The 288,358-nt window shown below is 42.0% G+C and overlaps 1 protein-coding gene, 1 non-coding gene and 1 pseudogene across 2 annotated transcripts; 2 read left to right on the plus strand and 1 right to left on the minus strand.

The window, feature by feature from the left end:
* Positions 1-32,006: 32,006 nt before the first annotated feature.
* ABLIM1 (actin binding LIM protein 1) lies at positions 32,007-209,120 on the minus strand. The gene is made up of 24 exons (XM_063101647.1): positions 208,810-209,120; positions 183,124-183,258; positions 163,321-163,504; positions 159,509-159,618; positions 138,576-138,702; positions 137,042-137,135; positions 82,997-83,084; positions 79,813-79,871; positions 68,182-68,259; positions 67,323-67,478; positions 63,871-63,906; positions 61,963-62,092; positions 59,869-59,988; positions 52,430-52,534; positions 50,663-50,710; positions 47,626-47,772; positions 45,358-45,449; positions 43,871-43,976; positions 42,148-42,212; positions 41,163-41,223; positions 40,571-40,578; positions 39,683-39,757; positions 38,651-38,731; positions 32,007-37,316 (listed from the first exon to the last, which is right to left on the minus strand). Exons 1-24 carry the CDS (start codon positions 208,823-208,825, stop codon positions 37,203-37,205), a joined length of 2,235 nt encoding a protein of 744 aa, XP_062957717.1. The 5' UTR covers positions 208,826-209,120; the 3' UTR covers positions 32,007-37,202.
* On the plus strand, positions 188,454-188,527 carry TRNAT-GGU (transfer RNA threonine (anticodon GGU)). Its single transcript has one exon. It is a non-coding gene; the product is annotated as a tRNA-Thr (tRNA).
* An 18,497-nt stretch (positions 209,121-227,617) lies between the features above and the next one.
* On the plus strand, positions 227,618-269,661 carry LOC134381801 (transcription initiation factor IIA subunit 2-like; annotated as a pseudogene).
* The last annotated feature ends 18,697 nt before the right edge of the window (positions 269,662-288,358 follow it).

The following is a 288,358-nucleotide window of genomic DNA, read 5'->3' on the forward strand; positions in this document are numbered from 1 at the left end:
CCCTTACCTCAGGGTCAGAGAAGCAAGATGTTTACTAATAAATCCGAGTTCTCAAAGTCTCTTTCAGTCATGAGTAGAGACTGGAGGCTGGGGGGATGGGGGGTGTGGGTTATGCTTAGAAGGATTTGATCTGGAAAGCAACAGCCGAAAGTCTCCCTCTGAGAACAAAACAGCCTCTCCTCTCTCAAGGGAACCAGTGTGTGGTGAGTCGGGAGCAACACCTGGATCTCATAACTTGTGGAGATTTGCTCCCAGCCAGAGCTGTTTACAATTACACACACCAAACCAGCATCAGATGGGCTGGAGATGGGCGCTTGCCCACTGAGAAGCCAGGAGGTCAGTGGGAAAAAATTATTTTCGTCAATGTTGAGACTTCATGTTTGGAACTTCTATACAAACAGTGGTGACATTCTCATGCTCCCCCATGTGGTGTCAGTCCTTTCTCTGATACTTGTTTCTAGGGACTTGGGGTAGCCATGGGAGGAGTCCCACCGAGTGTGGGGACTGTGGATTCCACCCCTCGGTGGTCAGCAGGTCACAGCACTGTTTAAGGGTCCACAGAGAGAGGGTAAGAGCTCCCTTTCTTGGGATCCTACTCCCTGTGACACTAACCTGCACAAGGCCAGGCGGCTCAGGCCCCGAGGGTTGGGGAAGATGACAGTCTGCATTGGGTCATGTGGAACAACAACTTCTAGGACCTGATGAATCACAGCAGAGGCCACACTGAACAAATTTTCACCCAGGCTTCCTCTTCCGGGAGGGAGTGAGATGCTGAGAGGAAGCCCCAGTTTCCCCATCCTGACCCTGAGGTCACCAGCCTCTCCTGGGGGAAGCTGGGAATTCTAGCCATGGCTACTGGAAAGGACAGCCTGAGACTACCAGAGACCTGGGGACCAGCAGCAGGGGGGTGGGGAGTTGTCTCTTCTCTGGGATCTTCTGGCCTCAGGTTCTCAGTGGGAATCCTTTTTTGGACTAAATACCCAGGAGACCTGCACGTAATTGGTAGAAAAAAACAGAAGGTGGGAGAAGGTCAAGTGGGGAGAACAAGGGAACAAAAGGAGAGCAGGGGGGAGGGAGAGAGAATGCGACCTGCGCAGGAGCCAGCACACACCTGTGCGCACCCAGCACTCACACTGTGCATGTGGTTTGTGACCCACCCTACCTGCTTTGCCCCAACCTCACTTTCAGGGCATCTGGGATGTTCCTGACTTGAACCAGAGACAGATTTTCAATGACTCCAGTGAGATAGGAGGCTCACCCAGCTCAAGGACCTGCAGTGGCTCTCTCAAGAGATCCCCAAGAGTTCCGGACACCTGGAACGATCACAGTGCAACTATGTCACAGCCGTCAGACAATGACAGGTGACTGTCACGCACACCATGATTCTTAGCCACAATTCCAGTAAGTAACATCCATGGTAGGGGCCTCCTCTCTAAAACATGCTGGAAGACATGTGATCCAGCTCTGCCATGTCTGCCAGGGACCAGGCACACTGCACTAAGCATCTGAGCAGCAGGTGGGAGGTTGTTCGATACTCGGTTCTTCTATCCGACATCTGCCACATCACCATCCTCCGTTTCCTCCCACCAGCATGAGAAGCTGCCAAGGGCTTCTGGAAACTGTAGGACCTGCAGTAGCGGTGCTGTCCATCTTTATTTCTTTGAAGAATGTGCTAGGAGATGCCACAAAAGTCCTGACATTGCAAAGGGCAGGAGGGTGCTGATCATCTCAAACGCTTAAGGAGTCTGGGATTGTAACTGAGACCATTTGCTCCCAGGAGACCCCAGACCATGAAGATGCGAGGCCCCAAGCAAACTTGCCACCCAACAGGACCCGGCCCCAGTACCGAAGACACCGATCAACCGAGGAGAGTTCCTTCCAAAAGAACCACATTTGAATTTTAGTAAATCAGCTCAATATGTTCTGAAACTGTGGGTATTAAATACAAGAAGTCAGTGAAACCTCCAAACAATAAGCTCATTCAACACAATCTTTTTTTCTCCCCCCATCTGGGGACTTGAATACAGTTAACATGAATAAATCCTGTTGTGTGAAAACTGGGGGAGAAAAAAAGGGGGGGTGGAGGATGGAAGGAAATGGCAGGAGTCCCACTTGTTGGTCTAACAGGAAGGCTGAGGCAGTCCCCAAAACCCAAAAGGATGCCAGTGTGCCAGGGTAGCCCTGGGGAGACGGTGGCAACAGTTTGCAGTCCAGGTAAAGAAGTATCTGGGATCTCCAGACCCATGCACTCACACGCAGCTGCTTCTTTGCACAAGGCAGCCCTCCCATTCTTGTATTCAAACTGGAGAAGGGCCCCGAGGCTGCCCTAAACCTGACTGACCCTTCTTAGGTGGACCAGTCACAAGCCAGGCCTGACCCAGCATCAAGAAAATTTCACTTCAAGTACGCATGAAAAAAATACTTCCTGCCTCTCCAGTCCCCACCCCATCCACCAGCAAAGTCAAGACAATTAGAACTAATGATTGCACTGGCTGTTAGTCTGTAATTCTTCCAGAATACCCCAGAACAGGTGGAACAGACTTGCCTTTGTAGATGAGTAGTGGCTTGGACATGTTTGTGATTAAGAAGAGTTGCATAGGTGAAATTCTCCTGTGTAATTCATGATTAAATGTGACCTGGGCCACATGGACCTCATGGATAGAAGCTCTGCAGCCATCCAACACGCTGTGCTTCATGAAGATGCAAAGACACAGACCTAGCTCCCCAGGGCACAGAGCCAGAAAAAATTTACCTGAAGGACAGGCCAATTGGACATGATTTACTAAAAAATGGAAACCACCAAGATCTGAAGATTGCATTAGGACCACCACAGTGATATTCCTTCATTCTTAGGCAATTCCACAGCTTGTCCCCTGGCTTGGTACAGTGCAGGCTGATAATTCTGTCCTGCATCATGAGGCTTCTCCCTGCTTGGAAACAAGGGGGCCAACCCCTTACATCACATGGGACCAGGTACATAATTTTGATAAGTCATGGGTTCTTCCCCATCGAAATAAATCTTAACTAGAATAGACAAGCTGGACTGCCAAAAACAAAGTCAACCAGGAAATAATTATGCTACAGACTGGGGTACTCAATTCCAATTCAATAATTTTATTGGCAAAAAAAAAAAGACTTGTAGAAAGGCTGCCAAGTCAATCATGAGAGCCATGTGTGGGTAGCACAGAGGTCCCAGGGTGGGACTCCGAAGCTAATGCTGCAATATTCTGTGGCCTTCTTGGGCTCATCTGCTGCCAGGGTGTTTTTAAGTCAGCTTTACTGAGGTATAATTTACACACAGAAAAAAAATTGTCTTGTTAACTACACAGTTCTAAGTTTTGACAAATATATATAGCTATGTGACCACCACCACAATAAAGATACTGAATATTTACCATTCCAAAAATTTCCCTAATGCCCCTTCGTGGTTCACCTTTGTCCCCAGTCCTAGCCCTGGCAACTACTGATCTGTTTCCTTTTCCAATAGTTAAAAAAATTTTTTTTTTTTGGTGCCATAACTCGGATCTCCTATAGTTTTGCTTTTTCAAAAAGGTCATATGAATGGAAACAGATAGTGTGTAGGCTTTTAAGTCTGGCTTCTTTCACTTAGACTGGTGTGTATCCGTAGTGGTTGGTTATGATCTGCTAGTTTTAAGCCTTGAACATTTCACTTTCTTGTCAAAGAGAAAAAATGATTGGCTCTAGTTCATCTTTGCTATGGAGAAACCAAATTCTTGATTTAGAGGCTTTTGATAAAGCTGAAGCCTAGGGATAGGGTGACCCACCATCTCAGTTTGCCCAGGACTAAAGGGTTTCCTGGGATGCAGGACTTTCAGTGGTAAAACCAGGAAAGTCCCAGGCAAACTAGGAAGGTTGGTCACCCAGTTTGGGAAAGCTACCTCCAAAGGTAGGACTGCACATTCAGCTCGCTTGCTTATATTCCTTCTGGTGCACAGCAGCTTGCTTTCTCTGAGCTAGCAGCTGAGTATCTTTTCTTGGGTTAATCAGGAGCAGAAGGCTGACTTGCAGTCTGCTGGGGCTGAGCTTCCATACAAGCTCACCACACTCCACCAGGCCTGCAGCTGCCTTTGAAGTCCCTGGGCAGAGCTCAAGGAAGTAAGAGAACTCAGGGGTCTGTTCAGAAATCAGAAGAGCAGGACTTGTGTTGGTATGGGTGCCCCTCCCTACTCCCTAATTCTTAACTCCCACCGAGAGATGTGACTTCCGTGTGCCCTGGCCTCATTCCATTTTTGCACCAGTCCAATGCAATGGCTCATTGTTTTTCCATACATTCTCCCTATCCCTCCCACCCACGCTTACCCCCCACAATGGAGTTTTTGGTTAGTTTGTTCTGAGACTACCTAGGGAGACAGTGAGAGCCAAGTGACAGAAAATTAGTAAAGAGCTCAAAACTTGTTAGAATTTAAGGGTCTCTCTTACATAAACTTACTGAGACATCAGAGAAAAGCCAGGCAGGACCAGGATGTGGCTCCACATGTAAGCTTAAGAATGATCCTTCTGAGCAGACATGGAGGGGAATACATGGCTGTTGTCCCTGAGAAGCTAGGACACCTGGGAACTGGCCCCAACAAAGATCTCCCAAGAGCTTCAAAAAGCACACGATGGGTATAGCTGGTGCCCAAATTAACTGTGAGGACTCCCACCCAGAGGGTCAGAATCACATCACAGAGGTTTCAGGGCATCTGCTCCCCCAAATTAATTTAACATTGCCCTTCTCAAAGTATTTACCAGTGGCTCTTACAAGTTATTCTGCCAAGCGGCCTGTGAGGCAGATTAGTAATCATAATCCTCACTGACAGAGAGGAGGAAACAAGGCCAGGAAAGATTAATCGACTTGCCCAAGGTCGCACAGCGAGTTAGTGGCAAAAGCCAGATTAGACCCCAGAGCGCATGAGTGCCCAGGCCAGCGCCAGCTCTGCGGGGTCCCTCAGCCACCCATCCAGAGCATGGGCTGGGCCGGGCCTGCACCCTTGGGAGCCTGCGGGCCAGGTGAGCTGCTGCAGAGGGCACAGACAGGCTCATACTCACAAGCAGAAACCTGCAGGATCCTTCTCTGTACCACCAGACAGCAACACCCCTGTGCTGGAACAGACAGAAATAAGCTCAAAACGGGAAAGCCAAAGGCGGCCACTGTGGGCCTCTACCTCCACTTCTGGAATTTGGCTTTGAGACTTTGCTTCATTTCCCTTCGTGAACCAGGTCTGCTCTTGAGGGCCAGGGCATGGGAGAATGTGTGCTCCCTTTGCCTGGAATCCATTCATCACACATTCCCCAATCACAACACAGACACCTACTATGTGCCTGGCAGTGTGCCAGGGGCTGGGGATACCACTTGGAGGGAAAAGACAAAGTCCCTGTCTTGAAGGAGTTCAGACATATGCACATATAATTATGACAGTGTGATATGAATTCAACAAATATTTGCTGAGTACCTGTGATGTGCCAGGCATTGGTAAGGCTCTACCGAGAGTAGTAAGGGGACACAGGGGAGTCAGGGGAGGCTTCATGGAAGAAGAAACACGTGGGCTAGCAGCTAGTCCTTCCTGGCTGAAGGGACAATGAGGAGGGGTGAGTCTGAATCGCTTTGAGTGCTTCTTTCTAAATGAATTCTTGAACAGGAATTCTATTCTTTAGAAACTCAATTCTCAGGGATATCCTATCCTATGGACGACTTTCTGGACAGTTGCTTAATCTCTGAGGGCCTCGGTTGACCCGTCTCTGAGACAGGAGTGAATAATCTTGTGTGTTTCAGAGGTTGGCTCTAGGCTTTACAAACTTTGGAGACACGTTCACACAAAAGTCCTGGAGAAACGAATTCCTCCCCTGGCCTATGGAAGTCTCTTTCTCACTAAATCTGCTACTCTCCAGCTCTCTACAGGAAATTGGTTTTATTTATAAGAATCACAATCCTAAACTGACCTTTGCTGGGTCACCCACCCCCATTCCTGCCCTCACTTTGCTCTCCTCTCCAACACACATCCTCCCTGCAAAGATTCCTCAGTGACCGCAGAGCAACTAGCACTGAAGAGTCGAGTCGTTGGAAAGTCAGATGGAGGAACACTGGAGGTTGCTTTCTGGATGGAGAAACTAAGGCCTGGACAGCTCAGCGACTCGCCCAAGGAAATGGAACACATGGGTCTCCAGATTCCTGAGCCATTGCTTTCTTCATTGCACTGTGACCGCTCTCCATGTCTCAGTCTGGGCTCTGCACAGAACACACCCTCATCCCTTGGCTTGAGGAAAGTCTCCCTTCTCTGAATGACAGAAGTCTTGTTTCCCATCATTAAAGAGATTTGGAAGAAAACTGGCGCAGCTTCCTAAGCTTTGAAGCTCCTTGGCCCTTCCTGGCCCTTTAATTGTGCTGGCCAGTTCCCAGCACCCAGTTCCCAGCGCTCCCACCCTTTAGAAGAGGGGAAGGGCTCAAGCAGAACTCCCCAACTCCACTTGGCCTCTCAGCACCAAAGGTGACCTCACAATATTTCCGCTTCAGACCATTTCATTGCCACAGCATTGAGAGCTCCCACACAAAGAGCTTCAAAGTCAAGAGAACTCAGGGTCAAGTACAACAAGCAAACCCTGAGCCTATAATTCTAAAGCACCACATTTGAGATTGTCTTTAAGCAGCGTTCCCATAGCTTTTTAAAGCCTCTGAGAGCTGAGGATGAATTACCTTAAATTTCTGCAGGTGTTATAGGACTAGGGCAGGCACATCACCACGTGAGCATGGCGGGGGATCTGTTTCATTGTGCGCTTGCTTTCACTTTTCCAGGTGAGGAAGGTGTGTATATAATTACTTATCTTTTTTCCATTTTGACATTTTATTTTTTTAAGGAAATATGGTTCTCAGCTTTGATGGCACATTAAAATCACCTGGAGGCCTTTAAAAAAAAAAAAAAAAAAAAACAATGCCCGAACCGCATCCCTAGACCAATTAAGTCAGAATGTCTTGGGTGAGGTCTTCAGATCCATAATTTTTAAAGCTCTGAGGCCGATTCTGTGTGCAGCTAAGGTTAAGAACCACTGCCTTTGGTAGAACGTCAGCAGGAAAAAGCCTGAGCTCCTAGGCACAAAAATATAACAAATACAGATGATTCCCGAAGGTGGAATGAATATTATCAATCTGCCCACCTCTTTTAATTAGTATTTCTTTTTCACACCTTCCCTGACCACAGATCTGAGGATTTCCATACAAGCTTTTAGGGCTGACCGGTTAGCTCAGCTGGTTAGATCGCGGTGCAGTTAACAGCAAGGTCAAGGGTTCAGATCCATGTACTGGCCAGCTGCTCCCCCCCACACCAAAAAAAAAAAGCTTTCAAATATTTTACTGGTTTACCTCTACTGCCCTACAGCTAAGTGTAGGAGATCACTCAGAAACAAAAAGATAGGCAAAGACTGATCACACCCTCAACCAATTACTGTGGTCCAAATTAAAGCCTGAATATCTCAGCCAGGCCTGTTTGGATCCAAGTGTGATGTAATTTCAGGAAGCTTCAGCATGGATGTTCCAAGTGCAATCCACAGATAGTAGGTCAGTCACATTTGGCCCCAGACATACTAACCAGCTGGGAAAGCAGTAGGAACCAGAATCCTTGCCCACATGGGGAGAGTTCAGCCAATGGGCTTAGGTACAGTGATACAGGATACGCTTAGAAGAGTCATAAATATGTAAACACCCAAGGATAGGAACCTTTTCAAGGCATCCAGTAGGATGTGGCAACATATCCTGGACATTTGTAAGGGTCTTACTGATTATACAACACCAAAGAGATTCACATACAAGACAGCAACTTTACCACCATTTTTGATAGCAACTCTCAAAAAAGCTCTATCTCTCTGGGAAGGGTCCCCCACATACTCCCACACCCATTGTTTTTGTTTGAGAGAGCCATGGGTATCTAGCAGAAGGCTTGGAAGGGACTGGGAAGATTGGAACTGTTTCTATATTAGACATAGAGTGTTATTCCAATCACCCTTTAGCTCTAGACCTCTCTTTATAGCCCACAAGACAATGGAAAATCAGCCCAGAGCCTAAAAATGAGGCTATTTTTGGAGGATGTACAACATGTAACAAGCAGACTGGGGAACATGGGAAAACAATTTCTCCTATAGCAACTACTTTATAAGATTTACAAATTACAGAAAACATTTTGAGAGTCTGAAGACAGTGATAACGCATTCTACCTAGCTGGGAAAGGGACAGCTCAAAATTGGAAATTTAGAAACATAGAGTGGGACATATAACAAATTTTAGGGCTGGCTGGGAGCTCTCTTTGGAGCGTGTGGTGCTGATAACACCAAGGTCAAGGGTTCAGATCCTGAACCCTATTCCATCCAGCCTCCCAAAAAATAAATAAAATTTAAAAGTGTCACACATAAGAAATTTTCTTTACAATTTTTACATATGTTCTGAGAGCCCAAGTAAACCTCGCTTTTCCAGTTAACTTTTTTTTTTTTTGGAGGGGGGAGCTGGACCATAAGGGGATCTGAACCCCTTGACCTTGATGTTATCAGCACCATGCTCTAACCAAGTGAGTTAACTGGTCAGCCTTATCTTTGTTGTTTAAACCACTATACCTTAGTCATTCCATAGCTATTCAATGTTACCTTAAAAAAAAAAAAATCCCCATTCTCTGACAAGCGAGAGGAGACTACAGATTCTAGTCAATTGCACTGGTAAATCAGAGATTGGGCCCAAATGCTTTTTGCACAAACCAACTTTTCCATGCAATGAGTGTTCAAAGCAAAATTCATCTGCCTCTCAAGAAAATGAAGAATTGTACAACTCTAGTGGGGGGAAATCCCCAAATTCCTAAGTGAAAGGTGTAGTAAAAATATCAGTAGCATGACACTAGTGAGACTTGAAATAAAGATTTTTCTCATGAGTCAAACACTGGAATTTGAGTTGGATTAGCCTCTGCAATCCAGATAATTCTCAAGTTTATCTACTTATCACTCTGTGTCTGATTTACTGCAAAAAGATGAGACAGATACATGTGCTACCAAAAACATAAACACCCTGAATTGGAAACTAAGTTTCCTTCAGTTGGCAAAAAGCCCCTAACATCTTCTTCCAGGGTGGGAGGATTTTAAGGATTTTAAACTCCTCAGAGAAAGATAACTAAGACGATTTTATCAGGTCAAGAGCCAAGTCAAAAGCTATTATTACAAAAACTTTCTGATAATAACTGGGCATTTGGAAAGAAGACCCCAAATGTTATTTGCCCTAACTTAGAAAGATTAATATGTTGATTTGAGATAGTAGCTTGCAACCTGGACTCTGAAACTGGAACTAACAACCCCTCAACTTCACAATTCCGGGAGTTGAAAGGGACCCCGGGAGCCCAACCCTTCTGGTCAGGCAACAGCTCAAGGCCTGGATTCCCTGAGAGGGTCCCTCCCCAAAGGGCGGAGGGACCAGGATGGGGGAGGGAGAAGAAAACTGCCACTTTACAACGAGAGCGACCGTGGCTCCTCAAGTGTTGGAGACTGCATAAGGGGCACATTCAGTCATTCAGGCACAAAACTGACGTGATCCCAGCAGAATGTGAGACGAAAAACCACCCGGTTAGAAATGTGAGAGGCTCTGGGGAGGGTTCACAGAAAGAAATCGAAGGTTGCCAGCTAATTTAACCCTGTCCCCCCAATCGGCTTCCGTGCTGTAGGCAAAGACCCCTCCTGTATATGTGAAGCGCAGTCTAGGATTTGGATCTGTCAGATCCTCACCAGCAACCAGGTGACCCAGCTGACAAAAAACAACAGAAAACTCAAAAGACACTACTAGTTTAGGGAACCGAAGCCGGTCCCCAAAGGTTCCTTTATGTCAGTTTCAGAAATAAGAAACCACTGGGAGTGAGATTCCTTGGGAATCTGAGCATTTTCTTTTATTACTCTCTCCCCGGGGAGAACAAATATAGAACAGTGTTTTCTCGCGCAGGTTTCGCCGAGACCGGTCCAGCACCAGAGAGCACAAGAGGCTTGTCCAAAGGACAGGAGACTGGGGGGCGCCCGCAGCCTCCCGCTGAAGGGACAGCTCTCTGAGCTTTCCCATAAGATCAGCCACCGGAGGCTTCTAGACTCCAGCTCCGGGGCTCCGAGTACGGGTGCTAGCGGGGCACAGGGCACACCCGGGCCCGCCCGCTCGCCCACCAGGGTTTGGCCAAGATCCCTGGCCCAGACCAAGTCCAAAGCTCGCCCAGCTGCGCACTGGGCCAAATGCTCGGGCGGGGCGCCTGCAGGTCCTCCACCTGCTGGGCACCCCATTCAGCCCCCAACCCCCGCATCCCCCCCTGTTTGGGGGACCGGGAGCGGAGAAGGGCTTGGAGAGAAACGGTCACCCCAACAGCAGACGATGAGGGGGGCCAGACCAGACCTAGCTGCTCGCCCAATCCACTAGCCGAGCGCTCCAAGCCCCCACGCCCCACCCCACCCCTGCCCATGGCAGGCTCTTTCCTGGGGTCTGCAGGAAGCCCCCACGCCCGAGCGAGGGGCCCCAACAACTCGCCCCTTGGCCGCCCCCGCCACGCCGCACGGTCCCGGCATCTTTCCCGGGCGGCGGGCCTGAGGGTGACGGGGGCCGCCAGGCGCATCCCCTCTCCTGCAACAGGTGAGAAGTCCCGCCACGACCCCACTGCCGACCCCGCCCTCCGCGCGCGGAGCATCAAAGGGCCTGGCCCGCGGCCGCCACCCAGGAGCCCACCCGCCGGGCCCGCCGCGCCTCTGTCGCCCTCTCTTCGACCCAGGTCCGGGCGGGCTGGGCGGGGGCAGCCGGCTCTGCTCACCTGAGTCCCAAAGGGACCAGCCCTGGCCCTCCTTCCCCGCGCCCTCCCTCACCTTTGTACCGCTCCATCGGGGCCACGGCGTGCGCTCCTCGCGGCTCGGCTCCGGCGCTGCGCTCTTCGGCGCTCGGCTCCGTGCCCGGGCGGCGCGCTGGCCCCTCCCCGTGAGGTCACGCTCGCCGCCGACCCTCGGACCAGGACCCCGCCCGGGCGCCGCCCCCGCGGGGGATCTCCGCAGCCCGCCGGGGCCGACGGTCAGAGCTCCAGTCGGCGCGCGCCCGGGGCCCCGCTCCCCGCCCCCGGCCGCCTGGCACCTCCTTCAAGGCCCGGCCCCGGGGCGGCGGGAGGGAGCGAGACTGGGACGTTCCCAAACCCTGGGAGGTTCCGGGAGGGGCGGGCTCGCGTGGGCCTCCAAGATCTGTTTTCCCAGCTGCGGGGACTGTAAACCCAATGCCCGGAGGAGGAGACTGAGGTGCGAGCCGGGAGGTGGGGACGTGCCGAAAGCGCCTCGAGCTTGATCCCCGGGCCAGCGCGCCTTTGCCCTTGGCATTCCTCGGGCGGCGACACGTGGACTTGGTTGCCCCCACCCCGCGCCTGCTCCAGGTTCTTTGGGATCGCTCCCAGCCTCTTGCAACCTCCCTGGGCGGCCGCTGCGGATGGCGCACAGTGTGGGGCGTGCGAAAACATCTCCTTGCTGCCTTCTACCTGCTCCCGGGTTCCTCGGAGCGCCATCGCTCCAGGCTCTCCTGAGAAGGGCTAGAATTTCTAGGGCCACCTCGAAAAGTCGGGGAGTGCCCGATTTCCGGGGCGGCCCAGCACCTGAGGGTCCTGGAGGGCTGGCACCTATTCCATAGGGAGCTCAGGCCTGGCTCTGACTCCACCGCGTGTCGCCTCTACCGAGAGACACTCTCCCATTCTTTACCTTTTGCCACTGTCCCTCCAGTCCCTTAAAATTCCCAAGTCCTCCCCATCTGCCCCGCAAGGAGATCCATGTTTTCCTTTGAACTTTTCCACGATCACTTTAAAAATCTCAATCATGGTTTGTACTGGGTCCCTGATTTCTCAACTTCCTTGAAGGAACACAGGGAAGATGTGTTGTTTTCTAAGACTGTAATTCTTCCTTACAACAGCAGATTTAGCCCTGATGTTTGGAGACCTTGGCCCCAGCAGTCAGTAGAAATATTTGTCTTAGTTATATTAGCAGCTAAGGGCCCGTGGAGCCCTCCCCACAAGCCAGGCATGGTGCTAAGGGCTGTACATGCACTGCCTTTTCGTTTTCCCAATTACCCTGTGATACGGGTATTATTATCATAGAGTTGAAGATACTGAGGCTTAAACAGGTTTAAAAGAGGGCTGGAAGGTTAGCTCAGCTTATTACAGCGCGGTATTGATAACCCCAAGCACAAGGGTTTGGATCCCTGCACTGGCTGGCTGCCAAAAATAAAATAGTATAAAATAAAGAAGTTAAACAACTTGCCTAAAGTCACACAACTACCGAAGAGCAGAGCAGGCATTACACCCAGGTCTGTCTGTTTCCAAATGATTGTTCACAAAACTTTCTTGGTGCTCATAGGAAACGCCAGGCTGTTTGTTACCATCTCATGGGGCACACAGACCAGTGAACAGTGACAACACAGCCAGGTAGATGCTCTGACAAGCAATAGATCTGCAACATAACCAGTGCCACTTTAGACAAGCCCAAGTACAAAATGGTGCCACCCACCTCCTCCCCTCCCCTGCCCCTTCCCTTTAGGAGAAGCCTCCTGACTTAAACAGAAATCGCTTTTGCTTCTGCAAGGATGCAGTTCTCCACCATGATTCACATTAGCATAATGACCCTCCCTGATGGTCTCAGCCAGCCCTTGATGCACTATATAAGCTCTACCACCCCGCCTGGTGCTGTCCCCTTTTCAGGGCAGCTCTGGGCTGCGTGCTCCTTTGAGCACAGCCCAGCAGATTTTCTTCCTTTAATAAAGCTTGAACGGTACCCGGCATCTCGGCTCACTTTCTTTCAATAAGATGGTAGCACAAGGGGGTCTGTGCCAAGGGCGGACACTGAACCAGCCTGGAGGTGCCTTGTAAGTCTCCTGAGAAGAGCTGAAGACTGAGCTGAGTTGTAAAAAGAGGAATTAGAGTTAGCATAAGGGAGGTCATGGGAGTGCAGCCTTCCAGGCAGAAAGGACAGCGGGGACAAAGGCAGGGAGCTGCACCATCTCAGGGTCAAATAGTTCTGCTGCTGAAGCCAAAAGGGAGAAGCGGGGAGGGAAGGAGGTGAGGTTGGTGAGGCGGGCCCAGAGTGCTGGGCTGAGAGCCCAGGGGAGGGGGCTGCACTGAAGAGTGTGTGGGCCTTGGGGAGTGGAGGGTGGGGTGCAGGAGGCCCTTGTGCCAGCCAGCTGAGACATCGTGGGGCAGAAGGGAGGACTGACGGCAGAAACATTCAGGAAGTTGGATGCCAGGACTCGCAGTGCCTGCCTGAGCACAAGGCATGAGGGAGGGCAAGAGCCAAGGCTGACCCTACAGTTTCCAGCAACATGGGTGGCGAGGTGGACACCATCACCCCATCCTCATGCATTACCGGAGACCCTGCTACATACCAGGTGTTAGCAGGTACGGCAGAGAGAGCACGAGGAAAGTGGGCAAGGTCCTGTTCTCATGGGGCTGCTGTCGGGGGTGGGGGTGGGGTATAATGAGCAGGAAACGGGATGGGCATCCCCGAGTTAGAGATGGAGATGTGCCAGCTGGCTGGAGTGTTGGGGAGAGAACAGTGAAGGGCCTGCAGTGCCTCCAGGGTGAATCTGATTGAGCAGCTCATCGTTTTGAAACAAGTCTCAAGTCTCCGGTTGCTGGTCACTCTAGACCAGACTCCAGCCTCGGCAGGCAGGCAGGCAGCAGGGACCAGCAGGGCCAGGTTACAGGGTCCAGCCCCCACTCAGCAGGGGTTTTGCTTGAGCAGACCCTCCCACGATGGGGTGGGGGCTTGGCGGGTGCTGACTGGTGCCACTAAGAGCAAAAGGTAGGTAATCTCCTTTCCACAACGGAAATAATGGTTGACGAACCATGGCCCAGGGATCAAGCTCGAGGCGAACAAATAAGTTAGGGGACTCGCCCAGAGCCTCAAAGTTAAGTAATCTCTCCTTCAAAACTAGGACTCAAAAATCAGGTTTCCTGACTCCAAATCCTCTGCTTTATCACACCCTCTAGCTCAGGCTTTCCCACGGCTCTAAGTGGACCTGGCTTTTCCCCAGTAAATCCTCTGGTGGCCATCTCTTTAAGCACTTCCCGCAAGCACAGCTGCCTCCTGCAGACTGGGTGGCTCAACATCTCCATCCTACCTGCTCTGTCTCCCCTTTCCCCCATTGGCTCCAACTCCTTTAATTACTCCTTCCCTAACTCCTCTCTAGTTTATTGATGGGGACTTGGCAAATCTCCAGAGTCTCTAGACAGACAAAAATCAATAGAAATGTATGCAGAGTGAAATTAAAAGGGCAATTCACCGCTCTTTCCAAGAACAAGACTGAAATAACACTGCTTAAAACCATCAAGAAGAATCTTAGGCCTCTGGAAACTCATTGATGCTTCCCGCCTCTCCAGAACTTGGGTGTAGTTTAACCCCTGGTCTTTAGTGGCTTTGCGACTTCCACAAAGGGGTCACTCATTCAAATTCAAATTCATTGAGTTTCTGGTCTCCAGTATGATCCAGTTTCCAGCTCATTCTCAACCCTTTGGTGCTACAAGTGACCCCAACCCAGGCCCACAGGATCAGAAATGGGCTGTTCTGATGCAGACATTCCTGAAACCAAACTGAGCAAACCCACCCTGGAGTCTAGGGAGTGGGTGTTTCCACGGAGCTCTCAGCTGGGGGTAGAGATGCTTCAAGCCCTCTGGGTGTGTTAGATGAAGGTATCAGGGGCACAAAGAACTGAACACCAGAAGTCCTGTTCTTCGATAATTCCTAAAACAATTCTCAGCAGCAGACATGGTTCGTCAAACACAAGCGGGCTTCTCCAGCTGAGGCAGTGAGGAAGGGTACCTGCTAGAAGGCGGTGGCTTTACAAACTTCATCCTGTTTAATTCTCATGACTATCTGGGCAGCAGATGTAATTGCCCCTCATTTCTTGAATGGAGACCTTCAGTAACTTGCCCAAGATCACGCATGGGAGGGTCTCAAGGAAGTCCCATTGAAGTCTCTGACCAGACTTCTCACCCAGTCCCTCTTTTGTAATCACATTTTGTCAAAAGCCATTCCTGCAACTGTCCTTCACTTCATCCCTGCTCATTCTTTCCACAGCCAGCTCAAAAGCCACCCGCTCTGAGGAGTGCCCCCTCCCCCAATCACCCTCCCCCTCTTCTCAGCCCAGTTCTATGCTCCGTTTCTTCTGGGCAATCTGCCCCACTCATACCATAGCCCCCTTGCCTCGGATTGTGTTTATCCTCTACTGCTGTGTTTAATATAGGAGCCAGCACATAGTAGGTGCACAATTGTGCCTGTGGAATGACTACATAAATGACTACTCCATTTTATTTTTTCTTCTTGCAGTTTCTGTGAAAAGAAAAATAAAAACCACAGTGGATTGAATGGCCCCCAAAGTCATTGAATCTTAATCCCCACTGTAACTGTTGAGGGTGGGAAACCCTATTATGGCAATAAAAAGTGGGGTCTTGAAGAGGTGATGAGATTCTGAGGACCATGCCCTAATGAATGAATTAATAATGGTGCTCATGGATGTGGTTCTGAGGGCTTTAAAAGAAGAGCACATGAGAGTCTCTCTCTCTCTCTGCTCTGCCATTTTCTGCCATGTGATACCTAAGTGCCACTAAAGAAGACCCTCACCAGATGTGTTCCCTAGACTTTGGACTTCCCAGCCTCCGAAACCGTAAGCAATAAATTTCGTTTTCTTACAAAATACCCAGTTCCAGGTAATTTTGTTAAAAACAGCAGAAACAGACTAATACAGAACATCACAAAATGTCTTTGCTGATTCAAATCGATAAAAGAAATGATTACTGAAGGGCACATCAGGTCTGGCTGTGTATGGGGTGGAATGAAGCAGGAGGAAGAACTTCATAGAGGAGGTGGCATTTGAACCAAGGCTTGAAGGGATGAATTAATTTTTTATTGTAGTAAAATATACGTAACATAAAATTTACCATTTAAATGATTTTTAAATGTACAGTTTATTGGCACTATGTACATACACATTGTCGTGCAACCATCACCACTATCTGTCTCCAGAACTTTTCCATCATCTCAACCTGAAACTCTGTGCCCATTAAACAATAATTCCCCATTTCTTACCTCTACCCCCTGGTAACCACTATTCTACTTTGTCTCTATAAATTTGACTATTTTAGGTACATCATATAAATGGAGTCATATAATATTTGTCTTTTTATGTCCAGCCTATTTCTCTTAGCATAATGTCTTCAAGGTTCACCCATGTTGTAATGTATATCAGAATCGTGTTCCTTTTCTGGGCTGAATAGTATTCCACTGTGGGTATATACCACATTTTGTTTATCCATTTGTCCATCAATGGACATTTGAGTTTCCATATTTTGGCTATTGGGAATAATGCTGTTATGAACATTTGGTGTACAAATATATGTTTGAATCTCTGCTTTGAATTCTTTTGGATATAGTAGTTCCCCCTTATCCTTGGGGGATACATTTCAAGACCCCCAGTGGATGAGTGAAACTGCAGGTAGTATTGAACCCCCTATATACTATGTTTTTCTGTATACTTACATCATAAAGTTTAGTTTATAAATTATGCTAAATTAAATTAAAGTTTATAAATTAGTAAGGGGTTAATAACAATATCTAATAATAAAATAGAACAATTATAACAATATACTGTGAAAAAAGTTATCTGAATATGGGCTCTCTCTCTCTCACTCAAAATATATTAATGTGCTGTTCTCACCTATTTTCTGACCGTGGTTGACTGCAGGTATCTGAAACCATGGAAAGTGAAACCACGGATAAAGGGGGATGGCTGTGTATGTATCTAGGAGTGCAGTTGCTGAGTCAAATGGTAATTTCTATGGTTACTTTTAAGGAATCAGTTTACCATTTTGCACGGCAGCTCCACCATTTCACATTGTCACCAGTAATATGTGAGAGTTTCAATTTCTCCACATCCTTGTCTATACTGGTTATTTTCCATTTTTAAACTATACCCACCCTAGTGGGTTTCATTTATTTAAGACTCTGAAGTCAATATGGCATAAGGTTAACACTTCTTACGTCTGAGTGTTTGATACATAAGGATTTTTGTGTTGTGCAGTGAGGACCACTGGCTGGGGGCCAGTCCTCTCCTAGTTTTACATGTGAGGAAACGGAGGCCTGGGATGTCGAAGTTGGAAGTGTTCACTTAAATACCCAGGTGAGTAAGCCTCTCAGCCAACATGCTTAAAATACTCCAGAATTTTAAAAAACAATAAATATTTGCCTTAAAGTAAACAAGCAAGCAAAGGCTGAGAGGAAGAGGAGTGGACGGAAGAGAGGAGGGGCCGGGGAAGGGGCCTCCAGACACTCTGCTGAGCGGGACTCTGTGCCAGAGGCGAGAGCCTGTGCCTCATGGGAAAAGGGAGACCTCGTAGTGGCTTCCCCTCTGCATCTTCCCCGGCATGGTCAACACAAGGGGAGGGAAGGGGGTGGTTACAGGCCTACAAACCGGGGGTGAATATGGTTTTGCTTCTAGGAAATTTTCAGCTTAGAAAACACCCCTAGTCTATTGCAGTCAATAACACCAAGGTCAAGGGTTCAGATCCCCCATACTGGTCAGCCACAAAATGTATATATTTATGTGTGTCATATATAGAGAGAGAGAGTGGTCATTATTCCTATAATGATTTAGTTTATGTAAAGGGGCTATTTATTTTTATAAACTCCCTTATAATATTCCATTGAAGCAGAGTAGCACATAGGTGACTCACTGAAGACCTGCATAACTGAAGATCCAAGAACCTGAGAATATCAGTTTGGGAAGCAGTGGGTGGAGGGCATTAGTTCTATTATGACCCCTCCTCTCAGACGGAAAGGTCGGTGATCCTGAGAACGAGTTTGCTTGCCCAGGCCACACTGTGGTCAAGGGCTCGTGGCCCAGAGTGTGGGCCTCCTTTCTGTGGCCCGAGTGTCCTGGGCCCGCCTCGGTGGGCTGGGCTGCTGGGTTTCCTAACTCCCTGGGCAAAGGTTGCTTCCCTTCCTCCTCTCGCAGCTCTGCGGCGCTAGCTGGGTCCCCCTTTCCTTTCCCACCCTGGAAAACACATTAAATGCTTTTGCAAACTGCTCCCCCACCCTCCAGATTCGGATATGCCACCCCCAGTCTCCAGAAGGGATCAGGGATTGACCTTCCTGCGTCACCTCTCTCACTTTTCCTCCTGAAATCACGCATCCGACTGTTAGCCAACCCACGCTCAGTTAACAGGTACGGTTCTCAAACCCTTCTTTTTGTTACTGTTGGAGGCTGTCCAGCATGGGATTCTCAAACTCTCAGTTGGGTCCTCTCTCCAGTAGGTTGGGGCTTAGGGGAGCAAAAGGATAAATTCTACAGTAATCTTCCCACCAAAATTGGAGCTCTGTCATTCACTGGACCGATGCATCCTTGTCCTGCCTTTTCCTGTCACCACTGTCCTTTTGTCTCTGCCCAACACGTTCCCCCGCTCACCTCCAGGACATTTGCCTCCCATTTCCTACGGTGATTTCTAACCCATGGGTATAAAACATTTCAGAGCTGTTTGGAAACTTGGAATCAACACTGAATCCAACCATGTGACCTGACATTAAGGATGCAGGAGCCCAGAGAGATGCCAGTGCCTGTCCAGAGGCCCCAGCAGCTGGTGGGTGGCAGCGCCGGCACCAGAGCCCAGACCCTGTCCCGGTGAGTGCCCCTCTCATCCATTTCTGCTAGGGCCTTGGCCCCCCTGTTCCCACTGGGGAGTCCTAACCCCAAGCCAGCCTGAGGAAGTCACATGTATCCACTGAAATGCACCTGTGTGGTCTGGTTCCCGGGCAGCTGCCAGGGTCTTCATCTTGGCTTCACTTCCTTGATTTGTATTTATTTATTTGTTTTTGCTGACTCTTCCTGTGATTACTGAGATCCTCGTTTCTTGGATGAGGCTCAGGCAGAAATTTAGCTGAACCAGAACTGGCAGCTCCACGGGTTCCTCCAAGTCCCCATACCTTCATGCTTGGAAGCAGGGCCACTTCCTCGTCAGCAGAGCAGTGCTTGTTCCTTTCCGGAATGCCCTCCACCACCTGGACAGAGTCCCAGCAGTCCTTCCAGACCCAGCCCAGACGACTTCCTCCTCTGTCCAGGCGTCCCAGCACTTCCTGAAAGGATGCTTGGAGTCCTATAACACTTTCAGTCAAGATTCATTTCTTGTTTGCTTTTTTAATGTACACATAGTAATTGTATGCATTTATGGGGTACGGAGTGATATTCTGACACACACATATAATGTGCGATGATCAAATCAGGAATCAGCATACTAATCATCATGAGCAATCATCCTTTGTGCTAAGAATATTCAAACTCTACTCTTCTAGTCATTTGGAAATATGTGATTAATTACTGTTCATTATATTCACCTAGCACTACTATAGAACACTGGAACTTCTTTCCCTCTAGCTGTGACTTTGTGTCCATAAACCATCCTTTCCCCAGCCCCCACTCCCCTGCCCAGCCTCCAGTAACCACAGTCTACTCTCTACTTCTACGACATCATCTTCTTTAGCTCCCACATACGAGTGAGAACATGCAGTATTTATCTTTCTGTGCCTGACTTATTTCCCTTAACGTAATGTCTTCTAGGCTCGCCCATATTGCCATGAATGACAGGATTTCATTCTTTCTGACTGAGTAGTATTCCACTGTGTATTTATAGCATAGTTTCTTTATCTAGTCATCTGTTGACGGATACTTGGGTTGATTCCACATCTTGGCTATTATAAACTGTGCTGCAGTAACCAGGGGTGTGCAGAAATCTCTTCAGAATACTGATTTCTTTTCTTTGGATAAATACATTTCTCGTTTAATAATAGAAGATAAAGACCATCATTTTAGGTCTTATCTCTCCAAAGAGAGTGTAAGATCATGTGAGCAGAAACTCGATATAGGCCCCTGGGTAGCCAGTCGGGGCTGGCACGCCTCAGGCAGTCAGGTTTATGGATGTGCTGTTGGTGCACACACCTGCCGCAAGCCTGCAGCCACTCATACTGAGTCACCGCTTCTCTGCAATAGGAGCTTCCCCCAGCATCGCACTGCCAGCAAGCATGGCTCCCCAAGGCCTCTTGAGGCTGCCCGGACACCACACCAGCCCAGAACAGCTCAGCCTCTTCATCCTTCTCCATTTAGCAGAGTTGAGCTTCTTCCACCTCTCTCACTCCCGGGCTTCAGAACACCACTCTCTCCTGGTTTACATGCCTGGCTACTGCCTCCTCCAGTTCCTGGCTAGAGTCTTTTGGGGCACTTTTCCCTTGATTGGATGGATGGATGGATGGAGGAGAACTGTAGGTCACCTGTTCTCTAAAGTCATTGATTGGGGTAAGGGTTGGAAATAGGGGAGGAAACTACTTTACGGATCGTCCCAAGCTTGCAGAAACAAGATTTTATTAGTATCCAAGACAAAGAGGGTGGGCAGTGGTGGGGCTTGGCCAAGCAGCCCTGTGGAAGAGGGGAGTCTGGAGGCACGGGGCACGCATCCCTGTGACCCTGCCTGATGCTCCCCAACCTGTGTGCTCTGTGCTGCTTGTGGCTCATCAAGCTGCTGACTCTTAGGTTGGAAATGTGCTGAGAGATGGAATGACGCACTGGAGCCACATAAGCAGGGAATGGCAGAGCCGGGGCTGGACTCCAGGCCTCCTGCTTCCCTGCCACCGTGCAGAGGGTAACCCGGGGTCTTAACTGTTTCCTCCATGTTGCTGCATCTGGTCCTGTTCTACTCAAAGACAGCCTTTCCAGAGGCCCAAACACCAGGCTCCTCACTACAAGTACAGCCTAGCACAATAGCAAGTGCCCATGCTTCATTCATGGGACCAGTGAATAAGCAAGTGAGACATTCTCCATGGGAGTGATTGCGCCCCCAAGGGGACAAAAATGGAATCTTGGGCGAGAGTGAAAAAAAATCCTAATGTACACTATACACACAGAGTACAATGTGGATATACAGTATGTCTGTGGCATTAAAATTTCACGAGACAGCGATTAGGACAAAATGTCTAAAAAGTCTCCTAGGAAGAAGCAATAATGAAAAAAAGGTTGAAAAACACTGGAGTACAGTCTCTGGAGTCTAGGTTAGAATCTTCCCTCCACCACTTTCTAGCTGGGTGACCTTGGACAAATTGCTTAACCTTTCTGTACCTCAGTTTCCCCCTAGGTCGAATGAGAATAAAAATTCTACTCATTTCAGAGGCTGTTGTGAGGATTACATGAGATAATATATGTGAAGAATTTAGCTCAGTGTTTGGTACATAAGTTTACAACAGATGTTAGATGCAGTTATTATTAAAATTGCTGAAGGTGAGGAAGTCTTCCCACCAGTGATACTATGATAAGAATTACTTAGTCCTCTGTGACAAGGAGCTACCAGTTGTTTCAAGAGCAATCACCCTACATGTAGAAGGGTCCTACTTGGTGCCAAATACTAGAATCGGTGCTATGATTTCAACCACCCAGCTGCCACCCACCCACCCACCTACTCAGCTATCCACCCTTCACCTGGCTAAGCATGGTGCTAGTTGCTTTGTTGGATAATAAGTTGCAAAAAGCTCTTAAGGGACTTACAGTCTCAAAGGGGAGACAGGAAACTCCATCATCACTGGCCAAAGAGCCTAATCTAAGCCAGTGATTCTCAAACATTAACTTGTCCAGGAATCACCTGGGATTGTGTTAAAATTCAGATTTGATTTAGTAGATGTAGGACTGGAGATTCTATATTTCTGACCATTCCCCAGGTGATGATGATGACACTGGTTTAAGCCACAATTTAAGAAGCAAAGTATTAAACAAACTGCCTTTTCCCACCGTTAGCCAAACTGAGAAAATGGTATTTTCCTTTCTCTGCTGATGGCTGGATGTTATTTTGACATGGGGCCCACAATAAAGCATCTAGAAAATTACACACTGGTAAGTTCTAGAACAAAATCTTCAAGGAGAGTTCACCCTGCAACCTGGAGTCACAACTGGTCTCTGAGTATTTTGAACATTATGTTACCATGAGATTGCTTCAGTGCTCCTGCTGGATTACACAGTTAAACTTGTTTTTCTTTCATGATTAAAATACTTAGGGGGACTGAAGGGGAAAGAGAAAGAGAGAAAGGAGAGAGGAAAATCATTGTAGTGCAAATTCTAAACTTCCTTTTGGAAACAGCCTAAGGTAGCTATAATTTCTTCTGGCAGAAGAAACAACAGAGAGAATATAAACAGGTCTCTTTTATAGAGAAACCCCTAGCAGGGTAGAACACTTGAAACCAGGCCACTATAATTGTACAGTCTCTGGGATTCCGTTCTGTCACTTGACTAGAATTTTTAGCATAATTCAAGTCATGTTTAAGGAAGATCTCACAGCAGAAAGTTTGGGGTGTGGGGCTCAGAGCCAAGAATAAGCAGGTCCTGATGGCAAGAAACAACCATCTTTTTGTTATGAATGCATTTGAGGAGAGTTTCCTTGGAAGAAGAGAAAACTGTTAGCACATGAAGATGTGGCAACTTGAATGTTCAGAAAGTGGAGTTGTGAGTGTGCTTGGCTTGTGGATTTGTTCTGTGATCTGCCCCATCCACCTGAGTGAGGGCTCTCGGCGGATTCCTGTCCTACCCGGCACAACTGTGGATGCTTAATTCAAACAAGTGGGAAGGCAAAGCGGTGAGTGCATTAGAATCTATGGTCCAGCCAACAGGTGGGCCTCCTCCAGGCTGGGGTGTAAAAGTCAGAGAGTCTTGGGAAGCTGTGAAAAAGGTTTTCCTGAGCGGGGATCATGTCTTGATTCAGATTTGTCCTACAGAAGGTAGAGTCAGAATGTCTGGGTTAGAATCCCAAGTCCATCACTTATGACTTGTCCGACATCGCCATGTTTCTTCATCAAGTGAAACAAACAAATAGGGATAATAATATCTACTTTGTAAACATGTTGGAAGGATTCTGTAAGATAAAGCACACTAATGGGCATGTTTCTTCATCAAGTGAAACAAACAAATGGGGATAGTGATACCTACTTCTTAAACATGTTGTAAGGATTGTATAAGATGAGGCATGCAAAGAGCTTAGCATAATACTTGGCATGAACTGAGTGCTCAAAAATATAGTAGGCACATTTAGTAAGCACTTGAGTCCTGGGGTGTGGGGTAGGGAGACCAGGCTGGAGGAAAGAGGCAAGAGCTTAGAAAGTTGTTTTTCTACGAATGCCTTCCTTCATGCACATAGAACCAAATACAACACCCTTAGCCTTGGCCCTAAATGTTCCTCCCACCTGCCTAGGCTTCTCGCCCACTTTCCACCTGGGAAGAAGCCACCGCTGAGCCTCTCATGCTAGAGCTCTGGAAGTACACGGTCCTTGCCATGCTTTTCCACGCTCGCCAACCCCCCAGCATCTCTTTCTCCTCCAAAGCCAACACCTATTCCTCCACTGCATAGTTTGCTTTTTTTTTTTTTTACAATAAAAATAAAACTTCACATCTTTCCAAATTAATTGCTCTTCTTTATCACTGGATGTGTGTGTTAGTTTGTTTTCTGTTGCTTATAATGGAATACCTGAAACCGTGTAATTTATAAAGAAAATGAAATTTATTTCTTACAGTTTGGGAGGCTGGGAAGTCCAAGGTCCAGGGGACACCTTAGGGGGCACATCTGCTTCTTCTTGGTGGTGGCTCTGTACAATGACACAGGGTGTCACATGGCAAGAACGGCAACAGCACTCTCATGTGCTCTCCTTATAAAGCCACCAGTCTACTCCCATGATAGCCCATTAAACCATTAACCCATGAATTGATTAATCCATTCACGAGAAGACGATCCTCATGAGCTAATAACCTCTCAAAGGCCCCACCTTTCAAATACCATAATAGGATTTCCCACCATCTTAACACTGTTACAAAGGAATTCAGGTTTCCAACACATGAACTTTGGGGAACATTCAACCCTTAGCAATCTGTTTTTAATTGTTGTGTTGAATTCTATCTTATTGATAGGTCATAATTTTTATAACCATTCTTCCACTGAGGGTATTTGGTTGATACCCAACCTTCAGTATTCTAAGAGGAACATCTAAGAACATCTTTATAGAGAATATTTTTATTATTTTATTTTATTTTTTAAAGATGACCGGTAAGTCGATCTTAACCCTTGACTTGGTGTTGTCAACATCACGCTCTCCCAAGTGATCTAACCGGCCAACCCTATATGGGATCCGAACCCATGGCCTTGGTGTTATCAGCACCACACTCTCCCAAGTGAGCCATGGGCCAGCCCTTCTTCCTTTTTTTGAAACAGCTTTATTGACATATAATTGACACATCACACAACTCATCCATTTAACATGCATACTTTAATGATTTTTAATATAACAAACTTTTGCAACTATCACAATTTTAGAACATCTTCATCACCCTAAAAAAAAACCTTGTACCCCTTAATAGTCACTACATTCTCCCCTCCCCCCCCCAAGCCATAGGCAACCACTAATTTATATTCCAAATCTATAGATTACCCTGTTCGGGAAATGTCATATAAGATGAATCCTACAATATTCCCAAAGACCATTCCATTCCATTGACCTTTGTGACTGGCTTCTTTCACAAAGCATAATGTTTTCAAGGTTCACCCATGTTGTAGCACTTATTAGTATTCCATTTTTTTTGTATCACCAAATATTCCATTGCATGGATATACCACATTTCATTTACCTATTGATGGACATTTGATGGACAGTTGATGGACATTTCATTGTTTCCAGTTTGGGACTATTAGGAATAATGCTGCTATGAGCATTCAGTTACACGTTTTTGTGTAGATACATGTTTCCATTTCTATCGAGTCCACTGCATCGTTTTGCCCGTAATCAGGTGTTGTGGTCTGTGGTTTGGTTCTTGTTCATACTATGTTGAGCTCATGATCTCCCACTCCACCCCAAATCAGCTCCTCCTCCAGTGCGTGCTGCAGGTTCCACCACCTCACCTGCTGTACAAGCCAGAAACTTACCAGGCTTCCTTTGCACCTCCCTAAACTCCTCAGTCCTCTGCCCTGCCACAGCCCATGTCCAGTCCAGTGGCAATTCAAATGAAGTATTCCCTAGAGAAGCATGTTGCCTTTCTAGATTCAATCAGGCCATTAATCCTTTACTCACTTATACCCTTCTGTTTATATTTGCAGAATTATTTGATTCATGTCTATCTGCTCATGATTTTATCTCAAGTGCTGAGCATAGTGCCTAGTTTTTAGCAAGGCTGTAAGCCTCTCAAGATTGGATATGTATTACACTTCTTTTACAATGTCTCACAGATCCCAATACACGAGTATTGTCAATAAAAATTTGTTGACAGAACTACTTTTCTTTTCTTCCCCAATTTTTTTACTAAGGTATAATTTACATACAGCAAAATTCACCCTTTTTACTGTACAGCTCTGTGAGTTTTAACAAATGTATACAGTCATGGAATCACTACCACAATTAAGACATAGAACAGTTCTACCTTCTTTTATGAAAAGACAAGAGTCATACTTTCAGGGCTATTTCCCTTTATTTCCCCAACATGAATAAGTTTTCATGTTACATTCACTTTCTGGCTACTTGGAGAGAAGGGAAGGGGACTCTCTCCATTCAAAGTTCACAGATTCAAAGATTCAAGGAAAACCCATCCTGTCTGGAAGCTGACTTCCTGACCTGTTTTCAGAATGTTTTGTAGGAGATACTCCCATGCCAGCAACGAAGAAAAAGACACCCCTGAGTGACAAATGTTTAGAGAAGGGATATCTCAGGTGTGCTAGGTGTGCACAGGTAGATTCTCTCTTGTGCCTCTGCTGATGTGTTTGGGCAAAGAAGAAACAGTGGCTAAAGGAGGACAAATCCATTTCTTACCTCTGGAAAGATCTTAAAGAACTTCAGAGCTTCGACAGAACATTTTTTCCCAGACTGACTGAAAAGAATCCATTTAAATATGTTTTTTTCTTTGTAAATTACAAAAGTTGAGAAATAGTGGACATTAAGTTTTGTGATGTGAATTTAGGCACCTTCCGGGAGTTGGAAAAAACTCACTAGAATAAACCTTATGACCTTAGCATTTTGTATTGTTTAAAAATAACCAATTATAGATGACGGAAATGAGATGTCAGGATTTCAATTTTAATTTTAAAGTAAGCATAATCCCTGTCTAGTGATTAATAATTTTAAAAAACCCTAATCCATACTTCTAAGAAATAGCCTAATTTGGGCAGTGGTTTTTAAAAATTATTATTTCTTAAATTGACAAATAACAATTGTATATGTTATGGTGTAAAACAAGGCCCTCTTCTCTGTAAGTATCTCTGTGTCTTCTTTTATAAGGACATTCATCACTGGATTTAGAGCCCACCTGAATCTAGAATGATCTCATCTCGATCCTTACCTTAATTACATCTGCGAAGAACCTTGTTCCAAATAAGATCACATCCTCATGTTCCAGGCAGACATACCTCTTTGGGAGACACTATTTCAACCCACTGCAGATGCTTTGATATATACAAGATCAAAAATAAAAACCGCTACTTTCACGTAAAAGAAGAGTTTGTAATCACAACCCCTGGGTTACTGTTTCTTATTCTCCCTCCAGCAGGCCCTGAAGACAGTCACCAAGTTTCCCTGGAGTGACTTTCTTAATAGAAGACTTAAAACCAGGGTTTTTAATACCCACCCTCCTAGCAAACAATAGAACGAACAAAAAAGGAGCATATTAAAAAGAACTAAGTTTGTGCAATAGCAGGATTTCTAGGCCATTTTTTCAACATTCAGAGGTTTCTCAAGGTTGTAAGTGGAGAAAGGGAGTATGCCATGCAGGTGGATTGCTTTTCCTTTAAGCAACCATGCACCTAACTATTCCTCTCACCTCATAGGTCTGTGTTTTAAATGGAGACAATCTCCTTGCAAGTGAGGTTTTATTTGAGCAGATTTTTTTTGTTTTTGGCAGCTAGCCTCTATGTGGATCCGAACCCTTGACCTTGGTGTTATCAGCACCGCACTCTACCAAGTGAGCAAACCTGCCAGCCCATTGAACATCTCCCGGGGGTGTTCAGAGGGCCAGAGCCTTGCTGTGCTGAAGGAAGATGCTAGTGATTGCCTACAGAGATGGCTGGGGCCTGCGGCCCTCTCAGCGAGGGCAGATTTCCTAGGCCTTGTGTGACATATGGTCCCATGAATCAGAGAGACAGTGAGTGACTAGGCCTGGCAGTGGATGCTTGGCTAGTTACAGGCCAGCTCCACTTCTGACCTGAGACTATGTGGTATGGGGCAGGGGTTCCCACACTTGATTGGTCATCAGAATCCCCTAAAAGCATTTAAATTTTGTTATAAGAGCCCCAGCTCCCAACCCAGACCTACCAAGTCAAAATCTCCTTGTGGATGGAAGCATGAGCTGTGCGGTTAGACCTGGGTCCAAATCTTGGCTCCTCCCTACTCCCAGTCTGAGCTTCCACAAGTCAGGCCACTCTCCTCTGTGTGACACTTGCGCAGGTTGCTTGTGAGGATCATAGGTCATGGGGTGCGTTCAGTGGAAGCCATTTGATTAAAGTAATAACTAACAAGTACTAGGAATTTCCTTTAAGTTGCCTGAAGCACCTTGTTTTTGTGGGGCAGGGGAGTAACTTTTTTTTAAACAGGGAAGCCAGCTAATGCTGCTCCTCTCTGATGGGAATGTAACCGCCCTCAACTTTTCATGTAACTCCCTAACTTTTCATTAAGCAGCATATGTTTTAAGACAATAGCAGGAACGAAAGAACCTATTCTTTCTGTGCCAGCATCCGTCCAGTTTAGAACAAAATGTGGTTATTCATAGCCAGGCTCCACCTTGCTGAGAAAGGCTGGTATTTGCCTTTGCAGACACAGTCCTTTTGACAAATCCTTAGACAAGCATGTGCCAACAATTTGGAGACCCCAGAGAGCTGTGACCATCTTAGGACTGTGGACTTGATGGAGGGGGTGGAATCCTACCCACTTGCCGGTGGGCCTCTCCCAGACCTGGGTTTACCCTTCTCAGATTAGATGGGGTAATCTACATAGAGGACTTAGCCGAGCACCTGGCTTTCCGGAGGCCCTCCAAAACTGTTCATGGTCGCCATCATCCCACCCTCTTCTTCCTGTTTGCACTCACCGAATCTCACAAGCTCCGGGTCTGGAAGCTGTTCGAGGCTCTGCCCTGCCTCTAGGATGTTCTGGGAGGACCCACCGCTAACACATGCTAGTGGCAAAGCAGAAACAGCCTGTGCTTTGGAGAGGATGTTTTCCCAGGCCAACTTTTCTTTTTATCTGCCGGGAAGGGCTGAGTTAAGAGGCAGCAGGCAGCAGGGAGACAGCACAAATAAATACCGAGAAACCTCTCCAGGGGCTGCCATTGTGCTGAGTACAATGGCAGGCCCTGGAGAGCTTTTTTATCCAGCTGAGATTGGAAAGTAAAATAAATGTGGTCATATCAAACCCTCCTCCATAGCCCCGACTCCGACGTCCTACCCCCGAGCGCTGCAGGCGTGGAAGGGGCACTTTTTCTCAGGGTCCCGGCCTCCTGTGGGGGAGAAGGGAAATTGGGGTGTAGGGGCAGGTTCTCAGGGCTGGGGCGGGACTCCCCGAGGCTTTGGGCACTATTTCCCAAACACCCTGGGTTTTCTCCAAAGCTGCCAACCTGGAGTCCCCACCCTTCCCAGTGTTTTCTGGCACAGGATGGGCTACATCCAGCAGCGCAGGGCTGGCGGACACACCCAGGCAAGGCTGTTCTGTTCTGTGGGGAAGAGCCCCCTTCCAGCGGCCTGCAGGAGGGGCTGAGTAGGCCTGGTGGCTTTCTCGAGCTGAGGAAATGTTCCCGAATACTCTAAGGACTGGCAGCTCAGCCCTTGCAGCCTTTGGCTGCTTGGAAGTGAGATATGTAATTGGAAAGATCTTTCTGGAAACAACACCCTCTTTCATGGGAATGAGTCTCAGTTCTTCTGCAGGGGGTGCTGCTAAGCATCCCTTGAGCAGGCTAGTGAAATCCTCCTCACCCAGGAAACCCCTCTGGAAAAGCTAAGCTCCAAGCAGGCACTTTGGATGCTTCCAGTTTGAGCAGTCTGCCACCTGGGCTGGCCACACCTCTTCCCTTCTGTGCATGACACTTGCCTATAGCTGGAGCTTGGGACCAGAGACTGGGGTTTGAATCCCAGCCCCACCAAGCAGTAGGCAGATCTTGTACAAGATACTTAGTCTCTCTGGGTCTGTTTCCTTAACTCTAAAGTAGAAATGATCTAAGGAACTGTATAAAAGAAGTCATGTAATGTGCTTAGCTCAGGGCTGGGCAAATAGGAAGTCCTTATTATGTGGCAGCCACTTTATTAATAAAAGCTAATGTTTGAATGCTCACTTGGTATCATGCTGGGTCTTGTCCCACAAGAATTCTCATAATAACCCTTTGAGATAAGTATCATTCCTCTTTTACAGACATGGAAATTGAGGCTTAGAGAAGTTAAGCAAATCATCATTAGTTATACAGCTAGTTATTGATGGAGCCAGAACTCAAACCCAGCAGTCTGTTGCTATACCCTGCACTCAGCTGTTATGTAATACTTCAGGTTATTATTCCTATTAATTAGCACATCTTCAGGGGATCTCAACCTTAGACTTTCATTGGATGAAGAGAGTACTCTTATCGAAGTACATATAAGAGGGTGTGGGCTTGTTTTAATGCTGTGTATTTCATATATAAACTAGAGGGGGATGGGTAAAGACCAGGACAAAAACTAAAATTCTCAAATAATTATTTAAAATAGTACTAGACCTTATCCAAGCACCAGAAACCCTCGGAGTCCAATATGTAATATAACAATCTGTTAATATGCTTTCCTGCATCTGAGTACTCTGCCTTCCTTCATTTACCCTCACAACCCCCTCAGAGAGCCAGAGCAGGTATTCATTCCTAATTTACCTATAAGGAAACTGAGGCTCAGAGAGCTTATGGCGTTCTTCAAGTCTAAGTGGCTAATTACTCTTAATAAAGATCACTAAAGCTTCTTAAGCAGTTACTATGTCCTGGGTACTGCACTAAGTGCTCAGCATGTGTTATCATAATTTAGCAACAATCTCCTGATGGGTGTTATTTGGTCCATTCTATAGATGAACAAATTGAGGCTTAGAGAGGCTAAGTAATTGGCCCCAAGACACGCAGCCAGTGAGGAACCGCTGAGCCGTCATTCCTCACGGTGTCCTGGTGGTAGTGATGGTACTCCTGACCAGACCAAGGGGAACTGGCCAGTCTCACACATAAAACCTACTCTGTGCAGTGCACCCTGGGAAATTTAGAATATGGGAGACACAGTCCTTGCCATCAGAAGGTCACAGGCAGCGGGACGTGGAGGAACACAGCATGGGATTTGAAGAGGGACAGACCTGGATAATCCCAGCTCTGCTGCTTACTGGCTGAGAGATCAGGCATGTTTATCCCCTGAGCTTTGATTTCCTCACCGGTATAGTGGAGCAACAATGATCTGCCTCGTAGGACTGTTATAAGGGACATGTTTAATGCAAATTTAGGGTGCCTGGCACTCTAAATGCAACATAGAGATCTCACTACAATTCAGATGAGGAGCAAAACACACGCAGTGCTGGGCAACCCTTGCTAAGTACAGAAAGCGAGGTTCAACCATAAGAATGAAAAGAATTTACTGGAGCTGGCTGGGCTGGGACCATCCACACAGGTTCCTAGCAAGGGCGTGAACTTAGACTGGTCTTTGATTTAGCGCAAATGGAGCCTGTGGGAAATTCACATGGCTAACTCCAGAGGGCTGATGAGCGACTAGTTTTGAAGAGTTAACATTGACCATTTCCTCCTTTCCCTGGGGATGGACCCTCTCCACTCGCCACCTTCAGACAGAATGTCATGGGCAAGGCTGCAGTGGAGGGAGAAGGCATGGTATGCTTGGAAACTTGCAGTGGTTTGGAAGAGGCAGAGGGTGAGGTATGAAGGTGGGGCATCGTGGGAGGGGAAGCTGGGCAGGGGGAGGAGGACTGGTCATGAAGGTCCCTGGACTCCAGCAGAAGCATGTAGACTTCACAGTGAGTGAGCAAGGGCTGGCTATGGAAATGAGGCAGGAGTCAACTTCCAATGGGATGGCGGTCACCAGAGCCAAATGCCACAGAGAGTTCATGATGAGGGCTGAAGATCAGCACTGGCTGTGGGAGTCACGGAGCAAAGTGGGGATGCTGGTATAGGCGGAAGTAGAGGTGAGCAGAACACACAACGCAAGCCGGGACTCCCGATCTGTTTTCTTTTTTTTTTTTTTAGTGGCTGGTCTGTATAGGGAACTGAACCCTTGACCTCGGTGTTATCAGCACTGCCCTGTTTTCTACAGTAGTGAACTAAACTGTCTTGAGAATAACCTGTGTCCAGCTTCCAGGTGAGGGTCCACATGAATGTGTGACTGGCCCCTGGACAGGCTTGACAGATGCACAGAATGAAGGCTTCGGTCAGGGTAGCCCATCCTGAGTACAGATCCTGTATTTCCTGGCAGTGGAGATAAGTAAATTGAAATCGAGATGTTCTTCAAGTAAAGTTTGATAGTGCATGGGAGGCCAAAGATTTGAACGATGCTTTTCTATTGCATTCTAGCTACTTACTTATACAGCCAACACATGGTGGCTCAGAAGCTCTTGTCCTTAAACCTCAAGTCCCTGGCTCTGTCTAAATGATGAGACTGTTGCTGCTCTGTGTCACAAACAAATCAAACACCAGCTGCACCAGCACAATGTAACAGCTCTAGTAAATTTTTTTCTTTAGTCAGCTTGGTTACTGACCAACGTGGTCTAGATTATCAAACAGTCCTGGAATACACCGTTGCTATTTGCTGCATTTCCTCCTCCCACCTATGTGCTGAAAATGCATTCCTAAGACTTTGCTTTCATTCTGATTTTGTGTTGGTGTTTGGAACTCGGGTGGGTACTTATAAAGTGGGACAAACCTTCAAAGGGAGCCTGAGGACAAGAAATGAGACACAGTTACGGAGGCGTTCACGAATAAAGCACACCACTTTATTCACCGAGTTGTGAGTACACCAGTGATGCAGAGTTCAGAGGTGAGGGAGCGCGGGAAGTGCTGCTTGCAACGGGAGCGTGGGGCGGGGACCGGAAAGCCAGCAGCATGGGGACCGCAGGCCACCTCCTCCTCTGCACACAAGCACACGGTACCCAGGGCGCGGACGCACACCCACTCGACTTCACAGGGAACACGACACAGCTTTCAAAAGGAGTTCTTCTAAATATTTGCTGTCATACTTCCCAAAGGGAAGGGAAGGCAGGAAGAAGTGTACACCTTCCAACATTTGAAAAGAATTCCATAAACCCAGCTTAAAACGAAAGCACTGCGAGAGTGTCGATACGGAGTCAGCAGCAGCTCACGGAAACCGTGCACACTTCCTACGGACCAGTCTGTACATAAAACCCCAACAGAACATCAGTTTGGTGGACCATTGTTTCCTTTCCATAAAGTGAAGAAACGTGTGCCTATATATTAAGCAAGCTGCTCACCGTCGTTCTGAATGGCAGTGGATACAGGATTGTCTCTTTCCACCTCTGGCCATGGGTTCAGGAAGTGACTCGTGGGAACTTCACTCTTGGGAGAGACACTTTGGGGAAGAACTTTATTTAATGATCACTACTACCACTCAATTACACTAAGCTTCAGAAAATGTGGGATTTGTTTAATTTTGCTGTGTACACATACATTGTTCAGAAAGTTTCTTTTAGCTTCAATGAACCACCTCCCTCTTTTTGGGTTTGCCACAAATTAAACTTGCCCGGATAAAAGCATCACAAACCATATGCAAAGCATATCAGTCACCATCTCCCACTGCTTCCTGAGTAGCAAACAGGAAGATAGTGATTTTTTTAAATGCCAAAGTGAAGGTTCCTTTCCTATCACCATGTGGTTGGGTGGTTCCCTTAATATACATCATCATGATAAGTTGGTATCACTGCAAATCTCAAGTCCTAAATTATTTCTTTTTCAGGACGGACAGTTCTTCAAAAGTGAGTTTTAGGGCATAGTGGCAAACACTTAGATCGTCAAAAGAAAATAGTTTAAAAGATCAAATAAAATCAAGGCTGGCAGAGGAAGTACAGATTAAGTAGCTACCAGAAATACAGAAAAGGTGATTTATAAAAACTGAGCTTGCTTCAGAGGACACAGAAGGGTTGATGAGACAGTTCATTTTCCTTCCACCGTCTTCTATGACAGCCAGAAAAAGGGCTCTCTGTGAGCACACAGCCTGGAGCCGAGCCTGCCCCTCCACCTGCCGGAGTGTGCCAACACCACGTTTGCTTTAAATAGTTTTTAGAAAGACTTACCTAGTCAAAAGTGGTTAAATTTGAAGTTTTTTAATTTGCAAAAGCATACACATTTCATATAACCATCTGAGAAGCAATTCTTAGAAAAAGATGTTGGCTTCCAAGTGTAAAGAAATTAGGTGAAAGTTCTAGAAACATTACCAGCTAGACTCTCCAGGTTAGGGTTGACTGATAAACCAGATTGGGATGGAGGGGAGGAAAGCAGAGAAAGGGACCACTCCAGCCTCTGCCTCAGCAGAGGAAACTTGGCATGTGACAACAGAATCGGGGGGTGGGGAGACAAGAGGACAGGGTGGATAGAAAACTACCATGTTTCTTGCACCTTATTATTCATTAACTCTAGTTTTTCTCTGTGAGGTTTCAGAGAATAGGCAGCTTAATTATTGAAGAAGTCATGTTAAGAACATTTCATAACTAACCCCAAACCAAAAGTAGATGCACAGCTGTCTGTACAAGTTTCCAGATGCTCATCATATCTCCTAAGAAATCACGCAGGAAGACCACCTCACAGCCTGGGTTCTCTTGAAACGATTTTAAAGGAAGCCGACTTTTGTATTGTCATGGAAGCCTCTTTTACTTCATACAATCAGTATGCACTGAGAGTCACAAGTAAGTCAAATGCTTGAAAATGTAGCCCTTTCTACATGCACCAGAGAAGCCTGCCATGTATAGAATACCTTTCCTAGAGCCAAGAAGCTCCGTGACTTTGCTGTGGTAACAACTAGAATTTTCCAGGCTGGGCCCATGGCTTGGGAGAGTGTGGTGCTGATAACACCAAGGCCACGGGTTCGGATCCCATATAGGGATGGCCGGTTCGCTCACTGGGAGAGCGTGGTGCTGACAACACCAAGTCAAGGGTTAAGATACCCTTACCGGTCATCTTTAAAAAACAACAACAACAAAAAACAACTAGAATTTTCCTTTATAGTGCAGGGCAGGGTTAAAGTGGAGAATACCATCTCCTGTACTGTGGCCTGGACATTTTCAGGACAAGCATGCTGAGCCCAGTTTAACAACATGGATAGGGCATCCGTACATTCGATTTGGCAGTTATGAGAACCAGGCTGTCCATGCCCCATTCTTCCAGCTGGACCTTCTGCTGGGCAATGCAGTGGGGAGCCCACTCTGCATTACGGTTTCCAGCGACCCCTCCCCAGGAGGCTACTGACATTTTCTGGCAATGCATTTTTGCACAATGCAGTTTAAATTAACTAATATATTTGATATGGAAAGCAGCTTTTTTACCCCCAAGTTAGATGCAAAATTGACGTCAAAAAATATAAGAAAAGCAGGGTTTCATCAGTAGAAGCAGACTTAGGATTCACTTCTTGAACTATCATTGCAATCTTAGGCAGGCCTTAACTCTGGGTCTCTGTAACATAAAGAGGCAGACTGTCCCTTTTTTCAGTCTAATGTCCCTATTCCATGACAGAGTCATGCCCTCTTTATATGGACCAAGAGATAGGGATTTTAGCAAAACCACCTGATTGTGCCCATGTTTGCCAAGAGCCTTGATCTTTCTTACACTGGTGTTTGATCTGCAGGTGCATGGTGGATAACTCGTTAGCCCATGAAAACCATGGCAGGGAAGGGGGTCCTTTATTATCTCCATATTGAAAATTGAAAATACTCTCTCCACGAGCCAACTTCTGGGACCCTTTGGCCACATTGTTACTGACTGCCATAGAGAAACAGCGGGAGGACACTAGAGTCCCTGTCCCCATACTCTGTCAGAACAAAACAAGGACTGGGGGACACAGGCATTGTGCTGAGGCTGCCAGTGCAGGAGAGGGCAAAGAGAGGAAGGGATAGTGACAATACGGAATGAAGCAAGAGGGAACTGACACAAGAAGGGGCAAAATGGTGAGCTGTGGTTTGGCATCAAAGTAGGAGCTGGTTGCATCTGCTCAGGGCCACACTATCAGAGCCACTTGCTAAATATGTCAATCGGCCAACACACACACGCTCACACACACACGTATTTGTGAGAATAGTCCTCAAACATTCAGCATGTAGCACTGAAAGGGCAAATTTAGATTCTTTCAGTAAGAGCACAGGAGAATCCTATAAAGCAATAGTGTTCGCAACAGCACCCAGACAGAAGCGTGTCACAAGCCAGAGGCCTGCAATGTGGGTTCAGAAACTATTCTACTTGCTTTTTACCATTGGTGTCAGATAGACAGCTAGTGGTCTAGGACTTGGTGCCAGCAGGAAGAGTTTCTGAGCTTTTGTTCTCCGTGGCATATGCAGCTGAATTCAGCTTTCTCCTTTGGCTTTAAAAATAGAGCTTAAATTCCTCAGCAAAGCTCCAGAGCAATGAGAATAAACGTGACTTAACCTCCTGTGTGTGTGAAGTTGGAGAGACTCTCCCTCATCTGACTCCTATCAGGAATCATGATGTGGTCTTACATGCATGTTTTGGTGAAACAGACTCAAATTTGAATCTAGTGCTGCAGCGTTTGAGGATTCTGATGAGAGGCTCTGACCTCTCCCCAGCCCGATCCTACCTCTGTGGTCTTCAGTCTGATACTGCCATGAGCTACATGAGCACATGGGGTGAGCTGGCTTCTAGGCACCAGCACCCACCCACAAAGGAGGGGAAGTTGGAAGATTAGCCTCACTCTTCACCTTTGAGTCACGTGCACTTGTGCAAATGTCCCTTGGAAGCTGCAGTACAGTGGGACAAACATTCAAGCAGAAATTAAAAAGCACAGGCAGACTCATAAAACTACTCTGGGTGAGTTGAAAACACATCCACAAAAACCATGAAGTCAATGGTGCTAGGCAAGAAGGAAAGCTGAAAAGGCCAAAGTAAATCTGTTTGAAGGAATTGGCTTTGGAGTTGCAGAGATATAAAAGAGGAAAACGTGCCTTTCCTTAGCCTATTGCTGAAAAGACCTTAAAAAACAAAATCAGTGTGGGCTCGATCTGATTCATAGGATGCCGGATAGAGGGCAGAGGATGCTAAGTGGAAAAACTTGCCTTGGTACGACATGGAAATTTTTTTTTTTTTTTTTTTTTTGCCAAGAGTGGTATGGCCCTCGGGGCAAAAATCACCTAACAGCATGCAACGAGGCCAATCTGGAGACAATTTTTGTCTTTCATTTCTTTGCAATTGTGGAGCCCAAGCTGGCTCCCATCCTGGGTGGGGAGGAAGAATTAAGCACGCTGTCTGAAGCAGGAAGAGATAAGGAAGGGTTTCCTTTCATGCCTTTTCCTTCTGTTTCCCTCCAAATTGTAGTAATAGCTAAGTGATTTGCCAATCAGGTCCCATCCAGCAGTAGAGAACAAGGAGCCAGCTACCAATGGTTTTTGCTGATATTCAGCCCATCCCCGCAGAGCCGCCCGCTCCCCTGGCTGGCTTCCATTCCTGCAGAGCGCAGGCCTGTGGCTGCCACCAGAGGTGAGCCCAGACTCTTCCTTCTCAGCCACAGTGCTGCCTGACAATCTACTCAGACTTCGGAATTATTACAACTGATCTTTCCCACATGGCATCCTAAGGGCACTTGCTGGCTCTTTTCCATACAGTCAGCTCTATTGTTGGACAACAGTTAAAGGAAAACAAAGGAAGAAGGAAAGTAGCTCCTGTCGTATACATCAGGTCGTGTGAAAAGGTCACATGTGGACACTACTGTTGAGTTTGGGAACACAGACATTTACACCCCATTGCTTCTTGGCAAGTGTCACTCTTGGTTGGCCCAATGTTTGGCTCCTGGGTGCTTTACCCAGACTTTCCCTTTTTGTTGTTGCTGAGGGATGGTAGTTTGCAAATTCTCCGATCAAGTTTGGGCCTCAATACGACATCCTATGCATCACCGCCAGCCTCAGTTCTTTTTCTAATTTCTGCTTACATGTGGGATTTAGAAGAGTTTTGCCTTTTTCTTCATGTCGTTGCGTCTCCAAAGAGGTAACTTGTCAAACTCCTGTATGGACATTCCAAAGATTTCCTGAAACACTTCAGGGGCTAAGTGGCGCTGGGAAGACAGAAAAGAGCAGGAGTCAGTCCTGATGGCCACGTCGATGGCCTTGGGAGTTGCTCTCAGTGTACAAATAATCACTCTGAAGAGCAAGGCAGGATGATGGTGAAGTTCACCTCTAATGCTTGTCTCCAGGCACTGCACCCCGTGTTCCTTACCTGGTCAAGCCAGGTGAAGTGCTCTTCCCATGAGACAGAAGAGCTGGCAGAGTATTAATGGCGACAATTATAGTAACACCAAATGGTGATGGGGCATAGAAAAGTGATTTATTATGCTGGAGGTGACTCCACTTCAGGTCCTTGGGATGTTGAGAAGATGAAGGGAAAATGGACCATAGCAATAGAAAGCCAAAGAGAAAAACTTTCAGAGTGGTCTTTGGGGAGCCCAGGGCTTCCTCCTGGCTCAGCCTGGTCTACTGGGGAGACTTCCCATCTGTCATTGCTTCTAGAAAAGCTCCCTTATGATACTGGAGCCTTTATTCTCTGTGCCAGCCCGACCTCTTATACAAAGGCACTGCCTTTTGTCAGGGAAAACTAATGATTCTTTCCGAGACTGGCAGCCAGTGTTTTTCTTAATTAAAATCATTCAGATGGAAAAGTACAAAGATCAGTCTTCCATGTCTAAGGAGGTCTGGGTGTATGTGCCCAGATAACCCTTCAACAAGGAAGGTGGAAGCAGCCAAGAAACTTGTGCAGTATAAGCCTCTTAATCCTCTTTCTTGAGAACCCCTCCTTCAGCATCCCCCCACCCCCCAAAACCCAACAAAAAACTCAACCCAGGCTCAGGGGAAGATGAGATGAGGATATCTTAGGACATCTGAAGAGGGACAGAGACTCCACTTGTGCATCACCAACCAGAATTATGGCAACATCAAAAAAAAAAAAAAAATATATATATATATATATATGTATAATTTTCTTTCCAAAGAAAATTATTAAAATCATACTGCATCTCCTGGGTGGCTCTTCTGGATATTACCAGGCACTTTTATGCTGATCTAAGTGTAATATTAGATTTTCCTCTAAAATCATCTTTTAGTTCTACCTACAGTATGAGTTTTTTGGTTTTTTTTCTTCTTTCACTGAAGAAATAAAACATTTCTTAGGAGAAAGCTGGGGGAGGGTGGGGGGAATGCATAGGGATCTGCAATTGGGACGGGATTTTTTTTTTTAAATTTAAATTTAATTTTTATTTTTTGAATTTTATTTACTTATTTTTAACTGTAAGATGATTTTATTTTATCATTACACAATGTAAACATTTTTTTGTGGCCCTTTACTAATTTCTTCCTAACCCTCTCCTCTCCCTTAAATTTAAATTTAAATTTTTACCTCCAGCCTGGTTCTGTCCACATCTCTTAGGATTTTGTTGCGCCCTCTGTTGGTCACCATGAGCATCTCATATGGAAATATCTGAGAAGGAAAGAAAACACCTCTTCTAGAATATGGCTGTCCATTTTATTAACAGAATCCATCTAAAATCTAGTACTCCCCAAGATAGTACTTCCAAGAGATTATAATGATAGCATATGAGTTACAGGTGTTCCTCCTGCAAGAACAGCAGAAGTTACAGTTTCCAGGGGACAGAGACAGATTCTTACATATTTCCAACTCTCCACCAGTGTCTTGTGTACCTTGGGAGGGCTTTGTTGAGCGTGAGAATACTAACTTACTATGTATTAGGTATGAAGGTAAAAATTAGAAGAGTATTGAAATTACAGGTACACAAGTATGTCTTTTACGATGACATACACATATGTACATAACATACATACGTGACATATCCTATCATATGGCAGGATACCCTTTGTGCAGGGCTCAGCAACTTTGGTTCATGACTGGCCCATGAAATCATGGGGCCAGCCAGGCCCAGGAGCAGTGTTCTGGCAACTGATGTGTTGAAATAAGCCCCAGTTATGGTCTGGAGGTATAGGGGTGTTCTGTAGATAGGCCGACCAGCCATCCCAGTTTGCTTGGGACTGAGGAGGTTCCTGGGATGCAAGACATTCAGTGCTAAAATGGGGAAAGTCCTGACAAACTGGGACATGTTGGTCACCCTCTCTGGAGCAGTCTGTAGCAACTCCACTCAGCACTGGACATGCCTGGCAAAGCATGGGCAGGGACCAAGGTAACACCTAGTTGGTGGGGGAGAGGTGCTGGTACTTCACTGTGAACACAGAGCAGTAAAGGCTGAAACCTGCGGACTTGATGTGGCAAAAACGGTGGAATGGCAGGGTGCCTGGATGCACCAGCCTAGAACAAAGTGGCCTCCGCGCTCTGAAATGATGAAAAGATGGAAAACCAAGTCTTTACAGGGCTCTGTCATCCCCATATGAGAGAAAAGAGGAGACCAGCTGCACTTGCCTTTGGTTCCAACATGTTGGGCATAGACACGCCTCGGTCCATTCTCATCACGGGCATGTGGCCATCCGGGAGGGTCTGCAACAGAGACACTGGTTCAAGGAGGAGCACAAAATAGCCGGGGGAGCACTTTGTGGGCTCCCAAACTTCCCTGCTGGGTGTCAAGTCCTCACCACCATTTTACAGATGTGTCATCTTCATTACCACATGTTTTTCAAAATGAGATCTTTGCTAAATAAGAACAGGAATTCTGCTCTTTTGTAATCAAGTTGGGGAAAGATCCTGGCTTAATAGCTATGGACTGCTTAATGAATTTGGGCTCCATGTATGAAAGTATATAGTACATATAAAAAAAAAAAAAAAAAAAAAAAAAAAACAGCCAAGTCTATTATTGTTATTTTCTTATTTTTAACATATTTTTTTTTTGGTACTGTTTCCCTATTCTCATTGTCCATCATGATTTGACAAGATTTAGGTTCTAGTGGAAAAGGAGCAGTATGCTTCTCTTTCCTGCTGGCCAACACATGAGTTTCTTTTCATTTGGGAAAAGGCAGGAAAAGGCAGGACTAAAGTACTGCGTGGTAATAACTGAAAGAAAAACCCTGTATATGGGCAGACCCTTGGGGCTAGTCCACTGCCAGCCCAGAGGACTCTCCAAGGCCAGAGCAAGGGAGTCCTCCCACACCTGGCCTGGCTGATGCTGGGTCCCCAAGCCCTACAGGGACAGCTTGATCCAGACACAAGGTATGTCTGCTCTTTATGGCTCTGGGCTAATGATTAGACAGATTAATCTCAATAAGCATCTTCTCAACAGAAACCATTCCATATCTGGATTGGAAAATGGCTGTTCTGCTGGGGTGGCCAACTCAAGAAAGACAAAGTGTTCCATACCTGGTAGTCTGAAAAGGAAAGAAAAAGAAAATACCATCAGGGAAAGACGATGGAAAAATACAGAACCATTAACAGAGAGACTACATTCTATTACAATTCCCAAAATACTTCTCAGTGAACCACGTTCCCCCCTTGCTCCCAGTCTCTGCACACACTGTCCCATCAACCTCCCTGAGGCCAGGAAGTGCCTGCTCCAGTTTTAGTTATCATTAAAACATCTTTTTCTCTTGGAAGCTTTCTCTGACAAGCTGAAGGTGCTGCTTCCTTCTGTGGCTCCAAACATAGCATTCATCACATAAACGTTTCTCTTCCCCTGCCTCGCCATGTGCATTTTGAGGGCACGGACCACGTCTTGCTTACTGCTGTTCCTCCAGGTATCTAACAGAGTGCTCAGCACATGACAGGAGCAATCAGTAAATGCTTACAAACTCGCTTCTCATGGTGTTATTTCATTAGGGATCCTTTGAGATCTCAATCATTGCTCTCTGAGCTCACAGAAGATAGACGTGATCCTTCTTCAGCACTCTGTGTACTACACTGTGGTGAACCTCGTGAACCTCAGCCACAGGCAGCCTGGCTGGGGGATCCTCACCTCGCACTCCCCCGCTGACATCCCCGTAGCTGTTATACTGGGCGAAGTCCGTGGAAACATGCTGAAATGCGGAAAAACACGTTCTCAGACAATCTCCACAGTGATCGTTTTGGAGTCAGGTGAAAAGGAAGAGAGGATTTACAAAATCCTAAGAGTTCTTCCCAAGCTAAATTCCTGAACCCTCATTATTTTTCTTTCCTATTTATTTCTTCAACCACTACTATGAAATCCCTTTGTCTTTTGTAGTATGTCTAATGTCACTGCCCAGCAGGCTCTTGGTAAATAAGCATGTCTTTCCAATAAATAAAAATGGATTTCCCCACATAGTTACATTTGTTCTATGCTTTGTGGGAAGGACTGTTGCAACAAACTTTCTTATATCTTTTTATAGCAGAGACAATGGCTCAAGTAACTACATTTATTTTTAATTAATTAATTGGGGGGGGACAGCTGGCCGGTTAGGGGATCCAAACCCTTGACCTTGGTGTTATAACGCCAAGCTCTAACTAACTGAGCTAATCGGCCAGCTCTCAAGTAATTACTTTTTTTTTTTTTTTTGTCTTTTTCATGACCGGCACTCAGCCAGTGAGTGCACCGGCCATTCCCATATAGGATCCGAACCTGTGGCGGGAGCGTCGCTGCGCTCCCAGCACCGCACTCTCCCGAGTGAGCCAAGGGCTTGGCCCAAGTAATTACTTTTTGCTTCATTATAAAAATATTTGCCGCATAATTACTTAATCTGGTCTTCCCATGAGTTTGTACAGGCTATTCTTTTATCTAAAGTTAATATCTCCTTCTCTCAGTAGAAATATTTTATTTTGCCTGTAGCTGAAAGTGATTTACCAGGTCATCAGGGAGATTACAATTTTCACTACATTCCAACACTGAGATCAGGAGTCAGATCTATTCAGGCAACATGTCAGTACTTCACCCAGGACCGAGGAGGGAGTAAATGCAGAAACAATCAACTGGAGGGAAATCTTACCCGGTGCAGCCCATTTTTCCCATAGCCAGGGAGAGATGAGGTTTTAGATGATGGAGCATGTGAAGCTGAATGAGAAAAAAGAAAAAAGCAGTTGTTAGGAAACCAGAAGTCCAGTTCTTTAGTGAAATTGGCAGTGTGCCTTCTGCCTTGCAGAACAGAAGATTTGGAAGAAAGAATTCAAATCATACTGGGCTCAAATGTTCACAAAATGCCACCAATATTTGGGTGATGCAGGGAACAGGTGGACCATGACGTTACTGAGGAGGGTCAGAGAAAGCAGCACAGACGGCTCAGCTGGGACTGACGTTAGCTGAGCTTCTGCAGTGCACCTGAGGGCTCAGCACGCTTTTTATCTCTTTGAGTCCTCAATACAACCCTAGTAACTATCATTATTTCTATTTGTCAAAAGCAGAAATAGGCACTAAGAGAAATATCTTGCCTGCCAAAGGCCACGGGCTCATAAACAGCTGAGCGAGGATTTGAACCCAGGGTTATATGAATGCAGAAGCCCATGCCTGAGTTGCTATGTCAGCAGTAACTGACCTGGAAGCCAACCGTGGAAGTTATCAAGATCTACCAACCACAGTGGGACTCCTGGGAGGGCTGGCATAGGGTACCTTGTCTGTCAATGGCACGGAAGCCTCTTATGCTGCTGGGCTTTGGAGGGAGCAGACCTAGGCTTGAATTCTGGCTCTGAAACTGAACGCCTCTGCATTTTTGGACATTGTATTTTTTTTTTAAGTCTCCATGTCTTGATCTATGTAGGTAGAGTGTTATGTATTCTCACAGAACAGAATCTCAGAACTAGAAGGAACTCTGGAGATTAAAGTAAACCACCTAATTCAAGATCAGTGCCAATGAGCCATCTACGAGAGGTAGCAGGGGATTCTGGTTAAGAGTGCAGACTCTGGGGTTATATCTGGATACCTCAATCCTAGTTCTGCTAGTTATTAGCAACATGACATTGGGTAAGTTACTTAAACTTCCTATACCTGTCTCCTGAGCTATAAAGTGGGGATGCTGCTGCTGATAACAACGTCACCTACTTCACTGGCATGTTGTGAAGATTAAATGAAATAATGGTTAGCAAAGGCACTTGCATATAGTAAACACTAACTACATTTTTAAGGGAAACCTTAGGAGAGAAAATTATGTTCTAGTTCAGAACATGGGAGAAGAAATCTTGTGAGTTTAGAGAGAATTGGCTTATGACAAATACAAGGAGGAAAAATAGACTATTTCAACCCAGTATCTGACTAATTTTCTTCAAAAGTGTCAAAAACAACACTTAGGGGGCAGGAGTGGGGCGTTAGTTCTCAGCTCTTGTATTGAATATAATAAGGTAAAATCACAATGCTTCGACAATGTGCTGTTTGTGCTTTCTACAGTCAAAAAAAGTATCCTGTTCTCTATAAGATTTCCTTCCATTGCTTCCCTTTGCGAGGAATGTTCTAGAAGACAGACCTAGCACATCGGGATTGGCCCCCCGTGGTACTTGAGATCCTCCAAGGGCTCCCCTATTTCCAGAAGGCAGGAGACACATTTAAGGAAGACTCGCACCATGCTTATAAGCTGCGTTGACATGAAGTGGGTTTCCCACATTTCTTTTTTGTAGAACACTCTGTAGGTTCCACCAATGTGGCCCTACATCTCTTGCAACAGTCGTGGCAGGCTCCCCACGTGCAGGTGGCTGGCTCGGGGAAGGTGGGGGGGGGCTGCTCACCTGAGTTGATGGGAGAATCATAGCGACTGCCTGGCAGGGACGCCCTTTCCCGACTCCCCTTCTCCATCTCTTCTTTCAATATCAACTGCCCAAGGCCTGAGTTAAGCTATTCACAGGGGGAGGGGGAAAAGGAAAGCAAAGCCTTCAATTACTTTCATGAAACTGCAGTTTCTCGTGAGAAGATGCTGCAGGAGTCCCTGACTCTGGAGGGCCTAGGTGCATGTGGTGCCGCAGCCTGCTGTTTCCTCAAGAGGCAGGCCAGGTTTTGGACTCTAAACCCCTCTTAGCCTTTTCAATGTCAAAGCTCCATTTCCCTAAGCCAGGCTGCAGGCCAGAAAAATGTTCGCCTTCTTCTGCCCTCCTCAAAAGTGCCAGCAGGCGACCTCAGGAGATATGTGTGAGTGGATGTGGATTTTTGATGTGAGAAGTGGAGATTGGGGATGGTATCCCTTAAAAAGAAATTGCATTGATTTGTTTAAGAAAAAAACAAAAAAAAGCAATATATGCTCATTATACAGATTTTGGAAAATGCAGAAGGAAAGAAGAGTAACCCATAAGCCACTACTCAGAGATAATACCATATAAGGGCCGACCCGTGGCTCACTCAGGAGAGTGCGGTGTTGATAACACCAAGGCCATGGGTTCGGATCCTATACAGGGGTGGCCATTTCACTCACTGGCTGAGTGTGGTTCTGACAACACCAGGCCAAGGGTTAAGATCCCCTTACCAGTCATCTTTAAAAAAAAAAAAAAAAAAAAAAAGATAAAACCATATACATTTTGATTTATGTCCATCCAGTATTTTTTCTATACCTATATTATACAAAACTGGGATCATCCTATCAATGCAACTTTGTATCCTTTCCCTCCATATAACTAATAGCATGTGCTTTCCGATACCTTTGGAAAACATCATTTCAAGAGATTTATCAACCCATATTGGTGGGAGAGTTCATAATTGGCTATCCTGGGATGTCTCAGGCCCCTGCTAGAGGCAGGAGGGTATGATGAGGGCCTCTGGGTGGGAGTCCCCTTCATCCCTTTTCTCCTGGCCAAGATATAAATACATTTGGGTCCTGGGGAAAGAGCTGGAGAAATGCTCAGTCCCAAGGGAATTCCTTTGGCAGAACCTGCATGAGGGAAGGAAGTTGCCACACCCCTGGGGAGCACACCACCTTGCTCTACCTGGCCCATCAGCAGCCCTCCAACACATGCACCCACACACACAGACCCCCAAAGTCTTCCTCTCCTGCTTGCAAAAGCCCAAGCATTCCTTGTACCTCTGATCTCTTCTAGAGCATGCTGCATATTCGGCCTTATTCTAGCTACTAGATGCCCGTCTTGTGTCGCCTACAGGGCTATAAGCCCCTTGAGGGCTGGGACCCCCTCTTGCTCATTGTGGCGGCTTGTACGCAGGAGTCATTCAAAAACTACAGATCTTATGGAACTGGAATTGAAGACAACAGCAAGGTAATTTAAAGACCAACCTTCATTAATTGTTCTTCTTGAAGCTGACGGCGTCTCAGAAGTTCCTCCTCATCTTCCTCTCTGCCGCTAGATCTGCGTCTCATGTCAGTTCCTAATTCCACAGCAAAGACAACTTCTCACATCAGCCCCACGACAAGGGAATCTTAATGGACTAGTCCATCTGCGTTCAATTTGTTAGGCTGGCAAGGTCAGCAGTGGTCTTTAACATTTTTAAGTGAGCAACACAAGGGAAAATAAATGCCCACCGCCAATTTGGTAGTACAGGCTGGTGTCTCAAGGAAAACGGGCCCCCTGTGATAAGCCAGTTCAATGCATGATGCAAGTAAGGCACGGATTTTGGCTTGCCAGCAAGTGGTCCGCTCAGTTAGAACTGGGTTTGCCATTGCGACCGAGTCTAAGTGATCCCGTTAACCACGGTCAGAGCCCACCATAGTAAGTGGCAAGGGCATCTCCAGTTGTTATTCTGATGTCCCTGAGGTCAATTTTAAAAGAGAGAAATCCAAATTTATCTACATACTGACAAATAGGTAAGATAGTTGCTCTGTTGTAACAAGTTTTAAAATCTTGCAGTTTTCTTTTTTTCTGAATGTTTAGACTTTTCATAATACTATCACTCTGTCTTCTACCCTTAGTACATTTATTAAAAAGCATGCCTGTTAAATTTCTTTCAGGGATAGGTCTCTGTTTCCTTTTTCTCATCATTTGAAAAACGGTCACAGAAGTGTTTTATACTAATAGGTAAATACAAACAGTGTTAATACAGCTAAAGAGATACTTACTTTGGAACAATATAGTAAATTGTGTACAATTTTTAAGCTTCCTGAAAAAGGGGAGACAGGGACTGGAAAGGAGGAATCTGTCTGAATAGTTGGAAGATTAAGATAATTATTGTTTTTCCCAAATTGCCTGGATTAATCTGGCTGTGGGAGGAAACAGGAAAGTTTGCTAATCTAATAAAAATAAACTTCAACTAACAGTCCTAGTTTTCACCATTTTGATTAATGGACCAGATAGTTTCCTCATTGTGGAACCCAAAGGAACTTTAAACTACTTAGCGATGATAGTTTGAACAATATAAATTTAATTCTCTCTCTGCCTAAAAGTTTAGCTGCTTTGGGGTCCCCACTAAGCAACATAACTGAACTAGGACTCTCACGGGCCCCAAGAACTTCCTAAAGGGCATAAATTGGAAGAGAAAAGCTGATAATTCAGTATTAGTTCTTAAAATTATAAACGTCAATGGGAATTTTCTCCTTAGTTTATACGAATAAAACTTAATAGACACAAGTATGCAAAGATTAGATAAATCTCATCATGATAATGCATAGAATACTTGTGAATCATGAACCAAGGAAGTGGATTTTCCTTCGGCTCTTTCAAAAAACATCAGTTACTTTAAAATCCACTTATGTTGCCTGTAAAAGTTATTACAAAAATAACTTAATAAAAAATAGCATGAAGAAGATTAGAACATTTTGGAAAATTGAAGGCCTTTCGGTTGTCAACAGAAATGTGATAAGATAGTCATATCTTCTAAGAGCTGACTTGCTCAATTTTCAGTATCAGCTTCTGAGTTTCCTAATACCTCTTTTTAAGGCCCAGTGATTTCACTACTGATGAAACAGTAAAGACACAGACAATTCCAAAGCATAAAGCAAAGAATGAAACAGCTCGAATATGACATTTTAGCACAGAATTCATGGAAATGATAGATGTAAAATCACATAACTTCACACAAGTAATATTTCAGAACACCCTGTAAGAGCCCTCCTTAGTAATGGAGAACATGATCTCACAAGAAAAGTGAGAGTGCTTCAGTGTTAAGATTAAATTGTTAAGAAAACTGTAACTACAACCCAGAAATAGTCTAAAACAAACTTATCCGGAAGAAGTTAGGCTACTATAGACACTTGGAAAATTCACCCACTAACCTCTAATTATATAGAACAATGCTCTTGCCATGAGGCTTTGACTCAACTCTGTTCAAGAGAGTTACTGATTTTGCAGTAATAACTATGCAAACCATCAGTTTTAGACCAGTTCTGGGTCTCAGTGGGTTTGGTGAGAGCAAGGCTCTGGTAGATATGTTTTTGTAACTTTTAAGCATTTTGCATACATGTTAATACCACATTAGTTTTTTTCACTGTTCTACCTTTTGCTCTTGCTTATACTTTTCTTAACAATCTTTTCTTGCATATTTTTAAGCATTTCATTTTGAGCTCTCCTAGCAATTTGTCCAATTTGACTTAGCTGCAACAGTTGCATACCTATGGCGGCAAGTGAGGGGGGACCAGGCCATTGGTCCGTCTCAATCTTTGGTATCTCGCTGGGGTCTGGAGCCTGGGCTGCTGGGAACTTGGAAAACTTGATGATATCCTCTGAAGACTTGCTCTGGGCTGCCAAAGCAGCTGCATCTAGGTGGGAATCAGGGGTTGCTTAGCTATCGGTCTGTAAGGCAGTGGTGGTACAACCCCATTTACATAGTTTTCTTGTTACCTGGCAAAAGTTTCAATTCCAGAAAATTCTGTTTATCACCATTATCAATAGCTCAGTCAACTCAGTGATGCTGAGTGACAACTCATTTTCCTTACTTTATGTCAGAAACAAAGCTTCATCCTATATCTGTTTGACATCTGAAAAACCTTGCTCTGGTGCTGTGCTATCCAATACTAGCTACATGCGGCTATTTAAATCTAAATGAATAAAATTAAATAAAAAAAAAAAACGAAAATTCAGTTCCTCAGTTGCAATAGCCATATTTCAAGTGTTCAGTTTTCACATGTGTTTAGTGGTTTCTGTATTGACAGAACAGACACAGAACATTTCCATCATCACAGAAAGTTCCATTGGACAATATCCTCCAAGCGTAATTAGGAATTTGAATTAGTAATTTGAAATAAAAGGGCTAAGTTAAAAGTATGACACTGTCATTTGATTGTAGTTGTTAATCATTATAGGGTTGGCTGGTTTTGTATCTTTGGGCAAGAAACCACATATATTGGTCCAGTTCATTTCCATTCTTATATACTACATATGTGACCTTGAGTCTTATGAGAAACGGAAATTAAAAAAATCCACTTTCAGCTTGCAGGAATTTAGTATTGTGTCTTATGTTTGCCATACCCACACATTGTTTTGCTCAAGGGTCTGTACATACAAATGAGTCATCCAACTTTAAGACAACAAAAGCCAAACTAGCAGCAACATTAGTTCACAACATTCTTAATGGCTTTGCTTAAAGGCATTGTCACCAGCTTAGAGCCCAAATCTAATCACAGAGATGGAGCAAAATGAACTAGATTAAATAGTCAGTCTCTACTTCCAGCTAATTTTGCAAACTGACCTGGGATGTTATGAAAAACTTCAAAGTATATTTATAATGCCTTAAATTAAAAAAAAAGTTTTTCTCCTGGACTCACATATTTTTAAATCTGGAAATAACCTTTTGAATCATCAAATCCAGTTCCCCTTTTCTTCTAGTAATCTTCTGAGTCTCAAGTTTGCTTAAATGAGTTGACCAAAGTCACCTCATAATAAGGGGTAAAGTCTTGGCCAGGCATGGAACAGCTTTTCTCTGAATCTCTAACCTTATGAGAAAAAAATTTCAGCCTGAAAAACATTACATACTAAGTCTACCCTTCTTAAAGATGGACAAAACATGTTAGCACATGAAAGATTGAGAAGTTCTGCATTACAAAAAAAAAAAAAAGTGACTTTATTTAAGCCTAGCATTTCCCAAATGCATCAGGGCACAGACACCAGTTTTGGGTATAACATCTACGTCTCTGGCTTGGACATCTACGTCTCTGGCTTGGAACAGCTGCTTTGCAGAACATTCTTTGGAACTGCTGCTCTGGCCATGCTACCCTTAATTAACCACAACAGACTGAAAGTAGAGACTTCAGTCAAAGTAAATATCACAGAAAGAAGCCAATTAATCTCTTCCAAACAAATAATCTAACATTATCCAATCTCTTTAAACCTTAATTATTTTTGTCTAGAGAGTCAGGGCATAGAGATGTTAGTATTTTTTAAAGTCTCTAAGTTAATAAATCGAACTCTAGAAATCTTATTCTTAAATTTAAAAGAAGCATGACTTCAAACAGTACTTACGCATTAGAATTGGTGAAGTCAGTAGTTAAACATTCACATGTTAATGGGTGTGTGGGAAGACATTAAACCATAAAAACAAAAACAAAACAAAACCAATGTTAACAAACTTAAAAAGCAAGCACATGGTGTGAAACTTAAGGGAAAAAAAAAAAAAAGATGAGAAAAAAACCTATAGGTCTAGAACCATTACAATACATACTTTGTTTTTTCCTAAAATTTTGGCCTAAACTTTTTTCTTTGTGCATTTTCAACTTCGTTTGCTTTTCATGTCATCTCAATTCCTAAGGACTCGCTAATGTCAACTGCATTCCAAAGGCAGCCTTCAAATTTCCAGGTACAATTTCTATATTATTTTCTAAAATCATCTGAAGACCAGTTTCGGCTTTCTATCTATTCACAAAGATTTATACAGATAAATCTAATAACAGTGAAAGAAAATATGATTTACATAAGGTAAGTAATTTCCTGGGTTAAAAACATCTGTATTCCCAGAAAAGGAAAACACAATTATAAATCCACTTTTATGATTCTTAGTTTGCAGGAATTTCAGAGACAAACTGATTTAACTCACTGGTTTTTACAGATGAGAAAATTGAGGCACAAAGAGATTTTGTCCATGAATGTCACAGAGCCACTTGGGTAGAAAGTGGGACCAGGGCCACAACCTTTGTCTCTGCTGTGTCCTGTCCACTCTACTATGCAGATATCTATCTACACACCCTGTAAGAAACTGGGGAACTGGACAGTCAAGTTGATAAAGGCTTCGTCAAATTAATTTTTCTAGGTGGCTGGTTTTCACTTAGTTTTAATTAGTCAAACTAATTGCAAGCTCATCAAAATTATCTTAGAGCTTGGTTAAAGCATTTGATGGTCCAAAAAAATAATTTAAAAAGTCTCGTCAGGATGTTTGTAAGTTGTGTGCCCAGTACCCCCGCCTTCTCTGTGAATGGAATGATACATGGTTTGATGGGCTCAGAAACAGGCTAGAAAGCTTCCTAATCAAGCTAAGTGTTCTCCATCCAGGAAAATCAATTTCACAATATTTGCATCTTAGACCATAAAGGCATTAATACGCTGGACGCCCTGATTTGATTCTCAAAAGCAGCAGCAGATAAGCCTTTCAGAGGACAGCAAAGAGAAGGTCGGATGACTCTGCTACTTAAAAGCTACGCGGAGGAAAGCAGGTTTTACCATGCTGCTTGTAGATGGGTGGTTTTCGGTAAATGTTGATCCCTTGATCTGTGGAAATGAAAAGCAAAGATGTGTGATTATGGGAACCAGGTCAGCGATGGGAAACACAGAACCACCAAGGGCAAACCACACTGAAGTCTCTTGAGCAAAACGAACCCAGAAGGTTAACTTTTGTATTACAAAGACTAAGTATATTGGAAGAAAAGATTACAGAAATGAGAGTTACTACAGACAAGTGATATGGAAGGCTTTGTAACACGTCTTACAATATATAGAGATGCAACTAATTCATGAGCCATTTATTTCAAATACACACTTCACTGAAAGTGGGATTAAAACAGGAGGAGATGCAAGCAGTGGAGGCACTGTGATGGTGAAGAAGACGTAACCAGTTTGGGGACAATCCCCAAATTGCTACTGTCTAGAAATTGAGCTCCCAGTAGATACCAGTGGCTCAATTTACTTTTCAGTTAATGAGTGGAACAGTGGAAAGCAATGTAGAAAAATTAAGAGTATTTTTTTAAAACATAGAAACACTTTTATGTACAAGGCTAGCCCAGTGTGCTGATGGGATGTTCAACAAAAATCCTAATTTCTACAGGAAAGAGAGAAAGAGAGAGAGAAAGAGAGAGAGAGAGAGAGAGAGAGAGAAACAGATGCTAGATATAATTCATATATTTATATTGGACCCCTTTTAATTATGCCACCATTTCACTGCAAATACTCAGGAAACTTCAAAAGGTTTCTGTTTCCCCAGAATCTTGGGCACTATACCTTGGTGGGGGCATCTTTCATGTAAAAAATCCCAAATGTAGAACACTGATTTTCAAGATTCAATAAAACTTTTTCAAAAGGGCAGTCCTAGTTTAGTGGTACAAATCTCATAGAACTTTCCTCTGTTTTATTAGGGAAGTTTGGAGTACAAAAGAACAAAAACTATTATAGCTTTCAAATATGTTCATTAATGTAATAGGTAATTTATTAAACCACCTTCAGTAGCTAAAAGAAGCAAAACAATGTACTTTTGATGGAAAAATAATATTCATGACCTCCAATGGCCAATCCGGCCCTTACAAATTGAGCTGACTCTAAATATTAAGATATCAATGGGTTTGGATTTTTCCAGTTTCTGATGGCAAATTGCTATTTGTACTGTGACAGCAAATGCTTGTGGCTACTACAGCAAAGCTTGCAGCACCAAGCCTAAATTGCAAGATGTCTTTGTGGGCTCTGGAAGTGGACAGTCTGTCACATACTACAGAAAGACCACCCAACTGACCCAATTTTACACCTGTCTGAAAAGTTCATGGAAAGAATCTCCACACTGGAGACAAACAAGAAACATAAAAAGTATTCTCAGGTGACTGTGGTTCAATCTTTATGATGAGAAGATAGCTAGATTTGCCATTGTGATAATTAATCAATGACACCCAACCACAGAGTGATTTCTTAGAAGTGATATCTTTAGTAATGTAAAAGTAAAATTAAAATTTTAGTAAAAAGCACAAAAAAACAACTCAATCTCTCTCCTTTATCCTCTGCCTCCCAGGTGCTTAAAAATTTTTTTGAGAAAACTTAGACCTTCACTCCTGGCATCTCACACAAAAAACTTTGGAAAGGCCCTCTCGGTCAGATCCTGCAATTTAGGATTTGCCAACTGTGTGCATCCTAATTAGAAGAGCATGAGTGATGGAGATGAGACGAGGATACGAGGCTACATTCTACACTGTGACAGGACACCAAGACATGGACTGTGTCAGCTCCTACCTGGAACATGGAAATGTTTGGGGGCCTGAGCGTAAGTCGGAGTTAGAGGGCGGCTGTCTGGCCGGTAAGGGAGAGGGGAATTCCGGCCGCTGGACGGCTCATTGCCTCCAATGAGAAGAATGGAAAAAACAAAATGAGAGGAGAGAAGCAATAAAAAAAACCCCAAGCAAGCGTAATACAAATTCAAAACCACAGACCGGAAGGAGGTACATTACAAAGGAGACACAAAAGAAAAAAACTCGATTTATTGATTTGGCTCACAAAGGTGATACCAGGTTTTGTTTTCCAAAAGAGAGAGTTGAGTTCAAGTGGAACTAGGTTGAAAGCAGCTAGAGGTAAGATGCGGCATTCCAATGGCATGCGGTTGACGGCTGCGAGCCAGCGGCAAACCCGTTAGATGGAAAGTACATTAGGAGAAATGGAAAGTCACTTGCTAATGATTCAGGATCAGCTGTCAGGGGGTTAAATTCCAAGCATGTAAAGGGGTGGGCTAGGCAAACCCAATCATTTCCAGGCATGATGGCAGAGGCTGGCAATGATAATATATTCTCTGAACTGAAGGCTAAGTCTGGCAACCTGTGGGGTCACCCAGTCCTTCCCCTTAGGAATACAAAGTGCCTTCATTGTAGCATATGTTTCTGTCTTCCTCACTTTGAAATACACAAGACAGAGTCAGACCCCTTTCTGCCAGGTACTTTGGGGCCACTTATACCTCTCCCACCTTTCCCTTAGAAGGTGAGGCGCCACCCAGGCTAATGATTCAATTACTAAAACATTTACTGAGCACCTTCTATGGCTGGGCACTGAGTTACTACCGATGATGAGTACGTGAGTGAGATATAGTCCCTGCCCTCAAAGGGCTCAGAGACTACCTGAGGAGATAGACTCAGAGGAATAAGAAAAATACTACAAGACTCAGACGAAGGTGCCATTGATTCTACAGGAAAGATATAGAGGGAGGATGTTAAGACTTAAGCATCAAAGAGTAAGCTCTCCAGGTAGCTGGGTGGGCAGAGTGAGAGGACCCAGATCCCAGAGGGCTTGGAACATCTTGAGAAGGGAGGGTGTGGAAGGGCCGTGGTGTGTGGGAGCCACAGGACTGGCCACTGTGGCTGGACAATGCGGTACTCTCTTGGAAGAGAGAACGGGGATGAGGCTGGAAAGGGGAGCAAGGGCTTGGCTGTAAAAGCCTTAGTGCCACCAAAGCCACCATCACTACCCCTTCTGGCCGGGAGAACTGCAGGGATGACCTGAAGCTTGTCAAATTGGAAAGAGATGTACCTATATTGTCCTCCAACCCCAGGTCTGGGCAAACATCTTGTCCCAACAAAGCATACACCAGGAGATGAGGAATGTATCAAAACTTAATGAATAAGTAATGCTAATTAAATTACTTTTACTGTTGAGTTATAAGAGTTCTTAATGTATTTGGCTACAAGTCCCTTATCAGATATATGATTTGGAAATATTTTTTTTCCATTCTAGTAGGTTGTCTTTTCACTTTCTTGATTTTTTTTTGTGCTTCCTTAAAGCACAAAAGTTTTTAATTTTGATAAAGTCCAAATTATGTATCTATTAATGCTAATAATTTTAAATAAATCATAGATCATCAGAAAACAGAGCTCTAGCCAGTTTATTCAAGTCAAACTGTCCTAAATCTGGCCAGCAAAGTATAAAAGATGTCAATTGCTAGAGTTTTAAAATATGTTGAATAGAGTTTTAATTTCTCGATCTGTTTATTTTTAGGTAACCAGAGTATAGATCTGTACCAAATCAGCAGTAAGATATTCTAAATATGGGGCCTGAATTTGTTACTGGGTCAAATTTATAGACTTAAGGCTTTTGGTTATGGTGTTCTGAAACCTTTCTCTTTTCTCCTCAAGAGTCAGTTTAGCATCCAATTCCCAATATGTTATAATGTTGACTTTATTATTTAAATCAGTTATTAGCTTCCAACAATTATAAAGCTTCACCCTAAACTACTCCTCTATTAGAAAGCAAACTTACAAAAATGTGATCTCCTTTTCTATTACTCTCCCGAAGAGAAAGAACTAGCTCATGTCTGAAAAAATGAGAATAAAAAACACAGGTAGAAGCAAGCAGGAAAAGAAAGACCATGGTTTGCATTTAGAAGGAAACAGTTTTGTGAAGCTATGGATGAGTCAGAACTCAGTCTCACTCATCTTCACCCCTGCTCAGCGTATTGCCCGGTCAGGAGTAAGCGCTTAATAAATGTGTGTGAATGAATGACTGAAAATAGGCCAATTAAGTACTTCCACAGCTATTTACTGGTCTAATAGCAAACCTCCTTAGGAAATACTACTGCAGGATTAACCATCCCCTTTCTCTGATCTCTTAATTAAAGGAAGCCAGATGCTAGTACACAGCAATGGGATCACAATAGCAGCCCCTTTATAATTCTCCCATTAGAGTTGATCCTTCGCAACTCCAATTTAATTGTTTTACTTTAAACCAACGAACATTAGAAATTACTAACAAGAGCAATCCATATTTGAAAAATGGAATAATTATTGTGGTCTTTTTTCAAAAGAAGGTCTAGAGCGTCTCAACTTTCCTGCATTATTTTAGCTTCTCATTTGAAGACTCTCCCTGGATATCCTGAGTGCTGGTTGCTGCTGCTTCTGAACCTTCACTGATCCTTCACCTCTAACCCTACTGTCTTTGTAGAACATCAGGCATATCAGGGGATTGTTCTCACACGTTTTGGCTATGATACTCAATCAGATAAACCTCCATTAAATTTGTTTTGATGATTTCTGCCAGTGTCATGCACACACAAAAATACCCACATATGCAGGACACAAAGGTTTAAGGTTATTAGAATTAGACATTTGTCCAAATCCTAAAATCTTTCCATCAATAAGATCCTCTGCTGGCAAGTGGCAATAGAAGCCATCACTTCTTGGATAGTGTGGAAGACTCTCAAAGACTATGGAGTAACTGTCTGAATTCCCAGTGAGTGAATTCTGGCTGAATGCTGACAGCAGTTGGGTGTAGTTCTTTATCTGGCTGTGTATGTTCAGCAACCATTGACTTCTCTAGTTGCAAAAACAAACAAACAAAAAAACAAAAGAACAACCCACTAGTAAATTCAAGTCCTTGCAAACAGATTTAACTCTGTAATCACTTAAAACTTCCCACAGAACAGTTTAAAACAGCTGGTAAAGAGAGACTTGGCCATCTCAGTGATTCTGCACAATATGATGTTCATGCACCACAGTGGCTCACTGGGGGAAGAGATGATGTTGCTATGTGCCAAATTCTCAGCCCTTGAAATACCAAAGGCATGAAAAATTTTTGGCATTTTTTAAAGAAAAAAGACAAATTCTGAAGATGAGGCCTCTTTCCCTTTTCTAACTTAAACACCCTACTTTTAAATGATAAAACCTTCAACCCTACCCTGGCGGGAAACAACTGATAGGGCCCTAAGTTCATTTTGTGCTTAGTTTATTTCTTAGGCAAAGTAATGTACGAGGCACCAGATGAAATAGCACATTGGAAAAGTGTTGTTATTATCATTATTGTCATTACCATCATCATCTATCAGCCTGGAATAAGATACAGTTTGAAAATAATGTACTAGTAAATATATCATACGATAGTGCATATATCACATTCCTTTAAACAAGTCCTTGGATTGTGCTACTTTAAGTTCCTAGTAAACTTAGCTATTGTGGTGAGAAGCTACTATATTTATATTTATACATTTATATTTATTTTGTGGCCTTCATTTTTAGCTCCTTCCCTATCAACCTAATAAGCCAATGTTTTAGTCTCTGGGAGAGCATTCACTTGCAGGATTCTCACTGTTCTTCACGAATTCAGATACTCTGCCCTGACTTTCATTCTTTTTGGTACCATGAGAGCCTGAGTGACTAATTCTAAAACAAGTGAACAGAAATGGGGGTGCATGATGCTGCTGTGGGAGCCTGCTAGAGCACTGCCTAGTTCTCTGGACTCTGAAATACTTATATTCCAAAATATAAATGAATATCTTGAGAGGACCTTAAGATAAGTTGGTAGTATCTAGAATTTTGTGACAAAGTTTCCCGATCGTTGGTTCTTTCCTAAAACTTCAATAAGAGTTATGGTTTCCTTCAGCAAGTGTCAAATACATATCTGCATCACAGCGACTCATATTTATGACAAAACAGGGAAGATTTCTTTCAAAGAGACTTAATCTATGCAGCCATCCTGCTCACATACTGAATTTATACGTCATGGACACAGAGTGTAATATCTAGCAGTATTTCAAAGGGGAAGGAAGAGAAACTGCGCAAATACTGCACAAAGCCCAAAACAAAGTAAAAACGTAAAAAGGTAAAAATGGTTTTTCCAGATCTCTAGGCACAAAGCTGTCCAAATGGCCCAACAATGACATACTAATATAGAATGTGGCTGCAAGGAAGGTCGGAGAACAAGAATAAAACCACGCCCGAGAACGACATGGACATTACAGAAAATGGATGGAGAAGCCAAAGAAGCGGACAGACAGCCTGTGAGCTGCATCTGAGCTTTACATCCATGCAGGCATCGTGAGCTCAGTGAGCCCTGGGGATCTGGGCCACATGCACCAGAAGCAAGGACCAGGAAGTGGGCTTGGGCAATGGGAGGCCAGGCTTCTGGCTGCCAAAGTGGCAAGGGCCCCCTTTGCTTCTAGCTGCACATACCTGAGATGAACATCCTACCTTGGGTCAAGCTCCCCAGCTCACATTCATTTTAAAAAATAACTCCCTGAAGGTCATAAGACAAGCTCTGAGTTAAAAAGTTAACGTGCAAAAGGTGGGCCATGGAAAACCCTGGGAGATGTTGCCCCATTTTAAAGATATCTTGGGCATGCTTCTTGAGTGGCTATGAGTTCTGTTCTTGCTGAAATTTCCAAGTGCTGGAGAGGTCTTCTGTGTAAGTAAATACATGTTTTCCAAATGAACTAAGAAGTAAATCCTTGGAGAATCAGCATTTAGCCATTCAAATATATTAGGCTTTCAAAGCAATATCTTTAATATACAATTCTCCATACTTTGTTTTTTTAGGTTAGCAAAAAGCATATCTGATTTAAAAACTAAGCATATACAGTTATGTACATTGTATTTTGTATGTCAAGCATGTAGACTATTTCATAGGAATGAACTATAGCCCAGTAAAAAGAAAATGGGAGACTACTAAATAGTTTTTAAGTTTGGGTCATGCTAATTCCTCTTAATACTTTTTATAATTTAAACCCATAACATGTGACTGAGTCAAAAACTTCAAATTCAGACCAAAACCAGAAAATAAAAAGTACATCTACATTTTAAATAAAGCATCTTTTAGGCACACAGAAGTACCATAATTTTCGTAACCATTTGATACTGCTATTGAAAAGTAAACACTTGCTAATTTTGTAATTTAAATGACCTAAAGTAGGTCCTTGTTTCAGCCTCAATAACAATGCATTTTCTGGTTAAAAAGAGGTGGAAAATAAAGGTTTGCTTTAAAAGTCGTACTTTACGCATACTTTTACGGAAACACGTGCATCTCATATGAAGGGGCACTTCTAGGAAGGAGCAAGCCTGGGGTCTAGGCCAGGTGCTGCCACTTGCCAGCTGGGAGCCCTTGGCCATTACTTAACTGGGGTCTCTGCTTCCTGATCTGCCCACTGGGCCTACTTCACAGGAATGCTGTGCAGACCGAACAAAACAATGCCATCAAATGTGCTGTAAAAGCGCCATACTGACCCAGGTGAACCACACATAAGGCCACTTCACCTAACACACCCTGGTGACCTAGAAGTCTCATCCTTCCCAGTTCATACATGTGGCAAGTGACATGCAAAAGGATAAATAACCCAAGGCCACACAGCTAGCAAGTGACAGGGATCATATTTAAAACCAAGATTCTAGTGTGCACGGGATTTCCATCTCTCCGCGTGGCTACTCACAGACAGGAGGTATTGTTAGTCATTGATATTTTGTGATGTGTTATTGGCACAAACTTTGTATAACTTTACAGGGCCCATGACTTTTTTCTTTCTACAAAAGGTCTCTCTCTGAAAGATGAAACATATAATAACCAAATGAGGGAGTTTACATTTTAATGAATGAAAAATGTATTTTCTCTTGAATATTAGAATTAACCAAAATCTTAATTTGGCCAAGGGCTGTGATATTAAAGTCTCTTTAAAATGTATACCTTAAGTTTTCTTTTTTCAATAATTTATGGTTTTATAAACATTCTTAAGTATTATCTTGACATTTAGATAATATATATTTTTCCCAAATATTAATTAGAAATAATAAGTAATCTGCCAAAGTGCTATGCTTACCAAAAAATTTGCTAATGGCAATGATGTATGTCTTCAAAAGCATGTCAGCAATGTTATTTTCAAAGCACAGAAAATGCTGAAATAGCAAATTTATACGATAACTGCATAGTCATTATGCAGTAAATCTACACTGTAGGACTCAGTTGCTCAAATCTCCAAGTGAGCAAAAAGAAAAAGGCTTGGGCAGACAGCGGCAGCTCAGTAAACTGGAACAACATTCAGGCTACTCAACAGATGCGTTCGTGATGGGAGAGCTTGGAACACATGGTTAGAATCCTTTGGGCTTGTTTTAAGACCCATGATAACATCTGTGCTTGCCGCCGCCTCCTTCCTTCAGCTATTTTTGTTGGTTAATTTGGATCAAATCAAGACTATGGAAAAAGTTAGCATCCCCCTGGGAGCTCATGCTTATTTTAAATTATGGCTGCTTCATAGCCTCTTCGGGGCTCTTGGCTTCCCGACACATGGAGAACCCCATCTGAGAAGCACTACATATGCAAAGCAACAGTGACAAACAGAGGGAGCGAGGCAGAAATGTGGGGTGGGAACAGAAAACAGAGGCCACGACTCCCTTCTCCATCATGTAGAGATTAGAGCAGATCAAAAGGAGACTACTCAGAGTTGGCCCAAAGAGAGAAATTTAAGCTATGCTGCCATAGATCTTTTTAGGCTGCCCAAACATGTTAATATAGTTAAATGGCTTATGACTGTTAAGCAATTTTTGGACATTTGTTACTCAGTACTGTTGTTTTGCTGAGACATTGCATGTCACTAAACTCAGGAAAATAACCCAATGATATATTATATTTTGCTTTTGACACATGCAAAAACAAAATGGTAATATATCTTTTCTGAGTGGTGGATAGTCAACATTATGGTCTTAAACATACTTCCTGTTTTTTCAGCTAGAGCCCTTAGAAATGACATATTTCTCCTAATGAGAGATGCCATGCCAGTTCTAAGACAACTGTCAGGTGTAGTCATGACACACGCAGGCATGCTAAGAGGTCCAAAGCTTGGCGCTAACTCTTGGAGATACACCTTATTAGCCTTGCCAGGGTGCTAATAAATCTCCACTAAGCAGGGTGCTGGCTGGAGAAGCCTGCCTCCTTACCTTTGATATGGGGAATGAAGTGGTGTCGGAAGGGGGGGTTGGGGCGGGAGTCGCTGTGGGTGGAGCTGAGGCTGCTGGTGCGCAGGTAGGACAACCTCTGCACACCAGGAGACAAAAGCTCTGTGCAGCAAGGAGTCAGGGGTAGGGCAAGGTGGAAACAGAAAAGAAGAACAGAAATTAACACAGGAGCAGGGAAAGCGTCATTGTTCCAAGGGGGGGGGGGAACAGAACGTTAATCAGGAGTCTGAAAAAGGAGGAAGGAAAAAGGGTTAAGATGCACCTGCTAAGGGTTAGGCAAAGTAGAAAGAATTTGCAAATAGTTTCAGGTGGATACAGAGTCACTCTCTGAGAATAAATGGCTTTGGTGAGAAGGAATGGTCATTAGGACATTCTCTGTAGGACGATGCCAGCTACTGTTGAGCCAGTACCGAGCATATCATTTAGACTCAATAATAGCTATTTTTAAAAAAGCACCTGACAAAATAGAACCCTCTGAAATGTGTGTTAAAAAAAAATAATCATGTCAAGAAACTTGAAAAGACGTACTTTTATGTAAGTCATATATTTTCTTAAGCTGCAAACTTACCCCCCACCCCGGAATTTTAATTTTATTTTGCCTATGCAGGAGGACAACCTGTGTTCCCTGGGTGGCAGAGTTACACACGATCCTGAGAATTGTGCAGTGGTAGTGCTGGGGACTGGAAACTCGGTGATCTCAGAGGAAGGACAGACCATTAAAATGAAACGCAGACCCAGGGGATTTAAACCATCATCTGGCACCTAGAACTTATGGAGTGGATACTTTGGGGTGTTCTATACAGATCTCAAGTATACTATTAGAAGGGTGGGCCTCGAAAAAATAACTATAAAGCCTAACAATCGGCATCATGCATGTATATATTGTGAAAGGAGAGAAGGAAAATGCTCTAAAGTCTATTGGCATCAGAACCGTGATTGGAACAGATGAAAACTTGCACATGCTCAGTAAGGATGTGAGCTTGTGAGGCCAAAAGTGTTGCTGCCTGACCACTCCCTCACCATTCAGGGGTCTCTGGAACAACAATTTCCTGGAAACTCCATGCCACTCTGACAATGCCACAGCTGGGGTCTCAGTGACCTCAGCATATGACATAATGCAGGGTGGCAGCATAAAAGATTTCTCATCACCCAGATAGATAAGGGCTTAAATTGAGACCCATGTCCAGGGCATGAATCAAATGATTCCTTTGGTTTATTTCTCGTACATTTTATAAAATAAATCCCCTGATGAATGGGTTTGTTCTCATAAAACCCAATGCTTGCTCTCCAGAAGCAAGGAGCTTAAAATGAATTCTTCATAGATGTGTATCAGCACCACCAAGTCTGTTTAGAGGCCAAGATCTTCCTAGTGAATCTGTTTCTCAGGGAATCTTGGATGTGTGCTGGGATCTCCATTCTTCTACTACTGCACATGGGAGACACCTGCTAATAGCTATCCATACTAAATTCTCTATAGATAAAGGTCAGCTAAAGTCCATTTCTATGTGACATTCTTTACTGCAGTACATCCGGGTGTTTTTATGTTTTCCAAGTCTGACTTAAAAATCTTAGGGCTGGACGGGATCTTGAAGGTTGTCTACTATAACCCTGATGCTTCTTTCTGGAAGGTGCTTAACCAAGCATGCTTAGTAACAGTATGTGCCTGGATAAGGTAAACATAATATACTCATTAATAAATGGCTAATAATAAATTAAAGATGATGATTTGCCTAAAAAGCACATAAAAATATATTCTTTTGGAGATATTCATCTTAAGTCTCAAAGTGATGAGATTTTCGTTAAGTCTAATAAAAAAATATCCCTTGCTTCCAGTAGTTTACCATCCAAATGAAATTATTTAATAAATCATAATAAACATAGCCAGAAAATGACTGGTGTTTCAAGAAAAGATATAACACAAAATATAGAAATATACCAGTTTTCATTTTGTTCTAGGACAGAGGTAGAAATATTTAGCAGCCAGATTTTTCAAAACATTATCAATGGTGGTGAAAAAAAACTACATAGAGATTCAGCTTATTTTATTGAGTGAATCCTGGGAACAGTCGCCCTTACCAGGTCTGTGGAAATGCTGGGGAGAGCGCGACGTGGTTGGAGTGTAGCTGTGGCGGTTGTACACAGGGGAGCTGATGGAGCCCTGGCTGGTGGACCGGTGGATCACCCGATCCCGTGTGTCCTGGTACCCCTGCAGACAACGTTCCAGAAAGTGTGAGCACAGAACACATTCAGACTATTCATCATTTCCAAGCGAAACCAAGTTCCACAGACGTTGCTGAGGAACTATCATGTCTACCCGTTCATGTAAGTTTGGGGGGCCATATTTCCTAAATACGTATGCAAATGAGCATTTTGTGACAAATGCATTTTGTTCAAAACCTGCAGTATTTGCATTTCTTAAAATGCTAAGATGTAAAATTATAAACAATAGCGATAGAGCGCTGGGAAAAGAAGTAATAATTCCAATGACCACATTTATATTCTACATTTTAGTTTTACAAAGTGTGTTCACCAACATCAGATCTGCATACCAGTAAGGAAGGTAGACCACAGAGAATCACCACCTTTCCCCACTAAGGTAGAAACAAGGTTCCAGGCAGGTCAGAGGCCTGTGTGTAGGCGAGTAGCTAACACAGGCAGAGCCTAATCTCTAATCTCTTATTTTACCTCTTGTTCTGACCACCAACCCACATTGTCTATTACACTGGTTTTGTGACATTTTAAATTGATTCTCTTGGAGAACAAGGTGGTAGTTACTTTATGTTTCCTTTTTTTTTTTTTTTTTGTGACTGGGCCGGTTCGGGGATCCCAACCCTTGACCTTGGTGTTATCAAGTTGGTGGTAATTACATTAAAGACAGTAATTCTACTTCTCACCTTGCAAAACATATTCTAAGGAAATAATTTAAAAAGATCTTGAAAAGGAATAATTTATCTGAAGATTTTTATAATACCATCATTCATAAGGGCAAAAATTTGTATCACATGCTCAACAAATGGAGGAATAATTAAGAAATTACAATGTATCAACTCAATGAAATGTAACAGCACCACTAATATGTCCAAACCTAGAAAAGGATACATTATGAAGTAAGTCCCCAAAACCATACAAGCACAATATAAAACTGTCAAAAAAAAAAAAAAGAGGTGGAAGAGTACACAGAATATTTGACATTTTAGGAATTTGTTGTCCTATGAAGTTTCTACTAGCACAATAAAAAATATAAAGTTTGAAAGAGTAACCATAGCTTTGTGAAATATGAGAGCAAATGGCAAGGAAACTTTGGCTTCATCCTAGTTAACTATAACAATAAATAAAAACAACAGAACAAAAAATCCCCAAATGATGTCCTTTGACCTTACAACTGGTCAATAATAGAACTTAATTCTTTATAACTTCACTTATAAATTATCAGAATACTAATAGAAATGAATTATTCATAACACCCAATCACAAACCATGGAAATACTATGGAGTTGTCACCATCTCGAATTACAGAGAGTCATCAGTCCAGTTTTATAAAGAGTATCTAGAAAGTTGCTTGGCTTTAAGGCCAGACTATTGATTTTAGACTAAAAGGAGTAACTTCTCATGAAGATGGCTCTGCTTATAGAATACTATGACCAGTGTTGTCCATTTCAAATAATCCAGTATATTAGGATTGAGATCAATTAATTATAGATGAGGGACAAGTGGCTTCAGTCCCTGCAGATACTTTTCTACCACTTAGAGGCATAGGCTCAGATCAGTGTGAAGCCATTTTTACTCCATAGTATTCATTTTAAATATAATTTATTGCTATGTCTCATGGTCCTATTTTACACATAAGTAATCCCCGCATCCATCATAATCTCACATGCAATTTTTCTGTTCTTTTGTGTTATGTCCTTTTTCATATATTCCAGTCTAGGAAAGGTCCAAGCAAGTCAAATTCCACCCATTAAAATGGCCAAAAATGGTACTTACTTCTGCTGATGGAGTAGGAGACAAAGTCCTTGGAGACTAGAAGAATAAAAGAGAATTTAAAGTCATGATGTTTGTTAACTGTACCAGAATCAGTTGGAAACATTATCCAAAACACACATACCAGGGCCCCCATCTTGTGATTTGGTAAATCTGCAATGGGACTCAGATAGGCAAGTATACGTTGACAAGGTTCCTTGGAGATTCTGGTGCACATTTCTGCCTAAGAATCACGGGTTTAATAAATATGTTGTGATGCTTTAGGTGATTAAGCGAGACAAATTGGAACTATTTCCCTTACATTCTGAAACTATGCTCAGTTTATTACTATGAGTTACAGCATCTACTGAAACATAGGATTTTATAAACATGGTTGTTGACTAAATTGTAACCACAACAATCACTGTAAAATAGTCTGATGAAGGCTGGTTCGATACCACTGTGATGACCAGCGTGTGGCATCCTGCCCTGGCTGCCTCGCCAGCCTTGCCCCACCATTCACTCTCCAGCTTCCATCCTTCAAGGCACACAGGCTTTCTTGGGGCCATCAGCAAGCCAACCCTCTCTCTCCTCAGGGCCTTTGGAAGGAGACTTGCTGTCTCCTCTGTTGCCAGTGCTTCTCACCCAGACACCTGCAGGGCTCCCTCGCCATCTTCAGTGAGGTCTCTGCTCAAACCCCACTGTCACACGGCACCTTCTGTGACCCTCCTATTTAGGGCCTTTGGAAGGAGACTTGCTGTCTCCTCTGCTGCCAGTGCTTCTCACCCAGACACCTGCAGGGCTCCCTTGCCATCTTCAGTGAGGTCTCTGCTCAAACCCCACTGTCACACGGCACCTTCTGTGACCCTCCTAGTTAAAGTAGCAACACAGCCCCTGGCATGCTTGATCCTTATTTTGCTTCCCTTTTCCTCATAGCACTACCACCCTTTAGAATCATATCATATGTTTACTGTCTGCCACCCACATGTTGCTGCAAGCTTGACTCTGTTCCTTTCCAACTATGAGAGCAGCTCCTGGCACCAATTAGGTGCTCAACTAATATTTTCTGAATGAATGAAATGTTCACAATGAAAATGCAAAAAGCTTTCAAGCAGACATGATATGCAAACAGAGCATTCCAGAGAACATAGCCAGTAGTGAATTTCTCAGTTTTAGAATTTGCTCTTTTCCCCACATTTACAATTAGCTAGCAGACTCTCTTGCACTCCATGCTTTCTCCAGCCCCATGGTCTCATATGCAGCTACAGCCTGTCTCTGGAGTGTCTTAGCTCGGTGAGAATGGGCTCCTCATGGGCAGGAGCCAGGTCTGCTCCTGCTTTGATGGTGGGGTTCTGGATCTACCCTACTCAAGCTTTCTGAAGGCATGAACAGCCACACAGAACTTTAAGTGTACTCCTTTAGCATTTCTAAAATGGCAACACATGGATTTTATTTAAAAAGTGTTAATAACTAAGGAGATAAATAATACAATAGCTTGCAAAGTTTTCTAAGTTGCAAGATCCATGTGCTGGAGAAGAGTTCACTAATACATTTCATTTCTGATCCAAGGTGGCATCCTCTATGCATAGAAAAAAACAGTAACAGTGCTGCTTACCGGAGCAGCTAGCATTTTTGTTGACTGCTTGTTACATGCCCAAGTTCTGTTCTAATCTAGGCATCTCACTTAACCCCTACAGAAAACCTAGAAAGGAGGCACCATTATCCTCTAACTTGAGTTCACAGAACCAGAGACTGAAATCTGTAATTTTCCCAGAGTCATATGGTTAGTAAATATGAAATTCTGGTTTAAAAGGCACACTTTTTCTCTTCAAAGCCCAAACTCTCATGTGCTTGATGTTTTACTATCCCAGATGGAGCCACTGGGCAACACACACATGCACACATGCCCCACAATCCATAACACCATAAAAAAACTCAACTCCCCCTTGCTTATATGACTTGAACACTAGTAAATTCTCATCCCTTTCTCCAAGACCAGCCCCTAAATACTTTGTTCAGGAACCTCCCCTTGCCCTTTATCCCCTATGACGCTCTCTGGGGTTCAATAGCAACTAATAACCCAAGGCAATCAACCTGCATTTGAGAGCTGCCGTGGATGCAGCTACCGCTAACCAACCACTAGGTGGCAGTACGCGAAAATGGAAATCACAACTCCCAATGGACTGTTTCAACACAGAACTACACTCTAGAATAGAACCCAGATTCGAAAATAAATAAAAGGAACTATATGAGTATATAATTGCAAGTAAATATGAAATCATAAAGCAATGAATATTACTTATCATTAGTTTATATATAACACACACAAAATTAGAAAAAATTAAATGGAATCGTGTGTTGATGCTTTTTTTCCATCTAAGACCTCAAAGCACTGTGTGACACTACAGACTGTATACAGTCTGTTTTAACCTTGGTTGAATGGCTGATTTCAGCCCACAGCTTGAGTAACATCTCTCTGTGTGGACACGAATGAATCTATAGATGATTCCAATTAAAAATAAAAGGGAAAAAAATTAGAGTGAGTTGAATAGGCCAGGGGAAACAGACCAGAGCCCATGAGACCTGGGTAGGAGGTGACAGAAGGGAGCCCCCAGCCCCAGGATGAAACAGGAGAGGGGAGGAGCCCAAGAGGCAGACAGGCTCTGGTCCAGCAAGTGGCTGAGCATTAATAAGCCCCAAGAGGACAGGTAACAATGGCAGTAGCTGCCATTTGCTGAACATCTGCCACAAGTCAGGCCCTTGCTAATTGCTTTACATAGGTTAGTTTACTTAATCCTCTCTAACACCCTATGGAGGTGGGTTCTATCATTATTCCATCTGTTCTACAGATGAGGAAACGCGGATCAGAACGGTTGTCACATGTCTAAAGTCAGACAACCAGCACTTGGTGATTCCTGGGTTGAGCCCGGGCGGTTTGATTCTAGAACTCTGGCTCGTGCCACTGTGCCATGCTGCTGCCTCATCCTACTTTCTGTCTTCTGGCACATTCAGACTATCTTAAGATGCTGAAAACTGCAGCTACTAAAATTTAGGGAGTGTGTTCTACCCCTCATGATCCCAAGAATATACTTAAAGCTTATCTCAAGACCAAGACCCCCCAGAAGACCCTCCCTCTTTTATTTCCTCTGTCAGGCTCACAGAATCTCCCAACAACTTCAGCTTCCATCCCAGCACGTGGCTCCTTTAGCCAACACCCTGGTGCTGATGCTTAACCATCCTTCACTGTCTGTGTGCAGTTGGTGGGCCCTCCCACCTCTCTGTAACTTCCCTGAGGGCAGGAATCACATGATAGGTTTGTGAATAGCTCAAAGCACCTGATATAGAAATGTGCAAATAGTAGGCGATCAAAAGACTGTCTGATTTATTTTAATGTTAAACAGTAGTTTTTATATACACGACAAATAGGAAAGTAAATTTCTGTACAACTCGCAACCACTGGAACTGGAACTTATTACCTCTCCAAGGCTCTGTCTCTCCTGCTTGTCATCATAGCCCGAGGTGTAGAAAGGCTCATAGGTAATAAGATCTGGACGTTCAATATCATAAATCGCCTTGACCTTGGGAATAGCCGCTAAATCCTTATAATCCAGGATTTCATTGTCTACTTTTGCCTGGCAAAGTGAAACAAAAAGTAAAAAATTACTCTGCAGTCTCATTTCTTCAGGAAACTATTGTTAGTGTATTTCATGTCTTTTTAAAAAAGTGAAGACCTTAAAAACAAAAACCAAAACACCTTGCTTAGCGTGGTCATACTGTTTTATATCATATATTTACTATGTTTTTTTTTTAAATGTCACCAAAAGCTTAGGAAAAAGTCTGTATAGAATTCACTAAGTAGAGAAATGTGTAAACCTTAAGGATATTTTTCTGAATTTATTACAGAGAAGGAAAAAGCTCAAACAGATGGTCAAAAAATCCTCCCAGATGGCTAAAAACAAGAACTGCATATTTAATAAACTAAATATTTAAATATCTTTGTGGGAGAATTTAAGAACACTCAGTATCAGCATCATAAAATGTATAATTAATCCCCAAATATCTATGCACAAGTTAGGTGCAACAATTTGAGCCCTGCATCATATTACTGCATTTTATAGATCATCTACTTGGTCACTCCACTGATGGTCACATATGAATTTAATTATCTGAAGAAACACATGATTGAGAAGACTGATTTACAAGAATGAAAATCAGATCTCATCACACAAATAGAAATCATTTTGAATTAGCTTCTGTTTTGGATTATCCGTTCTACTATTACAATGCACTAACTCACCTGTCCCAGAAGTGTCACTTCCAGAAGTAGATACTTACATAGATAGTGTGACCTGGTGAGCCAGGGATACTGGAGCCTGGTCTAGAATAAATACTTTCAGAGGAAGTCCTGGTAGGCTGTAAAATAGATGGTGACTTGTAAGATTTTGGAGTCAAGAACCATCTGGGCCCCTAAGCTTAACTAAAAACTAAACCAGTTAAAAAGGAAAGATGTGTGACCTTTGTGAATAAGGGAAAATACAACCTAGCAGGAAAGATAAATGAAGACCAGCTGTTCAGGCCAGCTTCACAAATGCATCTGGGGGCCTGTCTTGGTCCCTTCCTCTTCCTTGCCCCCTACAAAAACTGGCTCTACCTTTGAGCACATCTCAAAGCTGCCTGTTTCTCTCCCTCTCCACTGCCACAATCCAGCCCAGGCACCAACCTGCACCCATCCAGACATGGTACTGGCCTCCCCTAAGGGCTTCCTGCTTTTACCCTCGCCTTCTTTGAATCCAGTTGGCACCCAGTAGGTCTTTTTAAAGAGAGAGCTTGTAAGACCATAATTTGGATCGTCACTATCCTGCTTTTCGCTTCAGTGTCCACTCAGAATAAAATCACAATTCCCATGCCCCCAGGATTTTGTCCTCTCCTTTCTCTCCTGCCTTGTCACTTGCTACCCGTCATCACTCACAGGACGAGGTGCACGGACCTGCCTCGACTTATCTTTGCTGCTCCCTCTGCCTGAAATGCTCCTACCCCCGATTTTACTTGGTTGATTCTTTTTCCTCCAATCTCGGCTTAAATTTCACCTCCTCCAAGAGGCCTTCCCTGATCTCCAGTCCAGAGTTGGTTCCCCTCGTTTTCTCTCATAGTGTCATTCTTATTTTTTCCTTCATGAATAAAATTTATAATTATAAACTTACTGGTTTCCTTGCATTATGTCTATTTCCCTCACTAACTTTAGTCAAGATCTCCATTCTCATAGTCTTTTTTCCACCACTGTATCGTGCACTTATGGATATATTTACATAAATACTTTTTCAGGGAATGAGTTAGAATTTATGATTTGTAAATAAATACTCAGTTTGCGGACAGCTGACTCATGTTAATTCCATGGTTTGAGCCTAAAGACACGGAGAGTCACTGAAATAAGGTTGCGGCTGGTCTCTGGAGAAGATAAAACACAACTTTGTGATATAAACTTGGAAAACCCTAAGAGCGAGTGGCAGTTCTATGAGCAGAGGGAGGCGTATGAACTGGCAATCAACTGCCTCTTACTTCTGCTTCGCATATACTGAGAAGTTCTGCAATGAAAACAAAAGGCCTAATCTTGGAAGACTTCCTCACCTCCGTTGCAGCTATTTACTAGAGAGGATAATTTGTAGTTCTATGATAGGAATAGGACCTTGTCCTCTTCAGTGCTGTTTCTACTGATATTTGACACCTTGAAGATGATCATAACTGAGCCAAAGAACTCCTGAAGACAGGGGTATGACCTCACTATGTAACTCATATCTGAAATAATGAAAGCAAACACTCCTGGCCAGTTCAAGTCAGGCAGTGATCAGACTCACTCTAAAAGTAAGGATTCCCTGGAGAACTGTGATCAATCATTCTTGGCCAGTGTCTCTGGGATCTTTGAGATACCAGGGTGGATGGAGGTAGGAGAAATCACACTGTGCTCAGGTGGAGGTGTGCTGAGCTCCTCCCCAATGCCTGTCATCCACAAGCACTTTCCTTCTGGAGTTACAATTTTCCAATCACAGGCAGTATTTCAACATGAGAGAATTCTACATCTGAATATGTAAGAAAAAAACCTCACATGCCATTACTCAAAAAGTGTTCAATTTCTAGATCCATCTCCTCATCAAAATATAAAAGTGGCATCAGAATGCAACCCTCCTTTAAAAAGAGATGCCACCCCTTAAAAAATGTGAGCCAATATCCATCTGTGTGATAATTATTAACTACAGATAGCCCTTAAGCTTTAAGTGGCCAGGATCTAATATTTGCCAAACTCAGTATCAAAACCTCTTATTTAGCAACACAAGAATATTAATAGCAGCCCATGTTTATTGGCGCACTTTCTAGATGGCAGGCCTGTGCTAGGCACTTCCCAGTCGTAATCTCATTTAATCTTCTCAATAACCCTAGGAGGTAGGTTCTGTTATTTTACAAGTGCTCCAAGCCACACAGGTAGGAAAGGGACAGAGTCAGGATTTGAACCCAGATACCCTAGGTCCGGAGCCCAAGCACTTAACCCCCGCACTAAATTCTTGCCTGTATTGTAAGGTATGATCATTCATTTCCCATCAACATGGCTATGGGACAAATACAGTGAAAGTAACAGAACAATACTGAGATCAGGTAGCAGAAAAGAATGCCTGCTAACTGAAACTATTTTTATTGCACTAGCTCTTTAAGAACTTGCAACAGCTCACTGTGTCGGGGTGGGGCAGGAGAGGGTTTGCAGCAGAACTGATTCTGACATCTTCAGTTACTGGGGTTGCTATGACAAGGGCTTGTTTTCATTAACAAGCATCCAGGACAACACGGCGTGAAGTGCCAAAGTACATGCTGGAGCTTTGGGGTCTCTCATATGTTACTCATCCCAGTTTCGGCCAAGAGTGTGCCTTTCCTGTAACGATGCACCTGGGGATGGCTCTGAAGTGCTCTTTTGCTCTTGTACTGCACGTGCTGATAGGGATAAGCTGAAGAGCATCACGAGCACATGTGGAAAAGGGTCTTTAATGTTCTCTCCCAGGGATGAAGAATCCATGGGAAAAAAGGTCTCTTGGCTGAACTAGCCTGTTTCCGTACAGTTCCTCCCTACGTTCCTTCTCTGAAGCATTTCTCTTGTCTATTTATACTGTTAATATTGTTGGGCTAATGGTTTAAAGAGTTATTCTACAATCTGAAGTTCTGTTGAGTCCCATTTGATTCTTTAAAGGTTTTCAGATCTGAATCACCTCCAATTTGCGTACACCTGCTCCCAAGTTCTCTGATTCCAGAACATTTTAGAAATTTATAGTCAGTAAGTTTTCAAAGTCAAGTCAACTGGTCAGCAAATCTGCCAGTACTCTGGCTCTTAGAGTGATGTGTTATTTGAGAAATGCTAAGATGTCTCTTGGAGGTTCAGAAACCACTCTTTCATTGAGTTTACCATCGTTTGCTCCTGCTTCTTTTTCTCTTTCTCACATTACTGTAAATTTCACTCCCATAGGGATCTTTTTACAGGTTCAGTTACCTTCTTGCTTGCCTACTTTCTTACAATGACCCTTGTTTGTTTTCCTGTCTATATTGTAATAATGGGATAAAACACAATTTTGCATAGTGTAATGCAGTGAGGTTAAAAGGCTGACTTTAGAGTCAAATAACTCAGCTCAAATCCTGGCTCTACTAGGTGTGTGACATCAAATGAGTTGTTTTTTTTTTTTTTTCTTTTAACTTCCTTGAGCTTCAACTTCTACATTTACAGAATGGGAGAGACTGCTAGCAACGACTACTTCCTAGGTTTAAATGAGATAATACGCATAAAGCTCCAAGCACCCTACTGGGCACACGGCAAGCAGTCAACATTTTCTAGACATTTGGCATTAGGCTGGATTTCTTAGCCAGTCAATCTCGAATAATGAAGGATGGCATTGCCTCCATTTTGCTCCTCATGATAGGATATTCCTTTCAAATGGGAGCTACACAGATGATGCTATCCACAGTTCTCTACAGCTACCATCCTTGGATTCCTTCCCATCAGAACTCAGATATCTTAAGTAATTTATCACAGTATATGGGACAGCAGGCCTGCCAGGAGTTGACAAATACTCTTCCCTTCCTTGAGAGTGATCCTGAAACCTCTTGGAGACAGTGACTTCCTGCTCATGTCTCAGCTTCAGTAATTAATGCCTTTCCCACGCTGGATGGCAATGACCTTGCACAGGCCTGTCTTCTCAAGGCTTAAACGACACACATGTATTGGCTGCTTTTCACCACAGTCTCAAAGTGTATTTGCTCAACTAACAGGTTAGAGGCCTCTCCCCAATGAAGATAACTACTTTTTAAAACTCAATATATTTAGGGCCGAGCCCATGGCGCACTAGGGAGAGTGCGGTGCTGGGAGCGCGACAACGCTCCCGCCGCGGGTTCGGATCCTATATAGGAATGGCCGGTGCACTCACTGGCTGAGCGCCGGTCACGAAATAGATAAAACTCAATATTATCTTTGGTGTTTTAGTCCTAAACATTTAGAATTTTACATTTCAGTTCTAAACATCTAGAATTCTAAACATGTTAAATTTTAAAGTAACATCTTGTTTACTATTAGGAGAACTTCTTCTATTATTCCAGCCATCTCACCACCCCCGCACCCCCAAATATATAACTTGCTGTTATGGCTAAGACATCTTCAAAAGGCACAGAGCTATCCTTCAACACAGCAGTGCATATCCACTCAGACTGAAACCCATGTCAACCTTGAAAGTTCTTACTCACTGACATGCTCTCTCTTTTAAATCCCACTGACCGTTTTTTCTTCTGTACCATTAACCCACCTCTAGTGTCACCTCATTGGGTTGTAATAAAATTTTACAGATGATCCACATTTCCGCAATGATCCTTATGTGCAATTATTTAACCCAAATTAGCATTTCAACCTGCTCAGCTATCCAGGATAATAGCAGTGACCCGGTAATTATAAATTGAATCAATAACCAAACAGGTCAGCAGCCTTGTTTCTGGTATTCTGAGAGTTATGATGAACAAAATTATCTCTTGTCTATATGACAGATGAAGTTTTCAGATATTTATTCCCAGAGCTAAGACCACTTCTGTTCTGCAGAGAAAGGGAAACAGCAAGGACCTATGATTAAACTGTTAAAAGCAGATGCAATTTACTTATTTTTCTTTATGCATCTTTTCCTGCAGAAAAAAACAACTTGAAAGCATGGTTGGAAAAGTTTAGTTCTTTTGATGCTATCTTTGCCCCACCCCCCAAAAAAGGGGTGGTGGTGATGGGGAAGGCAAAGTAGATATAGGAAGGATTACATGTGGCTGTGATCTCTCAAAGTATTTTGCCAAGAAGGTTAGCCAGATAGTTTAATCCTTATTTTGGCAACGGGAAGTAAGGATCCTTCAGTAGGAACCTTCTAGCTATATGTGGGGTGCTCACTCAACCTGTCATGAAGAAGGGGTTCATTTGCCCCATATTTATTTCCCCAGCACATCTTCACGTATTCACTTTTTGATTTCAACAAGGTTTATTTCTTAAAACAAAAAGAAAAACAAAACACCACCAAAAACTAACAAAGAGAGGTCGCACTAGAAAACTAGCAGGTCCTTTCAACGGGAGAGGGAAAAATGGCATTTAATCACTAGAAAGTAGTAAGGCCTCAAAAGTACATCTTTTTGTTTTCACGAAATCTCTTTTAAAAAGGCCCTCTACCTTTCAGCTGATTTTCCCCCTATGCCTTGACTTTGTCCATCTATCCTACCATTCGAAAGGCACAGTCACAGAATGGAAATTGAGGAAATCTTTTTATATTTCCACTCCAGCTCTCATCGTTCATCAAATACTGACCATTAAAAACACTTACCAGAGCTCTGCCTGTTGAGTAAGTGGAAAAATGACATTCTCCATTTACCTTCAATCATGGGCCCCTGTGCGTATGGGGACCCTTAGAAGGACAGTGCTGGAAAGCACTCAGCTGCCCCTCCCCCAGTTCAGCAGGAGCAGGGATGCACGACCACATTCATCTAACTTGCATTCATCCAAAGCCATGCTCTAAGGAGAAAACCTACAGGCAACTGGCAACCAGATCGGATCAATCTTCTGAACACCTATGGGACAACGACTGATATCAGGTGAATGACACCTTATACTAAGTACTGCTGATGTTGACAGTACCTGCCTTGGGTTTTTGTTGAAGTTCACTAGACAAGGTGGTGATAATAGCTGCAGAAGAAGGAGCATTTTCAAAATCTGCACACGTTAAATGTAAGTAAAGAAAGGGAGAAATTAACTGTTTTGGAAAAAAGAATTTGTGTTTGAAGAGGAAGCAGGAGAAGGTTCTGGACAAACATCTTCTCTGGAGACAGTTTCATAAATGCCGTCAGCCTTTACTATGGCCAAGAGGCCATGATGTCTTTCCAGTATAAATCTTAACACTTCTACACTGGATTGCCTGATGAATTGTCAAGACACACCAAAGAGGATAAAATATCTGGACAAAGTGAAAGCTGGGAATAAAGCAGTATGTATTGTGGTGACAATAATAAAACAATAACCCAAACCCAACAATATTACTTCCTTGTTCTAGACATTAAGTCTCTAATGAGCTCCTTTTAAAAACCATACAAATAGTTTTTGGTATATTATAAATTTGCAAGTGTGTAATTGTAATAAGTGAATGTTAGTTTCAAAAGAAAAAAAAAATCATGCCCATTTTGTAGGTCAGTTAAGTCATGCTTTAGCCTCTAAATGGACAGCAGAGAAACTCCTTTTTAGAATGAAAGCTAATGGCCCACTCCAGATTATCACAAACTTGGTCCTGGGAATACCATGTGCTTTGTCTATAATGAATTAGAAATGTTCAGAACTGAGTTATAGCTATAGATAAAATCTGCTATTCACATAAAACTCTTCCAAGTAAGTGACATCAGAATGTTTTTCTTAGGTAATTCTGTTTTCATCATTTTCTTTTACCTGTAATTCAGGTAAGAGGAAAAGGAATAATTTCTGAATATAAATTTAAAAAAATGACTTTTGTCCTATAAATTTGACTTTTCTTTACAACAAAACCAGGACTTATTTCTGGAGCCCAGAGTACTGGATGTCTCTGAGAAGAGTAGAGTCAGTTTATCTAATTGCGAAGGCTGCTTAATTTTACGTGATGAAAATGAGGGGCCGTGTAGGTCAAAGTGCTTAAAAGATCAAAATATCTGTGACTTGAAGTGCATTGCTTGGGAGATGTCAGGCTACTTAAATGTTCTGGTGAGCTGTCCCTCAATTACTGAGGGGCAAAGGGAGACTGCCAAATAGCCTGTCTTCTCTGCCAGGTCCCAAGCTGTTTACAACTTTCTGTGATGGAGCTGAAGTTGACTTCACAGAGTTTACAGCTGAATAACGGGAATCAGATGTTCCTTTTGAACAACAGTATAGGAAGAGAGAAGTTATTAAAAACAGATTTCTCCATCTCTCTCTCTCTCTCCCACTCAAGATGCTCCAAATCTCTTACACTTAAGGTCTGGAGCAAACCAAAAAATTTCACACTTGATGATGATATTTTTATTCATGTCCTGAAACTGTCTCTCTTGGTTATAGCCTTAGGCTAATAAAATATAAAGTTATTTGCATTAAGAGTACACTATTGGAAAAAAGGAAAACCTATTCAATGTCTTGCCAAGCAGAGACACTAATTCTAGCAATACTCATTTGCAGTGGGGCGACCTTCAGTGGCTCCTCTGAATTCACGAGGCTTTAATTTCACTGAATGGGGAAACTGCCACTGGAGCTGAAGCTTTAAAGTAGAATGAAGACCACAGGACAAATACGAGTTGGGGCATAACAGTGTCATGGGCCAAGGCAAGGCACCCGAGGCCTGGGGTCAGAGAGCCCGAGTCTGTGGTTGTGTTGCTGTTATTGCCCAGATAGCCCCAGGCCTGCGGCTCCATCTGACTTCATTCTACAGATGGAGAAACTTAGGGGGTCGACCTCTAAAAGGTTTCTCTCCACTCCAAAATTCCATACTTCCATCTCTCAAGTCATTTAAAGAAAGAATGGGATGTTTTAATCAAAACAGATAGAAACCCAAACTCTCATCCTCAGTGCGGCTCTGGCAGGCACAGGAGAAGGGGGCAGGCATGGAGCCCAGACTGGAGTGCTGCGCTGCCATCCTGAATCGTCAGCAGAGCTACAGAATGGGTTTCAGCTGAGCCAAGATGGCACTATGGAAAGTGGCTCATAGTTTAACAGGCCAAGGTTTCCACTGATTCTCAGAGACCCCTAAAGAAGGTAAAGTCTGTGCAGGGAACGTGGTCTCCTGCCTTGCTGCTTGTCCGGCAGGCTGGCCGGCCCTGGGCAGGGCACGCTGCTTTTTTCCTTTTTTTCCTGCTGTCAGTGGCCCCTGACAGCAGCCTCAGCCAGGATTTAATGCTCTCCTCCCCTGTCTTCCCAGGTTTCTCTCTCACTGTGCCCTTGAGGTATAGAGGAAAGAACGTGAGTTCTGGGCTCACAGAAAGCTGGGTTTCTATCCTAACTCTTCCACTTACCAGTGGGGCAACTCTGGGGAGTTTACCTAACAATAATGGCTCTCAGCCTCAGTCTCCTCAACTGTAAAATGGGAATAATCTTAGCTCCCTCACAGGAATGCCTAGGGAAAGCAAGTGAGAGCGTAGGTAAATCCCCCAGCTTCTGCAGAGTAGGTGCCTGCTCTCACTGGCTTCCTTTCCCATGTCACCACTTTCTGGAGCCAAACCACCCGCACCCAAGCTCTGCTCTTCCCCAGCTCCAGCTTCTGCTGTTCCCTCATCAGGCCTACTCCTTTCTCCTCACCTCCATGTGTCCAAATCTCATCCAACCTCCAAGTTTCAATTGCCCCTTGATACCTTTCCCTCATCTGACATTCCAAAGAACATGGTCTGTGCGATCCACAGCCTGTGATGTGTTTCTGTACCTTGCTACCATCGTTCATCTGTCTTTTCCTCCCTACGGGGCTAGATCTACAGCATCCAGCCCCACACTGTACCAGGGTGCTCGGCCAATACTTGTTCAGTGAGCAAACATGGGGACACCGGCAGCTTTTGGTGTGTTTGCTCTAATGATAACACGTTAGCCACTGCTCCTGATGAAAACCTCGATCAGAGAAGAAAACAGCCAGAACCAGAGTGTGAGATGCACTCGTGAGGTGAGGAAAGCATCTGCCTTCTGCAGGAGCCAGAGAAGTTATGTGAGAAAAGCAGCACAGGGGGAGAAGCGACAGAAGCCTGGCCCGGGACAGCAGCTCCCAGCTGCAGCCTGGACACAGCCGCTAACCTGCAGAGACGGAGCCCGTCCTGTGCGTCGAATCAGACTTTTGGGATAAAAGAAATCGGAGGAAGAATGACGTATGTTTGGCAGCTGCCGTGAAACATGAAAAAAGGGAAGAATGAACAAAGAAATATCCTCAATTCAGAAACATTAAAAAAAAAAAAAACCTTAGGGAGGACTAATTTGATAGAAGTGTCAAGAGGCATCGCTTTAGTTGACGTACATGTGCATTGCTTTGGTCACTTATGGGCCCATGTTTAAAAGCACATTAACTGATCATCAAGTTACAGTAAATTTACCTAAGTTCCGACCCCCCTCGATTGCTTTCCATTTATTTTGGCACAGACATTCTTAGAATATATGAAGGGTAAGAGGTCAATGAAGCCAACTGAGAGATGTTCTGAAGAATCTGTTGTTACAAACGCCCCACGAATTCTTAAATATCACGAATGTGCATTACTCAATGGGGTTGCTGAAAGATTCTTAAAACATTTTCATTTTGCTATGGAAACTGCTCTAATGTGACTCGTGGTGAAAAGCCTGGAAATCTTGGCTCAATATTTGTGATCTGTAGACACGCCCTTAAGAGAGCACCAGATTCATCTCTCTATTCAAAACCTCTTCCCCTTTAAACCCCGCCAACATCAGCGTGAACCCTGGCTCTGGGCACAGGGGCACCTCTTCCCCACGTGGGTCAGCATCCTCCTCACTATCAGGCTTTCCAAAGACAGTCAGCCAGAGCACTGACCTGACCTCCCAAGTAGGAGATGTTGGGTTTAGGAGGAGAGCTTTGGAATTCTCTGGAAAACGTACTAAAGGAAGGAAATAAAAACTCCTCTTGGCCAGAATGAGTGGAAGTATTTCACTCATTGTTTTCATAGGTTATCCATAGAGTTCATCAAGATGTGATCAACAGTGTTAACTATTTTAAAAAATCATTTTAGTAACATGATCTGCAAAATCAAGCAATCCTTACAGAGAAAAGACACACATTCCATATAGTCTGTCTTCATTACCATTTCTCTCTTTGACCCCCAAGAGACTTCATCAGGGATGATGTGAAAATAATTATCTAAAGCACTAAAAGCAACACTGCAGAGCTGGTGCAAACCATTAGCTACTTGGGTGGTTTCTGGGCAGCATCCTCAAGATATGCTGTGAATTTTGCATTCTTATGTTGAAAGTGACAATAAGTTCTATCTTTAATGTTCTTGTATTTTATAAAGATAACCCACTTCCAAAGCATCCATGGTTCCTCGAAAATTCCGCAGTATAGTGCCAAGAACTGGGTGATTGTTCCAGTGAGTGTGGGTCTGGTTAATGGACTGTCAGAAGCATTTACATGTGCTCAAGTTGACACTGGATGTCAGAAACAGAGCAGAACTATCCAAACATTGGTGGGGAAATTCCTCTCCAGCTGTTCTTATCTTTGCTCAATTATTCTGAAAAAAGCGTGTTTTCCCTCTACTTAAAGTATGCTCATAATTGTAAATTCTAAGAGAACTTCTTTTATTCAGGGTCACAGGCAAGGAAAAAGATTCTAAAATACCCAAATGGTAAAATGGTCTCCATCTGATTTATGGATGCCAGTTAGCAAGGGGAAAAAAACAAGCAAAAAAATCCCCAAAATGAAAATAAACTCCTGTGCATACATGTGTTCCATTGAAGAGAACAAGGAAAAGACACTAGAAAATAAAAGCCACAGTATCCAAGGTGGCAGGCAAAATGGGTGTCACTTTTGATAATCATTTGTCTGAAGCCAAGTGATCCCTTCATAAGTCACACATTAGTGACCAGATCCATCGATGACCCACTGTGCTGCTGCTGGGGATTACACAGCTCCTGGTGTTTGCTAACAGCAGATCGAGAAGAAATTACTCCACACACTGGAGTCTGGCCTCCAGACTAAATCCAGGCCATTCTTTTCCTTAAGATAGCAAGTGGAGTGTAGTCAAACTCCAGGTTTTCCATGGGTACCACTAAGTTAGCTAAACTGAGGGACTGGGATTCAGTCTGATTATCCCTCTTTAAAATACTTCAAATACGTGAAAAACAGGGGGCATCTGAACAGGATACAGATTATGATCATGACCTGACAACTGTGTGCAGCTCTTTGCTTCTGACATAGATAAAATATGACCATCTGGAGGTGTTCTGAGAATTGACTAATTTACATATCTGGGCTCATCATTACTTTCCCCAAAGGTTTTATCTGACAAATCAGCAGCTTTCGGAACCGCAGGCTTCTCTGGGGAATTTGGATTTGAGAGGTCAGTAAAATGCACCACGAGCTGAGCAATGGATGCAGAGTTTGGGATGAAGTGGTATGTTATGCACTAAGTTTAAAGAATCTGATGAGAAGGTCACCAGATGTTGAACTTGATTTTTCTCCCATCTTTATGGTTTGGCTTTTCCCTGAATGCTTTCCTAAGAAGCTGACTAGTGAGGCAGGGCCCCAATACAAGCATTTGGAACAAAAAAACATAACAATAAACTTCAGGTAGGAGAGCATCCCCTTCCCTGGACAAATGGCCTTTGAACTTGGTTTTCTCTGGGGGGAAAAGTCAGGAAAAAGTAATGTCACCCAAACCCTAGCCCCAAGAATCAGTGATTCTGAAGCACATGGCCTACAAGTGCACCTGGCATCATGGTTCTAATTGTTTCCTTACCCGTAATTTTTCCTCTGTCTTAGTAGACTGCTTACAGTCGGGATGCCAAACGGTGGAACCTGGAAAGACACAACGCACCGCTAAGAGGAAAGGAGATGGAAAGAAGCCACGGTCCTATCAACAGAACTTCTGAGAATGGCTCATCTCCCTCTTTCCCCATATAAGGAAGTGTGACAGCCCCATCCATGCCCAAGTAAATCATGACACAGAAATCAAACAACTGCAAGCTCTGGGAGAGTTTTCCTCATCTAGCCTGAGCTTGTTCAATAAAGGTTATAATTCTAGACCACAGAGCCCATTAATTGGGCACAAGAGTGTTTTGATGCAAATGTTTAGTTCTTAACTGAGTCTTTTTTAAAAAAAATTATATTCTTGTCCTTTAAAAGTAATGTCTAAGTGCTTATTATAAGCTTTATTTAATTTCAGAAAATAAGCCATGTTTATATACCATGAAAACAACCAAGTAATTTAGTTGAAGGAAATAAAGTCAAGCCAGATAGTCCATATCCAGAAGCAAAACTTGTTGAATTTGTCATTGATTTAATTATACAGTCGCATACACAGAAATGGGAAATTAAGCCATCTAGTAGAAAGTCTGAAAGTTATGTTACAAAGCCCAAAGTTTCCTTTAGTCTTCAACATTTTAATTAACTTAAAAAAAAAGTCATCACTTTTAAACTAGTGAAGTAACAATTTAGGTGTTATTTTCTGTTGTTGAGTCAATAGTCTCACTTTCTTAGATTATGGAGCACTTTCATGGATGGTACCAGCATCCCAGAATTAAGCAAAACACTTATTTCTAATAGAAAGCCCTTACCTTGTAAGAGTCCAGTGCCTGCCAATATGATTTTGTATGACTAGATATATGAGTGTACTTCAAAGAATTCATGGAAAGATAGAATCAAAAGATAATATGAATCCACAAACTTTTTGAAGATCCCTCGTATTGCATGTCACTTATATGATCATGGGTTAGGCTGGTCTGTAAGCCCTATGTGCATCTGAGGGTACACTCAAGTGTGGAGATGGACAGAAGAACTTGAATGAACACTTAAAGAGACTTAAGCAAAAAAAGTCACTAAATTGAAAGCAGTGAGCAAATCATATAAGCATAATAAAATTCTTGGTATGGACATTAGACTTTCTACATTTCATGGTGTAACTTATGAATTATTTTATACCACTGAGCTAAAATAGTTTTAAATTAATGACAAGGAAAAATAAATTTTATATCAGAATAATACTTTAATCCCTATCTATCATTTCCATCTCGCTTAACCCAGCTCTGCCTCACGGGAAAAAAAAAAAAAAAAGAAAGAAAGAAAATCAAATAAACAAAAACCACACAGACACACAGGTCCCTTCAGCACGAACACTGGCTCAAAGACTGACTACAAAGCAAAGGAAATCTAATGTGCTGTGCCAAGGGGTCAGGCTCAGGCCCAGGCGAAGCATTCGCTGTGAAGGTTCTCCTGAGCAGGGGTCACTGGCCAGAGCACTGGGTCTGCACATGTCAACATTGTTCTCCGGAGGTCAGACACACAAGCAACGTGACTGAGAGAGAACATCAGATGCTGAGGAAGATGAAACTGCTCATTCTTCAAGGATGAGCCAAGAGGCAGGCAAAGGGTATCGAAGCCATCCCAGAGGAGATTTAGAATAGCCCCTGAGATTCTGAGTGTAGCCCATCTTAACAGACAGTAGTTTGTCCATAGTGTGAATGTGCTGTGTTTGTGCACAGCTTGAAGCCCCCTCTCTATTCAGCTTCAGAGCCACCTGGAATGTGCAAAGTGTGCCTGGAGCCTTTGAGCCTCAGTTTCCAGCAGACGCAGGGTGGACACGCACTCCTGTGTCTTTGTTATATGAGCGCTGTAATTGACATGTTGAGATCTAAGACAAAGCCTGGAGACCCAGTGAAGAATAAATCTGCTTCCTACTGAAAAATGCAAAGTGACACCTGCCTATTGCCACTGCAGATGTCCAGCTTGTCCTTGGGAAAACGTGTCACATAAAGCCCACATGAGACCACAGATTTGGTACTTGTCACTTGTCTTTATGGGGGACCTCAAAATTCACTGATATTTTTAAGAGTGAGCATTCTAAAGCTAAGAGGATGTTTGGGTTGTCAATTTCCCATCTAGCTAGCATTTTTTAAGGACAGAATAGCCAAAGAAGACTTTGCTTTAATACATAAGAAACATTTCTGTAGACAATTGCATAAACACAAAATTGAGACAGCAAAGCAAACCATTTATTAAAAGCACACATAGTGTTATGTGTAAAAAGAAATGAAGAAATGGCATGCAAAGGCAGTTAAGACCCAGTGATTACCAAAACTGAACAAGCAAAAGCTCTTAACGGTTCTTGCTAATTTTACTGATAAACCCTTGTCTGATTAATGACTCTTTTTCCAGCTAAAAATAGCAAAATGCTGGCACAGACAGTGCTGTTTGACTAGAAGAGAATTCTCTCCTAAAGCCTCTCTGAGAAGCTTCGGAATTTTAGAGGAGATAAAAACTGGTCATAGTTTCGCTGGGAAAATTTCTCAAAATTATTTTCAATTAAAAAAAAAATATCTAATGGCTCCCTGATAATGAGTACCTCCTTGCCACCAGAAATTTCTCAATTTCTCTTTTAGGGACTTTGGGTGTGTTTTCTCTTGCTCTCTCTCTCTGTTTCTTTCTCAATATGAGAGCTATGTCATCTTAATGAGGTAATTCACCAAATACGAGATATTCTTCTTGAAAGCCCAGAGAAGAGCAGCCTGGGAAGCCTCAAAAGTCCTTCTCATAGGATAGAGAAGGGAGAAAAGACAAAGTAGCCCTCAAATAAGGAACGTTTCTAGAAATTTCTAGAAATGCTTTCTCCCTTTTGATCTTTTGTTTCCCAAGCACATTCCTTAGGACGGGGTTGCTGCTGATTTTCACTCTTCCCTCAATCCATGGCATCAGACATTGAGTCCTACTCGTTCATTCCAAGCAACAGTCACAGAGCCTCAGGGGCTCACTGCCAGCATGTCAATTGCTTGGCTAATTAATACTAACTGATGAGGTTACTTTTGGTCACATTCAGCTAGGATTCGGGTAGCCTTGCAGCTAAGAAAATGCCTCCTCTAAAAACAAACATAGCAAGGTTTTCTTTCCCCATGTGGGGAAAACTTATTGTGTTCTTGTGTCCATCTTACCTTGAAGATACATTTCCTCTCCTTCTGTGAACATCTGATGGCATCTGCTGCATCGTGCACAGCTGGGGTGGTAATGTTTGTCACCTGCCTGCAAGAGAAAACGTAGGGAACATTTAGGCTATACCTTGTCTGGCTCCCAGACTTTTTTGGACTTGGGGATCTAGAAGAAAAGAGAAGATGCTGAGGAAGGAAAAATAATTGTGCAATTGACCAGACTTGCCACACCAACAGCCCTAGAAGGTAAAGCCAACCCCACTGGAACTAAGAAGGTCTCAAAGACGAGCTACTCATGCTGGCCATGATGGGGCTGCCTTGCCTCTTGGGGTTGCTGGCTTCCAGTACTCTCTTGACCTGGGCTTTTCTGGAGGGTTGCCAGTTACACACCATGTGTCTGAGATGAGTCCACGCTGTCTCCCAAAAACCTCACTTCAAAAACATTAACATCCAAATCTATGCTGGGGGCTAATGTTGTCTTATGCTAAACTCATAAAAATAAATGATCCTTATATTTAGCATGTTCTTGCTTTCTTGGCTAGACAATCTGAAAATAATAAAATCTACCCAGTTTGCATTAAGGTGAGAAAACCATAGTAAAAGATATCATGTGCTGCTTTTATCTCAGAAGGAGCTCAAATTCTCTTTTATGCAGCTTACAACAATCTTTTGCCAATGTCTTATATTAACAGCTTTCTGAGGAAGGCATTTTACTGAAGTGGCTCTGTATTATTCATTGGCATTTCACATTCCTAAATATGACAGATGTCATCACAGCAGGTGTTGACTTCCCCAAAGCAAAGTGTCACTGGACACAGGGACAATTCTCTAGACAGGTGCCAAGTCACATTAGAGTTATGTTCCAAATGCATGCCTGACAAAAACAAAATCCTTTCACTCACAGCCTGGCAAAAAATCTTCAACACCTAAAAATTATGAATTGTACTCTGTGATTAAATCATTTTTATCAATCAAGTGTGAAAACATTTCTTTTGCACTAATCAAGTGCAAGATAGGGCTGAGAATGAGTTAGAAGTGGCTGCACTGGCATCTGAAACCTGCAAGAAACTGCAACAGGAAATCAGATGTCAGGTACTGATTCCTTTCTCACACCATTGTGTAGAAACTGTAAAAGCCACTTAGCAGCCAGAGCATGAGATGGTAGTCAGCTATTCAAGATAATCAAGCAGAAAATAAAATTGAAGTTATTTAAATTAAAAGCTAGGAATAAAACCTTTCAGTGGTGCCTGTCAGAAAATGCCAGAAGGGGTACTCCTGTCCTTGTCCACATCTTACTTTTTATTTATTTAAATTTTTTTTTTTTTTTTTGCTGGGGGGTAGGGTGATGGTGAGAGTGATGAGAAAAGTGTAGGGAATATTAACACAAAGTAGCCCCTGCCGTTATAACATCTGGGGTTGAATGTGAGTGAAAGGAGGAAGAAAGAAGAAACTACTCAGTTCTAAATATTCAGTTTTACACCAGGTTGGTTCAGCTAGGGTATGAGTGCTCGGAGGTCCAAATGAATTTGGACAATCTCTGAATTCTCAAGGACAATATAAGTGAAAGAATAAAGGCTCCTTGAGAGGAATCTGGTGTAGTCAGCAGTGAAAGGCACATTTCTCTGTAAGCTAGGACATCTCTTCAAGCTGATAAAATGTATTTACCATAGTCAGTGGTGAAACATTAGAAGCATTCTCTTTCAAGGTAGGAACAAGACAAACATGTACACTTTCACCAATATCATTGTACACGGCCTTAGTCCTAGCCAATGTGATAAGTCAAGAAAAAGGAATAACTATAAAGATCACTAATAAAAGAGTTCAGTCAAGTGGCTAGATTAAATATTAATATATAAAAACCATTATTTCCTATTCATTAGCAGTAAAAATTAAGTGAATGTAATGGGAAAACAGGACCCCATTTGTCATAACAAATAAACCCTCCAAAGCAAGATCTACATTAGGAAAATTGTAGAACTGATGGACATAAAAGACCTAAATAGAAACACATAATATTTCTGGATGGGAAAACTAAATATTGTGAAGATGCTGATTTATCTAAAATGAACCTATTAATGGGATGTGTGGAAGCACACAGGCCTGACAAAGAACAGGGGTGCACCAAGGGCAAAAGTCCTAAATGCACTTATGCAGAACCTAAGTGCTGAAAACAGCACATGCTGGAAAGAGCAAACAGTTTCTGCCAGATTAGATAAGAACATTAAGGTCATTTCTTATCCAGCTTCACTCCCTTTCCTTTGTTTCTCAAGATGTTTCCCAGAGAATGCCTCATAGCCAATTTCTTTTCATTCCTTTGATAAATGATTAAGCTGCTTTTTCTCTTGTGTTTCCTTGTCTTTACAATAAAAGCTGAAGCAAATACCGACTCGGGGCTGCACCTTGTTTCTCCCTCCTTGAGGGAGTTTTCTTGGTGCAGTCCCTTTGGGCTTCTCATTGCTTTTAATATTTGGGCTCTGAGTAATCTTTGAGTTTCTGTTACACAGTGAGAAGTAACAGTGATGCATTTCCAATCAAAATACTCACAAGAGTTTCCTTTAAAGACCTTGATAGTTTACTTCTATAAGTTCACATGGAAGAAAAACATGCACAAAAATACAAAGACATTTCTTGAAAAAGAGAGCAGCAATGAGAGGGGATTTTCCCTTCCTGCTATTAAAATTTGCCCTAAGGCTAAAATAATTAAAGTACTTTAATACTGGTGTAGGAGTAGAAAATAAGTCAATGGAGCAGAAGAGATAAACCACTTGCAAGCCATACATACTAGAGAATTTAGTTTATGATAAAGGTGGTGTCTCAAATGAGTTGAGAGAATGGATTATTCAATAAATGGTGAGTACAATTGGTTCTCCACTTAGAGAAAGATAAATCTAGATACCTAACTTATAACCCATATGAAAATAAACTCTACAAAGCTTACAAATCTAAAAGTAGAAACAAAACTATGGAAGTATTAGAAGAACATAGAGGAGACTATTTTAATAAACTTGGGGTGGGAAGACTTTGCCAAACAAGGCAAAACCTAGAAACAATAAAGACAAATATTGGCTGACTTGTGCACGAAAAAAAAAAAAAAAAAAATCTCTAGATATAAAACAAAGCTAAAAGAAAAATAGGAGAGAAAATATTTGCCACACATTTCAGACAAAGGATTATTATTTAGACTATAAGAAGGTACTTCAGAAAGTTCATGGAAAGGTTTGTATTGTCTTTTAATTCTATTTTTCCATGAACTTTTTGAAGTACCCCTGTATAAAGAGTGCCTACAATGAAAAATAAGTGGAAACATGGGCAAAGGGCAATTTCCAGAGAAAATGTAGATGATCCAAAAAATAAAGACATAGCTCAACCCTACCAGTAACCAGAGAAATACAGTTCAGAAAAAATACTTTTCTTCATCAAATTGGCAAAGATTAAAAGAAGACTAATGTGAGAAAACAGGCATCCTCACACACTGTTGGTGACCAAATCCTTTTTGGAAAGCAACTTGACAATATCAATTAAAATTTAATATGCACATACCCCTGACCTCTACTTCTAGGAGGAAGCTATCCTATAGAATTTCTCACATATGTACCCAAAAGTATATGTATTAAGGATATTCAGTACTGTATTATTTATAACAGCAAAGAACAAAGAAGCAGAAAACAACCCATATGAGGACATACTTAAATGAAATATTGAATCATATGTAGCCATTAAAAGAATGAAGTAAACTTCTATAAATTACATGGAAAGAGTTCAAGCTAATAGAAAGAGTTCAAGTGGTATCACTTAGAGAAGAAAACCAAATGGAGACACTGGGGTAAGTCTTACTGGTAAAATCCAGTTCCAGTACTGTATAATCTTGTGAAGGTGACAAGCTCTCCAACTTCAGCTTCCAACTATAAAATGGGTAGACTAACAGCACTCACCTCTTGGAGTTGATGAGAGGACTATTAGGAACCTGGTATATTTCCTGGCAGCACATTAAGTGCTTTAAAAGCATGATTTTATTTAACCTCCTCATCAATCCTACAAGGCAGGCACTGTTACTATTACTCATGTCAAAGAGAACACACAAGTATATGTGTAGCAATTTTATATGTGTGACCCGTTTGGAGACAAGATAGGAAGAGTGCACACCAATTAGTTTGCTGTGATTACCTCTGGAGAATAAGGTAGGAGTGAGGAAAGAGTAAGGGTAGGGACCCTCACATTTTCCTCTGTAGCCTTCTACATTGTCTCAATCTTTTACAACAAGAATTTTTTTATGCTACTGCGTAATCAGAAAATAAAGACTAAGAGGGGAAAGTTCATGTCTCTGAAGTCATGACACTAGGCCTTGAGTTTTTACTCCAGTCCATACATATGATCTTGGGCAAATCACAAACTCTTGGACTCTCTATTGTAAAGTAGAGATAATGGCAGTGATGATGATGGTTATGATAACTGTGGAGGTGGTAGTGACAATAATGACGGTGATGATGGTGGTGGTGGTGATGCTGGTGGTATTGATAGTGGTGACAGTAACAAAGACGGTGACGGTGATGGTGGTAGTGATGGAGGTGGTGATGATGGTGATAGTGATGGATATGGTAGTGATGATGGTGGTGGTGATGGTGGTGTTGATAGTGGTGATGGTAACAGAGATGGTGATGGTAACAGTGATGACGGTGATGGGGATGGTGGTAGTGATGGAAGTGGTGATGATGGTGGTAGTGATGGAAGTGGTGATGATAGTGGTGATGATGGTGATAGTGATGGTGGATATGGTAGTGATGATGGTGGTGATGGCAGTGGTGGTGATGACAATGGTGGTAGTAGTGAGGAGGAGGAAGAGAAAGATGAGAAAGAGAAGGAAGAGAAGGAAGAGGAGGAAAAGGAGGAAGAGGACGAGGATGCTGCTGATGATAATAAAAGTGAACATGTTTACTGTGATTATTCTGTGTCCATTACCATTTACATGATTCACAAACACTTAGCCAACTGTGTCACAGTAATCTAAGAAGGCAGGATCCATTATTATCCCCACTTTACAGATGACGAAGCTGAGGCCTAGAGGGGTTTAGGCACTCGTTCACAGTCACAAAGTTAGAATTGGTGGGACCAGGATGCAAACCCAGGCATTCTGGCTCTGGAGCACACGTTCTTAACTAGTACCACAACTAGTAACCACATGCCATAACTACCTCACAATGATGTTGGAATGAATGATCAAACGACATTTTGAAAATGGTGTGACACACTGCACACAATAATAGTAATGACAGGAATGGCAACGGCATGACTCCCTGCCCAGAGATGGTCCCTGGGCCATTCACAAAAAGGCAGCTTGTCGGTGTGCTTTGGGATGCTGGTAAAAGGCTCTCTGGATGCCCACCCTTCCCCAAGAATGGGCACAGGAGAGCAACTGTGTTGTACCGACTGTCACACAGGATGGATAGAAGACCCCAAGTCAAGGCGCTACCTGGAAAGGCTTTGCTCTATAAACTGTCAGCAAAAGCACTGCTAGGAAACACTCCCATCATAATGCCAGGATGTCGGTCTTGACCCACACACTTGCTTCATCCCAAGATGCTGACATGCCAAGAAATCATCGAGCCAGAGTCAAAAGGCAGTCTCACAGCCATTCAAGAGTCTTAGTTTTGGTAGCAGTGCAGGCCTGAGGGGCTCCAGGGTGAGGTGCTCACGGGTGAGGAACCCCTACCTTGCATGGGTGAATCACCTCTCTCTGTTTCATTTCTCCTTACACAGGCACCCAAGACAGTCAAAGACATGCCCTGTGCACAGGGCCAGGAAAAGGATCAGAGCTGAACACAGACAAAGCCTCATATGCAAACTAACCAAAAACTGAACATAGCTGAATCAATGTCATTTAAACCGGTCATTTTAGAGGAAGGAAAGTACTTCAGATCGTGAGCAAAATGAAAGACCATATAAGAAACAAGTAATAAATATGGAATTCACTGTAGGGAGGAGGCTATAGATTATAAAGTTTTAAAAGCACAGCAGGGGCTTAGTTGTGGCAGGTGACCACATGAGCACAGGTTTACCTGGTACCTGGCCTCAGTCACACAACCTGCAACCCTAGCTATGCTGGAGTTTGCCAGAGTTCTGTAACTGCTTTTCTCTATCTCTGTACCCTGCTACTTCAAAAAATTAGAACCTCATTTCTGCATTTTCACACATTTAAAATGCACATTAAAAGACTACATTTTTGGTAGCATTAAACTGTATGAGCAATAGACAAATTGTTTATTTAGCTGAGTTTACAAAGGACCTGCTTACACATTCAAAATGCTAAAAACTGCTTGACTTTAATAGTGCTGGTTAAATCAGATGTCTGTGGTTACTGTTACTATTTGGTTAATCTGTACATTGAAGCATGAACTTAAGCATACAACCCAGAGTTCTGGGGAAATAACATCTACTACTCTAAGCAAAATACAGTGTAAGGCACCAAATTTTTGATGATAGTCATTGTCTGGAAGAGTAGACAGAAGTCCTGAATTCCTTGTGGATATCAGGTGCCATGAAAGGGCTACAAGATTTGGAGTCAGGAGGTTTAGGTATCATTCCTTAATTTGTTACATTATGCAACTATTTATCCTCTCCAAGCCCCAGGACCCTCATTTGAAAAATGTGAAAGGATGAACTAGACAATTTTGAGTCCCATCCAGCTGTAAAATTCTCTGTTTCTGTGTGAAATCCCATACTTCTACAAGTTCACATAACAGTGTTAACAGAAAAGCAATTCAGATAGAGAAAAAACATTTTTGATGGCAGAGAATGGATTTTAACCAATGACTCCATAGTGTCTAACACCCAGGAGGAATTCTGATGCCCTGACTAATCCTATTGTAATATGCTATTGGGAATAGAAAAAAACAAAAAACAAAAAAACCCCACTGTAATTATAGAACCCATCCTTGGACAGATTATCTGTCCAAAACTCTGCTTCACTCCTAGACTGCTAAGAAATAAATGTTCTTTTCAGTTTCTCCTTATTCCCTTTCTCTTGTAGTGCTCTACTCCTGACAGCCTGGGAGACATGGAAGACGGCCCTGCAGGTCCACCTTCCGCCATTTGTAACTTCTGCTTTGCCTGCTTCCAAAAAGGACTTAACAAAGAAGGCCATGATTCAAAAACAATTGATCAAAAACCTTAAAAAGCAACAGACCCCCCAACTCAGACAAATATGTTTGTTATGATGTGAGTTTCTTAGTGAATGAGACCAAACGGGAAAACGATGGGCCGCAAAAGTCTCACTGTCTGAACAAATGGCCGTGTACAACTGTCACTAGAGAGGCAAGGTTTCCCAACCCTAAATTAATAACAGTCATCGCAGGCTGAAGTTCCATAAGGTCTTGCTCTGTGCCAGGTTTTGTACCAGGTACTTTAAGTGACTTGTCTCACAAAAGTCCTGTGAGGCTGGTGCTATTTTATAGTCTTGTTCAACAAGCAAAGAAACTAACTTGTTGTACCCAATCCCCCAATACTTCCAGATGGCAGAGTCAGGCTGTGGACCAGGTAGCCTGACTCCAGGCCCACATGTTTGAACACCCTGTTAAACTGCCTCCTCCAAGCACCAGAGGAACTTTCATACAGGGACCCTCAGTTATAGAACACAAAAACATGTTCCATAACCATTTTGCTGATGGTAGGAAGTATTCAAGTAGTTTTTTTTTTTTTTTAATATAGATCCTTGAGAAATACCAAGAAAGACCATTGAATAAAATCATTTCCATAGGGGAAATTAAACTTTCAAGGTCCAGGTTTGTAGTTTTTTTTTTAAGTTCTAACTTGATTCAGATGATGCCTAGAATCCCCAAAGAAACAAATTGCTTTTTAGTCTTTAAGACTCTTCTGAACCCAGCTCTGGTTGATGGTGATTTCAGACAAAGGACATGCAAACACTTGGAGGTTAGTGTGTTGGCCTAAATCAGGAATTTTCCAACTCTACTGTGAATAAGCAACACCCAAGAACCCTTATAAAAATGGGTTCAGCAGCCCTAAGGTGGGGCACAGAAATGGACTTCTTTTTTTAAATTTTACTTTATAAGAGTCTATGCAGATCACCACAAACTGGGGAATCACTGGTCTGGGTGGTACCAAAACCTCAAACCTAATGATAGATGAGGTAACCAAAGGGAGTAACAAGGATGTATTGCTTAGGTGGCAGGTGCCTGGGTGTGAAGGGAGAGGCAGAATCACTCAAGTTCCCTGTTTTACTCTTGCAGAAAGGCAGTGCAGAGGCTGACTCAGCTGTTTTGCATCCTCTGCTTTCCCCCCAAGTGGGAGAGGTTTCCAATGCAACTGGAATGGCTTGATCTCCAAGCTGAACACTCATCTGTTCCAGGAGGCTTTTTTTCCTGAAACAGCATCATAAATAGGCAGGATAATGAGGGTGTGCCTTGGCCCAAAGTTTGTATCCTGGGCAAAGGTGAATAAATCAGTCTGCCCAGACAGCCTTCACAAAGCCCAGAGGGCTCCGCACAAGTCTGTGCAAAGCCAGCCTGCACAGATGAGAACATGCTGTAGACCTACCGCCTCACCAACTGCAACCTGCCTGAGCTCATAAACTCTGCACCAAATACATGTGGTGTGTCAGAAGGAGGGTCAGCAGTTTGTCTTTCCAAGTAAGGTTGCACAAATTAGTTAGGGAAAAATAAACCATTACTCTCTAATGCTCTGGTTCTCTCTGACCACCTGCTCAAAACATAAAAGCAAAAACAGCAACCCCCTTTTTTTAATGGAAGTAAAGAATTAAAAAAGGTTCAGTATCCCAGAGTAAATGCATACTGGCTTTTCACAGATAGTTACTGCTTTCTTATCCCCTTCCAAGGAATTAAGCTCAAAACTTTAAAGCAGCCTTTGCCATTTAACAGTGCTATATAATTGTTATCTGTAAACAAGTGCATCTCTAAAGGACATAACCACTCTTTAAATTGATCTATAGATTTAGTGTAAACCCTATCAAAATAGCAGAACTTTTGCAGAAACTGACAATTGATCCTAAAATTTATAATGCAAAGGACCTAGAAGAGTAAAGAAAAAAAAAAAAAAAAAAAACTGCTAAAGAAGAAAAGAATAGGATGAAGTTGAAGGACTTAATGATTTCAAAGCTTACTAGGAAGCTACAACTAATCACAACAGCATCCTACTGCCATTGACATATACGGACATATATATAAATAGAACATATATATCATGACATATATATCAATGGAACAGAAGAAAGAGGGTCCAAAAATAAACCCATGTATTTATGGTCAATTGATTTTCCATAAGTGCCAAGGCAATTTGATGGGGAAGGGATAATCTTTCCAACAAATGATGCCTGGGCAATTGGATATCCATATCCAGTTAAACTCCTACCTCACACCATATGCAAACATTAACTCAAAATGGATCATAGCCCTAAGTATAAAAGCTAAACCTATAAAACTTCTAGCCAAAACATAAGAGAAAATCTTTGCGACCTTGCTTTAGGCAAGGATTTCTTAAATATTTCACCAAAATCTCAATCCATAAAAAAAAAAAAAGTGATAAATTGGATGTCATCAAAATCAAAATCCCTCTCTTCAAAAGACATCATTTAAAAAATGGAAAGACCTGCCATGAACTGGGAGAAAATTTCTGTAAATCATATATCTGAAAAAGGATTTTTATCCAGATTATATAAAGAACCCTTACAACTTAATAATAACAGAGGTCCAACAACCCAATTCAAAAATGCGCAAAAGATTTCAACACTTCACTAGAGAAGATATATGAGTGCCTAATAAGCACATGTAAATATGTTAAACTTTATTAGTCATTAGGAAAATAAAGTTAAAACCACAATAAAATATCACTACACACCCACTACAATGACTATAATTAAAAATACAGACTATACCATGCGCTGAGGAGGAAAAAGTGGAACCCTTATACACTGCTAGTGGGAATGTAAAATGGTACAGCTACTTTGGAAACCTCTTTAGCAGTTTTCTAGAAAGCCGAGTATAAATATAGCACTCAACCCAGCACTTCTACTAGGTATTAAACTAAAAGAAATGATAATATATGTCCACACAAATACTGAAATGTGAAAGTTCACAGCACTGTTGATTATAATAGTCAAAAACTGGAAACAATCCAAATGACCCTCAACTGGCAAATAAGTAACAGAAATGTGAAACATTCAAATAGAAAACCTTTCAACAATAAAATGAACTACAGACATGTGCAACAACACAGATGAACCTCAACAATATTACAGTAAGTGAAAGAAGCGAGACACAAAGGACTACATATTGTATGATTCCATTTGTCTGAAATTTCTTGAAAAGGCAAGACTAAAGAGATAGAGAGTAGATCAGTGGTTGCTGGGAATGGGGATTGGGTAGGATAGAGATAGAACTGATTGCAAATGAGCAGTTAATTTGGGTGATGGAAAAGCTCTAAAACTGCACTGTGGTGATGATTGCACAATTGTATACATGTAATAAAAATAAATCAAATTGTATACTTATAATGAGGAAATTTTACGATCTATAAACTATTCCTTAATAAAGAGACATGACAATTAAAAAACAAAGCAAAACAGGCCAGGGGGAGGAAGCGGTAAAGACCTGAGCAGGAAGCAGGATATAAACTGTTCTGTTCCTTTGTCCGCAACGACAGATCAGGGTGCACATGCTTTCATTTCTTTTTGGACGTCCAGATGCCTTTGGGAAGATGTTTAAAAATATGAATTCTTCTTCCAGAACAAGATATACCTGCATGCATAGACAGCTAGATATACATATGTAATAACATATAAAGATTTAAACATTTTCAAAGGGATTTAAAAAACAGTTTGCTAATCTAATCATTAAATTTCTCTGTCTTCAGAGAATAGGGTAGCTACTGTGACTCTCCCAGGTGGTTCTTTTGCCATGTGCTTTAACGTACAATATTTAAATTGGTTTCTCTGACCGTTTGAAATAGGTGACACCATTCTTTTTGTTTTACGTGATCCAATTGAGGCTCAGAGGCCAAACGATTTGCTGAACCAACATCAAGGTCCCATAGCTAAGTCTCAGAACGTGGAAATATCTCAGATTTTTGGACACAAATTTCACCTTCTTGTACCAATCCCACACGCCACATAGCCTCTCTTGTTTCAGAAATCTCAGGCACCTAGATATATAATTCCTGTATGATGCAAAATGATGGCTACAGTGATTGAAGGGAATCCATTTTATTAACATATTTCTTGGATATTTTGCCAAATTTCAAGACAGAGCAAATAACTACACTAAAGGCAAAACACAAATCTGCAACAAATCAAGACAGATCTCAGTATTTGAAACTAACCTCTTCTCCCTTGGGCTCCTACATGTATTCAATTTTGCCTTCTGTTATTATGGCTGGACTTTCATAGTTCATCAAAGAGTGGAAAGGGATGGACTTTGGAACCAAGAGAATCCAGGGTCTAAATTCTGGCCTTGTACATGGTGGGCATAAGAAAATCTACTCTGTAGGATTGTTTCAAAAATTAAATAACCAAAGGTAAGTTGGTAGCAAAGTATCTGGTACCAATCAAGGGAGGTGAGCTTTCTCTCTCTCTTTACCGTTAGACTATAAATTCGCTAAAGACATGGGCCACACCTGTATCTTTGTGACAAGGATCTCTCTTGCATCCCACACAGCAGGTGCTCTGGAAATGTCCAGTGAATTAATATGCAACAGGAACCCTGACCAGAAAACCTCTAAATTGATTAGCAACCATTCCCTGAACAGTTATGGTGGCTTGAAAAGAAGTAAAAGATGAACTTCTGCACCCCAGCTATAGTTGCAGTATTTACTCATTTCAAGACACCATGCTTAGCTCCTCTCAAACCTTATCCCATCTGACTCTCCCAGCAGCACAGTGGGGTAGGTATTATGCCCATTCAACAGAGGAGATCAAAGCTTAGAGAGAACAAGAAGTCACTCGAGCTTACTTAGTTAGCAAGGGCTAGAGCTGTGCTCTGAATCTAGGTCTGTCCAACTCCACAGACTACTCAGAACTGCTTGGTCCTTCCTGGAGCCTTCCCAACCCTCAGCAGCTCAGGTAATGAGAAGAGGCCTGGCTGAGACCTGCCCTGGCAAAGCACATCTCCTATGACTTCATATATCACCTTTCAATTTTTTTTTAACAACACAAATAAAAGTGTATTGTATAAAATTAAACCTCCCTTTTTCACAGTTTACCAAGGCTAAAGGAAGACTAGTCAATTTTTTATGTCCTTAACAAAAATTTTACTTTATCCTTCCTGCTCCCAACTATTAACATGGCCTGACCAAATGTTACTTAAAAAAAACACTGCAAATCACATCAAGTCCTTTAAAGACAACTATCCCAGATGTTTTCTTTCTTTCTTTAATAGACTTTGTTAGAGCAGTTGACAGCAAAATTGAGTGGAAACTACAGAGATTTCCCATATAAAACCCTCCTCACACACAGCTTCGCCCACTAACACCACCCCTCAGAGTGGTATGTTTGTTACAATTGATGAACCTACATTAACGCGTCTCTATCACCCAAAGTCCGTAGTTTATATTAGAGTTCACTCTTGGTGTGGTACTCTTAATGGGTTTTGATAACATATTCATCATTATACTATCATACAGAATAGTGTTACTGCCCTAAAAAAGATCCTCTGTGCTCTACTATTCATCCCTCAAATGTTACTTCTCGACATATCTTCATGGTATGGAATGCTGCAATCCTAAATCCTTGCAAAGCATCCCTGGCAGCTCCAGCCTGCCCATCATTTTCAAACTCAGCAACAGCAATGTCATGTCTCCCAGGTACAAAACATACTTTGTTGGAACCGGGAACTGATAAAACAGCATGAATATCATCACCTCATTAGTCTCTCTCATAAGTTATTAAGGAATGCAAGTTCGTTTGGAGAGTAAGCAGGGACCTAAGGATGTGGTGTTGCATTTCCTGGGGTAGTAGCTGAACTTGGTGTTCTAGGACCAGGCTTTTTGTTTGCAGTTGCTGCAGCCTATTCTATAGCTAAATGCCACGCATTTTATCTATTATATCAGATTGTCCTCACAGGGTAGGTAGGAAGTCTTGAATACACTTATTTTTTCTTTTTTGGAGGGGGAAAGAGGTATGCTTTTCTTTTTTTCACTTAAGTAAAATTCTTTATTGTAGTATAACATACACTGAGAAAAATGTACAGATCCTAAGTATACAGCTCAATGCATTTTCATAAATGCAACACATTCTGTAACTAGCACCCAAATCAAGAAAGAGAACATTATCTGCACACAGAATGTCCACCCCTCCCCCCCATGTCCTCCTCCAGTGACTAGGTCTTCTAATCACTGTGTTAACTTCCACATGCTAGTTTTGCCTGTTTTTGATGTTGACATAAACGGAAGTAACTACGTCTGGCTTCTTTTACTCAACAGTTTGTGAGAATTATCCTTGGTGCTGTGTGTAGTCATACTCACTAAATCTCATGATTGCACAGAATTCCTTTATGTACATATACTACATTTTACTTATCCATTCTACTCTTGATGGACATTTGGGTAGTTTAATATTATTGGCTGTTTTGAATAGTTTGCTATAAAAATTCCCATCCATGTCTTTTGGTGAGTTCTATACACATTTCAGTTGTAGATACACGCGGGAGTTGAAGGTATGTGGCAAGGTCACAGGGTATGTTATGTTCAGCTTTCAGTAGCTACCGCCGAATGGTTGTCCAGAATGGTGTTTGCCTCATATTACAATTTTAATCCAAGAGGAATTTGAAGGAATTAAGTAAGAAGAATCATATTAAGAGCTCTCTGCCAAATGGATTCCCAGAGTGTTTTTCTAACCTCTGTGAAGTGAATGATCTTTTATAAAATGGTCTCTAAGTAAAAGCTCTGCAGTTTAATCCCATCAGGTATCCATTATTCTAGGACCTCCAGAGTGCCACTGAGCAATTCGCAATCCTCCTTTTATCTTCAGCCTTCTGTTGCTGGTATCCTTTGATGGAGAGACATGGATGGAATGAAAATAACCCCCATATTTAATTCCTAAATTGACTTGAAATCTGCACTGCAGTGGTTGGATCACTCTTTGTGTCTGCCAGGAAGCCTCAAAAGTGGCTTCTTCAAGGCCCACTAGAAACAGTAAAAAAGAACTGTGTTTGGAAGTTTGAGGACTTCAGGGGCTACTAAAAGACATAATTTTTCCTCCCATAATTTAGCTTAAACATTTCTCCCCTTATTCATTATTTTTATTGCTAATAATATTTTTTACATTTGTTCCATAGTTGAATGTTGAGAAAGTAGGTTCACCTTTAACCACTCGACACTGGGTGAGGTACCCCACTTTTCTCATGCCTGTTGCTGGACTACCAAAATTCTCCAAAGTTACAGAGTTAGTGTTCAAATCTGAGATTTTCTGTTAAGTCCATTCTCTGCTCCCCCCACGTCTTGCTACATGTCAAGGCTCAAAAGGACTAGAAATTACTTTGGTAGCTTGGACAGCTTAAGAATAAGCAATCTTTTTTTCCTTCCATAAGTTAACATGAAGGAGTACAGAAGCTAAGCACCCAGGTAAGATCCAAATGATCTTTGTAAGACTATCCTTTGAAAAACAACAACTCACTTAAAGTGATAATAATTTGAAATCACTGACAAGAAAAGGATCCTGGTCCCTGGGGTCTCTTGAGGAGGCTGTGAGTTGGCTTATTTTACATATGTTAGAAGGCTGCCCCAGTTTCTGTATATGCAATGCCAGGAACAGGAAAAAAGGTGGAGGTTTGAGAAATCTGTTAGGTTGGACCCTGTAATGAACTTTCAGAGTGACTGGGTATACTGGGACCAGGCTGCTTATACCCCCTAATCCTTTGTACTTTCTGAAAAGACCCCAGTTTATTAAAAGCTGTACATTCCACAGTGTTAAAAGGGTATAAAAGAATTGGTTCTGCCTAGCTTGCAAGGTTGCTGTGGAGATAAAATAAATGTTAATTATTTATAAATTCACTTTGAGTAATATGATACAGGGAGAGGATGAAGTAAGTTGCAAAACATCAAATGACTCTAGGCCATTTTCTTTCCAAATACTTACACTCTGAAAGGAATTTTAATGGGGTCTCTTCAGGAAGTGGGACCCAAGAAGGAAAGACTTGGAATCCAATGGAATGTGACTGTAAACATTAAGTAGGATGTGAAGTCGGCTGCTGCTGCTCTGTATGTGGTAGAAAAATATTCACAGAGTTCCAGGGAAGGAACCATGAGAAATTCATCATGCTTCTGCCTTAATACTACCCGTTCTCCAAACCCAGACACTACCCTTACAGTCAAGGTCAAAGGTTTTACATCTTTCCTTTCTCAACACCAGAAGATAAATATTCATCTTCGAGTTCAACACTCCTGAAATCTAATTTCAACTAGATAATTTTTGTCTTTTATGTAAGGGCAAAAACTTGAGGTTTCTTATGACTCATGATCTCATTTCTGTTCTCTTTTCCAACACAACAGCATGCTGGAGTCAGGAAAGTGCAATAACACCGATCCAAAGACTCTTCCACGCCAGCTGTTCTACGGGAATCAATGATCAGTATACATCTCCCAGTGGCCAAATGGTACAATTACATTCGTTTGGTGGGAGGAGGGGTAGGAAAGAGGGCGGCACAATCAGATAATGGGACAAATCCCCTTTTATATATTAGACATGACTTTGTGAACAGTTGGAAACATGCAGAAGACAGGTTTTTAAAATTGAAAATATTTAAATTTGTCATACTGCATTAGGCAGATGGGTTATTCCAATTCAGCAAGCTTCCAGTTCGTCCACTGCTTTTCTTCACCAAGTTGCCATCTCTAGAGGACTTTCCAGTTCCTTGATATTTATCCTTCCCCCAGGAATGACAAAGGTTTTCCCATCCCACCTTAATCTTTTTCCATCCTCGGTATTTCTATTCTGAAAGAAATCTGAAAGGAGTGCATGGAAGTTGGGAAGGACACAGAGCTCTCTACGTAGTTGGTGCCTCGGCTTTAGGGTCTTGAGTTTCCACTAAAACCATTCCTCTGAGTTATCAAGACTGTTTTACAGATGGTTCAGCTCTGAGCTGCCTATGGTATACTATCAGACTAAAAATATTTTTTCTTCCCAGTGTTAGAGGAGCCTTCAGGGTGGGAACCAATACTGGAGCAGTCAGAAAAACATAGCTTGCTTTTAAAAACATCCTTGTCTGATTTCCTCTCCCATTGTGGCTGGACTTCATCCCCTCTAACAAACAACTATGTCTTGCAGCCCGGAATCTACCGAACACAGATTCTATAGTTTCACTGGGAGCAGTGGGCAGGGTCCTTCTGGCAGCATTGTGCATCAGTTTCAATAGTCAGAAGGAAGAAAAAACAGAGTGAAAAATAAACTTGAAGGAGGAGGGGATATGTACGAAAGAACTCAGGATCCCTAGGCTTGGCAATGCTCCAAATGAAAGTACTATACATTTAAGGCAAGGCTCAGGCCTTTGGATGACAACCAAAGATTTTCTGTATCCTGCAAAGGAAGAAATACACAATTCACATTCCAGACCGCTGCATACTGGGTGGGTGTTTGCCCTGCCCCAAGTCCTCTGGATTCCTCTAGAAGGGCAAGCTTTGAGGACTGGAGCCAGGATACGTGTGGAGTGCCGTGCAGGTCGGTGTCCTGCCGGCTGCACTTGCACACAGGCTCCAGTCACGGTCAGGTGACAGGGGGGCCTGTCAGAGGGGACCCAGTGACCCTGCCACAGCTGGACACTGGGACCCAGATGACAGGCCAAGCCATGCACATCAACCAGTGGTTTTGTGAACTCTGGGTTCCATTTTGTGCAGTCACACATCTCTTGTAGTAATCTTCGAAGTGTGAGGCTGTGCGACCAGGACTGGGAAAGTCTGCACATGCCTCAGGGCAGTGCAGCCACGGGAGTTCTGAAGCAAGGGTGTCCGGGCACTCCTTAGTGAAGTTTGCTGAACTTGGTCAAACCAGCCAACTGCTCTGACGACAGACAGACAGAAAAGCCCAGCTGCCCAGCCAAAGCAGCTCTGCAAAGACATGCTGCCGCGTTCCTTGGTCAGCCCTCCCCTACCAGTGCTCAGCAGCCTGGACGCAGAGACCCTCACCGAGCTGTTTGGATATTTAAATACTGGGCTTTGTGATGTTAAATTTTTTTCTACCTGAGTGGGACAAACATATCACAAATTTAGCCTGTTTTTGGAGATGGGCCCAGTGGTAACGGAAGAACCTTTGGGGTTAAAAAGCCCCAGATTGGAATCAGGAAACCTGGGTCCTAACCTGTGAGAAGTTGGCTGGGCACTTAATCCCTCCATTTCTCAGGCTCCTTATCTGTAGGATGAGATGGTTGAACCAAAGAACTTGTAAGATACGTTCTAACTCTAAAACTCTATGTTCCCATAAAATAACAAATATATAATAAAAGATATGAACTGAAACCTAACCATTATCAAAATAAATGAGAGTGAAATGGGAATTGTTAGGCCGCCTTCACTAGCAGTTACTGTATATTAAATAAGCCTTATGTAGGAAAACACTGCAGTGACAGACAATAATGCACATTGCCACCCCACAGTGATTTAACATTGTCCCCTAGCCATGAAATGTATTATTTAATTGAAAATTCTACAAACTGATGAGGAGGGAACATCAGATACCATTACTACCCCCATTTTACAGATGAGCAAAGTGAGGCTCATGGAGTTGTCTTCAGGGACTAGGAAGTTATCATGAGAATAAATTCCCATGGAGAATGCTCAGAGCAACCCAGGGGAACAGGAAGCAAAGAGAACTATAAACCCCACCCCCTGGAGATTCCCAGGGTATAACCCAGGGTCACGTGAGGAGGGCAGATTGATTACATTCATAAAGCACCGGCAAGGTGGAAGCACGAAGAGGGCAGTGTGAGAAGGGACTCAGAACGCAAGCAAGGGCAAAGTGCCTGGAGTCGCCAAGGTGCGAGACATTGTCCCTCATGGCCATTCCTGTCCCCAAGCAGCAAGGTTCCAGCCTGCATTTGTGGAGGTGGCTGAGGAGCTCTTTGTTCTCCTCCTCCCACCCGTCAATCTCCAGATTCTTCCATTTCTCCCTTCTGGAGAAGAGCGTTGCTCTTCTCCACCCTACTCCAGTCCTAGGGTCACCATTCAGGTTTGGCTTCAGGACCTCACACTTGACCACAAGCAGCAACCCCTGCCCCCTCTCCATCTCCCAAAGGCATGCGTTCTAGATGCCAGTTTAGTTTGCATTAGATACCGTGTAGATCACAAAACTCTCTGGATAAAAAGACTTTAATGCCTTCCCATTGCCTACTGAAAAAAGTTAAGCTTCCTGAACCTGACATTCAATAACCTCTGCAATTTGATCTGAATCTGCATGTCTAGCTTTGCTGTCTACCCAGTATCAACACACCCCTTCCATGCCCTGGACATGTGGGCTCTGCCCAGTCTCAAATATGTTCATGTGCCGGTGTTTTCCCACATCTCGAATTTGCCAAGAGAAGCTAACTGTCAAACCTCTCTGTGCATCAGAATCAACAGGGTAGTCGTTTCCAAATTATAGTTGCCTGGGCCTACTCTAGGGTTAGAGGAGGTCTGGGAAAGAGCCTGGGCAGCAGCATTCTTAAGAAGCTCCCCAAGTGATTCCAAGGTACAGCTCAGGTTGAAAACTTCTAAACTGGAATGAGTCTTCTCCAGTTCCCCCAGACTCAGGCATTCCCTCTGATGTGCATTTACTTCTTGACCTGAGTGTACAATTTTATACATTTATATAAAGCTCATGTTGTTTATACAATGGAATAAATTATAACTGCTGGCTCCTTAACAGATTTTCCCCACTAAACTTTTAATTTCTTGGAAGCAAGAACATTATCTTATTCATTTTTGTATTTCCAGAGTCCAACAGGTGTCAATTATATATTATGTACTTTTTTTTTTTGTATAAAAATAGTCTATTTTATATAATAAAATACCAAGGCTCCAAGCTTGGTTCAAACACTACTGTCTCTAGGGACCTTTTGTCAATCTTAGCTGAACGTGTTACCTCCCTGCTCTGCACACCTACAGCATTTATTTATTCCACTCATGTAGTGCCTTGAACTTGCAGATATTTATGTGTTTGATGACTTCCACTAAATTTTAAGTTCCATTAACACAGGGGTTGTGTCTTTTATAATCGTACATTATAACTATAATTATATAATCAGCTTGTATAGTACAAGCATGAAATGTTAAATTCTTATTTAAAGAACGAATTCTATATCAAACTAGTATACCAAAAATATGTAAAATTATAATACCACAGAGCAATTGTGGAACAAAATTTTAAGAGCAAGTTATATTGTTGAATGCACATTGGGATTTTATTCTAGTCTAAGCTATGTTTTCCTTTTAAAAATTCTTTCCATATCCCTCTCACCTCTTTCTAGAATAGTCCCATTTCTTGTAATTTTGCTCCTAGTATATCTCTTGGCAAAAAATAAATCTAATGCTTTTAGTATACAACAAATGCGTCTCCTGTAGAGGATATTCCCAGCTCTCAGCAGAAAAAGCAACTGACTGTATTCTCCAGTTTTCCCTTCCAGCTATTCAGAGCATCATAAAGTTTAAAAAGCTCCCTTGCTGTTAGACCCAGCAGGTCAGCCCTGCCATTCTCCCAAACTTTAATACAGTGGTAACACTTTCTTATCAACAAACAATCTCAGGTGGACAGATGCTCTCTCAGTGTTTTCCTGGAGCAGAACGGTCTGGACAATCCCCAACCAAGACAAGTCAATTTCCTTCTGTCCAATTAGGACAGTAAAGCTGCTATTGCTTCCTTGCTGCAGGCCAGGCATGCTGAGAACAAGATGACTCAGGTGAACCTTCGGGGGGAGGTGGAGGGGAAAGCTATTTATTCCAGAAGTAATGAGTCTATTAAAGGCAGGAAGGAGCCTGAACAACACGATGTTTTCTCCTGCACATAAAGAGGGCCAAAATAAGTGATCTGGGGAAAGAAAATATGTCACAATCCAATGCAACGTACACATGCTGAATACTGAGGATACACCAGTGATGTGCTGCATCTCCTTGGGACCAGAGGCCTGTCTGCATGGGAGCCAAAAGCCTTTAGGCAGGTGCCTTATTCATCTTTGCATCCCTAGAATGTGTAAACAGCAAGTGCACAATCAGCATTTGTTGCATGAAAGGCCCTGCCTCCGGATCAAGAGAAGGGGACAGTGGTTAACTATGATTCAAGGCATCAGAGAAGACTTCGTAGAAGATGAAACCTGTAAGTTAAGATTAGAAAGACAGGAGAATCTTGCTTTTATTACCATATATCTCAAAACTCAAGAGTATTTTTCCTATCCCTCCCACTATAGTCCAGAAGATATCTACCTGTACAGCTCCATTCATCTACCCTTTTCCTAGCAAACAAAACCCCAGAAAACCTAAACCTTCTTTACCTAAAGTTACCTTTATATATAATTTTCCAAGTACAATGATCAGCTGAAAGTTCAGTTCTTACTCCTTGTACGTTAAACTGATAAATGTGATAAATTTAGAGAGAAAAAATTAAAGAAGGGATGGAAAGAGAAGAATATTGGTTTTTCACTGCAGAAATGCAGCTAGCTTAGGAGAAAAATAAGTTTCGAATGTCCCCAGCATCTGCTATAGCGGCTCAGAACAGGAAGAAATTAGCTTTCAGTAACAGCCCATATTCTACCACCTCTTAAATCAAGCACAAAAAATTATCACCAAAAAATAATAATAAATAAATAAAAAGAAGAAAAGAGTAAAGCCTACTGGCAGACAACATCCAGCAGTAATGATTTCACACTCAATTAATCCCAACCTGGTTTACCTCACATCATGGCAATTTCATCAAGTCAACATGCTTTAGCTCACTCCGGCCTAACCAATTGTAAATGACCAACAATAAAAGCCCGACATGATCTGCACACTGGTGTGCTCGGAGTCGATGTGAATTCTAAGTCCCTCACTAATTTGGTGGCTGGTAAGAGCAAAGTACATTCCTCGTTAACCAGGAATGAAAGAAGCTTTCCTTTCTAGCCCAGAGCTAGTAGATAAAAGCAATTGATTTTCCCATGAAATGGGATGAATCCAACGCTACCTTTGCCAGAGAGAGAGCAAGGATTAGTGCCCCGGCAGCTTCTAGTTAACTACTGAGCTGTGCCAAAGTTTGGGTCATGTTGCAAATTTCCAAGACAGAGAGAGTCCTGAAAATGCAATCACAAGCCTGAGAAGCTTCACAACCTGATGCCATGGTTCAAATGACCACATCCAGGGAATAATTGTGTCTGCCCTGCAGGCTCCCATCTACAGATTAGTTATCTCAGGTGGCTTTCTCGATGATGTTCACAGTAGACTTAGAGAATAAAAGTTATTTTCCAATATTAGTTGAAGACCAACATGATTAAGAAGTAAAATGAGCATTTTGAATTATGAACTGTTATGACAATTTCTGCAGTCATTCCCCTGAATGAATTTTTATAGTTGAAATAAAACAGTCCCTTTTCTCACAGTGAGAGAGCATGAGAACACATACAAAAAGGCATTCAAAGTACAGGAAACGGGCTTCCCACAGGGCACTGAGCAGAGTTTAAAACTGTGTCTACACTAGTGTGATCCTTTTTAGAAGTTAAAAAGCTTCAGTTTGAAAACTAAGAGACAAAAAGTGCCTGTCATTGAGATCTACCTACCATGGCATCCTTAGGGATTGAAGATTAAATTACTAGTCACCAGTGCTTCTGCCTGAATGTAAATGCACTGACCTTTCAGAGAAGTGAAAAATCAAATAAAACTTCTAAGGACATCTCCCAGAACCTGGAAGTGGTTTAACCCAGGTTAATGCAGCAGGGGATGGAAAAAGAGGAGCCCATGCACAAAATCACATTAAAGGCGACTCAAGACAAGGGTCATGTAAAAGTAACATGTGAATGCAACGCTGCATTCAGATGAGGTTAGTTCTGAAATTGCACCGGCTTCACCAAGCTCACAGTTCCCCCAGTGGCTATATCAAGGCTGCTCTGCCTTTTGGCGGAGCCCTATCCTCTCCCAACTCCAGACGCAGGAGCTGTCATTCTCTCCCATGACCCTGCCCCTAGGCACGTGACATTTCAATGGAATCTTCCCCAGGGCAAGCTGGGGGTAGAAGAGCCCTGAGCTGCTGCAGCCTTGCACTTTTGAGGCAGAGAGTGAGTTTCTAAGTGTGAATGATACACAGAGATAAGCCCTGAAGCTGAGAGCACACAAATGGCATCTGAGGTCTGTCCCCTCCAGCTGCTTGGTGATGTCCCTTTCTGCTTTGGCTGGTGTTATGGGTTGACTTGTGTTCCCACAAAAAATATGTTGAAGTCCTAACCCCCGATATCTCACTGTGTGACCTTATTTGGAAATAGCGTTGTTGCAGATGTAATTAGTTAAGATGAAGTCATACTGGAGTAGGGTGCTTCCAAGAGAAAATAAAGGCAGAGGTTGAAGTTATGTGGCCACAAGCCAAGGAGCACCTGGGCTACCAGAAGTTAAAAGAGACAAGGAAGAATTCACCTCTAGAGGCCTTTGAGAGAGCATGTCCCTGACAACACCTTAATTTCAGACTCCTAGCATCCAGAACTGCTGGAAAATAAATTTCTGTTGTTTAAGCCATCCAGTTTGTACTACTTTGGTGGGCCAGCCCTAAGAAACTAACACAGCTGATGTGATGTGAGTTTCTGTCACTTGTGACTAAAGATAGCGTTTGAGAGTCTGAAGTGAGCAGGCATCCTTCCTCAATTTTAACAATTAAAAAAAGTTTGCACCCAAGTACCTGTGCAACACACACAACAGTGGTTTCCTTAGACTATTAAAATCAGATCACATACCCAGCCACGGTCCTTTATTTTTCAATTTCTATTATCCAAATGGATGGTGTTGGTTATCCAGGCCTCACACTGGATTCAGCCAAACTTGGAAACTCAACGATTAATGCTGGTTAATTCTAGGGAAAGACCAGCATTCAGCCGGCAGCAATTCAACTAAAAACTCCCAGGGTTTACAAAAAAAAGTTAGTTTTCCTTCTGTTTCCTTTTCAATTAAAATATCAGATATGCAAAGACTCTTCCTGTTAACCTCTTATGTTGCTGAGCTCAGTAAGAAAATTCTTAGAAGCCTTGCAGTGCTGGCTGGTGCTGTTCTGTGACTGATGTCAGACCTTCAAATGACCAACAGCACATGCCTGTGCTGGGGCTTCCTTTCTCTTCGAAGAGAAGGGCTCTTACTGGAACAAAAAGCAGCCTCTCACCCTTTCCTCACCTATGGGAGGAAACACCTGAGAGGGAGAGAGCACTCTGATTTTTAGACAGAGGGGATGTGCTGAGTTGAATTGTAGTCCCCCAAAGATATGTCCACCTTATTTTTGCAAATGTGATTAAGGTAAGAATCTTGAGGTAAGGTCATCTGGGTTAGGGTGGGCCCTGAATCAAATGACAAGTCCTAAGAAAAGAAGAGGAAACAGACCCAGAGGGGAAGCTGGACCCATGTGAAGGTGGAGGCAGAGACTCAAGTGACATGCCTCTCAGCCAAGGAATGCCAAGGACCACCAAGGACCACTGGCAACCACCAGAAGCGAGGAGAGAAGCCTGCAGCAGATGCTCCTGCAGAGCCTCCAGAAGGAACCATCCAGATGACACCTCGATTTCATATTTCTGGCCTCCAGAACTGGGAGAGAATACATTTCTCTCATTTTAAGCCACCAAGTTGTAGTAATCTGTTACAACCAACAGCCCTAGGAAGCTATTACAAGGCATTACTGGCTGTGCAGATTTGAAGGGTGGGCACAGTGTGTGGCATGGGTCTGTACTTGTTTATTAGAACCCACGTTCCACAGCATGACAAAAAAATTGGGATTTTCAAGATTCCACAGAAATTTCCTCCTAATCAAACATGGTGTTAAACCTAAAGTTTGTCTGAAATCTTTCTCATCATGCAAAATCATGTATTAACTCACCACTTGCATGACAGCAAGTTAGGCTTGAACCCCGCCCTCCTCCTTTAGAAACATGATAAAGCTGCTCAGGTTAACATGGAGCACCCACCCAGACACATAGTACAATGTGACACAAACACATCATCTCTGTCACCAGTAGTTATCTACATATACAGACGATTTCTGACTTAGTATGGCTCGGCTTATGATTTTTTGACTTTACAATGGGTTTATTAGGGTATTAAATGTATTTTTGACTTATGATGGCTTTGTCAGGTCATAACCCATAAGTTGGGGAACAACTGTACACTTATTCATTTGCATTTGGTATGGTTTCTTGCTGGATGGTAAAGGACACCATTATGTGGCCACTGAAAAGAATGTCATCAATCTATAAGCACTAACATTGAGTCACTGCCAAGTTAAGAAAGGAAACTGTAGAAAAACATGCACAATATGGTCCCATTTTTATAAAAAAGAACACACACCTTCCCACGTGTACCTGGGAAATGGGAAAAGCAAGACACAGAACTACACATCTGTATGACAAAATTTACATAACCAAACTCCATATTTGTAGACATTTCTCTGAGAATATAGACCCAACTCACAACAATAGCCACCTCTGGGGAATAGGGTTGGAGAGTGAAAGGAAGGTGTTTACTTTTTACCTTATACCACAGTTAGCAAATGCAGCCTATGGGCCAAATGCGGCCCACTACTTGTTTTAGTGAATAAAGCTTTATTGAAACACAGCCATGTCCATTCATTTATGTAACATCTATGGCTGCGTTAGCCTTACAACTGCAGACATGAGTAGGTGAGACAGAGACAGTATGCTGCACAAAGCTGTAAATATTTACTCTCTGAGCCATTAGTTTTCTGCCCTCTGCCTTATAAAATTCTACACTGTGTACTTGTTTATTCAATTATTTATTGACAATGAACTTGCATTACTTTTAAAAAACAAAACAAACTTTCAGAAGTTGTCTGCTTGGACAGTGGCAGGGGATCCCTGGGTAATCCTCAGCAATCTTCCTGGAAGCAGGTGGGAACTTAGGAGTTTTGAGGATGACAGAAGAAAGAATCTAATAGCCTGGGGAAGGGAAGATGTTCCAAAACAAAGATAACATGAAATTAAGGTCTGAGCAAAACGTTCTCGAACATCCACTGAGTGCCTGGCAGAGACATCCACTCAACCCCTGGCACCTTGCTTCCATGCAATGCCTTTAATATCCCAAAAGACTTCTGGAGATAGCTTTTATTTGTACAATTAGTAGAGAAGTAGTTAAATGGGACAGCTGGGGGGAGCTGGGGAGGGGACAGAAAAGCACTGAACTGCTTTGACATCTACTTTTGGCTCGCTGACCAACAGGCTGTGCCTTCTTAGGTAAATCACTGTGTTTTCTGGGTCTCAGTGTTCTCAACTCCCAGAGGGGTAGACTAGATTAAATCTATGGAACTTTCCTACTATGACATTCCTAGGAGTCTTGAGCAGGAACCACCTTGAACACAGAAAGGTAGGTAGAAAAGAGATCTTTCTGGTCAGTGTGAGGCCAGGTCCAGGAGCCAGCCAACTGAGTTGCAGGCTTTTTTCCTCCTTGCACATGCTAGTGTGAGTGAGTTGGGGTGAGGCAAGGCCCCAGTCATCAAACAACTCTGGGCTGCCAATGGCATGAGTGGACAACAGTCAGAAAGTCCTTTCCAGTGCTCTCAGCACCCAGTCATTTGAATTGCAAATCACAAGACATTTATAGTGAGTACATCCAAGGCCATTATGCCATTTGAGAAGTTGTGTTAAAAAGCCAAAAGTCCCTCAGATCTTGCTCAGGGATGGTTAAAGGGTTAAGTGGTTTGCGCTCTTTGTGATATCAGGCTCCATCACAGATTCCTCCTACCCGCCAGACTGAGCAATCCTCACTTGTCCTACCCCCAGTGCTGGAGTTTTGTGAGTATTCATGGCAGTGGTGGTTGTTTTTCAGGTACCAAACCCAGTACTCCTTTGAGAATTTCTCATAAGGCTGGTCATGTGGTTGTGAACTCCCGTAGTTTTTGTTTGTCTGAGAAATATACTATTTGTCCTTCATTTTGGAAGGACAGCCTTGTTGGGTAAAGTATTTTTGGCTGGCAATTTTTGTCTTTTAGTATTTTGAATATATCACTCCATTCTTTTCTGGATTTTAGGGTTTCTGATGAAAAGTCTGATGTTGGTCTAATTGGGGCTCCCTTATGGGTGACTTGACGCTTCTCTCTTGCAGCTTTTAAGATTCTCTCTTTGTCTTTGAGTTTTGCCAATTAGACTATTACATGCCTGGAGAGGACCTCTTTGGGTTGAATATGTTTGGGGATCTTTGAGCCTCCTGAATCTGAAGATCTGTGTCTTTCCTTATACCTGGGAAGTTTTCTGCCATTATTTTGTTGAATGTTTTCAATGCCACTTCCTTTTTCCTCCCCTTCTGGAATAACCATGATTCAGATATTTGAGTGCTTAAGGTTGTCTGTTATCTCTTAGATTTTCTTCAATGTTTTTAATTCTCTTTTTTTTTTTTCTTTTTTATCTGCCTGTGTTATTTCTTCTGCTTGTTCTAACCTGCTGGTTAAACTCTGTTGGGTTTTTTATTTCATTGAATGAATTCTTCAGCTCCACAAGCTCTGCTACATTCTTTTTCAGCACACTGATTTCTTTGTACATTTCTTCTTTCAGGTCCTGTATACTTTTTCTCATTTCATTGTGTTGTCTGAGTTTTCTTCTATCTCATTTAGTTTCATTAGAATCATTGCTCGAAATTCTTTGTCAGTCATTTCAAGGACTTCCTGTTCTATAGGATCTAGAGCTTGAAAGTTATTATTACACTTTGGTGGTGGTGTACTTTCTTGATTTTCATATTTCTCTTATCTTTCCTTTGGTATTTAGTCACTGTGGCTGGGGATTTCACGGCCCACTTGTTCAACCCTAATGTCTAGCTAGGATCCTGCAGGCACTGCCAATTTGGCATGGCTGCCTCAGTGCCTGTGGGCTGGAGGCTCAGGCCTCTCTGGGCTGTGGGGACTGGCCTGGGAGTCCCACAGTGGTGCCTACCTGTTCCGGCGTGGGTGGCTCAGGGCCCTGCAGGCCTGGTGGCTCTCAGGCCTCTCTGGGCAGTACGCACTGGTCTGGGCTGGGAGTCCCGAGGTGGTGCCTACCTGCTCCAATGCTGGAGTTTCTTGACGCCCACATAATAGCAAGCGGGCACCACCTCCCGGCTTATCACACCTACTGCCAGGAAAGAGGGAACCAGCTGGGTAGCCCCAAACCTGGGTGTAACTTGGTTATGTGCCAAGGAAAGCTTTGACAGACCAGCCTGACAAGGCTACAGACTGCCTAGTTACAGTGCTCATCAGGACTTGTGTGCTGGAAAAATTCAAGCTGTAAGACAATGAGGGACCCATCCCACAGGCCAGCATGGGCCAGACTCAAACCACAGTGGGCACTCCCTCAGATGCTAAACTCCTGGGCAGGTCCACAGGAAAAATGTCCGCCTCAATTCTATATCAAGACAGAAGTTCTAATCATTTTAGAATTGGTTCCATGGAGTTGGAGCTCTGAGCCAGCTTATAGAACTGGGCAAGGCCTTCTAATGTTGGCTTTCTGTATCAGCAATGGAGCATCCTGGGGCCAACCACTCATAGGACTGGTGTCCAGGGAAGGTAGGCAGTGAGCAGCGTGTGGTTATGTTACAAATACAGAAGATTGCAGACATGTTTAACATCTCTAGGCTTTTTCTTATCCACCCCAAATTTCTGCCTATTGATGCCATGGTGTTTTTCTCAATGAAAGTTTTATGTCCTAAGAGAGATCAATGCAATGCTGGAAGCTAAAGAAAGGGAAAGTTATTCCTAGGGCTGCCAACTGGGACGACCTCAATTAAAATATACACATGCAACTCAACAGTAGCTGAACTTTGTACCAACAGATTTATTTACATTGAAAATTGAGACAGTTTAAACAATCAGTTAAGCCCTGTCAGTTAAAAAAGAGTGACTTAAGATATACCAGCTAGGAACAGACAGGAGCCGCCCGCCGCGGGACCCCAGTTCAGGCTGCTCCCCTTTTCGTAAAGAGGCTTTAGAGCTTTGGGGCCCACACGCCCCGAGCCTGCAGGCCAGAGAAGGCGGGCAGGGCCGGGGCGGAACTTCCGGGGCAGGCTGTCCCGTCTCCATGAGTGATCTGCGAGGCACGGGTTCCCAAGCCCTGCGCCAGACAAGCTGGTGAAGGCTCATGGGGCGGGACTTCCGGCGCAGGCCGTCCATCTCGGTGAGTGACCTGAAAGGCAAGGGTTTCCAAGCCCCAAGCCTGATGAGCTGGTGAAGGCTGACAAAGCAGGAATTTTGGCCCAGGCCATCCCGTCTCTGTGAGGGACCTGAGAGGCTCCAGGTTCCCAAGCCCCAAGCCAGACAAGCTGGTGAAGGCAGGTGGGCGGGACTTCCGGCCCAGGCCGTCTGTCTCCGTGAGCGACTCGAGAGGCTCTGGACTCCCACGCCACCGGACTAACCGGAGAAGGCAGGGGGTGGGGTGGGGTGGGACTTCTGGTCCAGGCTAGTTTCTGCTGTCCAGAAGCAGCAGACCCTTCAGGATCCAAGCCAGACATCAGGGTCAAACGAATGATCTGTGATACTCCTGGCCACAATGACAAAACACCAAAGGAAAGAAACCAGAAATATGAAAAATCAAGAAAGTACATCACCACTAAAGGAAATTAATAACTTACAAGTGCTAGATCCTACAGAACAGGAAGTCTTTGAAATGACAGACAAGGAATTTAGAGTAACTATTCTAAGGAAACTAAATGAGATACAAGGAAACTCAGTGAAACAATACAATGAAATGAGAAAAAACATACAGGATCTGAAAGAAGAAATGTACAAAGAAATCAAAGCCTTGAACAAGAATGTAGCTGAGCTTGTGGAACTGAAGGATTCATTCAATGAAATAAAAAATACAACAGAGAGTTTAACCAGCAGACTTGAACAAGCAGAAGAGAGAATTTCTGACCTCAAAGACAGGTTGTTTGAATTATCACAGGCAGACCAGAAAAAAGAAAAAAGAATTTAAAAAATTGAAGAAAATTTAAGAGAGACAACTGAGAACCTTAAGCGCTCAAATATCCGAATCATGGGAATTCCAGAAGGGAAGGAAAAAGGAAATGGCACTAAAAACATACTCAATGGGATAATAGCAGAAAACTTCCCATGTATACGGAAAGTCACAGATCCCCAGATTCAGGAAGCCCAAAGATCACCAAACACATTCAACTCAAAAAGGTCCTCTCCAAGACATGTGATAATCAAACTGACAAAAATCAAAGACACAGAGAATCTTAAAAGCTGCAAGAGAGAAGCAGCAAGTCACTTATAAGGCAGCCGCAATCAGAATAACATCAGACTTTTCATTAGAAACTCTAAAACCCAGAAAAGGATGGGATGATATATTCAAAACACTAAAGGACAAAAATTGCCATCCAAGAATACTTCACCCAGCAAGGCTATCCTTCCAAAATGAAGGACAAATAGTATATTTCTCAGACAAACAAAAACTGCAGGAGTTCACTACCACCCGACCAGCCCTACAAAAAATTCTCAAGGAAGTATTGGGTTTGATACCACAAAAACAACCATCACTACCATGAATACACAAGAAAGAACAATACCTACCAGCAAAACAAAAATGCTAACAAAAGAGAAAAAATAGTTTATCTATCACCCCAAGAAACCAACAAATACAGAAGACAAACAGAAAATTTGAAAGAAAGGAACAAAAGATACTTAAGACATCTAAACAAAAATCAGTATAATGCTAGGAGTAAATCAACACCTTTCAATAATAACTCTGAATGTAAAGGGACTAAATTCCCCATTCAAAAGACCCAGACTGACTGACTGGATTAAAAAGATGGACCCAACAATATGCTGTCTCCAAGGGACTCACTTGACCTCTAAAGACACACATAGACTAAGAGTGAAAGGATGGAAAAAGATATATCATGCAAGTAGAAATGAAAAACGAGCTGGAGTAGCTATTCTTATAACAGATAAAATAGACTTTAAAGCAAAAACCATTAAAAGGGATAAAGATGGCCAATATATAATGATAAATGGATCTATCCATCAAGAAGACATAACAATCAGAAATATATATGCACCTAATGTCAGAGCAGCCAGATTTACAAAGCAAACACTATTAGATCTAAAAAAGAAATAGACACTAACACCATAACAGAGGAGGACATGAACACCCCACTCTCATCATTGGACCATCTAGGCAAAAATCAACAGAGAAAAACAACATCTAAACAACACTTCAGACCAATTGGACTTGGCAGATATCTACAGAACATTCCACCCAACAACCTCAGAATATTCATTCTTCTCATCAGCACATGGAACACTCTCCAGGTTAGACCACAGGTTAGGTCACAAGGCAAGTCTTAAATTCAAAACAATTGGAATTATTCCATGTATTTTTTTCTGATCACAATGGATTAAAATTAGAAATCAATAACAAATGAAACTCTGAAAACTACACAAACTCATGGAAATTAAACAACATTCTACTTAATGACATGTGGGTCCAAGAAGAAATTAAACAGGGAATCAAAAAATTTCTTGAAACTAATGAAAATAATGACACATCATGCCACAATCTGTGGGATACTGAAAAACAGTTTTAAGGGGGAAATTTCTTGCATTAAATGCTTACTTCAGAAGAATGGAAAGATGGCAAATAAATAACCTAACACTTCACCTTAAAGAGCTAGAAAGGAACAATACAAACCTATAGTAGATAAAAAGAAATAATTAAGATCAGAGCAGAACTAAATGAAATAGAAACACCAAAAACAATACAAAAGGTCAATGAAACAAAAAGATGGTTCTTTGAAAAGATAAATAAGATCAACAAGCCTTTAGCAAGACTAAGAAGAGAGAAAACCCAAATAACAAAAATTAGAAACAAAAAAGGTGATATTCAACTTACACCTCAGAAATACAAGGAATCATTAGAGACTACTATAAACATCTACATGCCAACAAATTTGAAAATCTGCAGGAAATGGATAAATTTCTGGATGCATACAAATTACCAAAACTGAGCCAAGAAGATAGAGAAAATCTGAAAAGAGATTGAAGCTGTTATCAGAAGGCTCCCAACAAAAAAAGCCCAGGACTGGACAGGTTCACTGCAAAGTTCTACCCAATCTTCAAAGAGAAACTGATACCAATTCTCTACAAACTGTTCCAAAAGATTGAAACGAGACCACTCTCCCAAACTCATTCTATGAGGCAAATATCACCCTGACACCAAAACCAGACAAAGATGCATCAAAAATACAAAACTTCAGGCCAGTATCTTTGATGAATATAGATGCAAAAATCCTCAACAAAATACTAGCTAACAGAATACAGCAACACATACAGAAAACTCTACACCATGATCACGTGGGATTCATCCCAGGGATGCAAGGTTAGTTCAACATACGCAAATCAATAAATGTGATACACCACGTTAATAAAAGCAAAGACAAAAACCACATGATCATCTCTATTGAAACTGAAAAAGCATTTGACAAAATTCAACATCCTTTCATGATAAAGACTCTCTGCAAGTTAGGCATAGATGGAAAGTATCTCAACATAATTAAAGCCATATACAATAAGCCCACTGCCAATATCATCCTGAACGGGGAAAAGCTGAAAGCTTTTCCCTTAAAAACAGGAACTAGACAAGGATGCCCACTCTCACCACTCCTATTCAACATAGTGTTGAAAGTACTGGCCAGAGCAAACAGAGAGGAGAAGGAAATAATGGGCATCCAGATTGGAAAGGATGAAGTCAAGCTGTCCCTTTTTGCAGATGATATCCTTTATATTGAACAGCCTAAAGCTTCTATAAAAAAACTAGAGTTGATAAACGATTGCAGTGAAGTTGCAGGGTGCAAAATCAACAGACAAAAGTCAGTAGCATTTCTATATTCCACCAGTAAACATGCAGAAAAAGAAATCAAGAAAGCTAGCCCATTTACAACAGCCACCAAAAAAATAAAATATTTAGGAATAAAGCTGTCCAAGGATGTGAAAAATCTCTACAAAGAGAACTGCAAACCACTGTTGAGAGAAATTAAAGAGGACACAGAAGATGGAAAGATATCCCATACTATTGGATTGGAAGAATTAACATCGTGAAAATGTCCGTATAACCCAAAGTGATCTACAAATTCAATGCAATCCTCATCAAAATTCCGATGACATTTTTCTCTGAGATGGAAAAAGCTATCCAGACATTTATATGGAACAACAAAAGACCATGCATAGCCAAGGCAATCCTGAGCAAAAAATAAAGCTGGTGGCATAACACTACCTGACTTTAAACTATATTACAAAGCTACAATAACCAAAACAGCATGGTACTGGCATAAAAACAGACATACAGATCAATGGAACAGAACAGAGAACCCAGAAATTAACCCATATGCCTACAGCCATCTGATCTTTGACAAAGGCAGCAAGTCTACATATTGGGAAAGAGACTGCCATTTCAACAAATGGTGCTGGGATAACTGGATAATTATATGTAGGAGAATGAAACTAGACCCATATCTTTCACCATATACCAAAATCAACACAAAATGGATTAAAGATTTAAATACACACCCTGAAACAATAAAACTCCTTCAAGAAAACATAGGGGAAACACTCCAGGAAATAGGAGTGGGTACAGAATTAATGAATAGGACCCAAAAAGCACAGGCAACTAAAGGTAAAATAAACAAATGGGATTATATCAAACTAAAAAGCTTCTGCACAGCAAAAGAAACACTCAACAGAGTAAAAAAACAACCAACAGAGTGGGAGAAAATATTTGCTAAATATACATCTGACAAAGGACTAGTATCCAGAATATACAAGGAACTCCAACGACTTTACAACCAAAAACCAAATAACCCAATTAGGCACCCAGTGAGGAGGAGGAAAAGGCTACAGAAGATGGGCTTTGAAGCAGGCAATCCAGATTCAAATTCTGGCCCTGCCAGTAATCATCTGTATGCCTCTGGGCAAGCTACTCTGGGCCTCAATTTACCTATTTGCAAAGCAAAGATGAGAGTAATACTCAGACCATACAGTTGGTAAGAGGACTTTGATGAAATATGTTTTAAAGTACCATGGCAGTAAAAACGGAACAATAACAGCAATAATAATCACCTTTTATTACATATTCCTGTCCTCAAGGACCTTATCAGGCAGAGGCGGCTGATGTGTAAACAAGTGACTACAACAGGATAAGATGGTTAGTGTAATGTACAAAGTGAGGTGGCTGTCGGGGAGAAAACTGTCCAAGACTACAGTCTTGGGGAGTCAAGAAGGTGTCACAGAAGAGGAGCACTTAGTCAGACTTAAAGGAGGGAAGGAGTTTACTAGGCAGTCAGTCCTGCCTTCCTCTCTCCCTCCCATTCATCCATCCATCTACCCATTCATTTACTGTGCACCTACCTTCTGCTAGATAATGTTTTAGGTGTTGGAGATATGGCAGCACCTGTCATAAGCTTACATTCTTGTAGCAGGTGACAGACAATAGACACGGATACAAACATATAAGAATTTCAGGTAGTGGGGGAAAAGTGCCATGTAGAAAATAAAACAGGGCCAGGGGATAGAAAGTGACCTGGAGGTTGGGCAGGTAGAAGCAGGTGATCAAGGGAGGCCTCTTCAAGGAATAACAGGCAGGTTGAATAATGAGGAGGCCAAGATCTGGGGTAAGAATGTTCCAGGCAGAGGGAACAGCGAGTACAAAGACCTGAGATGGACAGAGCATGTGCTGGAGGCCAGCAGGGCTGGAATGAATGAGGTGGAGGGACGTAGGTGACTAGGAATTTAAGCACAGAGGGCTGTGTAAGCCAAGATAAGGCATTTCAATAGGTTTTTACAACTTCAAGGTTTAAAGGCAAAACAAAAACCCAGTCAAGCACATTTTTTTTGGTTATGCTTTAAAACTCTTCACAAAACACAAAGGAAACCCGGAAACCTACATCCTCCCCACCAATCCCCTAAACTTTGTTATGTAAGAACCAACATCTTTAATCTGTTGCCAGAACAGACACATTTGGCATCCTAAACAAGCTGCCAAAACAAAGCAGAAAGCTCAGCTTAAACTCTGTTAGAGGATGTTCTAAACTCTGCAAAATACACTTCTCTATCTTTTCAAGTATGTTTATTTGGACAAGGTATACGGATATAAGCACAGATGCAAGGAGCCAGCTGTGCAGAACCCAGACAATCTTACAAAATTATTATTTAGCAGTAAGGAAAGATAAAGGCAGTCTTAAGTGTAAGCCAAGTATTTCTGCTTCATCTAATGTTTATGAGCAAAAAATGGCCTCAATGTGAACCAGCAAGGCTGAGAAGGTCACAAACATATATTTGCCAGAAGTATTCCAGGCTTGGCAAACAACAAAAGCAGCAGGGTTAGTTTCCTCTTTTATTAGAACCCCCCTCCCCCCAAGGCCACACCTTAAGCCTCTGCAGCTTAAAGGCACAGGTAAGACTCAGACTTGCTCATCAGTAGGGCTCTGCTTCGAAAAATGGAGCTGGGGTCAGTTTATGAACTAAAGCAGGAGACTGAGATGATCTTCAGCTTCTTTATTTCTCACTGTAGCATCTTTACATCCTGCAGAGTCCAGGAAAGTTCCAATTTCAAGTGGTCTGCCCCATTAACACGCCCCATGTCTGATACCCGGTTCGGAAGGTGTGGACCTTATTGAGCAGTACCCTTCTGATCTCCAATGTAATATAAACCTTTCCATGAACTTTCTGAAGTACCCTCATAGAGACATTCCTCACTCTAAGACTTTCCTCTAAGAACAGGTAGGTTTCACTTCTGATCACAACTCTTTCTTTTGGCTGGGTGATTTTCTTAAAAAACAAAGAGGTTATGAATGCCTTGCCTTTGGGTCAAATCCTATGGTTATCTAATTGACATGCTCTTGTCCTAACTGAAACCATGCTAGCCTGTGGGGTTTTAAATAATAGCACAAATTTAATTTGGGGGTTTAATGAAGAAAAATTAACAAAGCTTCCCCTCTCCTTCCTGCTGCCTCCCAAATTCTGCAACCCACAGACCCAATTTTCCTGCATCCTTAAAAATTCCCCTGGTAGCCCCTCAAAAATTAAGACCTGCTAGGATAAGGACTGGATCTGTCTTTTTGAAAAAAAAAAAAAATAATAATAATGCAGAACAGACTACGTGGATGGGACAGGGTTTGCAGACTGAGCTCCAGGGTGGTCCCTCCATGGGAATCATTGACACTCATTCATCTGTTCATCAAGTACTGGGCAAATAGTACCTGTAGGCACTGTGCTACAGCCCAGAGCTACTGGGGCTCAGAAAGAGATACCCCCAAAGTATGGTGCTTTGGTGTGTCCTTTGAACTAAAGGACCTTAGAAATAAGGCTTTCTCTGACCTTCTCCTGCCATCCTGTCCCCACCCTATTTCTCCCCTGAAGCGAGTCATAGAAACTAGAACCCTTTTCCCTCAAAGCAAGCCATAAAACCTACAAAGCTCACTCCTCTCCTCCTCCTTGAAGACCCTCATTTCAGAGGCATCCTGCCCCATACCTGGGAGAAAGGAAAGCTACAGAGAAAGGTCAAGAAGAATCTGAATGGACAAGGCTTGCTGGGTTCCTCCTCAGTCTATTACCATTAGCTCAGACCCTTTTGTCCAATCACATTTCTAGATGGCTGTCCATTCTTCATCAACCTAAGCACAAAAAGAGACAGCTTTACCAAGGTCTTTGGGTCTTCATTTGTGAAGCATGTTACATAAAACTTAATATATTTATTATGCTTTTCTCTTGTTAACCTGTCTTTTTTTATAGGTGTGCTGTCCGTGATCCTTATGATAAGTGAGGGAAGATATCGCACCTTTCCATCCCTGTAAATAGACCTAAAATACCCTGCACTCATGGATCTTAGGTCTAGTGAATGAAGGGGTAGATTTCAATAATGAGGAAATGTTTCTAAGAGAGCACATGGTGCATGACACATTGGTACCTCCAGGTGGAGGTAAATGAAAGATTTGCTTTACAATCAAAAGCAGAAACCACAACTCTGATAAGACCATGGGCCAGTCCAACCCTATCACCAAGAATTGACTCCAACAAGTCAAGACATGTTCTGATATGTTCAGCCATTGCCAAGTGCAGCCCCCCTGTGCAGCAGGGCTGGAGAGAGTCTCTTTACAGAGTGGCTTGTCTTACTGTGTTTGGGTGGCAGCTCTTAGAAGCCATGGTGCTCAGAGCACTGCACCATGTTCTTGGAGAAACACCGAGAAAAAGTGACATACACAACTTCTTTAAAAGAGACAACTATTTTATGAAATTATAAATGTATACTTATGAAATTTACAGCGATTACTGGAGCAAGGGTCCACCAAAAAAAGTAGAGGAACTCAGCAAGGTTGCCTCTTTCAGATGTTTTGTACCAGTAACTGTTTGCTACAACTTCATTCATTTTGTAATCTGTAAGCCTTTGAGAGCAAATGAGCAGTAGCTTATGCTAAAGACGTAAGAAAAAACTTGAATGGAAAAAAATGTCATCACTGACTTCACTGATACCTGTGAATTAGAAAAAGGCTATGTCTTCTCTGTTTCACTGACAAAACAAGGCCCAAGTCCCCAAAAACCAGAACAGTTTGAGACCCACTGGTACAGAGGGGGAAAAGAAAAAAGAAATAAAATTATTTGTTGGGGCTCAGAAAACAATACCTTGAAGTGAAGGCCTCAGAAGCAGCCTCAGAAACTAATTTCTCTATGACTTTCTCCTGCCCTCCTGTCTCTCACCCTTCATTTTCCCCCAAGGCAAGCCACAGGAACTAGAACTCCCTTTCTCCAGAGGTAGCCAGAAAGCCTAAAAATATTACTAGAACCTTTCTCCATCTTTCTGTATAACAGCTGGCCTAAAGAAATTAGGACCCTCATTCCAGCTCTTATACCCAGGAGGAAAAAATGCTCCAATAGAGAGGCCAAGAATGTGAACAGACAGGCCTTGCTAGGTTTCCCCAGTCTATTGCCATGAGCTCATACCCTCTTGCCCAATCACATTTCTACACGCCTGTCCCTGCTTCACTGAACCTGAGCATAAAATTAGATTGCTTCCCCTGTATCTTTGGGTCTTTATTTCAAAGGCTCCTGTGTCACATAAAACTATGATCAAATAAATTTGTGATGCTTTTCTCTTGTTAATCTCTCTGTTTTAGGGGTGTTGGCTGTGACCCTTATGATGGGGTCAAAAGGGTTTACCCCCTTTCCACCCCTACACATTCATCTGCAGATTCCAAAAGAAAAAAACAAATAGGTGTGCCCAGATTTACTCAAAGGCCACATATCAAAAAATCTATATTTATAGAATGGATACATTACGGGTACTTATTTGCTTTATAAAATGGGTCACTATATGAGTTTCTTTCTTTTTTTTTTTTTAATAATACATTCCCAGGATGCACTTAAAATAGGATTCAATTTAGATAAGTTTGACTTCTATACAACTATAGCATCACATAAAATAAGGCCCATAAGGGCCCAGGAGGGGAAAGGAACAGAAGAATGTATATGCAGAATAGTCCTTGAATCTGCCACTCTTCTTGTCCAAGATGTGATTTCAAACAAAAACAAAAAATAAAAACTGAAATTGTCAGGCCAAAATATCTGTCCTGTCACTGTCCCTGAACTCAGCGGTACCTCCCCTGGATTTGAGCTTCCCCTCCTTGTTTGCAGCAGTAGGCCTCAAAAGTGGTTTCTGCATAGCCGTGGCTCTCAACCAGGTGTGACTTTGCCCCACGGGGAACATTTGGCAATGTCTAGAGACACTTTTGGTTGTCACAGCTGGGAGGGAGTGCTACTGTCATCTAGTGGGGAGAGATCAAGGATGCTGCTAAACATTCTATATGACAGTCCCTTAAAACAAAGAATTATCTCCTCTGAAATGTCAACAGTGCTGAGGCTGAGAAACCCTGGTCTACAGGAGGCAAAATCATGATCACCCTCTGCAGAGTCAGGGTGAAAGTTCTGCACAATTCTGATGCTTCTGTTCTCTTAAATGAGCTATTGTTTAATTGAAGGGAAAAACGTGCAGACCTCTGGTGTCCTGATACAGTATTCCCTCAGCCTGTCAGATAAGCCACTGACGCAAGGATTAAACTCACTGACACATGAAAATGCCTCCAGATCCCCCTTGATAACATGTGGCCAAAACCTTCACTCAAAGTGCTATAAGAGAAGCTTGGCAAGGCCTCACACTTATTAAAAAGCCTCCTCAAAAGTAATTTATACCAATGAGCCATGGCAAATTCACCTATTCTGTAAGTGCATCCTGACTCAACAAGCCTTTTGATCCATTACAGAATGGCAGCAATTATATTTTAATTAGTTACTTTTCACTTGCTTGTCAGAACCTGTTTGGATAATCTAAATAACTTCACATCCTCTTAACATTCCTTACGAGACTATCTCAGAGAAAACAGGCTTAACTTTAAACAGAGTCATTTTTCTTTTAAACCTCCAGTCTTTTAAATCTCCAACCTCAATTAAGTGATGAAGATGCTGTAATGACCACACTTCTGAAGGATTTTGACCAAACTCATTATTTTGGCCCATTCCAAAATCATAAATCTATTTCTTTCACAGTTGAGATAACTTTCTCATTTCTTCTTCAGTACTATCACAGCACACATTAAAACTTTTTTTTCTTAAAAATAAACTTTAGAGCATGGTTTGATTAATAACTAGGCTTTTAGGAAAACTGTTTTTATTACAAAAGCCAAAACCTCTAGATTTTTCATTGCATGCCCAAAGGTGGTTTTAAAAAAAAAAAAAGGCAACAATCAAGCTCTTTCAACCTGTAGCTGAAGCAAAATACATATAAAAACCAAACATTTTGCTTCCTCATTTTCATTCATGGGGAACTTTTTAAAGAAATAAAACCTCATACATTTATAGTAACATAAATCTACTCAACCCCCCTTGCGACTTCCACCCAATCTCCCAAGCATGACTCAAGTCCTTTTGTCTCCAGTGTAAATTCCACAGAGCTCTACAAACCACTGACAAAAAATAAAACAAAAGTCTGGAAACCACACTCTTCTTTCAATCTTGGGGTGTAGCCTGCAAAAACACAAACTTTGTTTAAAATGTCAATATACTGTACTTCTCAGTAAAATAACCTGCCTTTCCTGCTCTTTAGTTCCGTATCAATGAAAAAAAAGCTCTGTAGTTTATTTTGTATCAGAAAAGCAAAAAAGTTTAAGTAGAATGTATTATCACCAGCATCCAGCTGACATCCAGAGGATCCGGCTGGCCTCTGACTTCACCAAGGAAGCAAGAAATTTCACATCTGCCTCGCACAGCAAAGGATACCTTGTGCGGTGCCTGCTTTACCTTATGCCAGGGCTCCTTTTCTTCCAATTCTGTTCCTTAGCTGTGCTGAGCAGGTAACTCCTCTGGGCTTCAAATCCAGAACACGGCAAAGAGGCTTTGTAAATGCCAGACCTCAGTCCGGCAGACTGAGGCTCCCGCCCGCCTGGGTCACACACTGGGCTGTCTGCAGCTAGGCTAAGGCAACACGCATCTCTCTAGAGACGCACACCGGAAACAACAGTGTGTTGCATGCACACTCCCTCACGCCTCCTCTCCTCGCTTCACTTACTAGTTAAACACACCAGCAACCACGATGGGCCAGTCCATGTTTCCAAAAAAGGAGGGGGGTAGAATTTTTTTTTAAATGCAGGTGAGGAAAGTACCATTTCTTCACATTTGCTCACAGTTGTCTGCATCCTAAATCTGACAGTAATTGTCCCTGAGGCAGAGGCTTGCATTGAAACCAGATTCTTATGCTTTTTATGTTTCTTCCTTGTATTTGAGATGATGGAAAGGTGTTCAGCTGAGCACAGCTATCAACCAGCCGCCAGCCTTCGCTCTCAAGTCACTGCTTTTGAGACACATGCTAAGGAACCTTATGTAAAAGTGTATTAAAACTGAATTTAACTTGTTTTGATTTCTATTTATTACTTCCAAATTTTCACATTATTCTGCCATACTGCTTGAAGGAAGTATGGTTTTCTAAAAAAGGACTTTGCTTATTGAGTTTTCTTGATTCATATTTTTGGGACATTTTGTATTGTGCTCTTTCGTTGCAGCAAAAAATTATTGGATACCTACTACATTCCAGGCATTTTACACACATTATCTCATTTTCAGCTAAATCATCCTTGCAGAGATCTCAGGTGAACCAGTGACAGAGGGGAAAGCCACAGGCTTTCCATATGTGAACAGAGAGGAGGAGCCAGACACCTTCCTTTGTGACAATGCAGCCCCTTTTTATGTACCCTTTCTTAGGACTAGGACAAGATTCTGTAACAACTCTTGTCATTCTTTTTTCTTTTTTTAAAAGATGACCGGTAAAGGGATCTTAACCCTTGACTTGGTGTTGTCAGCACCACGCTCTCCCAAGTGAGCTAACCAGCCATCCTTATATAGGGATCTGAACCCATGGCTTTGGTGTTATCAGCACCACACTCTCCCAAGTGAGCCATGGGCCAGTCCTGACAACTCTTGTCAACAAGACTAAGATGATTTAGGGAAATTTTCATGGTGATTATTTGCCCTTAAATATCCGTTAATGAAAAGACTCTTATGTATGTGTGGAATCTTTCTAAGCTGATTTAAAAGCAATCCCGAACATCATTGAAAAATGAAAGGTTTTTAGCAACAAAGCTGTGCTTCTAAAATGAAGAGGAAACTACTAAATTGCACATAATAATAATTACAGGGGTGTCAACTAAATTTCTAGTGCATTTTTCTTCTGAGAAGTCAAAAAAGTGGCATCTGTGGACCTCTGTGCACCAGAGTCACCAGAGCAGAGTGGCATGTTAACATGCAGATTCCCAGGCCCTAACCCAGACCCCTTGAGTCAGAATCTCTGGATAAGGCCTGAGTATCTAGACTTTATTTCTTTCACAAACATAAATAACTTTATTTTTATCATGGTGAGAACGCTTAACATGAGATCTACCCTCTTAAATTTTTAAGTGCACAATACAGTATTATTAATTCAATGCACCACGTCGTGCTGGAATTCCACACTTTAAACAAGCTATCCGGGTGATTCTCTCACACAGTGATTTTAGACCCCTACCCTTGGAGGGTAAGACCCTGGGGGTCAGCCATGGTACCTTTTACCTTTGTGATCCCAGCACCTCACGTCATGTTAGGGGCATTAGCAGGCAGTCAAATGTTTGTCACAAGGGTGAAGGAGCCCCTCTTTACAAAGAAAAAAAGGGAAACTTACCCAGGCTGCCAGTCACATGGCTGGAAGTAACTGGAGCACAGAATTGGACTTGCTTCCTGTCAGTCCTCATCCTTTTTCCATTCTCCTGTATTTGGAGCATTGGTCCCCCTTTTGGATTTTATTTATTTAACCACCTTTACATCTTCTAGGATGGGCAGAAAGAAGATGGGTCATCTTCAAATTTACTAAGCAAATTTCCAGATTTCTGAGTTTCCTGATGAAAAGGGTCAAAAATCACCACCACATGGAGTCAAGAGGTTCAAGTTGGTTAGACAGCTCTTGGTACATACCAGCAAGCTGCCTTTCTGGCCGCTATCCTTCTGTGCCCACATATGGGCATGATTTGGAAAAGAAAGCGAGGCATTAACAATCAAAGAGTGGGCACAGGGATCTGGTTGCGGTGATGGAAATGTTAAGTTAGATTTTGATGATTGTTGCACGACTCTGTAGATTCAATAAAGATCACTGAATTACACACAACATGGGTAGATTTTATGGTATAAAAGTAAAGCATCAATAAAGCAGTTACTAATCACAGGGGCAATTGGCTAAAATCTGTCCTAAAGGGACTCAGCTCTAAGTAAGGTTCAAGGAGCTGATATAGGAGCCACTCTTTCTCAGTCCATAGAAAATAAGACACCTCTTTACTGTCTTCCTAAATGCTGATGAAGGCCCCGTCTGGGCAAATGTGCTGGACATTATACAGAATGATTAAACAGAATAGCACTTATCTTCCAGGGTTTTATACTTAAACAGATTATACTCAAGTGAATGCAGCAAGAGACTAATAGACAGGAAAAAGGTACATGGGCATTTATCTCACATGTGACTGAAAGGAATAGGCATTTAGTAGAGTGGAGAGGAACTTATACCTAGAGAGTATATGAAATCTCTAATGTTTTTGGTTAAAGGCCATGGCAAAGATTCACAATGAGAAAAATAATCATTCATTAAAACATCTTTATTTATCAGCTACTAGATGCCTGGTAACAAGTAACAGAAAACACTCAGTGAAACAATGCTACCATTGAATTTATGGGCATTGATGCACATGAATGTCTAAAGTTAAGTGATTAAAGAAACTTTCAGACCAAAGCATCAACATGGCTGTTAACCTGCACATCTAAAATAATCACATATAACCACATCAGAGAGGAAAGAGAGAGCAATGAGCCTGACTCTCATTCAAATAGGAAGTTGTAAGCTTATTCAAAATATTGGGCTTCTGCAAAATCTGTTTCTTCATTTATAGATGAAAGAAATGGGGAAAAAAATTATTATGAAGCCCAGTATGTCAGGTACTGTCTCAGAAGACCACTTATTACCTGATTTAAGCCAGTTAGAGGTAAGTATTATTGTCCACATTTTACAGCTGAGATGCTGAGGCTTGATATCTAAGCAACTTGCTGAGGATTACCTTGCTCTAAGTGTGGCTGCTGGAATCAAACCCTGGTGTGTCTGGCTGCATCAATTCTTTCTATTAACCAGCCTTTTCTCCCTTCCACCTTAATCATTAAGACTACATCAAGCTCCAAAATTCAAGATTCCATCTCTGTTTCCAAGATGCCTACAGCTTTGTGGTTTGCTACAGAGCCATTAAAACAGTTTAAAAACCATCTGCAAGGTCACTTCCACATTTTGTCTTTGGGAAGAAATGACATCCACTGGGCTGGATGGGCACCAGTGCTAACCTCACTCCACCTGACTAGCTGGCAAACTATAAGCAGGTCCATCTGCTGGGATTGGCACAACATCCTCCACAAGGTGGGAAGCCATGAGGTCTAGGAAGCAAGCACACTTGGGTGTGAAACAGGAGGAGGAAGCCTGTCCCTAGTACGAAAGCTATCAAGGCAGTATCACGGCTTGGGTCCAAGGGGACCCACATGCTCCCACTTCCCCTGGACCATTTGTCACCTCCTGTGGAAAGTTTTAAATCCTTACCTTGAGAAAGCTGTGCCCAGAATGGAAACTAGCCTGGTGATCTTGGGATGGTACCATATTTCAATGTATACCCCCAAGTTAAAGACCCACAGAAAGAGGCTAAGTGCACAAAATAACAAAGGACAAGACAGAGCCGAGGCAGCTTGAGATACCACATTTTGTGAAATTTATCCCGAACCTAGAATTTTTAAAAAATCTACTCTTGTGGCCCAAAGGGTAGACATAATGCCCAGTGGAGGCACAACCCAGATGCCAGGAGACAGGCTGGTTCTGGGTACAGACAGTCATTTGTCTCTCAAGCCACCATCAGCCAGGTAGGCAGATCCAAGTGGATTAATAGGGATGATTTTTCAAATGGAGAATAGGTCCAGGTGAGCCCGCAAAATCCAGTTTATCCCACAATTAAACAAAAATAATGTTAGTCTGCAATAGAAAATATTTTTTAAATGTTTTTAAAATTTTATAATAAATAATAATAATAAAATAACCTAAAAAGAAAAATAAACGAATAAATAAAATTTACAACCTGACTATGGATTTGGAATATAAAGCAACACATTATTATAAGCCTGCAATTAAGCCAAACGGTAAAATCAAATCACTTGTTTAAAATCCAAGAAACAAGGAAGGAAAAAAGTGACCTAAGACTTCAGTAACAATCAGTAACAATAGCAAATGGAGATAAATTTAGCTCACTTTCATCCACCCATTCTTCAAGACCCAAAACCAACTTCTTTTCTGATAATTGACAAGAATCTCTTTTCATCTTGGGTTACTTACTGTATGTGCCTCTTTCCTGGCCCTCTTCCTACTGTGGATGCTGAGTTATCTTTGTGTACCGACACACAATGCCAAAGAATACACTTTTTTTCTGCTCCACCAAGAGAAGGTCATGAGAATTACTGAAGATCACCTCTGAAGAAGTATAATTATCCCTCCTGTGCGCACAGTAATAAGAGAAGAGGTAAACAGAGCTGGGGTTGGGGGCAGGTGGGGAACAGCAGGAAGGGAAAGGGTGGGTGCTCTGGGTCCCTGAGAAAGCAGACACATGAGCCCTTTGGACACCTGGGATGTGTTGGGTTCTGGAAAGTAAAAAGGACAGCTCTGAAGAGTTATCACTCTGGTGCACAGAGCAATGGGCAGACCAGCAGATCCGTTCCTTCGCTGGGCTGGGAGGTAACTTGTCCAGTAGGCAGTCTCTCTGTTGTTCAATCTCAGCCATTTCTGAAGTTCAATACCACCCTGAGAATCACCCTGAGACACCAGAGATGCCACAATGGTCCTGGGCACTCAAGATCCCTGGGGAGTCCCTGGACACTACAGGAGACGCAGTTTTCAACTCGGACACGCTGTTACTCCTGGAAATGCATGCCTTCTCTCTCTCAGAACAAGTCCTAAATCTCACATTTTCTTTTGTGAGCCCCGATGCTGGGCTGCCAGCCTGTGTTCAAAAGCACTCACTGACTTCTCTGGGAAAGTCACACTCTTGCTGAGCCCATTGTTCCCCTGCTCACACGCTTCAGCAATAAGCTAAATCCTGTGAACTTAAACAACACTGGAAAACAAAACATCTTTTTAACTCAAGATAAACACAAATTCTTTCAAACCATGACTTCCGGATAAGGAAGCCCTTCCATTAGCACTGATAGGAAATGGGGTGATTTTTCCAGAAATACTGAATCTGTACTGCTTGTGGACATGGTCTTGTTACCCTAGCTACATATTTCCTCTTATTAATGTAAGAGAAAGTGGACAAGTTTGGGTGAATCAGATAAGATTTTTCTCAAGTCAGTTATCATGTCTTATCATGTCAATGTACTATGTCCTCCACCAATTCCCAACTTGTTAACAATGGAGGGGACAAAATATTTGCACCAGGTTATTCTTCTGAAATAAGATGGCACAGCCAACACAACACAAGCCATACACTGAATTTAAACTTGGGATCACTTTCCATAACTGGGAAGATTTTACATTAATCAAGGCACGACTCTATAATCAAGGGCAGAGTTCTGTGTGATGGCAACCGTGGCCATGCCAGAGAACAAAACCTTAAATGCCCAGAAAAGGAAAGACTCTAGCACAGAATCTCGCATTAAGACATTTATTGACTTGAGTCTTCATTCCTGTGCTTCACCCACGATTCTTATACCTAATAAGTTAAACTGTCAAAGACTGGAAGAGAAAAGGAGAGAGACGAGAGGGAGCTAAGCTGGCTACTAAGTATGCCAGGGGCTTTGCATGCCCTTTTTTTTTTTTCTTAAATCTTGCAACCCTGTGAGGTAGGGATTAGTGTTCTCATTTTACAGATAAGGAAACTGAGGATGATAGAATCCCACCTCTCTATCACCTCGTATATCTTTGCACAGAGAGGTGACTGTGTGTGTGTGTGTGTGTGTGTGATATACCATGAAATTCACCCTTGTAAAGTACACAATTCAGTAGTTTTCAGTATCTTCACAGGTGTGCAACCATTGCCACTATCTAATTCTAGAAGATTTTCATCACCCCCCAAAAAAACCCCCATACTCTCTATTTCCACCTTACCCCAGCCCCTGGCAACCACTAATCTACTTTGCTTTTATGTATTTGCCAGTTCTAGGCATTTGATACAAATATAATCATACAATATACGGTCTTTCACTCAGCGTAATGTTTTCAAGTTCATTCATCTTGTACTGTGTATCAGTACTTTGTTCCTTCTTATGGCTGAATAATATTCCATTATATGGATATACCACTGCTCGCTTATATTTAAAATGAAGCCATCTCTCCTGTTTATTGTCAGCAATAGTTGGAAATTAGGAAAAGTGCTTGACGTCTTTATCTTGGTCCTGCCTCATGGGACCTTCCTGACTGTCCATTGAGCTGTAGAGAGTCCTCGACTAGAGCTCTTGTGAAATGTGCTCCCTAACCTGAGACAACATCATCCATCTGCAATGTTCTCCCAGGACCATGCCAGATGCCCTGTTGGAGCCCACAGTTGGTTAAAGGATGCAAGACACAATGAGGTGACTCCGAAAGATGCAACAGACTCTACAAACAAAGTCACTCATTTCCAGGGACAGTTTACGTTGGTAAAAAGCAAACTACCCAAGCAGCAAATGCTTACTGTCCTGAAAATAGGTATAGCAGGGCCACCAATGAGATAGGCTTTCTGCACCTCACCAGGAATGGTAAATTTTAATCCTTCAGCAACTTATATTGGGAGGCAAATTATTTTTCTACAATGATTACTGCCAGGCAGATAACAAAGCTCTGTGTGTGTGCACATGCACGCACACACCCACACATATATATGTCCCCCTAGCTTCAGAGAATCAAGAGACTTATTTTCTAAGCATGGCTGTGTCACTAATTAGCCCCAGGATCTCTGGCACTCGGTAGCCTCACTTGTAAATGGAGGTTGGTAGGAACTGCTGGACCACTTTACAGGCCTGTTGTGAGAATTAAATATTTATAAGATCACTTGCAAATGTTAAAAATATTATACGAAGTTGGGATATTGGTTTTGCTTTCCTTTTCTTAAATTTGCAATATTTTAACAATTAGTTATACATATTTGTGGGGTACAACATGCTGTTTCAATACATGCGTATACTGCACAGCAATTTTCTTAGGGTAGATAGCGTAGTTTTGTACACACTAGTTCGTCACTTTTCCTCCCACTTCTCCATCCTTTGGTAACCATTATCTTACTCTCTACTTCTATGAGAATCACTTTCTTTTTTTTTTAGATTCCACATGACTGATGTCATGTGGAATTTGTCTTTTTGTGCCTGAAAGTCAGGATATTGTGGGAGTTCATTGTCCACTGGGACACAGACCATCTCAAACAATACTACTAAGATGACTTGGTTCTTTTCCCTTCCCTGACCCTCAAAAACATTAGGGTCCACAACTTGGTGGCAGAAAGCATGAATTCCTCCGAGCACAGTGAGAACAAGAAGAATGTAGTTAGTTTTCTGCGTGGACGTGGGTTATTGTTCCTGCTTTCCAATGTATGATATGCTTAAACAAGAAAGGGGGGAGCTGGCATTTCAGCCTGTCTTTTGCAAAATTACATCTTTGATGGGAACAAAAATATTTTGTGTTATGCAAGTGCCATGGCATAACCTATATTTCTTTCACTAGATAACAGGTTAGCCCAGAACAAGACCTACTCACTGCTTACGGCTATTGAAAAATAACACGCTTAAATTACCTACACCAGAAGACAGGAAGGGGGCAAGGAAGTCCTGTACACTCACTGGCCACACTCTCCTCTGTCTGCACCTTCAACTCACCAAGACTTTTCCTTCCTCATGGACCTTATAGTTAGCTCAGTGCTGTCTAATAGAACTTTGTGCAGTGATGGACATGGTCTGTGTCTGCCCTGTCCAGTGTGGTAGCCACTAGCCACGTGTGGCTTCTGAGCACTTGAGATGGGGCTAGTGCACCTAAGGAGCTGAGTTTTAAATTTAGTTTTAATTAACTTAAATGTAAATAGCTACATGTAGCTACTGGCTTTTATATTGGACCACACAGCCTAAAGAGTTCCTACTAGACTTTAAAACAATTTTTTAAATTTAATTTAATTTTAACATTTACTTGTACATATTTGTGGGGTATGAGATGTTGTTTTAATGCATGCATATACTTAAAAAGCAATTTTTTTTTTTTTTTTTTGTCGTTTTTTCGTGACCGGCACTCAGCCAGTGAGTGCACCGGTCAGTCCTATATAGGATCCGAACCCGCGGCGGGAGCATCGCTGTGCTGCCAATTTTTTTAATCAGTCAAAAAGCAAAACAAAACAAAGCCACCAGTTTTTAATCCCTCAGAGAATCAAGAAAAAGGATTTGGCTGAATCCCGTTGTGATTCCATTTCCTACACTGTAGGAGTTCAGCAGGAGGGGTCTCAAAGCAAATGGAAATCCTGTCCTGGCATTCAACCTTTCCAAGTTAACAGATAAAGACAGGGCAGGGTCATCCTGTAAGTATGAATGGAAAGACAGTAAGGAGTCTAGAGGGCTTGCCTCGGCTTCATTTGAGGGTCTCTTTCTTACGTGATGGGGTACACAGTCTATTATAGACATCTTTGCACATTCCTCCCTGTAGAACACAAATGACCCAGTAAATACCATGCCATGCAAAGACAGGTACCACCAGTCCTTCTGGAAAGACCAGATGCAGCCAGGAGAGTTGATTTCATGGGGGTGGAGAAGTGAGAAAGATGGGAAAGGGAAAGTCTATGAGACTCGAGCAAGAAAAGCAGAGCCTGCCTCACTCCTCCGGGGTAAGAATGCAGACACTACAAGTTTCCCTCATCTAGAGTGCAGTGTGGCAGGTGTCTGCTCAGGGCGGGCACCACCCCACAGTGGGGGCGAGGGGTGATATCACATGTCTTGAATGCACCTGTGGTGTGCTCAATGAGCACAGAGCCCCTGGGGGGCTGGGGACTGTGCAAGAGAACATGAGAGATGAAGAGAAAGTCAAGTCCACCCTTAGTCAGCTGGTGGAATGGCCCACAACTGGGGGAAGGGAACATGGGATAAAGCTCTCTCTTTTACCTTCAAGACACCTTTTTTCAGTTTGACATTTGACTCCCCCAGCCCCTGTGCTGCCTTCATTTTGGAACTACTTTGTTGCTGTTTCTTTCTTCATGAAGCTGGCAGATAGCAACCCATACCCAGAAAAGGAAGTTTGCTGGAGTCAGAGGTCTCGTAGGGCCATCCACCAAAGACGAAAAGACATTCATACCAAAGGATGCTGGGAGACATGCAAACAATTCATACAAAATCTGCAGTCTCTCGTGGCTTCCTGTTACCATTAGGCTGCTGAAACAGAGGGTGGTGGGTTAGGAAAGGGAGGAGGAGGAAGAGAAGGGGGCAAGGAGGAAGGGTGTCTCACAGGCGTTCAGAGAAGGGGTAGAGATAGAGACTATTGGCAACATGAGCATCTCACACGAATTTGTTCCTGGACTTCTTAATTAGGAGTCAGGTTGTAATATCTTCAGAACTCTCCTAAAGTTACAGGTTAATGCACATAAACTTTTAAATATGTGCCATTTATAGCTAGATCTTCCTAAAAAGAGAGTCTTGCTGTCAAAAATGAAACTGAAAGCAAGTGATAATAAAGAAAGCTACAATTTGAGTGTACGCTACATGCCAAGCATTATGTGCCAGTTTCCAGAAAATACCTCCACAAAAAAGAACTGCTGGCTCTGACCCCTTAGATCTAAGGCACGAGAATTACAGAACTCAGATCCATAGAGCCAAAGAGACTTCAGGAGTCTGGTAATACAAGTCTTGAATTTATATATTATGTATTTTTTAATGCTTATACTTAAAGAAAGGAAAACTGAGGCTCAAGGAAGTTGTGAGACCTGCCCAAGGTCACCTTGCTGGTGAGCTCCATGGCCAAGAGCAGCTCCCTGTCTCCCTGTCACCCAGAGCCCTTTCTAGTAAGCCACATGACACTCAGGCTCTTCTCCCTACCCGTCCCAGCTGACCTGATGTGGAGGGTCTGCAACTGTGGAGGAACATCTGGGAGACATAGAACCTAAGAGAAGGGTGGAGCTTTGGAGGTCACATGCCAGTCTCTTTACCTGTGAAATGAACGGTCCCAAAGAGGCTGAACAACTTGCCCCAAATTACTCAGGAATTGGTGGCACAGCTAAGCCTGGAGCTTCTCTTCTCAATCATTGCCCTGTGACCTTTCTCCTTCTCAAAGCTTCCTCAGATGCTCGGAGCCACCTCAGGTCAAACCATACCTTGGCCACTCTGATTCTTAGTGAGCGTTAGATTAAAACCACACCAGAGCTGCAGGCCTCACTGGAATAACATCTGTGTAACTTCCTAGGTTTTCTACGGTGGGTAGAATGGTGACCCCCTCCTCCCTGAAAGATACGTCCACATCAAATCTCTGAAACCTGTGAATGCTAACTTATTTGGGAAAAGGGTCTTTGCTGATGTACTTAGGCTGAAAATCTTGAGATGAGGAGACCATCCTGGACTAGCTGGGTGAGCCCTAAATCAATGACAAGCATCCTTATAAGAGAAAGGCAGAGGGAGGTCTGGCACAGAGAGAAGAAGAGACGTCACAGAGAAGGTGGCCATGTGGAGACAGAGGCACAGGCTGGACTGATGTAGCCACAAGCCTGGGGTCACCAGGAGCTGGAAGATGCAAGGAAGGATCCTCCCCTAGAACCTTCAGATGGAGGATGGTCCTGGCCCACACCTTGATTTTGAACGTCTAACCTCCAGAACAGAGAGAATAACATTTCTGTTGTTTTAAGCTGTCACCGTTTAAAGCAAACACAGGAAATGAATACATTTATAATCTCTATGGATAAAATAAATTCTTAAAAAAACACACAAAACCAAGGTTCATAGTACTTACAACGAATCTGCAATCATAATGTTTCACCAACAACTGGGTCAAAGAATGACAGGCAGGGGGAGGGGGAGGGCAGAGTGTGTGCAGGCCAGCCCTGCTTCATATTTGGTGACCAAGCCGAGCTGACTCACAAGCTGTCACATGCCAGAGTGATAATTTTGCAGGACATTTTTCTAGGTTGCATATCCCTCTGAGGCAGACAGCACGCCTGCTGGGTGGATCCTGAATCCAAGTCCAGACCAGTGCAAACTACTCCCAGTCCCAATGCTGAAGGCATCACACGTCAGGTCTCCAAGCCTTAACCTTCACAAAACGGCCTTCACTGAAACCTGAAGCCAATTTGGGATGAGGCCTTTGCAGCCCCAGTGAACACCAAATTGCTCAGGGAGAAAACAATGAACAGATGTTTCTTCCAAATGGCATGTTCTTGGATCCAGCTTTTAGATATTCCTTCCCACAGCTGTTGAACTAAATCTGAAGGCAATCGACACACACACACACACACACAGACACACACACACAGACACACACACACAGACACACACACACACAGACACACACAGACACACACACACAGACACACACACACACAGACACACACACACACACACACACACACACACACACACACACACACACACACACACACACACACACACACACACACACACACACACACACACACACACACCTTTTGCCTCCCCACCTCTTTTTGGGGAGTACAGTTCCCCATGTTCCCTGAGGAGACAGCTGCTTCCATCCGTGCTGTCTGCCAACATGACTGTCGCAAGCTTCGGGTTATGTTCATGATCTTCCTGCCTTTCTTCCTATGGCTGCACATCTGGGAAATGGTTCTTGGTGTTTTATTGTTTTAAGATGAAATTTCCTAGTTGCTCCCAACTTGACAGGTTTATTTCAGTCCTGCACGAGAGATCAAACTGAGAAACCCCAAGGGAAATGCTTTCTGGGGGCCCCACTTAGGGCACCTCCTGAGAAGAGCCCTCTGGGGCTCTGGAGAAGGATGATGGACAGATTCAGGGGACAGGTGGGGAGGCACCAACCCCTCATACCAAAATGAGTGTTGTGTGCTGGCCCATTAGCTCAGTTGCTTAGAGTGTGGTGTTACAACACCGAGGTCTTCAAGGGTTCGGATCCCCGTACTGGCCAGCCACCCAAAAAAAAAAGAAAAGAAAAAAAAAAAGTGTGATATGACCACTCAGCCTTCAAGCTGCCCCGTGGGTGGGTCACACCATCTTCTCTAATAGCTTTCCTGGGGATGTGCCTCTCCCTGAGCCAAAGCCCTAGTTTTGAAGGGTCCTTGGGCTGACAATCAAAGCTTTATTGGAAAGGCCACGGGAACTCCTCCCACCCTAACTGTGTGTGTAGGGTGGGGTCCACTTCTCAGGTTTCACTCCAGCCAGTGCCACCACTGTTTTGTGCTGAGTTCTGCAGTTGTCTCCTATCTCGTAACTGCCCACCCTGTCTCCTCTCTCACCCCCATCAAAGCCAGTTTTGCAAATATTGGAGATGACATTCAGATAGTATAAAATGAACCGTTTCATTGGCATTTAGCACAAGATCAATGCTGTGAGACTACCTCTACTATCTAATTCCAAAACATTCTCATCACTCCAAAAGGAAACCCTATGTCCATTAGACAATTACTCCCTATTTCCCCTTCCCCCAGCCCCTGGCACCCACCAATCTGCTTTGTCTTTATGGATTTACCAATTCTGGATAGTTTATATAAACGGAATCATACAACACGTGGCATTCTGTGACTGGTTTCGTTTACTTCGCATCACGTTCTCAAGGTTCATCCATGTGGCAGTATGCACCACTGCTTCATGTAAGGCCACATGCTATTCCACTGTACATATGTCCCACACCTTGTTTATCCAGTCACCTGCTGATGGACACTCGGGTGTCTCTACCTTTTGCTGCTGTGAGTAGTGCTGCTATGCACCTGTGTGTACATATGGCGGATTGAGTCCTCCCATCCATTCTTCACACAACCTGATCCAATCCCACGACACTCCAGCTACAATCACTTGATGGCTCCCCACCACTCAGGATAAAGCCCAAGCTCCTGAGTGTGACTCTAGAGGTCCTCACACTCTGGCCGCTCCCCACCTCTCCAGCACCATCTCTCACCACGTGCTCCTGCCCGACTGACGTTTTGTTTCTGGCTTGTGCGGCAGGGCTCCTCGCCTCTGAGCCTCCGTGGGTGCTGCTCCCTCTTCCTAGACCCTCTTCCTCCAGCTAAGAGGCAACTGCACTGATGACAGTCACTTCCTTATTTCCCAGATACAATCAGATGCACAAGATCCTAGCACAGAGCCAACAAGGCTCCTCGGTGTTTCACGGAAAGAGCTTACAGTGGGATACGGAAGGGCACGCACACTGGACCTTTGCTGTGAAATCCCATGGAAGAGAAAGACACTAGTCAGGGCCCTTCGGATTTGTGTCCTACGTCTCTGCAATAAGCCCTGCTGGGAAATGTGAATGGGGTTAGGTGGACTCTGCCCTGGGGCCTCGCAGAGCGAGGTGACAAGCTGCTTGCCCAGCTGGGAGTACTCCCAGCTGCCAAACCTCCTGACCCACCCCTGCTGGGCACACACTCTCCACCCTGAAATGCGGGGCGTGGGTCAGGCAGTCTTTACTTTTTCCACTGGATGTGGTTGACACCCCACAGGCCAGTGAGAAGTGGGGCAGGGACTCCCTCTGAACCCTGGCCCCGGAACTCCGAGAGGAGCCCAGCTCAGCACAGAACCAGGCACCGGTGGGGCAGGTGCTGAGAAAACAAGAACAAAGCTTCCCACTCGAGGTGACTGCACCTGAACTTGACAGCCTTCAACTCAGCCCGGGCTGCAGGGTGCCCTGGGTCACACAGGATGTGGTTATTGAAGGGTGGGGAAGTGTACACCTCCACCTTTCACCCACCCTTCCTTCCTCAGCTTCAATTCTGAGCCTCTGATCCCCGAGTCTGCACAGTACGCCCCGACGTGCGCACACGTCCACACGCACACACGTTCATGCACATACCCACACACACGTGACTCTGGCACGCTCTTCATTTCCTCTTCCAACTTCTAAAAATAAACAGTCTAATTGAACCTTTCCTTCTATATAATTCCCAAGAGAACCTTTATCATTCTTTTTTTCCCTTCAAATTTTCCATCATTCCAAATTCCACATGAGCCTTTGGTAGAAACTGCCTCTGAGGACAATACAGCACGTTAATTCTCTGAGACATCGGTCACCTGCAACTACTGTCCTTCCCCCACAGGTGAAGAGCAGATGGAAACGCAGGCTCTCTCATGTGTTTCTGGGGGCCTCTGAGGAAAATGACGGTGGCTTTGAGGGGAACACTTACCTCCAGGACTTTCCCTGTGATAAACTGGTGACAGGCTTCACATTTCACTCCAAAGAGCCCCTGGTAGTCCTTTTCACAGTAGGGGGCGCCATCCCTGCGAGACAAAGGCACATTCAGATCCTGACAGGAGGTGGCCGAGGGTCGGGAAAGACACCAAAACCGCATTTCTCTGAGTCCTTTCCCACAGAACGGTGGTAGACAGCATCTCTCTCCCACCCAGCATTCACACGCCTGGCAACCTGGTCAGACACGATCAAAACCACAAACTGAATGTTCCAGAGAGAGCGCTGCAGCTCTCAGGGCCACACAGAAATAATGGACAAATCGCCACATGATTACCCCAGCTGGCTCCTTGATGGTCTCAGAGCTGACAGCACAAAACCCAGCATCGTTCTCTTTTACCACCAGCTCAGATTGGCCTCTGATGGGTCTCAGTGTTCATCCACCCTGAGGGGGCCCACAAGCCACCCTGTTCCCCCACACCATCTCCTTGAGCTCGCCCCACAGACCAGAGCCCCCCAGCATCCTTGAGCCTCCGTCCCCTCAGCTCTCAGGATCCTGCGGGCCCCAGGGCCTGCTCCTCCAGCTCAGGCAATCTCCTCCATTTGCCTTGGAACACCATAAAGATATTTTGTGTGCTGTTGAGTGGAACAGTTAAACAGCACCTCTCCAGACGGCAGCTCACCTACCGCACAGGTTTCAGTGTCAGTTTAAAAGCGGGCATTTTTCTCTTCTTATTTTGGCTGTCCAACACCATCACTGGTGGAGCTTCTTTTGTCTTTCTAACACCAGTATTTCAGCTGTACCCCAGACCTCCAATGAAAGTAGATTTCTAGGGGGTGAGGCCCAACGTTGCTCTTTTTGTTTCACTATATTTTTAAATTAATTTTTTTGAATAGCTGATTTCATATGGTTGAGGAAAGTTTTTAAAAGCATAAAAGGGTATATAGTGGAAAATTATCCCTCAATGCCAGGCTACATGCTTTTTTTTTTTTTTTTTCCACTTTTCTTACTTAACTCTAGCTATTATCTGCACGAGCTCTCTGACGAACATGAACCCACTCCCTGGCAGGCTGCCTTGGCATTGTTCCTAATAGGTTCAGTGCCTGGGCCTAGTGGATTTGTTTTTTTTTTTCTTTTTTTTTGGGGGGGGGGGTGTCTACAAATATGCTCAAGACCTAGAAAAAGGAGAAAGGTTTACTAGTTCCACATAGGCAAAAAAAAAAAAAAAGCAAAAGGGAAATTACTAAGAGGCTTAATTGGTTACAACATACAGGCTTTCTGTAGGCTTCAATAATTGTTAAGTTAGGCAATGATTAACATTTCATTAAGTTTATGGTAGCCAAATTATGGCAAAAGCAGAAAAACAAAATCCTTTTCAAAAGTTTTACTGCAAAAGGTTCAAACTGGCTGCAGGATGTGAATGTGTTTTAGCACGCTTAACGCTGCAGCAGGGTTCCTGAGAGCAGGGCCTCCCAAGCGCCCCCGGGGCCTGTCCCCGATTGAAGGGTCCGCACCCTAGGTCCAGTCTTACTTGCTGATGTACTCCCCGGTGAGGACCTTTCCGCAGGACTTGCATTTAAAGCACCCCAAGTGCCACTGCTTATCCAGCGCCAGCAGCGCCTGCCCGTTCTTGATATCTCGTCCGCAGCCAGCACAATCTGGAAAAGAGCAGCAGCCCGCAGTCACTCCACGTGTGCTTGGCTAAATCCACGCGTGTGGGCCGACTCCACCTCGCTGTGCGCCCATCACACACTCAATCACTATTTACTTAAATACAGTTTCATTCCATTTCCTTTCCCTGCACAAAATCTTTCCCTGCAGAGTCTCATGGGCCACACCCTCCCACAGCATGGAAGCCTCATGAATCTCAGTGCATCTAATGGGATAAATGTCCTTCGCCCGCTTAGCTCCTTGGGAGTTATTCAAGTACCCTCTGATCTCCAGCTGGCCCAGAGAATATTTAATTACAGCATCTTGGCTGTGATTTTAAGAAAGCACTCACAGGCCTTCATTAATTGAGGGCACGTGTGAATAGTCAAGCAGCGCATTCTGCCACCTCCCTTCACACTATATACGTGATTCCTGGAATGCTGCCCATGAATCTCCTTTTTGTAAATGGGACTCTACTTCCTTATCAACCTAGACCAGCCTTTCAAAGATTCGTGATCATCAATTAAATGGTTCTTAATTCCTTAGCTTTAAATTCGCCTTGGAGGCTCCTGAAAAGAAGAAAAAGGAGGTAATAATAATAAAAAAATGTGGGCACTGGAATTAGGTGGCCTGGTCTCCTGAACCCCAGCTCAACTTCCTGTTGTCTGGCGATGCGCCCAAGGCAAGTCATTCCCCCTTTCTAAACTTTGGTTTTCTCATAGGAAAGTGGGGATGTCAGCACCTGTCTCAAGACTGTGATGAGAATTCAGTGAAATAATAGACTTAACACAATGGTTGACACACTGGCATTGGCTCTATAAACATCTGCTATTATAAATGCCATTATTATTCTGATTATTAAATACTTCATTGTGTTAGGGAAGTTGAGTATTCAGAAAAACCCAGAAGAATGTAAATTGGTGCATCCTTTTTGGAAAGTAACAAACATCTACAAATGTTCAAGATCGATGTACCTGAGCAAACGAAAGCAAGCCACCACAGGCAGGTTGGCCATGATGTCCCCAACTGACCACACAAAACACTCATAGAATAAAGCCATGTCCACGCAAGACTACTCAGTGGCCAGGTTTGGAACAAGAGAGATAAGGCCACTTGGTACACAAAGTAGTTGAACACCCCCCTCTTTTGACCACATCAGTGATTGTTGCTTCATTACTAATGACACTTCGAGCCCAACTTTAACTCTGTCCTCCTAGAAAAGCCTAAGACACCCAAACACCAGCCTGCTGCAGCTTTTTGATCACACCTAACCCAGAACTGCTCTTGCTCCTTTGAATCCTCCCTAAAACTACCCAGCGCAAGCCCACATCCTATAAAAACTCCTCGAAACCCCTTCCAGAAATGGCTCGGTCTCTCTGGTTTTCTCCCTGGCTGCAGCTTGTTAAATAAATTTGACTTTTTTCTTTTTAAAACTACATGTGTGTTTCTCGTGATCTTCGTCAATGGGTGCTAACATTCCCTGAGACCCAGGAAATTTCATGCCTAAGATTTTACTCTACAAATACACTTGCAAAAGGCTGTGTGTGTGTATGTGTGTGTTCTCTGCAGCATTTTTGCAACAAAAACTGAAAATAGCCTATATGGACATCAAATGAGCAACTAAATTAATTATGGTGTAGCCAATAATGGAATATTGCTTGCTGTTAAAAAGAATGAGGTATATTTGTGTGCTAACATGGAAAGATATTTAAAATAGGTCTAGTAAAAAGAAAAAGCACATTGTAGAACAGTGTGCATAGCATAAGCTCATTCACAAAAAAATAGTAAAGAAAAGGGTATGTGTGTTCCTTTCCCAGAATAGAACATTTCTGGGAAAAAACATAAGTCCTCAAGAAACTTCTCACTGTGGAGGACGACTTTACTTTTTACTTCACACCCTCTGTGTTGTTTGAATTCAACCATGAGAACGAGAAAAAACTAAATAAATATTTATAAAGTTAAAAAATATAAGTACTGAACACTGAAGATTAGAATTTCTTTAAGTATAGCCCATTATAAACTGAGTATGCATTAAATGGTCACACGTATTAAGCATTTTTTTTTTTTGAAAGGCTGGGGTTTATATGCATCCCATCTCACCGAAAATCTTATAAAAGGAGTCTTATAAACTATATTTGGTAGTTTACAATAAAGATAAAAATGAAAGGACATGATATTTGTTTAAAAACACGATTTTTAGGGCCGACCCCGTGGCGCACTCGGGGGAGTGCAGTGCTGGGAGCGCAGCAGTGCTCCTGCCGCGGGCTCGGATCCTATATAAGGACGGCCGGTGCGCTCAGGTGCGGCCAGTCACAAAAATGACAAAAAAAACCCCCCAAAACAAACATGATTTTTAAAGGATAGGAGCACAGTATGAACTTAAGATACATTGACAGTTTTAAAAATTAGACTATTTTTAGAGCAGCTTTAGATTCCCAGCAAAATTGAGTAGAAGGTACAGAGATTTCCCGTAGCCTGACTTCCCCCACAGGCAGAGCCTCCCCCGTTGTCAACATTCCCCACCAGAGTGGGACATTTGTTACAGTGGATGACCTACACGGCTACATCATCATCGCCCAGAGTCCACAGTTCACATTTGGGTTCAGTCTCGGTGTTAGACTTTCTAGGAGTCTGGACAAATTTATAATATGTACCCACTATTACACTATCTTACAGAGGGTTTCACTGCCCTAAAAATCCTCTGTGCCCTGCCTGTTCCTCTCTCCCTGCCTTCTGCCCCTGGAAACCACTTTTTACCATCTCCATACTTTTGCCTTTTCCAGGATGAAATGGACAGTTTTTAATCCAAGTTGAACTGAAAATTTTTCTTTATTCCACTGATTAGATAACTCCCACCAGGTGGCAGCAAAGATTTAAATAATGAGGAGGATGCTGGGTAACAATTTTTTTAAAAGCAGATAATAAACTTTATAGATGGCTTTTCAATTCTACAAATGAAGACAGCTGGGCTCAGGGAGGTGGACAGGGTTGCTCGTGGTCTCCCTGCTGTCCCAGCAGCGAGGGCTAGGGAGATGGATGGTGTGGGGAAGGAAAAAGCACAGACTTTGGTGTCAGGAAGATTTGGGCAAGTTACTCTCTCTGAACCCTCATTTCTTCATCTGTGAAATGCTGACAGTAATACCCAATTCCTAGGATGCTAAGAGGAAGAAAAAAGATCATGCATTGTAAAGAGATTTGCATAACACAAAGCTTAGTAGATGTTGGCCACTCAATATGGTTCCCCTTTCCTTGGTTAGGGGCAGAGCTAGGAGTAGGAACAAGGTTTCTTGACTCTAAGGCTCTTTCTACAAGCAACTCACTGCCCAGACATTCCAGGGCTATGAAAGAAGTTAAGACATAATTTGAGAACCACCGCCACCACTATGATCACTCTGCACTGAAGACTTTCTATGAATCAGTCACCATGTACAGGCTTTGTAAACATGGTACCATTCAGTCTTCACAATCATTCTAGTCAAAGTGCCTTGCATTCTGGAAGCCCTCTGACCTCACAGATCACGTCTATACTACTCAGACCCTCCACATCCTGCATAGTGGCTCGTGAAGGGCAGACATTCTGTCTGACTTTGGTAATATCTTACAGAGAAACATTCAATGAATGCTGAATGTTTAAAGCCAGCCAGCTGGTAAAGTTGGGCTGGAAGTAGAGGCTGGAGTTAAGCATTCTCATCCAAACATTAAGACACAAATCAAGCAAATCAACTAAGACTGCCTCCTAGATAAGAGAATACATACCAGCCCCCATCAGCTGACCCAGAGTATTCTGGTATATTCCACAGAGGTGTATTCCTCTCTGGACAAAGCCATGGTCATCTTCTCTTAAGCCTGACATCATGCTGGGAAAGTGGAAAAGATGCAGAGACAAAAGATTTGTGATAGACTGTTCGGTCTTTGCACGCTCACCTCAACTAAGCTCTCTTATAAAGACCAAAATGTCCTACTCTCTATCTTCATGTTTTTCAGCTGCTGAGAAAATTGTTTCCACATCACTGAAGCAGCTGCTGATAAATATAGAAAGCTGGTGATTGGCACTGGAATTATTGCCGAAGTTAGAAATAGGTGAACATGGAGAAACGCTGTGGAAATAAAACTCACTAGCAATTCACGTCCTCTACCAAGAAAAAATAATGGCCAAATGTGAAAAAAGGAAAAAAAAAAAAAAAAAAGTCTTAAACAGGTTGCCCCAAATCCTTTACTCTTGGCATCAAGAGCCAGAGAAAAGCAGGGGTTTGGATACTCACGTCTGAGTACACACCTGGTTCCATATATATATCATTTTGTTCAAAGGCAATAAATAACCATAACAATAGGGATCCTGCCTGTATCATTAAAATATTTAACTCTGTTTGGCATAGGGCCATGGACACCTGGGCTCTAAGTATTGAAGAAGAGTATATATAACTCTCGGGAAGGAAGTCAGTGTTCTCAAGCTAAGAGAGATGTCATCACTTGGGCAGCAGCAGTGAAGGTCCTGTTGGCCTGGATACCTATGTTCTCCTTGAGAACTATTTCTATCTTCCAGGAATTTCCCATCTGGGAAGAGTGAGGGCCAAAAAGATGTCTTACTCTCTGAAGATGCCTCTCTGGAAAAGAAGGCTGAGGACACGGAGCTATGGAAAAGAGAACTGTGTGGTGGCTAAATTCCTATTCATCCCAGCCTTCCCAGGCCTGCGAGCTTCAGACGTGCATAGATAGAGTCAGTCATTCATGAAGGTGGTAACTGCTATTCAGAGTACCTACCACCTAGGATCAGAGCTTCCAGAATACGGAATGGGACTTTTCCTAGTGTCTCAGAATTTTTGGCTAAGGCCTCAGAGCTGAGGATGATGGTGACAAGTATTCTATCTTCCAAGGAAAGGTGCAGGACTTGTCAAAAAAAGGCTAGAATCTACCTGATGACTATCAGCCCCTATTCTCTACCTACCTTGGAAATTAGCAATTTGAAATGAGACAGAGGAGTGTGGGCAGGGAGCTATCCACACCACAGGAGTGTGTGTTCCCCTCTCCTCTGCTGTGAGAGGGATTAGAGGGCCCTGTAAGAAGACAAAGGGCAGACCAGCCTCCCTTCCCCTACCTAGATGTCTACTGAGTGGGGAAGCTCAGGCCTAGTCCTCCGTGAGATCCAAGAGAAGCTATTTTTTCTTTTTAAAGGATTTTATTTTTTAATTGAAACATATTGACTGTACATATTTATGGCATACAGGATATTTTAATACATACATATGATACGTGATGATCAAAATAGGGTAATTAGCATATTCATCATCACGAAACTATCATTTCTTTTGCTGAGAATATTTAATCTCTCTTCTAGTCATTTGAGAATGTACAATAAGTTATTAATTGCAGATGCCTAGCACTACTGTACACCACTAGAATGTATTTTTCCTACCCATCTGTAATTTTGTGTGCATTAACCAACCTTTCTTTTTCCCCACTTCTCCTTCCCAGCCTCTAGTAACCACAATTCTACTCAAAGAGAAGCTTTTGATATTAGAATCCTTGGGACAAATTGACTTGAATGTCCTGGAGCTTGGAAGCATTCATGAACAAAATGTCTGCAGCCTGCTGCCTGCTGAATTTGGAAGGCAGGAAGCTGGCTGGAGCTGCCCTTGATGGCAGATGACAGAGAAGACAGAAGGGGTGGCATGAGCTTCCCCTGTTTGGCTCACTAGGGATGCATGAGTGTCTTACAGATATCTACGTCCAAGCATCTTGAGTGAACCCACCTGAGAAAGGTGCCTGCTGAGGGTGGGGAGCTTGATTAGTAAGAGACTACGAGGAGACCAGGAAGGAGCAGGCCTGAGTGCTGGGAAGTGGGAGAGGGTGGGTTGCAAGAGGTTAGCCAGACATTGTACACTTCTGTCAAGAAACTTAACACGTGCTGCCCACCCTCACCCCTCCCTTCCCACGTTTCCAGCCAGTGTCAGCGGAAAGAGAGCCCTGTTTATGCCAGAGTTGTAACACCTGTCCCCTTTGCTGCCAACCCCCCTCCCCTGCCTAGGCCCCAAAGGACAGGAAGGAGGTAAAGGAGGAGTAGAAGAGGAGGCTGTGCCTCCCCGCTTCCTCACTGCAGGTCCCAATTTGAGTCAGGCTGAGCTGGGAAAAGATGTCGTTCTGAAATGGACATTGAGAAGAGAGATTTCAATTGGAATGGACTTTGAAGAGATGTAAGTGTCCAGAATGCTATGGGATCTGCCGAAGATATTATTAAGGGTAGAAAAGGGAAAATAAGACTCTTCATTTTTTTCTCCCCCATGTGTTTTGGCCTATTCTATAAGCTCACTGGGCAACTCACAGCAGTTAAGGACTTTGGAGTCCAAGACACCTGGCGTCAAATTCCAGCTCTGACACTGAACTGAGGGATCCTGGGCAAGCTAGGTGCTATGGGGTCAAATGTGTCCCCCTGAAAGTTCATGTATTGGAAACTTGATCTCCATAGTAACAGCGTTAAAAGGATGGGAAATCCAGTTATGGTATTTGGAAGGTGTGGCCTTTGATAGATGATTGGATCATGAGGACTGTGCCCTCGTGAATAGATTAATGCATTTGTGAAGTAATAGGTTATCATGCGCACCATTCCAACGACTTCATAAGGACAGCGAGTGAGAAGATCAGCTCTCTCTTGCTCATGCCATTTTCTTGCCATGTGATTCCCTGGTTGCCAGGGGCCCCTGTGGAGAGTTCCCACCCAGAAGGAGCCCTCACCAGATGTGCCCCCTGGACTGCTTCTAAAACTGTAAGAAATAAATTTCATTCCTTTATAAATTACCCAGTTTCGGGTATTCTCTTACAAGCAACAGAAATGGACTAACACAGTAGGCAACCCCTGGGCTTCAGTTTCCTCATCTGTGAAATGGGTAGGTTAACAACATCCACCTTCCCAGGCTGGTACGAGGATTAGAGAGAACAGGCATAATTGCCAACCTGAGTTTCAGGTACACCATAAATGCTCAATGTCTCTGCTGTCCTGACACCTGCAATAATCTAATACAACGTCCCTTTCATCTTCCTCTTAAAAAAAAAAAAAGGCCCATTGTCAGCCTCTGGGAAAGGCCTTTTTGTTTTTCATTAGTTTCATAATCATCATCATAACATTAACGTCTCGTGTTATGCAGCTTTGAACTTTTTTTTCCTCAAGACAATATCATGTATTACTTGAAAAGCAGCTATAAGTTTAATTATACTTATTTATTCTGAACTTTTGAAAGGTCCTGTTATCTCAGTCCACCCAAGAACTACCATTAACCTGGAGAATAGGGATTACCTGCATTTTACAAACCATTGTAAGTCAGGGGGACCTTGTAGACCATTTCATGTAAATGTTTCATTTTACACAGAGGAAACTGAGGCCCAGAGTGGGCCCAGGCTTTGCCCAACGTTCTATAGCTAAACAGTACCCAATTAACTGCAGAGCCCAAGTCTTCTCAACCACACGCAAACCCAAGCCTTAAAGATTGTAGGACTTCTCTGAGTTTAAACTTCCAATCATGGGTTTGTTTCTATGTTTACTACCTCTTCTGCTGTAACTGGGCAAAAATAGCCACTATGAAATGGGAGCATGAGGTGTTCACTCAAAGGTAAAGGCTCCATAAATGCAGAATTATTGTCAGAATAATGTAAACCATAAAAAAAAAAAAGACTAGTGAGAAACTTTACTCATCTAATCAATGGTTGCAGAGACACTGAGATGTTATAAAATGTCCATAGGGATTTTGAGCCAGCTCAGAGCATGCCCTTCCTTTACTGTAAATTTAAATTAAGAATTTTTAAAAATCAATTTTCAGTATTAAAGCTTTTGCCCAGATGTTCCAGAAAATTTACAATAAGAATCATAAAAAAGCAGTATTTATCATAAACAAAATTACCATGTAAGTTCACGGCAATACACGTTGATGAAAAATAAATAGAAACAAAATCATGTCAGATTTAGGTTATTAATAGAAAGTGGAATAAGACTTTGGAGACTTTATAAAATATCCTTTTAATAGACTCTTAACTAGAAGTACTTTAATTCTGGCCCAGACTCAAGGAAAGGAGCTTCAAGAAAAGAAATTTAACATTCAGGGTTTGACTAACTTGAGGTCTTGAATTTAATGACATTGGATCCTGTCACTCAATTGTTCCTACAGCATATGGATTTCCCAAACTTGTGTGATAAAGGGTGAAGGCAGAATGTGAGAGAACCCTTGTTCTATCCAAAAGAGAAAGAAGGGACACAGAAGAAGAGTGACTTGAACACAGATCAGATTCTGTTAGGTTAACAAGCTGCCTTCAACTTTGAGCCTTCGACAGATATCAGATCAGCCTCTGGCACATGGATTCCTTCATGGCGATCACTTTTTGGATGTACATGGTGACTGTCCACTTTGTACAGGACAGATAGTTCTAGTTTGCTAGGGTTCCATCCCTCTATGAGTCTAAGTATCCACTGCCACCTGTTCTCATGCTTGAACTGACCACATGCATCAATGTTACCAGCCTGCCTTTTGCGGGCCCTTGAGTTTGCAACACATGGATTAAAAATCCAGACTTTCCTTAAGTTACTTTTATAAGACCTGGCCTACAGTTTTAACATCTTTAAGGTATAAAGGATTATTTTATATTTAGATATTATTTTATGTTTTATGTTTTATTATTTTATGTTGTATATTTTCAAATATGGGTATTTGAAAGCCTTCCCTTGATCAAAAAGGCCCCATCATTAGTAGTGATAAGATTTTCAGTCCAGCAAGCAGATACTGTTGAATGTTGACCTTAATCTCCGTCCAGGCCATTCAGTGTTGCCAGTTCCCTAATCAGACACCTATGAGTTGACAACTATTGAGTGGCCACAGTCCATGTTTTTTATTTAAACCAAGGCATTGAAATGAGTCCACAATTTTCTTTATTTAGCATGGCGTGGCAAATACCACGGGCATGAGGTCAACATAGAATTATTTTTAAAAAGCACTTTAAAAATTCTATAATTCTATATGGCCATTAGCCAGAAAAGCACTATGAGGTCAGAAGACAAATTGCCGGTTAGAAGAATCAGAACTTTCATGTAGGTGCAATGTATTCCCGCTCTATGGAAAAGAGGGTTTCAGATTCACTAAAAATGACCCAGAATGATTTTGAAAGGCTTAGGTGGTGCCTGAGTATGTAACCTTGAACTAGAATTTCCATAATCACCTGTGTCCTTACTTAGGTCAGTTGCTCACTTTGCTGTCTTGACGGCCACGATGGAAACATTGCAAGCCAGAGCAGCCTCTGAAATGCTATTTTAAGTGTAGGTTCTTGTTGTCTTTGGAAAACAATACTGCACAACGAGCAAGCTTTCATGGGCCAGAATAGCAACAGATTGTCAGCCTTCATCAGGAAAGCTGAAGGCAGCCCTGTTTGCAGCCATTCTCCAAGTCGCTGTGATCTAATACTTGGCAATAAATCCCATCTCTCCTCTTTTTAAAATACATACTTTCAGAGTTTTAGTTACTTTGGTCATAAATAGTTTTCGCAAATAGAGACCATTTATACATTTCAAACTTCCAGTTCTAATCCCCAAACCAGTGCCCACAGAATTCAGTTAAGAGCATTATGGATTCTCAAGAGCAAGAGGCCCTCTCTTTTAGACAGCATTGGGTATGGTTTTTTCCTCTTATTCATGACCAGCATCTGCACAGTAAGTTAAAAGGAGTCAGATTGTTTGCCTTTTCTCTTAATTAACTGATTAGGAACTTATTAAGCAGGAATCCCATGACTAATGCTCCTAGGCATAATGGTGAGCACCAAAGAAATTGAAGACAGCTTATTATGGACTGGATACCAACCCAGATCCACACCCCCAGGAGCATCAGAGTTGAGAGGCTGAGAATTTCTACTAATTACATTTGGAGGATGGCTTTGAATAGCCCAGAAAACTGCCACTGCATTCAGAACTGGACTCGATAATTCATTCTGATGAGCCTGTGAAGGCTGAATTTTTCGTGGCTTGCTTGGAACAGGGCAGATGATGTGGGTGCCATTCACACAGTAAGTATGCCAGATATTTGAGAATACACAGTTATCAAGAAGAACAAGTACTTGGGAAAGGATACTGAAAACTGGTTAGGAGCTGAGAAATTTAATATCTGCTTAAAGACAATGTCCACTGCCTTGCCTAAAAATCTCTTGAACAGCCACTCTTCCATTTCTGTGAACACTAAATAAAAATAGTAACATGACTGCATTTCCTGGGAATGTAACGGAGATTCTTTGATGGGAAATAAAAAATGTTAGCATAAAACACTAATACTATTTTGTCACTTGCTCCAACTTTCAGGTTTAAGGTTTTGTCAAAGAGAACCATGTGTGTGCGTGTGTGTGTACATGCACATTTTCAGAACTTTCAGAGGAGAGGCTACGTGAATGGAATAAACTGTGATCCTAGTAAGTACACTTACAACTTCAAAATTCCCGACCAACAATTTCAAAAGTCCAGCTGGTAGGGGATAGGCCCAGAGGAACACTGATTTCAGTCCCTTCTCCATTTGTTCCATGTAGTTGCTCAATATCATTTCTGATGATGCAAACATTATAGAGTCGTCCAAGATCAAAAGTAGGATTCTCTTTTGCCTGAAAATGCCACCTGTACAGCAAGAGGAAGATGGGAAGCTATGAAAACAAACCCAAGTGCAACCCAATCATGGGATGCTCTTAGAAAAAGCTATGGTCACATGGCAAACTCAAGGATATTGGTTTCCAACCTGCATGGGTAAAAAGTTCTGGCCATGGCTTCAGTGAATAGGGTGTGCTTGCCAGGGGGTCTCCCTTAAGACAGGATAAGTGACCACTTACCTAGCACATGGCTCTCTCAGAACTTCTCTGGGGGCTTGGTACAGTTCTCCTTTCTGCTTGTAATATATAATCCAGACATGCCTTGCAACTGCCATCCCTCAAAAGGGCAATTGTTATACATCCTTCTACAGGGAGAGAGAGCCAATGAGTACTCTGCTCAAAGCCTGTGTCCTCAGCACTGTTGATATCCTTTTTTTCTAGAGAGCCTGAAAAATTTGGGGGCAAACTTCCACCAGCAGGTTGAACAATGACCATGTAGTCCTCTGCTCAAGTTATAGCCAGCAATAGAGGAAGAAAAGGGTTAGAAAAAGGGAAGAACCAAAGAGTGGGAGAGGGAGCAAACAAGAGAGGAAGAAAGACACCCTAGAGATAGACTCTGCTACCTGCAACAGCCCAAGGCCATTCAATGGTGCCCTTGCCATAGCCTGCCACACTGTGAACTCTAGTGGACACCAGCCCAGTAATTTCGAGGAGATGTTTGGAAAATTGGCAGCCACTGCTTTTGAGATTTGGGATGGTCCTTAGCAAACCTCCCTTAAAACTGTTCCAAGACCCAAAAGATTAAAAGTATTCAGACAAATATTAGTACATGAATGTCCATCACAGCACCATTCACAATCGCCAAAGATAAGAACAACCTAGATATCCATTAACAGATGAATGGATAAAGAAAATGTGAGCAGCCATGCAATGGTATATTAAGCCATAAAAAGAAATGAAGTACTGAAAATCCTACAACCTGGATGAATCTTGAGAACTTTAGACTAAATTAAAGAAGCCAGACACAAAAGACTATATAGGATATGATTTCATTCATAAAAAATATCTGGAATAGGTAAATCCAGACAGACAGAAAGCAGGTTGGTGGTTTTCAGGGGCTGGAAAAAGTGGGGAATGGCGAATAACTGCTTAATGGGTACAGTTTTCTTTTGGGGTGATGAAAGTGTTCTGGAACTAGACAGAGATGGTGCTTGCACAGCACTGTGAATGCACTACAGGGTAACAAAATATCCACTTTAGAATGGTTAATTTTATGCTATGTGAATTTCACCTCAATAAAAAAATTATACCCAGAAGATTTACTCTTGAGCTCATTTCCCTAATTTAGTTTTACTTTACCCTGGTAAAGAGTTTTATGATAAATCTTTAACTAGCTATAGTCACAAGCATACCCGGGTTCTTGCCAAAGAGGAAATCATATTTGTGTTTTATGTCACCTTCTTAGATTTGGTACTCATTAGCAAACGTCACTCACTTACTCTATTCCAAAGACAGGAAGAAGAAAAGAAGGGGTCGAATGTCAGTTTCAGTACTTTCATCATGTGACTAGTCACTTAACATGCACATGGCTGAAGGTCATTGCAAGGGCAGACTGCAGTGAGACTTCAGTCTGGAAAGGGTCTTTTATTTTGTAAATTAACATTATTTTATTATACTTCAGTTTTAAATAGGTAAAAATACATAGTGAAAAAAATTTGTTTTTCATAGAATAAAATCATTTTCTTTCCCTCCTTGTCTCCCAGCCTCCCAGTTTGCTCTCTCTCTGCCTGGAGGCAACTACTAATAGTGATTTCTCAAATATCCTTCTATGGACAATCTGTATGAGTATTCAGTTATAGGTATACACAGTAGTCCTTTTGGACAGCTAAATTTTTGCTGCTGCTTAAAAATTAAAGTTAAACTGGAAATGACTGCTGTGCCAACCATTAAAATTCTAGTTTTACCAATAAGTTGTTAGAAGGTGTGGGCCTTATTTTGTAAGGTAAGACACATACATACTACATAACAAAATGCCATTAACTTTCCACCCACTGAAAGCATCTTTCAGTTAATCTCTTAGTTGTACCCATTCCTTATAAAGCAGGAACTTTTGTTCCTTTCTTGCAATGGAGATAACCCAGGCTAAGGTTAAGTGAAAAGATGTATCACTCTGGAATCTTTATATCTTTAATTGTTATATATTTCAGCCTGAAAAAATCTGAATGTTAATACTCTTCTTTGCAACATAACTTGTCTCTCTGCAACAAACCTCTGGCTGCAATGGAAATTCCAAACTCTCTCAACACCTCATCCCATACCTAGTAGAACAACACTGAAACTGCCACACCAGGTTAGAACCCTGCCCCACCAGACCAGGGGCTGGTACCCTAAATGCCTAGAGAGGTGTAGCTGCACTCCAAGGTCACACTCAAAGTTGGGAGAGACATTCCCTGACACCTCTAACTTTTCTTATAAACTTGTGATTCTGTCATCAACACATTTATTTGAAACAATAAATAACTGCTTCCCTTTTATTAAATAAGGGAAAATGCTTCAAAGTGAGATGAGAAAATAAGTGAGTTTAAACATGCCAATACACGTTACTTCTCATGTACTCAAACTGTACACACTGTGCGATTTTACAAATCCACAAAAGGTGTCTTCATTCAAGTAGCAGTCAGACCTCACCATCTGGACCTGGAAGCTGAGATTTGCTCCCTCAAAGGCTCTCCAGGGATGGCATCAATTCTCTCGCTAAATGAACATTTGTGTGCTTACTATGTACACAGTGTTATTCATAAGAACTAAAAAAATACAGTCCTTCGCATTCAGTAGCTCATAGTCTGGTGGGAGAGAGAAATATACCCAGAGCTAACATAGCTATATGGTAATAAGAAGCATACTAGAAATGCAAAGCACATATTTGGCCCAGCACATCTGAGCCAGCCCTGTTGCCCAGGGGCCCCAGCAAATTCAAGGCTTTCAGCCCTTTGCGTGACACTCAGAAGAATAAATGAGTTTTGAAAGGATGACACGTGAATAAAACACTATGAGAAGAATTTATGTAAAATTGTAAATGTCGATAGCATTTACAGCAATATCCAGAAGAATTTTCACAAAAATATTAGTAGAGGTGATCTCTTGGTGATGGAATTCGAGGTGACTTTTATCTCCCTCTTTGTAACTTTCTGTAATATGAGTATTGTTTTACAATGAACACTTAAAACCATTTGAAAAGAGGAGATTGTAATTAGCCCTGTTTAGAGACAGAGAAGGCTTTGATTTAATTTCCAGAATGTTTATTCAGGACTTCATGTGCTAGGCCTTGTATAAAAGAGAAAGACAACAGGGTCCTTACAGTCAACGAGTTCATTTTCTTGGTAGTGGAGGTGGGCACACATGTGAACAATTAAAATACAACTGGTTATGTGCCAATGTTGATTTCTTAACAGGGACAAATCTATCACAATAATGTTACATATTAACTGTGCAGTAAAGAATTTAGCTGGTGCTTAGAACAGTGTCTGGAATATAGTAGATGCTCGATGAAATGTTTGTTGAATGAATGAATGGCATCCTGTGTCTTGCTTTAATATGATCCTTTCATTCACCTTCATCTTTTCTCATAGCCATTTCTTGTAATGACAATCAAAGGTCTTCCCAAACCCGATCCTGGACCCAAAAGCATTGATTTTGCAATCCATTGTCACCATCACCACCTTAATCCTTCTACAACATTATTTTCATCTGGTCATCCTCTAGGCTAAAAACTATCCTCTGGAGTTCCATATTACCAAACCCCTCAAGGCCTCCCTAGACCTAGCTCATGGCTCTGTCTTTCCAATTTCACTTCTCAGGACACAGGACAACAAAGCCTTTGTTCTGGTTGGGTTTCCCTTGTACTGCGTTTTACAAATACTTCTCCACATTTAGACTGTCCTTCTAGGCAGTATCTCATTTAACCCTCATAACAACCCTTTTAAGTATCTATTTTCCAATTTATAGATGAGAGCACTGGGGTTCTGAGGCTTCAAATAGCTTGCCCAAGGCCACATGGTTAGGAAGAGGTCAAAGCCAGGCATTCTGAAATGGACAGCCCACACTCTTAACCATCGCTGCACCCTTTTCTTTCTTTCCTTTCTGATTCTGAATATCTCTAGACTCAAGTTCTGGTCTCACAACTTCCTTAAAGAATAATGGTAACACATCTATGTGCTTACTATGTGTCATGAACCTTCTTAGGCACTTATATTAATCTCAACAACCCAATGAGAAAGAAACCACTATTGTTTCCTATTTTAGAGGCAAAGTGACAGAGGCACAGACAGATTGAGTTCTCATAGCCACACAGCCTGTAAGTGATAGAGCTGGGATTTGAAGCAGTCAACAACATGTAGATAACCCATTCATTTTCACAGGGCCCTGCCAAATCTCCTCTGCCATTTTATCCTGCAGGAAGACTGTGTCTAAAGAAGGAGGGGCAGATCTGTTTTTTTGGAGACATGGCCAGAAAACACATCACTGTGAGTCAAACTCCAACAATCCATGGGCGCTATGTGTGGATGCATTCCTTCCGTCATCAATTTATATACTGGTGGAAAGTGCCAAAAGAGCAGATAAAGGCGGCTGTCATGAACAGCACAGTGAAAAAAACAGTCACAGAAAGTGTGGACTCTCTTCCACAAAAATTCCAAAATCAATGTGTGAACAGTAAGTTATTGTTTTATAAATACGTGACATTTTAATATATGTACTTGTTTAATCCTACAAGGTAGATACCTGTTACCATCCCATTTTACAGATGAGAAAGTGGAGGATGGAAAGGTAAAGAGACTGTTAGTAAGAAAAGAGCCAGGACCTGACCCCAGGCAGTCAGAAGCCAGGTACAATCCTCACCTCTCCACTCAGCAGACGATTCCCACTCAACCTGCAAACAGTTCTTTGAGAACATAAAGATAAAAGAAAATGATCTTGCAACTATTAAAAGCTATTGCACCAAATAGGAAGGTGAAATAATTGAAAATGTCTTCCTCTCCTTTGAAAACATGCCCGTGACTCCTTACCTGAAATGGTTTAAATTCAGTCCAACTAGCACATTTGCCCCGATGTCTGTAGGAGTTTCAACTGCAGTTGGAATAATGATGATGCTGTACATAGTGGAGGGAAAGACACAAAGATGGGCTTGCATGTATTTGTGTGTGGGTGTTCATCATGTCAATCCGCCAAACCCACACGCAGTCAGACATTAGTCAGACACCCTTTGAAATGGAAAGTGCCCACTCCTGATCAGGTGCCTGAAATAGACAGGAGCTGCGTAGGAAAAACCTGACTCCCTACGCTCTGGGTTGCCACACACAGACTTCCCCCGCACACTGCTCCTTAACCCGTGGGAATCCAGTCCCTCAGTTACTGCAAATACATGAAGACTGAAGTGGAATTAAGCTTTACAAGATTGTACTTAAACTTCTGGTCGAGTAAAAAAAAATGCTATGTCCAGAAGACATTAAAGTATGAATCAGCTAGTGAAACAGTTTAATTAATATTCATCACAACCCTGTGAGGTAGGTTTTACTACTATCTCCATTTTATATAATGCTTATTGCTTATTAAATTGGAATTGCATTAGACTGGATGCAGCAATAGCTTTAACTAATTCAGGGCAATAATCTTTTATTGAAGTAGTTGGTGTCTATGAATAATCTCCTGATGGTTTCCATTCACTAAACCTTGACACAACAGGGAGGCAAGTGTGGCACGGAGAAAGTGCACAGCCCTATGAGTCAGGACACTTGGATGATCTGCAGACATCAGGTCACCCCTCCAAGGCTCGGCACTCCCGTCTTTGAAAACCAGAGAGTGATATGATACCTACACGTTGTAAAATAAATATCGGGGCCGGGAGCGTGGCATCTGGAGCCAGACTGCCTGGGTTTGGATCACAGCTCTGCTCCTTAATGTCTGTGTGACCTCTATAGTCCTTTGTTTCTTCATCTGTGAAAACAGGATATTAGTACCAACCTATAGGGTTGTTATGAGGATTAGATGAGTTAATAATGAAAAATATTGACACAGTGCCTGATACATAGGAAGTTCTGTGTGAGTGCTTGATGAAGAAAATAAAACAGATAAAGGTTAGAAGAATTACTACAAGGAGGAAGGAAGCACCAAGCACAGTATTCCAATGGGAGTTCTTCCTAAATCAGAACAATACAAGCATGGCAGCCACTGAGCTGCTGAAATAGAAATGCTGTGTCTTTATTCAGTCAGCATGAACAGAGACTATTTTGTGCAAATTTTCATTGCCTTGTCCATTTATTGTCTGCTTTTATCCCTGTCACACTGTCTCCACCTCCTATTCAGTGTTGGTGGGAAACCAGCCACAGAATGTGAAATAAAACTGGGGTTGAGAAGAGCAAACTCCTTTCCGAATAGAATATCTCAAACGAGAAAGAGGACCTCGGCTCTCTGATATATTTCACTGATTCTGTGAATGTTATCAATGAAGTTTCACACTAAAAAAAAGGTCATTTTCTGTTTCTATTTAGGAAGATTTGCCAAGTTAAACAACTCATTTATTTTATTAAAATAGAAATTAAAGTCATACCAGGATAGTTTTAAAGTATAAGGCAATTCTTAAAGGATTACGAATAACAACCAGGTGTTTTCTAATTATGCTCCAGTGAACTTCAGAAACTTGCCAAAAATTCCCATTGCTCTAGTATTTGTGTGCCTGCCCAGTTTGGATATTTTGCATGTGTGCATCCATATATAAGTGCTCTCTTTTACACAGACACCCACATGCTCCATAAATGCCATTTGAGTACTTATCTAAACAGACGAGTACTTGTTAAAAATAAAAATGTTCTGACCAAAGTAGTTGCACAGAAATGGAACTTCATCCAATGGAATCAAAGAAGAAAATATGACTTGGCTCAACAATTTGCACATAAGCAATAACTGTTAAATCTAGTATTTAAAATGCAATAAATTTGAGTTTGGTTGTTTTTTACATCAATTTTACATGCATAACATAAAAATGGGAATTACAGATAAAGCAAAAAAAAAAATTAATAAAGATTAGAATAACCATTTTCGTAGAGCTGTAAATGGGAAACAGGTTCCCAAATCACATGGTAATTGAGGAATGAAAGCCTTTAAAAACACCCTGCTTCTATTTCTTAAGCCAAACAATGAAGATTATTAGATGAAGCAAAAAAGAGAACCAAAACCAGGAGTCAAAAGACCTGCATCTGATCCTACATTATCATTGGACATATGACCTTTAGTACACCCACAGCCTCAATTTCCCCACCTATCCAAAAAGATCGTTGGAACAAAGGACTTTACAAAAATGGAAAGCCATTCTTTTTTTTTTTTTTTTTTTTTTTTTGGTTAAAGAAAAAGATGACCGGTAAGGGTATCTTAACCCTTGACGTGGTGTTGTCAGCACCACACTCTCCTAAGTGAGCCACGGGCAGGCCCATGGAAAGCCACTCTTATTATAGGCTTTATTGACGTGATCCTCTGCCACAGCTGTCATCATATCCTGGGACTCATAAAATCCCCTTTTTCTTAACTGGACTGAAGAATTCCTCCAAGGTTTTTGGTAACATACTTTAGAAGCAATCCCTCCCAAACAATGGGGTGACTATTCCCACCTGAGGTTACCTCCCCAGCAACCTGGGGCTAATTGTATCTTTTTGTGCTTGGGGCAGGGTAATAAGAACAGTGAAGGACTTGAAACCCTACTAGGGGTTGAGAGTTGTACCTTGCTTTCTAGTTGTTGTCCTATGCAGGCTATTATTTATCAGTAGTTCATATAAATTCACATGCTACAGATCTGATAACAAGCGCTAAATAAGATGCACTAACGTGTATTTCCTTTTTTCATCCCAGTGGTCAAAATCCAATTCCTATGCAAATGCTTTGGCTAGAACATTCTTATTTTTAATAGGTATAAGGCTTCTACTTTAATAGAAAGATTTGGAATCACTGTTATAAATTACACCAAATTCCTCTAGAACAGAAGTGCCTTACCTCATTCTTATGCATTAAGACTCACTTGAGGGCTTAAAGAAGTTTATTTCAGATCTCCCAAGGATTGGCAAAATCCATAGAAACCAAAGCAAACCACTCACTAGTCCACTTCCTAACATCCCAGGAAACAGATGCTTTTTTAGTGCCCAGAGTTCAGAATTCATTGACCTAAAAGTTGTTAACTGACCTACCCAATGTTATTTACTAGAAGAAATGATGCAACTGGCCACTGTTTTTATTTTGGAGGAAGTTGGTTCTCTGGATGCCCACAGATCAGACAAGACCTTGTCATACATAACTATTAATCCCCTGATGTACAGACAGTTTGTTCCCACACTTTCCTCAAATCTCTCTTTAAGTATCATCTTTTGAGAGAAGTCTTCTCTGACTGCCCCATATAAATGCAGTCCCTTTACTCTGCTTTAATTTTCTTCCTACTTTAATTTTATTCACATATTAGATATTTTTGTGAATGCGTTTCTTGTCCATCTGCTCTCACTAGAAAGTAAGCTTCCTGAGGATGGGGAGGTTGCTTTGCTCATGGGTATATCTCCAGTGTGAGGAATGATGCACATTGCAGGTGCTCAGCAAATTATCTGTCAATGAATAAATGCCAGGAGCCCTCCAGGTGGATAAAGATTATTAATATTATTTAAGGGTGAGCAGAAGCCCCCGCATTTGCACTGTAAGTGCAGTGGAGAAAGCTATTTTAACACAGCAAGATGTCAATCACATCACCACCAAATGTGCTGACATCTCAAACATCATGACAAGAGATGGGCATTTCTACTGTAAAATTTTATAATTCTTTTCCTTTCATTGACTGTCAAAATGAACAGTTTGATGACCAACTCTATTTATGTCTTTTTGAAATAATGGAGATGACTTTCATTGCATGGGTCTTAGTGACAGCTTCACCAAGCATCACATTACAACTGAAAATGCCTTAGATAAAACTACACTTTTTAAAATTTATTTTTAAATTAAATTTAATTTTTTTAAACTACTTTTAAAAAAACATTTCATTTTGTATATACAACATGATATTGTTATAAGATACATACGTAGTAAAATAGTTAATTTATTGGAACTAAACATATCCATCATCTCACATAGTTACTCATTTCTCCCCCCTGTGGCAAGAACAGCTATAATCTACTCAGCAAAAATTCTGAATAAAGAACACCTGTTAACTATAGTCCTCACCTCTCCTACATTAGGTCTTTCAACTTGTTCATCCTGCATATCTGCTACTTTGTATCCTTTGACATACATCTAACATTTCCTCCCCACCCTGACCCCAACCTTGGTAACCACAGGTTTATTCTCTCTATATTTGACCCCCTCTTTTTTTGTTAGATTTCACATGTAAGTGAGATATGTAAATTTTTCTTCCTGTGTCTGGCTTCTTTCACTTAGCATCATGTTCTCCAGGTCAATTCATATTGTAGCAAATGGCACGATCTCTTTTTTTTTTTAAGGCTGAATAATATTCCATTGTACATACAAGTATACTTCAAAAAATTCATGGAAAAATAGATTTTAAAAGATAATAAATCCTTTGATGAACTTTTTGAGGTACCCTCATATATACCACAGTTTCTTTATCCATTCGTCCATTGATGGACACCTAAGTTGTTTCCATATCTTGGCTATTGTGAATAACGCTGCTGTGAACATGGAGTGGAGATATCTTTACAAGGTAGTGATTTCCTTTCCTTTTGATACATACCCAGAAGAGGGATTGCTGGACCCTATGGTAGTTCTATTTTTAATTTTTTTTTTTTTTTTTTTTTTTTTTTTTTTAGGAGCCTTCACGCTATTTCCCATAATGGCTGCACCAATTTACATTCCCACCAACAGTGCACAAGTGTTCCCTTTTCTTCACATCCCTCCCTTACACTTGTTATCTCTGTCTAGTTTTTTTTGATAACTATCTTAACAGGCGTGAGACAGGAGATTATAGTGGTTTTGATTTGCATTTCCCTGGTGACTAGTGATCGTGAGTACCTTTCCATGTACCTGTTGGCCATTTTTACGTCACCTCTGGAGAAATGTCTATTCAAACAGATAAGGCTACTCTTATCTCCAGCTAACAGGGTTTCTCAAAAAGGAAGGCACCTGCCTGAGCTACTTTTGAACCACAAATGGATCATGTCAATGGATCACCGGGGCACTTACTGCTGGAGCAGGTGGCTTCCTTAGGGCTGGACGACATCGGCTGTGCACAGAGTTGACAAAGGCAGTCTCTTCCATTGAATGTGACTCGGTCTCCGGGTGGAAACGGGCGCCTGAAGACAGGAAGACATTGCCCTCAAGGTTATTCTAGCAATTTCACTCCTTTTCCTTACTCCTTTGCTTGCTGCCCTCTGGTGCAAATTTACTTCTTGGAAAAGCCCCAGTTAAAATGTCTGAAATGTAGTCAGAACCAAGCCAGCCAGCTGGATATAGTCCAAACAAACAATTGTGCCTCATTTTGAGAAGAAAAGAGAATACACTGTTTCTATGGGCAGTTGGATAGCAAAATGGAATGATTTACCCTCCACGTATAAGTGGAGGGATGTTCCCACAAGTCACCTAGTCGGCACACAGACCAGTAAAACACAAGTCACCTAGCATGGCACACGGAACAGTAAATTTCCAAATGGAAAATCCTTCATGAAGGAATCATTTAAATGCCATGAGTTCCAACTGAAGCTCACGGCCCCTCCCCAAGAGGACTGGTTACAGGTCAAGCATTAACTCTTTCAGTTTCCTGGGACTGTGCCTAGAGCTCTGTGATAATTATGCTGAATTAGACTTTGTCCTGGACATCTGCATGGGTGAACTGAATGTTTCACAGTGCTGGAGACCCAGTTCTTTATAAGCTGGGAGAAACAGTTTAAGAATTAGTATTAGCTTCTTTTCAGAAAGATGATCTCCCTTTACATGAGGCATTCATCAATCACAGCACAGTTTTCAAAAATAGTGCCTTTTGCATATAAATTAACAGTTTCTTCAAGTTTACTAGGCAGACAGCCTTAAAAAAAGTCATTAATTAATAGACATATGACGGTTTCCATGACTGCTTACTTGTAATTGGCCAATTTTCCAATAATCTTCATCAACATGAGTTTTCAAATGTGTGATGCTGTTAGGAAATGTGAAACTCACAAGCCAAACATCACAAATCTGAGTCAGAAGCAATTACTTAGGAACAAGTTCAAGCTTCTTGACATTAGTTTTACTTTCACAGCTGCAATCTCTCCTTTAAATCACCTCTTGGTTGCCTAACAGTTGGTAATTACCTGTAATGAACACACAGGTAAATCTGGGCTTAAAACAACTCCACAAATGTGCTTGGTTCAAGTCCTCAAGGAGAATTTTAAGTTTCTACACTCCAAAATTTAACAAGTCATGAGGAGAGGTGGTGTCCTATCTGCTCGTGGTGCTGTGTTACTTTCCTTTGTACAGAAAAGGCCCTGAGAAGTTAAGTGACTTGCCCGGATTGACGAGCTAGACAAGGCCGCAGACGGGTGCAAATGGCATCCACCAATTCAGAGCTTGCTCTCTCTCTAATAAACAAAATCACACTCTGGTGGATGCCAGTGGGCCCACTGATTCATAAGCATTAATTAAAACTGAACAAGCCTCAAATCTTTTCTGTAAGGAGGGTGTCAAGGGGTTAAGGGCCCATCAACACAACAAGCACAGGTTCTTTTGCCTCCGATCAGGCCAGAACCCACGTGAGGCAAGCAACCCACCTGGGGCACACTTAGGGAAGCTCTCATTCTCTGGCACTGACCCTGTACTTGCATGACCCTGAGAATGATCCCCTCTTTACATTCTCACCTTAGGTGCCATGCTTGCCCCACCCTGTCCGGGCCCTGCTTCTAATCCAAGCTTATGTTTTTAGACCCGAATCTCAGACAGACCCTCTAAGGGACAAGCCAGAGTCTAGCTCTCTGTGGGGACAGACCTTCTGAACCTTGAGTTTTCTTATTTTGTAAATGACCCTTTTCAGAACTTTCCTCTCTCCCTATGTCCTCTGTCCATACAGGTTCACTCCCTTCTGTTATTTGTATGCATGTTTGTAATAAAAAGAGAACAGGATTTAGAGTCAGTAAAAATCTTAGCTTTCCACATTAACGTGGGAGAGTCCCTTAAATGCTGAGACTCGGAGTCACTCATAAGCAGGGATATTAATTCCTGGTTGACTTCACAGAACTGCTAAGAGACTTAAATTAAATTCTACATAAACGCAACTTGTAAACTAAAGGAGGCCCCAAATCATGTAGAACTATCATTACGCAGCGGCAGCACTCTAGTAGCAATTTAGAGCACCTCTTTCCTGGCTCAAACATCCAAGGACAGGGCTATACTGTTAGTAAATGTCTGTCCATCATTATATCAACTTTAAAACAATGATCTCTTAGGGTCAGGAACAGAGGGGTTCTCAGAGTTTACCTGGACCGGGGCCTTCCCACCTGGCTTAGTAACATCATACTTGGGAACCCTCCAGAAACTACTAAATCAGCATGTGGGTTTGTGGGTGGAAACAGGCCAGAAGTGGATACTTTTGGAGATCCATCCACACACCCCCTCCCTGCCAGGAGATTCCAGTAATCAGCCAAGCTTGGGGAATCATGCTCATCAACTCCACAGTCTCTCATTTTACAGCTGAGGCAAATGCCTTGGAAAGGAATTTATATAGGTCTCAACTCAGCCCAGGAAGCAGGACTAAGACTTGAGTCTCCTCCATGTCAGCCCAGGACTCTTACCCAGGCTGAGTGCTATAGCCTGAAAAGGCAGAAGTCAGGATGGAACTTTGCTTTTGGTTAAATACAGAAAAATGTTCATCTCATTAATCCAGAATTTTTTTAAATTATGATTTTTTACAAAATGTAATTGAGAAATGAGCTAATAGCTATAAAATTTATTTAAATAATTTTTTAATGAATATTTCATCTGTCTTATTATGATTTATCTGTTAGCATTACCTTGTTAATTACACACAAAAATTAAATCTACCCTTCTATAGTTTATACCTCTCTGGTTTGGAAACACGAAATGCTGAAAAACAAAATAAAACACCTCCTCTGAACAGCAGTTTTGAGAAAGGCATGGCAAAACAGAGGACCACTCAAAGAGGCGCGGGGTTGCCTAATTAAAACTGATCAATAAAGTAGCTTACCCTTGCTGGTGAGTCTCCTAGTTACAGGAATCAAACCCGTTTTAAGTTTTATAATATGTAGTCCTCAAAACACAACAACAATGAAAACATCACATTTTCCCACTCACACTTCATGGTTTCCTTCTTCTCTCTGACCATTTTGACAAAGCTGTTTTGTGTAGTTAAGATTTAGCCTTGGCAGATAATAAATACCTAGAGAGCAAGGTTGGCAACTTTTCCCCTAAAAGAACAGATTGTAAATTTTTTTGTAGGCTTTGCAGACCATACTGTCTCTCGCAACTACTAAACTTTGCCACTGAAGCTCAAAAGCAGCCATAGACAGTGTGAAAACAAATGGGCGTGGCTGTGTTCCAATAAACTTTATTTGCATAACAGGTACTGGGTCTAATCTGGCTCATGGACCATGTTTGCCAACATCTGCTATAGAATAAATAGGCTATTTAAAAAGATGCATAAGCACGCACGCACACACACACGCACGCATAAAAACTTATACTTCCAAATCAGCTTAATCCTTCTAAGCAGTGTGCCATTTTCCCCGGTGTTTTCATTGCTCAAAATGTTTTCAGACCGAGACAGAGCTGCTTTCAGGCCACTCACAATCAGTCATGTTATTTTGTAGAGGACACGATGTATAAAGTTTTCCAACTAAATTACTTTTTCACTAAGACTGAAAATACAGTCAGAAGAGAAATAAACCTAAGGATACATCAGAAAAAGAATATTTTAAGACTAAGTACCATTCAAGACAAAAGGTGAATATCCCAAGCTTGAACAGCTGCAACCAGCATTTCTCTACTGTAGGAAGGTAATCACTTACTTGCAGATAGTACAGGCAAAGCAGTTGGGATGGTAGGTCTTGCCCAGAGCAGTTACCACCTCGCCCTCCACGAACTCCCCACAGCCATGGCAGCGGGTCCCATACATCCGCTGGTAGTCCAGGGTGCAGAGATATTCCCCGTTCTTTATGAAGAAGCCCCCTTGGGCCAGGTCACAGCCACACACTGTAGAAAGACAAGTTCACATCTGTTCATCATCTGCCAAGCTGCTGGGCAGCATTGCCTTGTACTGAATGCTGGTCGCTTACTCTGTGATCTCAATGGTTTGGGGCTAGGGGAGGGGATTGGTACAAAGAGCTATTTATTATTGGGCTCTGATTTCTTTCTTGCCTCCTTCCCCCTGGGAGCTATGCAATATCTCATACAAGTAAAATCCCTTGGCTAGTTCTCAATGGCTTTTGTGGTATACCTTAGGTTCAGAAGTAATCAAACAGCCTCTGACTCAAAGATACCCTTGGTTCAGACTGTCTCAATGTGAACAAAGGTGTCCCTGGCAGAGCTATTTAGGAAAGGTGCCCACTCCTTGCCCACACAACTGCTTGGTTTGGGCCAAGATTGTTACTGAGGTGACTAATAAATTCCCACTATACCGAAAGCAGTAGCTGAAATTTCCAGTAGCTATTTTTTCACACTCTGGAAATACTTTCCCATAGCTATGAAAAATTCAGATGTTTAATTTTCTTTTTGTGCAGTAAATAGGATAAGCCAATTACTTATATATTAGAGACAGAGATAAAAATGAACAGGCAAAAGAGAAAGAAAAAGGGATGTGTCCAAGATAAAACTGTCATTACAACCTCAGTACACACAAAAGAGGACACTGTTGTGTCTGGATTTTGACATCCCTTTCAAAATTGAGCAGCTGTAGATTATGCAGATGATGCTAACAGGCCGGTTCTGGAGTGCCAGAGGCTTGGGCCTGGTCTACATGTTCAGACAAGACCAGAGAATGTTGCTTTGCTTCCCAGAGATTTGTCACTCCTTTTCCCCTGGGTGACAGAGCCGCCAAAGATTAATCAAAGCCCATCTCTTCTGAGCAGTGAGAAACCCTCAAAAAGGGGTTAATCTTCTGGAACCCTCAAGAGTGAGGCATTCCTTCCATTTGGGAAATTAACCAAGAACTGAGGTTCTCTTCCTGCTTTTGTTCTCCAGACCAGGAAGTTACAGGAAGAGAACACAGGTGGGGTTTTTGCTAAGAACAGTTTAACAAGTTTAACAGTAGAAGCAGGTTACATTCAGTAAGGTGACATTGTATAATGCAATTTGCAACAAAAACTTGATTTTTGCAAACATTCTCTTCTTACAGCAATTTCCCAGTATCTTTAAATATCAATCAGTAACCTGTCTTTGAGCCAGCAACCTTGCCGTGTTACAACTCTTTATTTTACAACAGGGACTATAGCCTGGGGAAAATTTCCTGTCCTTTGCAAGGTCAATATTTGAAACTGCAAGGCTTTGGAAAACCAGGCCCTGTGAAGTACATTTGCTCTATGCATACTTTACAAGAGAAGGTCACCACATCTTATTCACAAATAAAGCCTTAAGCTGTCCCCAAGAGAAAAGAAAGTCACTGCCAAGTGACTGGGAAGCAACTGGCCAAAGCTGGAAATCTCTAACCTTCACCTCTCTATTCCCAAGGTCAGGTGACTCCTACACAGCTAGGTGGGTACAAGTTGAGTTCAATCACTAAATTGCTCTCCTAGGGACCTACTGAAACACTTCCAGGTTCCTCTGATTAGTTTCCCTGGCTCATTAATGCACCTAATGCTGAGCACAGTAAGATTCTGACTCAAGTAACTATGCCCCACCTTCAGTTAGTACCCTTTCCTAATAGCAAGCTACTAAAGATAATCCAAGGTTACATGGAACCCACAAACAAGTTCCAGTGTGGATTCTCAGTCTTTGTTTACATCAACACTCCACAGCTATGACCTTCTTTGCAATGGACAATTAAGTAACCCAAGTCCGTCATGCCTGGAACTGACCACCCTATAAATACTACCATGATCATATCATCTGGAAAGCAGCTCATGCACCACCCGCTGCCTCCTCTAACCTGCCAGCGTCACCTTCTGCCCTCACTGTTCTCACACCTGCTTCTTCCTCACCAAATGGGTCCTACAAGTCAAGGGTATCCAAGTCTCGACTAGCCTTGTTCTGATTGCAAATTCCTCAGCAACAATAAATTCCCGGCAGGTCACAGAACACCTCAGAGAGTTTTCTTCAATATCTTTCTATGTACCTATCTTATCTTCCTACAGGATGAGTTCTTCATGGGTAAGAGTCTTCATCTTAACTTCTTTTGATTTTTATTTAAGAACCTAATGGTATCTGATATAATACAGGAACATAATTTTTGAATTAAATTGTATCTTGCCTCAAACTTGGCAAGTTCCTGCAATTTCAGTGACATCAGCAGTTCTGATGACTCAGTTCCTCTTTCAAACTTAGGTGTTTCTCAAAGCCATGAGATGTGACAAAATAATGCATTTGGACTACTAGTGTAAAGTAAGGCAAATCATAACTAAAGACAACATGTTTCATTATTTTAGTTATTATTTTAGTTATACTAAGTTTCCATTTATGTTGTCAGAGCTAGGGCTCAGACCCTCCAAATCCATTGTACAGACTGGGTCACCAGACCCCTCACATGCCAGGCTGGATCACCAGACCCCTCACACACAGGTCCATGCTAGGTAATTAGGAAAGATTCCAGGAGCTGTTGGCAGATAACATGAGCTCAGTCCTCAGCTTCCTCAGCAGCAGCAGCTTACAGGTTCGGTAGCTTATAGGTCCAGCAGTGGCCTTGCAGAGGGTCCCGGGGACACTAGCAGCAGCAGCCTCCAGCAGCAATAGTGGCCTCCCCATGCTTGGCAAGATTCTGAACATCTGAGGGGCCCTGACCATTTTTCCTATATTTTCCCAACAACCAGTAACTCCCTTTATTCTCTCCTTCAATGACCTGGGCTGGTTTGAAAATTTACAAAATTTATTCTAAAAAGATCTGGTGGCAATAGGGTAATCTTTACGGCCACACAAATTGTTGAGACAGTTTCAGAGATAATTCTAAACATACTAGAAATTCTTTGTTTACTGCTTCTTAGGGTACCTCTGGGCACCCTTTCTGATTCACATGGCTTTTGTGAAATTAACACATCCTCTCCTTTATTAATAAAGTCCTAGTTTTTAGTCAACTAGCAAAGCCTTAAGAAAATGATTTCATGACACTATTGAGAGATGCCAAATTACGATGGAACTGTGCCCTATTGTGATTTGATTTGGCTTTTCCCTTAAATTCAAAGCAGTGCTCAAGGTGGCTTACCTAACTGTGCCATTATTTCCGGTGGTTTATACAACAAGGAAACTAGTGTTTGAAGAGACTCACAGAAGCAGGAGCCCTTGAAGGCATACAAAACAAGCAGTGAGAAGCAAAGTCAATGCTGCTCGACATACTTCACATTTTACGTTTCGTAAGAATGGACTGGTAACAATCTCGGCTCCTTCCCTCTTTTCCTCCCACCCCTCAGCCCCCCAGTCTCCTTGGTCAAACTCCTAAATATGGGTAACTCCAAAAAATCCTTCCTTGATAACATAAGGCCTCCCTGGGAGCAGATCTCATCCACTCTCTTAACTTCAACTGTGACTTTATGCAAAGGATTCTCAGTGACCTCTCCCTGTAACGTCTTCCACAGCTTTGGACCCTGAGTGGTAGCTGCCTGCGGCACAGCCAGCATGCCTTTCTCAAAGCCAGCATTTACAAAACAGACGCTATCCGATCCTTCTCTGCCCTCCCCCCTAAAACCTTCTGCTCTCCTTCTATCACTTCTCTCAATAAAACAGCAGTAACAAACATTCTTTCACTCATACCAACATTTTCAAATGGGCACTAAGTCCACTCCAATCCCATCCTCTTGCCCTCTCACTCTCACTGCTCACATCCTGGCCCCCAGCATCACTCTCCTGGAGCAAAACGATTTGTTATAACAGTGTTTGTACTGGCAAAAAAAAAAAAAAAAAAATCCTGAAAACCACCTAATTTCCATCAGCAGAGCAATAGCTGAATGAATTATGGTATATCTAACCTATGGGGCTGGTATTAAAAAGAATGGACTGGATCAATATCTACATCCCAGAGGGCTCTCTGTGATGTATCATTAAGTGAAAAGGACAGATGTCAGAGTAAAGGATTTTAATAATCCTATTTTTAGAAAAGTCTACTTATGTTTTTATGAACAAGGAAAAGTGAGTTAACACAGAGGGTTATTAAATTAGTTCTCTCAGGAGGATGAAGAATTATTAACTCTTTCTTCATATACCTATGTGTCAGCTCGTTTTTTAATTTTATTCTTAATTGTGGAAAAATACACAGAACATAAAATCTACCATTTTAATCACTTTACACGTACAGTTCAGTAGCACCGGGCACATTCACACTGCTGTGCAACTATCACCACCACCCCTCCACAGAACACTTTTCATCTTGCAAAACTGAAACTCGGAACCTGTTCAACAAGAAGACCCCACTCCCTTCTCTCTCCAGCCCCCGACAACCTCCATTCTACTTTCTGTCTCCATGAATTTGACTACTCTAGGCATCTCATATAAATGGAAGCCCAACTTTAAAGATAATAAGATGTTAAGAAAAATTATCCAAAATTGTAAACAAGTAAAGAGAGGAAAGAATGTTCTATCACTGTCATACTTGGAGCTTTGTTTAACAGCTCACACAGGGTTATTTCATTATCTGGGAGGACTGGGTCTGTGTTTGACAAGCTCTTTACTGTTGATTAAAGGCCCAGACTTTGGAAGTCAGTGTTAACTTTCAAGGGCTGGCCCGTGGCTCACTCGGGAGAGTGCGGTGCTGATAACACCAAGGCCACAGGTTTGGATCCCTATATAGGGATGGCCGGTTAGCTCACTTGGGAGAGCATGGTGCTGACATGACCAAGTCCAGGGTTAAGATTCCCTTGCCAGTCATCTTTAAAAAAAAAAAAAAAAAATTAACTTTCAGATTCTTGTCCAGTAGAGATGCACATGATTTCTGTCTGGTTTTAGCATCCTGCTGAACCACTAGTCACTTTTCTAAGACAGCCATCTCATTCCAACAGCCTTTCTTGAGTGCCTTTGCAACCTGTTCCTTAGTTCTCCTTTGAGCCAGCTTGACCATCCCTCTGGTTCCCTCATTAATGAGGTGAATAAATCCTATATTTGTATGAGTTAATACTTAACTTTTTGAATTACACTTTGACAAAGGCCTTACTCTCTTTATTTATTATAGAAACATAGTTGATCACCCATATCTATCAGGCATTACTTTTTTTTGAACCAAAAATATTGAAAGGTGAACATTTGAAAACTTTTTTAAGACCTTTGGTCTGTTTTATAAGAACAGCTTAGCAAATACTCAACTGATGGCACAAAATAACACTTTTCATCTAAATGATCACGAAACCTCAATTGCTGAGGTCAAGCTTCAGTAGGACATATTTAGATTTTTACCTTTGGGTGCTCCATTTGACTTTGCTTTAGTTGAAAGTGAACATATGCCCAGGGAAAAGCATAGATTCCTTTCATAAAAAAATAGGGCTGCCAGTGAAAGGATTAATTTCTTTCTCCTTGATGATCAATTATTTAAAACATTCTCCACTCAAGGCCCTGCTGCATCTCCGACCTGCTTTGCCATCACTAACATCTGGCTACAAATAGCCCTGTGCCTTGTTGATATCACAACCTTGAATTCATTCTCTGCAAAGCACTGAATTCAGTCATCTACTAGAGTTCAGTAGGAATATGTTTATCCAAGAAATTCTATATAAAAGTTGTGAAATTAGTAACAGGCATATTTTAAAATCTTAAATCTTAAAAATAAAAAAATTAACAGGAACTGCCCACGTTGTAAAAATGCCATGGAACAGGAGGAGGACAAAGCATGGAAGCGTCAACAAGGGTGAAAACAGAACAGTATTTTAGTGGCATGAACAGGGCTGCAGTAGCAGCTATTTCTTCAACCTTCTAAAAACAGCAGTTACATGTTACATTCCAACCAATTCATTTCAGTAACATTCCATCTGCCTGACAACTAGTTCATATTGCCAAACATTAAGAGAATGGGTAATACTGCCCAACAGTAGGTTTGTGAATAAAATGCAAAAGACATTTCCTTCATCCTCAACAGCAGACAGAACATCTTGCTGTGATGTTGCTGTCATCTGGGCTTGAATCAATCCACACCAGTAAGAGAGTGGAGGGCAAGTTAAGAACATGATCCATATTTTCAATTTAGTTTTGAGCAACACAAGAATTTTCCCTGGGGGGTCAGCAGCCTTAGGTGGGTCCTTTCTTCTCTTTTCTAGGGCAGGCGAGGTTGTTTGCCTTTCTGCCACCTGGTCAACCATCACAGTGCACGAGGCACCCTGCTGAACTTGCCCCAGGACGTGGAGGCCTGGGAGCTGGGTTACACTTCCCTCATTTCCGGTGATAAGAGCCATGTGCTTCTTTACCCTTGGTCAATGCCATGTGCTTGAGCTGGGGGTGGGGTAGACACAGGGTGCAGAACTCCAAACACTCCATCCCGGAATTTGCAGTGCGAATACCAAATACTTCCCCCATCCTCTACGCCAGCTACATTTTACAAGAATTTTATCTCATTCAAGATGTTATTCTATTCATTTCCTCCAACCCTCTCTTCAGAGAGAAAACAAAGGTAGACTCTGCTACACAGTGTTTTCCCAAGCCACCAAAAAGTCCATTATGGTGTGGGGGCTGAGTTAAGCCATTTTTGCTCTGAAACCCAGAGCAGTGTGTTTGAAAATACCATACACTGTATAGCCCAGAGCTCAAAATAGCTGAACAGAGACTCAACAGTAATGTGAAGGGCAGCTTCCCATCAGAAATAACTTTTGCTAGTGCACTCTCTTGGAAGCAAACACTAAGCCTCAAAAAAACATATTTTAATTGTTTTTTACATTAATTTCTAAATGCACATCAAAATCGATGATCATTTCCGAGAAGGCAGTTACAAGCTCAGATGGTTAAATGGACCCCCAAAGCAAGGCATTTGAGGGTTTCTATTTAATTAAGAGTTCAAGTTTACAATAATAAGTAAAGAGCCTCGGTTGGAAGGAAATCATTTCAAAACCTCTATTTATTGATAAAATATTTGACTACACAGCAAGCTTATTTTTAATGCTTGTTATGGAGCTTCATGTGCAAGCAAACTAATTATAATATTTATTATAGTATTTATAGTTATATTATAATATTAATTATAATATAATTACAGCTCAAGAAACAAAGATATCACTCAGAATAGTATCTCATTCAATTCTCCATTTTTTGTATTTTTTGCCTTCTAAGATTTTTCTAACACAAAAACAAGTATTAAAGTCTTCCACCATAGCACGGTTTACTTTAATATCAGGTATTGGGGCTGAAATTGTGCACAAGAAAGAAATGAATGGCTGGCTGTGCTTAACAGGACCGATCTTGCTTACCCCGGGGAGTTATATCTCATACTGGGCCACATATTTGAATTTTGGGCCCGTGGGTAAATGTTATTGAAGTCCATATTCTCTCTTATCCTTTTCCCCTTTTCATTCTCCAGAAAGAGCTGGGTCACATAGATTTGCCTTTTATGAACTCTGGGCACAAGGAGATAGCCTCAGCAATAGTTATGGATGTGCCTATAAACTCACCCTATAGAATACAGATAAAGGCACAGACGTGTCACCATTTTTACCAGCACCACAGGCAGCAGTTAGCATGGGGTCTATTAACCGCCCTCATGGGCTCTTTTCCTCTAGTTTCTCCCCTGCCCAATCAACCTCCCTTGCACACCTCCTCCAAATCAATACGATAGGAATGACACTTACCCAGAAGCTCTCCCGCTCCACTCTGCCAAGTGCTCTGACCATATGAGACTCACACATCTCAACATCTGACTCTTCCCAAACACCAGCGCTTTACCCCAAACTGATTCTCCTGAGCACCCCACTGATATTCCTCCCACCTTCTGACCCCTCAGGTTCACCCTCCTGCTGGAGCTGACAGCCTCCACCAGTCCCCCAGGCTCCACATATCCTTGGGACTCAAAATAATGACCAACATTTGGCCTTTCATATGCCCCCCTGGAATACTCTATATACTGCCACTGTGATTGTCTCCTCATCTCTCCTGTGAGCTTACTGGAGGCAAAGACCACTTCTCACGCTCTTTTGTGTTTTCCACAGTAGAGAGATGGGAAATTACTGTCCCTTTCCCCCTTTTTCATATTGCTTTAAACCAGGCCGGTGTCTGGACCCTGTGGTGGAAGTCAAGATCCTTTGACACAGCATAAAATAAAGGGCATTTCGGCATGACTTGGAGCCAGTAATCTCAACCTTGCTCCTGAGAGTACCTAAGTGACACCAAGAGAGTGGTGCCCAGCTAGTCACTCCCCACCTCCCAACTTCTCTGTCTTCTGAACTTTCTTAGCAATTGCGATTGACCACAACTCGACAACTCGAGAGACCATTTCAACGCACATGTGCTATGTATAGAGTCCGACCATGCTCTACTTTGTGCTTAGAAACACCAAGAAGGCCCTGATTATAGAGAATGATAAGACTATGACTGGTTAAGTGTTCCATGATTTAAGGCGGAAGAGAAGAAACCAGAATGGGATGACAGGGTCACGACAGGAATAATGAAAGGGCTGAGAAAGCACACTTAAAAATAGTAGATGGGACTAGACCAGAGAAAAAGAGGTCAGGGTAACAATGGTCTTTAAGTGCCTTGTGGGTTGTTTTAAGGAAATCAATGATCAGCTCTTTTCCATCTAAGAAGGACAAAATGGGAAAAGGTTTGTTTTATGTGTACCAAGAAACGTAGGTGTGATGAGCTTACAGTTTAACCATAAAGGTGACCATGAACAAGAGCAGGTGCCTGAAGGAGGCTGTTTGGTATCTCTGGTTAGGAAATATTTATGATGGAATAAATGGCCTTTCTAGCCAGGAAAGCCAGAACACTTATGCTTGGAGATATGGACAATGTGATGATGTTATTTACTAGGTCAAATCACAGGGATTACATTGTGATGAAAAGAACATCAAATTCACCTTTTTTTTTTTTTTTTTTTTTTTTTTGTCTTTTTCGTGACCAGCACTCAGCCAGTGAGCACACCGGCCATTCCTATATAGGATCCGAACCCGCGGCGGTAGCGTCGCTGCGCTCCCAGTGCCACACTCTCCCGAGTGCGCCACAGGCTCAGCCCTCAAATTCACCATTTTAACCACTTTCCAAAACTCCATTTCAGAAATGAGATATAAATAGTTCTTATATAAATTAGACAATTACAATTTTACTTTAGAAAACTTATCTAAACATAGAAAACCTTTAATCTGTAAATTCAACCCCCCATCAATTTTCATCCATTTTACTCCATAAATATCTGTGTACTTTATAAGTTCACACATTCTACAAGGAATGATCCTAACCTGGTACACATCTTACCCTGAGATGGCAAAAATCAAAGTGTTATTGGAGCCTGGATGTTTTTCTCAAGCTCTTTCACAGACCGTAATCTTTAATAAGGACTAATTCTTGAAAAATATACTCCAACTCATTGGCATTAGATGTTGTAATCTGAATTTTCTAATTCTTATTAGATAAACATTTAAAAAATAATTTTGATGTTCCTGGGCTCTCTTGGTGGACTGAACACTATAGATAAGAGGAGCAAGGGATTTTTAAAAGCTATCCAAAGCTATCTAACACACAATTAAGTCACAATGCTTGGGCCGGCCCCGTGGCTCACTCAGGAGAGTGTGGTGCTGATAACACCAAGGCCGTGGGTTTGGATCCCATATAGGGATGGCCAGTTAGCTCACTTGGGAGAGCGTGGTGCTGACAGCACCAAGTCAAGGGTTAAGATCCCTTTACTGGTCCTCTTTTAAAAAAAAAAAGAGTCACACTGCTAAGCAGCAACAGTCTCTGTTAAAACATAATCCTATATGAGGATTTCTGCCAATGCTATCCTGAGAGAAGAGCTTATGTAATCTAATTCTTAAATTTTCCACAGACACCCAGTGTTCTTAAGTCTCTTTAAAATAATGTGGCTATAAATAACATATAAAACTAGTTCTAGTTTTGAAAAGCAATAAAGTTGCTATAATGAATATTTAAAGTGCTATCTTCTCAACAACAATAGGAACATCACAGTTCCACTCATTTCTAGTAGAAAGTTTGCTTGTTCAAATTAAGGTCAGTGTCAACTCTAGCCATACCTCTGTCCTCACCAGCCACTGCCGAGAACAAGGCAGCCCCTACACCTGACCACACCTAGCATGTTCCCCCCTTCTAGTCCTGGGAAGGTTATTAAGTTTTTTGGAGCATTCCGGCTTTATGCTCATATCTTGTTCCTTCCTTAGCAATATCCCCAGATCACTGAGGCTAGGTGGTCTTTGACTCACAGCACCTGATGCCTGGATCATTACCTACACCTGTCCTGCTACCTGCCATGATTCCACTCCTAAGCACCTTGCTTCCCACCAGATCACAAGTCCTCAGGGGTAGGTACTATGTCTTATATACCTTTTGCCCCTCCATAGCCTGGCACATTGAATAGAGAGATGAGAGATGCCCTACCAACATTTCACATGGTAAAGATTTGAAGGCCTCTGAATGTCAATATTCCCAGGTTGATTTATGCAAGAATTAAGTGACTTTCAATAAGGAAATAATGCAGGTCTGGTCTTTGGAATAACAAAATTCATTTAGTTGACTTTTATTACAAGGAAAAATTAAATGGTAGTTGTATTTTTATCCTTTATACATCAGCTCAAATTTCCCTTCCTGGAGAACTGGGGTGAGGGTGAGGATGGGGGAGCCTTTCCTGTCCACCTGACCTTCCCCCACCATCAAGTCTCTTCGGCTGCACGCTCACATTGGTCACAGAGCTCCATTTATTGTCCCTTTATTTCACCCATCACAGCTGGTAAGTCCTATTTGTGTGATCATTTGTCTATATTAATCCCAATCATGTCTAACTTATATGCATAATTTGATCATGTAAACTTACGTTTGAGTTCCTGAGCACACAAATTTGTTGAATGAACAGATGTTACCATTTACACTCAGAATGTACACCATGCCCCTAGGTTAGCCAAAGGTTTCATCACTGATGATCATTTGATTTCAGTTTTCAGCGTTGAATTTATGGGTGTACATAACTTGTACAATAGCAAATTCTTGCTTCCCTTGCTTCCTTTGCCCCTATTCAGAATTCATGGGTGTTGGGAAAATATAGGAAAATGGTCAGGGCCCCTCACATGTTCAGAATCTTACCAAGCATTTGATGTAAATATGCATGTGCACCCAGGTTGTCCTTGGTTATTGTTTACTATAATTGCGCATGTGCACCCAGGTGTCCTGGGTTATGGACTTAAGTATAAAGGACGAGTATCTCTGATCCATGGTGCCCCCCACCCCCGGGATGCTCCCAGGGGGCCACAGGGAGGCTGCTACTGCTGCTGGAGTCTGTTGCTGCAAGCTGTTGCTGCTGCTGCCAGTGTCCCCAGGACCCTCCAAGAGGCTGCCACCACCGCCAGACGTGTAAGCTGCTGGACCTGTAAGCTGCTGATGCTGAGGACTGAGGTTGTGTCATCTGCCAATGGCTCCCAGGATCTTTCCCAATTACCTACCATGGACCTGCGTGTGAGGGGTCTGGTGACCCAGCCTGGCATGTGAGGGGTCTAGTGACCCAGTCTGTACAATGACTTTAAAGGGTCTGAGCCACAGCAATATAAATGGAACCTGAGTATAACTGAAATAATGAAACATTTTGGCCTTAAGTTACGATTTGCCTTACTTGACAACTGGCGTAGTCGTGTAGCTTTACAACGCAGCATATCAGAATACCCATCTCCATCTTTTCCCATCTCCATCTTACTAGGCAGGTATGGTTAGAGCTTGCTTCTTAATGTCTACTCTTTATCTGAACATCTAATGCCTAAATTCTACATTTAATGAGGCTGTTCTGAAGAAAAGCCCAATTCCAGGGCATTTTCCTAGGCCTCAAGGGCCATGATCAGAGAATCCTTGTATAGATGGTGCGAAACACATGGTTGAAATGCCCTTTCTTTTCTCCTTTTCATGGTTCTCCACTGTTTTCCCCTCCACCACCACAAGACCAATTTAAGCTAGAACTTTTCTGCCCCATGTCCAACAAAGCAGAGGTTCCCAAACTTGGCATACCTGATGCTTTCTTGTGAGGCTGGTCAGAAATGCTAGACCACAGATATGCTGATCACTGAGACCGGGGGTGAGACCAGGAATCTGAATTGTTAACCAGCATCCAGGCCACTCTGGGATAGGTTCTTCTTGGACTACCCTTTATAAACTCTGCCCCAAGAAGTTTGATAAGTTTAACCCCTCTCCAAGTAGCTTTCAAACTGTATACATGGTATTTCATGTATACATTATATACGTTATATCTACTGAGGTTTCCCCACTTCTCACTACAGGTTCTGCTACTTGTCATGTGAATAAGGAGAAACCCAGAGTTTTAAAAGCTTCCAAGAATAGCAGGGAGGCTGCCTCTGCTTCTTAGATACTGTAAATACCCTTTCCTGGAGAGAAAGTGAGACCCACCCTGTAGCTCTGAACAGGTTTTTGATGACAAATGCTGGGACACGAGGGGAACCTCTAGGAAAGGACTGAGGAGAAGTGCATTTTTATTATAGGACACTTGAAGGTACCCCCAAATGGCCATGACCTTAGGGTTGTCAAGAACTGTAAAAAACCTAGGATTTTACCCTACTTGCAAGCTAACAAGCTTGCCTGCCCTAGTTTTATGGATGCTGACAGAAGACACAAAACTCTTGGGCCAGAAACAAATTATTATTACAGCACAGCAGGCAGCATAGGCTTCATAATGTTCCTGGTTTCCCAATGCTCCCCACATATCCCAGGGCAACAGAAGTAGATCTAGCTGGAAGCTGCACACACAGTGTGTTTGTGTCACAGCAAAGGACCCCAAGCTTGGGAAACCCCAATCTTTTAGAATGAGTTGCAAGCACTCCTGTCAAACCTTTGCTCCAGAGGCAGATGTTATCTTTATTATACAAGGAGTCTTCAAAAAGTTCATGAAGCAGTTTGTACTATCTTTTAATTCTATTTATCCATGAACTTTTTTTTTCCCCAACAGCTGACCACAAACTTTTTGAAGTACCTTCATACCTCATAGTAGACAGCAAACAAATCTGCCCTTGACTCCTGGGGAAAACACTATCTTCCAAGGTTATTAGCATCTCTGCTCACAAGAGACCCATAGATAATTATCTCTCAATATGAGAGTCAAAAATTGTAAGCGGTATATTTTGGAGAAATTATGAGCCCTTATCCTGTTCCAGTTTGGAACTCAAAACCCTAAATATTTTAAAAATCTAAATTATATTTATTTGATGAGGTAACACTAACATGGCACAAACTTCAAAAGGTCAAATAGTGAGGATTATCCTTTTATGAAAAAATGACAGCATGAAAGTGCTTTTTTATTTGCTATAAAAAAGGGAACACATTTATATCACACTCTTTTTTCCTCTATCCTGGTTAATTCTGCTTTTTAATCAGTTTCCAAATGACTAACATTCCCTAAATAGGTATTAAAAGCCTGAGCTCAGTTTTTAGGAATATCAGAAATGAATTCCATTTTTCTGGAGTTTTATCAGTTTTTCACTTGAGCTCCAAAATAACCCACATCCAATCTGCCCATGTGAACCCAGCTGAGAAAGTTAAGGGTCTAAACTGGAGTAAAAACTAAGCAGCAGCAACAGCTTAACCAAGAACTGCCTGAGAGTAGCCTTCAGTGCAAGTTCTCTTACGTGCTACATCGGCCAGGCAGACATCAGCTCTGTAATCAGTGACAGATTACTTTCACTTTTTTTCCCCAGAAGATAATGCTACTGTCTAGTAACCATTTGAGGACACAGATCATAGTAAGCACTTGACAAATCTTGTTGACTAGCTATGCCATTAGAAACACTCACTAATATTCAAGTTACAAAGAGATAATAGTTATAGTTTATTCATTCATTCATTCATCCATCTTATTGAGCACCTATCATGTCAGTCATTGTTCTAGGCACTGGGCATATAGTCGTGAACAAAACAGACAAAAGTCTCTTCCCTCAAGGAGCTTACTCTCTATGAGGGGGCAAAGATAAATGAATAAAATATGTTATATAATGATAGGTGTTAGGAAAAAAGATAAAGGAGGGAGAGATGTGATATAAGGAGTAGTTGAAATCTTACACAGGATAGTCCAGGGAAGGTGTGCTGAAAACACAGAAAATGTGGCTAGACAGTCTTCTTGATCTTCTGGGCAGCCTCCCTGACCCTGATCTTTTCTAAATGCTCTAGAACTTTCTGGCAGAAAAAAATGGATGTAGGGCATTGCCCTGAAAAATACTCAAGGTAAACAACAATAATTATAATGAATAATATATCCAAAAACGAACAAAAATATAACATATATAATTAAAATGGATTCATATTTAATGAGATAGTTAGAAGTGTTAGACATTGATAATTTGTCCCTTGTTAGAAGCTATGCCACCCAAAGAACCTGCACAAACACCAACATGTCTACATCCAAATCAAGATGAATGCTTTTGACTAGTTTTCATGGTTCTTTTTCTCTCATGCAGTATATAATACAACCATAATGCAGACAAAGTGATACATTTAAAAATTATCATATCATTGGAACAATATCACAGAATAGCATGAAAATAACTCATTTAAATTAGTGGGATAAATGCTGCTAACAAACTAGCATGAAAAACAAAGCTATTGAATACTGAAGACAGAACAGCTCCACCCAGCACCCTGTAGCCACACTCTACTCCCACTGTGTTATTATAAGAAATAACAGAAGCTTTGGGGATCTCCTTTTCACTTAATTACAGAATGTCTGCATCAATTAAACCACTTCATCTCATTACCAGATGGGTACATTTTCCAAGGAGACAAACGGGAATTAGATTCAACTCCCCTCAGATGCTGGCATCCTTTAGTGTTCAGTTCCTGCCTTTTGTTCTTTCCCAGGGAAATGTCATACACAATCGCACAGCTTCAGCCATTACCCAGATGCCAAAGACTTTCAAATCCTTCTTCCCAAGACAGACCAAAGCTAAGCCTCCTGGAGTCTGGACATACCTCGGCAACTCCATCTCTCCAAGCAGGCAGAGCACCCAGGAACCTGGATCCTTCTTCACTCCTCCCAGTCCGTCAAATCCTATCAACCCTAACTTTAAGTGTCTCTTAAATCTGCCTATTCTCTCTCACACCTGCTGCTGCCCTACATCGTTTCCACCTGGTCTGCCATCATACCTCCCGGGTGGCTGTCCCGGCCTCCACGCTGCATCCTACACATCTCTCCATCACTCACAGCACTTACTAGTTGGTATTGTAAATGTTGCTTATTCATATATCTTTTCAAATACCCCATGAGTTCTTTGAATACAAACATGGCACGTTGTCTCTTTCTGTTTTCAGTACTTAGCATATGTAGGGAAAATATAGGAAAATGGTCAGGGCTCCCTCAGATGTTCAGAATCTTGCCGAGCATTTGATGTAAATACGCACGTGCGCCCAGGTGTTCCTTGGTTATTGTCTAATGTAATTGCTCATTTGCACCCACGTGTCCTGGGTTATCGGACTTAAGTACAAAGGACGAGTGGCTCTGATCCATGGTGTCCCCCGTCCCGAGGTACTCCCAGGGGGGCAATGGGGAGGCCGCTGCCGAGGAAGCTGAGGACTGAGCTCGTGTTGTCTGCCAGTAGCTCCCAGGATCTTTTCCCAGTTACCTAGTGTGGACCTGCATGTGAGAGGTCTGGGGACCCTGTCTGTATAATGGGTTTGAAGGGTCTGTGGGCCTTAACCCTGAGCCCGGGCAATACAAATGGAAAACTTAGTGTAACTAAAATAATGAAATATTTTGGCTTTAATTATGAATTGCCTAGCCGCACAATTGGCATAGTCACTTAGCAATACAGCATAATATCTTGCATGGAGTACATATCCAATTAATATTTAGTAAATGAATGAATAACTCATGGACCATCAGATCCCAAGATGTCAGACATTTCAGGAAGTGAGATGGGTTTCACTAACAAAATTCCTGCTCACCAACCCTGATCCTGTCCCAGCTAAATCTGTCAAGTCATGAAAATCAAGTCTGAAAATTGGTTTAAGTTTGTGCTATAAACTCTAATTCCTCCATTGCAACCCTTTCCCACCTTCACACTTGTTTAGCTCTTGTGTAAGCTGTTCAGTTTCCTCTTTCTCCCTTCTTTCAAAAACCCATTTTTTAGCAAAAAGAGTTTACCCCTGTTTTTCATTCACACAACATTTGCATCTTAGGCCTGCCTTTCTAGTTGCAGAAAGCAATCTCTGCCCCCATTCAAGAAATACGAGGCTTTGTAAACACAGGGGTATATGTAGGAAGGACAGCAGGTTGGGAAGGAGGAGAGAGAATTCCAGGGACAAAGACTGGCTGGCCCTGAAGTCACATCCAGAACTTCCATGTGCACTCAGCTAGCTCCTGACCAAAAACCCAAGCTTGTTCTGGTATGTGCTCCCCACCCAAAATCCTCTGTCCTGGGACATTAGCTCACTATCTGAACATCACGACTCAACTTTAGAGGTAAGAAGAAGAAAATGAAGCTGTTATTATAGGACGTGGCCATAGTCAGGTCACTTGGGCTAGGAGAAAGACAGCATTCCTCAAGGAGAAGCCTGCTGTTTCTTCCAGGCATCTGTCCTACTGAATTTACAAAAAGTAGAGACCCTAAGGAAATAGAGTCCTAATCTGATTGGGATGGGGGAAGGGTCTTTGTAGAGGGAGAAAGCTCTCCCGAGTTGGTGGCAGACGAGGTTCTGAATAAGTATGAAAAATGGCCCTGGCCTGTACTTTCTGCTCAGTTTTTCTGTAAACCTAAAACTGCTCTAAAAATTAAAGTCTACTAATTAAAAGAAAGGAATGGCCATGGCCAATGAGAAATTTCTTGTGCTGGAGATGGCCTGAGAATATTAGGGCAGTTGTTGCCTGTTCTGGGTCATAACCCCCCTCCATTAGCCTAGACCTCCAGTAAAGTCTGCTGGAAACAGCTGCCTCGTGTTTGTGGTACTTTGGGGAATGAAGAACAAGGAATGATGGCCAGGGGGATGCAGTGATGGGAAAGGCATGGTACTGGCAAGAACTGAAGGAAGAGTGGGCCACAAGAATGTGAATCTCCAGGAATCTTTAGAACTGTGCCATCCAATATGGTAGCCGCCAACCACATGTGGCTCTTGAGCACTTGAAATATGACTAGTCCAAATTGAGATGTGTTAAGCACACGGAAAAAAAAGAATGTCAAATGTGTCGATAATTTTATATTAATTACATACTGAAATAATATTGTGGATATATAGTTAAGTAAAATGTATTAGGAAAATCCATTGTACCTGTCCCTTTTCAACTTTTTAATATAGCTATCAGAATATTTAGAATTATTCACGTGGCTTGCATCATACTTCTATTGGACAATTCTGCTTAAAATCTTGAGAAAAGTCATGGCCTTCCTTTGTATAAGCATGGGGAGCTTAAACCACTTTCTTTAGTTATTAAAGAAAAGGGTGACTCCAGGAAGTTGGAATACAAGACAGTAAACATTGACAGATTGTGAGAAAACACAAATTTACAAGAATAGATGACTCATTTATTTTAGTAACATTTTGTTAAATTGAAAAATAATCTCCACAAATAGCAAGTACTCTTAAAATAGGATTCAATTTAAACAAAAACTCACACACTTTATAGCATGAAACAAAGTATATGGTATAACTTCCCGACATAAATAACCTACCTTCTGTCTTTAAATCTAAACTAGAAGAGAAAGCAAGGAAGCTTCTAGCACACAGGGGATAATCAATGTGTATTTTAACACCTTGATGTGCTGAACATTGACTGCCCAGATCTGAAACTAACACTTCATACTTTCACTAGAAATATAAAATACATATAAGGCTGTAGTCATTTATGATTTGTATTTATTTTATACCAGATCTACCCCTTGAGTCATGCCTCAGGAAGTTTAAAAAATATATATGTATATAATGCTGATGCAGTTAGCCAAACTCGATGTAACCAAAAAATATTTTTTCTCTGATATGCTATCTAAGAAGCTCTAATTCATTATCTCAGGGTTCTATATTATACACATATATGGTTATGTATATATGGAAACTACAAATTTCACACCTGGAAAGACTGTCATATGGCCTAGTCACTTTATTTCATAGATAAGGGCACCGGGCCACAGAGAGACAAGTAACTTGCCAGATATCACAGAGCTGCCTAATGGTCATGGCAGGACCCCAGCCATATAGCATGGCAGCACAGTCAGCACCCTGGGTGTGACCTGATACTTCCTGATGACCAACTTGGGTTGTCTGAAACCTTGAGTTTATCCTACTTACTCATAGAGGTTTGGGGGAGGATTAAATCATCTCTCTCTGTAAGATGTGTAGACAGCATGTGTGACCTATGTCATGCATTGAGCTCAATTGAGGGAATTAAGCTCACACCCTCCCTCCTCCTTTTGTCTTCTCACCCGAGCTACACATGCTATTCTTTCTCCTGGAAAGTTTATGATCAGTAAAAGAAACAGCTATGGACTCCAGAAAAGCACCCCCTCCTCTGTCTTTCACGTATTTGATGGTCACTAGGCAGCCTGGCATCTACTGGAGAGCTTCCCCATCCAGGGGTGGATGATTTGGATGACTGTACAACCTGAGACATCAAAATGAAGCCCAGGGTTCGGGGATGAGGGTGGTTGCCCTGTGCAGGGCACAGAGTACGGCAACAAAGCAAGCTTAGCGTCTCATCCCTCTTCCATCTCCTCCTCAACACCATCTTGGGCTACACAGACATACCTTTAGCCTAAGTGATCTAGTTCTCAAATAGTTGCATGAGAACCATTCTGTTCTTCCTCTTTTTCCCAGTTAGCCATGCTGGAGAAAACTTTGTAAACCCCCAAATGGGGGCTTATTACTGGAAATCAACCTCAAATTGGTAGCTTCTTACTTGGAGGCCTCCCCAGTGTTCTTGCTGAACTATCACCTATCACTTCTCAATATGTGCTAGCGTACGTACACACACACACACACACACACACACACACACACACACACACACACACACACACACACACACACACACACAGAGACAGGGAGGGAGGGAAGGAGAGGTGGGGGAGAGAGACAGACACACACACCAGGGATCTCCAGTCCTCCTGGAAGCAAAAGATGCCGGTGAGTAAAAAGCATTCCCACAAAAGGGATGCATAAATATCCCCGTCATTTTGGTATCAGATGAGCCACATACTGATTCAGCAAGCTGAGCCAAGCTGCTCTGCTAATGGGTACTGGGACAAGGTTGCTTGATGGTAGGAGTTCCTTATTTCAGACGAAAAAACAAAACTGCATGTTGCTGTTGCTCTTCTACAATGCTAGTCCCCGCCCCCCCAGCATCAGGGACCTCAGTGAACACCCAAAGTTCTGTGCACCACTGGTTGTGGGGGGAACTCGGTCTCCCACTAGAGTCTAGTCGAATTCTAAACTGGATGTAAAAGACTGCCAGGCTTCTGAGGGCATTCACTCATCATCTGGTGATCTGGCATGGAATTAAGGGGGTGGGGCAGGCCCTAAGGCAAAGACTGATGGGGACGTGCCTCGGAGCCAGGCTGCTGGAGGTCCCATACCTTTGCAGGTGAAACATTTGATGTGGAAATGTTTGGTCTGGACCCGAAGCACTTCACCCTTGCATGGCTCTCCACACTTGTGGCAGTGGATGACAGGCTTCTCTGATGGGTGGTGAGCATCCTGGGGGTGGGCCACTGGAAGAAACACAGAAGATACTGGTAAGTAAAAAGCACTCGCATCAAAGGGGTTGCTACAGGATGCATAAATATCCCTGTAGTTTTGGTATCAAATGAAACACATATCGATGCAGTAAGTGTGAACTGAGCTTGCCCCGCCCAGGCCACAATCGTGGGATGCAGATAAACAGGACAGTGTGGCTTTAACAGTCCAGGGGAACGCCCAGGGCTTGCTCCTCTGTGGAGCCTGCTGTCTTCTCCCTTCCTCCCAGACTTCACCAGGACTACAAAATTGGGCCATTAAATATACGATCTTGTTTGGTTCAGTATCTTGTAATATGAATTTGTAGTACGTCTTTATCTTGATTTAGAAAGCACCTTGCAGCCGGACTTCACTGTAGACTGTGAGTTCCTTGAAGATGGGAACCATTTCTTTCTTTCTTTTTTTTTTTTTTAAAGATGATTGGTAAGGGGATTTTAACCCTTGACTTGGTGTTGTCAGCACCACGCTCTCCCAAGTGAGCCACAGGCTGGCCCTGGGGACCATTTCTTAAAGCTTGTGTGTTTCTCTCCCCAGTTGTGTGTCTCCTTCCTTCCCCCAGCTCCTCAGGACAGAGTAGAATGTTCATGCTCTAAAGTAGCTCAGTAAATGTTTATTCACTCATTAATTAGTATTTGCTCATCTACTTTGCCGTAGAGTCACTCCTGATCTTAATTTGGCAACTCATTTAACCTGTCAGAGGCCAATTATGAGGTGCCTGTTATGTGCACAGTTCCTGGTACAATGCAGGCAGTAATTTTTAAAAAATCACCTAGGAACCATGTGGCTCTCTCTGAACCTCAGTATCCTTGCCCATAAAACAAAAGGGATTGGACCAGAGGATTTCTAGGGTCTTTTTGGACTCTAAAGTCACTGATGGGACTTACAGGGCTTATTCTGTTTCCAGAATGTGGACTTCAGAGAATAGAAATTATTGTTACTGCCCTGGCCTGGGAATAGGATGTACAGTCTCCCTTCTACAGTGGGCCATGAGAGAAGGCAGTGAGAGGACACCTGTGGCTTTAAGCTAACCAGTGTCTTTATTCCTCTCGCAGTTTCTTGTCCAGACAATGCAGATAGGCACTTTTGCTACCAAATTCCTTTTCTCACTTGGGTCTTCAGAAGGAGGAACATGTGATATATACAAACGTATTATGTAAACACTTACATGAGTGGGGTATGGGACAAAAACGGTGAACATAGAATTAATCAAGCAACACGAAGAAGAAAGGTGATTTTTTTTATCCAATGGTAAAATCAGGTTGGGGGGGCAGGGAAACGTGGGTAGGCACTGCTGCAACTGAATTTAGAAAGCACCTTAGGGCAAGGAGCTCACTGTACACCATAGGACAATAGCTCATTGTTTCTCTCAAACCTCTGCAATGTTCTCATTTTGCCTGGAGAGAGTTTGAACAAGACAGTCCAAATAATCCATTACCAGCTGAATTCTGAGAAATAAGGTCTTTCTTGTGAGATTCTGACTGGGAGCAGGTGTAGTTTCAGGTTAAACACCTGATCCACATTCCTGCAATGGACCAAGGAATGTCTGGCAATGATACCAAGGTTGCAATTCAAGGTTGCATTTCTTTATCTACCTGCTAGGATCTCTCTTGAAAACCTGCATTTACAGAAGAACTCAGTGTTTTCTAAAGGAATTAAGGCGGACCATGCTATCAAGATCTCTAAACAACCACTGGCCAAAAAATCTATTTACCTGGGCATTAAAAAATATCTGCTTAACATCACGTAGAGAATACGTGAGTTGTTTCTTTAAGTTCATTCCTGCTTGCTTCCTGTAAGTATGAAGGAAAGTAATATTTACTGGGCAAAGAAAAGATCAAAGCTCAAAGATCTACACCCAGGACTTTCTGACTCCTAAACTCATGCACCTCCTATGCTATTTGTACAAATCAGGAAACTGTTGTCAGACAATTAAGTTAGCCAAGTTCAAGAGCATTTCTAAAAGCACCAGCCATGGCTTGGCTTATAAAGGGAACACACACAATGTGTGCAATAAGGTATCACTAGATGGGCAGGGCATCCAGGTGGTAACCCTTAAGGTAGCTCAGCTAATACCCCAAACCAGAATCCCTTGTGCCACATATTAGAAAGGCAGATTCCTCAGTCCCACAGAGGAGTTTACTAAGCTCCTCAGGTGATTATTACACATAATCCAGTTTAAGAGCTATTTCCCCTTAGAATTCAGACAATATGAATCAGCCAGTTTCAGAGAAGAGTTAGATTTTAAAAAATAATTCCCAAGACCACTGTTTTCAGAAACAATGAGAACATAGTGGATCTTCTGACTCTAAGAGGGAATACATTTTTGGATAAGAAACCACACTGCAGTTTCTCTTGACACTTGAATTTCTTACGGCTAAGCAAGCAGCCATGCTGAGTAATGATGAGGGAAGGAAAATATCATTTATCTTCTTGGCTTTTCTCTATGTCTGAATAAAGAAGCCAGTGCAAATGCTGGCACCAGCCACAAAGGTCAGAATTGGTATCAGCATCTGCATTTTGCAAGCGTTTCCCTTTGGGAATATATATTACACCACAAAGTCCTTCATGCCCAGAGATGACTTCAGCTTTCATCCAGAGATGAACAGAGACTATATCACGTGTACTTGCCTTTCCTTCATACAACAGCCTAGGTGGACACATATCAGAACAACCCATTTGTCAAGAAGTGCGTTTTTCTGGGCTGAGCCCGTGGCGCACTCGGGAGAGTGCGGGCGCTTGGGAGCGCAGCGACGCTCCCGCCGCCGGTTCGGATCCTATACAGGACTGGCCGGTGCACTCACTGGCTGAGTGCCGGTCACGAAAAAGACAAAAAAAAAAAAAAAAGAAATGGGCTCTTTCTTATTAGAGAATAACAGAATCTAAAGACAAAAGAGACTCAGTGTTTTTTCATCCCAACCCAAATCAGTATAAACAAAAGAACCTCCCCCCTTTTAAAAGAGGAATAAGGAGGCTCATTTTACATAACGGCCTTTGACAGTTTGGTTATTACTAAATGTATGTTTGTTGGCTCAATTCTACAATTTTGGAATATGCTGAGTCAGTTGCAATACAGACGTCCCATTAACTCTGCACTCCTCTCATCTGCCAACTGGTTCTGCTGCTAATTTTTACTCGATTGCTCCTCTTTCAGAGTCTGGGTGGTCCCTACTTACCCTACTCATAGGGAAACTGAGCAGCAAAGAGCTTACACAGTCCTCACCCAAAGTCACCAGCAAATTATTGGCAGAGGTTCACTTAGCACTTGGTAATCAAGTAGTCAATGATTTACCCTGGAACAGGGACAGACACCATAAAAACCCTCCATGGATCATCAGTTGTGCTGCCAAAATAAAAATCGTACAATGAGAAACCAAAAGCACCGTTGCACACTTTCTGAATAATGAAGAAATACATGTGAAGAGCCAAGAGTCTGTTTGCCTGAAAAGGTAAAGGGATTCCCGCACTGCACAGTATCTGGTTTGCAGGTCTTCTGGCTACCCAGAGTTGCCGATTCCACGGCTAACTGAGCAGTCTCACACTGCCTTTCACACTCAAGCAAACAAGTCAGCCACATCAATGAAACTTCAATCTGGCAGAGAAACCAAAAGCTCCATTCTGGAAGTGTTACTTTTGAAATGCCTGTTAAGTATTTCAGGCAATGAGACTGGGGGATGGAGACCATTCAAGAAATCTTGGTAACCTTCAGTGCAGAGGCCGTTACAGTTTGTGAGAGGAAGGCCACAAAGCTTAGGGACAGTCATCCTTCAAACCCAGAACCAGCCTCATCTTGCCCAAGCTATGTCCCTCTGGGGGTTAGACCATGGAGGTAGACCAGAAACAGAACATCTGAGAAAGCACATCTGAAATCAGTTTAGCAGGGAAAGATCACAAATGCATAACAGAGAACTCAGGATGAGTTACAACTTGCTCCAGGTTATCCGAAGTACTCAGAACCTCCCAGGTGACAATACCCTCTGCAGAGTCCCCTTCTCTCTTGATATCACTGTCACTCTCTCAGCCATAAGCCTTTGTGATGACACAGTGTCTGATGGCTTTCAAAGCCCTTCTGTCTTCTCTATCTCATTTTACTCTCACAAGAGCTCTGTGAAGTAGGAAGAACGGATACTGTCAAACTCTGTCTTTTGGGCAAACTGAGACTCAGAGGAACGAAGTGACTTGCCCAAGGTGACACAGCCAGAAATAAGGAGTTGGCAGTAAACTAATGCAGTGACTGCTAATCCAGCACTCTTTCCGCCAGAACAATCCCCTAATCACTGACGCTTGACACCTTGTAGTCATCCTTGAGTCCACCCTCTCTTTCATTTCCTACTCAATTCTATCCACTCTAACATCCCTTACCCATCCCTCCTCACCCCACTAATCCAGGCCCTCAACCTTTTTTTCTCTAATTGCTGAGACTTTCCTACTCCCTGGCTGTTCTCCAACACAGCCTGCAAAGAGTAGTACACTCGAGGAACTGCAGCGTAATTCCCCACTCCTTAAGCGTAGGCTGTGCATACTGATTTCCCTCCAAAGAGTGCAGTATAAACAGGGAAATGAAGAGTAACTTTACAGTAGAGAAATCTGACAAATACTACCTCAGCCAGGTGGTCGAGTTCAACATCAATAGTGATATGCTGATAGAATGTACTTTTGATACGATGTGATGAAAACTGGCACTTTGCCTCTGTGGTCTTCCTTACAAAAAAAAATCCATAATTCTAGTCTAATCATGAGAAAACTCCCAAATTGAGAGACATTTTACAAAATATCTGACCAGTACTCTCCAAAATTGTCAAGATCAAAAACAAAGTCTGAGAAACTATCACAGCCAAGAGGAGCCTAGGGAGATATGAAGAGACTACATGTAATGTGGTACCCCAGATGGGATCCTGGAACAGAAAAAGGGGATAAGGTAAATTAAGGAAATCTGAATAAAGTATGAACTTTAGTTTATAACAATGTGTCAATATTGGTCCAATAATTGTAACAAATGTATTATACTAAGAGGGGAAATGGTGTCGGGTATTGGGAACTTTCTATATTATTGTCTCAATTTTTCTACTCATCTAAAACTTTTTAAGAATAAAGCTTATTTTAAAAAGAACTGGAAAAAAACTTCCAATAGCTCTCTCAGTCCCAATTCATCAAGTCTAAAGTTCCTGGGGCTGGCCGGTTAGCTCAATTGGGAGAGCGTGGTGCTGGTAACACCAAGGTCACGGGTTCGGATCCCCTTACAGGCCAGCAGCAAAAAAACAAACCAAAACAAAAAAACAGTTCTCTACCTAACTTCAGAAATCTTCAATAACATGGCCCACACTAGCTGTATTAGTCTGTTTCCATTGCTTATAACAAAATACCTGAAACTAGGTGATTTATAAAGAAAACAAAATTTATTGCTTATAGTTTCTGGGGCTGGGAAGTCCAAGGTCCATCTGATGGTGGCAACAGTGACCCAGGGGTCTCACATTGCAAGATGGTGAAGCAGAGACAGATTCCCCTCTCTCTTCTTTTAAAGCCCTCAGAACCACACCCCTGACCACCATTTTTAGTCTGCTCATTATGTCATGGTCCTAAAACCCAATCACCTCTTCAAGGCCCCACCTTTCAATTACCATAATAGGATTTCCCACCCTTCCAACAGTCACAGTGGGGGCTAAGTTTCTAATACATAAAACTTGGAGATAATTCAGGCTTCAGGGAGTTTTGGGGGGACCTAATTCAATCTACTACACTAGCTTTTTAGATATCTAAGCAGGAACTACATTTGCTCAGTAGTTACCACTGTGCTAAGTGGTTTTGAACTCAGGCAGTTGACCAGAGACTGAGCACTAACACACTCTACTATTTATTTGTATCAACATACAACTCCCCCTTGAGCTGGGCCTTCTGACCACCTCCTGGTCTGGCATCTTCATCTTCCCCAGTGCCTTCATCCACATTGCGTCTCACTCGGTCTTTCCTCTCCTCACCTCACCTGTTCAAATCAAACCCAAGCCACAGGGCCTAGCCCAGGTCCTGGTGCTTCTCTGAAGCTTTTACTGGGCTTATATTGATCAAGTATTTTCCTCTCCTCCCCTCCTCCAGCACTGAATATCTGTACTATCATCAGCCCTTAATTTTCTCGTTTTGTATTTACTTTTGTTTCACAATGCATTAGTCTTGGCCTTACACAACTGCCAGCTCAATGACCAATTCCCCCAAATTTTAGGAATAGTTCTGATTTCAAATATCAAGTAACCTGAGTTGTCATCTCTGTATTTCTCAGTTTACTATTTGGATTAGGGAAAACATGGTTACCACCCAATACCTCTACCAGGCCATCTCTCATGTGAAGCTACAGGTTCTTGAACTTCTGACACCACAATAAATAACTCGAGAGCACTATTATATAATTAACAGGTAAAATTTGTTGGACACTTGCTATGTTCCAGGCACTGTGATAATTACTTGATACCTGCAACGACAGATAATACTCATGACTGCCATAGTACTGTTGTAATATTCCTGTTTTGCCAAGGAGGAAACCAAGGTTAAGAAGAGTTAGATCTCTTGTCCAAGATCACACAGCTAGGTAGTCTGACTCCAAAGCCCATGCTTGGAAGCACTGTGTAGGGGATTTCCACAGGAAATCCTTATCCAGCATAGAAGGAAATCGAGCTAGCACAATGTACTCACTAGATTCTGATCATACAGCTCAGAAGCCGTGAATCTCCAGCTGCATCATCAGTGCAAAGGTAACACCTGCTAGTAAATAAGCAGATGGGAAATAATACTTCAAATAGCAAATTATTCCAGGCCGCAGCAATTTATGGGAAAAAAACACTACACAGTAAGGGTGAGACGGCAAGAAAATGCAACCTTTCTTAGGCAGCCTCCAGCCTGTGAAGACACCTGGGTTGGAAATCTGTCTCTGGTTGGGACTGGTCCCGATTTGCAATCACAAAATGGTACTCTGCATGATAAGGCTGATTGCTATTTAAAGACAGGAACCCTATTCTCTTGGGAGTCTATGTTTCAGAGAGACTGCTTCATTACCTAGAATATTTTCTCTGCTTCTACGCCATTTGTTCCCATTGAGTTGTAAATGCACATCAGAGATGCGCTCTCCCCCACCTCCTACTCCCTTTCTTTGTGCTAGAATGGCACTCGTATTGAGCCTAGGAAACAAGAAAGGCAAGAGTTTAAATAAATGCATAGAGTACTTAATTTGCTGTTTACCTAAAAGTCCATTGACTGCTGTAGCAAGTGGTAGTTACTTGAAGCTACACACACTGTTACCCTGTCGTTAGTTGTCCAAAATGATCTTTCTCTTGAACTGGCTTCCACAAGCTAATTTATTTATACCATGTTAGTTTGGTAATCAGAATTATTACTTGGCACAAACACTTCCAGTGGGCAGGCAGGTAGTATGACAGCAAGTTTCCCTGCCACTTGTGGCTTTCCACTGGTAAGATGTCCCAATCCTTGATTTGCCTTTCCATGGCAATGCAATAGGTCCTTGCTATTCCTCCAACCGTAAAAGACACAGTCAGCAACCCATCAGCTGGGTTCCTGATTATAGAAACAGCCTAGGCTCAAATCCAGTTAATCTGATTTTCCCAAGGCAAAGAGGCACTAGGATTATTATAATTCAGCCAGGAAATTTACTTCTTGTAAATCACATGATGCACTTGCCCTGATGTGCTACACCTGCCTTCTATATATGAAGGTTAATCTGAGAAAGGGATTTTAAATCAGCTTGGTGCCTTATTCTTCCCCTCCTAAAAGATTAACGCAGATACACCTTTCAATTGAGATGACTCACTGAAACAAACCCTTCTCTGACCTCCCCTAGACTTTCTCTGACTGTGCTTAGTAATTTTACCTTGAAGTAGTCATTTCTATACAAGTCCCACCTCTCCTCGCTAATAATGGTAATTAGGAAGGAACTTGGACTAGAAGTTAGGAAACCTGACTCCCAGTCCTGCCTTTCCAGCCATGTGCCTCAATCTCCCTGAATCTATAAAGAAGGGCTAAGAATACATGCCCTGCCTTCCTGCGTGGCAGTGAAGACAAGGTGAGGTCATCTTCTCCAGGGAGTCCCCACAGCACCAGCTTGGTGCACAGATACCTGCATCAGCTGAATGTCAGCAAAGACCATCACTAACCTGGATGAGCAGGAATTTCTGAAGTATTACAAAAGTGCCTTCTGAAATTTGATGGAACTTAAGGTCGCCCAGAAATCTCAAATTGTCCTCACACCAGCAATTCCACTCAGAAATGGATCGAGTCAAACAACTGAGCTTTAGTCTGAACCCTGCTGGCAGAACGCCACATCTTTATGGACTATGAGTGTAGGGAAAATATAAGAAAATGGTCAGGGCTCGTTCGGATGTTTGGAATCTTGCTGAGCTCTTGATGTAAATATGTAACTGTGCACGTGTGCCCCGGTGTTCCTTGGGTGTTGTCTATGGATTTGTGGGCACCTAGGTGTTCCTGGGTTGTCTGACTCACACCCAGGTGTGCTGGGTTATCAGACTTGAGTATAAAGGACGAATGGCTCTGATCCACAGTGACCCCCTGATACTCCTAGGGAGGCCACTACTGCTGTTGGAGACTGTGGCTGCCACAGCCCCCGGGACCCTCCAGGAGGCCACGGCGGCCCCCACCTCTGCTGCTGCTGAAGAAGCTGATGACTGAGCTCGTGTCATCTGCCAAGGGCTCCTGGGATCTTTCCCAATTACCTAGCTCGTGGACCAGAGTGTGAGGGGTCTGGTGACCCAGCCAGGCATGTGAGGGGTCTGGTGACCCAGTCTGTACAACGGGTTTGAAGTGTCTGTCTGTGAGCCCTAATATATATAATTGGCTACATCAGCAAGATTCCGACAATAGCCTTAGCAATACAATCAGAGCCACACCCATCCTGATTCTGAGATTGGGAGGGACTGTGGTCCCATTTGAACCATTTGTGGGAATACAAGTTGAGAAAAAGGGTCAGAATCTATTAGCACTTAGGCCTAGGGTCCTGAGACAGGGGTCAGATTCGGCCTGGTACCACCACTGTCTTCTATCCAGTTTCAAAATCCAGACATCTTCTAGGAGTTACAAAAACAAAAACCAGAGGACTACATTGTCAATTGAAGTATCCCTGTGTGGTACAAACCTGTCCATTAACAACACAGGAAGCCTCCCAGATATCTCTGCCTTTTCTTTGTGGCTGCTTCTTACATCCCAGGACTCATCTGGAATCACTAGCTAGTTAAAAACAACACTGTAGGGCCGAGCCCGTGGCGCACTTGGTAGAGTGCTGCGCTGGGAGCGCGGCGACGCTCCCGCCGCGGGTTCGGATCCTATATAGGACTGACCGGTGCACTCACTGGCTGAGTGCCGGTCACGAAAAAACGACAAAAAAATAAAAAATAAAAAAATAAAAAAAAATAACACTGTAGACAAACTAATGAACATAGTTACTATGTGTATGGCACTGGAAAATTTATAAAAGGTGTTCAAAGACAAAAAACTCCCCTGATTCAATCAACCCCAGTTTATCCTCACATTCTACAAATAAGAAAACTGAGCTTCAGAGATGCTGAAGGACTTGCCCCAGCAGTGGGGAGCTCTAACCATTTCGGAAGACCCGGCAGTGCACAGCTGTTCCTAACCATGTGGTCAGGGACCTCACCTTGGCAGCTTGAAATGGGCCACGGTGGAGGTAGTTACACCATAAAAATCCACAAACTTTTCAAATCAGGGACTTTCTCTGCCCACCCTCTGGAGGGCTGGTGGTTAAACATTTACCAGCATACCACTGCGTCCAAGGTTACAATGCTAGTAAACAGCAAAGTGAGGCTTTTAATTCAGGTGCTTATAAATTTCAGAAACAAGAATTTACACCCTTTCTGAAAAGGCATTCCCACGCTTGCTCTGTGAATAAACACACAAACTCACCTTCCCCTGGATCTCGCCAATGTCTGCACACTCACTGGGAGAAGAAAGCACAAGACCTATGTTCACAGCATCCAACATGCAGTGTCAGACACGATGCTACAAATTACTCTACTCTCTCTAGTTACTTAGGCTCCTGATTCCTCCCAGACCTGAAGTTCGGGCCCATTCAAGCTTTCTGTATGACATAACTTTGCCAGGTGTAACCTATGCAAGAAGGGCGAATGCTCATAACCTACGCCTGTCACCTTGCTAGGTATTCCCCTATTCATCTCATCTCGGTGACAGCATAACTCCTGGTGGTTTGATCATGCTCTTTAAGTTCAGAAAATGATCAAAACCTTCAGGAGTCCATCATCTTGAGCAAAAGAGAAGGGATTATTTCTCGAAGTTTAACAAAGCACTTACAAGGGAGACATTAAAAAAAAAAAGGCTCCATATAAACTCCTAAATGCAACCTTCCAACACTTGGGAAATAACTTCTTATCAACAGAGTCAACAACTTTTGACTCAGTGAGTGTCCGCTGGGTGTGCTGTGTTGTGCCAGGACTCGTGGGGAACTCTGGAGGCAGACTAGTCATGTCATCCCGCCTCTAAAGGCAGGGACCCCAGTCATGTGCACAGCACATAGGAAGCCCTTCCAGGAGAGGTGACCAACACAGAGGGGAAACCATTCGAGAGCTGTCCTGGGGGGCCAAAGGCACAGGAGAGGCACTGACAATATGCTAGGACTTCCGAAGAGAGAAGCATGCAGCAGGTCAGGCCAAAGAGTTGGAGTAAGTTTTCTGGAGGAAGTAGAATTTGACAGAAGGGGAATGAATGAGGGACAAGAGGAGAATGGTTCAGAGACAGGAACAGTGTGAGCAAGGGCCTGATGGTGAGAGAGTCCAGGGATGTTGGGCACTGTAAGTCGGGCAATCTATTGAAACAAGCTTTGGGGACAAGAGCCACCAGGGGAAAGTTGGAGTGTTTTCTGCACAACATTCACATAAATCCCAGATCCTGCCTCAAAGAGCTTACGATTTAGTCAGGTGAGTTGTTGGGGGAGATGGGAAGGGAAAGAGAATGAATGGGATGAATGCATGTGTACACAAAGTAGAGACAAAGTCATGTGCCAGGGACAGAGCCCAGAAAGATGCTTCAAGAAGGAAGTGCCTTTTCAGCTGGGCCTTTAAAGAAGGTGGGACGGAAGAGCAAGGCGTCTTAGACAATGGGAAGTGTAGGATGGGGTGTGCTCAGAGTAGGCGAAGGCAACAGTTGTGTGTAAGACAGTGAAAGAGGGTGCCCTGGGCGTCCTTGAAGGACGAGCCAAGGGGCTTAGACTCTAAGGCTTCCTCGTTTGCCCCTGGGCCGAGGTCTTGAGATGAATGACACGATCAGAGTATAGTTGGGCCTGCTTCGAGGGACTATTTGTCAGCTCGCAGTGCAGGCCATTGGGAGCCCTGTGCTATGACATGGCAGCCTGGGGGCAGGGCTCAGCCTCCAGTGGGGAGAGGCGGTAGTGCTGGTTCTGGTTAGATGGGTTCTGCTGCCAATTCTGACTCTGATCCTCTTAGCTCCGTGACCTTGAGCAAGTCACTTTTGTTCTCTAAGCTTCGATTTCTGCTTCTGTAAAATGGGGGTAAATCCTATGTCGACACTTATTTGGATAAATGAGTTCCCGTACGTAAAGTGCTCAGCACTTTTCCTGACAGTCCAAGAAGTGGAAGCCATTGTTGTTTCTGGAGGAATCCTGCAGGTTTCAGTGTTGCCCTCTCAGATGTACCCATAGAGCTGTAAGCAGCAGCTTTGGTTTTAAGAGCTTTATTGAAATATAATTCAGATATCATACAATTCACCCATTTAATGTGGTCAATTCGATGGTTTTTAGTATATCCAGAGAGTTATGCAACCATCACCACAATTTATTTTTAGAACGTTTTTTCATTACTCCCATAAAGGAAGCCCCATACCCATCCGCAGTCATCCCATTCCTCCTCCTGCTCAGCCCTAGGTAACCACCAATCTACTTTCTGTTTCTACAGATTTTAAGTAGCAGGTTTTATTAGTATCTGTTCGTCTCAGCTTCTCAACATCTGCACAGCAGTCAGAAGGCATAACTCTATACACAAACAGATAGGAATCACCCAACCTTCTACAGATCTCACTCCTTATTAATGCATGAAATCTTTCCTGCTAAGGTATTACCTATGTGTTTTACCAGCACATCCCCACCCTCATGTCACCAACACACTCTCACAAATGTCCTCGTTATCATTTCATCTCTGCTGCGCTCTTGGGAAAGAGCCCACAATAAGACAGATATAAAAAATTTAAATGAGATGCCATCAACCCAGTTCACGACTCACATGGGAGTTTTCACAAACATTACCTGCCTAGACTTATGTCAGGACCAGTGTCAGCACAAGAGATTTGCCAGAAAAATTAGCAACAATAGCATATGCCTATAAGTCATTGATCACTCACCAGAGTAGGGTGATAGGAGGGGTTTAGGGCACAGTTATTAAGAACACGAGGAGTCTGTACCTTCAAAGTGGACTTTCAACTCATCTGTTTAATTACTTGCCACACAGCAACCCGATGATGTTTTAAGGTCACAACTGGAGCAGATCACTCCACTAAGCCCTCCCAGTGGCTTCTCACTGCACTATCCTAGAGCCCCGCAGGCCGAGCCCAGCCCTCCAGCCTCTCCAGGTCGTTCCCAAGCTCCAGTACTGGGGCTTCAAGATCGCCACATGTGCTGTTTCCCCTCCCCGCAGGCTCTTCACCCTCAGCCATCGGCAAGGCTGGCTTCTTCTCCTCCTCCTGGTCTCAGTCTAAAGCAGCTTCTGTGTCACCTCCTCCGAGAGTTCTCCCTGAGCCACCTAAGTAAGGCCGTCTCCCTTCTCCCTGCAGCCCTGTTTTCTTCCTTTATACTTACCACAGTCTAAAAGTTCTGTTTCTTTCTTTCTTTCCTGTCTTCTCCTTTATAAGGTGACTGGCGTTGTATTCCCAGGGTCTAGCACTGTTGCTGGCACAAAGTCTGTGCTCTCTAAACATGTGTTCAGTATATTCATGCATTTAACACTAGCCTGCCTGTCTGTCTCTTTTCCATAGCAACAGCTTTTGGTTGAAATTAAAAGCCAGTTAAATATCTTGGTTCACCAACAGTATCTATCAGTTAGGTAATTTTGCTGATGTCAGTACAACTCAACTGATGACAAAAGATAAAAGTTAAAGTCTCTGGCTCAGAACAAAACAAACGCTGAAGGAATGAGTGCACCGATGGCCAGTCTCAGACCGACGCTGGCTGAGCTCTCTGAATGAGGACCTCTCAACGAAGCACAATTTCCAGCTGACCTGACCTGCAGGGAGGAGTTGGGGTGGCACCAGAGCCTTATAAAGGCTCAATGACGTGTCCCCAGAGCAGGATACGAGGATGTAGCGCAGCCAGCAGGGACTGCTGCAGAGCAGGGGGACGGCTTCTTTCGGAAAGTGAGCACACCTGGCTGCGAGCCTCACATACTTTAAAGCTACTGCTCTGACAAGGCCACCACATTCCTGCACCAAATCACTACTAGGCATCCTCGCATTCCATCTCATAAAGCTTACCTAGAGTCGGCAGCTTGCTTGCCTAAGGGAGGGGGGCATCAAGAATCCAACAGGTTAAGTCTCTTGGTGAAGTTCAATCACAGGACAGTAGGAATTACTGTCCACTCAGGGGGCCTCAGAGTATCATGACATGGCAAAAGTTACAAGGCCTTGCTCTGCCTGAGGCAAGCTGTGGAGAGACTGCCCAGGGGAAATGGGTGGAGCCTCCTTGGGTCCTCAACTCACCTGTCCCAGCTGTACTTACTCTCCTGCATCTCAAAACTAATCTCATTACTAAATTCCATGTCACTGAATACATTGCCCCTGACTTTACTCAGTCAGAGGAATAATAAATAGCAAGGGTAGTAACAGCAAACGATCACGATCACGGAGCTCTTGCTGTGTGCCAGGCATTGTTTCAAATGCTTTACATGTGTTAGTTGATTCAATCCTCACAACAACCCTATTCAATTGGTACTTATATTGTCCTTATTTTCTGATGAGGAAACAGGCAATGGGAGGTTAAGTGACTTGCCCAAGGTCGCATAATTAGTAAACAGTAGAGCTGGAATTTGAACCCTGGGCAGTCTGGCTACAGAGCTCCTACTTACAAACATAACTTACTTTTCAGGCAAACCTTATAAAATCCTGAAGGCTTAGGGGATAGTTTTACAAAGCCACCAAGACACATGGATGACAACTGTACCACAAAGGGCAAATGAGAAAGAGATGGACATATACAGGGAAGGGTTTGCAAGTTCAGGCTCCAGAGGCCTAGCTGAAGGCAGTATGACAATGGCTCTTCACCCCATTGCAAAGCTAATTCTCCTCACCACCTCCATCTTGGTCTTATTTTATCTGTCAGGAACCTTAGGCCATTCCTTCGGCTCTGGTCTGTGCATCTATCCTGCCACTTAAACTCTACAGATCAACTGACCTTCAGTGAGCATTTATTGAGCACCTGCTGCATGGCAGGTGGCACGTTTGAAGTTTTCACACGTGTATCTCATTTAAATTAACCCTGACAATAAAGACATGAAGCAGATAGTATGTTTTTTTCTTCCCTTTTAATTTTTATTAAAAACCAAAAAGGCTTATATGTGTAAAAAAGAAATATGTTTATAATGCATGAGGGCAACAGCCTGTCCCATTCCTTCCACCCCTCAAAGGCAAATATGTTAAACTTTTGGTGCTTTTTTTGGTCTTCATCGCTACATTTCTTAACACTCTCTTGCATCAACTCAGTCATTGCCTATATATGAAGATTTGGCTCTTACCAATTGTCAAGCTAGGGCTAGGGCTCACAGACCCCTCAAGCCCGTTGTACAGACTGGGTCACAAACCCTTCACATGCAGATCCACGAGCTAGGTAATAGGAAAAGATCCTGGGAGCTGTGGGTAAAAAAATTAATAGGCTTTATTCAGAGCTAGGAGCAGCCACCCTAGTGGCCTCCCGGAGTGTCCCGAGAAGTGCCGTGTCTCAGAGCCATTAGTCCTTTATACTTAGGTCCATAACCTGGGACACCTGGGTGCCCATATGCAATTACATTTATCTAATGTAACCAAGGAACACCTGGGCACACATGGATTTTTACAGCAAATGCTCGGCAAGATTCTGAACATCTGGGGGGGCCCTGACCATTTACTTATATTTTCCCAACACCTATATAGCTACAACCCCAATTTTTAGTTAAAACTGTGGTCAGTGTCTACACTTTGAGAATGTAATTATTGTTCTCCTAGACTCTGCAGTAAATGGATTCCCTTTCTTGTACAACTTGTTCACGTGCTCTAGGTTGGATGCCCCCCCAGCCTCACTGAGGCTTATTCCCCACTGTAACTGTTGAGGGTAGGAAATCCTATTACGGTGATTGAAAGAAGTGACTAGATTGTAGGACAATACCCTAGTGAATGGATTAATAATGGTGGCAGGGGCCACCATTACCTTGAAGAAGTGATTAGATTGTAGGACCATACCTTAGTGAATGGATTAATAATGGTGGCAGGGGCGTGGTTCTAAGGGCTTTAAAGGAGAGCACATGAGAGTCTCTCTCTGCCATTTTCTGCCATCTGAGACCCCTGTATTGCTGTAAAGCCACCACCAAAGACAACCCTCACCAGATGTGTTCCCTGGACTTTGGACTTTCCAGCCTCTGAAACTATAAGCAATAAATTTCACTTTCTTACAAATCACCCAGTTCCATGTATTTTGTTACAAGCAACAGAAACAGACTAACACACTCTTATTGCCCGTTCCTATCTCCTTTGCTGTACTATGTGGCCAGTAGTAGCCTCTGCCAAACTGAGCTGGCTGACTTTCCCCTGGCAGGGGCTGCACCTCACTGCTTCTCTCTCACCAAGTTGAACACGTCTCTCAATTCTCCCTTACCCACTACTGCACTCCTGTTCATCCTTCAAAGCCCAGTCTGCCATGACCACCCAGCAGAATTAATCACTCTCTGCCCTGCAGTCCCACATTACTTTAATAGTTCTCTTCAAAGTGTATCATATTTATTTATGTGTCTATGTTCCTTGCTAGAATGGGAAGTCAAGAACTATATTTTGTTTCTATATCTGGATTGCTTATCTCACATTAGGTTCTAAACAAACATTTCCTAAATAAGTATAACTATCTCCCCCACCCATACACACCATTCATTCACTTATTAGTTCATTCAGCATTCAGTGAGTGCTTGCTCTGAGGCAGACACTGTTATGGATGCAAATTGAATCAAATACCATCCCTAACCTCAAGAAACTTACAGAACCCCTCAAGCCCAACCTTAAATGCCACCTTTTCCATAAGGACTTTTCTGATTCCCTTGAGACAGTAACTCTTCCTTCCTCTGACCCCCCACAGAACCTTGTTTACAATCCCCCTGCCTTGTGCCCCCACTATCTGCATCCTCAGCCAGCACACCTCCCAACACTCGCTAGCTCGTTAACCTACCAAAGATAGGAACTTTTCAGTTCATCTGATTAGTCTTGAAATGTCTCAGAGAGAATAGTCCTCAATAAAACTGTGACATGATCAAGGCCACTACTGGAAGCCCAATGCTATGGTTGACTGCTATTTCTGAGTTTCACACTGGGACCTGTCCACACGGCAAACGTAGTAGTGTTTTCCAGATGAGCAGAAACAGAGGGGGACACGTACTCTTCTTTAGTGCACAGCATGGCTGGGTTCCAGTCCAGCAGAGCGCATTCCCACTAGGTCGGTCCTAAAACTCTGCTCCTCAATGGCTGTTCAGAAGGTGTCCCACAAGTGGCACATAGACAGCAGTCCAGTAGACACCCATCCAGCTCGTGTGTCACTTGCAGAACCCTCCATGACCTGGATACCAACGGCCCCTGCCATTTTTCTGGGGGGTTGTCACTCCTCTGTCCCATTTCCCATCAGACACTCCAGTGAGGATTAAATTTGCTACCTTTTCCTACCATTCACTGCTCTTCTTAATTTTTCTTAAACTTCTCCCTTCTCACAATGTTTCAAATAGTGAACATCAGAAAGAAACAAAAGAAAAAATTCGAACCACTAGAATATAGATAGAAGATAGTGGTAATGAACAAACACTCCAAGCTTGAATAACATATTCTAACACCTCAAAGACTAAAGAGGGGGTGGTAGCCTCTGTGAGCCAAGACAGCTAATGAATCATCTTTTGCCCAAGAATTCCAAAGAGCTCTACGAACCCCAGTGAACATACCCCAAAATTTGAGAAACAGGAATGATTCCTAGAGAAACCGTGCCTTGACTCTAAATTAGTGTCATCTTCTCCAGCCATGCTGAGCCCCAACCCACTCCCATGAGAAGGTGCCTGTAACATCCTCCCACCCTTTTCACACCCAGTATCATATAGAGTCAGGAGTTTGCCACTCAGCTCACACTGAACATCTGCTTCATTGTGAAATACAGCTTTGTTACATCTGCAGGACAGTCAGAGTGACAGTGATGCTCTTCATCTTCTCTGTGTCTTGCTCATGATGTGCAGATGACACAGTTTACAAAAGGAAATGGAGAAGCTACTTATATAAAAATTCTGACGTACCCACCTGTAGGGCTGATCATTTTACCCATAGAAACCATCAGTTACTTACACAGTGTCAACCCGTGATCCCTGGATCACCATCACCCAGGAATTATTAGAAATGCAAACTCTCAGGTCCTTTCCCAGTCCTGCTGAATCAGAACCTGAGGGCAAGGCCCAGGAATCTGTTTTAACAAGCCCCCAGGTGATTCTGATGCCTCTGAAGTTTGAGAACTGCTGCCCTAGGTAGCAATTTCCCTGGAAGTATTAAGGAAGTCAGCATCTTCATGGTTACATCTAAGGATTCAAACAAGTCAGCCCATTTGATGACAGTGGGACACAGAAACTCATCCCTGGTGCCCCCCAGGGCACACTGGACCACAATGACATTAATCATGTCAGTCTGAGCACGAATACAATGTTGCAGAGAAAAGAAGTCATGCATAACAAATATTTGCTCTCCCCACTGTTCACAAAATTTGCCCTTGAATACACAGTTCCTGCCAGTTTGGGATAAACATACCTTATGGTATGAGTCATCATCAGCCCAAAACACAATGAAATAGGAAGCTGGGCTGGTTTCTACTGCCGTGTGCCCAGCTCAGGCTCAGCCACAATGGGAAGAAATCCTGCACCACTCACCGATCACTGACCCTTCTGAAAGGTCCCCTGGCTCTTTAGTGCTGGCTCAGGAAAACACTCAGCATTTTGACTTAGGCATATGACAGGCGAACAATAACAGAATCCTTTTTGCCCCCCAAGCGGCTGTGAATATGATAACACAGAGGGGCCACCTCTTCAAAGTGAGCAGATGTAAGGTTTTCACCTTGGTAGGATGAGTCTCTCATAGTACGTCTTTTCTGTAGGAATTGGGAAGTCAATTTGCTGTTCTGTAAAGAGGGTCTCGGTAATGCAATGAAGGGCTGTGCATCCTTCCTGGCCACTTGACCACATAATGGGAAAGGCAAGAGGCAGGGCCACCTCCCTGTCTGGCAGCAGCTAATACTAGCCAGGCCCGACCTCCAGCTGGGACACCACAGTCTACATACTCTTGACTTCATCCCTCTTATCGAAAATTGCTCTCAGGAGCTTTGGTAAATTCAAATCAATGTGTTCCTTCTCCCTAATTTATTTACACATCAGCCTTAAGTCTAATTGTAGCAATGACATTTTTTTCTATCTTGATTAACATTTTACAGACATCAATGAGTAGGTGGCAGAGAGCAGGGGATTTGGTACGATTTTTTTTTTTTTTTTTTAACTGTGAAGTACTTTCCCCTAACCTGGAAAATCTCCATTGAGACAGCCCTTCTGGAGTGAAGATAAACCAGGCAGAGCTGTACTTCCTAGGAAGAGCAGCACTTTCATTTATAAAATAGTAAGAGCAATTCACACTTAGATTTTCTTCCTCTCAAGTGGAAAATGATGACAAAAACTGGAGCTCCCCTCCCCTCAAAGACAAAGTCCACAACTGAATTGTGTGAATAAGTCACCGATCGAGACCATTTATTCTGCAATTTGTGGCCTTGTGGTGTCTCCTTTAATCTATAACTTCCCTTTAAACCTTATTTAGGAAATGTCCTGGTTGGTGGTGTCCCTGTAAAAAGCTTGGAGCTGTTCAAGTTAAGGAAAAGCTGGAGAACCTAGGCAAATCCAGGAACAGGATAGGGGTAGGGCATTAAACATTAACCTGGGAAGTATTAAACATTCAACCTGAATCTAGGAGTGTCTATTCAACTCAGAAGAGAGGGCCTGAAAGATGACTCTACAGTCATCAGACACGTGGGGAATGATTACACTGCAGTGAAAGACCTGCTGTTCTCAGACCTCCCCGAGGATGGAATAGAAGTGGGTTTCAATGACATCAGGCAGTGTACGTGCACCTGAGTGGGGGAAGCGTGTGTGGGGGTGTGTGTTGTGGGAAGAGCGGGATGGGGGGGGGGGAGATACCATTAGAGGCAGCAACACTTCACCACTCTCAAGGTTGTTTTACAAAACCATACATGAAGTCAACAAATGCTTGAGAAGCAGCACTTGCTGAGGTTGCCCAGGTGACATGGCTGTCTAATTTCTCTGGTGTTTACTTAGGTGCACAGAGGAATTCACAGAAGGGATGGGCCTTGGAGGAGTTTTATACAGGAGTAGCACTTGAGTCAGGTCTGTGATAAATGCAGAAATGGAGGATATATGTATTTCTCATGAAGGCAGGAGGGGCAGTACAGCCTGGAGAGGAAAACACACCCCCTCACACCAATGATTATTCAAATAGGAAAGGGGGTGGGGGTGGGGCGGACATAAGTACAATTAGCACAGGTTTTGGAGCCAGATAGGTAAAAAGCTGGGTAGAAATCTCAGCTCTTCTACAGTCTAGCTAAGTGATTTCTGGCAAGTTTCTTAACTCCTATGAGCTTCCTTTTCTTGAGACCTATTAGGTGGAGGAATCCCACTGACCTTGATGTTTAACAGATTAGAGATTATGTATATAAAACTCTCAACACAAAGCCTGCCATTTAGTATGCGCTCAATCACTGACAAATTTAATAACAACACTAAAAATTAAAATAGAACAAGATTGGCTTAGGACATTTATTTAGATGGGAGTGGGGATGAGGTATTTTAAGGATTTGGGGAGAACCCTGTGTGACAAGCACGAAGCCTTGAACTTAACCTTGTCATTTTAGGTTTTTGAGCTGGGAAATGATACGATGATTCAGTGTCCTAAGAGGATTACTTTGGTGCCAGTCTGTAGGTCACATTTGAGACACCGCACACCCTTGTTCTCAGGAGCTGCCAAGAACAAGATTGCAGTGGCTTTCAGATGTGGCAGGAGGGATGCTGGACACAGCAGCTTGTGACCAGAAGTGTGTGTGCTGGCTTCCCTGTCGATACTTAACATCTGAAGTACCTCCTGTTATTCCAGAGGAAATCAAGGCCTGCTTCTAACATTACCTTCCTTATGATAGAGAATAGCAAGTTTACATAAATAGGCTAAGAAATCTCAGAGTCCTGCGCAAGAGTTCTGACCTGAACTAGTCACTTGGAGTCACTCTCCAGTCCTTTATCCCCAGCACTGGCTCAAGGTGCATAAAACTGAACTCATCTTTCTCTCCCACCTCTACCTCCCACTCTGCTTCCCTTCCCTGAGTCCTTCCCGAGCCTAATCTGCCTCTAACACCAATGTCTGTGTAATTGCTTGAATTCCTCTACATCCTCCCCCCAAACCCCATCAAATTCGTATGTCAAAGTCCTAACTCTCAGAACCTCAGAATGTGACCTTATTTGGAGATAGGGTCTTTACAGAGGTAATCAAGGTAAAATGACATCATTAGGGTGGGCCCTAATCCATGACGACTGGTATCTTTATAAAAAGGGAAATGCAGAGACAGACATGCACACAAGGGGAAGGCCACGTGAACATGAAGGCAGAGACGGGGTGATGCTTCGGCATGCCAAGGAACCAGCGAACCAGCAGAAATCCTGGGAGAACAGCACAGACTCTTCCTTATAGCGCCACAAGGAACCAACTCTGCCGATACTTGGATCTCAGACTTGTAGGTTCCAGACCTGTAAGATGATACTTTCCTGTTGTTTAAGGCCCTCAGTTTGCAGTGCTTTGTTATGGCAGCCCTACCTGCTTGGACTCAAAACTTTAAGATCATTTGACTTCTCTGTCTCTGTCATTACATACATCCAACCTGCTGTCAGGTTCCATCGATTCCAATGCTGTGTCTTCTCTCAAATCTATCGTTTTCTTTTCATTCCAATTTGTTATATGGACAAATATCCCCCATCTTTAAAGGACCATTTAAGAATGGTCCAGAAAGCCTTTCCTGATCAGCATGCTTACGAGCTAAATCTCCCACCTTTGACCTGCTGGAGCACTGTATCTATGCCTCTCACAAACATCTCCTTCATATTTGTTATTTGTGAGCCTATTTTACTTCCTCAATGAACGTGAGGGCAGCCACTGTGTCTTCTAGGTCCATGAGACCTTCCCGTGTACCCAGCACCTTGCCTAACACAGAGAGAGCATGCAGGAGATTGCTACTGAATAAGCAAGCCTCCTGATCAGAACGGGGGTGACAGTTTCTTAAAGGACTGAGCCAGAACTTCTCTTTAAACATATATTGTTTGATGACCATGATTATTCCATTTCCAGAAACTGAAATGAGCTGGGGAATAAGCACATAAAGGAGGAGGAAGACCGAGATTGGTGCTTTTGCAGCATTATTATTTGAAGCCCCTGCTTCTGCCAAATGCCAACAGGCTTGCAGGAGGAGTTGCAGTGGTCGGGTTGGCTTCCCATTTTTTTCATCTTTCACCCTCTGTGCTCAAGAGAATCCATCTAAACTAACCCTTAAGGAGAACAGTGCCCAAGGTGGCTTAGACCTCCACTGTTCCCTCAGTGCTCAACTGAGATGATTTTTGCCCCTCCAAAGGGCAATTGACAGTGGCTGGAGACATTTTTGATTGTCATGAGTGGGAGTTTGGTGCTACTGGTCTCTAGGGAGTAGAGGCCAGGAATGCTACTAAACATCCTACAATGCACAGGACAGAACTACAAAAAATTCTCTCTCAAAATAACAATGGTACAGAGGTTGAGAAACCCAGCTCTACAGAAATTAGTTGCCGTGTGTGCTGAATGTCAGGTGGAGAGTGAACATCCCTCCATCGAGGGATTGAAATGAGTCTCATTGGGTCCCATTCTACCCCAAAGCAATTTGCGCCATCTAACAGTGGCAGAAAGATTACAGGAAACAAAATGAAACAAACATAAATGATGTGCCCAGATATAAAACTCTGTTTACCCTGATGTCTCTCTCTTGCTGCTAAATTCTTATTCTTTCACATGGTTTCCAAACAATAAGCATTCCTTATTTAAATTAGATGAGTATTTATATAACTTAATCTCTAGTATTTGCTTATTCTTGTTTTCCCTAATAAAAAGAATAAATCCCTTTTGAATTTTTAGAATTTGCCCTAGAACACACATAAGGCTAGGCAGGTATAGCTTTTAAATGAGCACAGTGGCCCTCTGGAGTTTAGGTTGGTGAGTGTGTACTCAGGAAGACAGATATTGACTGATAAACCCACGAAAACCTCTCATACTTCTTTGTTACAGGATATAGCAAGGGTAAGGTACCTTTGAACGCATCAGAGAAATAGCCATTTCATCAAGAATTTGGGATCAATAAGTGTCTGCCACTGGAAATGAGTGAGTGCCTGATCAGGAGAACAAAAGATAGTAAGGGGCAAAGGCTGTCGCAAATGCCACATTCCACACTAGCAAGGTGTGATCGGCCAGTGTGGTTTCTCTCTAGCCCGTGAGATCCCACACTAGATCTGTTATCCTGGAGAGAAAACGATGGTCCAAACCAATGTGAGCTCCAGGTGGTGAGCACAGCGGGGAGCCTGTGTTTCCGCCCCCCCAAGAGACCAGCCATGTTCCTCAGGACGGATGCTGCCATGACCTGAGCCTGCTCAGGGGTGATTCCTGTCAGCTCCAGGAGGAAGGAATGAGCTAGGCCTTTCTGGGAGCATGCAGTGGTGGAGAGGATCAAAAAAGTTTCAGAATTGAGAAGATGCAGGTTTCTGTCCTAGCTCTGACAATAGGCCAACCTGTTTCAACTGAGAAGCTACAATGCGGCAGACACTAAGCTATGCAGTGGAATGTTAAAGATGGAGACACAGTGCTGCTGCTGAGAGCCTCACCGTCTAGTGACAGCAAGAGCAGATGTCAGCACACTATGGTGACTGCAGTCACTGATCCATGTACATTGTGTGATGGGATGCAGAGGATGAGTACTTGGTCCAATTACCTGCTGTGTGACCCTGAGCATCTTGCTTACCCTTTCTGGTCCCGTTTTATTCATCTCTAGGATAAATGCCTGGACTACATGCTCCTCTGTGCCCTTCTCACTTTAAAGGCTATGATGAAGTTCCTTTCTTTCCATGGAAGCTCTTGTGTAGCTGCCAAAAAAACTCTGCCTTCCCCTGTTGTTGGCTGAGGTTGGTGCAGTCAGAAAGCTGGGGGGCAGCAGTGTGGATGGACATACACCTCAAAATAGAAAAGGAACGGCCTCTAATCAGCAGCTAAGGGTTAAGATAATACTAGTATGTGACCTCTCGGTGGCCCGTCCAAAGTGTTCCAGTTAGAATGTGGCCACTGACTTGTAAAGCAAATGTGAACTCAGGCAATCTAAGTTTTGGGAAGTCTGCAATGACTTAGAAAACGACTTGCTATTTGGGGACTACTGATCTATACTATATACTATACATAGCAAGTCCAGGGCTTCCACAGAATAGAATTGAGAAGTAGCTTTTTTAATCCCCTTTCCCACCACTCATAAATTACTCATATAGGAGAAACAAACTCAAATCCATTAGCCACAAAGGTCAAGGCCATGTTGTTCTAGTTGGGTGGAAGATACAAATGGAGAGGCCCGACCTTTAATAAATGTCCACATCTGTATTTGGTACTGAGGGTTCCTGGAAGCACCCCAGAAAGAGAGGAAACATTACTAGAAGCACCTTTATTCACACCAAATCATTTCACTCAATTACCATTTACTCATTGAAAGGCCAAAGTGAAAGCATGTGATGACAGAGATCCATAGGAGCAGAATGAACAGAGCAGAACCACACTTCTCTTTGTCCTGAGGTGCAGCCTTAACACTGTTAAGCTGTCATGATCCTATTTCTCAATTCATCCATTAGTATAATAAAACCAAACCGAGTTTCCAGCAACAAGGATCAACCTGAGTTCAGCATTTTCATCTCAAATGCATTCCCTGCATTAGCTTTAAGAGAAAGTAGACAAGTCAATGAATGATTCAACACAGCCCTAAAAGAGCAGACATCCATGTTTGTGGTGAAAAGTATGACCCACAGTAAGAAAATGTGATAATAAATGTGAGCTGGCAAGAAAGCAAAGTTAATGGATGGTTATTTACATTATGAAATCATTTGGTGAAGTTCCCTAAAACATATTAAGAGTAAAAAAAAAATCAAGTCACAGAAAAATGATCATAGAAAGATTCCATTTTTATACTCCTCATATGTGTCTGTCTGTCATTCTATCTATCCATCTTATTCTGGTCTAGAAGGGTCTAGAGAGATACACACTAACTATGAACAATTTTACCTCTAAAGAGGAGAGGGAGATTGAGGTTGAGGCTGACAGAGCAGGGCTAAGGCGCTGTCCCTTTTCCCTCTCTATTCTTCTGTAACATTTCGCTTTCTTAACACAAGATGTATTTGTATATTACCTGAATAATTAACAAGAAGCATTGCTGTGCTCTTTTACGTTTACCAGATAAAGGAATAATTTAAACTATAATTCAATTCTGAAAAATTTAATTTCAGGACCACGCCTAGTGCATTAATAATGGACACCTGTGCAAGGCACGTCCACACTCTCCCTTCTTACACTCTCCTTATGATGTCATTTCATGACCTTTGCCATGTACAGCATCCTTTAAGAAGGTGCTTGGGGGAGTGATTTGGGATAATACTGAAATGACAGGTTATAAACGCAGCGCACCTGAAACCTTTAAAACAGCCCAGCTTCTCCTGTCAGCCAGTGCGAGGTAGGCTTGGGCATGTCCCCACACAGCCCAGACCTGGTAGGAAGGACCCTCCCATTACATATCTTAATTAACTTGGTGGGGTGGGGCGGCAGCAAGTGAGGAAGAGAATGAAGACTACGATGGGGGTAAAAAAGCAAGACTCAAACCCAGCCAAAAATTCAAAATGCAGTCACAACGAAAAGAGCCGCACACCCCGGAGCTCGGCTGTGCAAACACTCCAGCGATAGGATGTGCTTCGGAGGCGGTGGCTAAATTAAAGGTTCTCAGTGAAGTCTGGGTTCAGTGCGGACCCAGACCTCACGATACAGATTCTCGCATGTCTGCCCATTGATCATTCCCCATGAGGGGGCCGAGCCCTGCAATGCCACTCCAACTTTTGCAACCATGCACAGTGATCGATATTTAGAATTACCTTGCTCCTTCACCATGGCAACCGGCTCCTTGGACGATCAGGACTGAAGGAAACAGGAATAAACTCTAGCAGGGAAAGCGCCTGGGCAGACAGATCGGCGGCTGCAGAAGCCCCCAGCCCCCACTTGCAAAGTCCGGGGCTGCTTTCTAAAATCCCGCCCGCTGTCGGAGGGCCCGGCTCCCCCGGCTCCACCGGCTCGCACGCCCGCCCGCCTGCCCAGCGATCGCGCCCAGCGCTCCCCGCCCGCCGAGTGGCAGCCGCGCCCAGCTCGGGGACTCTGCCCTCGGGTTGAAACCACTCGCTACAGCTGCTGCTGTAACAAATGCAGAATTCCACTGTCCTAATCTCTGGTCACTGACACCACCTTGCATTCCTCACGCGGCGGCCCAGAAAAAAACAGGCAATGAAATGCTCCCGAGTCTTGGCCCCTCCCAAGGTCTGACAATGATTGCCAGCAAAGGGGGGTTGGGGGGCCGAGCATCAGCCGGGAATGGTTCAATACTTAAACTAGTCAATTTTAGCTTACTAGTGTCCTCTTACAGCTGCTTTCAATTCTTATTCCAGTTTGAAGAAAATTGGCCTTAAATGAAAAATAATGCTAGTGGCAACTTCAAGTTCATTTTCTTCTGAAAAATGAATAATGACATTTGGTTTGCCCTCCTATTCCCCCTTATATTTTATCTGAATGGGGACATGGGAAGGTGGAGGACTCTGAGACAGTGAGACAGAGTCTGGGAAGAGGATCGTTCAGGATTCAATACGTCATCCAGGATCAAATTCAGGATCAAAGTAAAAATCTGACTTATCCAGTTAGGTAGGATTCCGAGTTCCACCTTTCCCCTGTTTCATTGGAGCTTTCTAGACAAGCCCCTTGTGTGTGTAGCGAGGAGGGAACCCTAGTTACAGTTCAGGGGCAAACAGCCTGGTTTAGCACCAGCTGCCAACAGGACCAGCCTGAGCCTCACCCAGCAGTAGAAGCTGCTGACGAGGCTGCTGAGTTTTGACCCACAGGGTCACAAGGCCAGTCTCCCGTGTGAGAGGACTTCCTGGTTCACAAAGCCCATGCACACACACCCCATTCCAGCACCTGTCTCCCAAATCCAGATCGTTAGGTCCCCCACTGCACGTCATCTACATCCACCATGTGGGAGAAATGGGATGAGCAAGAGACAAAAAGACAGACGTTGCACCACTTGGGGAGAACAGCAGATGGCCAGCACATCTTTCAGAACCAGAAAGCACAGCCAGCATTAGACTGTATTTACTGCAAATATTGTAACGTGTTGAGGCTAAGAGAGCTGGGGAACAGAAAGGAACGAAGGCAATCAACCTGCCTCATCTTTGACTCAGAGGGGTTTTAAGGCTGAAATAAACTACATTTAGTGAGGCTGGGGAGAAAGGAGAAAATGCCCATTTCTTTACATTCATCTTGGGCAGGCTTTTACTGCTGGTTTTCTGATGTGTAACAGTAGCAGATCTCAAGCAGCTGTGACATTCCTACATCTGTGACTCAGGGCTTTACTATTAATAGCTAGCTTGGGTGTCGCAGTCTGTAAGTACAGGCTAAGTCCCCTCCAACCCCTGGGTCGTCTTTTCTATGACACATACTTTGCCCACACTACTCCCGGCCCCCGCTGCAGCCCTGTAGGGTCGTGTTTTTCCTAAGTCAGCAGCCAGCTGGAGTATAAGCACTGAAGAGCCTTTAAGCAGCTTCTCTAACTTCCATTCATAAATATGAGCCAAGCATGAGAGAGACCTGACCTAAAGTCCAGAGGGATGGCCTGGTTCAAGAGCATGGAGGAGAAAAGCCAGCCCTTCACATTCCCCAATTTTCATGGCTAAAACTGCACTTGTCTACTTTTCCCACCCCTAATCACCCTCAGAGCCTTTAAGGAGATGCTGACAAGCAAAATTAACTGCAGAGAGCTAGAATTAGTTTGCGCTGTGAGCCTAGCAGGTGAATTTATTTTATTATATTTTTGCTGCATAAACACATCAGCATGTCCCTTAGGTACATCTGTCCAGGGTTCTCGTGTTATTCAGCTCAAAGCTAAAGGAACAGATTTCTCTCTTTCTTTCCCTCTCTTCCCCCACCCTTCCTCCCTGCTGGAATGTGACAGTAAGACACCACTGCTTTCCAGTCCAACCCAATCATACTTAAGTGTTCCAGATATTGTAAATGTCATTAGTTCAATTTCTCTGTTACTCGGGATGACAGTTTTTAATTCTGAGATTTGTTTACTAAACAAACTGGTCTCTTATTACAATTCTGAGCCTACCTGTATACCTTTGTGGATAAATTGCACAGAAACAGAGTTTAAAAAGGCTCTCTGGCAGCTCTGAAGACTAAGCCAGCAGAGTAACAGCTGGTGCCTATTCATTTTCTGAGAAGACTTTTCTAAAGGAAAATACTACCAAGTGGTTCTGAGAGATTCCCCGCCCCCCCCCCCTTGTTTTTTCCACGGAAAGAATTTTCCTGTACCACAGTCAAAGCGAATGAGTCACCAGCATTTAGTTGCAAAATAACAGTCATATGGCAAAAGTCCCCCCAACAATCAGACACTGCTACTTTAGGATAAAAGCGTCCACTCTGCACTTTTAAGATAACCATAGAGGGTATTACTAAAGTTATTTTTGGAACGTGGGAGAGTAAAACCATATTGTTTTTGTCTCCTTGCCTCAGGACAGAATTGTTAAGAGCTTTGAGAACAGCAGTAAAGTAGATATTTTCTGCTTTCCAGTTAAAGCTGCAAGAAGTGCAGCAAAACAAATCAAGAAAAAATGAAATGTACAGTTCATAAGAACTTTGTAGTCTTATTTCTAGAGATGATTTCCAAAGAACGTATGTCAATCTCATTCCTCTCAGATGAGATAAGACTGCATAATACAGACACCAGCCCATGGTTTTACGTATTGCCCCACCCCCAGTGGCTCACTGCCACCCTTCCATTCACTCACAACATGAAGCAAGGCTGTCCACAGTGACCAAAGGACAGAAACCATTCTGTTGGAGAGAAAAGCTCGTTAGCATACAGCCACTCTTGGCAAAAATTCAAGCATACATCATCTCAATAGAAATGCCAGTTACGAGGGAAATGTTAAAACTGGAGAACAATCAACCTGGCTGAGTCAACTTCCTCACTGTCCCCTCTCTTCAACAGAGCCATGGGTCGCCTACTGCACAGGCACCGTAGTGCAGGAATTTTAGGACCCCTCCATGGCCTCCGGACCCCAGGTGTCCAGGCACCCTCCCTCAACACCTCTGGACTCTCTGGCAAAAGAGAGCTCAGAATGCCCTCTAGCAGACTTCAGCTAGAAAGAAAACCTTGAGAATGAATTCTCTGTTTGCTTTCTACTTAATGTTTACATTTATCAACCTCACTTCAGACATTTATGGAACATCTACTGCATGCCAGGTACTAGGCTGGCAGTACAAAAACAAGAAGAGAGAAACCACTGCTCTGGGGGTGCTCACTAGCTAGTGGAGGACATGCATACACGCTAATATTCTCAAAGAAATTAGAAAAGTGCTAAGACATAAGTAGGCACAGGGAGTAGGGCAGTGCTGAGCCCAGCCGGGGGTGTCGGGACAGGCTCGCACAGGAGCAAGGAGGTGAGTAAGGGCTGGGCAAGTGAAGAAAGAGGGAAAGGTCATTCCCAGCAGAGGTAATGGGGCAGAAGGTGTCAGGTAGCTCACTGTTCACGGGAAGCAGAGAGAGACTCAAGATTAGGCCAAGTGGTAGGTCACAGAGGGCTTTCAATGACACTCTGAGGCTGGACCTTAGAAGTGATGAGGTTAGAGTCTCAAACCTGAACTATCTAATTCTCTCCAAATTAAGTTCAAAAGACTTTGGCTACATTTGAATGTCTACCATGATCTATTTCTAACCATATTGCCTCCTTCCTTCAAACTAAGTTGTGTTAGTGTGTGCATTTCCAATGTTTAGCAGACTGCCTGATGTGTAACCGATGCCCAGGAAGTGTCTAAGTGTATCAGTTTATTTAAACATTTCCCCGATAGATTAAAAGGACAGCCACACGCATCTTCCACACAGCATTTTAAGAAGCACATACTGTTTTGGATTGGCTTAGCCTTCTGTAGTAATGGCTTCATGTCTACAACTTGGTGGTGAGCTCCTTGAAAGCAAGGAGGGTTTCACACTTTTCCAGACCCCCAAGAGCAGGGTCTGCAGACCAAGGATGGAAATACCATGGGTGCCTTAAATACAAACATGTAGTGCCCACCCCAGGCCTGATGACTCATTCTCTGGGGACGAGGCTTGAGTTGCAGCCAGCTCCCTCAGTGACTGAGGCCCACTGGCCCAACAGACCAGCTTGAATGTGAGATTTATAAGTAGCCATATATCCTGCCATCACATCTGAAAAACTATCCTTACACTCTCAGTTGGCCAAAATAATGGCCTGACATTCACTGCAACGTTAATGAAAATTTATTTGGAGTGATGATTCCAAAGTTTCCTACAGTCTCTAACAAATTCCTAAATGTCTGAGCCCACTTGATCCTACTAACGCTCATGTCACCAACTGTCAATTCTTAGGATTTTTTCCATATGATTCTCACAGAATCAATGCCCAACAAAGTTCTTTTCCCTGAGTCCTTAAAGTAGAATTATTTTATTTTTGTATCCATAACTTCCCCGTGGTCCTTCCCAGAAGCTGATTCCGAGTTTGGACCTAAGCAATAGGTTGCAGCTCATGAAAATGACGAAAATTACGAAGGTGTATCTGAAGCTCACTATAAACACTCCACTAAGGATATAAACTACCAAGTGAACATCAAATCAGTCATTTTCCTACAAGTGTAAAGAAACCTATTACTGGAATTCAGAAGATCTTTTGCTAGTAAACAGTTTCACAGATTTTAGCCTAATTTCAGGCACATGAGAAGTTCGCAAGGATAGAAATAGCTCTCAATTCTTTGGGAAAAGTCCATTTTGTTAAACAGTTTACCATTAGCTTTCTCTTTTTCTTTAGTATTTTCTAGGTAGAAATCCAGTTATTGGCTATAAAATCAGTTGCTTTCAATCAAGTAGAACCGAACACTTCCTTCTTTCTGGTATTTAACACCGCCAGTGCTCTGAACTTGACGATACGGCAATGAAGGAGTTGCATGTCTATTTTTGCAAGAGATTGTGGACTCTCTGAGGGAAGGGGTCACATGTGGTTGTATCTGTATTCACATAGTGATAGGCACAAAGAAGCAATGCGATATTTGATGAATACTAAGGAATAAACGTCAATAGCTTACCACATAGTAAGCCAAAATTCCAAATAAGTATTCATTTTTATAATCACACAGACTGATTTCAAAATCTAATTCAAATATTAAAAACAAATTCAGTCTTTTAGACAAAAATCAATTTAGCAATTGCTTGCAAATATTTGCCAACACGCAAACCAATTTACCTTGGGGAGAAAGCAAGATGAAAATGAAGTCATTTTACAAAGTTCCTTAATATAATCACTCACTATCACTTTTGTCACCATTTACAGAATGCCTATTATGTGTCAGCCACTGTTCTAGCCTCTTTACCTTTATCACCTCATTTAGCTCTCATAACACCTAGATGAAGTACTTAGTATTACACTTTACACATCAGCAAAAAGTCTGGTTTGTCAGAGTCCAAAGCCATAGACCCTCCCTTTGCTTTGCTGGGCCTTCCCTTCTGCAGAGGTTATTAAAGAGCCTCCCCTTCCCGTTCTACACACACACACACACACACACACACACACACACACACACACACACACTCTTTTTGAGTCAAAATGCATTCAACGTATGTCAACTTCTTTGACATTTCCAAAAGACCTGGCACAATAGAAATGAGTTTGCATTTTGCCTCATCTGTATAAAAGATCTTCTCTCCTGACACTTTATCCTTCATTAGTTCTTGGTCTGCACATGACACGCCCTGTCAGGGGAACAGCACCATAACTTGGCCTGTTGGGCTCATCCTTGGCTGGACAGGGGAAGATGGTACACCCAGACCCACAGATCCAGTCTTTTAAAATGCAATTCAATCATCCGCCCTATCTAATCACTCTCAAGGAATGGCATTTCTGTGGTTTATGTAGAAAGACAGTTAAAACAAAACTTTTTTTGGTCACAGAATTTTTGCAAGGTTTACAAATCCTGCATTTGCTCCCCTTATTTGGCCTTATGTCTCTCCTAATTATGCCTTGGCACGCTCCCAGAAAATAACCTCGCTCTCATTCTCCTGGGGCATTTCAGTCATTATCTGAGGAACAAGCCAGATAAAGCATGCAACATGCACAGCCATTACTGCATTTGCTACCTCGGGAAGGCTGGCATGGTCACCTAACATGTCTCAGTGAGTTTCTTCAGTTCTCAGTACAGAGAAGGGACCACGCAACCAGCACTCTGGTTTATGAAAATCTACAACTTGTATGAATAAAGAGGCATTAAGTAAGATGAAAACTAAAGTCCTCAAGCAGACTTGTCCAAAGTTACTCAATTACTTAGAAATGGGTCAAAACTCTCATGTTTTGCCTCTTCCCCAATGGCTATTTCCTTTTACCACACTGGCCACACTGGCCACACAGGCAGCCTGCTCAAACACAGGCTGAGTTTGAATTCCGGCTCCATCACATGCTGAGTGAGTGACCTAGGGCACATTATTGTCTCTCTCTGTGTTTCAGAGTCTCATCTGTGAGCGGTAATAACACACCCCACTTGTGAGGCTGTGGTGAGAACAGGGAGCTTCACGGGCATGGAATGTGTGCATTTGCACAGGGCCCTGTGCTCAGGAAGGCCCTCCATTTGGTTTAATGCTTTGCTGTTACTGTACTGAAATTTGTAACAATTTAGTCTTTGAACCTGTGTTTTGTAAGTGAAGTCCGAGGGGACAACAGACCATGTATGAGATGCATGCAGCATGACAGTCTGCCATTCCTGCTGCCCCATTCGCATGGAGTGTGCACAGTACCCCATGAGCACAGAATGCCCATGGGGCACAGATGGAAATGGGACACAGAAGGAAAGGGAAAGACAGGGCCTGGCACTCATTGCCCTTTTCCTTTCAGTCCTTCCTTATTCATCAGTAAGCCAAAGACAGAGTGCTGGTAGAACATGCATGTATTGAGAAGTAAAATAAAAACAGTTCAGTTAGTTCTGTGCAGCATTTCCAGTGTTCTGGAAAGAATGAAATACATATGCATCTACAATCTATGAAATACAAATTGTGCAATATTGGTGCTCAAATGCTCTTATATTTGGATTTAAAACTTGCATTGCACAATACAAAGATGAAAGGTAAAAGTCATGTTAATAATTTAAAATTTTACTTTATTTGGGACAGCACTAAACAGCAAATAAAAACACTATTGAGTTGAGAGTCAGTCTATGGAATAAAGCAAAAAGCTTTATATTTTAGTAACTTTAATGACATTTTTTCCTGCATTTTGAACAAGAGGTCCCACATTTTCCTTTTGCACTGGGCCCTGCAAATTATGTATCTGGTGCTAGGTGAGGATAATGCTCTATATGAAAAGAAAGTATCTGGCATCGAGAAGGAACACAATGAAGGGCAAAGATGATTGTTATTATTTAGTTTCTCACTGATGCATCAACTTACAACAATACAGGATAAGCTTGAAAACTGTAAAATTTAAGTTCCCAAAACTATTTTAGGCTATTAGGGAGCTTCTGATGATATTGAAGCTGGGGAATTTAACTCATAATGCCTTAAAGAATTTAGACCCCCTCCTGATACCTTGTTATATGACCTTTGCTACCAAATGAGAAAAGGCATTGTGATGCCAACCATAAAAAAAGTGGACTTTGATGTTAGGAAATCTTTCCAGGAAGACAAAGTTATTATTTGACAAATATTTGTCATACTAAGTGTCAGGAACTGTTCTAGGTGCTGGGATATCACAGTGAACAAGACAGACAAAAATCCTTGCCATGAAAAATCCTTGCTCACAATTCAGTTGGGGTGGGGATGGAGTTGGGGATTGACATAATAAAATACATAATTATATATATATATATGATTTATATAATAGAAGATGATAAGTACTAGGGAGAAAGAGCAAAGCTGAAGGATAGAGAGTCTTAGGGGAAGGAATTGTGGTTTCATGCAGAGTGGGCAAGGAAGGGCTCTTTGAGAAAGTGCCATTTGAGTACATACCTGAAGAAGGTGAGCGAATAAGCCATACGGACATCTGGAGAACAAGCATCCTAGACAGAGTGAACAATAAGAGCAAATGTCCTGGGAGCTCACCAGGAACGTTCCAGGCAGTGGGAGGCCAGCAGGGAGGGCGGGAGGCAGAGAGCAGGAGGAATGCAGTTAGAGAGGTGGAAGGAGTCAGGGCCTTGGAGGTCATGGAAAGGACCTTCATTTTTCCTGGGAGTGAGGTGGGAAGCCACGGGAGGACTCGAGCAGAGAAAGTTGCATGATCTGATTGTCATCTCTATAGGATCCCTCCGGCTGCTTTATGGTGACTATAGTGAGGGAGGACGGGCACAGATGCAGAATGTTGAATGAATGCATAGCATAAATAGAGCTCAAGAATGAGATGATGACACAATAAAGTAATAAGAAAAAGATCGTAGAAAGTAAGAAATGAAAACTGAGGATCAAGATAGTATCAACAGTAAAAAACGAAACATCAAAAAACAGAATAGACACTGATAAAATATCTAATCCCTAGCACAGAAAAAGTTGGAGATCATTTCAATAAATGCAGAAGAGCCTAAAACAATGAGGGAAAACAGTTGATGTGCAAGATAAAGAAAGACTTAAAAAAATTAATATCCTCAAAGCAGAGAAGTCGATAACCTAAGAAGTAGAAGGTGTATTCAAAGATGAAATATACAATACTCCTGAAATAAAGATAGATCTAAACTTGCAGATTTAAAGAGTAGAGATATAATATTTTGCGAAAATTTGATACAGAATGCTAACTCCAAGTCCTAGACTAAGCTTTTGAACTTCAAAGGATACCATTCTCCATATACCCAGGCATAAAAAGCCTATCACCCACAAAAAGAAAAAAATTCAAGCTACCACAGACTCTCAATAGCAAAACCAATGCTTAGAAGACAATGGAATGATACCCGCAAGTTTTGAGGGAAAGAAAGCATGTGTCCCAAGAACTGCACACCTAGCAAAAATGTTCACACGTAAAGGCAATGAGCAAACCACCACAAACACAAAGGTGCTCGGGAGAGACAACACCATGAAGCCCTCTTGGGAAAACAGCTTGATGACAACACCCAGCCAATTAAGAGATGAGCCAAAATAAACTCAGGAGTGAAAATGTTGTAGTAAAAGGAGTAGCAGTAAGCAGTGAATTCAATTAAATATGAAACTGATATCACAATTACTGGATTTGGTTATAGAAGAAAATGGGAATATCTTGAGCAAAGAACAACATGGAAACAATAAAAACCAGGAGATGTGTAGCAGAGAGGCACAAGAGTGCTACTGTCCTTGTTTTCACAGCAGGGAGGTAATGACTTGCACCAGACTGTCCAGGATTCGTAATCTAGGCATCTTATAGAAGCAGCTCAGATCACATCACCCAAGCGCTTCATCTTTGCTTAGAGATTATGTACGATCTCATCCCTGTTTTTCACCCTAGTTCCCATTTCTTGGACTTGGGAAGGCAAAGGGTATCACAAGGCAAATGTAATTTCAGGGTTCTTTAACAAAAGGGAGATGATAAACCCTTATCTCTTTACTGATTATATCCAGACTCAGTGCAAGAACCAAAATTGTTTCTATTTTATTTATATCTAGGATTTCCACAGCATGTTTCCTCTAGAGAGAATGAAGAATAAAAAAACAATGATCCACTGGTATAAGGATAGCCACATATGGTTTTATTTTATCTTTCCAATTATTTAGACTGCATATTAATGAAAATTCCATGGAATTCTCAAGACCAGATTTTCATTTATCAACATAGAGTCATTGCCTGGGCGTAATGATAAGCCTGGGTGGGCCTCACCCCATCTATTCCTCTTCTGTCCCCATTCGACCCTCTTCTGAGTAGGCACTGGGCCGTATGACTCCTCCCTTTGGCAGTGGATGACTGGACTGTAAGTAGACGCTGGATCAGAGAGGGACCCATATATCAGCTGGCCAAGGACTTACAATTTAACTCCTGTCTTGAGCTGTGCCAATTAGGTTTTTACTCCCTCAAAGCAGAAGTAAGAGATACATATAAAATTCCCAGTCAGTGGTGGGTACCCACTTTAAAAGACAAAGCAAGGCCAGACCAGGGGCAGGCATCACAGAGCCATGTGTATACCAAAGTTCTGAAGGGCAGAGTGTGAGAGGAACCCAGATGACAGGGAGGAGAGTAGGACATTTCCCCAAACTATACTGCCAGTCCTGGAGCAGCCTGGAACTCTCTGCTTCCTGAGGCCTGGCCGGTCAGCACTTCCTGGATGCCTTCAAGGCTTCTCTGTTCCTCTACCCTTCTTGCCACCTCTTTTGATTGAGTTAATGAGTAGCATAAACGGGTTTCTATTGCTCATAACCAAAAGCTCCTTCAAGAGAATGGAAGAGAATCATTACCAAAATAATAGCTCTCTATGCTCGATCATTTGCAACGGAATCTGTCAGTGCTCTGCCCATATCGTCTCAGCATTCACCTCTACAAGTCAAATGTAGAGAAGCATCAAAATGCCATGAGTTCATGTGCAGCTCTCAACCAACGACCATGAGACAGTGAGAGATAAATACTCCAACGTCCTGATCCCTTGTTTGGGATATCTGAGGCACATTCGAGGCTATCTCCAAGAGTTCCCAATGGGTTGAGAACTGGCTGCCCACACTGATAGCTGGCTTAATAATGCACCTTTTTAAATCTCACTCCCTACCAGTGTTTCCTGGGAACACCTTCCTTATAAATTACTTGCCTTCCAATCCTTCTCTCAGTGTCTCTTTTGGAGAAAGTTTAATACAAAAGAGAATCTAAGTTATCCATATTTTTATGCTAAAAAAGAAAGAAAATTTTCTCATGATTCACTGATCACTATCAACTAGTCCTGCACTTTAGATTACAGAGACAGATTCTAAATAGAACAATACCCTGAAGAGACCAAACATGCTCACTGAACAGAATATATTTTTTTCTCAAGAGAATTAATGTGGCTGGTTAGCTCAGTAGGTTAGAGTACAGCCTTATAACAGTGCAGTTGGTTAGAGTGTAGCTCCCTATTAGCCAACCCAGCCAAAAAAAAAAAAAAAAGAAAGAAAGAAAACCTCAAAAAAATTTAAGAAAGAGAATCAATGATTAATTGGATCATTTTATTGTAAAAATATAATGCAATCTTTATGCACACATGCTGTGCTAAAGTGCTTCTTACTTTAAAATATGTAAATGAGCCTACTTGGATTAACTCTGGTAACAGGAGTCAGAACTAACAACTTCCTCACAAACAAATATGCCCCCAAATGTCTTTTCAGCCTGCAGTTATGTTTTAGGGGGGAAGGATGTGATTTATGACATTTTTCAAGCTCAGTAGAAACGAGCCATTTCGCAATGATATTCTATTGTATTTACATAAATACATGGGCTCTCTTTTTAAAATTTTAAAGAGCTGCATATTGCTACAATTCAACCAAAGATTGTGCTAGTACTACTAGTATATGCCATATGCCAAGTGGGATGTATTTTCGAAAGAGGTATAGAAGGTAGTTTTCTTCCTTTCCTCTCTGTCACCATCCCCAGCAAGATGGAAGTCACTCTGCACATATATTGGATTTGTTGGGGTTTAGAAGAGATTAAAGGGAGGATAGGAAGGGAAATATTTAGATTTTAAGTTCTTATTGGATTACACAGTATTTTTTCCCTTCCTGAATGAAACATACTAAGAGCACTGAGCATCTACCAATATGTTTCAGTAGCTATTAAATTTGCACACAGAAAAAAGAAACTAAGCCACAAAAACAGCATAAAACCATAGCATCCACAATGGAGAACTAGTAGGCAAAAACTCGGGAAGAATAAAGAGAAATAAAGGACTGTGGACTCATTAATTATGCGAACAAATATTTATCGAGCATCTAGAATATGCGAAGAGTCGCCTCCAATGGGCTGAAAGTGGTATATAGACCAAAGGCATCTAAATTAAGCCCTCGATGAGCTTACATTCTAGTACAGCAAATAACACAAGTACCTAAATAAGTTTAAAATGAGGTAGAGAGGGATTGGAATCAGAGATACTGAGAAAATGCTACAGAACTTCAAAGGAAGGAATGCTTGCTGCTCAGCAAAGAAGACAGAGGAAAGCTTCAAGTAGAATGTGGTACTCCCCGACTGCAGGAAGAGTTGCAGAAAGCTGGATGGGCTCCACATCTTTGCACCAACTGCTGCTACATATGGAAAAGAAACCGGGTCACTCCTGATATTTAGATAAAGAAGCTAACCAAGAAATGTGTTGGAGGTAGCTTCTTGCATCCTCTTTAACCTCTTACCAACTGAACCATGATCTATGTTAAATCAAATTCAGTTGAGGAATAACTAAACAAATTACCATCACATTGTATTTCAATCAAGGATAATATTGGACCAGTTGAGGACCTCAACAATTAGGCAGTTATTTATTAAGTAGCAGCTACCCCTGCAGTACTGCTGGCTGCCGAGTGATTACAGAGTTTGACTGTACCCTTTAAGGACAAGTCTAGCCTGAGGAAAGGATAACAGATGAACATATCCAGCTACACACTAGAATCACATGACAGCACTTCAGGGGAAAGCCTGACATGAAACAGAACTGAGAATTGTCCCACAAGGTCAGCAAATATGAAACACCCCAAAATATTCCAGTGATGTCAAGAATGACCTTACAAAATGATCTGGGTCATGACGGACAGAGAGGGAGAAGGCTGAGAACTGGCAGGGGCCCCAGTTATTTGACTTTCATTCCCAAGCCCATCTTTATCTCATGGGGTCCCATTCTATGTCATGAGAATTCTTTCTCTCCACTTGCGCCGCATGCAAACCTTTGTGAGCTGGCTTTTTCTGGGCACTGTGAGTCAGAATGTCCCCGAGGTCCTCTGATTAATTTCAGTTGCTGTCTATGGTTGCAGAACTTGGATGAAGAAAGACTTCTAAACAGCAAACAAAAATAACTTGGGGGCTAGAGTAAAGCACTTGCAGCATGAATAAAGATACCAGCTAAATAATGTCTCAGGGTACAGACCCTACCTTCCTTTACACAATATGTTTGAAGATTTCTAAGTGGTAGGGATATAAGCAGTTTTGAAGATTTATATATAGGATGTAAATAGAAATAAATGTACATATGGGATTTTTCATTTTAGTAAAAACTGGTTAAACTATTTATTTCACTTTGGGGGATAGATTTCATTTAATTTAAAATTGTATTAAGTGGTAAGAATACGAAATAGTACAACCACTGTGGGAAACCGTTTGGCATTTCCTCAAAAAGTTAAACATAGAATTACCATATGTCCCAACAATTTCACTCCTAGGTAGCCAAGAGAATTGAAAACATATGTCCACACAAACACTAGTACACATGTGTTCACAGCAGCATCATTCTTAATAGCCAAAAAGCAGAAACTATACAAATGACCATCAGTTGACAAACAGATAAACAAACTGTAGTCTGTCCATAGTACAATGGAATGTTATTCGGCCATGAAGAGGAACGAAGTGCTGATACAGGCCGCAACATCAATGAACCTTGAAAATATTATGCTAAGTGGAGAAGCCAGACCCAAAAGGCCATATGTTATGTGATTCAATTACATGAAATGTACAGAATAGGCAAATTCATAGACACATAAAGTAGATCAGTAGATGCCAGGGTCTAGGGAATATGGATAATAGAGAGTGATTCCTAATCAATACGGGGTTTATTTTGGGTGTGATAAAGATGCTCTGATAGTGGTGATGGTTGCACAACTTTGTGGTTATACTAAAAACCACGGAATAGTACATGTTAAAATGATTAGTTTTATAGCATGTAAATTATATCTCAATTAAAAATGTAAGAAGTATCTTTATTTACCAAGCACTGTGTTATAGACTGGAGAAACAAAGACCAGTGAAACAACTGTCCTGCCAAAAAGGTGCTTACCACAAACAGATATAACCCCCAAGCATAAATGTGCTTGGATGGGCATTTTTGTGGTATATGGAGGGACCCAAAAAGAGAGGAAGACTGGAGAGGCTTCACAGGAAAGTTTCACCTGATCTGAGTCTCAAACGAAACTAAAAAAAATTTTAATAATCCTTTGGTCATCTCTTCCGCAATATTAAACAGGGAGAAAGGAGACCTCGGATCTTGACGCCCATCATCAGATGAATGGGTAAAGAAAATGTGGTATATCTACACAATGGAATACTACTCTGCTATAAAAAAGAATGAGATACTGCCATTCACAGCAACATGCAGGAACTTAGAGAAAATTATGTTAAGTGAAATCAGCCAGGCACAGAAAGAGAAATACCACATGTCCTCTCTTATATGTGAGAGCTAATAAAAGCAAGCAAACAAACAAACAAATAAATAGGGGAAAAAAAAAGAAACCAATATCACAATAGTTTCTTGAACTTGTTGAGAAAACAGAACTGATGTTGCTGGGGGGTAGGAATGGGGAGAGGAAGGGAGGAAGGGGAGGAACTGGTAGAGGGCCACGAAAATCAATTGCATTGTATAATGATAAATAAAAAATAAATTAACTTTTAAAAGGTCTCAAATTTTTTTTAAAAAACCCGATAATTGTTCAAAACAGTAGCATGCAGGGCAGTTTAAACACTTTAATTTCTGAAAGACAAGATTGAAGCAAATAAACTTAGTCATTGATAATGTTTGGTACCAGATATATCATTAAGCTATTTGTAAGATTATTAGCACTGATTCATCACAACACTTAATAAAAAAAAAAAAAAAAAAAGAAGGTTCTTGATCTAATACTTGTACCATCTCTAATCGTATGACAGACTTTGGGAAAGTCATTTACTGCTCTGGGCCTCAGTCTCCCACTACCTATAAAAGGAAGGTATTGATATCAAAGTTTTATTTCTATCTTTAAGAAAAATCTAGAATTCTAATGCATATCATAGTTCATCTAGAGTTTTGACATATTTAAAGCTGAAGGTCCCATGAATCTGATTCTGCAAAGGATTTTTCTAATGCATTCTGGGTGCGGTACCTTCTGAAGGTCGAAAAAGGAACCATCACTGTCCCTGCTTTCTCTGCACCCTAACCAATAGCACACAGGCTATGCTACCTTCCTGTTGGCAGCCTTCATCTTGCATTCCAGAGACGGAATGACCCCTGTGCTGGTTACTTGTCCACCCTAATGAATAACATACAATCGAAACTACCTTGCTGTTGGCAGCTTTGTCTTGTACCCAGGGCCACCACAGGCTCATGGCTGATTTGCTAAATTAACAGGAGGAGTCTGTAATCATACGCACACTGGGTCATGCCCCAAAATCATTAGGATCAAAAGATGCTAAATCAGGGGTTTCTTTGAAGGTGGGTAAGAGTCAGTTTTTTTAAAAAACCAGGATAAAAACAATGCCAAACAATAAACTTAAATAGACCGCCTTACCCTCTGACTTTAAACAAGTTTAGTTTTTAAGTACACATAATTAAATTAACGGGGTATTTCAGCATATTTATTTACTCAAGGAAGTAATTTAGATGGGAACATTTCATGTGAAAATAGTTACTTGCCCAAATTCCTGGACCTAAAAATAAAACAAAGAAACAAAACAAAAACAGCAATCAATAAGACAAAAACAAAACAAAACAAAATAATCCAGCAAGGCTGGACCAAGCAGATTTAGGCAATGGAACTGAGTGAAAAATGTCTTACCTCTATTTTTCTCTCTCCACTCTCAGACCATTGGGATATTTTCCTTTTACTCATATTTTGGGTAAATCCTATCTGTTTTCCAGCTCAACTCTCAAATCTTACTTTCTCTTTGCCTGGCCACTCCAGTGACCTTTCTTTCCTTTGCAAATCAATTGTCTATAAAATTACTTAGCTTATCACATATTTGGGTGGGGAGAAGAGGAGAAAATATTTATTGAGCTCCTACTAAATGCTAGAATATTTTTACTTTTTTATTTTCTTTTAGGGCTCATAATATTATTGCAATGTAGGTAGTATTATCCCACTTCTCATGAGATAAAACTGAGGCTCAGGTCACACAATTAAAAGCAGAACTGGACTCTGAACTCAGCAGGGCCGTCTGACCCCACAGCCTGAATTTGCAGCCACTTTACTATGCTGCCCTCAGCTACTTGAAAGCAGAGGATAATTTTATGCCTCATTGTATTCTAAGTGATTCGATTTCTGCAAACATTCATTCATTTCTTTACTCATCACTTACAGCTCTTTTTCCACATCAGGTAATGGAATACAAATTTAAATACAGCTCCCTCCAAGCCCTCAGAGAGGAACTCACAATGTACCAAAAGAGAGAGACAACTCCAAGAGAGATATGCATGCACAGGATGCCATGAGGTCACAGAGGAGGGTGGGGGAAGCGATAAGAACTAGCTTCCCCAGAGGAGGAAAAGCTTCACCTGCATCCTGCTGGGCATCGGAGGAACTGGGAAGTCTATGCCAGGCGGCAGAACAGCATGTATTGATGTGTGAGGGTCCTTCAAAATCCGTGACAAAGACATCTGCTTCAGGTGTTTGGGGGTTAATGGTAGCACGTGATAGAAAGGCTGGGCTTAACCGTCAAGGGTTTGAAACATATGATTCTGGGAAATACGATTAAACTAATGGAATGGGAAGCCCCAGGAAGTTAACAGAGGTTACTGGTAACTATAAATCAAAGAAAAAGCATGCAAACTATCTAACACTTTACCATACAGCTGAAATATCAAATCTCTCTCCATCCATGCCCTTCCAAGACATAGAAGAAACTAGCCACCATGTATGAATTCCATCCTCAATAGAATCAAAGTAAAAGTGAGACTGCTGTTTTGAGGGAACCACATTCCATCAACAAACTGCATGTGGCCCTGGAGGCCGGTGTGCTGAAGTTACAGGAGGCCACAATGTAGGGCATCTCCTTGCAAGCAGCAGATGCCTGTCACTACTTTGTGTCCCAGAACAGCCACTAATCAAAGGCATCAGGTAGGAAAGTGGGGCTGAGGGAAGAAACCAGACACTTCTTGCCAGATCTTCCAGGACACATTTTTTCATAGCCAGGCCAGATACCTCTCTCAAACTTAAGGGAGGGTCTTCATTTTTGAATACAAGGTTTGCAGGAAATTAAAACCTTTTTCCCAACACAGCATCTCAATACCACCAGGAGGATACTACAGAAAAGCTCCAAGTCTTGAAGAATATGTTTCTCAAACTGTGGACAACAAAGCCCCTTTTGGCTTTGGCCCACGATACCCAAGTCCTTCCTTCCCCCTAGCCCTTTGACATACACGTCTGGGGTTGCAGATTAGTGACACTGAGTGGGGTGAGAAGAGGACACAAAAAGCTAAAGAATCTTAGTGTTATATACTATGGTTAGCTTGAAAACATGTTGATATCACTTTAAGAAACAACAACGTATACATGAGGTTCTCTCAGTTATGTGACATGTCTAAATACTGGGTCCTGGTAGACCATCCCAAGTGCAAACAATCCCTAGTGGTGTGCTGAACATAACAAGGAGGCCTCTGCAGGTGCTTGAACCAGAGAAGAATCTCCTTTCTATCTTCAGGGATATGAATTGCTTTTCCAGGAGAGGACTGCCAAGTCTGCTTTGGTCCCTGGTCTCCAGAACATTCTGCTTTGGGATTTGGACTCAGCTGACAACATAATCACTGAACCCTCGCCAAATATCCCTAGGGCCTTTGATAACAGCGCCAGTCTCTTCTTGTTTGTTTGTCAAGAAGATAATTGCCCTAAATAAGATCTTTCATTTGTACTAGACCCCAAAGCTCAGAAGGTCAAAAGGAAACACAGGTTCAAAAACTGACTCTACCTTCCTACAGTAGAGTGAGGGAAAAAATCCCATACAAATAGCTTGTACTTATGCACTAAGAAAAGAAATCTTTGCTAATTTTCCTGGCAAATTAATTTCCTTTATGAGAGTCTTCAAATTTGAGTTGCTAAAGTACTGAATTAGCAATATTATTTACAAACTTTAGGGGTGCCATTGTTCAATAGACCTTATGATTAAGACGTCCTTATGCTACTCGGCTAAGGCAGTATAGCATCATGGTTAAGAACATGACCTTGGGTTAAGACTATGACCCAGGAAGACCTGGGTCCAAATCTAGCTCTTCTACCCACTGCTTATGGGGATAAAAGTAGTACCCACTTTGTTGAGTCACTGGGAATATTAAACAAAGAAAAATTATAAAATACTCAGCACAATGTATGAGCCATAGTAGGCCCCCAATGAATGACAGCTGTTCGTCTAGAATGGTACTGCATCCACAATCACAGATAGGGTTATATTCACCTGCAGAAACTATCATGTATGTTCACTGATATTATTTATTTTGTCCACATTTTCTAGCTTCTTGCTAACTCTTTCCTGTTCTTAAATGAGGAATACAGTTCCTACTGACTTCCGAAGGTTGTTCTGAGCATGACAAAGGACAGATACATGCAGGGAAACTTTGAAAAGCATGGAGTCCTGCACAACTCAAAGGAGAGGTTAAGCACCAGCCAACAACAGGAAGCCGCAGCATCTTGAGATCTTTCTGGCAGCTGTGGGAAGGCTTTGCCAAATATTCCCAAGCACCCTGCCAGGAGCTGCTCCTGAGGACTTCTGGGGCTTCCCTAGCACAGGAACACGCACGATGCGGGAGGGCACACTTCCTCCAAGCACCTGTCCTAAACAGGATACTCCAAGCACACATAGTGACTTCTTGGGAATTCCACTTCCTGTGCTGGGCTCCAGCAGCACCAAAACTGATCCTCTATTGCTTCATAGCAGTGGAAGGCAAACAATAGAAATCATAATTTTTTAAAATAATAAATTATTACTATTGTTGTGAAGCTAAAATTTAGTGAATGCTTGTGTGTGCCACTATAGTAAACACTTTGAGGGCCGAGCCCGTGGCACACTCAGGAGAGTGCGGCGCTGGGAAGCGCAGCGACGCTCCCGCCGCGGGTTCGGATCCTATATAGGACTGGCCGGTGCACTGACTGGCTGAGTGCCGGTCACGAAAAAGACAAAAAAAAAAAAAAAAAAAAAACACTTTGATGTGCATGTTCTCATTTAATTTTTGTAATTAATGCTGTCCTTAGACCCGAGCAAACAGGACAACTGCTCTTATCCCATGCATTCCTCAAAAATGTCTAAGTCCCTTCTGGTACCTGGGACCAGCTCGGGCCAGCAGTGCTGTCTGGGTGGGGCACCCCTGTCTCCTCTTCAGAGCTCTCTCCAGTGATCCTCTACATTTGCCCCATGCCATGCTAGAGTTGACCAGATGTCGTGAGGCACCCTGATAATGGAGTTTCTTGGGGCCCTGGAGCTGGCTTGATTCCACAAGAGGAGCCTAGCAAGCAATCACACCCTCAGGCTTGCATGGTATTTTTTTCCCCATGATTGAACACTCAAATTGTTTATATAGACAGAAGCCCCACAAAAAATCTTTGCCCAGCCCCCATATACTCTAGAGGCAGCCCTGCTCATAGCAATCATATATGGTATGTATTCTTCTGCATATCTTACAGACGGGGAAACCGTGACTTGGAGACACTAATTCTCAAAGCAATACATTTAGTAAGCAGAAGAGCTGGGACTCAAATTCTAGAATGTCCAACCTCAAAGTCACAACACTCAACTAATCTAGATTTCTTTACCTGCCTCCAGTAAGATATGGATACCCCCATGACAACTACCCTGTCCTTTATCTAGGGCTCTCTGATAATTTCTTCTCTTGGTCTCTCATGATAACCTGCTGACAAGCCACTGTCCAGCACACTCTCATTCAACCCCAGTTTACCTGGTTTCCCCCTGACTTCCTGTCTTTTCCTACCAATACACCTTATTTCTTTCAAGAGCAACCAACAGCTCATTCCAAAAACATCTGATTTGAATCTCTTTCAGTAAAAGCACCAAAGTCATTCACAATGAAGTACTAGCTCAAGCAGAAATCTACCTGTTTAGTATTTATCCCTATTTGTGGAATAAAACTTTTTTTTTTTTTTTTTTTTTTAACCTCAATAAAGGGATTTTAGGTATCTACTAGCATGTGCATCTGATATTTGAGAGAGGTTCCCTTAGCTGCAATAGGCATGGTCAGCTGGTGCTGAACAAAGTTGTTTTGGTTTTTTTTTGAAACATAATTGATTGTACATATCTGTGGGGAAATGCATTGAATATCAATACCTGTGTGCAATATTTGATGCTCAAATCAAGATAATTAGTATATTCAACATTACATAACAATCATTTTTTGTGGCCCTTTACCAATTACTCACTAACTCCCTGCCCCTTTCCCACCTCTGTTAACCTCAGTTCTGTTTTCTTCTTTTGAAAGTTCATCTTATGATTGTGACTGTTGTGTCTTTCTTTCTTTTTTTTGTTTTTGTTTTTGTTTTTAGCTCCCATTTATGAGTGAGGACATGCAGTATTTCTTTTTCTGTGCCTGGCTTATTTCACTTAACATAATTTTCTCTAATGAACAAAGTCTTTCTAGGGTAGCATGTAAAGGGGTTTGGGGTAAGAGTCATGGTTTCTCCATCCCCACTCTTTGCTCCCTTGAAAAAGAAAAGCCCGGAGGAGTGAAGTGGAGACTGCTAGAGAGTAAGAGAGCCAGGGAACTGTCACCATTGGCCTTGGTCAGCATCAGTATCCTGTCCAGCTCACTGGCCCCTCCCTGTCCCAGTCAAAGCTCAGTATAGCCACAATGAGATACCACTTCACACCCACTCGGATGGCTAGAATCAAAAAGACAGATAAAAGCAAGTGCTGGCAAAGATGTGGAGAAATTGGAACCCTCATATGCTGCTGCTGGCAGGATTGTGAAATGGGGAAGCTGCTTTGTAAAATAGTCTGGGAGTTCTTCAGAAGGTTAAACATAGTTACCATATGACCCAGAAATTCAACTCCAAGGTATATCTACCCAAGAGAATTGAAAACATATGTCCACATAAAAACATGTGCATAAACTTCATAGTCCGCATTATTCATAACAGCCAAAAGGTGGAAACAACCCAGATGTCCATCAACAAAATGTGGTGCATCCATACAATGAGATTTTATTTAGCCAAACAAGGAACGAAGTAGTGACACATGCTACAACACAGATGAACCCTACGAACATTGATAAGTCAAAGAAGCCAGACAGAAAAGACCACATATTATATGATTCCATTCAGATGAAGTGTGCAGAATAGGGATCTCTGTAGAGACAGAAAGTAGATGAGTGATTTCTTAAGGCTGGGGGATGAAGACAGAGAGTTTGGGGTAGGGAGGTAACAGTTAAAGGGTACAGGGTTTCTCTTTTTTTTTTTCTATTAATTTCTCTATTTAATCATGGTAGTAAAAGTCTGAAAGTAAAACAGATTCTCACATTGTTAGCATTTTTTCTATGGATAATTAAAAGGTAGCTATATTATTTTTAAAGTTCTTCTCAGTCTTTAGGGCAAATGAATAATAAAACTACAATAGATAACTGAAATAGTTATTTGAATTACTCAAAACTTCCAACTAAAAAAAGAAAAAAAAAAATCCAACCAATTATATAGATGCTACATAATTGTGGCCAAGGCAGATATTTTAATTGAAAGGGTTTCTTTTGGAGGCAATGAAAATATTCTAAAATTCACTGTGGTGATGGTTGCACATATCAGTGAATATGCTAAAACCTGATGAATTGTGTATGTTAAATGGGTAAATTGTATACTATATGAATTAGATCTCAATAAAGCTATTTAAAAAATTAATTGCAACAAAACACCTGAGTATATGTAAACTCCCTTACTTCACCTAACCTAACCCAACCCTGCCCTCCCCTCTGGCTGTCCAGGAACGATCAGGTATATATTAACTTTCTGGCTCACTTCACTCAACTTCGTGCATGTTGGGACCATGTCTAACAGCCTTCTGCCTCCTGTACTAATTCTAGAACTGATTTTGATAAGATGTGAGCAGTTGGGTAGGAATCCTCTTCATTAATAAAGGCATCCTCATAACTTCCAAGTCTGGGAACTCCCAAGTGCAATAACTCTATCCTCAGACTGGCCTTTCTCCACTTCTTTACCAGGCAGATGGATGACTGACCACATTTTAATGAACTTCACTGAAAAGAAGCCTCGATAAGTGCTGGCAATATTAAAAATGCTTTTTCTTTTCTCTTAAAATATTTCATGAGATGAGCTCTCCCTACGCAGTGGCAGTGGACCTTGACTTTACTCAGGTCATTCTTAGTGTCAATCTGCTGCCTTGAATATATTTCTTTCCCATTCATCCTTTGTTATAGGAAAGAACAGTATCTATTAACAGAGATCTTTCTCTGCTACTGTACTTCCTATTACTGACAATAAGTCGTACCAAGTTTGGAAAGAGACACATTTATTACTCAGATCACAAAATCATGGGCAAACATACCCTCAGAATTTAGCTCCATAGCTGTTCTTATGTTACATTCTCTATTTCTCCCACCCCCACTCCACCCCCATTAATTATATATTAAGGATAGTGTTTCCTTTGAAGAATACATTACAGAAGAATGGTTCTAGATAGTACTTTATTACTTACGCCAATTGCAAAACACAAAACCGTGTCCAGAGTGAGCTCTTTTACTTACCAAGAGGATGAACACTGCTAAACAGGTGCTCACACGGGTAGTAGTCCTCGGGATATAGGTATAACAAGTGGGTGATGGTTGCCCGCCTGTGAGTGGGACAGGGGGTCCCAGGGACACTCAGGTCCTCAGCAAACAGTCTCCTTCTGTATGAGCCCCTGGTACTGGTTCTCTCAGATGAGGTGATTTTGCTTTTCTCAGAGCTACACAGTTTCCCCAGACACTTTAAACCAAGGAAGGAAGGCATCTTGGCATGGGTTACAAAGCAAGAGAAATGGACTCCAGGAGCCCAGGAGCTGCTTTCCTACAGCTCTCAGTTCCTCTGGCTCTGCACCTCTTTTTCTCACTGTCCAGCAAAGGAGATTAAGGAAGATGTATTTAAGTGATTACCCTCAAGAGCTTAGGGCTCCATATTCTCAGTCAGATGATTAGGTATAAAAACAGCCACTGCCAGGAACTCAAGACTATGTCAGTCTGAAACATGAATGCACATTTGAAAATCAGATTAATATGCAGAGCAAGAGAAAGGATATGGCTGCAGTATCTAAAAGAATTCTCCTGCAAATATTCCTAGAATATTTGATAGCTCTAGTAAGAGTACTGTGAATAGGTCTAGCCATTTATGCCTAATCTAAAAACACATATCAGAAAAAACTCAAGATAAACTCACAGAGTGGGGACCTCAGTTAAATTTCCTCAGCTTCAACTAGTGACAAATCCAGCTTCAGGCCACAGTAAACAATCATTTCCTTTTCATTTTGTAGAGGCAGACCCTCCCTGGAGTGCCATGAAAATCCTCTGCCTCACTCTATTAATCCAATGCTAATAATAGTCTCAAAGTTGTTTGTGGAATGTACTATAAAGCATATGTACTTCACAGGGCCTGGTTTTCCAAAGCCTTGCATTTTCAAATATTGACCTTGCAAGGACAGGAAATTTTCCTCAGACTGTAAGTCTCTGCTGCAAGATAAGAATTGTGGCACAGCAGGTTGCTGGCTCAAAGACAGACTAGTTACTGACTGTTATATAAAGATACTGAGAAATTGATATAAGAAGGAATGTTTGCTAAGATCAAGCTTGTGTTGATAAGACCACTTAATTGTCTACTGGAATGTCATCTGGCTCGTTTCACTGAAAGTTAACAGCCTATACTGTTAAACTATAACCCCACCTATGTCTCTTCCTGTAACTTCCTGGTCTGGAAAATAAATGCAGGAAGAGAACCCCAATTCAGCGTTCATTTCCCAAGGAAGGGATCCCTCTCTCTTGAGGGTTCCAGCAGGAGATTAATCACTTTGGGGCTTCTCACTGCTCAGAAGAGATGGGCTTTGAGTAATCCTTTGCATCTCCGTCACCTGGGGGAAGTGGGGTGACAAATCCGTGGGGGGCAAAGCAACACAAAGCAACAGTTGTTTCATGATTTTCTGCTACTGCAGAATCTCTAGCACAATCATATGAAGGAGACAGAAGTACCTTGTAGGTAGCTTCATTTGTTCACAAAGTTACAAGCTAGCAGGGCCCTCAAGCAGTTAGGATACTGACATACAAAGGACAACCCTGGTCATGAGTATTTACCCTCTGACATCCACACAGTAGGGTTAGGTACCATATGTGGCAGTCTACCATCACCCAATAGTCACAAGTCAAAGTGAATAAACCCACATACTTCCTGTCATTGGGCTATGATGTTATACAATTTTCTTTTTATTAAAACCCTTCTATTCTTTAAATAGAATAGAATTATAGAGCTGGAAAGGCCTTCAAAGATGATCTAGTCCAGTGGTTCCAAAATATCACTGTGCATAAGAATTACCTATAAAAATTTGGAAAAATGCAAAATTTGGGTTGCTAGCCCAGATTTCTGAATGAGATTCTTTGCAGGTGGGGCCCAGGAAATTATATTTCTAAAAGTCCTCCAGACCAGGACCAGCATTTGGGAAGCACTGATCTATTCCAACCTTTAACTTTAAGATGAGGAAGGTAAGTCTCAGAGAAGCTAAGTGACTTTCTCACAACAAAAACAGAAAGCCTTGGGAGGATCCAGGTCTCCTGGCCCCCAGCTATGACTATTCCTACAATAGTCAGGTCCTTTCACAAAGGCTATCGGAAGATGACAGAAACAGAGAAAGGAAATCCTTGCTTCTTTTGTTTCTAGTGACTAATCTTTAATGTAGGATCAGGCAACATAATTCAAGAGCCAGAGAATCCAACTTTGCTAGAATTGTTCTAGTCCAGTGGGAAACACAATGGGAATGGAAGAGACAGACTCCATCCCAGATGCCACCAGACTGGGACAGAGTCAGGGAAAGTGGAAATAAAGGAGCTGTCAGTTACTGAAGTCACACCTCAAATTTTCTATTCCAAAATTTTGGGAATTAAGCCCTATACCACTCCCCCTGCAAAAAATGTCTTTCCAAAATCTTCCTCTAAAAACAGTTTACAAAGCAGGTAAGACAACCTGTAGGTGTTCTATTTCTTGCTTGTCTATTTTGAAGAGTCTAAGATATTCTACCAATGCTTCCTCAAATGTGGTCTTGGACGAAGTTGTTTAAAAAACAGATTCTTGAGGCCCATCTCCAATCTACTAGGTTCTTCTAGAGTGTTTTTCTAGTACACATTGCAGTGTGGGAAACTCTGCCCTTCACTGTTAATTCCTTCTTGCTGCAGTTAGTCAGTTTCCTATAGCTCTACTCTTTGCAAACTGGAAACCTGAGCAGCTACTTGCTTATGTGTGTTTACACGGTCTTTTTTGTAAAATATATATATGTATTTATAGGGAGAAGCATGATGCAGTCACTTTAAACACAGGCTCTAGCACACACTAATAACACACAAACATGGACTTTGGATGGATAAGATGATTACTTACTTCAAATCCAGCATCTTCTGGACCAATAAAGTAGAACTACTCCATTGCAAAGCTGCTCTGCCTTCTTGGTCCCTAAACCTGTCAACCATTGCCCACCAAAACTAACTTCATAGCATTAACTCCATCTCAATGCTTAGCCGTTAAATCAGCAGAACATACTCAGGCCACCCCTAAATGTTTTGACAAGTTTATAGATCCATATATTTAGTTCAAGAAGCAACTGTCTTCTGAGAAATCATAAAAAGAAAAAAATTAAATTCTTCAATAATAGGATTATATGTAAGATGTTTGACACATTTTATGAATTTTTGGTCAGGATGGAAAGTAAACTAAATGTGGATCATAAAGAAGGCTGCTGAGAATAACAGATATTTGCTTGATTTAAAGACATTCTAACTGACTCCTTTCTCCGGTAGTGGAGAGAGAAGAGTTCAGATGCTGGCTGCTTAGAGGTCGGAGCCAGCAGTGACCAGGGGACCTATGAACTAAGTTCTACTTGCCAGGTGCCCAGCATTTCTACCTTAATCTCCTCCAAATAGTTCAGCGTAAACACCTAGCAGAGGCCAAGCCTCCAGTCTTAAAAATATACTTTCTATGGTATTTGACTAACAGCAACCCCTTTACCCAGGAGAGCACAGGATGGAGAAGACCCTATAGAAGCACCAGTGGTCCGGTTCTTTCACTGCTGCACAAACATCAGCCTCCTGCCCCACCCATGTAAAATGACAGTCACAGCACTTACAAGGGAGTGCCATGGGTTTTGTAACAGTTCATGCGGTTGTACAACAAGATATCACAATGCACTACAGTACAAAGCTAGCGATAATTACAAATGTTTAACTTTCACCCAAGATTTTGCTGGCCTGCATATCTTATCAGATGGGAAATTCCTAATCCTGCTAGGCATAGTTCCACTATACCTAAACAAGTTCTTTTATGATAAACTCTGAAAAGAAACCATCAGTGGGCAGATTCACCAAGGGCCTTCAACCAGCAGTGAGAAACCCTGAGCACTCTGCCTTTGTGCACTGTAGGAGCTCAATAAATATCTGATGAGATGAACCCCAATCTCAGAGCCAGGCATTTTGGGGCTACATAGTGCTCAAGGGACGGATACCTTAATTACTGCTCTTACTTCTCCAGTCATAGGTCAATTCACACAGCAATTCTCCACAAACAAACTCTGACTTTAATTTTATTCTATGTAATGGTCTAGGACTTTTTTCCAGACAAGTGCCCCCTCCCCGCTTAAATCATCTGCTAAGATCTACCTGCTTTTAGCTAAAAAAAAAATTTTTTTTTTCAGAGAGCAAATCACCGCCTTAAAATGTGAATCTTTATAAAATTTGATTTTCTAAGAAAATAACCTGAATTTAGCCTGTGGCTTCATCAATGATAAGGGGTTACTTGCTTTTTGATTTTTGTTATGCTTTTTATTTTAATCAAAATGACCAAACAAAAGAGCTCAGCAAGCCCTCCAAAAACACCTACAGTTGCTCACAATAGTCAGGATGATCTTGGCTGCTGAGCAGAACAGATTAGGCAGAGAAACAGCAATTTTTAAATAGGAAAGCTCAGAGGAAGGGGTGCAGGGGGACTTCCAGACAACGACAGCTCAGCCCATTTGAGGTTCTGCTGCTCCTGCAGCTACACCTGCTCCCTGCCATCCACAAGTCCTAAGTTTAGTCCTCCTGCATCGTCACCCCGGGCATCTCCTCTTTAAAGCCCAATGTTTAAGGGGTCTTACCAATCCCTCCAAAGCAGGCTGTGATTTTCTGAGCATACTGGCACAGGCCCCTGTCTGGGCAGGGCCCCTCTGGAAAGCCTGTTTCGTCCATCATTCTGCAAGCAGCTGCCTCTCTTCCTGTAATGCCACTCGCCAGAGACCTGCTCAAAATGGAACAAGCAGGCAAGCCCCCTCTTCCATATCATCTCCATTAATAATTCAGATACTACATAAAATCTGCTGAGCATTCAGGATTGAGAGTACCAAGGCAGTCTGAGGACCGAAGCGTAATTAGTTTAACAGACATCAAGTGTCTCAAATTACTCTCTGACAATACTCTCCATAGGCAAGATTTCCAAATAGCAGTGAGAGGCAGGCTTGGAATGCCTTCAAGGAAGCAGCCACAGAGGAAGATCGGCTCAGGGAGGGATCACAGACAACTCCTGAGCTCAAGTCCCGTATGTTAGACATGACTTTCCCACAAATCTGCTTCATAGTGTCAGAGCACTAAGTTGCCACTCACAGAACACAATCCATCAGGCTGGGGGTCCCATCAGTTGCCAAACCTTCTCTATGCCCTGAACACATCCCATGTGCTCCAGCCTTTAATCCTTCCCAAACTTCTTTCTCTTTTCCTGAAGTTCCTCAATCTCCTTCCCACCTGAACCTTCTGACAGTCCACCTGTGCTTAAAAATGCAGCTCAAATGTTACCTCCTCCATCAAAGGTTCCATAATCATCCTGGCTAGAATCAATTTCTTCCTACCTCGTTCCCAAATAGCAGCTCTATCATGGTATTTATCGTATCCTGCTTCGTAATATGGTTACCTATAGAGTGTCTTATTTCCCCTCCCAACTACGAAACTTCTGTAGGGCAGGAGTCTCTTCTGGGTCACCCTGTTTCCTTCGCATCGGGCTCTACACATACTAGGTACTCCATGCCTTGTAAACAGAATTTGACAATTCTCCATAAGAAGTCACTGTGAAATATGAGTACCAAACACGTGGATCAAAGGCATATATGAAAGACAAAGCACACTTTGGCCATTATTAACTGCTTTCCTAGGAGAGGGAATGTACACATTCTATAGCACATTGTCTGAGAACTACAATTGCCACATGTACAGCAGCAAGATGTGATCACCGTCCTTTTGGTCAGAGGTTAGCTAAGCCCACTGGACTGGAAGGCACTAAGTGGCAGGCACATGCCTGAGAGGCCCTAGCCAGCTGTGGCCACAGGAAGCTGTCCCAGTGGTTGGTAATTAGGAGACAGGCTGTCCTTGCTGGTGGGATAATAGCTGCGCATAGAAACAGAACCCCCACGTCAGCGCTTCCCTGCACCTCCGCTGACAGAGGCGCCGACCCTGGAGCAGGTGCACAGTGTGTGCCTGCTCCGGCTGCCCCTCACAACCCTCCCAGGAGGAAAAATGCAGAGGGAGAGGCGTTTCCAGTGGCACAGTTTGAAGTATTTCTAAGTCAGCTCTCTCAATGCTGAAAAGCTCCAACGCACTCTGGCAAACCTCATGTTCATTGTCAATTTATTAGAAAATGTCCAATATCCCAGATAATCTATTTCCTGACTATGCCGTAATCAGGACTCACTAGCTTTTTTTCTTGACAGCATTCACCTTTGTACTTAAAAGTCTGATTTCACAGAACTCCCTGTAGTTTATGTCACGAGAAATATGTAAGGTAGATAAGGACTAGAACAGGATACCCAGTTTAAATTGGTGCCAGCTTTTCTCCATTGTTGGCGTCTGTGAGCTAACTTCATTCTACAAACATCTATTGAGTGCCTACACTATGACAAGCCAAATGTTAGCAGCCTTAATGATGAATAAGACAGGGGACCCCAATGCGCACATACATCAGCAAGAAGCCAGGCACGGATAGGCCTAACTATAGGGTAACTTAGTAAATTACCACCTCAGTGTGCAAGTATAACGAACAAAGGTTGGAGAGATAGTTTAGAGTTTTGTGATATGGTTATTGTCTCCTTTTAATTTTCTGTCTTAATGAAAGAAAATGTCTCAGGACAGAGAAGTGGCTTATGTTTCACATTTTACAAATAAACAACTCTACTTAGAGAAATGATATGGCATTACCTCTGAGCAAGGACAGAGCATGCCTCCAAAAAGTATGCTCACTGCCACTCTCTCTTCAGACAGTACCAGAATTCTGGGAAAACTGCTGGCTCGTATCCACAAATACATTTCGCACTGATTCATTATTAACAGCCTCTCTCAGCTCTTGCTTTTGTCCAAGTACTTTAAAAACATAAACTTATTAATTACAGCAGCAGTCCTGTGAGATGAGAGACACCACTCTACATGAAGCCCCCACATCTGAGACTGAGAAACTGAGACCTGGGAGGACACTGCTTCCCTCTGAACTAAACCCATGGTCAGAATTAGATGTTTGAAAAGGCCTAAACTCCCCAAAGGCAAATCCAAGGTCTTAATACGAATAAAGGGTGCCTTCAGCTATTTTGAAGTTCACAGCTGTAGAAGGTTTTAGAGCACAGTGTTTTAAATGGGGCTACAGATAGACAGTACTTTTTCTAACAGTGGAGGACTTTCTGTTGCCTTTCCATAGTCTGGCTGATGTGGTGACCTTTCTACTGCACCCTTTATCTGGAAGGGACAATTTATTGGATACAAAATTGGCAGTCTCTGATATAAAAATACTTTTAAGCAGAATCATTGTCCAGGCATCATTTAATCTATTGGTTGCCAAATAGCCTGTGCAATACTTGCAAGATAATCTACTACAATGTGGAAAGAAAATTCTAGATTTTATATATATACATATATATCATTCTTTAACACTTTTAAATATGCATTTTAAAATGTACATTTTAGAATGTATGTAATATTAATATAGTATTATTTATCATTAAATAATAAACATATATATGCAATTTTTCTTTCTTTTTACTGCTAGGAATACAAACTCAAGAAATTTTGGAGAGCAGAGATTATTCTACCAAAATAAACCATAAGGAAACTAACAAGTACTCGACTATCCAGAAGTAAATACTAAAGTTTTACTAGACAGTGGATGAAACCCAATGTGGTCAGTAAACTCACAGGCTCTGAAGTAAAAACACCTAGTTCAATTCCTGGCTTTGCTACTTTCTTCTGGGCGAACTTAGGTGAGTTCTTTCCTTATTAAATCTCGGTTACCTTGTCTGTAAAATATATATAATAATAGTATCTCCCTTGCATATCTACTAAAGCCATTGGTACAGAGAAGGGGCTCCATAAATGTTAATTCAGAGGTTGCAAACTAAAATATCCATAGAACTGAGAGTAGAAATTAAAAAAAAAAAAATAGAGGCAGTATATTGGTCCTGAGATAACTATGAGTGGTGATATATATATAAAGTAAATATCTTAATTTTATAAAAGGAGGAGTTACTACTCAGATCCAGGCAATTACTGCTGTTTTGGAATATAAGCCAGGTATTGCCAGACTTTACATTTTTACGTGAAATCTCTCAAGTTTAAAACATTTGCAATGAATTAAAGCAAAACAAAACTATCCCATCTCCAACCTGCAACAAAACAAACCAAAACATGTTCACAGGCCTGCCACTGCCTTCAGGCTGTTAGTCTGGGATCTGTGTATTAGTTAGCATCAAAACTGTGGTGTAAACCCTCCCACCTACCAGCTTAAACAAAACAGTTGTGATTTATTTCAGGTACTGAGGGAAGACAGCAGTGTGCACAATTTTTAGAAGCACTGGAAGGTTCAACATAAAAGATTCATATCTTCTTATTTATTTATTTGTTTATATCGAAACATAATTGTACATGTCTGTGGGGTACAGAGTTGCATATCAATACCTAGGTGCAATATGTGATGCTCCAATCAGTATATTTAGCATATTCAATATTACACAATGTTATCGTTTTTCATGGCCATTTATCAATTCCTCCCTACTCTCCCCCACCCCCTTTACCACCTGCTATAAATCACTGCAAAAATGGCCACATAGTTCTAAACAATTGAGTGTATGATACTAGTAGCACTTCCAAAGTAAATTTCACCATCTTTTCCTGGTCACAAATACAAGAGTACGTCCTCTCCTTTCCCATTACATTATTTGGTTTATACATATACATACAATCTTTTCTCTTTAACCACTACTAGGATACTGTTACACATTTTACTCTGCAATTTTTACCCCTGAGTGATTTTTTTGTTTCTTTTATTAAATCAAGGTTTAATTTATATATGGTAAAAAGCATCATTCTTAAGTGTACAACTTGATGAGTTTAAGAAATGCATTCACCCATGTAACCCACATCTCTGTCAAGATACAGAACACTTCCAGCACCCAGAAATTCCTCTGTGCTCCCTCCCAGTCAGTCCCCACTCCCACACCGGAAACAACCACTGTTCTGATTTCTATGACTTTTTGCACATTCCAGAACTTCATGTAAATAGAACCATCCAATATATACCCTTTTATCTCTAGCTTCTTTTGCTCGGCATGATTTTGAGATTCATCCATATTTCCCCATTAGCTCTTACCTCTAACATTTATCCCAATGCAAAAATCACAGCTTCTCTCCAAAGTGCTATAAAGCATCATTTGGGTTATTACCCCACAGTAAACACCCACTCCATGAACTTTGGCCAGTGAGAACAAACGCAGCGCCTACCTTTGGAGTCCCAAAGTGTGCCAGTGTTGATACCAAGCCACCGACTGGGGTAGGCCATGATTTGGGGTGCTTTCTGGTGGGTAGTGATTGGGGATGGGCAGACTTCAGATTGCACCATATTAGAAGGGACAGTGCTTGGGGGAGGAAATCCATTACAAGAGCTGTCTCTAAAAATATTGAATGGAAAAGGGAACTGGGAATGGAGTAGTCAACTATGCATGAGCATTTGAGAGGAGGAAAAGAGAGAGCACCTAAACTAGGCTGAGGTGCGAAGAGAGATGCATAAGTTTGATGACCAAGAGGTAAGTAGGGTGAGATGAGGTTATTAGTAGATAAAAAAAACAAGACAGTTCCAAGATCTTCCCACAAATATATAGTGCCCACTGGGCCATTCCTTTCTTACATGGATTCATACACGCAGCTACACTGAGGACAGGCACTGTTTATAGGAGGTGACCCCCATGGACACTTGGCCAGAAAGAAAGGATGTGGATGTTTACTAAGGAGGAAATCAATCTTTCATGTAAGGGGTGGCAACAAAAAGAACCTCAAAGATTAGAGTCTGGGTGACTACCAAAACGTGGAGCCATTTAGATAAACATGGGAAAGAGAAAGAATTTGGGTGGGAAAAGGTGGGGATGAGCCAATTTCAGATATAGGAATGAGTTTAAGATGGCATCACAACATCCATGGAGTGGTGTCCAGCTGGCAACGGAGAATGCCACTCTGGATCTCAGGGGGGAGAAGTCAAAGACGCAGGTGTGGCTCTGGTAGTACCCACCCACCCGGAGGTGAGGGCTGGAGCCACAGGAGTGCATGAAAGAGAAGAGAAATCACCGAACAGTAAACTTCTTGAAAGTAAAGGTGGTCTCCTCATTTCTGTGTCTGCTTCTGGGGAGATGCTTTACAAATATCTACGACCTTTGGGCCTTAAGATGAACACCTCATGTAGATTATCTTGGAAAAAAATATTAATGTTGCTCATGTAGGCTCAAATTTACTCAAATTGGCCCTCTGCACTTGAGCCTCTCAGCTCACTGCATTATCTAAACGGTCCTACTCAGCAGTACTTCCTAGCATTCTAATTAAAGACATGCACATTGTATTGATTAAAATTTCCAGTAACGCAGCATAATGCTATTACTTATTCTGTCAAGAGAAGGGAGAAGCAGTTTGGGAAAATACACACATACACACACACAGAAGGCTTCAAATCATCCTTGGATATCACAGAGAATTTGAAAATTTAGTAATTAAATTCACCTGAGAGGAGATAGATTTGTAGAAAACAGATACCGAAAATATTGGATTCTAAAGAATATTTCCCCTTTCACAATCCACTTCGTGACCCATCAGTCCCAAAAACATCCATCACCCATCAGTGAAAACATGCACAGAAAAATCTGAATGTGGCATAGACAATGACACACACCAAGGGAACTCAGCCAGCATTTATTGAACATTTCTTGTGCACAGCCCTGCAATAGGTATAAAACAGAAGAACAAAGTGCTTTACTCTGCATTTTCTGATGGAAACCAAAGTCCTCTTTAGAGGCTTCCAGTACAGGAGTTCTCAAGACAAAGCAAACAAAAATAGCTTGCACCAGAATGAAGTGGGTGGTGGATATCTTCGATAAGACAGATGGATCATTCGGAACTCCGAGTGTGTGTGTGTGTGTGTGTGTGTGTGTTTCTGGGGATCTTTTATTTTTCAGAAGGAGAGAATGGTTTCGCACAATTAATTTTTAAACTCACATTGGCATATGGAGTGGCAGGGAAGAAAAGGCAGCCTCAAAATAGAGACCAGAGCAAATGGGAATGTCTAAAAATGTAAATGACTAGGAAAAGAGCTTTTTAAGGATAAAAATTACAAATGGCTTAAAAGATTGTATGTTAGAGTTCGAGAAAAAACTATGACATACCTGATGGACCACAGAAGAGCTGCAGCATTCATGAAGTAGATATAAACGAAGTCAGACCAGCATTGTTTGAGGAACACGGGCCGAAGGAGACCTCATGCAAGGTTGTCGGCCAGCCCCCCACCCCCCACTCCACCCATATCCTCCCCTTGACGCTATTCCAGTTCCTCTTCAGGTTCGCCCCTTTATGAAGCCTTCTCTAACTCTACAACCCTATGAGTTTGTCTGTCTCTGAATAGCTACTTCACCCCTAAAATTTCAGACTTGATTTATAAAACCCTCAAATTATATCAAATACCACCTCAGCTATTGTTTCTTCCATTTCAATTTTTCTGATATAGAAATAACATATGTTCATTGGATAAAATCTAGAAAATACTGAAAACTGTATAGAAATAGCAATACAGTCTCCCCATCTCAAAATCACTATTAATTCTTCAGTAGATTTTCTTAGTGTTTTTCTATGAATTTTTAATGTAGTTCAGATCATATTATATATATGCTATTTATAAATTTTGTTTATCAAAACTTTCCCTCGTGTTATTCAAATCTATTATAATAATCTTCAATGTTAAATTTTTTATTAAAATACATCTTACATACAGTAAAGTTCACAAATCTCAAGTATACAGCTCAGTGAATTTTTACATATGTGTACAACCATATAACCACCTCCCAGATCAGCATCTAGAACATACCTAACTCCCTAGAAGGTTTCCTTGTACCCCTTCCCCAGTCAACACTGCATCCCCATCCCTCCAGGTAGAATAGCTGCTATTCTGGCTTATCATGTACATTAGTTTTGCTAGTTTTTGAACTTCGTAGATGATTCATGCAGTATATACACCTCTGGGTTTGGCTCCTTTAACTCAATATAATGCCTGTGAGATTCATCCATATTGTTGTGTGTGTCAGTAGTTTATTCTTTTTTATCTCTCGGTAATATTCCACTGAAAGAATACACCACAATGAATTCATCTATAATCCTGTTTGGGAACATTTGGTTTTTTTCAGTTTGGGTCTATTATGGATAAGGCTACTATGAATATTATTCTACACGTCTGTTATTGTACATTGTCACTATAGATGTATAGTATATTGGTTTATCTATACACACACACACTATATAGATGTATGGCATAGATGTATATGTCATAATAGTGTTTCCTTCCGAAAGGATAATGTGATACATAAAGGCTTAGCACAGGGCCTGTCACAGAGTATGCACTCTAAAAATTTTAGCCATTTAATAATTGTTTGTTTTTGTCATTGCTGTGGAGGTGAAAGAGAGAGAAAGGAAATAAATTGCTAAACCTTCAAAATCAGAAATTTACAAGAATGCTCTGACAGTCATGAAGAGACTAAAAATATAAATAAATAAATAAATAAATAAATAAATAGAAATAAAATTTTTCTTCTTCATAATGAAATAGAAATTCTGCACATTTGTTGGGAGGCTGGATGTCAGGAAGTTTCTGTCCAGAATCCCCTGACCTAATCCTTTTTCTTATATCCTCTCTTGGCTCTCTTGCTAACTGAACACATAGCTCATTCTATAGCTCTCCTATAATGGTAGAAAGTCCCCTTCATCTGTTTGGTGATAACTAGATGTTCCCTACGTCCCAGGGATACCTAAGCATCCACAATCATTGGAGACCTGCTGCCATTGGGTAAATGGCCCTATGTTGGTGGCTCTCAGGCTGAAATGTACATTTCAAAAAAATAATAGTCTGTGCCAGCTACTATTCTTCTCATATATTCACATGTATTATCTCCTGGCATGCTTACATTGATTTGTGCATCAGCTAAGATGTATTAGTTTCCTGGGGCCATAACCAAGTACCACATACTGGGTAGCTTAAACAACAGAAATCTATTGTCACACAGTTCTGAAGGGTAGAAATCCAAAATCAAAGTATCAGCAGGGTTGTTTCCTTCTGAGGGCAGTGAGGGAGAATCTGTTCAAGGTCTCTCTCCTACCCTCTGGTGGTCTCAGGTATTCCTTGGTTTGGAGATGATCTTCCCTGTGTCTGTACAACATTCTCCATTTATGAATGTCTTATAAAAAGTTCCCCCTTTTTATAAGAACACCAGGCATATTAGATTAGGCCCACCCTAATGACCTCATCTTCACTTGATCATTTGTTAAGCTGATTCAAATAAGGGTCACATTCACAAATACTGGTTAGATCTTCAACATCTTTTACAGGGACACAATTCTATGCATAACAGTAAGAAAGGAAATTAGCTGAAACAGGGGAAAGAGACCTTCTCAAGAAAAGAAAACACAATTTGCATAACAAATGAAAAGAAAATATAAGATAATAATCAGTAAACATGAGAGTAGATTTCTATGATTATGTCACCTGTTTTTCCAAGAAACTCAGGGTATTTCAAAATATTCTCAACACATCCTGAGAATTCTTTCCAGTATTATTGCTAACTTCGGGCTTAACGGCTAGTAATAGAGAATCCTAGATCTTTTCATGAAGCAGTTTTGTTTTAATCATATGTATGCAAAATCAGGATGGAGTTTATTTACCTCCAGAAAATACATCTTCTGAAGAGTTTGGCTTTCTCCCTTTGGGGGGAACTTTTTATTTTCTAACAGTATTTCATGCTATATTCTATCTTCAAAAACTCATATGGAAAAGGAACATATGAAGGTTGCTAAGTAAAATCTAAGTGAAATACAATTAAGGTAGAAAAATACCCACTTGAATTCTGCAGGTTGTTTCCTAATGGTTAAAAACAAATCATTCTTTTAAATCCATTTGGTTTCTTTATAAAAATCTACGTCACATCAGTCAAATAATATTTTTTAAATGGCATAAAATCAAATCACTTTAACTAGGTATTTCTCTCGTTTTATTTCTAATCCTTTTTTCTCATTCCCCAGCTGAGCAAAAACATTAATATTCTTAGTAAACATGTTCTCAAACAGGCTTTCAGAGCAAAAATAATTTGTAGCAAGTAATACTTTTGAAGAATAACTAGTTTTCAATATTGTTTTCACTCTGACTGACCTACATTAACCTGTTGAAAAATTTACCTACTAAACAACCGTGCCATCTTTTTCTGACTTCATTTTTGAAACATATCTTGTTAAGCTACACTAATCTTTATTGCTTTCAAAACCATTGGTCCTTTTTCAAAGCGTTCCATAGCTGACCCTTTATTTCTTTCAATAGTCTAGGCCAGTGGTCTGTAAACTAATACCTGCTGCCTGTTTTTATAAATAAAGTTTTATTGAAATGTAGCCGTGTTCATTCATTTATGTATTGTCTATGGCTGCTTTTGGGTTACAATCCCAGAGCTGAGTAGCTGCAACAGAGACCACTTGTCTCACAAAGTCTAAAATATTTAACATCTTGCCCTTTACAGAAAAAGTTTGTTTCAGGATAGCCACAGAGTGTTCAAATTTTGCATTTTTTAGTTTTTTGCTTTAGAAATGTCCTTTGTTAGTCAAATATCAAAAGAAGTAAACTAATCAATAAGAATTTAGTGAGTACCTACTGTGTGCTCATTGCTGAGATTTCTGAAAGATACAAAAATCATAGTGTCTAATGTCAATGAGCTTACAATTCTGTTATAGGAGCTGAAATAAAATGTGAGTTAATTAGAGTAGAAAACAGTAACTGAGTGATAAAACCTACAGAAACTGTGAGCATCTGGCAGAGCATGATGCTTTGGCCCTGTGTTTATCTCTGTGTCTTCCTAAAACTCCAAAGAGAACAAGGGAGGAACAACTGCAGACAAGAGATGTTGACACAACTTTGAAAGCTAGAAAGTGAGTGGAGGACGCAACCAAAGAGGAAAAGGCTGACACTTAACCTGGAGGGGGGAGGTGGCAAGTGGGGGCAAGCTGGGAAAGGCGCAAGAATCGGAAGCACCAGGCCCCACTGAAAGCAGGGATGAAGGATAATATTGTGAACAGGATTGGTTGAGAGTCTTTACGGGAAATAGTTAACCCCCATTTTCCCTCTCTTTTTTCTCTCTCACCAACACTAGCTAAAGATGATGTGAGATTCTGCACCAAGCTGGAAGATCTCTAGTCCCTTTCCCTGTGTGTGCAGATGGGACAAGAGAGAGGAGGCAAACTTTTTTTAGCTCTTAGCTGTTTATCCTGGTACTTAATTCCATTTTTCTAAATAAGATGCTTATATGGCCATCTCTTTATTTATTTTCTCATTGTAAATGTTACCTATTGATTTGCTACGAAGGAAGGTTAGGATTTAACTTTTACACTCTTTTTTTTTTTTTTTTTTTGTCTTTTTCATGACCGGCACTCAGCCAGTGAGTGCACCGGCCATTCCTATATAGGATCCGAACCCGCGGCGGAAGCGTCGCTGCGCTCCCAGCGCCGCACTCTCTCGAGTGCGCCACGGGCTCGGCCCAACTTTTACACTCTTAACCGTAAGTAACTAAATGCAGTCTAGAAATGGCACTCTAAAACTTTTAAAAGCTGTAATGTGTTAAATATTAGAGAAGACCACTAAAATACATAAAAGAGGAGCTACACTTAGGAAGTGGGAGAAGTGGGTCGAGGAACTACTGATTTTTTTAAATAAGCCTTACAATACTGTTTGATTTTGTTTCACTCGATAGAGTTTTGTTGACTGTCCACTATGTGCCGGGTGCTATAGTAGGAATATACTGATGTACAGTGATGAACAGGTTGAACAGAGGTTCTTCCTTTGTGGACCTTACAGTCTAGTGAATAATGAAGCCAGGCAGAGGGCCATATCAGTGATCTCAAGCATTGCATCATTTCTACGTGACCACTCATTCCACACTCATTGCTCCTCTAAGGGTCACCAAGCTACAGCCTGCAGGCCAAATTTGGCCCACAGACCATTTTAATGCAAACTCCAAATTAAGAATGTTGGATTTTGTTTTAATTATTTTTAAGAGATCGTTTTAAAAAGAAGGAGGAGAGGAGGAAGGAAAGGAGAGAGAGAGAGAGAAAAGCAGCAGCAGCAGCAGCACTAGCAGCACACCATATATCGCATAAAATCTAAAATTGTCCTATCTGCCCTTTACAGAAAAAGTTTGCTGACTTTTGTTCTAGGGGCTTACTAGATCTCTCTGCAGAACTATTAATTTTCTCCCCCAAATAGGTTAAATTAGAAGATTATTTTAAACCTTTTAATAGATTACTAGTTTATTCAATTATGAAAAATAAAAAGGCGAACAGTCTCACTGAGAAAAGCCACATTCTGTAACAGGCATGCCACACTTTTGGTCATCTTAGGGAGTCAGACGGGAAAAACTCTACACTCCTCAGCTCTCCCATTCCTCTGTCTCCCACTCATGGAAGAAGACAGCAATTTGACATTTAAAACTAGGACTATGCATTACTTTGATGAAAATAAAAGAAATAAATAAAACTGATAATACTAGTTACCCCTTTGGTTTGGCTGTTGGTCTAGGGGAGCTTTTGCCTCTCATGCACTGTTTGAAATTTTTACAATGAAAGCTTGTTCTTGTCTGATTTGTATAATCAATAAAATAAATGATGGAACACATGTAAAAATAAAATAACCAAACTAAAATGGAAGCTTTGGATTCCAAAACACTATTCAACAACATAAATAACTTGCAAGAATCTGAATTTCTCAGATGGAACTATAACTACTAATTATAAAACCCATTCATTATTACGTGTGAGGCACTGTGCCATGAGTTTTACAGATATTCTCATTTAATCCTCATAACCTTATAAAGCAGATAGTATTGTTACCTGCATTTCATAGATGCGGAAACTGCGGCCTAGAGAAATTACGAAACTTGCCCATGTTTACACAACTAGTAACTACCAAAGCTGTGATTGAACCACATCTTTCTGCATCTAGAGTTTAAGCACTAAGTCAGTACACAGTGTCCAGATGCAGCACACTTTCCTTCTATGAGTCTGTAATTATACATTTATATTAGAAAAAATAACTTTGAGATTCACCAAAGAACAGTCATGTTAGCAAGGGGAAAATAAATGCCCAGTCCCCTGTGGCTCTGGCAGAGAGGAGAGCAGAGACAGTTCCTAGGACAAGAGGCCCATCTGCCCTCATACTGGAGCCACGACAAGAAGTGACCTATGTGCAGACAGTGCCCCTTGTGACCACTGGGGTCACCTATGTCCTGAGGAGCCCCAAGGCCTTCCCTAGCCAGCATTCTAACCTCTTTAGGTGACCACGTCCTCTTATATCTTTCAATCTAATACTTGCATTCTTCACTCCGCCCAGGTCCTCACATAATGTCCCATGTTGGTTAGCTGCCTATACATGCCAATAAATCTTCTGAGATTATAAATTCGAAATGACAGAGGCTTGTTCTGATCAGTACCTAGCATAACACCTACAACCTGCTGAAATGTACTTGGTAAATTAATTATAACAAACAGAATGTTAACAAACAGCTCTATGACACATAGGCAGACCCTCCTAGACGAAGCTACTAATTAGAGACAGACTATTACAGTGAGAGTAACTTTAAAGTTAAAAAAAAAAAATAAAGGCATGGGTGAGGCCAAGAGCCTCAGTAATGAACTGGCTGATTAAATTCATAAGTCTATATGTGCATTTGGGTGTTCACATAGTCAGCATCCCCTTACATATGAAAAATGGGGATAGTAGACCACTTTAAAATAGAGAGGTGCTTCCTACAAAATAACACCACTCCACTAACACGCTGCCCCTTTTCCAAGAGCACTGTGTTTCCCACATCCCCTTGTGGCACTCCATACCACTTGCATTCACACAGCAGCATGAGGCATGGTTCCCATGTGCAGTGCTATTAAGAGGAGTAATACCAGGCTTGGGGAGTTTCTGTATCATTAAGGTCTTCAAGGTACTTGATGTGGTCGCAAGCCTGGGGAGTGTGCGACCATTGACTCTGCAGGGGGAGAGACTCAGAAGCTGTCAAAGCCTTTTCTATAGCTGAATGTTTTATGAAAACCCAGAGCTCAGTGCTCCCAGTCTGCTGCCTGCCCCCACTCCTTGGGCATGTTCCTGGCAATGTCATGCTCTGATTGACTTACTGGCCACCACTGGCAGAGTCATTTGCAGTAGCAGCTGTGACTGCCTCTTAAAGCAGAAAAACCTGTCCAGCATTTCATGAAACCTAAAAGGAGTGCTCATCAGGACATTGCACTTTTCCCCCCTTTTTGGAAATGAATGACACTTAGTGATAACTCTTGTGAAATCCCAATATTCTGAATTGGTGTCCTTGCTATCCCCCCAACCTTTAAATATGTTAATAATGAAGACGTACATGTCAGCAGTCAGATTTTAATAGAAAACAGAAGGTTGGATATCTCATATGCCTAAATTACTATTGATTCTATGTAAACACTAGCTCTAAGTATATCCTTTAGAGCAGAACGTAGTAAATAGCTGTATCAAAGTCTTAAATCAGCAGCCATTTAACTCGTTAATGCTTTCAAGATATGCCAGAAGAGAAAGGACGGGTGGTCTACTCTTATTGAAGAGGATGGATGAGCAGGTGAAAGGTTTGCTGTGCTTTAAAACACCAGGGAACCAGTTACTGAGAATGAGAAATAAAATTTAAGCATGGTCAGACTTTATTATATAAAGGTACTTCAAAAAGTTCACGGAATGATTCATATTATCTTTTAATTCTATTTTTCCATGAACTTGTTAAAATGCCCTTGTATATCCTTTCAAAACATCCTTCAGTTAAAAAAAAAAAGTTAATTAAAATGTATTGCCAATATTCCCTATGGAGAGTACTTTTAAAACAGTGCAGAGTATTGAAACCCCTTATGTTCCAAACATAAGGTGTGCCTGTTTTTAAGTCTCAAAATAATTTGCCAACTTCCAGTTTAATTATGACTGAGATTCAAGGCAACTGTTGAGTTGCCTTGAGATATACTTCTAGAGATATACTTTCTGTAGATTCCGGCTGGAAGCAAGCAAAAAGACTCCAAATACCTTAAACATACATCATGGAGTAGAAAGGAAGAGAGTAGTAAAAAATGAAGAAAAGAAATAAAGTTTTTCTTTCCAGTTTGACCACTAAAATATAATCAGATATATGGCTTAATCTATTTACTTATAATTTCTCTGTCATGTAAGATTTTCCAAAATCTGCCCTATCTTTCCTGGAAATCCAAACTGAAATCCATTCTGTACAGTGTAATGAAAACAGAGGACTTTAGACTTATTTAAATAGAGACATCTAGACATTTTGAGGCATTCTAATTATCACTAAGACCCTTTCCCTTTAGGGAAGTCATAGAATCATAGTTTTCTACTCTAAACATCAGTAATACATTAATGCATTCTAATTAACATGAATATTGTTATTAAATTCAGATTCTAGCCAGAGAGTGTCAGAGAATCTTTTGTAAACATCAGGTGATGTTTTGCTTTAGAAAAAACAGGTGAAGAAAAAGTTGGGGCAGAGATCTTGGCTTATTGCTCCAATGGGGCTATTGTCAGTTTTAAATTTTATTATTCTGACATTTGTCAACTTTTGTCTTCCCTGTAAACATCTAAGGCAGATCAATAAAGAATAAAAAACCACATTACCAGACTTTTAAATCAGCATGGTCTTTCAAAATAATGTCCAGTTACAGGAGAAAATTTTATGGCACAAGACACCATGAATTATTCATCAGTTACACAGTGTACCACCTTGAATTCCTTCATACCTCTTAACAAGGGTGTACATGTTAAGTGTAGCAGACTGAGGCTCCCCAGTCCTACGAGTCATGGGTAGGAAAGCAAACCTGAGCTTCCTGGAGGTCCTGGGAAACTGAGAAGGGCAGAGTCACTGGAAGGGAAGGAAGGAGGGGATAAACCTGTCTGCCTTATCTGGAATTACCCACTGCCTATTCTCCAAAAACCAAAATAAGTTACAATCTCTTATCTAAAGGGGTCCTGTATCAAAAGAATCAGCAGTGATCACCACAGTCTGCTGGTGTCAATGGAGCAGACTGCAAGACTGTACCAGGCTGTCCCTGAGCTGTCTGTGGGATGTGGTGGTGTTTGTTGGTCCCTGGTATGTGGTACATTCAGGGTTCACTCCTGATGCCAGCCTCACAAGAGAACAAACTCTTCCGTAAAACACAACTGTAGGGAGAGCATCCTAGGACAGCTTCCAAACTCAAACAAAACCCCAGAAATGGGACAACAGGTGTTGGCCCACAGTCAATGAAGATGCCTTTTGAAGTGCCCAAGAGATCGACCTACCTACCTACTGTTTAAATTTAGCTGGGCTCCTGCTACAAACCAGTCATGCCAATTTTAACATCCCATTACATTAATAACATCGGTACATATGTTGATATCTAAGATACACATTTTATAATATGTATTATGCATATACATAAATTATCATGCTAACATCTGATATTGAGTGTAAAACTATTGTATCCAGGGCCGGCCCCGTGGCTCACTTGGGAGAGTGCGGCGCTGGGAGTGCCGAGGCCGCGGGTTCAGATCCTATATAGGGATGACCGGTGCACTCACTGGCTGAGCACGGTGCAGACCACACCGTGCTGAGGGTTGCGATCCCCTTACCGGTCAAACAAACAAACAAACAAACAAAAAACCTATTTTATCCAATGGCAAAGCCCAGCATCTTTCCTCATCTTTAAAGACAATGTCTACCCCAGACAGAGCATATGCCAAGTTGACACAAGGAACAGTCAAACCTTTGTAGTCCTCAGGGGTGTGATGAGGGTCCATGAGCTCAGTCATTTCCAGGTCATGACATGCACCCAGCTCTAGGGCTTCTGCTTCTCCTTCCCTAGGGGCTGGCACACAGAAGGACCGTATCCACTCCTCAAAGGACAGACTTGGGCCTGGCTGTTGTCCCAGAAGGCTGTGGGTTGCGTTGCAGGAGGGTGTGCCACCAGTAGGTGTGCCCCAGCTGGCTCAGGAAGAACAAGGACTTTCCTGTGTGATTCTAGCTCCTTCCTCACGTACAGAGTCGTCATCCCCTGCTTCTCCCCACCCGGTCTCCAACCAATCCTGGGGAACACTTGTAAGCGTACATCAGATCACAGACACCACACCCACAGAAAACGGTCATTGCTGGGAAGCTGCGATTAAAACATGCCAAGAATGTTCCTAGGGTTTTCCTCCACTCTGCACAATCCAGAATACAGATTTTGGTCATTGTCCTTTCACAAGAACTCAAATACATGAAACAAAGGAAGAAAAGGATAGATTTTCTCAAGCCTTCTGCCTCCTTTTTTTCCTCGATGAATTTAATGTTTCAACCAGGTGGGCTATTTGTTTTGTTTTTGAAATACTAGGATTTTTAAAAAATACTATAACTTGGAGAGACTTCTTTTACTATCAGCCTGGCTATTCATCATGGCTTTGGAAACAGTTCCCCAACAAAGCGCTGGTAAGAGACAAGGCACGGATTTGGAGCCTTTTTATATTAGGTACACACTGTCTGAAAACAATGACCTCATCCGGAAAGGCTCAGGAAAGAGGCATTTTTTCCTTTAGTAAGGAATGCCCTGATGCTGGGTTGAATTACCTGCCACCCACAATCTAACTTCCCTCCCAGTTATTTTTGAACACCAGGGATTTTGCCTATTGGAAAAGTTGTGAAGACATAGCTTCAATGGGAAAAGATACTTGGGACAAATATCCTCAGCATCAGACACAAGTGAAGTGAGATGGAAACTGACCTAATGGTCAACATGAGGGTAAAACCTTTAATTCCTCCAATAAAGACGCAACCACCAGCAACCATGCTGAGATATTAATTTTAATGCAAGGCCTATAATCTATGCATCAAAAGAAAACACTATTTAAAATACATTGGTTAAATACAAAGTTAGATGAGTTGCAGATTCCTGGCTTACTCTCCTCTCCATCTATGTGGCTTTTGCGCTTTGTTTACAGATGGCTCTGGTGATAGCCACAGTCGTAGGTCTCCCTGCACTCCCTTCCCCTAGTTCAGGCCACTGCCTGGAACTTGGTGCTTCTGATAATGTGCTCCTGACTTGGCTGTAGCACCAGGAGCCAGACAAAGGATCACGACTGGATCACTCACTGATAAAATGCTTGGCATTTGCAGAGCTGTCATATGTTGGCAGCTGCCAAAAGCCCAGTTGCATTTATTGAAATCTTCTGATTAGAACTAATCCCTAGCAGTCTCATGACAGTGATTCTGTATTTTAGCCCTAATGTGTGTTTTCTTTCTTTTTTTTCTTAGTGTCTTGGGATTTTTCTCATAAAGATGAAAGAGAAATCTTTTATAGTCACATTTTTTATTCCTGTTAGCCTTCGTTTAGAATGTAATGGAGCCTAGTTTTTCTTACTCCTTTAAATCTCAAATTATTATTTCTATCTGATTTTAAATGAAAGGAGAGAGTAGAAACCAACTGTAGTGCTACAGCTATTTTCTGGGGCTAAAATAGGATTCCAGTTTTGGGGCTGGCCCATGGCTCACTTGGGAGAGTGTGGTGCTGATAACACAAAGGCCACACGTTCAGATCCCTACATAGGGATGGCCAGTTGGCTCATTTGGGAGAGCATGGTGCTGACAACAATAAGTCAAGGGATAAGATTCCCTTACTGGTCATCTTTAAAAAAAAAAAAAAGGATTCTAGTTTGAAAGCAACTTGCATTGGTTCCTTGCCTTTTACACAGCAGGACATGGGGACAATGGGAAGACAATCCAATATTTGAGCAATTCTTTCCTAATCCCAATCCTCCAAATTTGACTTCTGTTAGTTGAACCAGAGATAATTTGGTTGGCGATTTATCATAATCAAGAAACCAACTGTTTAAAATGCATACTGTTTTCTAATTAAATGGCAATTGTACTTCCACAATGTCATTTTAAAATCAGAGACACTGCTGTGTGTTTCTTACCTTATATAGTCATCTTAGAAACATGGAGCAGAAGTTTTTCTCAAGCCATGCTTCTAGAACTCTTTATAGAAAACTGATTGTCAGTCAGCAAAACTAATAAATAAAAATGCTTTAAATTGCATATTCACCTGTCTTTGAGAAATGCTTAATTAAATATTGTAACACAGCTTTCTTAACCATGGGTTGAATATGCTTTAACATGCAGGTATGCCCTGTAACTAAGAGATGAATAAGGTAAGAAGCATTCCCTAATTTTTTTGACCAGAGCACCCCAAAGCCCAGCTCAACTATAACTTATCACAAAACAGAGTTTGGAAAATACTTTAAGGAAGGAGAGGGCTAGAAGGGATTATAGAGATAGTTTACATCACAGTTTCAAAGAGGAGAAGTCTTCAAGCCAGAAGAATTTAGGGACTTGTCCAAGGCAACACAGAATGTATAAGGAGGACAACTCTTCTGACTGGCAACATTCGGTTTTGCTATTTGAATGGCTGCAACAGGCCAGCACGCCTGGCTCTGTTTGCAATGAAGGTATCACCTGCAGTGATGCCGTCATGCCCTGGTAACATAGATGCTGCCATGTTGTCAGGCAAACAGCGCACTTACAACAGGTTATGTTAAAAGTCCTGGCCTAGGTCTGCTCTGCAATTGCAGAACAGGAAACAAAACTTTCCAGTGTAATTTACGATGGGAGCTGAAAGTGAAAAATAGTAGATATCAGTAACAAAACATTCACAGGGCCCTGGCCTCATCTTTTAAACTAAGCAGAAGAGACAGAAACCTGAAACAAATTGAATTCCATAAGAAAAATGATTTCATTTGGAAAGATAAAAACTAAATTTGTTAAAAGGTCATATTCAGTAAGGATGAAGAACTTTCTAGACCTTATCTAGAAAGGCACAGGAAAAAAATTAGGTACTTACTTGTCGTTTCCCTTGAACTTGTGCTCCAAACATATTCCGTTATAAGCCCAGATAATTGGCCCAAACCCAAGCTTGGCTATGTGACTTTGTTGGGGAGATCAGGTTCAAGAACTAAAAGTATCGTGTAGTTCACCACACACTTCAGCAGAAAACTTACTGTAGAAATGGTCTTTATAGCATGCAGCTATCTCTGTGCTACTAGACCCAGTTTCTGCTTGTGACTTCCAGGCCGATCCTATGAAATTATTTCTGTGACTTGAAATGGAATTTTATGGACTTTGCTAAGATATCAACTCCAATGATGTAGGGTCAGTATATAGTTCAGCTTCATAAATTGCAAAAAGAATAGCCTCATTATCTTTCATAGATCATGTTTACTGAGGGTTCAACTCTCTGCCGGCAGTAAACAAAGATCCCCTCACTGATTTCTTCTAACCCTCTGAGGCAGGTACTATTATCATCTCCATTTTAAAGACGAGGTGACTGAAACAGTGAGAAGTTAAAGAGTGGCCCAAGGTCACTCCATGAACAAGGGATACAGCTGGGGTCTGGGCACAAACAGAATCAGAGATTATTCTCAGGATGTTAAAACTATCTCAAAAATATTAAAACAGCTCAGAGCAAATCATTAAATCAAAGAAGATACCAAAGCCATTTTCACACCAGAAGTAATGGTAAAGTGATGCAAAGCATGAGTTTAGTAGTACAAAAGTTAGCGTATGCCCAAAAGCTGTTGATGCTTTTTGCAAAAAGTCTAAATACTGAAGACCGTATGTGTGTGTGGAAGGGAGGCAGGGTTCTTATTATGGATGTCAAAATAATCGTTTTTCTGGGTCCCATTCTGTTTTCACGAGATTCTCCTGAATTAATCTCATTCACAAAGACGGTCAATGGGTGGTCCCTGTCTCTGCAAAGGCTTCAGTGAAGGGAGGACCGTCGCAGCAGGCTGCTTCCCTCACCTCGGGACCACAGTGCAGGGCAGTGTTCCACATTCAGGTGGGAGTTACCAACCAACATTTACTAGACCAGGAAGAGGCAAAAGACTCAGCTTCCTGTCCTGGCCTTACTTCCAACTCACCAATTACCTTAGGCAAATCACCACACTGTCTTCCAAATCTGTGACATGGGCCAATAATACCTGCTCTATCTATCTCAGAATAGATGAGAGATGACAAAATCCATGTGTTTTTTCTGTCAACTCTTTTCCTTTTCTTTCCTTCCTTCCTTCCTTCCTTCTGTCCTTCCCTTCCATATCTTCTTCTCTTTCCTTCTTTTTTGGACATTATCTGTCAAAAAAAGACTTGAGATGAAACCTCCAGCACACAGAAACTGGACTTTCCACATTAAACAATAAGCTGGATGGGGAAAGAGTAATCAGTACATGGGAATCCATTACCTGACCCTGGGCTTATTTTAATCACTGCTTGATATTGCCCCTTAACGTCTGCCACCACCACCCCAAAATTGGACTCATATTTTTGAAGCAGTTATTCTGACCCAGGGACTTTGGTAAGCATTTCTTATAGGCATCTCTCAATTATTACTCCTAATAAACTTAAGAGGTAAGGACAATTACTAATCCCTCTCAAACAGATGAGAAAACTGAGCCTAGAGAGAAAGCAATTTTCTTCAAAGTCACAGCTTATATGCAGAATAGCAGGAACTTGAACTGGGTCTGTGTGTCTTGATCACTGAGCTATAGTGAGAGGTAACTAGATGGCTCCACCTCAATATTTTCAAAGCCTTCTCCATGTCATTCTGCTGAAACAATCCACGTGGATGCTAGTTAACCAATATCCATCACATCTGTGTGAACTTTTCCGTATCGAGAGGGAATCATTGGAAGCACAATGCACTTAGTGATTGCCATAAGACACTTTCTGCATCTTGCACACACACTAGGAAGTTTACAGGGATGGGCTTTCTATGTCTCTCTCCTCCTTTGTCTGTCAATTCTGACCTGCCCTGCCTCTCACCCCCACCCAGCCTGCTCAGTTAGAGGGGATTGAAACACATTCTGTGTTGCCTGCAAAAACAACAGGCATTTCTCTTTGGTGACTCATTCAACACAAATAAGCTATGGGAATTGGGGGATTCAATCTTTCGGTGCCTTTGAAAAGGTTAAGACGATGAAGTCCGAAAGGAAACAAATTACCGTAGAACAAGGAGAGGCTACCTTTCTCTCATTGTAAAGGGGTCAAACGTTAGGTTAAATCTTAATGACAGTCTAGTGTGGATTTATAATTTTCACATTAATTATTATTTTCATTTGGCTCATGAGTGATATACGGTGACAGCAATTGTAAAATATTCCACACATAGCTTCACCCCCAGAGAAGGAAGGATATTCATTAACTGTGCTAAACACAGATGGCTACATTTAATGCAGAATGTTTTGGGTTTGGGGGGGGGGGGCGAGTAGGAAAACAGAATAAACACCTAGAAGAAACATGCCTTCCCTGGAAATTGAAAATGTTACTACGTCATTCTGTCTATCCTGCATCTTTTACTCAATGTGTGTCACTGCCACACGGTTCCACCACCTTCTCCTTGGAACATTCAAAGTTAGTGGGAAGAGAAAATATGCCACGTTTTAATAAGAATGAGAATGCTACTCCATACCGCTGCCTCTAGTTCAGTGCCCCAGCTTAATTTAGGGAACTTTACATTTAATTTAACATTGTAGTTAACAATTTGCTTACAGTAAAACATTCATACCTAGCCTGCAATGAATGCAACCATTTTATTTATGGTCTCAAGCAAACTATTCCAAAGACTTCCCTATTGACTTTTGAAACTCTTAATGTCTTGTATCTGCATGCTTTCATCTTTCAAAAATTCCAAGACCATTCACTTATTTCAGCAGTGGAAGCTGGGCTAGTCTATATCAATATGTATCACAACTTTATAGAATTAATCAAAAATCCAAAAAATAAAACAAACAAAAAAAACCCCTTTCTACTATTTCTTGCAATCATGATCTTCCATATTTCTCAAAAAAACTTTAATAAAAAACAAAAAACCTCTAGCCACAAAAGTCCAAGTTCAAGAGTATAAGGTATTTTTAATAATAGAGCAAAAAACAACATGCACTTAAACCTTTCAAAATAAGTCAACATTGACAACGCCCTGCTGAATCTTTTTAGGGTTCCTAATAACCAAACACTGTGGTCAAGGGGAAATTTGCCTCTAGCAGTCAAATCCTTCTTCCAGACAGCAGCTTTCTGATACCCCATGTTCCATTCCTTTGAACGCATGGGCACAGACAGTATGGAAGATACAGGGAGCTTTTCGATCATCTGGGCCAACACATAGAACATGGAGGTTTTCACAGAAATTGCTGAGGGACTGCAGGAGAATGGTTGGTTCTGGACTCTATGTGCTATGGACTGAATTGTGTCCCCCCAAAATTTAAGGTATTAGAAATTTAATCCCCACTGTGACAATGGTAAAAGGGCGGGAAATCCTATTATGGTAATTGAAAGGTGGAGCCTTGAAGAGGTGATTAGATTGTAGACCTCATGCCCTAGTGAATGGAGTAATCCATTGGTGGCCGTGGGTGTGATTCTGATGGCTTTAAAAGGTTAGAGCATGTGACAAGCTCTCTGTTTTGCTGCTGCCTTTCTCTCAATGTGACACCCTACCTCACTGAAGTCACCACCAAAGAAGACTCTCACCAGATGTGTTCTCTGGACTTTAGACTTCCCAGCCCCCAAAACTGTAAGTAATAAATATTGTTTCTCTACAAATTACCCAGTTTCAGGTATCTGTGTTATAAGCAACAGAAACGGACTAATACACCTCCCTGACTTCCACCAGAGAAATATCAGCTCTTGTGCTTTTTTTCCTGGGCTTCCAGATGAGCCTTCATTTGAAGAAAGGGTTCCATAGCTAAAAATAAACACACACTTGGAAAAGTTCTCATACTGTCTAGTTCTTTCATTTTATAAGGGAGGAAAATGAAGGCCTGTGAGAGTAAGTGGCTAGTCCCCAGTCCAGAGCAAGTGAGTGAGTGAGTGGCCAAGACAGGGTCACGACCAGCCACAGACTCTGAGCAAACTGCCCCAGTGGCCAAGTACCCAGATGGCCAAGTACACAGCCCCTAATGGACACAACCCCTGTCCCCACCCTTCAAAGTGCCCAGATCTATCCACTGCAGCTCCTTCCAGCACAGCCCGCAAGTGCAGGCTAGCAGGTGGGGTGGTGGTGCTGGTGGTGGTTGTTATTTTAAACATTTTTAAAGTATTGAGAGGCCAGAGGCAGAATGACAGCAAGAGCTCTGCCAATTAAAAATGAAAAATGAAAAATTTTCTGAAGTTTAATGTAAATTAATAGAAAATAATATTTAGGTGATAAAAGTTGAATTTATACTCAGAGTAGGAAGGAAGCAGGTGGAAAGGGACATCGACACTACAGGATCTGTCTGCTTGCTGTGACCTTCTCTGTTAGCAGGCTTTGCTCTTAAAGTTTTTTACTTAGCAAACCACAGCTGAGCTCACTGTGTGGGGTCTAACCCCAGGTGCCACTCTGAGCTTGCATTCTGGATGAACATCACAGTCACTGGCTCCAGGAAGGTGGGCTATACATTTTGCAAAATGTGATGAAAACCAAAATGGGAATAACAAAAACTTATAACTGAAGTGGACTAGTCCTAGTCCACTTATCCCTAGGTTAGGGTCTCTGATTTACAAAGGGCCCCTTAAAATAATCTCCCAAAATTGCCCTGGTTTGCCACTCACTAGTTGAGTGATCTGAGCAAGTTATTTTATCTATATATATATGCCTCAGTTTTCTCGCCTGTAAGATGGGTATAATTTCAGCACCTACCTCACGGGATGTTATAAGAATTTAAGGAAATAGTTCCTGGTACATAGTAACCTCTACATAAATATTAGTCATCATTGCTGTTATTCTTCTTTCAAAATATTATTTAAGTACCAGACAGAGATGCCAGGGCAGGCAAGCAGCAAGTGCTTGGCCAATTTAAGATGAAAAGTGAAAATGAAATTTTTCTGAAGTTTAATGTAAGTAGACAAGAAATAATAATTGGCTGATAAAAGTGGACTTTACAAACAAATTGGGACAACAGTTAGCTCTACCATCTACTCTAGGGCCTTGCTGCTCCAAACCCAGACGGTGAAGAGCAGCATCTTCCTCACCTGGGAACTTGCTGGAAATACAGGATCTCAGCACCCAACCCCCACCCCGTGTACTGAATCAGAATCTGCATTTAATCAGAATCTGATTGATGTTCAGGAAATGTACATGCACAGTAAAGGTGGAGAAAGCCTGTCGATGGTATATACTGAGAGTTTAGCATAGGTCAAAGGAACAAGACCTCATTCTATAGTTAACCTAAATCTTACACCCCTTTCCATTAGTCCTCATGCTAAATGGTTTCTACTAACCTAAGAAATGTCAAAGAATAAAGTTTCACATTGAAGCATTAAAGCTAATCTAACATTTTTCTCTCTCAAATAAATTCTTCTCTAGATAATTAAAATGACATTGAAAGACTGTGAATAGTTTAATTTGTTTATCAAACGTAGTAAAGTTTGGCTCTTTAGTTGTACGTACATTTATGGGATAAATTTGTAATTGCTGATTGGTGAAAAGATACTGTCTCTGCTATCTCAGCCCACCCACATTGATAACAGTATTGGTATATAGACGTAATGTTTCTATATCAAAGAATGAAACATTCCTAATTTCTGTCCTTTCATTTCTATTTTTCATTTAACGGTGCTTACAGAAGAGGAAAATAAAACAAAAGAGTTGCAAAAGAAAGCAATTGTATATGCATTTTTCTGCCTATGCCCACTCTTTTATTCTCTAATTTGCTTTTTTGCATCTATTAAATGAATAATGTGCTCCTTTCATAGGACAGAATAATTCTTAAGGAGGGTATCCAGAGCAACTAAGTCACCTCTTGTTAGTAATACCAATGACTTAAACATACCATCACCATGATCATCATCAATGGCCAACATTTCTTGAGCCCTTAAAACATGCAGGGATCAATGTGAGGAGCCTTCCATATGTTCTCATTTAACATGCACTCTATCCCTTTGACTAGCCATTAGTATCCCCATTTTACAGATGAGGAAACTGAGGCTCAGAGGGGCTACATCACTTTCTCAAGGCCAAGACGAATGGGAAGAAAGTCCTTTCTGAAGTATGACTCTCTTTCTACAAACTCAAACCCCATGTCTATGACATGAAAATAATATCTGTGTGAGGTGGGGAGCAATAATTATCCACCTTTTTAGGTAAGAAAAACTGAGACACAGAGAATGAATGAACTATGTCAAGTCACTAACCTGAGACTTAGGTTGGAACTGGGCCCATTAGGATTCAGTACATTTTTCAAATGAAAGAGTTCTGCTGCTAGAAATACCAGTAATAATGCAATAGCATCAAAGAGATGGGGGGAAACCATATGCAACAGAAAGAAGGGTTCCTATTCAAGAAGCTTTGCATAACCAAACAAGGGCACTTCAAAATTTGATCTCTAGACTCAAAAGCTTACTAGAGCGTCAGATTCTTTGGCAAATCAGAACTTCCACATTTTTATTGCCCTTGTGCCATCACCTGTGGTAACTGTCCCTATCAACACACCTCAGCTAACATCCTACACAATATTACTTTTGCAGACCTGTGAATTTCTCCTAATTATAGCCTCCCTGACATCCCTTACTAGGTCTCTATCCAAGTCTGACAGCCAAATAGTTCAGAACTTGGCGAGATTAGTCGAAATCTTTCCTTGGAAGCCCCAGTGTCTACAGAAAGTCAAAGACACAGGTTTTAGGAACCTGTGATCAGGCTACTTGCCCAGACCCAGTGATGCCTTCCTCCTCCATCCCTGGAGAAAGCAGCCAGGAAAGAATCAGGACTTGTTGGCTAAAAATGCTGTGCTAGTTTACTAGGGTGGCTATAACGAAATACCATTGACTGGGCGGCTTAAACAACAGAAATGTATTCTCTCTCCATTCTGGAGGCTGGATGTCTGAGACCAAGATGTTGCAGGTTTGTTTTCTTCTAAGACCTCTCTCTCCTTGGCTTGCAGATGGCCACCATGTCTCGCTGTGTCCTCACACAGTCGTCCTTCATTGCATGCACATGTCTGGTCTCTCCCTCTCTTTCTCTCTGTACAAATTTCCCTCTTCTGATGGCACCAGTCATGCCGGATTAGGACCTATCCTAGTGACCCCTCTTAATTACCTCTTTATAGGCCCTATCTCCAAATACAGCCACATCTTGAGTTACTGAGAGTTAGGACTTCAACATACGGATTTGAGGGGGACACAATTCAGCTCATAACAGATGCCCATGGATCTTTTCATCTATTATCACTAAGTCCTGGGGCTGTGCGGAGGCTTCTGATTGAGGGTTCAGTAAGAACGGAATTCATTTAATCTGTCTCTCGCAGACTCGTGATTCTGGAGGAGGAAGGCAGAGAATGGAGTTCCAGCTCAGACACAAAATCCGCCCCTTCCCTTTGCTTTTCTGGTCTGTGGGATCAGAGGAAAACAATCCTCAGCCTCACTGTCACCAACACAAGCCATCTCCCTCCCTGCACCCCACTCATCACAGCGTTCGTAGGGTGGGTTTTTTTAAAATGTAAGTGGCACTTACTGAACAGTCTGAGTCAGAGACATGATTAGGGACTAAAAAGTATAAACTGGAATGAAGAATTCGAAGCTGGCAGCCTGCAAGGCCTCTCCTGCCCTGGGGCAAATGCTCCTGTGCTGCATGGTGATCGGTCCTCAGGAGCTGGCACTTGAATTCCCGGACAGCTGACCTGCCCAGCGGTAGTGGCAGGAGACGGAGCCAGCCTCCTGCAGCCCACTCAGCCCGGGGTGGTGGCACTGCAGATGCCAGTGAGTAGGACGGAGGAAAACCGGCCCGGCCCAACCTGTCAGGAGGTGCTCGCTCCAAACAGGGTGTGTGTAAACGGCTTCTAACAACAAATTCGACATTCTGGGTTTATAGGCATCCAAACCATGACTCAATCGAAACAGAGCAAGACCAGTGTGAGAGTGACATTTACTATTAAAAAGAAAACCCACACCCATCCTTCAGTCTAATAAACCCATTATTTTAGGTAGTCCTAATTTTCAGTCTTAGTAATTCAGTTATTCTTTACATCACCAGGTTTTAAGTGTGGTTCTCAAAACCTTTTCATATTAGTATAAAATTCCATAATCTTCCTTCAGGTTTTAAAAGATCATTTTGCCACTTCATTTGGTATGTAAGTGCTTTAAAGTAAAAATGATTTTAGATCAACATATTATTAAATATATTGAATATTATATTTTAGAGAACTCCTATACATGCAAAGCAACACGACTATAAAGGAAAATTACACCAGGAAAAAAAGGAAAGGAAAAATTAATCCCACAAATGGAAATCTCCTTATTAACCCTCTATTAATTCTTTAACACATATGAAGAAACAAATTAGAATCATCAAGATATTGAAGGAAAACAGAAACACAAAATGGGGCCAAGATAAATATACAAACGGATGATTCTAAACAAAATAAGATAATCTAAGCAACAAAAGAGGAGCTAAATACAAATTCAAATTGATATCCTCAAAGGTATTTCAGAACACATTGAATTCATGAAATAAAAATGAAAAAAAAAATAAAGGAGGAATGAAAGATAAAGAGAATTTGAAGAAATTAAAAATAATTATAAAAATCAAAAGAAATTTAGTAGACATCCAGAAAAAAGTCAAGGAAATCTCCTAGAGGTAGAGCAAAATAAAAAAGAGAGTGAAAATATGAAAAAAGAAATAAGAGAGAAGGAGAAGGTCCAACATCCATTTAATAAGAGTTCCAAAAAGAGAGAACAAGGCAGCCAGAGGAAAACAAAAGAGAGTTCTCCAGACCTGAAGGGAGACACAACTCTTCAGAATGAAAGAGCAAACCAAGTGCTGAGTGGGATAAGACCAGCAGCTAGCCAGATCCTGGGGGAATTTCAGAACTCTGAAAGCAGAGAAGATCTTAAAACCTATCAGAGGTCAAGTCAGGTTACCAAGAAGGGAAAAGGGCTCAGGCTACCATCAGAACTGGCAGGAACTCTGATGTCAGAAGACAATGAACGAAAGCCCTCCAAGTCTTAAGGAAAAACCAGCTTTGAATCTGGATATCTATAACAGGTCAATCAAGCATGTGGGAAAAATAAGAAATATTCAGACACGCAAGGATCTCATTTACCTCCCATGCACCCTTACTGAAAAAAGCTACGTGAAGACTGACTCAAACAGAAGGAAAAATTAATCCCCAAATAGAAACCTAAGATTCCAGGAAAATGTCAAATTATTTGGGGAATAAAATGGGATGCAAGGGAATCCCACCATGACAGTTCTGCAACAGTGAGTCCAAATTAGAACATGGTCAGAGGATTCCAAGAATACATCTTCAAGAAAGTAGATTTCACTCAAAAAGTTATGATTAAGAGGCTGAAAGGTCTTAGTGATGCTATTAATACATTCATTTTGCTCAGGCAAAAAAAAAAATTGGAATGAAAAGTTTTATGTAAATTAAAACTGTATAAGAAAATTATGGTCCAAATGTGAAGCAAACTAATGAGTAATACAATTGTGAGAAAAAAATTTTTTGGGAAAGGGCTCTTTGATGATGCTTTGATAACGCTTGAACCTTCTCTGACAGCAAGGCTGATTCAGTGCACAAAATAATTCCTTCACTACAGGTCCAATCACACCACCTACTTCTGCAGTAAGGAATATTTACATAATGTTAATGTTATAAATGTCTTCTATTGGTTCTCATCTCTAAAAACCAACCTATAATAAACAAAAAAGGATAAGAATTAGAAGATTTAAAATATATAAACCTCGACAATGTAAAAGTTAGGCATAGCTGATAGCAGTCAGAAGGTAGAAAATGTAGGTAGAAGAGAAGTGTGCTGGCGGGAGTGGTAATTTTCTTATTCTACATAATAGGGAGTCGGGAGATATTATCTAAAGTCAGATAAAAATAGCAGCATATTATTTAGAGTTATAGAGTAACTCTATATCAATAGTAGATTTAAAACTAATAAAACTCTGTAAATGAGTATTAAAGCTATTTAAGAGGAATTGTTGAAAGAACGATAAATACAAACATATTATTTAGAATTACAATAGTACCCACCAGAAATAAAAGACAAACTTTTAAAAACAGTTATATCTGCTATAAAAGGGCAGCACAAGGAATCCTTGTGGTGATGGAACTGTTCTGTATCTTGACTAAATTCATTGTCAATATACTGGTTGTGATATTGTATTATGTAATGTAAGATGTTACCCTGTTCCGTAACAGAATTAAGGAAAAATGTCATTTTAGTGACTCTATTTTTGATTCTAGCAAAGAATTCTACCAAGCAAATACATTTCTAAGTGCATAATGATAAGTTAATTCATTACTTATGAAGAATGCATTTGAGTACTAGGAATTACTTCTCTTATAAACTCTTATTGAGAATAGAATAGAGTGCTCCATACAGAACACTACAAATAATCACTGAGATAAATTAAGAAAACCTAAGTAAGTAGTGATATATACCATGTCTATGGATTATAAGTCTCAATATTAAGATCTTCATTTCCCTGAAATTAATTTATGAATTCAATGGAACCCCATAATATCCTCAACATATCTTTTTAAATGGAAGTTAACACACTGATTTAAAAACAGACATGAAAATGTAAAGGGCCTACAATTGCCAAAACAACCTTAAAAAAGAAAAATAAAGATGGAGGATTTACAGTATGTGATGTAAAGATTTTCTAGAAAGCTATGGTAATCAAGACAGCGTAGTACTGGCACAATGCAAGACAAATTGATCAACAAAACAGAATAGAAATTCCAGAAATAGATCCACACATAATTGATTAGTTGATTTTCTACAGAGGCCCCAATGCTATTCAATAAGGAAAGAAATCTTTTCAACAAATGGTGCTGGAACAACTGGATATCCATGTGGGGGGAAAAAACATTGAACTCAACCCCTACCTCACACCTCACACTAAAATTATTTTGAGATGAATCACAGACATAAACTTAAAATCTAAACCTATAAAGCTATTAGAAAATAACATAGAATACATTTGTTATCCTGAGGTTAGGTAAAGATTCTTTAAATAGGGTACAAATTTCATAAACCATAAAAATCAAGAAATTAAATTTCATCAACAAACACTTCTGTTAATCAAAACACCCTTTTAAGAAGATAAATAGGCAAACAGGCTGGTGAAAACAAAAACATTTGCAAAACATAAAGCAGACATAGAAGTTGTATTTAGGATATATTTTTAAAAACTAGAACTCAATAAGAAGAAAAACAACACAATTTTAAAATGGGGGAAAAAAGACTTGAACAGGCACTTCACAAAGGAAATATGCAAATGACTAATAAGCACATGAAAAAGTTCTCAAATAGTCATCAGGTAAATGCAAATTAAAACCACAATAAAACATTGCTATACCAAATGAAAATACCAAATGTCGGAGAGGATGTGAAACAACCAGAGCTCTAATACATTTCTAGTGAGAATATTAAATGGTACAACAGAGCATTGGGAAATGGTTTGGCATATTCTTATAAAGTTAAATATACACCTACCCTTTGACCCAGCAATTCTGCATCTAGATGTCTATCTAAGAGAAATGAAAACATAAATCCACAAAAAAGACTTTTCCAAGTATATTAAGAGCAGCTTTATTCATATTAGTAAAAAATTATAAACAACTCAAATTTACATCAAAAGAATGGATAATCAAATTGTAATATACCTATATAATGAAATATTACTCAGCAATAGAAAGGAATGAACTACAAGTTCCTATACATAGCAACATAGATGGATCACACAGATCTTACACTGAGTGAAAGAAGCCTTACACAAAACTGTACATAGTGTATGAGTCTTTTCGTCTGAAGTTCTAGAACTTGCAAATCTAATTAGAACAGTGGTTGTCTGGGGGTGAGAGGATTCACCGAGGGACACAAGGGAATTTCTGGGAATACAGAAATATTCAACATTGTGATAGAGGTGTGGGTGACATGGTGTATCCATTTGTAAAAATTCTATAGCCAAAATTTGTACATTTCAATTTATGTCCATTATACTTAAAAAATAACTGTTAAAAAATAATAGAATGGGTAGAAGTTTAGATAAAACTAGAATTGGCAGTGTCAATGGTGCTTGAAGCTGGGTGATGGGTATGTAAGGCTCATTATACTGTTTTGTTTATTTTTAATTATAGGAATCTTCAGATATATGCGAAGTAAAAAGTGTACTCTGAATTTTAACTCTGCACTATAGCAACATGATCAGATGTTTAGAATTTTAATATTTTGAGCTTAAAAATTCAACTGGCTGGTCTTTATTATTTTCATTTTTTCTTTTTGAATGTAAGCTAAAAAGTGAGACTTTGGTCTTCTATTTTCAAGCTTTTCTCTCTAAATTCCAGATTGCAAGTGAGGGAAGTCATTATTGCTATTAATCAAAAAGACAAACTGAAGATAATTGTTAATATGTTACCTTTTTAAAATATTGGCTTTTGAAATACCATAGATATTCCAATGAGTTATAGAAGAATTTTAATGAGATGAGCAAAACTTACAAATCTGATCAAGATCAACTTGAGAATAAGAATTTGCAGAATTTAAAATTTTTTAATGACAAAAATGATTCCCTTGTATTTTAACATAAGTGTTTTTTATGTTTCTTATCTTTATAACCACTGGTCTGTCATAACTATATGTTGAAAAATAGATGAGTAAGAACAAAAACATTTTAAAATAGCATAATGCTCAATATAGCTAGAATCATTCATATAAATAATAAATCAGCTCCACCAATCATAACACACTTTCACTTGTTTGCATTCAGAAGCTCTCAAACCATTTGTTCCTAAAAAGAAAAAATATTTAAATAATTATCTATTCATTGATTTTTTAAAAAAATTTATATCAGATACCATTATTGCTTTTAAATACAGGAACTTCAGGAGTACCTAGATGAATTAACTCAGGCATTTGTAACCCCTTAATAGAAAAATTCTGTCTAATCTATGCTGAGTAAAACTTAATAGTTATGATGCATGGAATAGCCTTGTTAGATACCATGAGTTTTACAACCTTAGAAATAAATAAACCAAATAAAATTATGTATGTTCCTTCAGTCTGGATGGCCTTCATACTCCTTCACAGACATGCTCTCCATCCATTGATCAAAAGAATTTTTCTCACCTTCAACACTCAGCTCAAAGGCTTGAATCTCTTGAATCTTCCTTGAATCCCTTCAATCCAGTCTGAATTCATTCCTCTACCCTCTGCTGCTACAGCAGTTTATCTAATCTTGACTACAGCACACTTGCCTTATAGGATTACTTGTCTGTGTGTCTGCCTTCCATCAGGTCTATGTTTTTAGTAGTGGTGAAAGAAGTGGTAGGTATTATTGTACCCATTTTATGGATAAGACACCAGAGACTGAGAAAGGTGAAATAACTTCCCCTAAGGTCCCCTAAGTGGCAGCACCAGGATCACAGGACAAGCTGTCTGCTTCTCCAGCACATGCTCTTAAAGACCGCAAATTACACTGCCGTCCAAAACACCTGAGCAGTGGTTTCTGCGGCAGGGGTGGCTGGGGAGGTAGCCCCCTCCTGCCAGCCTCCCAGCCTCGTAGCTCCTGTCCCTCTGCGGCGGGAAGCACCTTCCCCACAGGACATCAGTGCAAACCTGAATAGGAAAAACAATTTCTTCCTCCTAAGCTCTGGCATGTCAGCTATACAGAAACACCGCTATGGGAAACAAGTCTTCAGGAGAGCCTGGGTGAGTCCACACAGTCTCAGCAGATCACCCCAACTTGCCCTTCAAGTTCTCCTTCAGTTTGGTCAGACTACAAATTCAGCACTGGCTCAGAGGGTCAGGAGCAGAGTCAATTTCAGGGGCTCTCTAAATATGTACAGATTCTGCAATAATGTGTGGACTTGTGTATTGAATGATGTTGAATTCGGAGAGGTCACAGGATTCAATATTCAAGAAGATAAAGTGAAAATCATAGCCTGTGATGGTAAAAATACTGGCTCCAATACTACTGAATGAATACCAGAAAAAAGGCTTTTTTATGTCATCTTCTGTTATTATTCACTGCTCTTTGAAGAGAAGCATAGAAGAGACTTTTTAAAAATTTATTCCAGCATTTCTGAAATGATAACACCATGCTATACTATCAGAGAATTCCAGTAGAAAGAAGCGTGTAACTCTGCAGCCTCTTACATTACCTTTATTATACAGCATGAAAAAACATAACTTGTTTTTTAATGACAAATCAAAAGTTGTTGCCTTCCTAAGAACATCCTTTAATAAACTTATTTTGAAACTCAAGAAAAAAAAGAAAAAAAGAGAAAAGGAAAAGGAAAAAGAAACACCTGAGGTTCAGAGCTCATCATCGCCACTGCACCTGTGCTGTGCTTCACACGTCACATGTTCTATAAATGCTTGCTGAACTTGGTCTTCATTTACATTACGTACTGTGAGAATACGATATACAGTTAAAACCATTTATCAGCTCATTCATTTGAACAGAGCCCAAATGGGTCCCAAACACAGGCTGGGGGCACGGTCCACCACCACCCTCTACTGGAGAATCAGTTTCTCACATGAAACTTCACGGCTTCTCGCTAGAAGTGAGTTTGACTCCTTCTTAGAGTCGATGTACACACTAAATCTCTATCCCTGGAGAAATCTGTGGATTCTTTTTGTAGAAATAGTATGCAAAGTGTACATTCACATGCTCAGGAGAACCAGAAAAAAAGATATTGGATATATGCTAAGCACACTTTTGATCGGTGTGGTTAGATCAGCAAGGAGTGACTTTTTTGAATAATATGGAGAAACTGTGCCTAAATTCAGGCTGCCACCTGCCAGCATAATTTATTTGCATTTCTGTGGCTAGGCTTTTCTAGTTACTCAGTGATTGGAATCATCTCTCTCTCTCTCTCTCTTTCTCTCTGACACACACACACACACACACACACACACACACGCATGCTCTTACAATGTTACATCTGTGAGGTATCTTGAACAAGAGCTTAAATCGTTACTATATAAACTATAAAAAAGTAACTGTATAGTGTTTCTTAGTAGAATTTTTCATAAATGGGGATTATCTATAAATTTGTTTTGGCCAACTACTAAGCCAGAATTTAGTGTGAGCATTACATACTGGCAGAGATTTCCTAATGCCTGGTTTCAAGCTTCCCTTAAATTGGTTAGAGCTCATTTATGTTTCATGTCATTTTCTACGAAGTGATTCATAGCCAAAGCATACCTTTGGTCATTCTGAGAGGGAGAAAAGCTTAAATGAGCAGGGCAGGTCAGTCTCTCCCTTCCTGAGTGGCTGTGGAGTCCAAGGTCTTTTCCCTGGTACGCCTGAGAATGTGAAAGTCCACTTTGTTATATAGGCTATTGTACAAAGAGAATCCAGATTGTTTCCAAGGATAAAGATTTAGTGGCTCATTGACTGATGAAGTAGACAAGCCCAATTTCAGTACATTCTGATCGCCAAAGACAAATTCATGAACAGTTCATAAGCTGATGTGGAAAAGCTGCTTTACAATTCTTTTCATGTATACCAGGCTTGAGACATTTTCAAAGGACTGGGTAGTTGTGCCAAAAATTTCCAAAATCATGCCAGTACCTTATACAACACAGTGAGGTAGTAAGAAGAAGTTCGAGTTTTCCTTTATCACTGCCATTAGATCAAGTTCTTAGAATAAATACATGCAGAATCAGCTCAATGAGTGGCCTGAGAAGTGTCTGGTCCATGCCACGACCTCTACATAGAAATGCGCTTAAACCATATTAGATACCAGGATATTTGTGCTCATGCTCAAGCCTTCTAGGAAACAGCATAGCAATTTTTTCAATGCTAAACTTCAACAGTAGGAAGAATTCTAACTTGACTGGAACCAACCCTTGTGAGCCATGTTATAAGCAGTTACTAAAATGTAGTTTATTGACAAAGACTTGAGATTAGCATACAAATTCCACAATAATTACTGGATATCATTTCATACCCCAAATTCAGATGTGGGCATCCATGGAAATCCTGACATGGTCCATGAGGGGATAGCCACCTAGGAGCAGGATGCAAATTAAGAGGGTAATAAGGCAAAGCACTTTGCAACTGCAGGGAATGTTCTGAAAACCATTGTTTGCAGAGGTTGGACCTAATCGTTAAGGATAAAGGAAAAGGGAACTGGAGATGGTTTGGGGATAAGCAAACACAGGAGACGGATAGAAAAAATATATATGAAGTCATTCATTTAACAAAAAGTTACTCAGACCCTTGACGAAAAAGGCTGAGCACCTTGATATGCACAAAAATTAAAGCGATCTCTAAAATTGAGTGCAATGCTAGCACAGAAAAGTTTTAAAAAATGTAGCCAAGATATCTTCCAAAGAAAGTTATTTAGGATATCATTTTAATTATATAGGTAGCCTCAATACTGAAAATCTTAACAAAAAGTTTAAAATTTTATGAAATATCTTGTTATATGTGCAGAAAACTACAATGCAAGGACAGGGCTATGGGTGATGGAGTGGGGGTGTGGATTATTAAATTGCTTCATACATTTCATTTGGGTTATTTCCCAAGACAAATCGCCAACAGATCAGAGTTACCCTGAAACCTCTAATACAAGGCAGTCATCATTCTTACCCGGAAGGACTGAATCCATTTAAAAATCACCAAGTCAAACTCAGTTCTTTAAACCTAAATCTCAAGTATAAGACTAAAATCCTTCTTGATGCTGATCTCAGAATCTGATAATCAATCAACAATAATCTGTTGACTGCTATGTAAAAAATAATAATATATAATTAGATCAGAGAAGAGGAAAACTACATACAAATGAGTACAGAGGCCAAATGATTAAGAAGCTTCTCGGAATTCAATTGATTTAGGCACAAGCCCTCTTTGTAGGACAGACTTTATATTGTTAAACAATATCGTATTAGCTGGAGTAGGACTAGCTCAGTCATCAATCAATTGTCAAAATTTTGTGGGATACCCTTACCAACAAATAAATCCTAAACTATGAGTTATTCTCACAAATGTCCACTGGCAATAATGATACCAAAACTGAACCTGAGAAACAGTCCATAATGTCGGAAGCACAAACGAGAAGTAATTACAAATTCCAACACCTAATGATTTTTCCCCCAGAGGGATATGCCAGGTATAGCTTATAGTCTAAGGAAGGAAAGAGAACTATTTCTTTCGACACTAATGTAATGAAGACCGAGACTAAAGACATCCCAGGCAACTGCTGAATTAAGATAAGTGGAAGATTAGCAGAAGCTGGGTTATGAGAAATAAACTTTGGGGGCAATATTTTCCTAAACGCAGAGAAATTGTTCTGTTGTTTGACTTGTTACAACCCCCAAGGGGTTTCATTATCTTAACTCTCATACATTATAAAAGAACAGCCTGCTACTGTGATTCATTATGTTTCAGTTTTGTTCAACTTAAAAAAAAATTTTTTTAAACCCTGCCAGTCCTGTCGAAAACCAAAACAACCTCTCCCTAAGCTTCCAGGAAGCCTTTAAGGCATCATTAATAAATTTTCAGGCATACAGAATGGCATGTTATAGACCAGCACTGTGGACAGAAATAGAATGCGAGCCACCTATGTAATTAAAATTTTTCTAATAACCACATTTAAAAAGTAAAAGGAAACAGGTGAAATTAATTTTAACAATTATTTGACTTAACACATTATATCAAAAATCCTATCATTTCAAAAGTGCTCAATGGTCACAGGTGCCTAGTGGCCACCATATGGACAGCACAATTAGAGACCATCCTGTCCCAGAGTTCTCCACTTAGAATTGGGTTAGGTTTGGTTTTTAATGACAAATTTACTGAATCACTCATCCCACTGCCCTGAGCTTCCTGAACACTAGTCACTAGAAACTAATTACCAACAGTTTTCAATGTTCTACTAAAGCCTTTTTGCTAATTGCTGTTTTTCAAAGCCTGTTCTGGTGGCAGGTCTTTATTTTTTTACATGTGGTGATGCAGAAAAACATGTGCAGCTCAACAGTGTTGATGATGGAAAAACCTTATTAAAACCTCCCTTAGTCAGTAAGGAAAAGGGCATTTGAAAAAGGGACATGCATGAGAAAGGTGGCAAGAGCGAAACGCATGCCGAGCTGTCTACAGATAAAGTGAGGCAGCCACGGGCACGTTCTACAACAGAACATCCTCGACAGGCGCCACTCCATGGCCATGAATGTGATGGCAAGCAGCTGTGCCCTCCAAAGGCCACCACAAAAGCTCCTGGCCAAGGAAATCCAGTGCTATTTCCCTGCAACTGCTTCCTCCTCCCTGTCGCGTCCTCTCTCCGGGCTCTGTCTGCCACAGAAACACTGCCTCACCAAGCATGAGGAAAACGACAGGGACCCTCCTTTCATGGGACCCCAAAACTACATGGGGATGGTTACTGCAGGCAGTAGTGACACCCATGAAAATAAATAGCGTGTTTCTGGTGAGAAAAAAAGGGCGGGGGGGGGGTAGAGGAAATAAAGTGGAGAGAATGAGAAGGAAAAGAACAAAAAAATAATGTTAAAAAGAGGTGTTTATTCTCCCCCTCCATTTGGGAAAGAAAAGAAAGGAAAGAAGAGGAGGGAAAGAGAGAGGAGGGGAAGAGAGGGGAAGGGGAGGAGAGAAAGTAACCAACTGAAGTAAAAGTCCACCTGTCAGAAAAGTCAATTCCAGGGCCGAGCCCGTGGCGCACTTGGTAGAGTGCGGCGCTGGGAGCACTGCAATGCTCCCGCCGTGGGTTCGGATCCTATATATAGGACTGGCCGGTGCACTCACTGGCTGAGTGCCGGTCACGAAAAGGACAAAAAAAAAAAAAAAAAGAAAAAGAAAAGTCAATTCCAGGTGATGAAATCTGAGGTCAGTCTGTTCATGCTTGAGTGAGAGCAGATGAACTTTCCACGAAACTGATGATGCTTAAGCTTCAGAGACATTGACTTGCAAGGACCCCTTTTGAAGACCTGGAAAAAGTCCTAATATTTATTCACATGGCCATATGTCTGTAAAATGTGTACCAAAAAAGATATTTCAATCACAATCTTTTAAGACTATCGTGTCTTTCCATTTTGACCTCCCCTCTCAAGGGTCAGCATTGGAGTGCCACTGGTATTGGTACTTTTGGAAGACAGGTATTTTTTAAGAATCTGGCTATGGGGAAGTTGAATCAGAGATAGAATTAGCTTGGGGTTTCATGGAATATATGCATGGGGTTCGTGGTCACTTCCATGTATAGTTATTGCTGCTATTGCGAAGTGTTGAAATGATTTCCAGGAACACTTCTGCTATTTACATATGCTGGCTCACATAGAATCATGACATGAAAATGTAAAACCAGAGGCCATGCCATGATGAGAATGTGTCCCACAATATCCAGCACTGGAGTTATGGGAGTAGTAGAAGAGAAACGAGGTTTGAATTGTGCAAAGCAGAAAGCTTGTCTGTGGGGAAATCTTTCAACCATCAGACCTGTAAAGTCAGAAGCAGAGGATTCAGTTTTCATCAACAGCTAGTCAAAATGGAAGTTCTCTCCTGCCATAAATATGTTTAACAAGGAAATAGGCATAATTATAAGTGTGAAATAGAAATTATCAAAATTCTTATATCTGTAGACCCAAAACCATAGGAGTACACCTGTGTGCGAAATTGCTTGTTTTATGTACACCAGTTACCAATAATAAAAAATAAACTTCAATAAACTATGCTTGAGAAAAGATTAAAGGATCTTTCTTTTATTCTATATAGAAAATATTACAAAACTGTTGTATGAAGAGGCAATCAGGGAGTAGGCTGTCAAAAACGTGGAAGGGAAAGTATTATAAAGGTATGTCATAACATGTTTATTAATTGACTGCCTGTTATTTTTATGTATTTTATGATATTTGGTAATTGTCACTTTTATTTTATTTATTTTTATTTTTTAATTTTTTTAAAAAGATGACCGGTAAGGGGATCTTAACCCTTGACTTGGTGTTGTCAGCACCACGCTCAGCCAGTGAGCAAACCAGCCATCCCTATATGGGATCCGAACCCGTGGCCTGGGTGTTATCAGCACCGCATTCTCCCGAGTGAGCCACAGGCTGGCCCTGGAAATTGTCACTTTTAAAATATTGTAATTCATTGTAATTTTTACCTTTCTGAATGAATATTCACTTTTATACCTAATTTTGTATTTATAATTTATTATTCTTTTTCCTAAAGAGGGCTCCCCAAATTATATAAGCTTCAGGTTCCGCAAAACCTGGATGTCCTCCTAATTAGCAATTAAATAACTACAAATACCACTGTCCCCACCATGTGCACAAATATACACGCACACTCATGCACACAAATTTACTTGAGCAAGAAGAATTGTCATGTGAGTAAAATCTGTGGTTCTCTATCATGAATGGTTTACCCAAGTCAAGGGTACCCACTGGACTTTCCAGCCACTTTCATGGATTCAACTGCCCATAGATTCAGAGTCAGAGTGAACTCAGCAGGGCTTTGGCAACCATCAGACTTGTATTATAATGCAGTGTTGACAGAACACATATTTTAGCTTTCAGAAAGAAATATTTGCACAGTAAGTGTTTGTATTCCATTACATTGCTAGAAAAGGTGAGGCTTCTAAATATTTGCTCATCCCTCACTCACTTCAAAATTCCAAAGACATCTGATATGGCCCAATCAAAGATGAACTTTAGGCTTATACCTGTTTATATGTGGGTCTGAGAAGGCCAGTCCATGCTTAGGACACTATTCAGATATTCCTGCTACTTTTTGTGGTCTGTAGTCTACATGGCCTGACTCTGTCTGAGGATCTACATTTTCCCCTATCCCAAAGACAGCAATAGAAAAAGTCATCTTACTTCTGGTTGTTACATGCAAGGCAATGGCTACCGCTGTCCAGACCCCCCATTAGAAATTCAGCTTCACTAAGGTTTTTCGTCATTTTCTTTTGCTGGTTGTTTGCAGTCATCCCCCTACCACTTACCATGAGCCCCTCTGCTGCTATCGAATGGCTTTTATAGGGTAATGGGTATTCCAGAGTTTCTTCATCCATAACCTTTCCCTGACCTTTAATGTTCAGTTTCCATGGTGACAGTATTAAGACCACTGAGGAGCCAAGTGTAAAGCTTAGGATAGACCCAAGTTATCACAGTTACAGATTCCACTCTAAGACCAGGAGTGGCCACTCTCATACTAGACCTGCATATCAGGCAGGGTCTTGGCAGGAAACAGATGGAACATTCAAACTGGAGAATTTGAAAAATGTTTAACACACGGGATAATTACGAAGGTGTGGTAAGGGTTTAGGTAAACCCACCAGGGACATGCACTGCCCTGAGGCCAGCAACAGAGGGGAGCCATTGCTACCCCTAGGCCTAAAGAGGCAAGAGGTAGAGTAGATGCTAGAATCTGAAGTTGGCAGCTGAATGGAGAGGGCTGCTTGTCAGGACCTGTGGCCTTCAATAGATGACAGTCAACCAATGGTGACCTGGAGGAGGAGTCAGCATAGTAAACACCCCAACCACATTCTCCTCCTACCCTCAGATCTCCTGCCAGCGCTCCCCAGAGGCTGGACCCAACTCGAAGCAGAAGTCAAAGGAGCCATTGCTGCAGCCATGGAGGTTTGTCTCCAGGAGCACAGAGCAGGGCAAAGGGCCGAAAGTGGGGTCGGAGGAGCACGTCCTGCCTGTAGCTCTTCAAGATGAGTGGGAAAATGTTTTCATTATGAAGTGCATTAATGCTATAATTAAAAACAATAGTAGTTCCTTCATAAGGCCTAGAAATTACAATGTAGAGATATAAGATGATTTTCAAACCAACATAATAAATGCATCACACAAGAAATTTAAGAACAAAAAGACTGAACCCTATTACGGGCTACACTCAGATTTGCTACGCTTAACCAAGGCTACCTTCTATTTACCAGGCTCCCCAATGTCATGCTGGCTTTCTTGGTTTTCCACTTTACTGTCACCATATTGTGAGACCCACGTGCTAAGTAAACAGAAGAAGTAGATGACAGTTCCCAATCTGATGCCACCAGTGAAAACTTTTAGTGGTGTGTGGAACAGCCTGGTGTGATGGTCTATGACATAGGAATATCTGGGGCTTTTTGGGTAGTGTTGAACCTGCAAAACTGTCAGTGATTTTGTATAAGTACTTCTTACTGATTACAAATAAAACCCAACAGCCATGGATTGCCCCCTTCCCTACAGTTCCATCCATTAATGAGAAACACATCTTCTTGCCCAGTTGTTTCTATGACACAGCTAGGCAGATATCTGGCTCATGATTTAATAAGGAACAGGAGAGTAACTCAGGGGACATTATCCTGGTATAAGAAAATGCCTGGGAAGAAGGAAGCCAATTCTCACCACATTGTCTTCTTCCCAGGACACATGTGTTACTTGCCAAGAATGGCAGAAGAGCTGAGGTAAGGTCTTTGCTCAGGACAATCACCTTCAGAGGGAAAGGCCAAGATCCCACTAAAGTCTCTGGCATCTGGGGATCCATGTTCCCAAGAGACAGGAAGAGGGCAGAGGGGACAAATAGCATTGTTTTTAAGTATCCAGTAATAAGATCTGGCAATAAACTGTACATCCCAGAGAAATCAGAACTAAGTGCAAGAGGAAAAGAAAGGGAAAATAAAAAAACAGGATTGTCAGGAAGCTATCTCTCGGTGTTGTTCTTACCCAGTGAAGGGAGTTAAAAGGCTTCTAACACCACGTTTCCTACCACTGGTATTTACTTAGAGAAAGCATAACATTTTCATTTGTGCTGGTCTTTTTTTAGAAATAGCAAATAACTTTCAGGGAGTTATAACTTGCTTCTGGTTTCAATGGCCAGCTTCATTCAACTGCCATTTCCATGCAAGGGGCAGCCTTTAAGAAAATGTCACTCCTTTTAGTAAAAGAATAATAAAAACAGTGAGGAATTCACATACATCTTTGTCTAGATGCAAACAATGGTAAGTGATAAATATCACTGTTGCCAAGTACATTTCGTGTCTCTTTGCTTAAAAAACTTACACAATAGATTAACAGCTAATAGGGGACCAAATGAGACAAAAACAGGAAGCCAACTTCAACCTAGTCTGTGTTAACTGCATTCTGTCCTGGGAAGGTGCTGAATTTACAGGGTCTGCACACCAACTTGGACTTGAAAATCATCTTCCAGAAATGCCTAGAGAGGAACAGCAATAAACATAATCAGCCCTCACATCTTACTTTCTAGAACATCCTTCTCAAAAGAGCACTCTTTGAAGTCACCCTTCTATGCTGCTTATCCTAAAATTGAGTGCCTTCTCTTCCTGTTTATTAATCATAGGGTTGGAACTGTTTTTTTTAAATTAACTTCATTTAGCTCAGGAATTCATCCATTGGGGACCTCTGGCTTCCCACCTCATTTTACAGATGAGAAAACTGAAGTTCACTGAGCTTAAGTGACTTGCTGCCAAACAGACAGCTAATCAAATCGAGATCACAATGCAGGTCTTTGGACATGGAGTCCAAGGCTTTTTCTGCTATAGCACTTCTGGGTCCCTAGCCAAGCACAGCCATTCAAAAAGAGGCTGTTGACAACCGGCATTGAAAGAAACCAGCAATCCTGGCATCTTAAGTTGAAAGCTGCACTTGAGAAAGACTTGGGAACTCTGAACATGTGATGTCACTGTGACTGATGTTACTGATGTTACCAAAAGATTCCCAGATCAGAGTGGAACGTGTCCAATAACCACGAGCTACTGATGTGCTGCCCCATTCTTCAACCTGTAACCCGAGCCAGCAGCTCCACAGAGGATGTAAAACGCCCATCTGTTTATCTTGGGATTACACACACTCAGCGGGGTGGGGTTGGGTCGGGTTGGGTTAGGTTTTGTGTAACCTGCCCAGAAGTCAATAGTAGGTTATTTTATGTAAACTATAGATTCAAAAAAACTTAAGAGAAAGCCTTTAGAAGATAGCTGCAATAAGAAGTAAATAAGTTGACCCCATATGATGTCCTTATAATATGTAGAGAAGAGGGATTGTTATTGTCTAAGAAAAAAATCAATTTCTGATTTCTCCCTTTCTCTCTTCCTGCTTTCCCTCCCTCCCTCTCCAGCTCCATGAAGGCAGAAGTGACTCCAATGTCAACTTTTCAGTACTCTTACAGAAAGGCTAGAAGGGAAGGAAAATAAAATAAAGAAAAACAGAAAAACCAAAGCAAAAACCACATCTAAAATTTCAATACTTTGAAAAGTTACTCAAGTTTATTATAATATTGTTCTTAATAAACTCCTTCCCTTCATGTAAGCACGGACTTTCTTAGTGGATGCAGGAAAAAAAGGCAGAAAGATTTCCCAGACAGGCTGAGGGCCAAGGGAATTGGAAGAAAGAGCCAAGAATGAAAATTCCAGTCATTTTAGTTGCTCTGCTTAGGGAGCATTGCCCTTTACTCCTAATTAGCCAGCCAAACACCATTAATTGTTACACACACACCTAAGATCAGTATCCGAGCCCCTTCCTTCAATTCTTTCCACATAAAATCAGCTGCTAGAAAAGGACAAGCCTGGGAATTTGGAAATCTTCTGCTCTTTTCCTAGTAAGAACACATGTAGTAAAAATAAGCAAAAAACAAATTACCTTCCTTAAAAGACACATATTTCCCAACAATGCCTCCTCCCTGATAAGCCATCCAGGCTAGCGCTGCTGCTTAAATTACCCTCCCTCGGCACAGCAGGTAATGCAGCCTGGCTGCTCACATAGAAGTTAAGATCCCAAGGACAGGAAGGTGCAGAGGTGACAAGCAAGCAGTTCAAGGCTACCAAGGACGTTCTTCCTGACTCAGCCTTCACCGTGACTTTTCCTTTTCATAAGAAACATACGACGGTACTTCAAAAAGTTCGTAGGAAAACACAATTAAAAGGTAATGAAAATCTTTCCATGAACTTTTGAAGAATCTTGTATTTAATACTTAGAGCACTTGGCTATTTAATCTTAAAATTGAAGTACATATATCTAAATTAAAAACCATTTCTTCTGAACATCAATTTTTCATTTTCAATAAAATATTATACTTTTATTTGAAAGAATTCCTTCATTTGCATATCAAGAATAAGGAAAACGTTAATATAATGTGGAAACAAACATAAATAATATTGACATGTTACAGATTGTCCTTGAAATTAGTCCTAACAGTCAGGTACACAGGTCAGGGCAATCAAGTTCTACTTGGTAATTGTATGGAGCCAGGTCACAGAAGTTCTGTCTGTCCCCACTTCTCCTTCTATTCACTAACCAAAACAACCAAGTGTTTCCACAAAAGGATATTGTGAGAATGGAGCAGAAAATCCCTCTGGCACTATTAAAAGTACATTTTCCACCCACCTCGAGGGTCACTGTTATCAGTCTCAGACTATCCTCTGGGCACCAAAGTAACTGTGCAATAAAAAGTAGAAAATATAGAAACTTTCATCATCATCTGGCATGTCCCTCCACCTAAGGAAAATTTGATACTATCTTTTATGCCTAGTGTGTCTCCAGCTCTGGTTGCCACTCCTCAGCTACAGCAGCTAAGTGTAAGGTTACACTAATTGTCTGGCTAGGGCAACTGTCAGCATCCTGTTGACGTAGCCAATTGTATGGCTAAGGGTTAAGGCAATTCATAACTAAAGCCAAAATGTTTCATTATTTTAGTTACACTAAGTTTACCATCTGTATTGTCAGGGCTAGGGTCCACAGATCTTCAAACCCATTGTGCAGACTGGCTCACAGACCCCTCATATGCCGGGCTGGGTCACAGACCTCTTACATGCCTGGCTGGGTCACCAGACCCCTCACACACAGGTCCACGCTAGGTAATAGGGAAAGATCCTGGGAACCATTGGCAGACGACACAAGTTCAGACCTCAGCTTCCGTGGTGGTGGTAGCCTCCCCATGGCCCCCCTGGGGGCATTGCAGGGGGTGGGGAAGCACTGTGGATCAGAGCCATTTGTCCTTTATACTTAAGTCCGATAACCAGGACATCTGGGCGCATATACACAATTACATTAGACAACCAAGGAATAACTGGGCGCACGTGCATATTTACATCAAATGCTCAGCAAGATTCTGAACATCTGAGGGAGCCCTGACCATTTTCCTATATTTTCCCTACACTCATTAAGGTAGGTAGATATGTGCAAGGTGTAATGGTCTCAGATCGGTAGAGAGAGAGGAAAAAACAAAAACAAAACACAACTCCCCAGAGCCCCCAAAAGAAAAAAGAAAGGGGTGTCGAGGTAACCTTTTCCTCTGATTATGTTATGTGGGGCCCAGTACCTTCTGAACTTATAAGGGATGTTTTCTTAAGAGTAATCACTTTTCTTCCAATTGATGCACCTCATCTTGAACATATATGCTAACTATTAAGATCATGTAAACTTCTTAAGTTAGAATCATCCTGACAAATGATATCAAGGATTTGGGAATACCAGGGAAAAGTGAGTCCTTTAAGGCTCAAGAACAAATGATACTCTAGCTGAGTGGTTTTATGCAGGTGTTCAACATTAAGTTCATTACATGCTAGCTGCTTCTGCAGATGCCAATTGTGTACGCATTTTTCTATAACTGCTTGCACTGCTTGGAACTGTTAATCAACAGGAGCAGTAGGAAAATACAGGAGAAATGGGGAGCTCCATTAATGGAATTTACCGCATAAACACAGAGATGAAGCCAATTGAACATGGGTGCAAATTTCTGCTCAGATCACTGTTGCAAGTACATCCTACTGATGCCAAAGCATCATGGAACCTCACTCATACATTCAGCCAATGTCTATTTAGCTCATAGTACTACCTGGGGCTGGGGCTACTACATCAGATGAGATAGGCCTCCTCTGTGAATGATTCACCGGTGAGAGAATTTTTACCATCATCGTTTGTTAGGAGCATGTGAACTGCTCTGTGTTGATGTCTTGATCTCACAGCTGGAAGAAATGTCTGAGGTCCTAAGAAATATTTCAGCATCATAATAAATTACTGGATGGTCATTCCTATCCATCGTCCAAATACAAAAACAATAAAACTGAGATCATATGGGGAGAGCATTGAACTAGATCAATCAACTAGTATTCCTCAACCTTAGCATCTTTAACATTTGGGGCCAGATAATTCTTTGTTTTGGGTGCCTGTTTTGGGCACTGCAAGATGTTTAGCAACATCTCTTGCCTGTACCTACTAGATGCTAGTAGCACCCCTCTCTGAATTGTGACAACCAAAAATGTCTCCAGACATTATCAAATGTCCCCTGGTAGACAAAGTTGCCTCCAGTTGAGTAACAGAAAAAATTACTCATTGAGATAGATGACCGTGAACATCTTTCAGACTAGGATTTTGTGATATTAGAAAGGCAGGAAATTGGAAAGAGGGGTAATAAGTATGCACAAGTGTCCAGTTAAGTAAAACTTTCAAATTATCAGTAGCCAGCCCCAAAGAGTTAAGTGATTTACTGCTCCCCTCCCCCACCACACAGTTTTTTTTTCCTCTGTTTTATGATAGGAAGCTCAATATGCCCAATATGGAAAGACTTCTTTTATCACCTGCTGTATATTCTAATAGGAATCACATGTGGTTCCATTTTGTCTGAAAAGTTTACTTCTCCAAAAACTATTGGTAATGAGGACAAAGAATGGAGCATTCTCTCCTGATTCAGGCCAGATGATTAATTACCACTGTGGAACAGCATTGCAGCAGCTGTGTCTGCCAAGTGTTCCTGGGACCCATAATTAACCCAGAAGGTCTTCCAGGGGGAATCAGACTAGAAGCCAAAGGAATATAATTAAATCTCTTGCACTTTAAAGGTGAAGTCCTAGATTTTTAACGAAATTCATTTTTTGCAGTGAGCCACCAGTGCTCCCATTTTTGTCCAAGATCTTCCAAATAATTTGACTTTGTATTATTCAATAATGATGTAATATAAACTAAAAAAAAAAAAAAAAAAAAGGTGGAGAAGAGCGTGTTCTCACTTGTGAAAAGAACAAGATATATATGTGTATACATGCAGGAAAAGTTTCTGGAAGAAACCCAAAGAAACTTAGTGGTGGCTAACTCTAGGAGTATAAGTAGGGCCTAGAGTCAAACAAAGCATACTTTACTGAATAGCCTTTCATGCTGTTTGATTTTTGTTCATGTACTATGTTATTATGTAATAATGACCAGCCATCATGGGGCAAACCTGGCAAGAATGGCCTGGGTGATAACGAAAAGTGATAATGATAATGGGAAGCCAATGGGATTAAAAAAAAAAAAAAGGGGAGCCATTGATTTCCCCACCTCAAGTGATAGAATTTATGTTGGCTATAGTTTTGCAGAGTCTGAAAATTAACTATCTAGGTTTTCTCCATAAAATGTGAAATAAACATTTTTTGACTGCCTGCAATGCTCAAGATACTGTACTGGGCAGTTTACATAAATGTTCTCAGTTAAACCTTAAACAATCCTGAGAAGTGTGATCTCTATTCTCACATGAACTGAAGGACCTTGCCCGACGTGACTTAGTTGTTTAAAAGGCCACAGCAAGGCTTGAGCTGGATGCCAAATTCTGTTGTGATGCTTCACCGCATCTTCAGAGTGCTTGGTGAAAGTAAACTATCAAGGCCAATAACCTCACCCTTCCTTGGAATATTTGGGGGAGATTAGTGGCCTTTTAATAGCTGGTGTCAGATACACGATATACAATTCTAGGCATTGCAGTTATAAGGGCATCTATCCTGTGTCAAGGTTTGTATGTCATAGGGCTGAACGTAGGAAACAGAAAGGTTGATATCTGTGCTTGGCACATTCTCATCTTGTGCACTCAGCAGCTTGTCCTAGCTGTGTGGCTGAAGTCTAGGGCTCCCTGCTGTAGCATTCTGGCAGCCTCTGTGAACAATCCCATCTTCTCCTGGCTAAGCATTTTCTGAATCTCCATTCTTTAACCAGACATTTGTCACTTCTCACTGTGAGATGGAGATGCAAAGATTACTCAGAGTTCAAATATTAAGAGCAATGAGAAGCCCAAAGGGACTGCACCAGGAAAACTCCCTCAAGGAGGGAGAAACAAGGCACAGCCCTGAGTTTGTATTTGCTTCAGCTTTTATTGTAAAGACAAAGAAATACAAGAGAAAAAACAACATAATCAATCATTTATCAAAGGAATGAAAAGAAATTGGCTATGGTGCATTCTCTGGAAAACATCTTAAGAAACAAAGGAAAGGGAATGAAGCTGGATAAGAAATGACCTTAATGTTCTTATCTAATCTGGCAGAAACTATTTGCTGTTTTCAGCACTTAGGTTCTGCATAAGTGCATTTAGGACTTTTGCCCTTGGTGCACTCCCTGTTCTTTGTCAAGCCTATGTGCTCCCATGGACATATCTGCCTTTTTCCCTGACTCCTTCAGAATAATTGTCAATAATTAATCCTATAAACTAAGCCATGAAAAAGTGTCTGTGGGCACAAAAAGTCCAATTAACCTTTCTTAAGAAATGTATGTTCACAGGACTTCTAGAAGACTCATAGACCATGCTGGCCAATGGGATAGTGCAGACAGATACCTCTGGGAAGAAACAACTTCCAGAAGCCTGTCAATCATAATACTCATCCTGAAATGTCATTGTTGACCTCTTTTAAGTGGAGTCCTTATCTAGTAGCAAGACAGGGCAAAACACATTCAAATCAAAAACAGCAAACATGAAAATGTCAGTCTCAAAGAAAATACGACAATGAAATCTGCTTTCTGTGCAATATGAGCCATAAAATGAATCCTTACCACTCAGTGTAGAACATTTGCCTGCCACTTGCCTTCAATCTTCATAACTCCAACTGTGCAAAGAACAAGGATAACTAATGGTGTGTCTAAATGAAAAACTCATTCCCAGCAGTGGCTTAAAACCCAACCCAGAACGTCTGAGACCACAATCCCTACTTTGCTCCTCAAGGGTCCTGAGCCGGAGTCAACCCACCTAGTAAATCTGGTCCATACCAAATACTACTGATTACTCAGTATAAGCCTGCTCTGGGAATTAGTTTGAAATTGTGCTCAGGTAGGATAAGGTGGGTTGCCACACTGTTTATCAATAGATCAGGTAGCTTTTCAACATCTGGTTTGGTGGCATTGGAGGATTACCTGTTTTTTTCCCCAGGACATTACTGGCTTGATCCCTTTCAGGACAGCTTCCTTAGTTAGTGGCAACTCCCTGATGGGTAAGCTTCCCCTCTGGGGAGTGAAGGCAGCACAAGGAAATCTCCCTTGCTTCGGGATAAGTACTTTTACAGTTCCTGGGATGACCAAGGTGAAGTCTCCTGGCTTTACCCAGGCAGATCAGTCTGGAGGACAGTCCTTGGTGAACGGGCAAGCAGGCCCTAAGGATAGCTGATTACCCTGAGCAGATCATTTTTAAGCTTTATAATCAGAGTTCAGTGTCTAGTCACTTTTTTTGCTGGTAAAATGTCAGACGTCTAAACTTTTTTTTTCACTTTTTAAAAAATTGAAATATAATTGATTGTACATATCTGTGGGGTACAGCATTGAATATCAACACTTGTATGCAATATGTGTGCTTGAATCGGGATAATTAGTATATTCAAGATTACATGTTGTAATCATTTTTTGTGGCCCTTTACAATTTCTTGCTAACTGCCCCTCCTCATCATCTCATCCACCTCAGTGAGATCTAAACTTCTAAATCAACCCTTTAAACCTTAATTAAGAAATAAAAAATAGTCTTCATTTACCCACAGTTTCCATCTCACATTCACACACAAACTACACACATGCACATTTTAAAGAACAAGGGAAGAAAGAAAATTTATTTTCCTAGTATTTTTTTTTTTTTTTTTTTTTGCCCCAACACATTTTGCTTACAGGAATCCCCCTGACGCCCAAAGAGGTGTTTCTAAGCAGAGGATGCTTTGTCCTTGCCCGGACAGATGCAGAGCCACCAAAGTGGCTAGGTGCGGCCACTGGTTGGCCTGAAGAGGCAGAAGGACCCATCACCTGGATTGCTCCTTTCCCCCTTTTCTGCCTGGCAAATCCTACTCACACTTCAAGACCCAGCTCAAACTGAGCTAATCCCTCCCTCTTCTGTAATCATAGCTTGATATGCTCGACTGTAGCACTGAGCACATTGTACTATAATGATTATTTACATGTCTGTCTTGCTGGCAGACCAAGAATTCCTTTCCAAGCTATTGTCCCTTCAGCACCTACACAGTGCACAGCCACAGAGCAGCACAACACATCTTCGTTGAATAAGTGAATTCATACCCTAATGCGGATTTGCTTATTCAGTCTTTTCTAAGTGCCTGACCAGATTTGGGTGAGGAAGAGAAATCGACAGATCCAAAGCACAGGAATACCCAGGGAGGAAGGCTCGGAAGAGGACCAGAGCCTCAGTGGCCAGTGGCCAGAGGACAGCTATGGTTGCCGGGAGGGACATAAAATGACAGAGGAACAGGCCCCTATAAAAATCCTCAGGTTATCTGAGAGAGGAATCGATAACCTGACCAAAAGCTGGGATCCTGGGAAACAGAATATGAAGCAAGTAAATTTAATGGCTGAAAAGGGAATAAATGAAATCACAGGCTACTTCCTAGGAGGGCAAGGGTGGGTGGGATTATATTGTGGTCTGAGCCAGGCAAGCATGAAAAGATAGGTGGGAAGGTCAGAGTACATCTTGAACTTTGCAAAACCTTGAAAACATCATCCATCTATCCTTGCCTGACTTTTGTCCACCACCCACCTAACGTGGGCACAGCCCCCCACTGTTTTTTCAGCCTGTCTGACATGCCTACATAAATGGTGCAGAAAAGTATTTGTTGTTCAATGAAAACTTACGCATCGTCTCCCTCCACCACACATTTCAGGGTTATTCTAGCCCAGTTCATTGTCTGTGAGCTCTTTTGCACCTCTTTGTACCTTGGATAACTAACTGATAGACTGCAATCTCTGTCTTGTCTGGTAGAGATTCAATTATCTTTCCTTCCACCATGTGGAAAAATGAGTTTGCCTCAATTTACATATTCGTTTCAATATTCCTGATCTAGAAACGTGTCTGTTTTTCAATTCTCTTTGAACCGAATATAACATCTGAGTGGTTCCCTCACTGATTAACAAGTAAAATGAAACCTTTGACATGTGTTTACTCTGATATCTGCATGAGAGTCATGATTTCACCTTTCCCTGAAAACTATCTTTTCACAATTGCTAATGCCTCCTCTACTCCAAGATTTCGGTCACTTTTTAAAAAAGACGCTTCTCGCTTTACATCTGGAAATATTTGACTATATTTAAATTGCACATTCATTACTATTGTGCAATAGAAAGAGCCTGGGACAGAGCCTCACGGTGGTCCTTGGTTCTGCCATTTACCAGTTGTCATCCTTGTATAAGTGATTTAATTTCTGTGGGCCTCAATTTTTTTTTCATCTTTAAAACACAGTCACCGTGAGAATCAAAGGAGAATACATATGAAAATACGAGCAAGACTATGAAGCACCTGAAACAGGGGCTATCACCACTACTGTTACCGTATTTATGGAAGCAAGGAATTCTTGACATTAGGGAAACCCTGCTCCTCTCCCGTTTCTGCCTAAGTCTGGGAAACAGGCAAAGTTGTCTTTGGCAATAGCTACTCCCACCCACGAGGCCTGCCCTGTGAGTCTGCCCTTCCTCTCCCAACTTTCCCTCTTCCTTACCCTCTCTCCTT

This window comes from Cynocephalus volans, chromosome 7, assembly GCF_027409185.1.
Source record: "Cynocephalus volans isolate mCynVol1 chromosome 7, mCynVol1.pri, whole genome shotgun sequence".
Lineage (NCBI taxonomy): Eukaryota > Metazoa > Chordata > Mammalia > Dermoptera > Cynocephalidae > Cynocephalus > Cynocephalus volans.

Coding starts and splice junctions, on each gene's coding strand:
- ABLIM1 (XM_063101647.1), bottom strand. Junction 41,224..42,147: donor GGAAAAATGGGCTGCACCGG/GTAAGATTTCCC, acceptor TCCGCATTTCAG/CATGTTTCCACGGACTTCGC. Junction 37,317..38,650: donor TGGACAGAACCAGGCTGGAG/GTAAAAATTTAA, acceptor CTGTCTTCCCAG/CGCCACTTAGCCCCTGAAGT.